At 48.3% G+C, this 243,793-nt stretch overlaps 18 protein-coding genes and 1 long non-coding RNA gene across 48 annotated transcripts in view; 14 read left to right on the forward strand and 5 right to left on the reverse strand.

Moving 5' to 3' along the window:
* The window catches only part of ptprz1b (protein tyrosine phosphatase receptor type Z1b), a 25,834-nt gene extending 9,276 nt beyond the window's left edge, over window positions 1-16,558 (forward strand). Inside the window, exons 3-31 of one of the 4 annotated variants that reach the window (XM_077593281.1) lie at window positions 4,462-4,641; window positions 6,441-6,592; window positions 6,665-6,760; window positions 6,834-6,900; window positions 7,158-7,315; window positions 7,828-7,975; window positions 8,966-9,150; window positions 9,223-9,349; window positions 9,418-9,467; window positions 9,547-10,080; window positions 10,157-10,511; window positions 10,978-11,122; window positions 11,196-11,287; window positions 11,351-11,436; window positions 11,936-11,956; window positions 12,068-12,164; window positions 12,230-12,312; window positions 12,374-12,508; window positions 12,585-12,716; window positions 12,795-12,940; window positions 13,010-13,145; window positions 13,220-13,366; window positions 13,429-13,522; window positions 13,599-13,672; window positions 13,753-13,881; window positions 14,470-14,622; window positions 14,695-14,837; window positions 14,911-15,046; window positions 15,780-16,558. In XM_077593281.1, the coding sequence (XP_077449407.1) occupies window positions 4,462-4,641; window positions 6,441-6,592; window positions 6,665-6,760; window positions 6,834-6,900; window positions 7,158-7,315; window positions 7,828-7,975; window positions 8,966-9,150; window positions 9,223-9,349; window positions 9,418-9,467; window positions 9,547-10,080; window positions 10,157-10,511; window positions 10,978-11,122; window positions 11,196-11,287; window positions 11,351-11,436; window positions 11,936-11,956; window positions 12,068-12,164; window positions 12,230-12,312; window positions 12,374-12,508; window positions 12,585-12,716; window positions 12,795-12,940; window positions 13,010-13,145; window positions 13,220-13,366; window positions 13,429-13,522; window positions 13,599-13,672; window positions 13,753-13,881; window positions 14,470-14,622; window positions 14,695-14,837; window positions 14,911-15,046; window positions 15,780-15,923 (4,145 nt within the window). In that variant the 3' untranslated portion in view covers window positions 15,924-16,558. Of the gene's footprint in view, window positions 1-4,461; window positions 4,642-6,440; window positions 6,593-6,664; window positions 6,761-6,833; window positions 6,901-7,157; window positions 7,316-7,827; window positions 7,976-8,965; window positions 9,151-9,222; window positions 9,350-9,417; window positions 9,468-9,546; window positions 10,081-10,156; window positions 10,512-10,977; window positions 11,123-11,195; window positions 11,288-11,350; window positions 11,437-11,935; window positions 11,957-12,067; window positions 12,165-12,229; window positions 12,313-12,373; window positions 12,509-12,584; window positions 12,941-13,009; window positions 13,146-13,219; window positions 13,367-13,428; window positions 13,523-13,598; window positions 13,673-13,752; window positions 13,882-14,469; window positions 14,623-14,694; window positions 14,838-14,910; window positions 15,047-15,779 lie in introns of all 4 variants that reach the window. The other 3 variants (XM_077593278.1, XM_077593282.1, XM_077593280.1) reach the window with 3 other exon arrangements.
* Window positions 16,559-17,090: 532 nt separating this feature from the next.
* Window positions 17,091-27,980, forward strand: pik3cg (phosphatidylinositol-4,5-bisphosphate 3-kinase, catalytic subunit gamma). Of its 2 annotated transcripts, none has more exons than XM_077593284.1 (23): window positions 17,091-17,236; window positions 17,855-18,074; window positions 18,139-18,310; window positions 19,372-19,634; window positions 19,716-19,802; window positions 19,866-19,966; window positions 20,042-20,211; window positions 20,277-20,464; window positions 21,326-21,433; window positions 21,494-21,572; window positions 21,636-22,056; window positions 22,124-22,222; window positions 23,321-23,456; window positions 23,524-23,589; window positions 23,674-23,899; window positions 23,978-24,081; window positions 24,299-24,445; window positions 24,522-24,612; window positions 24,678-24,808; window positions 25,349-25,460; window positions 25,532-25,689; window positions 26,180-26,261; window positions 26,351-27,980. In XM_077593284.1, exons 2-23 carry the CDS (start codon window positions 17,862-17,864, stop codon window positions 26,548-26,550), a joined length of 3,354 nt encoding a protein of 1,117 aa, XP_077449410.1. In that variant the 5' UTR covers window positions 17,091-17,236; window positions 17,855-17,861; the 3' UTR covers window positions 26,551-27,980. The 2 variants fall into 2 exon arrangements, with proteins under 2 accessions (XP_077449410.1, XP_077449409.1); XM_077593283.1 differs by having other exon boundaries at window positions 17,105-17,236; window positions 17,859-18,074.
* Window positions 27,981-29,904: 1,924 nt separating this feature from the next.
* Window positions 29,905-54,593, forward strand: ano2b (anoctamin 2b). 5 transcript variants are annotated; one of them, XM_077593285.1, is made up of 28 exons: window positions 29,905-30,737; window positions 30,869-30,995; window positions 32,539-32,735; window positions 33,904-33,936; window positions 36,567-36,959; window positions 38,874-38,972; window positions 39,058-39,203; window positions 39,277-39,331; window positions 39,401-39,452; window positions 39,757-39,812; window positions 39,885-39,932; window positions 40,025-40,089; window positions 40,162-40,296; window positions 40,759-40,919; window positions 43,227-43,309; window positions 43,376-43,453; window positions 43,697-43,780; window positions 47,234-47,308; window positions 47,444-47,645; window positions 47,729-47,840; window positions 47,905-47,962; window positions 49,151-49,251; window positions 49,334-49,476; window positions 50,120-50,272; window positions 50,921-50,973; window positions 52,093-52,271; window positions 52,942-53,047; window positions 53,283-54,593. In XM_077593285.1, the coding sequence occupies exons 2-28, from the start codon at window positions 30,959-30,961 to the stop codon at window positions 53,631-53,633; spliced, it is 3,255 nt and encodes a 1,084-aa protein (XP_077449411.1). In that variant the 5' UTR covers window positions 29,905-30,737; window positions 30,869-30,958; the 3' UTR covers window positions 53,634-54,593. The 5 variants fall into 5 exon arrangements, with proteins under 5 accessions (XP_077449411.1, XP_077449412.1, XP_077449414.1 ...); XM_077593286.1 differs by lacking the exon at window positions 43,697-43,780 and adding an exon at window positions 43,843-43,893; XM_077593288.1 differs by lacking the exon at window positions 43,697-43,780.
* A 4,411-nt stretch (window positions 54,594-59,004) lies between these two features.
* On the reverse strand, window positions 59,005-67,958 carry ntf3 (neurotrophin 3). Its single transcript, XM_077594044.1, has 2 exons — window positions 67,774-67,958; window positions 59,005-60,016 (listed from the first exon to the last, which is right to left on the reverse strand). The coding sequence occupies exons 1-2, from the start codon at window positions 67,789-67,791 to the stop codon at window positions 59,192-59,194; spliced, it is 843 nt and encodes a 280-aa protein (XP_077450170.1). The 5' UTR covers window positions 67,792-67,958; the 3' UTR covers window positions 59,005-59,191.
* An 11,128-nt stretch (window positions 67,959-79,086) lies between these two features.
* Window positions 79,087-177,787, forward strand: LOC144068714 (CUGBP Elav-like family member 2). Of its 9 annotated transcripts, XM_077593427.1 has the most exons (17): window positions 79,087-79,269; window positions 79,942-80,061; window positions 108,406-108,526; window positions 121,791-121,855; window positions 142,037-142,072; window positions 155,840-156,036; window positions 158,911-158,993; window positions 162,040-162,088; window positions 163,025-163,159; window positions 165,543-165,622; window positions 167,955-168,116; window positions 169,219-169,282; window positions 169,659-169,787; window positions 170,481-170,597; window positions 172,548-172,730; window positions 172,994-173,137; window positions 173,213-177,787. In XM_077593427.1, exons 6-17 carry the CDS (start codon window positions 155,859-155,861, stop codon window positions 173,338-173,340), a joined length of 1,452 nt encoding a protein of 483 aa, XP_077449553.1. In that variant the 5' UTR covers window positions 79,087-79,269; window positions 79,942-80,061; window positions 108,406-108,526; window positions 121,791-121,855; window positions 142,037-142,072; window positions 155,840-155,858; the 3' UTR covers window positions 173,341-177,787. The 9 variants fall into 9 exon arrangements, with proteins under 9 accessions (XP_077449553.1, XP_077449552.1, XP_077449558.1 ...); XM_077593426.1 differs by having other exon boundaries at window positions 79,087-80,061; XM_077593431.1 differs by lacking the exons at window positions 79,087-79,269; window positions 79,942-80,061; window positions 108,406-108,526; window positions 121,791-121,855 and adding exons at window positions 131,176-131,423; window positions 163,771-163,814.
* A 149-nt stretch (window positions 177,788-177,936) lies between these two features.
* On the forward strand, window positions 177,937-180,485 carry zmat5 (zinc finger, matrin-type 5). Of its 3 annotated transcripts, XM_077593440.1 has the most exons (6): window positions 177,937-178,625; window positions 178,823-178,954; window positions 179,042-179,104; window positions 179,196-179,276; window positions 179,790-179,898; window positions 179,988-180,485. In XM_077593440.1, exons 2-6 carry the CDS (start codon window positions 178,828-178,830, stop codon window positions 180,145-180,147), a joined length of 540 nt encoding a protein of 179 aa, XP_077449566.1. In that variant the 5' UTR covers window positions 177,937-178,625; window positions 178,823-178,827; the 3' UTR covers window positions 180,148-180,485. The 3 variants fall into 3 exon arrangements, with proteins under 3 accessions (XP_077449566.1, XP_077449564.1, XP_077449565.1); XM_077593438.1 differs by lacking the exon at window positions 177,937-178,625 and having other exon boundaries at window positions 178,637-178,954; XM_077593439.1 differs by lacking the exon at window positions 177,937-178,625 and having other exon boundaries at window positions 178,637-178,954; window positions 180,009-180,485.
* A 318-nt stretch (window positions 180,486-180,803) lies between these two features.
* slc26a5 (solute carrier family 26 member 5) lies at window positions 180,804-187,865 on the forward strand. Of its 4 annotated transcripts, none has more exons than XM_077593421.1 (19): window positions 180,804-181,029; window positions 181,088-181,148; window positions 181,511-181,707; window positions 182,282-182,421; window positions 182,585-182,695; window positions 182,961-183,139; window positions 183,212-183,376; window positions 183,450-183,685; window positions 183,766-183,913; window positions 183,990-184,103; window positions 184,188-184,265; window positions 185,033-185,128; window positions 185,215-185,321; window positions 185,695-185,764; window positions 185,840-185,932; window positions 186,302-186,400; window positions 186,590-186,796; window positions 187,026-187,080; window positions 187,347-187,865. In XM_077593421.1, exons 3-19 carry the CDS (start codon window positions 181,541-181,543, stop codon window positions 187,472-187,474), a joined length of 2,193 nt encoding a protein of 730 aa, XP_077449547.1. In that variant the 5' UTR covers window positions 180,804-181,029; window positions 181,088-181,148; window positions 181,511-181,540; the 3' UTR covers window positions 187,475-187,865. The 4 variants fall into 4 exon arrangements, with proteins under 4 accessions (XP_077449547.1, XP_077449546.1, XP_077449545.1 ...); XM_077593420.1 differs by having other exon boundaries at window positions 181,490-181,707; window positions 187,347-187,864; XM_077593419.1 differs by having other exon boundaries at window positions 180,804-181,148; window positions 181,490-181,707; window positions 187,347-187,864.
* On the reverse strand, window positions 187,717-190,352 carry psmc2 (proteasome 26S subunit, ATPase 2). The gene is made up of 12 exons (XM_077593435.1): window positions 190,171-190,352; window positions 190,003-190,040; window positions 189,830-189,911; window positions 189,659-189,758; window positions 189,449-189,580; window positions 189,165-189,237; window positions 188,992-189,087; window positions 188,694-188,858; window positions 188,535-188,622; window positions 188,237-188,439; window positions 188,039-188,135; window positions 187,717-187,962 (listed from the first exon to the last, which is right to left on the reverse strand). Exons 1-12 carry the CDS (start codon window positions 190,238-190,240, stop codon window positions 187,805-187,807), a joined length of 1,302 nt encoding a protein of 433 aa, XP_077449561.1. The 5' UTR covers window positions 190,241-190,352; the 3' UTR covers window positions 187,717-187,804.
* Window positions 190,353-190,675: 323 nt separating this feature from the next.
* On the forward strand, window positions 190,676-194,440 carry dnajc2 (DnaJ (Hsp40) homolog, subfamily C, member 2). The gene is made up of 15 exons (XM_077593422.1): window positions 190,676-190,882; window positions 191,289-191,479; window positions 191,651-191,726; window positions 191,819-191,917; window positions 191,989-192,211; window positions 192,337-192,402; window positions 192,471-192,562; window positions 192,642-192,763; window positions 192,835-192,984; window positions 193,052-193,210; window positions 193,292-193,494; window positions 193,600-193,700; window positions 193,779-193,889; window positions 193,975-194,129; window positions 194,305-194,440. Exons 1-15 carry the CDS (start codon window positions 190,828-190,830, stop codon window positions 194,371-194,373), a joined length of 1,872 nt encoding a protein of 623 aa, XP_077449548.1. The 5' UTR covers window positions 190,676-190,827; the 3' UTR covers window positions 194,374-194,440.
* On the reverse strand, window positions 194,382-197,486 carry pmpcb (peptidase, mitochondrial processing subunit beta). The gene is made up of 13 exons (XM_077593434.1): window positions 197,184-197,486; window positions 196,964-197,089; window positions 196,816-196,902; window positions 196,431-196,560; window positions 195,958-196,156; window positions 195,814-195,893; window positions 195,529-195,635; window positions 195,317-195,460; window positions 195,095-195,255; window positions 194,936-195,021; window positions 194,736-194,824; window positions 194,576-194,651; window positions 194,382-194,516 (listed from the first exon to the last, which is right to left on the reverse strand). Exons 1-13 carry the CDS (start codon window positions 197,265-197,267, stop codon window positions 194,452-194,454), a joined length of 1,434 nt encoding a protein of 477 aa, XP_077449560.1. The 5' UTR covers window positions 197,268-197,486; the 3' UTR covers window positions 194,382-194,451.
* Window positions 197,335-199,525, forward strand: phax (phosphorylated adaptor for RNA export). 2 transcript variants are annotated; one of them, XM_077593436.1, is made up of 2 exons: window positions 197,335-197,491; window positions 197,964-199,525. In XM_077593436.1, exons 1-2 carry the CDS (start codon window positions 197,481-197,483, stop codon window positions 199,186-199,188), a joined length of 1,236 nt encoding a protein of 411 aa, XP_077449562.1. In that variant the 5' UTR covers window positions 197,335-197,480; the 3' UTR covers window positions 199,189-199,525. The 2 variants fall into 2 exon arrangements, with proteins under 2 accessions (XP_077449562.1, XP_077449563.1); XM_077593437.1 differs by lacking the exon at window positions 197,335-197,491 and adding an exon at window positions 197,548-197,703.
* Window positions 199,526-199,694: 169 nt separating this feature from the next.
* On the forward strand, window positions 199,695-200,805 carry LOC144068721 (uncharacterized). Its single transcript, XR_013298274.1, has 2 exons — window positions 199,695-200,055; window positions 200,428-200,805. It is a non-coding gene; the product is annotated as an uncharacterized LOC144068721 (long non-coding RNA).
* Window positions 200,388-205,837, reverse strand: ndufa12 (NADH:ubiquinone oxidoreductase subunit A12). Its single transcript, XM_077593441.1, has 4 exons — window positions 205,681-205,837; window positions 200,879-200,964; window positions 200,717-200,804; window positions 200,388-200,640 (listed from the first exon to the last, which is right to left on the reverse strand). The coding sequence occupies exons 1-4, from the start codon at window positions 205,767-205,769 to the stop codon at window positions 200,466-200,468; spliced, it is 438 nt and encodes a 145-aa protein (XP_077449567.1). The 5' UTR covers window positions 205,770-205,837; the 3' UTR covers window positions 200,388-200,465.
* Window positions 205,838-205,922: 85 nt separating this feature from the next.
* fgd6 (FYVE, RhoGEF and PH domain containing 6) lies at window positions 205,923-214,468 on the reverse strand. Of its 2 annotated transcripts, XM_077593417.1 has the most exons (21): window positions 214,159-214,468; window positions 211,713-213,231; window positions 210,823-210,934; window positions 210,455-210,522; window positions 210,357-210,387; window positions 209,835-209,986; window positions 209,605-209,761; window positions 209,442-209,529; window positions 209,292-209,342; window positions 209,162-209,220; window positions 209,018-209,089; window positions 208,887-208,955; window positions 208,714-208,797; window positions 208,572-208,651; window positions 208,393-208,495; window positions 208,166-208,309; window positions 207,994-208,096; window positions 207,195-207,289; window positions 206,995-207,123; window positions 206,749-206,897; window positions 205,923-206,685 (listed from the first exon to the last, which is right to left on the reverse strand). In XM_077593417.1, exons 1-21 carry the CDS (start codon window positions 214,208-214,210, stop codon window positions 206,643-206,645), a joined length of 3,360 nt encoding a protein of 1,119 aa, XP_077449543.1. In that variant the 5' UTR covers window positions 214,211-214,468; the 3' UTR covers window positions 205,923-206,642. The 2 variants fall into 2 exon arrangements, with proteins under 2 accessions (XP_077449543.1, XP_077449542.1); XM_077593416.1 differs by having other exon boundaries at window positions 205,923-206,897.
* Window positions 214,469-214,701: 233 nt separating this feature from the next.
* On the forward strand, window positions 214,702-219,935 carry vezt (vezatin, adherens junctions transmembrane protein). Of its 3 annotated transcripts, none has more exons than XM_077593723.1 (12): window positions 214,702-214,966; window positions 215,556-215,678; window positions 215,791-215,883; window positions 215,954-216,126; window positions 216,201-216,485; window positions 217,765-217,911; window positions 218,007-218,154; window positions 218,228-218,571; window positions 218,640-218,833; window positions 218,893-219,002; window positions 219,069-219,276; window positions 219,358-219,935. In XM_077593723.1, the coding sequence occupies exons 1-12, from the start codon at window positions 214,931-214,933 to the stop codon at window positions 219,828-219,830; spliced, it is 2,334 nt and encodes a 777-aa protein (XP_077449849.1). In that variant the 5' UTR covers window positions 214,702-214,930; the 3' UTR covers window positions 219,831-219,935. The 3 variants fall into 3 exon arrangements, with proteins under 3 accessions (XP_077449849.1, XP_077449850.1, XP_077449851.1); XM_077593724.1 differs by having other exon boundaries at window positions 214,704-214,966; window positions 217,777-217,911; XM_077593725.1 differs by lacking the exon at window positions 214,702-214,966 and adding an exon at window positions 215,073-215,271.
* Window positions 219,936-220,086: 151 nt separating this feature from the next.
* cct2 (chaperonin containing TCP1, subunit 2 (beta)) lies at window positions 220,087-224,329 on the forward strand. Its single transcript, XM_077593726.1, has 16 exons — window positions 220,087-220,816; window positions 221,493-221,567; window positions 221,642-221,707; window positions 221,789-221,900; window positions 221,981-222,057; window positions 222,139-222,251; window positions 222,313-222,515; window positions 222,608-222,708; window positions 222,792-222,919; window positions 223,017-223,120; window positions 223,194-223,313; window positions 223,382-223,510; window positions 223,580-223,683; window positions 223,771-223,870; window positions 223,944-224,085; window positions 224,161-224,329. Exons 1-16 carry the CDS (start codon window positions 220,814-220,816, stop codon window positions 224,189-224,191), a joined length of 1,608 nt encoding a protein of 535 aa, XP_077449852.1. The 5' UTR covers window positions 220,087-220,813; the 3' UTR covers window positions 224,192-224,329.
* A 113-nt stretch (window positions 224,330-224,442) lies between these two features.
* Window positions 224,443-226,436, forward strand: nots (nothepsin). Of its 2 annotated transcripts, XM_077593727.1 has the most exons (9): window positions 224,443-224,590; window positions 224,656-224,836; window positions 224,902-225,019; window positions 225,183-225,301; window positions 225,382-225,581; window positions 225,662-225,790; window positions 225,856-226,000; window positions 226,059-226,157; window positions 226,219-226,436. In XM_077593727.1, exons 1-9 carry the CDS (start codon window positions 224,529-224,531, stop codon window positions 226,393-226,395), a joined length of 1,230 nt encoding a protein of 409 aa, XP_077449853.1. In that variant the 5' UTR covers window positions 224,443-224,528; the 3' UTR covers window positions 226,396-226,436. The 2 variants fall into 2 exon arrangements, with proteins under 2 accessions (XP_077449853.1, XP_077449855.1); XM_077593729.1 differs by having other exon boundaries at window positions 226,088-226,222.
* Window positions 226,437-226,842: 406 nt separating this feature from the next.
* On the forward strand, window positions 226,843-228,762 carry LOC144069092 (uncharacterized). Its single transcript, XM_077594180.1, has 6 exons — window positions 226,843-226,936; window positions 227,392-227,548; window positions 227,609-227,710; window positions 228,259-228,384; window positions 228,464-228,505; window positions 228,594-228,762. Exons 2-6 carry the CDS (start codon window positions 227,393-227,395, stop codon window positions 228,690-228,692), a joined length of 525 nt encoding a protein of 174 aa, XP_077450306.1. The 5' UTR covers window positions 226,843-226,936; window position 227,392; the 3' UTR covers window positions 228,693-228,762.
* Window positions 228,763-229,455: 693 nt separating this feature from the next.
* shank3b (SH3 and multiple ankyrin repeat domains 3b) lies at window positions 229,456-241,839 on the forward strand. 4 transcript variants are annotated; one of them, XM_077593605.1, is made up of 28 exons: window positions 229,456-229,671; window positions 231,560-231,756; window positions 233,363-233,549; window positions 233,684-233,887; window positions 234,156-234,227; window positions 234,303-234,411; window positions 234,485-234,636; window positions 234,726-234,855; window positions 235,023-235,060; window positions 235,139-235,255; window positions 235,364-235,441; window positions 235,568-235,634; window positions 235,729-235,945; window positions 236,027-236,223; window positions 236,300-236,413; window positions 236,477-236,552; window positions 236,611-236,693; window positions 236,757-236,881; window positions 236,958-237,090; window positions 237,635-237,715; window positions 237,798-237,815; window positions 238,215-238,345; window positions 238,411-238,507; window positions 238,595-239,158; window positions 239,226-239,501; window positions 239,563-240,676; window positions 240,758-240,784; window positions 241,073-241,839. In XM_077593605.1, the coding sequence occupies exons 3-28, from the start codon at window positions 233,367-233,369 to the stop codon at window positions 241,686-241,688; spliced, it is 5,019 nt and encodes a 1,672-aa protein (XP_077449731.1). In that variant the 5' UTR covers window positions 229,456-229,671; window positions 231,560-231,756; window positions 233,363-233,366; the 3' UTR covers window positions 241,689-241,839. The 4 variants fall into 4 exon arrangements, with proteins under 4 accessions (XP_077449731.1, XP_077449732.1, XP_077449730.1 ...); XM_077593606.1 differs by having other exon boundaries at window positions 233,684-233,723; window positions 233,792-233,887; window positions 234,156-234,411; XM_077593604.1 differs by having other exon boundaries at window positions 234,156-234,411.
* The last annotated feature ends 1,954 nt before the right edge of the window (window positions 241,840-243,793 follow it).

The raw sequence follows: 243,793 nt of genomic DNA on the forward strand, positions 1-243,793 counted from the left end.
GGTGTCAGACTCGGTTGGTTCGCGGGCCGCTTTAACGTCAATTCGATTTCACGTGGGCCGGACCATTTTAGATATAATATTTAGATTTTTTTTTTTATAAATGGATTAATTGAACTGGGTTAAAATCCCTGAATATTCAGTTTTTTTTATAGATCTAAAACAATGTTTATTTTAGCTTTTTTTAAATATATTTTTAGATTTTACAAAATGATTTTTGAACTAAAAACACAGAAAAAATGGATTAAAAAATGACAATTATTGATTTAAAAGGGGGAAAATCAGGATATTTAATATACATCTATACTCTTCATTTTAATTTGATCCTAAAACAGAAAGTCGACACTCATGATTGACTTTCCCGGGCCACACAAAATGATGCGGCGGGCCAGATTTGGCCCCCCGGGCCGCCACTTTGACACATGTGCTTTAAAAGGTACAATGTAATCCCGATTCAAGCCGGAACTATTTTTATCCCTTCCTGTCCCACGAACATGAAAGGGCTTAGAGATCAACTGATTAGAATTTGGTGGTCGCAGTTCAGGTAGTTGGGCTTGGGGTAGAATTACCATCATTTTAATATTGGGAATTTATGATTGATCGCTCAGAGTAGTCAATAAACGAATTGATTTCCCTCCATTTCCGTTCCTTAAAGACGACTGGTGAACGTTTCTGATGTAGGAGTTTATTCCTGATTCAGATGGTGGCACAGTTGGTAGCTGTAATAAGAGTTTACTTGTAAATAATTGACCAAATGCTTGCTCAAGCACGATTTCCATCTATCATTTCATCCAGACTCATTTTTTTCCTCATTTCACAGATGATTTTCTTCCTTCTGTCAAATCTTTCAAATCAGTTCTAAGACACACGCTCATTCTCTTTGTGGAAGAAAAACAAGATTTTCATTCACATCCTCTTCTACAATTTATAATCATATTGTGTTGTGGGTTTATCACTCCCTCCTCGCTTCTGATTTCTCAAATGTACTCTGTGATGTTGCATAATTTGGAGTATATAAGTCGTGAGATAGGTTAGACACACCTTGTCTTGAAATTATGACATCATCTTTATTTACAGTTACAACATCACAAAAAAAGCAATCAGGGGGATTCACATAATATTGTACTTGTGTGTTTTTTAATGGAGCTACTTTATTTCATTTTGAAATGATGAGCTTTATGGTGCTGTTTTTTGACTGTTGAGAGTATATTTGAGGGTTTAAAAGCGTTACAAACACACGGCCATAAAATAGTTTTGGAGGGTTGGATTGATTCCGATAGCAGAAGGCGCTACCCCAAAATGCACGGACCGCCACTGAATTACCGTAACGCTTGGACTAAGCGGGCGGACTATTTTGAGCATCCGCTCATTTGACCACGAAAGCGGGAACGTCTGCTGGCTTGCCCTCAGTCGGTTACTGCAGACTCATGTGTGTGTGTTTGTGTGTGTGTGTGTGTGTGTGTTGTGGACACAATCGGGTCTTTCTGAGCGGCTCTGTTCACTCGCTGAGCCGTGAGTAAAAACATTACCATGTGAAAGAAGCGCACTTCTTTTTAAATGGCTCAGAGAAAGAGAGCTTCTTGATCAAATTAAAGGAAATATGGGGAAAAGGTGGTGAGAAAATGATAGTGGGTTTTCTACAATAGATTCAAGGTTATAATCAAATTCTATGCTGAAAAAGATTTTTTTTTGGAACAAACTTCCACTTCCCTGGTCCTGGTCCCGGGTGGCCTTGGGTTCCTTCTGCCTGGAGGATACCTATGGGGTCCCATCTGTTGGGCTCGCATGCAATGTGCACTCTGATTACCCTCTCGCAGCAAAGCGAAACATTCTAGTGCGGCAATATCTCATCTAACAAAATGGCATCTTTTACTCATCCCTGCATTTTGTGACAAAAATGCTATTGTATTGATTTGAGGCTTAACTATGTTGGATGTTGAGAAACGTTAAATCCATTTCAACTGGAAACGGCTCTCCTGTAATAGAATTCAAGTACAATGGTAGAAGTAAAAATGACCATATTAGTTCAATCATACCTCGACCTACGATCAGCTCTACCTACGACATGCTCGAGGTACGATGAAAATTTCCATCGAATAATTCGCCCTAGATACGATCAAAATTTCGAGATGACATGACATGAGAGGCTGTTTATCATTGTAGCGCACTGTCTTTTTTTGCCGTATCTCTTGCGAGCACTGAACGATTTATTCGGACGGGTTTCTCCTACGCATCGACCAGGAAACGCACAATGCGCATGCGCGGGTAAAAAGAGGGCTTTGTGGGTAATGAAGTATACTCGTGCACACAACACCGGGGTCCTTGGTTCAAATCCAGGTGGGCACAGGAATGCACACTGACTTTGTGGCACCACAATGGCTTGGGTAGCCAAATGTTGTTGTAGTATTCTGTCAAACTATTTGTATGAAACTCAGCGCGGGTCAATTTGGGTCAGATCTGTTTAGCGTAGTGAAAACAGTCCCTAAATTGGTCAGATTGTAGGAGTGCTGATGCGAAGTGATGTACTGACCTCAGAACAGCGTTCACAGCTGGAGCCGGCGACTGCTCCATTTTTAATTTGTTTTTAAATGCGAGTTGCAACTAGGACAGTTGGTGGTGAATGGAATGAATGGATCTCTATCAGCATCTCTAAAAAAAGAAAAAAGAAAAAAGAGCTGCTCTCTTTTCTGCGTTCATCTGCACGCACATGTTGGCAACTCCCAGTCACCAAATATTCCAGGCTGGCCTTTCTTCTGCTCTAGTTGTTAAGCATTGGACTCAGGCTACACCCGCAGCCTTGTTTCAGACGCTAAATGACGGAGAGGTGTGCGCGTATATGCGTGGTTTCCTTGTGTTCTTGCTTTTTCGGTTTTGGGCCTACTGAGACAAGTTGGCAGGTTTTATCCTTTTCATTAGAGCAGAATTTAAAAAGAAAAAAGGAAAATTAGCAAGTCACGGCCTCCCGAGACTTTGACATATTTTCATGTCTAGACGGAGAAGGATTCGTATAGATCAGGGGTGTCAGACACTTTGATACATGTGGTATAGATCGTCATATTGCGTCTGGTGATTGTAATAAGGAAAGAATAAAATTATGTCGAAAATGTCTTCGGTCTCTAAATCACATGTTAAATTATTCAAATGCAGCGATGACTAATTCAAAAAGTGTAAAAATGCGCACATGAAATGGGGTTACACTCCCCACGATTTGACGATTCCTATTTGAAAGTTTCATCGTCGGGTTAAACAGCTTCAGTTGCGTCGCTCCGCTTTGAATATTTGATCAGTATCGGGCTATTTTTCACACGGGCTGAGGCAAACAGAAACAGACAGCCTCCCCTCTCCAAACCATTTCAGGCCTACATTATTTAAATGAATGATATGCGTGTATTTGAGAGCAGAACGAATTCACAGATGGTCAAATCATAGTTGGTGAAAGCGATGACGTATCCCTCCACCTGTGACAAGGCAATGACGTATCCCTATGCCTTGTGAGAAGGCCTTGGTGTTGCCAACTCAAAATCTGATTGGATAAAGCAACAGTTTTATCGACGCTTGTTTTATGCAGCAAAGCCTGCAGAACTGATTGTGAAAGCTTTGAGGCAGATTTCTGACCCTGGCAACAAATAATGGCTGAAATGTGATTGGTTAAATGCTTGAATATGAAAACACACATCTGGACGCAGTGCAACCATGGGGAAAAGCAATGAAAGGAAGCTAACAGACCATTTGGAATTATTTCATAAGTATTCATGAACAAAATATAATATATGATTCAGATATTTCTTAGGCCAGCAGAGAAGGCCTTGAAGGCCCTGACGGCCCGCCACTGCAATACAGCAATTATTACTGTACTGCCGCGATAAACGAGGTATAAGTAATAGCAGCAAATTCCAAAGATCCATATGAAGGCAGTGCACCCCACTCTACTCTCGAGCTCTTTAATCCCCGTCAGGTTTCTGATGCAAGATTCTCAAAAGGTTACTTTACCGCCCACACTGATATTTTTATTAGTCTCTGACTGGCAGTGGTTCTATGGGAATTTTCAATTTGCAGGGTTTTTCCTTTTTTTTTTTACTGGGACAAAATATGTTGCTCAGATTTGCATCACATGCTTGGTCACCTTACGAAATGAAACATATTGTTTTTTTTTGCATATTAGCCGCCTCCACGTATAAGCCACAGCCTTAAAAATGCCTTAAAATTGTTGCATTTTACAATGAGTAAGTTTTATGCAACATACGGTTTATTTTGTTCTTGAATTTCATTCATAGACGTCAAAATAAAATGTTTATCTTTTCTCTATTGGCCACATTGCGTCATGGCGTTTCGTCTTTGTCACCTTGCAAGTCTAATTTGTGCAAATATAAGCCGTACCCTCGATTCAGTCATAATAATACGGTGTATATGTGAAAAAATACGGTAATTCACCCCTCTTTTTTCACACTGTATTTCTGCTTCCAGGCACCCTGAACCAGCGTAACTGGGGTAGAAAATATCCGACATGTAGCAGCGCCAGACAGAGTCCCGTGGACATCGACGAAACCTTCGCTCAGGTCCGACTTCAGTACCAGAACCTGCAATTTGAAGGCTGGGACAGACACATGGCTGAGTCCACTACAGTCCGCAACAACGGGAAAACAGGTTGGCCATTGAGAGTTAGATAAAAAAATAAATCTCCCAACACCAGGGTTAACTAAGGAGACTAGCCGTGAGGATTTAAGGGCGACGAACAGTCATTGGAGGAGAGGCAGCCAGAGGCAGAATGCCATAGAGCGAGCCAGTGTGTGGAGAAAGGAGAAAAAGCTATATGTCAAAAGGCAGAGATGAAACCCTGCAAGAAAAAAAATAGAGTCAATAAAGAAGCTGGAGGCTGGAACGTATAGAAGCACCAGCGGCGGTCCGTGCATTTTCTAGCGACACCTTCAATCCGACCCTCAAAAACTATTTTATGGCTATAAAACCTCTACTGCAGCTACAGCTGCGACACATAAAAAAATTATCAATAATAACCTCATACAATTGAAATAATTTTTAGGAATATAGCCATATTTTACTCACCAAAAATCCTTTTTAACTCTACACAATATCCATCCTCCTTTCTTTCTTCCTTCTTTTCTATCGCCATCGAAGCTAATGCTTAAAGTCGGACCTGTCCTGTCGTATTTCTGGCATACGTTTTTATTCGATTTAGTGCTGAAAATGTTCGTTCGCGGTTGTGACAGGCTTGCTTGCTTTGGAGTTGTCCGACCTTTCTTAATGATGTCCAGCTTTTTTTTTCTTGAAATGTCCATCTTGAAAATGGCTTTAAATCAACACAGCAATATATTTGCCTGTGCAGCTCGCTCCAGATACAGTTTGGTAGCTCTGGCTAGTCCACTCGATCACTAGCCAATCATAGTTGGTGAAAGCGATGACGTATCCCTACGCCTGCGAGAAGGCATTGTGGTGTTGCCAACTCGAAATCTGATTGGTTAAAGCAACAGTCTTATCGACGCTTGTTTAATGCAGCAGAACTGATTATGAAGGCTTTGAGGCACATTTCTGACCCTGGCAACAAATAATATCTGAAATGTGATTGGTTAAATGCTTCTACATGAAAACACACATCTGGAAGCAGTGCAACCAGGGGGAGGGAAGCTAACAGACAATTTGGAATTATCTAATAAGTATTGATGGACAAAATATAATATATGATTCAGATGTTTCTTAGGCCAGCAGAGAAGGCCCTGAAGCCCCTGATGGCCCGCCACTGAGAAGCACTCGTGAAAAATACAAACGCGGCAAGCCACGTCGAGGGGAAAGTCCTTACGACTGATGTCTTGCCTGATAAACAAATACAAAGACACTCAGCCGGATTCATCTTTTAGTCTTTTTTGGACGAAGAGGAAATTAGTTATCAAGCATAATGTGATGCGGAATTATACATGAGCGCTACAGTGGCATTAACTGTATGTATTTCATATCCTGTTAGGAATTAATATCCTGGAGGAGCTCCTCTGAATTCATTTGGCACACTTGCACAGTTTTATTATGGTTACTACCTCTAAGATTTGATCTCATTAAATAAAGTTGCAAGAGAAGCCTAGCTGATATTTGACCATTTCAAAAGGATTTTTTTTTCTTTTGGGTTTGCTGTTGGAGACCTTTCCAAAACTGCAAAGATATTTGAAATCAAATTAGAATTGACCAATGAACCACATGCTCAAATTCGAGCCATTTCATAATCATCAAATGTTTGAATATCTTCCAATTCAATGCAATTGATTCAAAGGAGCATCCTCCTTAGTGCTTACTTACAAAACACAATGAAACCCGACTTTGGAATTCTAAACTTGAAGTAAAACCTTCTGGGGTGAGAGTTTTTTCCCCAAAAAAATCTTGAAAAAAATCTCGCAAATTGTTCTGTAAATGTTCAAGACATGTTTGTGCTTCCGTTTTAGTGGCTATCAACGTTGATGGCGACTTCTACATACGCGGAGGTGGACTGAGCTCCAGGTTCCGTGTGAGTACCATCACTTTCCACTGGGGGCGGTGCAACGCTACTTCCGACGGGTCCGAGCACAGCCTCAACGGCATGAAATACCCGCTTGAGGTAGTAGTACTCTGAACAACTGGTTTATTTATTTACCCTCGCTTTGGGGCTGACTTGCTCAATCCATTTCAGATGCAAATCTACGCCTACGATCCAGACGCCTTCCCAAGTTTAGAAGAGGCCGTCAGGGAGGGCGGCAGGATTGCGGCATTAGCTGTGATGTTTGAGGTCAATAAATAAGAAATTAATTGAATCAGTGAATTTTCTTTAAAAAAATAAATCAATCAATCAATTTCTGCAGATTAGCTCCGAGGCCAATGATAACCTCACTCCTATAATCGACGCCGTCAACACCGTCAGTCGATTCGGTGAGTCTAAATGCATACCTGTCAACCTCTGCCGATAACTGCCCTTATAAATGATTATTGATTCCCCTTACAAACCCCCCAAAAAACCTTACAAACACCGTACGACTCGTACGGTGTTTGTAAGGTTTTTTGGGGGTTTGTAAGGGGAATCAATAATCATTTATAAGGGCAGTTATCGGCAGAGGTTGACAGGTATGTAAATGTGTGATGTCACTCATTTGGCAGCAATAATCTCAGCGTTTTCTGTTTGCGGGCAGGCAAGAGTGGCTCAATGGAAGCATTGGCGCTGCAGTCCTTGCTGCCAAATAACACAGCAAAATACTTCATCTACAACGGCTCATTGACGTCTCCTCCCTGTTCGGAGACAGTCGAGTGGGTCGTTTTCAAATCCACCGCGGCCATATCGGAAACACAGGTAATGACGTACGAAGCGCTCGGGAAAAAATACAGTACAAAACGCTCGAGTTCACATGTGTCAAAGTGGCGGCCCAGGGGCCAAACTAAAACACAGAAAAAGTGATTAAAAATGACATTTATTGATTTACAAGGGGGAAAATCAGGAAATGTAATATACATCTATAATCTTCATTTTAATCTAATCCTAAAACAGAAAGTCGGCACTCATGATTGACTTTCACGGGCCACACAAAATGATGCGACGGGCCAGATTTGGCCCCCGGGCCGCCACTTTGACACATGTGCCCTAAATTGATTGTTTTTCCGTTGGATAAAATCATTGGGCCCATTGTTATTTGTCGCCCCGTTTGCACGTTAGTGTGCATTTGCGTGATGGGAACGAGAGTGACGGGGCATGAGACGGCCACATAAGCACCGACTAAAAATAGAGCCTTGCTCTGGGTGTCACAACAAAAAGGACACAGATTTGTTTGGTGTTCACCATTTGTCCCGCCATCTTTTTCTCTGCAGTTGGAGGTGTTCTGTGAGGTGATGACGGTGGAGCAGGCGGGTTACGTGATGCTGACGGACTACCTGCAGAATAACTTCAGAGAACAGCAGCAGTTCATGGGCCAGGTGTTTGCTTCATACACAGGAGTGGAGGATGTGCCCACGCCGAGTAAGTCTCCATTTTAAACGTTTTGGTGAGCAGTGCACTTTAACGGAAAACCATTTAAAAAGTTGTTGGAAGCTAAACTAGCTTGCGCTCAGCAAAAGCTTATCCTCCAAGGTCATCCTGCAGCGGTCGTCATTAAAAGCGTTTTTTTTTGCTATTCTCTCCATCTGCATAAATTCAGAATGTGAAATATAAAGTAGATCTTTTAGGTTGCTAGGGAGCTTGACTTTGGAGATCGGGGTCCCTTTTTCCCCTCTCAATTTATTCGCCGGCTCTTTTTGAAATTGAAATCAAGTATTTGGTATTTCCGAGAAGGGCCCTTCTGCTCCTATCAAATGCGTCGTATCCGACCACTTCATGCCGAGCTCTTTTCTGGTCTTTGGTTTTACCATGCAAATCAATTGAATCAAGGTGAATTCAGAATAAAGTAAGCGTTGGCTTTTTTTTATGACTGTTGGGGGTTATTCTGGATAATATTATAGATGTATGCATTTTAATTACTTTTGTATAAGAGTGTCTTTAATTTGAGACTGGGGCAAACTCGAGGTCACCCTGCTGGCACCTCACCCTCCAAGGACTGTTTACTTGGAGATAGACCTCGATGCAACCCAGACACCCAGATGCAAGTTCGCAATGAAGATCTGCGAAGGACTCATAAATTGCTTTGACTGGGACGCCGGCAGTTTACCTTATGAAGAAATGATTATGCTTATACTGCAAATTCTTACGCAGGTGTTTTGGTTTCGATCTAATATGAGCAGTTGTTTTTGGACCTTAATGGTGTTATTCGGTTAGCTTATGCAATTGTTTTGAATCAGATTACATTAAATGTTTTGAGTATGTCGTGACTAAATGGAGAGAAGAGTATGCCGTTCTTCAGAATCCTCTTGAACGAAGACGAGTTATGAGTGATTTCTCCTTGCAAGTGTATGTTTAACGATGTCTTCCATGTTAATTAAATTGTATTAATAATTAATCCATCAATGACTCTAGCCTGCAGTTCAACGCCAGAAAACGTCCAAGCCGACGCCCAGAATGAAACCACCATCGTGGTGACATGGGAGCGACCCCGTGTGGTTTACGACACCACTATCGACTGGTACGCTGTTAACTACGAGAGACTCCAAGGTCAAAACCAGAAGAAGCAGGAATACCGGACTGATGGAGATCAGGATGTGGTACGGAACCAAGTACTTTTGGATTTATGTATGCGTGGCGTGGCCTTAACATTTCAGTTTGGGATACCGCAGGGAGCTTTTATCTCCGGCCTTCTGGCCAACAGCAGCTACGTGGTTCAGGTGGTGGCTGTTTGCGCCAATGGCCTAAGAGGAAGATGGAGCGACCAAATTATAGTGGACATGCCGTTAGAAGATCCAGGTATGAGCATGTAAAAATCCACACATTTGAATTCACTCATTGGATGTTGGTTAATGTTTCCTTTCTAGAGAGTGAGTCCTTTTCAGATGTCTCCAAAGAATTTAAAGGCAACAAAGAGGTAGGAGGCTCCTCGTATTGTAGATATCAAGTTAAATGTGAACTTTCTTGATTTCACAAAATCACGCTTTGATTCGAAGATGTCACCAAACATCCTATGGCAAAAACCAGAACCGAATCCCAATCCTCCGGATCAGAGCCCCGTAGAGGAGATCCCGGCAGAACAGACCAGAGTTTACCAGAATCAACCCACGCATCACCCACGACCGCAGTCGACCCCGAAGCCGCCGGTACAGGTCGTCCCGCAGTCGGCAAAGAACCCACCGGTAGAGGTCGTCCCCCAGTCGACCCAGAATGCGCCGGTAGAGGTGGTCCCGCAGTCAACCCCAAGACTTCCTCCACCGGAGTCACCCGTACAGAAAACGCGTCTCGACCCCAACGTGAAAAAGAAACCCGGCAAGTCCCAAGGTGAAGAAATGAGCAAAAACCAGATCGAGGATGGGCGAAGAACTCGAACGCAACGGATATTCACCCATGGCGGTTTTGACGGGAACAGCGCAATTTGGGTCACCGGGATAACCGAGCAGCCCGGCTTCCTGTTTCCCGTTTCCGTGCCCAACACTCTACCAAGCGTTCGGCGCCAAATCACTGAAGAGGCATCGCTGACGCATCAGGTAGTGACACACCAGCTGAACCGTAAAAAAGTGTAACTTAAGGTCCGCTTCTCATGGCTTTATTTCACACACACAGGAAGATCTCAGCCCTACAGATCAAATTGAGGACGAAAGAGAACTCCCTTCCGAGTCAGACCTCTATCCGCCCTCTACGGAGCACATGCAAGTCACTGACGTCTTCTATGAAGACACCGTCAACGGTTCATCTCCTTCACTCGGCTCTCCGGACACTGAGATGGTCAAAGGCGCAACACAAACATCTCCAGACAGCGATTCGCCTGTGAACAGACCTCCAGAAACCAGCACCTCCTTCTGGATCTCCGAGAAGACGCCACCTGGCAGCAACACCCTTGCCGACACCGTCTACAAGTCATTCACCTCCTCCTCTCTTCTAAGGGTGCTCATGCATACCACCCAGCCTATGTTTAATGGTAAGACAAGTGTACTCGGACGTTTCGTCAAAAGACGTTTGGTCCCCGGACGTTTGGTCCCCGGACGTCTGGTCGACCGGACGTTTGGTAGAACGGACGTTTGGTCGCCGGGTTGTTACTGTTGAAACCAGCTCTCAAAATTATAAACATGAGAGAGAGTGAGTTTAATATCTAAATATCTAATATCAAAATATCAACAGTAAACTCTCTGTCATAATTTGACAGCGAGCGAACCCGGCAACCAAAGGTCCGTTCTACCAAATGTCTGTTCTACCAAACGTCCATTCTACCAAACGTCCGTTCTACCAAACGTCCTTTCGACCAAACGTCCTGTCGACCAAACGTCCGGTCAACCAGACGTCTTTCGACGAAACGTCTTAAGACCAGAGAACCACCACCACCACCAACACCACCACCACCACCACCAGTAGGACTGGTTGAGTTTTAATTCTCGTTTCTGTATCAGGGGGAAGCAACAGCAGTCATGAATCTCATGTCGGCTTAGTCGGAGGTGTTGAGCGGGAAAAGAGGACCGTCATTCCCCTAGCTGTGGTCTCCACTCTCACCATCTTGTGTTTGCTGGTGCTGGTGGGGATACTTGTCTATTGGAGGTAGACATGCAAATATAAGTCTGGCAAACTCTCCATTTTTCTCATCTGTTTTTCCCCGTCTCACCCGCCATAGAAACTGTTTCCAAACGGCTAACTTCTACCCCGACGACACCACTTCACCAAAAGTCTTATCAGCTCCATCCACGCCGCTACTGCTCGCTACAGGTAACCTTCATGCATGTCCCTTTACGATTTAAATGGCAAATTCCGTTGGCCTCGTGTGTGCAGACGGTCACGAGCCGCTGACGGTGAAGCAGTTTGTGAAGAACGTCATGGAGCTCCACAACACCAACACCTTTTCCAAGGAGTTTGAGGTGTGCGACGACGTCTGTTGTATTTTGTGTCCGACGCTATTAAAGGCAGGCTTTGCTGTCATAGCTTTTTAATAATGCACATCCATTTCTGCTAACATCATGCTGTTTAGGGAAAGCTTTTCACAACGCGCTAGTGCGCGCAAACATATTGATCAAATATTAAATCAAATGTAAGATTACAATTCCATGATTGGTGTCAAAAGGGGTGCATCTGCATGGCATCTGACCCCTGCCTTTCCGAGCATGAACCTCCAACGCCGATGGGAAATTCACCGATAGCGCTTCCATTGGGAGATTTAAGCGGAAAACACAGACTGAACAACACATAGCTTGGACTCGGCGCTCAACCTCTCTGTGTGCATATGAACCCTGTGTACCTGTACCTGCACTGACTCCCTGTCTGCCTGTGTGTCACCGCCTCCAACCCCTCCCTCCCCGACTGTCCTTTCACCACCGCCATCGTTGTGCTTTCTGCATCCTCACTTCCACCCTCCATTAGATTGTCAAAGATTCCTATGAGGTAAGGTTGAAAAAGACTCTCAGAGCACTCACTACTGCCTGACCACAGATACGAGGGTCGCATTCGCCAACGAATGAACGAGTGTCTATCTTTTTCGTCGTTGTGCCGTAGGAAGTACAAGCGTGCACGGTGGACATGGGAATCACCGCAGATAGCTCCAGTCAACCCGAGAACAAATCGAAGAACAGATACATCAACATCTTGGCCTGTAGGTCTCGATAAGTTATTTTCACTGTTTTGGAAATTTAAAAAAAAAATGCTGTGTGATTACAGATGATCATAGCCGAGTTAAGCTAACCAACAGTTTGAACCGAGACGGAAAATGCGAGGATTACATCAACGCAAACTTTGTGGATGTAAGTTGTACAGTGCTCATTTAAATTGGGGTGATTTCAAGGCGCTTCTTGGCAATTTTAGGGTTATGAACGTACAAGGGCCTACATCGCAGCCCAGGGTCCTTTAAGGGCAGGCAGAGAGGACTTCTGGAGAATGATCTGGCAGCAGAACATCGGGATTGTCGTCATGATCACCAACTTGAAGGAAAAAGGACGAGTGAGAATTCATCCTTTGATTATTACGCCACCCAAATCATGATGACATGCTATTTTTTTCCTTTCTTTTCCAACAGACCAAGTGTGATCAGTACTGGCCAGAGGATGGTCAGGAGGAATATGGATCCTATCAGGTGACCTTAAAGAGCAGCAAGGCCCTCGCTTACTACACATTGCGAACATTCATCATCAGAGATACCACAAATAGGGTAAACAGTCTTTTACACACTTGTGATTCTCCTGATCCTGGACCCACAAAGACTACAAAAACAACATGGGTTTTGCAGACTTCTGAACACACCGTCCAGCATTACCACTACACCCAATGGCCCGATATGGGCGTCCCGGAATACACTCTGCCCGTACTATCCTTCATCAGAACATCGTCTCGGGCCAGAACGCAGGAGATGGGACCCGTCTTGGTTCATTGCAGGTAACCCGTCCATCTGAAATGGTTAAACGGCAGTGTATAAGGACAATTTTTTTGTCTTCGGGGTCGCAGTGCTGGTGTCGGCAGAACGGGGACTTATATCGTCATAGATAGCATGCTGCAACAGATCGAAGATCAAGGAACGGTGAATGTCCTCGGTTTTCTAAAACACGTGCGGACTCAGAGGAACTTTTTGGTTCAGACTGAGGTAAACGAACCCTTCTTTCATGGATATTTGGTACCGTTCAAAGCTTACGCTTTTTCCGCTCTCGCCTCCTTTAGGAGCAGTACGTTTTCATCCATGACGTCTTAGTGGAGGCCATCTTGAGCCGCCACACCTCTGTCACTTGCGACCACCTTCACGCATACGTATCCGGTCTGCTTACACCCGGGCCATCGGGTCGGACGCGGATGGACAAGCAGTTTAAGGTAAATCCGCTTAATATTTCTTAAATAGATTGTCGGATTAATAAAAAAAAGTGATGTCTTAGTTGATCAGTCAACGGCAGGCTAAACATGCCGACTACAGTACTGCGCTACGGGACGGCAACGCTAGGAGAAACAGAGCCAGAGCGTTAATGCCCGGTGAGCCGCCATTCCACCGAGCTAGGAAATGTGTGCCCCTTCTACTCTATATCTTTTAGTATGTCCATCTTTGCAGTGGAAAGATCAAGAGTTTGCCTGACGGCCACAGAAGCTAACTCTTCAGGCTACATCAATGCCTCCTACGTTCTGGTAAAAGCACTTTGAGTTTGGCTGCTGTGAAGAATATTGAAACTTTAGTCGGTTTTCTGAGTTTTGGCTTCCAACCACAGGGCCATCGCCATAGTAAAGAATTCATCGTGAGTCAAACGCCACTCAGCAGCACCGCTGAGGATTTCTGGAGAATGATTTGGGAGCACAATACGCACGCCGTCGTTCATCTGCCTGACTCACAGTGTCAGGTTTGTGCATTATTAACTACGTTTGCGCTACAGCTTCTGTCCAACTTTACGTCTTTTGAGTCTGTATCCGTTTTTTGCTACCGCAACCAAAATGGCCCCGTTCAAGTGGCAGCCGGTGGCGGTAGCTCCGTCCACTCTTGCTCGTTTTGTGTTTTTGCTGCTTTTCTGTCTTAATGATTTGATTTGGTGATTCTTAATGCATACCTGTCAACCTCTGCCGATAACTGCCCTTAAAAATGATTATGATTCCCCTTACAAACCGCCCAAAAACCTTACAAACACCGTACGACTCGTACGGTGTTTGTAAGTTTTTTTGGGGGGTTTGTAAGGGGGAATCATAATCATTTATAAGGGCAGTTATCGGCAGAGGTTGACAGGTATGTTAATGATCCCATTTACTTTGATTTGCTCTGTACTTTGTGCTTTTGCTTTGTTGTTCTGCGGCCTTTGCGACTGTACTGTCTAACTTATAACTATGCCTTTTTTTTGCTACTGTCACAATGAAATTTCCCCAATACGGGATGAATAAAGTTATCCAATCCAATCCAATTTATATAGTATACATGTGTTTGACTTGTTTTTCTGCAGATTGAGGACTCGGACCTGCGTGTGTATTGCCCTTCGGAAGAGCATATCATGAACTTTGAGGGATTCACTGTGTCCCTTTCAGGGGAGAGGCACCTGCGTTTGTCCAATGACGACGAAGTGCTTGTGCAAGACGTCACTTTAGAATCCACGCAGGTACTTCCGCAATTGGAAATGCTTCGATGAATAGAAATAATGTCATTTTGCTAACAAATTTTCATTTTGTAGAATAATTTCGCTCTGGAAGTGCGTCTCTACCACGTCTCCTGCTGGCCCAACCCCGACAGCCCCATCAGGAATTGTTTCGACCTCATTAACGCAGTCGGCGAACACAGCCGACGCACTCCTGGACCTACAGTAGTGCACGACCCGTGAGTTAGATGCACGTTGCTCTTCTGTAATGTTTCTTCCATTCAACCTTTTGAATACGTTGACGTTTTCTAGGTTGGGAGGCGTTGCGTCGGGTCTCTTTTGCGCCCTAACGACGTTGTCCAATCAGCTTCAGGTAGAGGGTCTGGTCGACATTTACCAGGCGGCACGAATGACCAACCTCATGAGGCCGGGAGTGTTTAACGACATAGTATGTACTCTCTTCCTTATTCATTGATTAGTCATTTTGAAACTCACGGCGTGTCCCGTGGTAAATAGTATCGTGAGAACATTGTCAGGTAGCATGTATTTGGGAATACCGTATTTTTACGACTATACAGCGCATCGTACTTTTAGCCACAGTGTCATTAACGAGTGCTATTTCTGTATTTTAAACACACAAAGGACGCACCGTTTTTATAGACGCAGCCAGGCATGGCATATATATATATATATATATATATATATATATATATATATATATATATATATATATATAGTTCGTAGTCTTGCTTTAAATGCTCTGTTGACGCCAACATCTAGCAGGATTTCTTTGGTAAATACAGCCGAAATGACGGTGAGCACCAAATTACTGTGTTCGCCGTCATCCTGGGTGTATTGACAAAAGAACTATATATCCCAGCAGTCACTGCGCAGTACTTTTTCTACGGGGAAAATAGTAGAGTCGGGGGCTGCTTGCCATAGTTGTGAGAGCTGTAGAGGATGGTGTACCCTATCAACTGATTTATTTTATTTTATCGTGATAACATTTTTAGTATTGGTCCATATATATAAAGCGCACTGGATTATAAGGCGCCCTGTCTCTTTTGGAGGAAATTTAAGACTTTTACGTGCGCCTTATAGTCGTGAAAATACGGTATGTTTATTTGGAGGTTTTCAATATAGACTTTGAATCTATGATAACGACCATTTCCTTGTTTTAGGAGCAGTACCAGTATTTGTACCGGGCTGTGTTAAGTCTGGTGAGCAGCCAAGAGGACCAGCGAGTCTTGCAGAGTCCAGAAACCAACGGATCCGTACTTCTGAGAAAGGCCAACATTGCGGAAAGCCTTGAGTCGCTCATGTAGATGACACGCATACACAAACACGTGATAACAAGCCAAGTCATGCGGAGATCAGTGTTGTCTTTGCCCCACAAAATGTCACCACTCATCCTCAAGTCATTTGCTACCATTGACAGCGATAGAGGTCCAATTCACTTCTGATGGGTTGGACATGTATCGGCGTCCATGTCAGCCAATGAGTTAAAACTTGTAAAACCAAATGTACTTACGGCGACTGTTGAACTAAACCAAAATAATGCTTTGTGATCGTCTTTCTACTAAAGGTGGCTACTGTCTTGTTTGCACTTGGTCAATGAGACATTCCATCCAAATTGTGTTGTGTTTTAACATTTTTGTCAGTATTTTGTCCCCAATCAGACACGATTGATCAATCAATTAGCCTTCTTCAAGACTTTTTGTGTAAATATCCCTTAAATACCAAAATGCTGTATGTTCTTACTGTATCTATATTTTCTATGACATTTTCTAGGCATTTACACATGCATTCTATTTAATAATTCCACTTACGGATCATAGATATAACTCATTTGTTAATGCTTTTTTAAAACTTTTCTGGTAACCATAGCGAGTTAACACATTTAACTGTGCAGTATGTAAATAGGAACAGATTGAATAAAGACGTCTCTAATTCAACACAAGTCATTGATAAAGACTTCATGTGTTATTGCTTGATAACTTTTCCCTCAAGTATTTGACAACAAACAGAAAATACGCCACACAAAGTCATGAAAAATATTTTCCACGACAGTATCGCAGTCACACATGATAACATGTACATAATGCTTAATAAATATACCTTGGAAATATTACAAACTGTAAGTCAAGTATGCAATATAGTATATGAAATTGCATTTTTCATGAATATTTTTCACCACATATTTGCACCTAGTTATATATTCTTTACACAATTACAGTTGTAAAATATCTGCTTACTATTTTACAATACATCAAATGTATTTTAAATGTTATACTGATTCAAACATGCAACTATAAATCATTTCTTTGTGAAATAAAATGACACAAGCACCTGCTTTTAAACCAATCTAATATATTGTAGCTATTCAATGCGGCCGATAGAAAGCAGTAAAGATCTACATTGCGATCAGTTGATTTGCTGCATGTCGAATGGTACTTTATTTTGTCAGGAACAGCCGGATGCGCTTAACTCCGGGCAAAGTGTGAGGAGGCGTTTTACCCGGCTAGCGGGGCAATACTTTAGTATCACTTTTTTTTGCAATCGTGTCCTGTTTTCATCTCGCATAAATGCAGTATCGTTGGCTTTTTGATGCGGGTGCCATCCTCCTATGTGCCTTTTGGTAAGTTTCAGCGATTTCCTGTCACTTGTGCCGTTAAAGCTGTGCGTCCTTATGCGCCGTTTCCGCTAAAGTTGTGTGTTGTCATCTGTCGTTTAGTAGTTAGTTCTCATTAAGTTATATACGTATACAGTGACTCATGAGGCCAACTCCGGTCCTCGAGAGCCGCTATCCGGTCTCTTTTCCATCCCTCCCTCCACCAAAACACCTCAATCAAACCATCGGGATCGGTATCAAACTTTTGGACAGCTTGATGATGAGTTGATCATTCAGATGTTAGAGGAGGGAGCTATGGAAAATCATCCCCGCAAGACTTGCAGTGGTAAAGGTAAATGATCACATGATAACAAGCTCAAAGGTCCATTTTGAAATCCTTTTTTGGTACTTCTCTTCATTTTATAAATACTGGATGATAGGGTTATCCTTAGGTATTTCCAAATTCACAATAAAAGAGGCATCTGAAGTCACATCTTTGTTTAATTCTTGCAAGAAGAGAATACTACTTTTCTTCATTTTATAAATACTGGATTTTCACCAAGGGAGTGTTTGACACACACACACACACACACACAAAAGGTGATGATGATTGACCTCAAAATGATTGTGATATGACTCCTCAAGCTAGGCGATGGACGAGCGGCCCGTCCAGGTGAGCGACCAAGAGCGAGTGGTGTTGCGAGAAGACGGTCGCCAAAGGCGCCGAAGAAAAGCCATCATGTCGTCCTCCTGCGCGTCGACGGATCACATCGCCGTGGAGTTTGTTCTCCCCACCGTGGCGCGGGGTTCCGACTGCCCTGACTTGCTGCGACTGGAGGTCGCAGGAAATTGGACTGTGGAACAGGTTGCGCCTTTGTTGTTCTACTCAAGTTTCCATCAAGGTATTAAAAAGAAACGTCTGATTGTAGGTGAAGGCTCAAGTGTGGCTCCAGGCGGTGACGTCCAACCTCTGCCCGGAATTTTATCAACGCCTCTCTCCGGACCATTGCATTCTGCTTTACCAGAAGAAAGGCAACACGTGCGAGATCTACGACAAGCACCAAGTCTTTCAGACGCTGGATTGTGTTCGCTACTGGAGAGGTTTGTTTTGTTAGCAGGCTGTGACACCCACCTTGATATCAACAAATGGGCACAGTGGTACCTCGACATACAATCTTAATCCGTTCCGAGACTGAGATCATATGTCGAGCTTTTCGTAACTCCAGCGGACGTTTCCCATTGAATCGAACTAAAAACAAATTCATTCGTTCCAACCCTCTGAAAAAAACATCAAAAACAGGATATTGGATTGGAAAAAAATGTTTTGTTTCTTCTAATTCGCCATCTATTAACAAAGTAACACATAACTAGTGGTTTAATAGTAATAAAATGTGTTTAATAGAAGTAAAATTAGCACTCGTAACGAAACAAACAAATTTAAATTAACTTGGATTAATATATACAGACACACTCTAACATACGTTTAATGTAACTTTACACAAAACTGAATTCAATTTTTTTTTTTTTTTTTTACCTTCGTTCTGGGCGGGTTAGCTGTTTGCCACGCCTCCACCCTCACGTTCGCTATCAATGGGCTGTTTGCTGTTGTATTCCCTTCCAAATATTCCCAAAATGATGCACACAAATGTCCTCACAATAGGACCACTTGCCAACGAGAAGTAGTCTTGAATGAGCGATCGCGGGAGCTAACAGGCTAAGAAAGGAATAACAGCCTACCCACGTATTGATTGTGGGTAATGAGGTTTTATTCTGAGAAAGGGTGCCATTGGCTATCGGTGTTGTGTGCACGAGTATACTTCATTACCCAGAAAGCCCTCTTTTTGCCCCCCGCGCATACGCGTTGTGCGTTTCCTGTTCGATGCGTAGGAGAAACTTGTCTGAATAAATCTTTCAGTCCTCGTAGATATAGTAGTTATACACGAAAGAGATGCAGCAAAAAAAGACAGTGCGCTACAATGATAAACAGCCCCTCCATTCATGGCCACCTGGCTTGGTCGCATCTCAAAATTTTGATCGTATCTCAGGCGAATTATTCGATCGAATTTTTCATCGTACCTCGAGCATGTCGTAAGTAGAGCTGATCGTAGGTCGAGGTACCACTGTATTTGTATTTGATTTTTTTACTTTTTTATTTTTTGAAGCTCTGAAGAAGGAAGTGGGTCGAATCAAACTGGTGCCCCGTCCACAGCCCTCTGACGAGACCCTCCAGTACCAGCGCTACCTCAACTATCTGATCGGCTATGACGTCACAGACGTCAGCAACGTGCACGACGACGAACTGGAGTTCACGCGTAGGAAGCTGCTGACGCCGCGACGCCTGGAGTTGTTGGCTCGTGAAGGCAAGCTCTACTCCATGGACCTTTGGGTGACACATAAGCCCCTGCCCGAGCACCTCCAAGGCAAGGTATGCTGCCATTTCTGGGGGAGCGAGAGCAAGTTTCTCACCAAATTGCTTCACATCTTCTTCATCTTGCTCTTTTCTCAGCTCAATAATGGTCACATCCTGGTGGTAATCCACATCAGCACAGCCAGTCACACCATCAAAGTGTCCGTCAAAGATACACCGGCACAGGTACGAAGAGAGAGTGTCCTTAAAATTGTCTATCTGTGCTGAAACATCTTTTGTGTGTCGTAGGTTTTGTCCGTGTTCTTCTCCAAAATGGCGAATAAGAGAGGGTTGCTGGGCATTCCAGACGACACGTGTGAGGCAGACTTTGTGTTGCGCGTGTGTGGCAGGTTTGGTCCGATGATCACGTCATGGAGTCTTAGGTCTCGCCATCAAATCAATTCGATTGATTTGTTTTCCAACAGAGAGGAGTACCTGTATGGAGAGGAACCGCTGCAGAACTTCAACTGGATCCGTCAGTGTCTGAAGAACGGCGAGGAGATGCACTTGGCTCTAGAGACACCGCCAGATTCAGAATTGGATATGGTCCATGAGGAGGACTGGGCCCAAGTGGATGATTGTACCGGAGTTGCAGGTGAGTAGTGAATGAATACCATATGTTAGCATTTCATTGTTGTCCTGTTTTGTGTTCTTTTCAAGGAACACACGAACAGTTGACCATCGACGAGAAGGACCACGAGCGAGTGTTCACCGTCTCCATGTGGGACTGTAACAGGAAGCTCCGTGTGAAGGTGTTGGGAATTGACATACCGTCGCTTCCGAAAATTCCTGACTTTGTGGTGTTCATTGAAGCAAGCATCTTTCATAGTCAGCAGCTTCTTGCTCAGGTAAAGACATGGTACAGATCCACAAATAATAATAATAATAATAATAATCGGACATAGGTTTTGTCATCATCATTGACGCGACAAAAGCCTAATTGTCATCATACCCAGAAACTGCGTATGACGAAATTGGTAGTGCTTCTCCATAAGGTGCGTTTTCCCGGCAAAAGACCCAAATAACTGATAATTTCAGATTCGTAATTTGGCATTCTGCCGTGATGGACACATTGCATCACCCCCCCGAGCGGATCACTTACCTCTCACTGTCTTTCACTTACCTGCAGTCAGCCAGTAGGAGGCAGATCACCGCCCAACGTCTATTCATATGACCTCACCCCGAAGTTATTACGCAGAAAGCATTGTGTGGTGTCGTGTTACCGCAAGTTTAGAGTCCTGATGGTTGTGGGGAAAAAACTGTCCTTAAGCCTATTTGTCCGTACTTTGTGGAACCTATAGTGTCTGCCAGAGGGCAGCAGCTGGAACAGATTGTAACCAGGGTGGTATGGGTCCCCGAAGATGATCCTGGCTCTGCTGAGGTATCGAGGGCTGGCAATGCCAGTGAGGGCAGAGAGCAACCGACGATCTTCTGGGCAGTGTTAATCACTCTCTGCATGGCCTTTTTGTCTGCTGCCGTGCTTCCAGCGTACCACACTGGGATGCAGTATGCCAGGATGCTCTCCACAGTGGCTCTATAGAAGGTTACCAGAAGCTTAGTGTTCAAGTTGTTCCCCCTGAGTACCGTGAGGAAATGGAAACACTACTGCCGTGGTGTTGGTAGACCAGGAGAGCTTATCCGTGACGTATACAAAGAGAACGTAACAGAATAAAAAGGGAAGAAGGTAAGGGATGATTTTTGTCTTCCAGGAGCGGACAACCCCTAAAGCCTTTAGTGAAGAGGTGTTGTGGAACTGCTGGCTGGAGTTTAACATTAAAATCAAGGACCTGCCTAAAGGGTCCCGACTCAACCTCCAGGTAAGCTTTGATATAACAATAGATGGGGCTTTAAATACACATTGATCATTTTTGTACCAGGTTGTATGCAGGAAACAACCGCAAACACCAAACCCAAAAGGGGATTCTTGCCAGGAGAACGCATCAGGAAGTCACGACGGTAAGTCGCTGAGGTGAACCTCACCCAAGCCAGCCTCGACTGATTTGCCGGCCTTTCCCCAAGGCAAAACCAAGAACCGCCTACTGTACTACGTCAACCTGCTACTGATCGACCACCGCTCGCTGCTGCGCCAAGGCGAATTCGTCCTGCACATGTGGAAAATGCCCGAGAAAAGCGAAGAGAGCAGCAGCAGCAGCATCAACGCCGACAAGCTAACGTCGGCCACCAACCCGGATAAGACTTCGTCCATGGCCGTGGCCATTTTACTGGACAAGTACTGCTACCCCGTGGTGCTTCCCAAGAGCCGCGATCTGAGTCGAGATGCGGAAGACGCCGAAGGCCGGCAGCGGGTTCCGAGGGAAATGCCCAACCATTTGAAGAAACAGTTTGGCGCCATCGTGGATACCGACCCGCTCCATCCTTTGAGTCCAGAAGACAAAGAGCTGCTATGGCATTTCCGACACGAGTGTATGCGGGATCCAAGGTAGAGTGGACTCGGAAAAGAAAACTTTTTCATAAACTTACCCTAAACTGTAACTCTTCCTATCAAGGGCCTATCCAAAGCTACTGTCGTCAGTCCGGTGGGGTAAACAGGAAGATGCCCTCGCCACGCATCAAATGTTGGAGCGCTGCACCGCATGGGACAGCAGGTGACACCATTTCAAAACAACAATGAATGATCTATGCCAAGGGTGTCAAACTTGGGTTGGTTCGCGGGTCACATTAACGTCAACGCCATTTCATGTGGGCCGGACCATTTTAGATGTAAGATCTCGATTTTTTTCAAATTTAATTTTCTAATTTTGATTACTGTATTTTCACGACTATAAGGCGCACTGCATTATACGGCGCGCTGCATTATAAGGCGCACTGCATTATAAGGCGCACCCTCAATGAATGACACATTTTAATTTTTTTTCAATATATAAAGCACACTGGATTATAAGGCACCCTGTCTATTTTGGAGAAAATTTAAGACTTTTAAGTACGTCTTATAGTCATGAAAATACGGTAAAAGAACTGGATCAAAAGCCCTAAATAGTCCGTTTTTATACATCTAAAACAATGTTTAATTGAACTTTTTTTTCTCAGTAATGGAAAGTCTTTTAATCATGTTTTTTTTTATTTCAAATGGAAACAAAATATTTTTTCAAAGTGGAAAATGGAAAATATTTGTATCTATTTATTTTTAGATTTTACAAAATGCTTTTTGAACCAAAAACACAAAAGAAAAAAATAGATTAAAAAACTGCAATGATTGATTTTAAAAACGGGAAAATCAGGAAAGGTAATGTATTCGCGGGCCACTTAATGTCAACTCGATTTCATGTGGGCCGGACCATTTTAGATATAATATTTAGATATTTTTTAATAAATGGATTAAAAGAACTGGATTAAAAGCCCTGAATATTCCGTTTTTTTATAGATCTAAAACAATGTTTATTTTAGCTTTTTTAAATATATTTTTAAATTTTACAAAAGGATTTTTGAACTAAAAACACAGAAAAAATTGATTAAAAAATGACAATTATTGATTTAAAAGGGGGGAAATCAGGAAATGTAATATACATCTATACTCTTCATTTTAATTTGATCCTAAAACAGAAAGTCGGCACTCATGATTGACTTTTTCGGGCCACACAAAATGAGGCGGCGGGCCAGATTTGGCCCCCGGGCCAGCACTTTGACACCATGAAATTAATGAATGAGGATTGGACATTTATTGCCCTCTATGTGTTTTGGTTCAGTGTTTTAGACGTCGGTTTAGCCATGCAGATGCTAGACTGCCACTACTCCGACGCACAAGTCCGCTCCATGGCTGTGAGGAAGTTGGAGACCCTGGAGGATGCCGACGTGCTTCGATACCTTCTGCAGCTGGTTCAGGTCTTAATAATTTCACATGTTTTTAAAGGAAAAGGATGAGCAACAACACTTTCTTTCTTCATTTTAGGCGGTGAAGTTTGAGCCCTACCACGATGGCGCACTAGTCCGGTTCTTGCTCAAAAGAGCGCTGAGGGTAAGAAGTTTAAAAAGATATTCAAAAACACAATGTAAAGATTTTTTAAAAAAAGCTTAAATTGCATTTATTTGTGTATTTCAGAGTAAGCGTATTGGCCATTTTCTCTTCTGGTTCCTGCGCAGTGAGATTGCACAGTCCAAGCATTACCAGCAGAGGTATGCGGTTTTGTTGGAGGCCTACTTGCGAGGCTGCGGCGAGGCCATGCTGCAGGATTTTGGGAAACAGGTGGAGGTGACTGAGGCGCTGCAGAAAGTCACACGAGAGATTAAGACAATGTCTCCCGACAAGTATGACGTCACGGCGCAAGGTGAGGTTGGCTTTTTAATGACCTATCCTCCAATTTTTATGGCCTAACGGTGGCTGTCATGTGGTGTTTGCTTTTCAGTGGTGTGTCAGATGCGTCAGAAGTTGGAGAACCTGCAGTCGTCTGGCCTCCCAGAGGGTTTCAGAGTCCCGTATGATCCCGGACTAAGAGCTGGAAGCTTACTGGTAACATACCTGTCAACCTCTGCCGATAACTGCCCTTATAAATGATTATGATTCCCCTTACAAACCCCCAAAAAAACTTACAAACACCGTACGAGTCGTACACAAATAAGAGTCGAAAAACAAATAAGAGTGGACAGAGCCACTGCCACTGGCTTCTGCGTGACGACGGCGCCATCTTGGTCTTATTAGGTCTAAGGTTTATCTGTTTTGGACTCAGACCGAACAGTGCAAAGTGATGGCGTCCAAGAAGAAGCCACTGTGGCTGCAGTTCCAAAGGGCCGACCCCACAACTCGTTCCAAAGACCCCATCGGGATCATCTTCAAGCACGGTGATGACCTCAGACAGGACATGCTCATCCTACAGGTGGCCGACATTGATGATTATCTTTTGGACGCCCGTGCTGAGCTAAGAAAGATTATTTTCTGATTATTTTGGTCAGATTCTGCTGATCATGCAGTCTATTTGGGAGACGGAATCCCTGGACCTATGCCTGTTGCCTTACGGCTGCATCTCTACGGGAAACAGAATAGGTGTGCCTCGTGACAACCAAATGTTTCATTTATGATCTCATCCCTGACATTTTTTTATTTCTCAGGCATGATCGAAATCGTCAAGGACGCCACGACTATCGCCAACATCCAGCAGAGCGTTGTCGGGAGCACGGGGGCTTTCAAAGACGAAATCCTTCATCAGTGGTTGCGCGATAAGTGTGTTAGCGAAGACAAGGTACTAGTACATTTTTTTTTCTTTATTCTTGCAAAAAGGAAGTCCGAAAACAGGAAAGGGAAGTCAGCGTTGGCGGTTTCCTGTCACAGTTCACATATTCTATGCTACTTTTAGACTCGACACCTGCACTCAACTACATTTTCTAACTGTTGTATCTACGTCAAGCGTGTCAGACTCGGGTTGGTTCACGGGCCGCGTTAACGTCAACTCCATTTCATGTGGGCCGGACCATTTTAGATATATTATTGACTAAAAACACAGAAAAATTGATTAAAAAATGACAATTATTGATTTAAAAGGGGGAAAATCAGGAAATTTAATATACATCTATACTCTTCATTTGAATTTGATCCTAAAACAGAAAGTCGGCACTCATGATTTACTTTCCCGGGCCGCACAAAATCATGCGGCGGACCAGATTTGGCCCCCGGGCCGCCACTTTGACACATGTGATCTAAGTTAAGGATGTTTTGCCAGTTTTGGTGAATTACTGTGCAAGTGTTTTTTTCTAATCATGTGATGATTGCCTTGCTTTTCCAGTTTCAGCAAGCTGTGGAGAGGTTTTTGTATTCCTGTGGCGGCTACTGTGTGGCCACATTTGTTTTGGGTATTGGTGATCGCCACAATGACAACATTATGATCACTGAATCGGGTAATAAAGCGCACTTCTCACTTGAATGGTAAAAGTACATCAGAATGATGAAGTTTTTTGGATTCCCCTAGGTAATCTCTTCCATATCGACTTTGGTCACATTTTGGGGAACTACAAGAGCTTCATGGGAATTAGTAAGGAGTGGGTTCCTTTTGTGCTCACGCCAGATTTCCTCTATGTCATGGGAACATCAGGGAAAAAAAGTAGCCCTCATTTCCAGAAATTCCAGGTACTCTACAACAGGGCTGTCAGACTCGGGTTGGTTCACGGGCCGCATTAACGTCAACTTGATTTCACGTGGGCCGGGCCATTTTAGATATAATGTTTAGATTTTTTTTTATAAATGGATTATAAGAACTGGATTAAAAGCCCTGAATATTCCGTTTTTTAAAGATCTAAAAGAATGTTTATTTTAGCTTTTTTATATATTTTTAGATTTTACAAAATGATTTTTGAACTAAAAATACAGAAGAAATTGATAAAAAAATACAATTTTTGATTTAAAAGGGGGAAAATCAGGACATTTAATATACATCTATATTCTTCATTTTAATTTGATCCTAAAACAGAAAGTCGGCACTCATGATTGACTTTCCCGGGCCACACAAAATGATGCGGCGGGCCAGATTTGGCCCCCGGGCCGCCACTTTGACACGTGCTCTACGAGAATGACATTCACATCCATAATGTGTTTCTTCATGATTTGTAATTTTTGTCAGGACGTGTGCGTGAAAGCTTACCTGGCTTTGCGACATCACACCAACCTGCTCATCATCCTCTTCTCCATGATGCTCATGACTGGTACGCAGTTCTTCTCGAAACCTCGCCATGACCACCCCCCAAAAAAGTGAAATATATCACCTATAACACCATTTCTTGTCTTTGCCTAGGAATGCCCCAGCTAACCAGCAAAGAGGACATCGAGTACATCCGCGAAGCGCTAACTGTGGGCCGCAGCGAGGATGAAGCGCAGCGCCACCTCCTGGATCAAATTGAGATCTGCCGGGAGAAAGGTTGGATGGTGCAGGTTAACTGGTTTGTTCACCTGGTGCTGGGGATAAAACAGGGGGTGGAAAAACGCTCCACGTGAGTGGAATTAGCAGGAATTATGATCACAAAAGTGATAATAACATGTCTGATTTCTCATATCGTACTTTCTCGCATATAAGCTGTGTTTGTCGCAAAAAAAAAGATGACTAAATCGGGGGTATGGCTTATATGCGCACAAATGTCCGCTGGACATATTTTTCTAAATACAAGTACGTACTACACTACAATGTGCTGCCAATTTTTTATTTTATCCTTGCGTTTAAAGTAGTAGCCATTTGGAGATCACGTAGAACAGTACGTGACAGAAGAAATAGAGAAAATAAAGTAGTAGTAACAGTAAGTACTACTGTCATGAAATTGTAAATCCAGAAATCCTACTCCAGAAAACTTACACCAGCATAGAAAACGTTGAGATTAATTTTTGAATTAAGGTTCTCAGCAAATCATTTTGAATATATATTTCCTAAAATAATGGGAAATTATTTAAAATGAAACTAGAAGTAAAAGTGTGTTCCATGGCATTTTCATGTATTGTTCTCTAAGCCCCGCGCTAGTCTGTCCAAGGCACTTAGAATTTCACATAAGTCTTCTAGTGTTGTTTTTTCTCAGTCCCCAGCTTTGATAAATTACATTGCGTGTTCAAATGGCTACTACTTTAAACGCAAGGATAAAACAAAAAATATAAAAAAAATGGCAGCACATTGTAGTGTATTACGTACTTGTATTTAGAAATATGTCCAGCGGGGGGCAGTACATGCCCTTGTTATTCCTAAATGAATGTTATCTGTAATGGGCCGTATATGGCCCGCGGGCCGAGGTTGAAGAACTTGTACACACACGATCCGGGGGCAGGGCGAGCGCGCGAACCCCGTTTCGGCGAAACGTCCGTCGGCGAATCGTCCGAGTACGGAGAAAATGTGGTACTTCTCTTAAATGGCCCTGACCTTTCATTAAGAGTCAATGACCAAGTTATTGTAAAAAAAATATTTACTTCAATGCTGTTTTTTTCCTCTTAAAGTTCTTTGCCTTTCAGCAAAATGAAGGTAAAATCTTTTGCTTGTTCTACACAATTTTGAATACAAATGTACATCTCCAGTATTGAGAATTCCCAAGCAAGTTTTATGGGATTTGGCAATTGTTTTCAGCCATGCTTCATTTCCATTCTTTTAATTCAGTCATTAGCATTGAAGGTGATAGGCGACCAATCCTTTTGAGTTGGGAGAGACGTTCAAATGGATGTCATGTCTATCAGTAACTAGCCAATGACAGGCAAGTTCAGTCATTACTGCCATCCACTGGTATTCACGACACACAGCACTTATTACAGTAGTAGTTCTTTTTTTGTATACGTGAAAATACCTGTTAAAAATGTGTGTTACAATTTTTTTTTAATTGGCTTTACTTGTGGGAGGGGTAAAAACAAAAATATTTTTTAATGGAAAAACAAATAAACAATAATCAAGGATCAAACTAAGTTCTTTCTTTCTTTATGTTGATTTAAAGATGCGCATCATTCTTTTTGCATTTCTCATCTCCATTTTTTTCTGTGATTTTTAAGATACTTTGTAGATTTCTATCTTCTATTTGCCCTCCTCCTGTCACTTTACCTCTTAATTATTGCCATCATTTTCTCAGCGGATAAGTGGGCGCAGGTGGACAAGCCTGCCGCTCTTTCTTGTTTTCACACTGTGGCTTTGAACTGCAAATGGATTTGTCAGAAGAGAAAAAAGCCCCCTCGTTTTCCAGCTTTTTCTGGCTCCTTAAAGCTTTTTAGCACGCCTTCGTGAATCGTGTGGAGGCTGAACAACAAATGTGAATGGGGGAAGAAGAAGAAAAAAAAGAAAGAAAAAGAACATTTGTTGTGTTTTGCCATTTGCGCGCAGATAAACGTGTCTGCTTTTATGCACTCACTTTATTCTAAGTAGTATACAGCTTTTCATACCACTTTGCCTGCCGTTGACGCTATTCAATAGCTTTCTTTGAGACAAGCTCATTCGCTGGCAGCAAATAAGTTCATTTGTCTTTTCCCAAACTAAAGTTCCACGTCATCTATTGCCGAGTTCGGCTTTAATTCCAAAATACAGCCTTGAAATAGACAATTGAGCTCCATGTGTGATGCCTCCATGTCATACCTGTCAACCTCTGCCGACAACTGCCCTTATAAATGATTATGATTCCCCTTACAAACCCCCAAAAAACCTTACAAACACCGTACGAGTCGCCATCTGCCAGAATCCAAGCCAAAGCAATTTAAGAGTCCCTCGTAGATCTTCATTTCCAACTCAGATCAACAGTCTCGGCCTGGAACATGGTGTCCTGTTCGGTCAATAGTCCTGAAAACAATGAACTGGCCTCGAAAGCAGCTGTGGGGGGGGGGGGGGAAGTATCCTCTAGCTTACTCGGTCCCAACATAAAGTATAGCACAAATTAAATTATAACTTCATTACCTATGAAATGCTTAATGAACATATAGTAACATCCCAGAATAAACCCAACATTGTCCAATGAGAAATGTAGTGCAATGTCTTCTAATATCTCTGGTTCCTCTCCAGGAACCCGTGAACCAGATCAGTCATCGAGGGAATTTGCTGCTTCCGTGTGTTCGTGCGTATATTTAGCTCCCCTGTAAAAGTAACACAAAAGCCTATATGGCATTTGTAATGTGATCCCATTAGCATGCACAAATGTAAATGAACGTCGTCCCTTTGACATCAATGCTTAGGATAACGACTGGTGGGTGTGTGATGCACTTTCAGCTATTTAACTTCAATGAGATGTATGTTTTTGTTGCTTGACGTAATGATGTCATTTACATGGTAGTGTCATATCTAGGATGGATGATGGGAGGAGTAGATGATTGGACATGTCATTTCCAGAGGAATTTGTCATGGTTGTCAACTGCAACTACTTGGAAATCCTCTTTTTTTTGTTGGTGAAAAGATGCCATGTCACCATCATGTCATCTTTCAAATATGGTGAGCCACTTTTGTCAAATAACTCCCACTTAAGTGATCGCCGTCCCCCCCCCCCCCCCCCCCCCGTTCGCTAGAAATGAGAGATGTTATGTTTGCAGAGGATTTTGACACAAGCGTGGGGAGGGGGGCTTTCCTGACGCACGTTACCATGGTGACTGTCATTCAAGTCTAATTAAAACACACCCACACATTTCACGTCAAGTAGTTTGCCAAAATATGATTGGAGGGGGGTTGACTAAAAATGAAACACTGACCAAAAATGTCTAAGCTTGACCTTTTTTTTAAGAGGAGCCCTTAATTTACAAAGTACAGGCTTTTAATACTTAAAATTTAATGCGCTCAACATATCTTGAACCAGTTGTAACTGGATACAGAATGGGGATGGGGTGAGGGTGGGGGCTGCTGCCACATAGGATACCCTTACTGACAGAATGTTATGTTAGGCGGTCAAATAACTTTAACAATTAAAGGAAAAGAAATAGAAATGTTGAAAATATGCTCTCTTCAGTGCAGTGTTTGCCAACTGTTTTTAAGCTGCGGCACACTTTAGCATTGAAAAAATGTCAAGGGACAGCACCATCTGAAATCTTATATACATACATATATACATACATACACGTATATAAGCACATATATACATACATACACGTATATAAGCACATATATACATACATACACGTATATAAGCACATATATACATACATACACATAGATGTACATGCATGCATACGGTAGGTCTTAACACTCAGCCATTTGTTTTGTTAAAGAGCCTGACAGCTGATGGGAGGAAGGATCTGCGGAAGCGCTCCTTCCTGCAATGAGGGTGCCGCAGTCTATTGCTAAAAGAGCTTCGGAGGGTTTCCTTACATTGTGTTCCCTATGTCATTAAACCTGTGACTACCTTGCTTGCTTACTCATAGACAGGTAGCATATGTGAATATATTCCATCCTGTTTCTTTAAATGACCTACCCTTGTCTTTCCTGACCTCCCTTTTTGGCTGCCGCCGTCAACGGCTGCTAATGAGTTCCATTCTTACAGTGCCTACCAGTCCTCAACATAATGAACCTAACGTGTTCCGCTCCTGTGTATAGTTGAATCTTTTTGCTAACAGACTGTCTTTCCATTTGTTTACACATCAGGTGGGCCGTCTCCGCGTGTTCAAATTGTACGGGAACACATCCTAATCCCTGCATAAAAAAAAACCCTCTGCGTGGTTTTGCACGTCAACAGAAGGCTGAGTAATGAATGCAGGTTAGAGGCCCCCGATCATCTTTGCTTGTCTCTGCATGACTGTCATTCCAAACAGCGATCTGTCCTGGCGTCCGTTCGTCCGACCAGTTGGAGTCTTAATCCGGCCCCAGCTAATCTTCCACTGATCTCAGGATTGCGCTGGCTGGCGAGTTGCTGGGTTTTCCTCACACCTGCTGGCTACCGCCTGCTTGACGGACTGAGCGGTGGCGCTTGGATGGAAGATGGCTGTCCGTCGATCGCCGTCCTCTGCCTGGACAGGTGAGTCTTATGATGACGTGTTGGAAACATTAGGAAAGGAATTGGCCCTTTATGTATCGCAGCTATAGCTTCAGGCCCAAGCACCATTCGCTGACGTATTGCGTAATACTACTACTGTTATTTGAGTTCAATGTTTTCATGTTAAGTGTGTGTTTCCTACCGATTAGCTCTATTTGTTTTTACATGTAGATTTTCTTCTGTAAAGAATCCAATCCCTTTAGAATATTTTAAGGTTTTTGTTTTAGGAGTTTAGGACCAAGAAATATTTTCAAGTTGTGCAATCATAGTCTTTTACTTGTAATGATTTCTCATACTTTAACAATCTTCCACTTGGGACAAAATTTCTCCGTTTTTTTGTTAAATTAGAGTGAAACATGGTCATATTTTTCAAGCATGAACTCCTATGTTTTGACACCAAAATGACTGACCACCAGTAGTAAAAGTGCACACGGCCATATGTTATTTCAACACAGCGCTTGAGAAAATACCAATCCAACTTGCAGTAAACACAACCCCAACGATGTCACCGGCAAATCTGATTACTCAAAAGCATAAGCATTGGATGCGTGCGTGTAACTATCGCTCTTGACACATATTCCATGTCATAAACATATGCATGAGGGATTTTTTTTCCTCTCCTCGGGCATTTCGTACTGGCGACCCACCAGTTTACTTTACAAAGCAACCCGCAGGCAGGCTACACAACCACAAAATGAGCCAATCGCGACTCCTGTCATGCATTGAACAAAAAAAAAAAAGTCATCTTGACCTCCTCATTATCATGTTGTAGATGTTAAAGCGGAGAAAACGCAGCAAATCTAGCAAGAGAGCTGTCCGCGGTACTGAAAGAGAGTAGCACAGTACGAAGCCTGGTTGGTTACTATGGCTACAGATGTCTGTATCCCGAAATAACCACTCGTCCAAACCTTATTATTAAAAGAGACTGTATCAGTCTTGACTAAAAGGCAGTCCGATACATTTGAAAGTACAACAAGTGGATAATTGTGATAGACTCGGTAGACGTGGAGGCAACCCTAACGTGAAGAGAACCCTAACCCAGGGGTGTCGGACTCGGGTTGGTTTGCGGGCCGCGTTAACGTCAACTTGATTTCATGTGGGCCGGACCATTTTCAATATAATATTTATATATTTTTTTTATAAATGGATTAAAAGAACTGGATTAAAATCCCTGAATATTCTGTTTTTTTAAAGATTTAAAACAATGTTTATTTTAGCTTTTTTAAAATATATTTTCTCCCACTGTATGTCACACTCACTCAAAAAGAATTGATTTGGTATTTTCAGAATCAAGAAAAGTCGACGCAGTTGATACTGTACATTCGAATCAATATGGCTGAATCATCCAAGATGCACTTTCTTACTTTATTTTGTCCCTAGTGAGAAGTATTTTCAGAGTAAACAGTACATGGTGCACACAAAAGTGAAACAAGGCTCCAGCAATGTTACATCCTTTTTGAGCTGTGTTTCAAAAAAAAAAAATCAGTGATGTTCTCCTAACTTCAAACTTGAACATTTCTGTCAGAGTCCAGAGGGAACGGACGAGGCTACGTCCCGGTGGCCACGGCTCTGAGTGAGTCCTCGTCCATCCACAGCGACGCTCTCTACCAGCTGACCAGGGACGTGTCGCGGGGGGACCCAGACCCGCTTTTCAAAAGCCTTTTGGAAGTGGAAGCTGACAAACACTTGGCCTGGGATGAAGAAGCTCAAAATCTACTTAAGGTAACCAATGAGTGAATGAAGTCTATTTCATAGCTGTCAACCTCACCCAATTGCTCCCCTTATTGGTCTTATATGTGTATATATATACACATACACACATACATATACATATATATATATATATATGTGTGTATATATATGTATATGTATGTGTATGTGTATATATGTGTATATATATGTATGTGTGTATGTATGTATGTGTATATATATGTATATGTATGTGTGTATGTGTATATATGTATGTGTGTATATATATATATATATATATATATATATATATATATATATATATATATACATGCATATACATGTATATGTATATATATATACTTCAGAGACATGGTTATTCATTTATATATTTATTCATTTATTTATTTATTAACCTACTTATTACCTATCTATTTATGTCTAAAATGTCTTTCCTATTTCTGCATCCTCTCCCTCTTGCTACTGTGACAACGAAATGTCCCGAATACGGGATGAATAAAGTTATCCAATCCAATCCAATCTTACATATTTACATATATATGTTCATTAACATGAATATAAATATGTTCATGAATATGTCAAACTCAAACTGAATGAATGTTGCAAATCAAATAGACTGAATCATTTCACACAATGGCCGAATGAACAGAATGATGAAAAACAAGCAATTTTAGAAGTAAAAATGTTTTTTTTTGGGTTTTCAACCACAAAAACACACTTCAGATGGCCTTTTTTTTTCTTTTTTTTCCCCCCTCCTAACAGCGTGCCGCGCTCGGTGCCAAACGCCGACGGTGTACACACACACACACACACGCACCCCTTACTCACTCACTGACTAACACACACACACACACACACATATACAGACAGACACAAACGCTCACACACTCCCTCCGACACTCATCCCAAAGCGCGAAAGCTAGATGGACGCCTCTCGCGCGTGGCTCATGCAGCCGCTCGGCGCGTCTCTTTAGATCCCAAATCTCCTTTAGCATCCGTGCCATGACACCTGTTGCCTCATCCGCCGTCTCCATGGAGTGACGAGCCCTTTAGTGTGCTTTTTTTTCTTTTTCTTCTTTTTTTTGTGATGGAGGAGGCGGGAGCAGCGAGAATGAATTCGGCTTCTTTTTTGCCAACTTTGAATGATTTTCTCCCTCCGTTTGTCTGATTTTGCTTGAAGCTTCACAGCATGCAGACTGATGACAAGGTCCCAGTGAGTACGCCGTACTTTTGGCTACATCCTTCTTAGTATTGATTGTGTTTAAAGGTTTTATCATGTTGCCGTAGACCCGACAAAACACGTGACCACCATGGGCTAGTATCCAAGGGAAACACCGGTACAGTAATACCTTGAGATACGAGTTTAATGCGTTCCGGGACCGAGCTCGTATGTCAATTTACTCGTATCTCCAATCAATTTTTTTCCCATTTAAAATAACGAAATGCAAATGGATTCATTCCTACCCTCTGAGAAAATCACCTAAAAATCGAATGTTACATGTTTTTAATTGTTCTCATTCACCACCTACGCTCATCAAGTAACAAATACATATTTAGTTGTTATGATCTGTAATAGAATGTGACATTATTGTGTAGAGTATTGTACAGAGTTGTTCCCTTTTGAGACAGACGATAGCAGCTGACTTGACACGTTCGATTCGCTACACTTTTGTGACTACGTAACATAACATCAACTTTAACTTAAATTAACTTTGCTTACTATACACATACTTCAAAATGGATGTGACCTTGTTGTGCTATAACCGATGCAACGGTGTTATTATATTCCGCCGCGGCGTTCGAGTCGGAAATAGCTGCTTCTCCGTGCCTCACAAACAAGTGTATCCCCAGTTGGTTTTTTAAAGTTATCGAAGCAGCCACGACTCGCGTTGAAGGTTTCGGCTGATGTTAAAGTGCTTGCTTTCCTCGCAGATTCCGGTAACTGTTTCTCCTTTAAACCATATTAAAAGAAGGCCCTCCCTGTCGTCATGAATATCACCGCGCGGCTTGAAACGGACGACCTAGCGTCCGCATCGTATGTCAAATTTATCTCGTATCTCAGGGCAAAAATGTGCTCTGAATTTTCCTCGGATCTCAAATTTGGGACACTCGTAAGGAATGTTCACTCTATTTTTTTGTTTGTTTGGGCAGAAAGACAACCTCCCTGAGCACACTGACTACCAGTGTGAGCAACATCATCATTGCTCGCTATGGGCACACACCAGTATCACACCTGCCATAAGCAGGTGTATGTCTACTGCACATAAATGATTTAGTAATAATATAATGTAATGATTACTATCTATGAATGGGCGGCCTGGCGGATGAGTGGTTCGCGCGTCGGCCTCACAGCAAAAAAAAAAAAAGGGATTTTATTTTGTGCGCTCCATATGATTTGCTTTGCGCAGAGAAGACGAGAGTAGTGCGCAATTGCGCACGTGTGCAGCTTAGAGGGAACATTGCTTGTAGGTCAAGGTACAATCCCAAAAAAGGGCTCCCCCATTATTTGGACACGCAATTGGCGTTTAGAAAAAAAAAGAGAGAATGTGCATGCCTCACTCATAGTTTCGAGCTGCGGCATTGTGTGAAGGCTCTTTGTGCTCCTGCGTCACTATTTTTTTTATTGTCATCCTGCTTCTCTCTCTATTGGTTCTCGTCGTTTGTTTGTTTTAGTCGTCAGACCACCTGGCGAGTAAATTCAGAAAGTATCAGTAGGGTTTTGCTCAATGTTCCCTCTAAGCTGCGCGCTATCGTCTTCTCTGCGCACAGCAAATCATATGGAGCGCACAAAATGAAATCCCATTTTTTTTTCCTTTTTTTTTTTACTCTCGTCTTCTCTGCGCACAGCAAATCATATGGAGCGCACAAAATAAAACCCCATTTTTTTTCTGATCCGGTACTCAGTGTGCTCAGGGAGGTTGTCTTTCTGCCCAGACAAACTAAAAATTTGAGGGAACATTGGTTTTGCTTATTTTAGTTGAAAACGGTGATGATTTTTGGCGGTTGCAGAGGAATTTGCTTATTTTAGTTGGAAAAAGTGATGAATTTGGGGGATCGCAGAGTGTTTCAATGACGGTTTTGAAAGTTGTTTGCTGTCATTGACGGAGCTAGACGTCAAGTCGGTTTGAAATGGGAAGGTTAGTAGCAAAGGATGTTGACGGCGGATTCCATTTTGCCATAGTAAAGGCAATTGGGCTTGTGCTGTCTTCTAAACACTAGCTCTATAAAAAGAATGAAAGAAGCAAAGGTGATGCGACTGCCCACTCTGCCATCAAAAAGGTTTGCACTTCAGTATTTTGGAGAACTTGCCAATAGCCACTTGGCGTGCCGGCGTCCGCGTTAGAGTTCATTCAAAGCGTTACGTAATCCGATGGCGCTCAAAGGCGCTGTCTTCGCCTTTTGTCGCCGCTAAACCATTTGTTGGAATTTAGAGGGCTGCCATAAATGATTATTTTCTCTTCTTCGATTAATCACGGCTTACTTTTGCAATGGGTCGACTCATCGGCCCATATATTCTCTAGCTTGGATGTCAATTAGCGTCAATGAGTTAGTAAAAACCTGATCCTCTGAAATAAAAATCTAGAAGATCTCTACTATTTCTAGTTGTTTTCCTTTAGACATTAATTTTTATTAAAAACTAAATTTAAAAAAAAATGTTTATTTTTTTAATTCCTTAAATGCAATTGAGATAGATAAGTTAATGACCTTTTCCCCTTTTTGTCATTGCAAAATAGCAGTAAATAAGAAAATCTTGATGATTCAGCCAATCAAAAAATGACATTATCCAGGTCAACATAAATAGATCAATATGACAGACTGCTCTAATCAATTGTTTTTGTCCAGGTTGTCAGTTCTTCATCAAATCCCCATGACAACGGCGAGGGCCTCCACTTCTCAGACGGCCGGAGGAAAGTCGACTACGTCCTGGTTTTCCACGGGCGCCGGCACGGCTCCGTCCGCTCCCGCGCCAGCGCGTCGGCCTCCCACGACCGACTTTCCGTCGTTTCCAACGGCAACTTCCCGCCGTCGGGGGGCTCGGACGGCAAAGAAGGAGGCGGCGGAAGCCCTCCGAGCGCCGAAGTCGTCGGCGAGGCGTTTGCCGAGCCGGACGGCGGTGGCAGCGGCGGCGCGGGGAACGACGCGGCCGAGCCCGCCGACCGCGAAATGCAGTCGATCAGACAAGAGTTCGAGGCCCAGCTGCTGGAGGCCGGATTGGAGATCGAGCGTGACCGAGAGGTGAGTACGACGTGTCCTTTAAAAGCTCAGCACAAGCAGTTAAAAAGCGATTTATTTATACTTTTGGTGGCCTCTCTCCATATCACATTCCATTCCACATTAAAATTAGCAACATGGTGCCCTCCATGTCACTACACAGTGCTGGCGCGCATAAATGAATCATGCAATTTCAAGTGGATATTCTTTCTCCGCAGTATTTTTCCGCAATTGTTGGACTGGACGAAAATACAATAGCAATAGTATAGAAAAAGTACAAGTGAAGGTGTTAGTGTTTACTAAGATTAGTGTGTGTGTGTATAGTAGCATGATTCAATTGACTTTTAATAGAATCAAAATAAATTTTTACAAGTGGTAATATTCCCATAACAATTTTTATTCATGCTTTCATTTCCCATACCGCTTGCCCCTGTCAGGGTGGCAGGGTGCTTATCCTATCTGACTTTCTGAAAGTTTTTAACCCGATCAGTCATTAGGCCTAAACGATATCCTAAACGCAGTAACGCAGGATATTTCATACTTTTTTTTTAGAGCTTTAAATACATTTTAAATAGGTTTTATGATGAAAAAGTACTTCAAACCAGGCCGCCACTTTGACACCTGTGCACTAACATATTCTGGTTCAGGTAACATAAAAATAAGCTATAAAATTGAATGTTAGTGAATAATCAGTATGCTGTTGTACTTCAATCTAGGATGGGAGGAGCTTCCGAGTAGCGCTTTATTTTATGCCATAGATTGACTTTCATTGGCTCCTTTGACTATATAGTCCAGGATACTCTTACAGAGTGACTGACAAACATGATTAGCAAGCCTCATTTAAATATAGTAAGCAGGGATACTCTTACAGAATGACTGACAAACACAATTACAGCCCTTCGGGCTCCTTCAATAGGCGCGAAACAGTACTTAAATAAGTTCTTATTTTTTCATTTCAAATACTTCTTGTTTGGTGGAAATGTACAAAATGGTCAAGACTTAAATGTCAAACTTGTTTACCGCCTCTCAAGATTAATGAGTTGACCTCGGGTGCTTTTTACGTAACACTTTGGGTTAAATTGCCAGTAAAATAAATGGAGGAATTGAGATGAGGTGAGATAGCAGTGGTCGATTTCCCCAGTTTGGAGTGAAGCGCGACTTATCTATTATAAATGTCATTGCGCATTCATTTTCAGCGTGGACTTTTTCTTTGCTACCTAGCGCCTCTCACTCAGCAACATGCTGTCACCCAAACGATCACCCTCTCGACATGCGCAAGCCTCCACCCCCCGCCGGCTGCGTCCTAGTTACCCCCCCACTGAGATAAAGAGCTAATTGGAAATCCCGCTACTCATGAACCTTTTCCAGACTACAGTGTATTTATATCCATTTTATTTTCTATTTCTTTTATCTTAGGGGGAGGGTCCTGGGTTCGAATTCAGGGCCGGTCCTCCTGTGTGGAGTTTGCATGTTTGCGTGGGTTTTCTGCGGGTACTCCGGTTTCCTCCCACATTCCACGACCAAACGTCCGGTTGACCAAACGTCCGGTCACGATATTTACTCTCCAAAGAGAATTTATCATTATTGCTAAAGTAAGTGGAGATGAATCCACGATCAAAAATTTTTGTTCGTGGGAAACGCTCCATAATTACAGCGAGACAATGATTCATCATCGGCGCTGGGACACATTAGCATACAGTGAAAGATTTTCCAGGACACGGCGGGGATTTTCTGTTGGACAAAGCTCCAAAATGGCTTGCCAGGAACAGAGCGCACCGTGCAAGGAGTGTCGAAATCGCTTCGGGGAAACGCGTGGCGGTGTGACCGCCAATGGGATTCTTGCCATTTGGGTGGCATTTGAGAAAATTCAAATCATAGGTCAGGATGTGAGACATTTAACAAGTGCTTTGTAAGACTTTAACCGTGCTTTGTTTTTAGGTGAAGGCCCACAGTCTGAGTTTCACTCGCCTCCACGCTCCTTGGCCCGTTTTGTGCAGGGAGGCGGAATTTCTTAAAATTAAAGTCCCCACAAAGACGGTGAGATTTTTTATTTCATTTATTTATTTTCACCTCACCTCTCATATCTTGTGCAAGTTATGTGACGTGCCAAATGTTCCAACAGAGCTACGAAATTAAAGAGGAAAGTGCATTCAGCAGCAGCGTGTGGAGGAAGCTGAAGCAGCCTTTCCAACCCAAAGTGTCCAATCAGGATCACGACGGACCCACCAAATTCCTCACTCACTGCTTTTCCAGGGATAAACTCCACCTGTGAGAGCCCACCCTTCCAAAATAAAATGGCCCTTTTCACTGTTATCTACCATTCAATTCATGTCTTGATCAGGTACAACATCACATCGAAAGACACGTTTTTTGACAACGCCACGAGAGGTCGCATCGTAAGTGCTGCGTCACCCCCACGTTGCTGATTCCAAAATGGAGTGTGATGGGATGGGATTTCTTTAAAGGTGTACGAGATCTTGAGGAGGACGGTTTGCGCGCGGACCTGTCAAACTATCGGTAAGTAGCTGCTATTCTCTGCAAATCCGATAAATGTCCATTTTAAAGGATTATAATATAATCAAGTCAATTGAGCCAGTGGTGCAAAGGTGACCCGGACTTTTGACACCCCTAAATTAAGGTATGCCAATGAATACAGAGTACCATATTTTCACGACTATACGGCGCATGGTATTTTTAGCCGCAGTGTCAGTAACGAGTGCTATTTCTATATTTGACACACAAAAGACGCACCGTTTTTATAGACGCAGCCAGGCATGGCAAACATACATCAGCTTAAACGTACACTTTGACACCTTAACAGGTATCACAACGTTGATCGCAAAGGGTGTCTACGACGCCGCCTTCCCGCTTCACGATGTAAGTCTGAGCTCACGTTCACTCTGATGACTACCGAACGCCATGGATGTATTAATTGATGTTATCCCTCAGGGAGATTACGATGCGATTGGACACCCCGAGGATAGGAATGACCGGCAGGTACGGATGCTTTCGGAGAAAATGTGTCATTTTCATGAACTCTCAGTCCAATGGGAACGTCTTAATGTTCTCTTTCCCTTTTGTTTCTACAGGTTCTACATGAAGAGTGGGCCAGATACTCGGCCTTCTACAAGTATCAGCCTATTGATTTGGTCAGGTACATTTTTCATATCAACAAAGCGTAAGTGATGTAGTAGCCTCATTATTATTTATTTTTTTTAACCCAAAGAAAATACTTTGGAGAGAAGATCGGTCTGTATTTTGCCTGGCTTGGCGTTTACACTCAACTGCTGGTGCCAGCATCCATCGTGGGAATTATTGTGTTTGGCTACGGGGTCGCGACAATGGATACCAATATACCCAGGTATACAGATGGGAAAGAAAATGACTTTTTAAAGACTACAAACACACACAAAAATTCATGAGAAAAACTTCTTAAATATAATCATCTCCCCCTATTTGTGCTATCAGCCCCATATATGTTCAATGTACAGTGGTACCTGGCTACAATGATAAACAGCCTCTCATGTCATGACCACCTGTCTTGGTCGCATCTCGAAATTTTGATCGTATCGCGGGCGAATTGTTCGATTGAAATTTTCATCGTACCTCCAGCATGTCGTAGGTAGAGCTGATCGTAGGTCGAGGTACCACTGTAATAGTAATGGTATAGAGAATCTCATTTTTATTGTATAATCTATTGAATATATATGTATAATTTGGAATTGTTTTGAAAATGATCCCCAATCAAATGGATGTTTTTTGCCCCACAATCATTACACAGCTTAGAATTTGGACCAAGTTTGGCTCTTGTTTCCCCCCTAAGTCTAGAAATGTGTGACGAGCGTCTTAATTTCACCATGTGTCCTCTCTGCGACGGAGCCTGCGACTTCTGGCGGCTAAGCACGGCCTGCGGCACGGCCAGAGCCTCGCACCTCTTCGATAACCCCGCCACTGTCTTCTTCGCCATCTTCATGTCGCTGTGGGGTGAGCGTGACAAAACACATTGTATTCATTTGCTGCCGTTAACGGCGATCAGGGTCCAATTCCATTACAAATTTGGCTACCCGTGTTTTTTCCTGAATGGCAATGCCAAAGCCAATTATCAATGATGGCCAAATAGCAGTGGCGGTCCGTACATTTTCTCGTAGCGCCTTCAACGAATCAATTCAACCCTCAAAAACTATTTTATGGCTATAAAACCTCGACTGCAGCTACAGCTGCAACACATAAAATATAATCAATAAATCAATGCACAAAAATGGGGTAAAATCCACTTCCTAGCAGCATTTATTGATTAAATACAAATACTGGAGCTTTTCAGACATTACAACCGGGCCAGGGAGGTGATTTCCCCGGGAAAAGAGCGATGGACGTCAATGGCGAAACGGCAAAAATTGCACTAATATGGGGTAAAATTCACTTCCTAGCAGCATTTAGTGATTAAATACAAACACTGGAGCTTTTCAGATATCAGAACCGGGCCCACAATTGAAATATTATCTAGGAATATAGCCATATTTTACTCACCAAAAATCCTTTTTCACTGTACAAAATATCCGTCCTCCTTTCTTTCTTCCTTCTTTTCTATCGCCATCGAAGCTAATGCTGAAATTCAAGCCTGTCCTGTCGTATTTCTGGCATAGTCCGCCTTGAAAATGGCTTTAAATAAACACAACAATATATTTGCTTGTGCAGCTCCCTCCAGATACAGTTTAGTAGCTCTGGCTAATCACTAGCCAATCATAGTTGGTGAAAGCTGTTAGGTTTATACTTAGGTATTTCCAAACTTAGCTTTCAATAAAAAAGGCATCTGTAGTCACATCTCCATTTAATTCTTGCAAGAAGAGAATCGATCCACCTGCTCGTCCGGTCAAGATTATTCTGCCAACTCGAAGTCCGTCTCGCTAATTTATTCATAAGATTTTAACGCCATGCCCCACAGAAGTCTAAACATTGGTAGAGTCTCACAACAATTTTGTACAGTTCTCAAAACAATTGTAGGTCTTGTCGAATCTTCCCAGGAGAGTTTCGATGCGAACCCTCCAGTGAAGAGGTGCTTCCCAAAACAGTCCATGGTTCCCAAGAGCGCTTGTTGTGAGACCATCTTCCGAAGCCGTAAACAGTCCCCAGTTCCCAAGAGCACCTGTTGTGAGCCCTCCGAAGCTGAAAACAATTCGCAGTTCCCAAGAGCACTTGTTGTGAGATCTCTCCATGCCCAAGGCCATTCCCTGTCCTCTTGATGTGAACCACAGTCCTTACTTTAGCAAGAGATGCATTAAAATGGCTTTTATTAATGCCAATAACTCTAACATAAAAGCACAGCGATCAACACATATATATATATTGTTTAAAATTGTTACACATTTAGGATGAGCATTACTATTCCTAATAAGCAAATATATTGATAAATATTGTAAGCATTTTTGTAATAAGGATTTATATTCCTAAATAAGCATTGCAAACACATTTATAATAATGATCACTCCAACATATGGTGACATATCCCTACGCCTGCGAGAAGGCATTGTGGTGTTCCCAACTCGAAATCTGATTGGTTAAAGCAACAGTCTTATTGACGCTTGTTTAATGCAGTAGAGCCTGCAGAACTGAATGTGAAGGCCTTGAGGCAGATTTCTGACCCTGGCAACAAATAATGGCTGAAATGTGATTGGTTAAATGCTTCAATATGAAAACACACATCTGGAAGCAGTGTAACCAGGGGGAAAGGAAACTAACAGACAATTTGGAATTATTTAATAAGTATTGATGGACAAAATATAATATATGATTCAGATATTTCTTAGGCCAGCAGAGAAGGCCTTGAAGGCCCTGACGGCCCGCCACTGCCAAATAGAAATAAATGCATATGACCGTCGTTTTGATTTTGATTTTTTTTACACGATGAAGATGAAAAAAAAATGCACTGAAGATTTTGCCACATTTTTGAAGGGCATTTTTTAAATTTGAGTTGAATTGAATGCTTTTATTGTCATTATACAATTATAATGAGATTTAAAATTTGATCAGAAACAGAAAACAGACGCTAAAACCTAACAATAGTAAAACGGAAAACAACAGGCTAAATGGGCATCTGTTATTAACATAACATTTCTTCATATAATTATAACCTTAAAAAAGCAACATAAGATGCTGTCAGTGGTCAGAGAGAGGAAAAAAAGTCGTACTTTATTATTAACAATGAAAAAAAAACACGACTAACAGTCCAGAAAATACGGTATGAGCCACTTTTTTTCAGTTTCATTTCTGAAATATCCCAAACTGTTTTTGTAGCCGTGCTGTTCCTGGAGCACTGGAAACGTCGCCAGATCAGTTTAAGCTTCAGCTGGGATTTAACCGGCATCGAGGATGACGAGGTAGAGCCATAAACGGCGCGACCGGGCGCCAAAAAAAATCATAATATTCCAATTCTTTGACTCCAGGAACATCCACGACCAAAATATGAAACCACCCTTCTTCGGAAGAGGCAGCGGAAGCAGAAAAAGAAGAAGAAGAATCAGGTAGGAAAGTCTTTTTTTTATGGGTAACTTTCTGGGAGGAACCTTGAGAAGGGCCTAGATTTCCTCTAAATGAGGTCAGTGGTTCCCTCGATGTACACCGTCCGTCCTTTTCTGTCCCAGTGACGGTGCAGATTGATTTCTCGGGTCATCCGCCATCCCCAAAATGCGCGTCCAATCAAATCCCGTGTGTGTCCAACATCAGCGAGTCCATTTGTTTGTGTAACCTGTCCTTCTGTCCTGCAGCCAGTCAAGCAAGATGATGGGACAGTGACAGGGAAGGACAGATGGAGGGGAAAGCTACTTTTAGCAATGGCTGCAGGAACACCGGTAACCTCTATTCCTATTTGCCTATTTTTTTTTTTTTTTTTATTTCCCTTATGCACACAAAGGCCTGTCTGTTCTTCTCTTCCTGTTCCATCTTCTGGCTACGGCGCTTTCAGGTATTGGCGTGAGTCTGAATGATATCAAATGGATGGCAAGGCAAAACACAGATCCATATAATCATCTTTTTGATTAAAAAAAAGAATGCTTTTCATTCCTATTTATGAAATGTTTCAGCACCAAAATTGGACAAAACTAGAGATGCCATATATGGGGCGCTGTTTGTAATTTTAGTGACTTATTTTTCTTTTTCTCATTGATTATTGTATATAGCAGCTCCAATATTTATTTCAAATAATTTCATTTATTTTCTGGACCGCTTTAAGTATCCACACAAGGGTCATCATACCCATGGTCCATTTAGAGCAGGGGTGTCAGACTCGGGTTGCTTCGCGGGCCGCGTTAACGTCGACTCGGTTTCATGTGGGCCGGACCATTTTAGATATAATATTTAGATATTTTTTTTAATAAATTGATTAAAAGAACTGGATTAAAAGCCCTGAATATTCAGTTTTTTTAATAGATCTAAAACAATGTTTATTGTAGCTTTTTCTAAATATATTTTTAGATTTTACAAAATGATTTTTGAACTAAAAACACAGAAAAATGGATTAAAACATTACAATTAATGATTTAAAAAGGGGAAAATCAGGAAATGTAATATACATCTACACTCTTCATTTGAATTTGATCCTAAAACAGAAAGTCAGCACTCATGATTGACTTTCCCGGGCCACACAAAATGATGCGGCGGGCCAAATTTGGCCCCCGGGCCGTCACTTTGACACATGTGATTTAGAGTGTCCAACCAGGCTACCATGCATGTCTTTGGAATGTGGGCGGAAACCGGAGTACCCGGAGGAAACCCACGCAAACCCGGTGAGAACATACAAACTCCACACAGGTGGACCATACTGGATTTGAACCAGGACCCCAGAACCGTGAGGCCGACATGCTAACCACTCAACCGCCGGGCCACCTAAATTTAAATGTTACTTCTTTAATCTCTCAACTCAATATTTAGCTAATGTGCTAATTCAAAAGAGCGCTAACCAGAAGTAAACAAATAAAAAGCCAGAGGGAGTTGAGTCGTGTAGGTTTCAGAATCTATCAAAAGAGCTCCTTTGGCTCTTATTTTGTTTTATGACCCTTTTGAGGGGTCAGAAAATGAATAGAAATCGGCCATATGGGGCCTTTCAATTGATTTTTGTGGATTGTCACAGTTGAGCTCCTCCTGTTGACTCGCTCATCCACCGAATAAAGCGGCGTTTTCAAGGTCTCCGTGCTAATAAAAGCAAATAGAGCAGCTGCTTTATTTAACTTGACCCACTTGTGTCACTTTTCATCCGAAATGTTTCTGATGTTCTTCCAACCCGCCGGCATGTCCCACCCGGGGAGTCTCATCCCCTTTTTTTTTGGACAACATCCAGACCCCGCGCCAAAAAAAAAAATCGCTGTGGCGAAAGTCCCGCGTCATTGTGTCGGGATTTTATTTCATATTAGTATGATATGTTTGCTTGCAATGAAGAAATGCTTTGCTTTGCACGCTGAAGTAAATGACTGAGAAAATAGACGCATACCTGTCAACCTCTGCCGATAACTGCCCTTATAAATGATTATGATTCCCCTTACAAACCCCCCAAAAACCTTACAAACACTGTACGACTCGTACGGTGTTTGTAAGGTTTTTTGGGGGGTTTGTAAGGGGAATCATAATCATTTATAAGGGCAGTTATCGGCAGAGGTTGACAGGTATGTAGACGTCAAAATGAATTAATCAAGTTATTGACTTCCAAAAATATGTGAGTTTTTTTTTTTCTGCCACGTGAATGCGATGTGCTTCGGTTACAAGGAGAAAACAAAGATTAAAATCAAAGTGTTGGGGAAGAGGGAGGGTGACTGAGTGGGAGTGAGGCGTGCTGGGCAGCAAGCCAGAGGGAAGATTTGTGACCATCGCTATGGCGACACACATCTCTCGACTCCCGTGTTTGAGTTGAGTTGGATCAGAAATGATGGAATTGCATTATTATAGTTCATTGTGTTTCAAGCAAATATGGCCTCGTTCATAGTGGGGAAGTTTGAGAGGAAAATATGCATTGAGACATGTTGGCCACTAGATAGAACCATTGAGTTTCCAATGAGGAGAGCGGATGGATGTCTGTGCAAAGTAGAGGTGTCCAAACCTTTTTTTTTCCCGAGGTCGGCTTTCAAAATAAAGGATGCAAGTGCTACATGGAAATCCTTCGAAATAGACCAGGGGTGTCAGAGTCAGGTTGGTTCGCAGGCCGCGTTAACGTCAACTCCATTTCATGTGGGCCGGACCATTTTAGATATAATATTTAGATTTTTTTTAATATAAATGGATTAAAAGAGCTGGATGAAAAGCCCTGAATATTCAGTTTTTCTTATAGATCTAAAACAATTTTTATTTGAGCTTTTTTTAAATATATTTTTAGATTTTACAAAATGATTTTTGAACTAAAACACAGAAAAAGTGATTAAACATGACAATTATTGATTCAAAAGGGGGAAATCAGGAAATTTAATATACATCTATACTATTCATTTTAATTTGATCCTAAAACAGAAAGTCGGTACTCATGATTTACTTTCCCGGGCCGCACAAAATGATGCGGCGGGCCAGATTTGGCCCCCGGGCCGCCACTTTGACACATGTTCATATTGAAGCATTTAACCAATCACATTTCAGCCATTATTTGTTGACAGCGTCAGAAATCTGCCTCAAGGCCTTCATAATCAGTTCTGCAGGCTCTGCTGCATTAAACAAGTGTCGATAAGACTGTTGCTTTAACCAATCAGATTTCGAGTTGTCAACACCACATTGCCTTCTCACTGGCGTAGGGATACGCCCTCGCTTTCACCAACTATGATTAGCCAGAGCTACCAAACTGTATCTGGAGCGGGCTGCACAAGCAAATATATTGTAGTGTTGATTAAAAGCCATTTTAAGATGGACTTTTCAAGAAAAATAAAGCTGGACATCATTAAGAAAGGTCGGACAACTCCAATGCAAGCAAGCCTGTCACAACCGGGAACGAACATTTTCAGCAGTAAATCGAATAAAAACGCATGCCAGAAATACAATTGGACAGGCTCGACTTTCAGCATTAGCTTCGATGGCGATAGAAAAGAAGGAAGAAAGAAAGGAGGATGGATATTGTGTAGTTAAAAAGGATTTTTGGTGAGTAAAATATGGCTATATTCCTAAATAATATTTCAATTGTATGAGGTTATTATTGATTATTTTTTATGTGTCGCAGCTGTAGCTGCAGTAGAGGTTTTATAGCCATAAAATGTTTTTTGCTGAAGGCGTCACTAGGAAATGCACGGACCGCCACTGGTGTAACGTAACCCAATGTCTATGCTCGTTCTTGATAGGTTCCCATTGACAAGTTAACCTGGAAAGACCGCCTTCCTGGATATTGCATTAATGTTTCCTCCATTTTGTTTATGGTGAGTAGAATCATCCTCAACTCCTTGCCCGCCATTTCCAACGCTAGACATCCACAATTCACAATTTCAGTGCCAATTGCGCTAACTAAAGCTCCGCAGACATCATGTGAAATGTATTGATGTCTCTGTCCGCAGTTTGGCTTGACCTTTTCAGCCGTTTTCGGCGTCATCGTCTACCGCATCACGGTTTCGGCGTTGATGGCAATGAGCCCCGACCCGGAGACCAAGTCCAACGTGCGAGTGACCGTGACAGCCACGGCGGTCATCATCAATTTGGTGGTCATTCTCATCCTGGATGAAATTTACGGTGCCGTGGCGGTTTGGCTGACCGAATTAGGTATTTCAAATCCGGGTGGGCGGCACAAGACGGACGGACGGACGGACGGCTTCTATCGTAGACTTGATTCCCCGTTTTTCCAGAAATTCCCAAAACGGAGACCAACTTTGAGGAGCGTCTCATCCTCAAAGCCTTTTTGCTCAAGTTCATGAACGCGTACGCGCCCATTTTTTATGTGGCTTTTTTCAAGGGAAGGTATGTTGTGCCATTTTGCAATCCAGCATTTGCCAAGAGTTCAACTCATTTTTGGTCATTTTAGGTTTGCAGGTCGACCGGGCAGTTACGTGTACGTCTTTAACGATTATCGAATGGAAGAGGTTAGCATTTTTTTTTTTTTAATCAAGAACAAACAATTGTTTTGATTCATCGCAAATGTTTTTTTTGCAATTAGTTGACTAATTGGCTAGAAAACATTTTTTGTTGTTGTTTTTACTGTATCATTACGCTGAGCATTTTAGCTGGAAATGTACATTGGGACAAAAAGTTAAACAAAAGTTGGACTGTAATGTAAATAAATAGAAATATAATATATACATATAATGTAATGTAAATGATGTGACTGTGCCAATGATTTACAAAGCAAAAGCAGATGTTTGCAAACATTGAATTTGAATGGATTAGCAAATAGATCCATTTGCTTTGATGAAACAAATGGAATAAGAGACTACTTATGAAATTAATTCGTTCCACAAGTGTTTTTGTCACTTGAAATTTTTTCATAAGTAGATCGATATTTTGAAAGAATTAGCATAAATTGTTCCGTGATCTTGCACATAAACCCTTTAAAAATCATCAAAATATGATACAAATGTATGTATGTGGAACAAGATAAAAATATCACTTAATGAATAAGACAAGAAAAGTCATTTTCAGTTTAAAATAAAATAGACAATTTTGTTGCGAGTTTTAAAAAAAAACACTTTTTGGTCAAAAATCTCTCGAAATGAGCGAGCATTACTCTTGCAAAGATGTATTAAAATGCCTTTTATTAATATCAATAACTCTAAAAATAAAGCAAAGCATTCTTCATTGCAAGCACATATATATAATGATTAATATTCAAGCACATTTATAATAATGATTAATATTCCTAATAAAGCAAAGCGTTCTTCATTGCAAGCACATATATATAATGATTAATATTCAAGCACATTTATAATAATGATGAATATTCCTAATAAAGCAAAGCGTTCTTCATTGCAAGCACATATATATAATGATTAATATTCAAGCACATTTATAATAATGATGAATATTCCTAATAAAGCAAAGCGTTCTTCATTGCAAGCACATATATATAATGATTAATATTCAAGCACATTTATAATAATGATGAATATTCCTAATAAAGGAAAGCGTTCTTCATTGCAAGCAAATGTATAATAATGATAACCCTAACACAACCCTCCCAGTTCAAATGGCTTGGACGTCCAATGGCACCTGAAAAAGAATATGCAGATTTAAGTGTGTCTGTGTGTTTTTTTTTTTAATTGTATTTTTTGTAGTGCGCACCAGGAGGCTGCCTGATTGAGTTGTGCATCCAGCTCAGCATCATCATGCTGGGGAAACAACTCATCCAGAACAACATCTTTGAGATCGGCATCCCGTGAGTAGGATCCATTCCCGCCGTCAACGCTTCCTCCCTCGTCGCCCGAGTGACACGCCGTGGAAAATGTCCATCCCGACAGTAAGCTGAAGAAGCTGGTGCGGACGTTGAAGGATAAAGGAGGAGCCGAGAAGGAGGAGGAAGAGGAGAGGCCTCCCCAGCAGTGGAACCTGGACTACGCCCTGGCTCCCTTTGAAGGCCTCACGCCCGAATACATGGAAATGAGTGAGAAACGTCCACACCATGCGAGAAGCCAAGATAGCTCAAGCTCAGATGTTGAAGGCAGGCGCTAAGCTCAGCCTCGGGCACTCGCGTCTCTTTGTTTGACCGCGTGGAGTCCCGAGCTAGCGGGAAATCCCCCTTCTCTCTCACGCTGATTCAATTCCACCACACTGACCGGCTCGGCTCGTCTTCCTCAAAGTCATCTATAGATCAGTTTAAAAAAAAACACTGAGGTTCATTTGGCCTGCGCTAAAAATGTTGAAATGAGGACCGTAGCGCTTGTTAAAATACCGACGGTGAGCAGCAAGGATTGTGACACATTGATTTTTCATACCTGTCAACCTCTGCCGATAACTGCCCTTATAAATGATTATGATTCAATCCCTTACAAACCCCCCAAAAAGCTTACAAACACCGTACGAGCGTACGGTGTTTGTAAGCTTTTTGGGGGGTTTGTAAGGGGAATCATAATCATTTATAAGGGCAGTTATCGCAAGACATTTTCCATTGGGGTGGAATTGGGGGATGAGTAAACATATGTACACACGCACGTAAACACACAATTTAAAATGAACCATGTTGACAACTTTTCTTCATTTTTTTACAACACAAAGGCGACCAAAAAACCGATCTTTTTCTCCCACAGTCATCCAGTTCGGCTTCGTCTCGCTATTTGTGGCCTCATTCCCGCTAGCTCCCCTTTTCGCCCTCCTGAACAACGTGATCGAGATTCGACTGGACGCCAAGAAGTTTGTCACAGAGCTCCGACGGCCGGTCGCCGTCCGCGCCAAAGATATTGGTAAATCTTGATTCTCCAGACGCGCAAATGCTGTTTTTGTTTCAGATAAGAATACATATTTGCAGAGAAAATAGGAAATAATGGGTTTGGGACCATTCTGTCAAAACAGGGTAATTTGGAATCGTCCAAAATTCCCCTTTTTTCCACTGTTGGGTAATGTTGTCATGTGGGCACAAATATTTTGGCCAATTTAGATTTAATCAGCGGCGGTCCGTGCATTTTCTAGTGACGCCTTCAATCCAACCCTCAAAAACTATTGGCTATAAAACCTCTACTGCAGCTACAGCTGCAACACATAAAAAATAATCAATAATAACCACATTCAATAGAAATATTATTTAGGAATATAGCCATATTTTACTCACCAAAAATCCTTTTTAACTGTACACAATATCCATCCTCCTTTCTTTCTTCCTTCTTTTCTATTGCCATCGAAGCTAATGCTGAAAGTCGAGCCTGTCCTGTCGTATTTTCTGGCATACGTTTTTATTCGATTTAGTGCTGAAAATGTTCGGTCCCAGGTGTGTGTGTGTGTGTTATACATGGGCAGATTTCACACTTTTCATTCATCAACTATAAATGACTAACTTAGTGCTGGTTTTGCTGTTGACGCCTATTTAATTACCCTGATTTAATTTTCTTCCTTAGGAATATGGTACAACATACTAAGCGGCATGGGGAAATTCTCCGTCATAATAAATGTAAGTAAATGGATTTTTTAAAATGTATACGTATACATTTCAATTGTATTTTTAACTTTTTGGCAGCCATTGATGGCAATAGATGGCCAGGCAGTGAACAAGCTAAAATATATAGTTTTTCCAGATTTATTTGACTGGGGGATTGAAAATAAAGTTAATGCTAATTCCAAAATTACACTCAGGTCAAGAAATATTGAAGTGATGCGTGTTTTTCCATTTTCGTTCAATGGCCGTGTTTTTTTTTCATTGGCTTTCAGGAAGAGCGAGAGATGTGCAATCCATTTGAAATTGTAGAATTGGAAATGAAATGGATTGGACGTCTTTTCGTGATAAAAGAATCTAAATTCCCAGCCAAAGGATGAAAACAGCCATGATTGCACATTTATCATTATCAATCTCAATGAAAGAGTTCTTTTAATGGTGATTAATTGCCATTATTTAGGGATTATGGAAACACAATATAGTTGAAAAAAGATGTCATACTGAACTAAATGGAAAAAAACCAATGCCCCCCACTGTTATATGTATGTTTACTTTGAATCAAAGCAGAATTTTCCACAGCCAAAATCCTGAGCGACTTGATTATAACGAATGGCGAGTTGTTGCAATTTCAAATGTTTGGCAAAGGCAACTAATTCCACCAGGCCCAAGGGCTAAATTTTGAAAACAAGAAAAGCTAAGCCTACACAAAGAGACATGCTCCGGTCATGCCTGGAAAAGTTATGAAAAACCCGAAGCCAACTTAAGCCTTGAGCAAACCGCCACCTGATCAACAAAGATGCGAATTCCCCCACCACGAGCGCTTATGAGAAAAGCCCGGGTGAAATCCATTCTCCTCAAATCGAACAGTGTGCTCAGTCTAATAAAGAAAAGTACCGCGGAAAACGGGTCCATTTTCCAGTGGCAAATCGAACTACCGTATTTTCATGACTATTAGGCGCACTTAAAAGTCTTACATTTTCTCCAAAATAGACAGGGCGCTTTATAATCCAGTGTGCTTTATATATGGAAAAAAATTAAAATGTGTCATTTGTTGAGGATGCGCCTTATAATGCAGTGCGCCTTATAGTCGTGAAATATACTGTATTTGATCGCTTTCTTTTTTTTTTCTTTTTTGAGGCCTTCGTGATATCCTTCACGTCCGACTTCATCCCCCGCCTCGTCTACCAGTACATGTACAGCCAATCGGGGACCATGCACGGCTTCATCGACCACACGCTCTCCCACTTCAATGTGTCCAATTTCAAACCTGGCACAGCGCCGCAAAACTCCCACCACGGCGACGTCACCGTGTGCAGGTAATGGGGGGGAGGGAACGGCGAGCGCGATTTCACAATAGCTGACGGACAGTGGAGTTTTGACCCCTACTTACATAAGATACCAAAAAAGTGACTTGACAAGAATGCCGGTCTTTGTGCCAGTGCATGTCTCCGGGATGATGTGTCTGGAAAACTTACGAGCGTGAAATCGGCGGTTGCGGACTCTCTCATAAGGCTCCGAGTGTGTACGGTGGAATTGTCGGCGGCGCCTCGAGGCTCAAAGTAAAAGGTTCAAGTCTTGGGCCTACAGCTGAGACACTTTGGTTCTTTGTCTGCTCCAATGATGAATGGATGTACGTATGTGGCGAGAAGGAAACGGGCAGAGATATTAAAGGATGTCAGACAGTCATCTGGGGGATGAGAGTGGTAAACATCCCAAAATGTAATGTAGAATCGTTTCAAGAAATTGTGATTTCTGGAGAATTTGCCTGTGGATCCTTTGCGCTCGCATGGACCACCTCGGGGGTATTTTTTTAGGTCATTTCATTTCCAACTCATTCATTTGCTCCTCCCAGAACTAATGCAATAGATGTGTGTGTGTGTGTGTGTGTGTGCATTTGTTGCACCCTGCATTTTCGCCTTGAATTGTATAAGGCATCAACAATCAAACACCGACATACACTTTAACACGTCACACTTGCCGTTCCAGGTATAAAGACTACAGAGAACCCCCTTGGTCTCCAGATGCCTACTACTTCTCCAAACAGTACTGGTGTGTCCTAGCGGCTCGGCTGGCTTTCGTCATCCTCTTCCAGGTATGAGCACTTTTTTGTTATGGCCTGCTGAGGATGTTTCCTAGGAATACCTAATAAAGTCCAGTGCGTGTTTGCCAGCCAGTCATTCCGAATTCCTTGTGTCATGGAGTGCATGGAAACAGTTGGGAACAAGTTCATGCAATAATGAGGGCATCATTACGTGTGGCTACATACCTTTGCAACAGATGTGGACCAAAATGGGATGAACTCTCATGGTTCTCTGTTTTTCTCGTAGAACCTTGTGATGTTCTTGAGCTTGGTGGTGGCTTGGGTGATTCCAGATATCCCCAAAACTATCGTGGAGCAGCTGAAACGAGAAAAGAAGCTACTGGTCGACCTCTTCCTACGGGAGGAGAAGGACAAATTCCAGCTGATCCAGAGCCTCTTCGCCAAGGACGCCCCAGTTCCGCAAGTCGTCCCCCTGCCGGGGCGCTACGGCACCCTGCCCCAGTGTGCCACGCAGGCGGGGGACGACGACGGCGGCGGGGGGCCCAGGGCGAGGTGCAGGGCGGCCAGTTTCACTTTGTACACCAGAAAAGTGGCGACATCACCCGCAAATGAAAATTCCAGACACACGGCTGTGTGATCCCATATTTTGGATTCAAGTCCATTTCTTCTTATCTGACTGTTTAGACAAGTCTTTTGTTTGTTCACTTAAATGTGAAGCTCATTGCGTAGACAAGCAATAATACCATTTTAAGCTGAAAAACATTATTTATGAACCATGGATAGTTCATCAAAATACTAGAATGTACCGTATTGTAAGTTTAAGGGGTCATTGTTTTCCATCTAATAGCCCACAAATGGACTCCTGCGGGAATGTACCCCCCCCCCCCCCTTTTTTGATGAATGAATGGATGGATGTGGTCTCAGTGAAACTTTATGGAAAATGACTACTGGGTGTGCTTAATTAGGCTCTTTGTACGTATTTACTTTGAAAGAGAACTCGTAGCAACAACCGATTCTTTCGACTTATTCCTTGTTAATGACAGAAATCACCTCTGTTTACGTTGACCGTCTCGTTTTCGATGATTCCGTTGCCACTATTTGTTTTTCCAGTACGCTTTCAACCCCACACTCTTAACCAAGTGAGATTATATGCCAAGTTGCTAAAGTGATGTTGGATGTTATTAAGTCTCAACTTTCTTTTTTTGGGGGGGGGGGGGACGTGCGCCTTTGTTACTGTGCACGAGGACTCATTTTTATGTTGGATACAGAGAAAGTCCTTCGTCGGAGCGTTCATTTGAACTGTTGGCATCGTGTGAATTGATTGAGAGTATTCTCTGTTTTGCTTATGACCAAGTGAAGTCATAAGAACATGCTGCAAGAGTCACTTGTGTTTCCGATGCCTTGTAAGTAAGTGCCCTTGTTTTGCCATGACACAAAAGAACATCTGTGCTCTTACTTCCTATCCAGAAACAGACTGTTAAATTCTTTTCTCTATTTTAGATTGACTTAGAACAAGCAAATTGGGACTGCGGTACGTGTTTAAGATTATGTCATGTAGATCTAAATAAAGACACAATTGTTAGATGTCTTATTACAACATTATTCTGTGAATTGTTTGCTTTCTATCCAGATGGGTTTTCAAATGGAGTATATATGTGTGTATATATATATATGTATATATATATATATATATATATATTTATATATATATATATATATATATATATATATGTATATATATATATAGAATATATATATATATATATATGTACAAATGTGTATATATATATAATTTTTTACATATATATATATTCAATATATATATTGAAAAAAAATCAATTTAAATTTTGGCAACAATATTAAAAGCACGGGATGACAATCACAATTTTTTTTAACTCCTTAAGTGCAGCCGACAATGATTTTTTTGTATCCGTGCCAACTCGACTACATATTTTTTGGACACTTTCTGTACAAAGTGATTCATGTTGGTTTTGTTAGCCATCAGCATTATATCGTCATTACCCACACTCTCCTCAACAGTCAAGTCACTGTTCTCCAAAATGACGATTCCCGTTGCCCACACACGTGTGTTTGCTTTTTTAGGGTGTTCCTCAGCCAAAGTGTGACTTTATGAATGGCGCGTTCCCGACAACAACAGGCCGCATCCCTCATTGACCTCTCGCAGTCTCGGATGGAATGCGGCCGCTACCCGAGGCACCCACAGCTGTTTTGGTGAGTATACATACACACATTCCTTAAGCGTGAAGATGTCCATCTGTTGTGTTTGCCGAACACCATCACGGTCGTACGGTCAAATTTGCAATCTTTCAATTGCTTGGCGTCTTGTTGCGACCCGTTTTTTAGAGACCAGGCCTGAAAAAACGTACGAAAGCTTGGCAGCGAGGTGTTTGCTAAAAGGATATTTTGGCCGGTAATTGAAGTACTGAGTCGGGCAATGTTGGCGTGTCACGCAAGTGCCAGCAAATTTGAAATGAACACCACTGGGTGACCCCCAAATCCCAAAGCGATGACATCATTCATCCTCCGACTCAGCACAGGAAATAAACGATTTTCCCTACGAGTCAAAATAACGTGAATGATCTCGGATTTGTCGGATTATTCGACCCTTTCTTTGTGGTCAAGCTGCTACAAATGACATACCTGTCAACCTCTGCCGATAACTGCCCTTATAAATGATTATGATTCCCCTTACAAACCCCCCAAAAACCTTACAAACACCGTACGACCTAAATATGACCAAAAAAGTGAGTTGTGAGAAACTCCGATGAGACATTTTTTTAAAAGTGAGTGAGTTATGACTCCACTTGAACAGGGACTAAAATAATATTGTCCTAAAGTTATGGGAACAGTTTTTCTATAAATGAAATGTCACCGGGGAGTGAAATATCTCGTAAACTTATGCTAAAGCTCCTTTTAAAAACATACACGGGATGATACGGGTTATGAAAACAGCGGTTGTCATCACACTGCCATTATTCAGTGTCATCTTGAAACTCGCTGGCTGCCATTGATGGGCATTGACATCTATTTTAAGTCATGTGATTGCAATGGTGGCTAGCCAATCGTAGGCAACCAGGAGACATAGGACAGCCATTTATGAATGTCTTTGGAAGGCGGGTGGAAACCCCAGTACCCGGAGAAAACCCACGACAGCCAAATAGGTCCAATAAAATGTACGACTCGTACGGTGTTTGTAAGGGTTTTGGGGGGTTGGTAAGGGGAATCATAATCATTTATAAGGGCAGTTATCGGCAGAGGTTGACAGGTATGACAATTGTTCAATTGGGACACAGAAAATGAGGACTTTGATGGATCTGTGGGTGATGATGACATGAGTACATTGTAAAATGGCTAAATAAAGTACAACCCAACTCAGTTTTGCTTCCGTTGCCTTTTAAAAACGTGTTTTTAGCGTGTGTCCGTATGTTTAAGCTTGTGTATGTTTTGCCATGCCTGGCTGCGTCTATAAAAACTTTGCGTCCTTTGTGTGTGTAAAACACAGAAATAGCACTCGTTACTGACACTGCGGCTAAAAATATGATGCGCTGTATAGTCGTGAAAATACGGTAATTGCAATAACGCAATTTAACGCGCCCATTCTAGACCCCCACACCTTATCGGACGTGCGCGCAGAGACGTGGGTGGCCGGCCGACGGACGGCGTCCCTCCCCAGATGTGAACGGCGGCTTCACATCTGCTAGCCATCTCGGCTCTAAAGCACCTTGTCGTTTCCGTCTCCTCCTCTTCCCGTGTCCCCCGACGTGTTTGTGCTCGCGCCGGGACGGTCTCGCCCTCGGCCGGCTGCACAGGCCTTCCATTGTCACCTCATGAAACGTGGGCCAGCTTCACTCAACTATGGCCAATGTCAATAATACTTTATTTCTGCTGTGAAACCAGCGTTTTTTAGGTTTGTATCCAAAAAATCATCACATCATCTGACTCGCCGCGCGACCATTCTATGTGAACTGCCTATTTTTGGATGGGCACTTGCGCGCGCTCTTCCCGAGGACCATATACGGACTTTTTATTCCGAGCAGTCCAAAAAAAATGGCATTTAAAGCCCCTTCAAAGCTGATATGCGGAATGCCTGATGTTGAACCAGGCAACAAAGCGCTTCATAATCCACTAAAAGTCTCAAGTATGCGCGACGGACGGAGAACGAATGTAGGTCAGAACCTTTTCCAGGCGGGCCGAGTAGATTGTGGTATCAACACTCAAAATGGAAGTTAACACTTGGGGTTAAAGGGTGTGTTTTTTCTACCAGTTGGTTTATTTGGACAAGTTGGGAGAACATTGAAAAGGTATTAGCAGAAGCGTGTTAGGTCAGACTGGCTTTTCATCGGTGCGTGTGATTGAGCCGTACACTATTACGCCAATTTTTACCTTTTATAGAACGTTCGTTGTAATACGGTGCTACCTCTTCTTACGTACATCTCTACAAACGTATTGGGGTTAGTCTCCCAAAACTCCGCTGGCCTCCCATTGGCTAGAACAAGGGTGTCAGACTCGGGTTGGTTCGCGGGCTGCGTTAACGTCAACTCCATTTGATGTGGGCCGGACCATTTTAGATATGATATTTGGATTTTTTTATATAAATGGATTAAAAGAATTGGCTTAAAATCCTTGAATATTCAGTTTTTTATAGATCTAAAACAATGTTTATTTTTGCTTTTTTTAAATATATTTTTAGATTTTACAAAATGATTTTTGAACTAAAAACACAGAAAAAATGGATTAAAAAATGACAATAATGATTTAAAAAGGGGAAAATCAGGAAATGTAATATACTCTTCATTTGAATTTGATCCTAAAAAAGAAAGTCTGCACTCATGATTTACTTTCCCGGGCCCCACAAAATGATGCGGCGGGCCAGATTTGGCCCCCGGGCCGCCACTTTGACACAAGTGGGCTAGAAAGAGAAGCGACTCCTTGATTATTCTTTGCTTTTGGTTACGGGCCCGAGAAAATGATGGTGCGATTGAAAAGAAGTCTGTTGTTGTCAAAGCGTCCACGAGCCTTGCTATTGCATTTTAGGGACATTTGGAAAAGTCCTCAAAAGGAGGCCTTGTCGGATTGATATTTCACTAAAATTAACGTCATTTTGATTGAAGTTGTAGGTGTATGTATGTTTACTCTGCTGGCAAACACTTGCTTCCTCGTTTTTCCCCTCACCTAGGCATTCACCCAATGGAAAATGTCTTTGCTTTTATCACGGGTTTATGCCAGCATCTGAAATTGCGTCCTTGTAAATGTAGATATAGTTTTGTACTAACAAAATGAAAAGTGACAGTGGAAAAACAGTGCCCAAATTGATTCAAGACTTGTTTTCACCAGTGGAATTTCGCAGCCAACTTTTGTCTTTATTTTTTGTTTGGGTTTTAAAGGAACTGGTGGTGAGGAATTTGAATACAGTACATGCTCACACCAGATTGCGGCAAAACCAATATACAGTATCAGATCAAGTATCATTTGTTTTATTATCAAAAGGAAATAAGAGAATTTGGTGAAAGTGTGGACGAGAACATTTTTTTTTTTTTTTGGAGGGGTTACTTTCTTTTTTTTTTCTTTTAACAAACTTCACTGAACGAACTGTTTGTAAACATATTTTGGTCGATTCGTACGTAAATGTGTCGCACACTTTGTGACCGGACGTTTCGTCGAAGGACGTTTGGTCCCCGGACGATTGGTCGACCGGACGATTGGTCCCCAGACGTTTGGTCCCCGGACGTTTGGTCCCGGGACGATTGGTCGACCGGACGTTTGGTCGCCCGGTTCGCTCAAATTATGAGAGAGAAAGAGAGAGAGTTTACTGTTTAAAGCGACCAACCAGGTAATCTCTTCCTCTCAAAATTATAATTATGAGAGAGAGAGAGTCCATTTTATCAAACGTCCGGTCGACGCCCCGTCTGTTCTACCAAACGTCCAGTCGAGCAAACGTCCGGGGACCAAACGTCCGGGGACCAAACGTCCGAGTGCCGTCGCACTTGCGTCCACGCTGGTCAAGGCACATATTAGTCTGAGTTTTGAGCACCTTTGCAGCCCCAAATGCATTTTTTTTGTTCCTGGGGAAAGCAGGCTTCTTTCAATAAATAACATATATAATTCCATGTTTTCTATAATTTAAATAATTTATAGATACAGTTCCTGTGGGCGCCCTGACTCCGTTGCAAAGGTTCACGTCCTGTGGCGTTTCCTGGACAGCGCACAAACGCAGGAGGTGTCGATGCGTATCCACCGCCAGCCGACTAAATTGCGAACTTGCGTCAACGCCCGCACGTAAGTCTGCGTGGTCTTGCACTGCGAGTTCCAGTTCTTGTCGTCGATTCCCCTGCAGCCTCCCTTGAAGGGCCTGGGGGTCCGGCAGCGCGTTTCGTAAAAGTATTGTTTAATATCCTGCGTGGCGCTGGTCTTGATTTTGTCCAAAACGGTGACGGGGGTCCCCCTGGTGTCCACGGCTTGACTTTTATCCGTCACCCACTGGCTCTCGCTGTCGCACACCGAGTATTCCCCGCGGTAGCTCTTGTGTTCGGTGTAGCGCTTCTTGCGGGTTTTGTTGGCGCCGCTCACAAAGTCGTCGGACACGTACAGCGGCGGCGGTTGCAGCGGCGCCCGCTCGCTCAGCAGCACTCGCGGGGAACGAAAGCGTTCGCGCTGCCTCAGGAGGTCCGAATTCAACAAGGTCACCTCGTCGGCCACGGCCACGGCGCCGCTCCGCGTCACGTTCCCGCGCTCCTCTGGAGGCGGCCCGGTGCTTTTCCCCTGTTGGCTGCGGTTCCCCCGGTTCTTGGTCTTGGTGAGGTCCGCCTGTAGTAGCTGGATGATGATGGAGTTTAAGGGGTCAGGACTGGGTTGCTGCTGTTGTTGTTGCTGCTGCCGCTGTCGCCGCTGCTGTTGTTGCCCCTGGTGACTGTTGTCCATGTTGGTTGCCTGGATACCATAGAGGTACACAAGGACCATCATGTAGAGCAGGATGGACATCACTAGATTCACCTGTAAGATCTGTAAAGAAAGACAGAGGTTGTTTGTCTGAAACTCGTGTTTCCTTCACAACTGTTTTTGAGCGTGACCGGACGTTTCATCGAAAAACGTTTGGTCCCTGGACGTTTGGTCGACCGGACGTTTGGTAGAACGGACGTTTGGTAGAATGGATGTTTGGTAGAAGGGACGTTTGGATGTCTAGGATAATAGACATCGTATCTGGTTAATTGCGTGGCATAGGGATTGATAAATGTGCCTTGTAATAAACAAATATATATTAAATGTAGTGTAGGTATGGAGGATGAGCGCTTTAGAAAATGAATGGAAGACAAGTTTTTGGTGGTCAGAGAGGGGAAAAAAAACACAAGTTGCACTTGAGTATTAGCCAAACTATGAATTTTTGTGTCATTTGATTGTAATAGGCTTTAAAAAAAACTTTGCAGCACTTTAGGCACTTTCCCACTAAGCTAATATAGCTTGACATGTGTGTTCTTTACTATGCTTTCAATGATTAGAGTCACGTTGTTTTTCATGCCGAGTAAATGCGTTGTGTACATACTGTAAATAACTCCAGTGGCACGTTTGGACAGGAAGAAGCGTCTATCTGAAGCCTTAGGGAGTTCAAAGAAAATTCCGTGCATTCGCGGGAGGTCAGGGTTTTGTGTACTTGTGTTCAATGCCAATGGTGATGATTGCTTACCAAAAATGGAGGACCATATTTATATTTCCCGATATTTTTGCTCAAATTAACAGATGTGCTAAAACTGTCAAGTATTAAATCTGATGTAGCATGTTTACCAAAAGGAAAAAAAAATACAGATCAAACAGATGTCAAACTTGCTCAAGGATAGATGAATGCCCATGTGACATTCTGATGGTTCCTGTGGTCAAACTAAATCGGGGCCAATCGGGAATGCTGGCTTTCTGGGGGGGTTTGTCGACCACCACGATGCCCCCGTGCCAGTTTTATTGTAGTCTCAATTAGCTGTGGGTGGTTTTTCTGCGGTCGTCGGGTTGTTTTGTAGTCGGTAGCGATTTGAAATCCAGATGTCTTCCTGTAAGCGGAATGTTGATGGAGTCAAATGACACTGTTGTGTCGACATTGTCAAGAATTTTGTTGGCATATCCACACAAACAAATATCATCTGTCTGTGTCTTTGTATGTTTTCTCACTTTCCCCTTCTTTTATTGTCATTTTGGGTCAGTCACAGGCTTGTAGTGTCTCCACAACTCATCATTTTATTCCTTATCATACGTTCACATCAGGCTGTATATGCTACATGGCTACAACTAGCTTTACACAATTGTCATGACTGTATCCACCGGTACTCGGACGTTTGGTCGAAAGACGTTTGGTCGAACGGACGTTTGGTAGAATGGACGTTTGGTAGAATGGACGTTTGGTAGAACGGACGTTTGGTAGAACGGACGTTTGGTAGAACGGATGTTTGGTAGAACGGATGTTTGGTAGAACGGACGTTTGGTCGAACGGACGTTTGGTCAAACATATAATAATCAGACTTTTTTTTACCATGTTGCATGCATGGGGCTTATCTATCCAATAATCTCTTAATGTTCTGTTTGGTTCGTTTTCAAAGTTATTTGCCCTCAGGTAGTATACTTTCTCAAGTGAAGGAATTTTAGAGGTGATACCGTGTGCACGGACCTTTTTTTGTGTATATGCGCAAAAGCTTTGTCGCTCTGCTTGGAAACCAAAAATCCATTTGACCTCTTTCCAGCCACAATCTCGGCTCGTTTTTACGTGGAGTCCATTAGCCAATATAAACAAGGATTTGAAACAAAGGTAGGACAATCAAATGGATGCCACAGTCTCCACATGTTAGTAAGATTGTATCATGTGGTACACCATGGCTTCAAATTCATACCCGCTAAATCACTAAATAATCACATTCTAGTTTCAGCAGGAATTTTGGTCATAAGAGAACATTATTCATTTTTTTAGCAGCATAATGACCGTTTGAGGGCTGGGAAACATTCTTATCGTCTTTGCACCGAGCAACTATGCTTTCCCAGTTTACTGGCTTGGATTGGTTTTTAGCAAACACACACACACACACACACACACACACAAAAACATTTCTTCCTCATCAACTGCTACTAATACAAATATTTGGAGTGTTGCATTTAACCTTTCGCAGCTTTGCTGGGGTTCACTCTTGAGCGTGCAGATAAGGTCAATAATGCGCTGACCCCATGATAAGGGCAAAGTGATTTAACGGCTGCTTTGGCTGCCAAGCTAGAAAGTTAAGACGGTGTAAAGTAATCAGTAATTAATTGTCACACGCAGCAGCACACCCGCGTTTATTTGAACTTTGCCGTCTAGATTTGAAGTGAGTCAGAATTGTGAATTTGAAATAGTTTCAAAAAAGATTTCATCCAATCAAATCAATAGAATAAATTCCATTTCTGATGGGCATATTGGAGCTGACTCATATTGCATGTACGGAATTAAATGCTTTAATTTTTTTCAACAAGGATGCCCCAAAACAGGAAGTTTGTGAGATGTGCTATTGACAATGATAGCGTGACCGGACGTTTGGTCGCTGGACGTTTGGTTGCCGGACGTTTGGTCGCCCGAGTGAATATAATTTTGAGAGCTGGTTTCAGCAGTAGATACAGACGCTCCCCTACTTACGAACGAGTTAGGTTCCGAACGATTGTTCATAAGTTGAATTTGTTTGTAAGTTGATTCAGTGCTATATTTTGTATTATAATTTATGTTTAAGGCCTATATAAGTATATTGAAGGTTTATATAAGTGCATTTGTATGTTTAAGGCTTGTATAAGTAACACACATTGGTTTGTACTGAAAAAAACTTTTAATAAAATGGAGAGAATACATACAGTACTGTATACATGCATTAGAGAGAGAGAGAGATTTACTAGAAACTGGCCGAAAGAAGCTATCTAATGACGATTGCAGTTTTCTTTTTCTTAATAAATGTTTTAAATAACATTGGGTGGACTTGTTAATTTGAAATACTTTTGAAAAGAAAATGTTGGTTTTTTATGTTTTGTTTTTAATGGAAAAAATAGTGAGTGGTTTTTTTTTTTATTGCCATTGGCAGCGATAAATTGGGAATCTGTTTCGACGAATGTTGTCCCCAAACAGTGGCCCAGCCCCGAGGGTGTCAAGCTTGGATATAAGGAGGGAAGGGCAAAATTCCAATCATAACAAGGAATCACGGCCTTTAGGCAGGTGAGTCATGTTGTGGTGATGTCGTGACAAAAGTAGCTGTTTGCAGGCAAATACATTGCAAACTTGAATTTCTTTGCATTTTCCAGCAACGAAAAAAAATCTTTCTTTCTTTTTCATTTAAGAAAATCGGGAGTGAGAGTTGAATCTGATTTCGGAATTGATTTTTTTGTGACCGTTTCCAAGGCATTGGGCCTTTCTTTTTTTGAAAACGGGTCATTTTATAACCCCCAATGCTTTAGGCAAACAAGATTTGGACTGATTTCTTTCTTTCCAATCCCTAAAAACAAACTCTCTTAGATAATAATCAAGAGACGGTCTTACAATTGGTCCTGAAATAGAACATTTGAACAACTAAATGAACTCTATTTACTTGCTCGTTCATTGTTTTGACTAGAAATGGACCTTTTGGCTCCGACGGGTGCCGTCACTCGGTTGGCAATGCCTTCAATGGTGTGTGCAAACACTATTGTTGATTCACTATTATAACCCAATCACCCTGTGAGATAAGGAGAAGTTAATCCAGCATCAAGCCTAATGGAATCACCACCACAGGAATAGAATTGGAAGCTCTACAGTTCATTTCACGACCGCCACGTACTTTGTTAACTTGGCAGAAAACAAACAAACAAACCAAAAAACCATGTTGAATGATGAAATTTGGCAGAAAAAATGATCATACAGACGCTCCCCTACTTACGAACGAGTTAGGTTCTGAGCGATTGTTCATAAGTTGAATTTGTTTGTAAGTTGCTCAGTGCTATATTTTGTATTATAATTTATGTTTAAGGCCTATATAAGTATATTGAAGGTTTATATAAGTACATTTGTATGTTTAAGGCTTGTATAAGTAACACGCATTGGTTTGTACTGAAAAAAACATTTGATAACATGGAGAGAATACATATAGTACTGTATACATACATTAGAGAGAGAGATTTACTAGAAACTGGCCGAAAGAAGCCATCTAATGATGATGATTGCAGTTTTCTTTTTTTCATCATAAATGATGCGGTAGCACTGTATGGCATCATTCAATTGATTTGCAAACTTTGTGCAACATTCAATATTTGGGTCCTGCTGCTCGATCTTTCTGTTTAGAAATGGTACTGACGGTCGAACGATTCAAGTTGTATTCCCGTGCAACGCTCACCACTTTCTGACGCGCATCAAGCTTCGTTATTATTGCCACTTTGGTTTCAAATGAAATGGCTTCCCTTTTCCTTGCACCTCCCTCAATAGAAGCCTTTCGCTTTTCACCAACCATATTCAATAATGGATGCACAAGATATTTAATGATACAAATGAAAAAGGTTCTTTGCGCACTTCCGCACTGCTACGAAGTGGGCAGAAGAAGGTAGATGCTGGGTGAGCTGAGCTCTCACAGCACCAGGCGTCGTCTGTATTAGCGGCGGAAAGAAGCATTACTCGGAAAAAGGCGCGCAATACAAAATTGAACATTTTTCGACATAAACACAATTTGCAGACATGTTCGTATGTACCGTTGTTCGTAACTCGAATGTTCGTAAGTAGTGGAGCGTCTTTATTGACAAAAGAACTCTATATCCCAGCAGTCACTGCGCAGTACTTTTTCTACGGGGAAAATAGTAGAGTCGGGGGCTGCTTACTGGAGTTGTGAGAGCTGTAGAGGATGGTGTACTCTATCGATTGATTTATTTTATCATGATAACAATTTTAGTATTGGTCCATATATAAAGCGCACTGGATTATAAGGCGCCTTGTCTATTTTGGAGAAACTTTTATGTGCGCCTTATAGTCGTGAAAATATGGACAGTGCCTACTTTTAGTTATTTTTATTTTTTTTAAGCGTCTGTATTTCATAGTCAGGCTCACCAATAATGTATAAAATTAAAATCCAAATTCATTTTAAAAGTTTGCCAATGTTATGACTGAAGCTGTTTTGCTTCAATTTGAACTGCCAATGATTGCTGCCGTCCCTACCAGTCCAAATGCTTTGGACAATGGCAGTGAACAGAATTTCAAATGAAAGTTAAGTAGTTGCACATGTCTGTTGATTTCTTCTCATCCCACTCTGCGATGAAACCGCGTTTTGTTTTCTTCACCAACGGACTCATAAAATGGGACCGAGTGGGAAGAAGACCCACAAAAAGCACGAATCTCCCGGTCGCTCAGCTGGTATCCATTTGTATTCCTTCAAGAGAAAGACGCCAAGCCCAGACTTCTATAAGAGTCACATTTAGACTTCAATATTTAGCTTGGTAGAGATTAAAGTTAGGATTAGTTTTATTTTAAGGTTCGGGTTAAAACCAAATGGCAGGACAAGCAAGGATTAGGCCTGGGGGGGTGGGGGGCGGGGGGGTTGGAGGTGCAAGTGCATGCTTGACACACTGGGCAGCGAATCGCGCCCCGCCGGCCGTCAGAACATCTGTCCGCTCAAATATCAAAGCCGACTCGCACGTCTTCGCCAATCGCCGATCCGGGGCCGTAAAAGTCAGGGCTATGGAGTGGATTGTTTTGGACGGAAAAGCAGATTAGCGATAGTCGTTTCTAGTGACGTGTCAGGAATGTGCAACCTCAACATGAAACGGCTCCATTCTTATCCACCAAATCGATAGAATCAAAAAAATAACACGGGTTCTGATCATTATTCGCTTTGAACTTTATCTCCAGGGTGCTTAAATTGGTGTAGAAAAGTAGGCACTCGGTTATAACTCATGTTTGCATAGAAAGCTGGTTGCCATGTGCTTCATCAAACTTGTACAAACCATAAAAATGTGTGGCAGGTAAACACGCCGCTGGAAGGATAAACTATGGCAGAGCCCTCCTCTAAGATTGCAACCGCAACAAAAAAAAACGAGCGAGGCTCAAGCTAAGGCTTCTGACCTCACAGATGGGGTTCTAGATGAGACTGCTTCACTAACATCACATCACAACCCATGATTTTGTTTCCACCATTATTCCAGGTTCAGATCCATTTGCCCTCTAAGTGACTTTTTTCTGAGAACAGGAATTCTCATTGTACCATTGTCATACCTGTCAACCTCTGCCGACAACTGCCCTTATAAATGATTATGATTCCCCTTACAAACCCCCCAAAAACCTTACAAACACCGTACGACTCGTACGACTCGTACGGTGTTTGTAAGGAACACAGTTAAAGTGACTAGTAGCAGCTGTCCTCCGCTAGAACGTAATAGCACCTTAGAGTGCATCGAATGTCTTGTAAAGGCACGGGTGTCAAAGTGGCGGCCCGGGGCCAGATCTTGCCCGCCGCATGGTTTTCTGTGGCCCGCAAAAGTCAATTACGTGTACTGACATCAGGTTCTATGGGGAAATTCAAATGAATGAAAAAAAAAAAAAAAAAAAGGGGGATTTAAACGTGATCATTAAGAACTATGGGTGTCATGTTTGTGTTTCGCTAATACCTAATATGTTGAATTGAACGCTTTTCTGACATTATACAAGTATGATGACATTTAAAGCTTTAGAGCACATGTGTCAAAGTGGCAGACCGGGGCCAAATCTGGCCCGCCGCATCATTTTGTGTGGCCGGGAAAGTAAATCATGAGTGCCGACTTTCTGTTTTACTATCAAATTAAAATGAAGAGTATAGATGTATATTCAATTTCCTGATTTTCCCCCTTTTAAATCAATAATTGTCATTTTTTAATCCATTTTTTCTGTATTTTTAGTTCAAAGATCATTTTGTAAAATCTAAAAATATATTTAAAAAAAGCTAAAATAAACATTGTTTAGATCTATAAAAAAACTGAATATTCAGGGCTCTTAATCCAATTCTTTTAATCCATTTATTTTAAAAAATCTAAATATTGTATCTAAAATGGTCCGGCCCTCATCAAATCGAGTTGACGTTAATGCGGCCCGCGAACCAACCCGAGTCTGACACCCTTGGTCTAGTTAGTAGACCCTAACCGCCCTCTGAATAAACATTTTGTACCCCCCTATAAAGTTGAGAGTGGCGCATCCCTCGGTCATCCCAAATCCCAGCAGCGTTTGCATCCAAGCGGCGACTGCAACAGCTGTTTTAGCAGATGCGCTCGAGTATTCTGACAATCACACCTGCAAAACTAAAACATCCAGGCCATCATTATCTTAAAAAAACAACAACAACAACAACAGTCTGAATAGCTAAAATAATAATAAATCCCAAAAATATATACACTAGCCCAAATCTCTAAAGTTCTAGTGACACCTGCAGTGTTTTGAGTATCAAATGAACAACGTGAATGGGCTTCATATTTCCAAAAATACAAGGCCGCTCCACTCCCTAAAACACGTCCACACGCCTTTGCACACAGCTCCAGGGAACTCCAGTAATATTGATGCGCAACTTAAAGAAACCCAACCCTCTACCTGCACAAAGACGGGGCGGATCTCTCCTCTCCTCCCCGCCTCGTCTCGTTTGCTCCCCGTGGAAGCCGACGTTCCGATACCGCTAAATATTGACTCTGGGAAGCCTCTTTTGCACCCCCACCCCTCCCCTTGGGTGCCAAGTTGAGGTCATTCCAAAGTTTGTACAACACGACTATCATCTGAAATAAAAGCCAAGACGTCCTACCGTAATAAAGGTAACCATAGCATCGGCCGGTCAGTATCCGACAGAGTCGACATGAAGGTGACTTAATTCTCGGACGGAATCCTTTGGCGAAAAGTTGGCTCTCGACGAGGAGGCCCGTGGACTGCCTGCGCGCCACCGCCGACACACTGCTTCTGGGATTCTGGGAGGGAAGGAGAGGATCAGGGTGTGCGTAATTCTGGCTCCGTCTCTCCTCCCCCCCCCCCCCCTGTTCTACACTCCTTCCGACATAATCTACACACACTGATGCAGGACAGATGGCTTTTGAGCAGCAAAGAGCAGCCGCCGCTGCGCCCAAAAAAAAGGAGCGGCGGAATTTGGAATTTATTGCCATGAAAGTTGAATGGAGATTTGTTGAGGTGTTGCATTCTGGATATGCATTTTTTTTTATACAATCCATAGGACAAATCTTGAGTACTGGCCATTATCTCGCTTCAAATTAATTGGGCGGTGGCTCGTAATAAACGAATTGGCGTGACCGGAGGTTTCGTTGAAAGACGTTTGGTGGAACGGACGTTTGGTGGAACGGACATTTGGTGGTCCGTTCGACCAAACGTCTGGTCGACCAAACGTCTTTCGACGAAATGTCCGAGTACCACGAAATGGTGGGAGAGTGCATCATGGCCAGAGGAAGAACGGATTGGATTTTTTTTTTTTAACCTGGTTAGCTGCTACCATTCACTAGTGATCAACTCTTCGAAATTTGCAGACTAAATTTGCCAAACTATTGCCTATCATCATATTGGGAAGGGCAACAAGTGCTGCTTGTGCCGTTGTAATCGAGACCTCCAAAAGTTGCATAGCATCCACACTTTATTTCTTAACGCTCTCCGATACTGACCATGTCAATTTAACACCGTATGGGTGCAACACTCATTTCTATGAACAATTCTCAAAAATGCGAACATGCAAAACGGCAACCTTCGGAAATCTAGTTTGGAGAGACAAGCAAAATACAAATAGGATTCAGAGCGATAGCAGAGAGATTTGTTCACGTACTTAGCATATGACGTCGCCATTGCGATTTGCAGATGATTCAAACCAAATTTTTAAATACTTTCTTTTGTAGTAGCACTGCCTTTTCCTACGTTTTTTTTCTCTACCTTCCATGACCAAAGGCGTCATCGCTGTAGTGTGCTTTGTATTTTTAATGTCCACAGTGGCCCCTTGGGCTCGGCGCATGACGCCTAGCCGAGTAATTATTTTCCTGGACCAAAGTGAAGTCATCAAATATGTAAGCAGCAAAGGCGGAGTGGAGCGGGTAGAAAGTTTTACATGGATGAAGTGGCAGAGGACAAGAAAAGACAAGTCAGCTGAGAGATGAAACTATGACTCAGAGTTAGAGACATAAAGTGGCAAAAATGATTTGGAAGTATTTTTACGATTTGGCCGTTGTGTTATTTTGCTGCAGCTAAAACTGAACCATAGTTTGAGTTTGAGCTGGATTTATTTTAATAAGAGACAGCACTTTTTAATGAACATATCTATATTCATGTTAATGAATAGATTGTAGCCAAGGGCTAATTTCTATCTATAAATGAAGTACTGAGGGAAACATTTTCGATCCGTTTCTCCGATTTATGATCGCTAAACTCGTGCACACGGCAGGTGAAAATTGTTTGTTCTTTTAAACATGATGCCAAAGCGTCTTTGTTTATGCTGGGTCATCGAACAATAGCAGACACTGAACGGCAAACACACTCTTATTGAAGCTATGAAGCACTTCAATTGATTTGAACACTCATTACGTCACTGCATTCAGTATATCGTGCCGTGGATAATGAAGTATCTACATCAGGGGTGTCAAACTCTGCTTGTTTGTTGAGCCGCATTATTGCCAACTAGATCTCTCTCTTTTTTTTTTTGTCGGGGGCAAAAAGTTAGCTTACTTGCTGCCATTGATGGCGCTAGATGTCCAATTTATACACCGCTGACCTACATGAATACTATAAAGCAGGGGTGTCAGACTCGGGTCGGTACTTTTTTTCTCTTCCATGACGTTTGGACAAAAGCGAGCTTGGATTGCCTCTGCAGAGATGATACACTGCGTGCATTATGGATATTTCCTATCAATTATTCAGTCAAAATTAAATGGATGCTTTCTCCATGAAAAATGCATGTCGGAGCAACTTTAAAACGGCGTTTCTCTTTCTTCGACCCACTTTTGACAAGGAAAGTGGAAGAAAAATTTTGACAACCTCAGCGAGCTTTTCACCAGACCTAAACCCCATAGGGTGTGCATTTTACCTCCGAACAAATCACGCGACTCCAGCGAGGGGAAAAGAGGGCTTTCCCTGTACTCCGCCTCTCTCGGTTTTGCTAAGCTAGTTGGTTAATGACGACAAGTAGCTGCAAGTACACGCAGTCAATTTACACAGCTCGAGCCTTGTTGTCATAACATTGCCGTTTTAATGAGACTGCTTCCTGTTTTAGTCTGGAAAATATTTCCTGTGGTTCAGAGCATAATTCACACTCGTTTTCTCTATTTTCATCATTCTCATTAAGTCTTTACCTGGAAGTTTATCATCGAATTTGACTCTCACAGATGCCCGATCCATTTTGATTCAATGTATTGGACGTTAAATATTGTATGTATATATGTACCCTATCGACTGATTTATTTGATTTTATCGTGATAACAATTTTAGTATTGGTCCATGTATAAAGCGCACTGGATTATAAGGCGCTCTGTCTATTTTGGAGGAAATTCAAGACTTTTATGTGCGCCTTATGGTCGTGAAAATACGGTAATTGAAAAGATACAGAAACCGTTTTTTTCGAAGAGGGAGATGTAGCATCTGTAGAGCGTATATACAGTTTCTGTCTAAAGTTACTCCAAATTCTACTCCAATCTGAGATGCCACATTTCGAGTGGAACGCGTTGGTAAAAGAGCGCGAAAGCGATCCGTCGCCTGGGGAAGTAGGCCAAGCCAAGGTGAGCGCAGGAGAAAAGAAAGAGGAGACCAAACAGGACGCGGCTTTGACTAGTGTCTGGGTCCGATTCCCGCTTTCACGGATCACCGCTCGGCCTTGACACATAAAACCGGGTCAGTCCAATTTTCAAAACCGAAACAAGAGTGGGAAAAGGGGGACCAGCGAGAGCCAGCGGATAATTGTGGAAGAAAGTTGGATCATTCAAGGTTGCGGCGTCGCTTTACTTGTCGTGACAACCACACGGCCAAATAGAAGGGGGAGATTTGTTTTTTGTTCTTTCTTTGTTTGTCTGCCAAAGAGACGGAAGGTGCGCAATTGAACAGAGTTTGCGGGTTAGATCGTGCGCTCTGATAAGTCCTTGGAATGTAATACTAGAGTAAGTGCTCTAATAAATAAAGGCCTTTCAACCAGTGGTGTGCCGTCAGGGCCTTCAAGGCCTTCTCTGCTGGCCTAAGAAGGAGTCAGCCGTGAGTGGTACAGTATGTTTGATCCGCCGGTTATTTCTATCTATTTGGACGGGCGGGTGGGTAATCCCCAACAGATGCATTGGCTGTGGCTCCGCCATGTTATGCAATGGCATTTGAGCCCCACTGGTCTGCAATTCGGACATGTTAAATGCCCACGCTGTATTTAGCGGAAGTGCAAGTTCAAAAGACTTGTGTGCAAAATGATAGCGTGCCTGGCATGTATGCCTCAATGTCGGGCATGTTGAGGCGACGCACGAAAATTAGACATAATTGACATCTTTGTCTCAGTGTGTCTCCTGAATTTCAAGCCGATTTGACTCGGGGAGGCCAAAGCACCTGCACTATTATGGCTTGAAGGCATGGTGGCAGTTTATTTTGGCATTACACCATCAATCAACGTACTTTTAAAACTTCTCAATGTAAGAGAAACTGTTATAACAAATAGAGTTTTTTTGTGCTTTTCCACTGTTTTCTTTGCGCCTCATTTACTGTCGGCACTGTTTGCTTTAGTGCTTTTGAAAAATACTTTTCCTGCGCTTATTTTCTCTGTGCGAGGAATTCCCTCTTTTCAGAGCTGTTGAAAAGAGCAGAGCAGACGAATAGTTGTCGTGCTTATCGCGTGTCAGTAGTATGAATCCGAGAGGCTACCTTTCAACTTTGACCTGGCAATTGCTTCTCTGTCTTATGTATCCACGACGGCTCGAGAAAGTCTCACCACTGAGCCAAAGCGCCTTTTTATTGGTGTGTGAGTAGGTCAGACGTTTCCCAAGCAACATTCCGTGTTCCACATTTACCATATTTTGCCTACTATATCTACTGAAGGCGTCTGTTTTTTTAGCCACGCTGACAGCCGCAAAAAGGGCCGTTTATTTGATGCACTATAAGGCCCACATTCAATAAATGATCTATCTTAAAATGGGCGCACCATATTATAAAATGCAATAGTAGTAGTAGCATACCTGTCAATTTATACGTTTTCACCATATTTTATGTGTTTTTTGATCATTTCAAATGACCGTATTTTCACGACTATATGGCACATCGTATTTTAAGCCGCAGTGTCAGTAACGAGTGCTGTTTCTGTATTTGACACACACAAAGGACAGAGAGTTTACTGTTAAAACCAGCTCTCAAAATTATATTCATGAGAGAGTTTAATATCTAAATATCAACTGTTGAAACTAGCTCTCAAAATTATATTCACCCAAGCGACCAAACGTCCGGCGACCAAACGTCCGGCGACCAAACGTCCGGCGACCAAACGTCCGACGACCAAACGTCCGGGCGACCAAACGTCCGGTCACGGGAGGTCCCTGTTGTAAATAAACCGTTCAAACGGGGAGGTGATTTTCCACATGAATTCCCTTATTATTAAAAGAAAGGAACAACAAAGCTATTACATAAATCAACTGGCGGCCCCAAACATGATTCGAAGAGCCTGAACTGAGAACAACGATTCACTTGGCATCGTAAAATTCACTTGAACAGCGTACAGTGGCAGCACAAAAGTGCATAGAAATAGCAAGATAATAGATGACTATGATTTGTGTGGCTCCCCTGACGTCACCATGCCAAAATCATTTCATGCTTGGGACCCTTGCTTAGAATGATGACTGTTTCCCACCTCCAAGTTCTCTCTCTGCCTTTAGGTTTTTGGGACATTTCTTAAAAATAAAGAACATGTGAGAGACTTGTTAAAACCTGGCCCGTTGACTTCTTCACTCACTTGCTCTCAGCATTCCACTCTTACGTGTGCTTGCGTGCTCGCTAAGGCGTCTGAACCAAGGAAGTCCCGATTCTCCAGTTTGCCTACGATCACTACTCTCGTCTTCTCTGCGCACAGCAAATCATATGGAGCGTACAAAATAAAATCCTTTTTTTTAGCTGTGAGGCCGACGCGCGAACCACTCATCCGCCGGGCCGCCCATTCATAGATATTAATCATTACATTTTATTATTACTAAATCATTTATGTGTAGTAGACATATGATACTGGTGTGTGCCCATAGCCAGCAATGATGATGTTGCTCAGGGAGGTTGTCTTTCTGCCCAGACAAACAAAAAATTAGAGGGAACATTGCCTACGATTGACAAATATTGAGATCAACCGCAGTGTAATGTGTTAAATCCCAATATCATGTTGTGAAATGACAGCTAAGTACGATCCGAGCGCCGAAAACTTCCCATCGCCAGGTCCCAGACGTCAGTTTAAAAATGATTTTGTTTAGAACGGAAATCAAGCTCCCATCGGAGCGCAGTCTTTTTTGTTGTTGTCTATTTATGGTGTGGAATTCTTTGCCGGCTCCAGATCATCTATCTGCAATTTGATTCAGTGCTTTTCGTTTCGAGGTTTTTCATTCAAGTTCATGGCGCGGTGGTCTGAGTACATGTAAATTTGGTAAGTGATCCTCACAGGGTCTTGAGTGGTCTTGGGCCCATGGGAAATTTCAAAAGAAAAGGGGAGGAGCATTGGAAAGGAGCTTGAAAGGTCATGTTGAGTGAAAAAAAGTATAACTTGTTAAGTGACAAATGTGCCAAAAGTGGCTAAAAGCAACACATTCGCTTGCTAGAAAATCATGTGGATTATGCAAAAGTCAAAATATGAGCTCGAGGCTCTATGAGTTGGGGCCGTCCTGCAGGGGTCAAAGGGCATTCCTTGTTTACTTATGAGGAGGTTTGTGAAATTTAGATACCGGAACTTTGCTATCTGGATCTAAATCACGTCAATTTTCAAAACTTTTTTGAATTTTATTCTTTATCTCTTCTGACTTTGATGGTGATGGACGTCCAATCCATTTTGACTGGAAGGCTTGGCAGCCATGGATCATTCGGCAATGTTAAACGGATTGAACGTCTATCACCGTCAATGGTGGTGTATGGTGGAGTTCATGGTTACGTAATCCAAGTAACAATCAGAAGCTCTCCTCATGACCATTTTTGCAAACTGTGCTCTTGCCTTCTGGCTTGTTTTTCCACTAAAGATCAGATTTAGTAAATAGTAACCGTAGCTAGGCTGTTTTTTGTTCTTGTTTTAATTTAATGATGATCTAACGGCAGATTGGATTACTGGATTAGGGCTCAGAAATTTTGCAAGGAATTGCTTGCTTTTCAATGGGAAGTAAATGTAGACGTTGACGGATACCTATTTAGTCTGTTGTTCTCCATTTCACTATTGTTATTTTGCAGTGGCGGTCCGTATTCCATATGTGCCCCGATATGCACATATATAATAATATCCCAGAATAACCCCAACACTGGGCCACACAAAATGATGCGGCGCGCCAGATTTGGCCCCTGGGCCGCCACTTTGACACCTGTGGTATAATCTATTTAGCAAATTTGATCATAATGCTTTTATCCGTTCTAGAGTTATCTTGAACACAAACATTTGGTGCCCATTATACAACCTCAGTTTTCCTGGAGGTTAAAAACTTCTCCACCTGCCCCACCACCATTAAATATGTTTCCGGTATCCCATAATCTTCCCGAAATGCTGTGATGAAAATAATCAAATCTCCATTCGGCGTGGACTCCAAATCCAAAAGCTTTAAGCTGGCCAGACAAATGATGATTTTGGCCTGGTGATGATTATTGGATAAAATGTCTGTGTCTGTCAAAGTAGATGGCGAGCGACCAGGTCGCCGTCCCTCGGTTAGTCACATCCGCTCGACGCGGTGATCACGCGACGTTCTTATTAATCCGACAGGAAGTAGAGATGAGTGTTAATCGCTGCTCAGATAGCTGCACGCAAAGATTACACATGCATAGTCATTGGGGTGTGGCTATATTATTGCCCATTGGTGCCTTGTGGATGTATTTGATTTTACAAAGCAGATGAACTCTTTCCACTGAGATTGCTATTCCTGATATGTACTTTTTTTTTATACGGAATGGCAGCGGCGGTCCGTGCATTTTCTCGTAGCGCCTTCAACAACAAAAAACGATTTTATGGCTATAAAACCTCTACTGCAGCTACAGCTGTGACACATAAAAAAATTATCAATTAATCAATGCACAAAAATGGGGTAAAATCCTCTTCCTAGCAGCATTTATTGATTAAATACAAATACTGGAGCTTTTCAGACATTACATCCGGGCCAGGGGGGTGATTTCCCCGGGAAAAGACAGCGATGGATGTCAATGGCGAAACTGCAAAAATTGCACTGAAATGGGGTAAAATCCACTTCCTAGCAGCATTTAGTGATTCAATACAAACCATGGAGCTTTTCAGATATCAGAACCGGGCCCACAATTGAAATATTATTTAGGAATATAGATAACCTTATTATTTAGCAATCTAGCCATATTTTACTCACCAAAAATCCTTTTTAACTGAACACAATATCCATCCTCCTTTCTTTCTTCCTTCTTTTCTATCGCCATCGAAACTAATGCTGAAAGTCGAGCCTGTCCTGTCATATTTCTGGCATAGTCCGTCTTGAAAATTTAATAAGTATTGATGGACAAAATATAAAATATGATTCAGATATTTCTTAGGCCAGCAGAGAAGGCTTTGAAGGCCCTGACAGCCCGCCACTGCGGAATGGTAATCTTCCCAATTTTGGAGAAACAGCCTGCTGTGAGAAAAAGTGAAAATAACCTATGGGTTCTTCCCAGTGATGCAAAGACAGTCCTCCTTTGGCTCTTTGGAAAGATTTCAAGTATTTACAGAGTGCCCAGTGCAGTTTTTTTGCTCCAATAAATGAAAAATGGAATTCCAATACTTATTTTGCACTGAAGCTCGCTATAAATCATGTCCAGGATTCATGAAGTTCAGTATTTTAGTCTGTGGAATTTTAGTTTGAGTGCTTTATGACTTTATGTTGTATGGTTCAAATAAACGGGTGCAATTCCCAAGGAAAAAATCACTAAGTATAGGAATGTTTTACTGTACAGAAATAATATCAATTATATACATTTACATTTTTATATAAAATCCGCATAGGAAAAAATGCAATGTAAAATTACAGAAAAACCTTTTTTGTGATTTGTATAGAAAATAAACAAATAACTACAAAGTGTGTTTTAATTTTTTATCCACTAAATTGATGATTGACAAACAGAAATGATATGCACTATTTTAGTAAATGGCAAAACCTTCCAATACTTTCACTGTATGTATTGATATTATATGCGCGTTTTCTGCCTTCTAGCGGCTAACTAGAGCACTGCATGCACGATTTGAACAAAATGTTCCATTCTAATCCATGACCGATATAACCATTTAAATGAAAATATAACCGTTTTTAAATTGTATTTATTCACTCTTTTGCCTGCCTTTGACTGCAATAGACATCCAAATAATTTAGTCAAAATGGATTGGACTTCTATCGTCATCAGTGACACTTATAAACAAATATTTGACGTCCATCACTCATACGAGAAGATTTGGTCATGTTATGTTCCCTTGATTTCCAAGAGATGGCGCATTTGACCTTAAAATAACTAAAGTGGAACAAGTGAAGTGCCCTTCGTATCACATGATTATCTGACTCATTCATACATCAAGTTCCAGTAGTAAAAGTGAGTCATTATGTAGTCAAGTATTTTTCCACGCAAAACTAGTATGATGATCCCATAAAGCGTAGGATGCTTTCAACCCAGATTATCTCAGACTAGGAGATTAAATAGGGCGCGCCTGCAGATTCCCACACAGACGTCCACTAGGTCACGGCCAACGTGCACTCCCTGACCTCGACGCTGTTTATAATCTGCTGGTCGGCTGGACGTGTATTGCTCAGGAGCCACATGTGGCTTTTTTGATGGCTCTGAGGTAAAATATGGAAATAGCTGGGGAGAGAGCAGACAGATATTATAGCAAGCGGACAGGAGCGTCACGTCGCCACTGCGGCGCAGACGCGACCGCTAGAGCGGCTTTATTCATATTTTTTTTAAATCAGAATCTTTTGCATGCATTCTCTCATTGAACTCATTGATTAGCAACAGCGTAACAATGTTGACAAAAGAATTTTGAGAATTTTTTTGTACAGTGGTACCTCGACATACGATCTTAATCCGTTCTGGGATTGAGCTCGTATGTCGATCTTTTCGTAACGCGAGCGAACGTTTCCCATTGAAATGAATTAAAAACAAATGAATTCGTTCCGACCCTCTGAAAAAACACCAAAAACAGGATATTGGATTGGAAAAAAATGTTTGATTTCTTCTAATTCGCCATCTATTAACAAAGTAACACATAACTAGTGGTTTAATAGTAATAAAATGTGTTTAATAGAAGTAAAATTAGACACATTTTGCGGAGGGTAGAGACAGCGACATACACGGAGGCGGGGGGGGGGGGGGGTGTTCGGGGGGACTTTATCCACGGCACTCGTAAACGAACAAACAAATTTAAATGAACTTGGATTAATATATACAGACACACTCAAACATACGTTTAATGTAACTTTACACCAAACTGAATTCTAATTTTGTTGTAATCTTTTGTTACCTTCGTTTTCCGGGTTGGCGGTTTGCCACGCCTCCACCCTCACGTTTACTATCGATGGGCTATTTGCTGTTGTATTCCCTTCAAAATATTCGGAAAATGATGCACACATGTCCTGACAATAGGATAACGCACGGCCACTTGCCAACGAGAAGTAGTCTTGAATGAGCGATCGCGGGAGCTAACAGGCTAAGGAAGGAATAATAGCCTACCCACGTATTGATTGTGGGTAATGAAGTTTTATTCTGAGAAAGGGTGCCATTAGCTATCGGTGTTGTGTGCACGAGTATACTTCATGACCCAGAAAGCCCTCTTTTTGCCCCCCGCGCATGCGCGTTGTGCGTTTCCTGGTCGAAACTCGTCTGAATAAATCGTTCAGTGCTCGTGGATATCTGTTATACACGAAAGAGATGCGGCAAAAAAATGATAAACAATGATAAACAGCCTCTCATGTCATGGCCACCTGGCTTGGTCGCATCTCGAGATTTTGATCGTATCTCGGGCGAATTATTCGATCAAAATTTTCATCGTACCTCAAGCATGTGGTAGGTAGAGCTGATTGTAGGTCGAGGTACCACTGTACTTTAAATGTGGTGAAATGACTAAAAAAGGCTCCTATTTTCATGTGATTTTACTTTTAAATTCTGCTTATGGCTCTCAAGGGATAGCATTTGGAAATATGAGTTGTTTATGGCCTTTTCTGTCAAAATGGTTCCTATTGAGTTTACATGCATGTTGAATGGAGGCCCAGGTTATTATTGTTTTGAATTTTGTGGTTTGGATATTTTACTCTAATTCAGTTTTAATGAAGTTTGGTCCACATATTATTAGACACTGTGATATTTGTCTCGTGTAAGTCTAAAACAAAACATGAATAAAAGTAAACTCTGTGGGCAGACAGGGGTGACATGCCCCGCTGGAATCCTGAGCACCATATTTTTTTTCTAAGTCTGAGCACCACACACTTCGCCGGGGGGTTTTCCCGAGCCTATCCGAGGATAGTGACACATGAGCGGATTGGGTTGGACGACGCCCCACTGAATTTCTGGAGCTCCAGAATTTTTTTGCAAATTTGAGCCACACACACATCGGAGGGCTTTCTCCCCGGGAACAGTGCTTCGTGGGCGGATTTTATCGACAGATACTAGGTTTCATTATCGAGCTGCGTATATTTTTCGAGTTTCAGCACTTTTAAAATCGGCGGGGGTTCCCCCCCGAGCCAATCCGAGAATAGTGCACCGTGAGCGGACTGGGTTGGACGACGCCCCGCTGAATTTCTGGAGCTCCAGAAATTTTTCAAATTTGAGCCAAACACACATCGGAGGGATTTCTCCCCGGGAACAGTGCTTCGTGGGTGCGTATTTATGTAAAACAAAATGACAAAATCCAAAATTCGTCACAACTTGATGACCCAATCAATGTTCTGTATTCCAAGCGTGATTACAGTCAGGTGTGGCACCCCTCGTAGTTGATGTGCGCTGTATTTGTTGCCTTTGCCAGAAATATGCACTTATGATGATGTTAATGTCTTACTCCAGTAATTATTCATAAATGGGTAATGGAATAGGAACATAAGCTGCACCCAGAGTGGCCCCTGAGTATATTTTTGGACACCCCTGCTCTAATAAGGTAAACTAAACTAAAGCTAAATACTAACTAGTTAGCATGCTTGCTAGAGTATGAGAGAACGTTCATAAAACCGTGCAGTAAAGTTGTAGTTACTCTTGTCGAATATATCTATCTTACTAGGAAGTCTTCGCTATAACGTCTAAGTATATGTGTGTTCCATTATCTAAAGTTAATTCACGTTGACTTTGTCTCCGATTGCAATTGTTTTTGCCCAGCTCCATGAGTGCGCTAACAGAGATGCTTTCTCTTGTAATGTTAACATAACGGGGATGCGTCCTCTTATAAATGTAAACATAACGTTGTTTATTTATCATCCAGAACATTTTAAGTGTTTGACAAGGCTCGGATGGTGCCACGAACTACCCAGAACGGCCACCCCGATGCCGTAAATGCAATCATATTTATCGGTTACCGTAAAAAAGAACGTTTCATGACCAACATTAGCTGGTAGTACAGAACGTGAGGTATAGAGCTCATGCTAGTTTAGGTTGAAAACTGTATGCTATTGCCGTGATATTTGTCATTTCTCCTTCGCTACAAATGTTTATATTTGGAATGTAACCCTCCACTGCATAATACTAAACTTTCTCCCTCGAACAGGAGGATATTGGTGGTAAGTATTGCTCCAGAATAAATGACTAATATCCTCCTTCATATGTTTCCCTGCCACAGCTGATGCCATGGGCTCAAAAAGGCTTGTTGAACAAATAGCAACAGTGACTAAAGGGGCGGATCTTTTGCCCCAAGGCCATAGGTCAGCATTCTGCCTCCAAATAATTTCACTAAAAAAAGGTAAGGATCAACTTGCAACAACTTTAACATTTCAACTGTTTACATAAGTATATACTTGACTATAGCACTTTTGTTTTTTTTTGTAGTATATCATTGTTTTATGTGATGTGCCAGGTTTAAAGTTAAAGTTTAAGACCACAACAAATAGCACACGTGGAGAGAAATTGATTGTTTTATTTATTAGTTTTATTCCCTGACATTTTATGCTATACTTTATTGTACCATCAGAGGGAAGTATTGGCTAGTTGTAAAACGTATTTTCTATTCCATAGTTTGGTTTTACACTTGTTTTGATGGTGAATGTATGTACTATGCTATGTATGTCATGTTATGTATATTTTATTCATTGATCTCATCAAAAAGTGGTGTTGTGTCAAAGGGACGACGATCTAATTAAAAAAAAAAACAAGATAATGCGTTCAATGAACAAAATCGAAAGGAAAGGGTGAAATCCGCCTTCGTATTTTGTTACGACTGACGTAAATGTCCATAAATTCTCGTCTCGGAGCGCTTTGAAGGATCTCGTCAACGTTGCGCGTGGTACTCGGTCGTCTTCGTCTGGTTGCACTTTGGCTCTCCTTTCTCAAAGCTCTTCCCGTTTTTTCCTCTCGGGTCGCGGGTCACCGCCATTGGATGTGTCTATCGTGAAATTAAGGGAACTCGCTCCTCGTTAATAGCCTTCCATCTGACTCCGTTGACAGTACTAACGCGTTAACAGGTTCCAATACCTGCCAAATTAGGTCAAAAACCGCGACGTAGTGTTTTTATGGTGCTGTTGAATATTATTTTGGGAATTTTACAACCCTCTCTGTACTATTTTATTGAACTGACTCATTACAATACTCATCAGTATTGCTGCACTAATGAGAAGAATTGTTAAGAAATGGCATTTAATATGAAATACAGGTTGTACTGTACTTTGTTGCGCTGATATTGCTATCCAAGACTATGTTGTTCTTTGTGCATTATGAGACAAAATGCCCTCTTTGTTGTCTTGGTAAAAGTGATGGAAGACTTCTTCCTAACGTTAGCGCCGCCCTTCTTCATGTCGCGAACCCTATTTACACCAAAATGGTGAGCAATGGTAGTTTAAGTTTCCCCTTCTTTGCATTTGCTCTTCCTCACTAGTTGTTTCCGTACTACCGGTGGCGCACACTGCCGCCTAGCGGCCAGTGAAATACTCTCCAATTGTCACTTGATATTCTTGATTTGATACGTGCATTCGCATTTGATGTCGTCCCCGTAATCATTTGGCTCCTTCACATGCTAGCTAGCGTTCAACAATGCAAATGGATAAAGTTGATAGAAATCTTTTTCTTTCCCCCATGATCAGAAGTGAAAGGCTTTTCTTTTTCTGCCCCACATCTCTTGGACCCAAGAAAGATCCCGCCATCTGCTTGGCCTTGGGAGTCTCCCATTTTGTCATCTTGGCGGGCGCGCTCGACGGAAGCTGCTCGGCGTCGTCCGGCCCCTAGGTGGCAGCGGCGCACCGCGTCGTCGCCGCCGTCGGCGACAGCGGCGTAAACAAAAGGGATACATTAATGGCTCATTATTTCTTCTTCTTTGGTCTTTTCACGCTGTCTTGAATCCAAGAGTTGACTCGCGCTGTCAGAGTTTGATGTTTTTTTTGTTGTTGTTGTGCTTGCGCTTGCGCTAATGCCGCCTAGCTGGCTCCAGGTTGCGGCTAATTGACAGGCGGGAATTAAGGCTCTTCTCGTGTTTATTTCTTCTCTATTTGGATCGTGCTACTTTTTGACTCTGGCGTTGTAGTCATTCTTCACTTATCCTCTATCTTGGGGTATTTCTCACCGCTTTGATAGCTATTCGTTTTATTCCCATTGCCGCGCAAAATAGAAACATAAGAGCTGCGATTAACAACTTATTTGAAACCATTCATTCCCCCGCTAAAAAGAGCCTTCTTAATTTCTTTGTCGTCGCTACGTTAAAATTGGCTCATGTTCACCACCTGTGTCCACAAGCGGGATTGAAATACTATTGACCACGATAGACGTCCTATCGTGTCGCTCTTTCCCCCCTTGCGCTATGAATTGAAGCGTTTGTCCAGAGTAGACGTCCAAGCCATTTGAAGAGGGAGTTTTCCCTGGTGGCATTTTGGATTGGATTGGATTGGATTGGATAACTTTATTCATCCCGTATTCGGGAAATTTCGTTGTCACAGTAGCAAGAGGGTGAGGATGCAGAAATAGGAAAGGCATTTTAGACATAAATAGATAGGCAATAAGTAGGTTAATAAATAAATACATGAATAAATATATAAATAAATAAGCGTGTCTCTGAAGTATATATATATATATATATACATACAGACACACATATTAGCACATATATACATATATTTTGATACTCAAAATACTAGTTTGACGTTATTTCAAACGGTCACTCATTATCTGCCGTCGACGGCGATCCTTGTCCGACCCGTATGGCGCCGACCCTCCCGGCGCGAACGTATCGAAGGCGTATCACGGTCAAGGGCAGCTAATGAGCTCTTCCCGCGGGGAGTTTGTCCTCGGGACGGCAAACGTGGCGGCGCCACGAAAAGTTTGCGGAGGCAAACGCCTCTGAACTTAATTACCCCGTGAATAATGAAGGTTTGATTGGCGCGCTCCCCCAGGCTGTCAACACAAGATAATGTATCACAAACTTAGAATGTAGCACTAATTGCTTTGGAACGATTAGAATAATGCGCTCGTGAAATCTTATTAGGCCGCAAAGCTGTTGTTTTTGGCTTATTTATTTATTTTCCACGCGCCGTGAGGGGGGCGTGGCGCGCATTTGGGATTTCCCAATGTTGGCTCTTCATCACGTCGTCAAACAAAGCGGGCGATTATGCTAACGCGGCGCCCATACGCCGGCTCCCGCGACCCGCCAGCGTCGCCGTTTACTCAGACGAGCAGAATTTTAATTGTTTAAACGAGCGAGTGTTTGCCGTGGGTGCCGGGTCAAGTGGAGACTTCTCCGCCGCTCTTTACGTCCCATCGCTACAGAAAGGTCTTCTTCGTTTTGAAAAATAAATAAATTAAAAGCAAAGGCGAGCGGCAAACGCGAAGCCGCGGGCCTCGGCCGGGCTTCCTCGTTAATTTGCCAGGCCCCGCCGGTCTGAAATTGGAAAAGTTAAGATGAGAATAGTGAGCGAATAATGGGAATGGAACTCCAATTAGCCATCGGAATATGTACACGTTTTCTCCAAGCAAAATGTCACTTGGTAACCTCATCTCAAAGCATGGAGTGCTTGGGGAGGTTCATGAGACCATTCACCAAACCCAAAGTCTTATTACCACTCGACCGTATTTCCCGTAGCCCTTTCTTGGCGAATGCCAATGAATGAAGAAGGCGTGGCTTAAAAAGACAAGATTAAAAAAAAAAAAAAAACTTTTCTCATGTCACGCGTTTTTTTGAAGACTTTCCATTTTGTACGCCTACCTGACTGAAGGCTCCTTTTGTATTTGTATTTTTCACTGACAGCGTCCAACCCGCGCCGCCCCTCCTTACTCGGTCGCTCTAATGAACCTGGGGGGTCTCGGGGCAGCATCTCCGGGGTTGATTAGGATCCTCATTAAAGAAAGGTCCACGGCGGCGGCTCTCTCGCCGTGCCCTCTCCGCCCTCCCGCGCCGTCAAACAGAGTGGCGTTTTTAATTACGGCGACACCCCCTTTCCATCATTACGCGCGGGTGTTTGCGCTCACCTTCCAAGCTAATGAAGACGCTTTGCGCGTGGGAAAGTTGGCGGGCGGCTTTCGCGGCGGACTCGTCCCCCGAGGTGCCGACGCCCGGCGACCGCCGCTTCGACTAGAGACGCTAAACAGGCAGCCGGGAAATGAACGGGTGGATTGGCGCGGTGGGGGGTCGGTTTTTGTTTTCCAAAAGCGTTCCCGGAGGCGGCGACGCTCGGTACATGATGACGGCGACCGGAATAAAAGCCCAAATCAGATTACGTCGTCGGAAGGGGCTAATCTCTCCTCGGCGATCATTTCCCAAACAATGGGGCACTCCGCAAACGAGGGTCAAACGCGGTGCGCCGTCACGCGTCCCGGAATGTGGGCGCGCCGACACCACGGGACGCCGCGTCATACGACAGCCTAGATTTTGGAGAGAGGAAAGGCCACGACGTGCTATTCCTCTCTGGCGATTGACGGCGCTCGGATATTTTTCTCGAATATCTTCTTCCAGTTTTTCCCTTTCTGCCCGAGCCGATTCAGATCTCCCACTTCCACCCCGGTCGGTGTCCAGTCGGGCGGTCGGGTGGGCACGCCTGTTTCTGGCACATCCGAGCGCTAACCCGGCGACGTCTTAAATGTCAGCCGGCGCATTAGCATTTAGCCGAGCGCGGCAGGCCGTCAATCTGAATTTTATCTCTGACGCCTCCCGTGGCGCAGAGGGCGCATTTTGCCGCTTTTTGAGGGATTTATCGCGACTGGCTCGGGTGCCCGTTTGGTGTTTACGTACGGACGTTTTCTCGCAATTCCCCACCAAATGTCTTTTCATTTGAATGGCTTTATACATTTTCTTTCGCCAACATATTTCACACTAAATTATAGTATAGTTTTATCATTTTTAAAGGGCTGAGGGGGGTAGTTTTCAAGATTGTGTCACGAATGATGCTCATTTACTCCAAGTTACGAAAGCACTTCTGGTAGCAAATTCTTAAGTAGAGGTAACACCGTATTTGAAACGGGGAGGTATCAGCGACGCTTAAGTTTTCGTTTGCGGCGACGCTCGTTCATCTCCTGGTCGGGGGGGGGGGGGATTCTGTCGCGGAGAGCGCAAAGATTAACGATCGCGCCCGAGTGACATTTTGCCGCCTCGCCGACATCGATCGGCCGGCGTCTTGTTTAGCCGGTTGGACAATATTGCTCACCGGTCTTCATCTTTCCACGAAACATCTCTTGCCGTCCCTTCGACGGACATTTTCTTTCCTAATCCTATGTTTTGGCAACAGTTGGCCATCGTTTGGATCATTTTTCTGCCCTTGAAAAAAGCCTTTTTTTCTGTCGTACTCCGTTTTGTGCTTTTAATGTGCCATACCTGTCAACCTCATTTATAAGGGCAGTTATCGGCAGAGGTTGACAGGTATGAATTGTGCATGCTGATAATATAGGGGGTCTTTTGAATAGCCCACTTGCGGGGCTCGTTAAAAGTAGCCGAGTTTCAGGCGTTTCTGTAAAATATCAGTAGTCTAATGAACAAAATGTGGGCTGCTTTTTTTTTGGTGTGTTTTTGATGAGTCAATTGACGGTAGTCGCTGTAGTTTCCCGGGCCCAGATTAGGGCACTCCGTGACTACAATAGGGTCGGCGAGCAAAATGAGCTTGACGCTCCCGTTTTAACGTGACGGGAAAAGGCGCTTCCGTGGCGGCGTCCTCTCATTTCTGCCCAATCTTTGGGGCATCACTTTTGACACCTTTTGAACACAACACAATGATGTGACAAAGTGACCCCGGGGAAAGCGCGGCGCCGTCTTTCCACTGGACAATTTGTCCTCCTCGTTAGCGCGGCGCAGATGAGGTCGGCGAACCGCATTAACCTCTTTGGGCCCGGCGCATAATCGCCTTTGTTAGCGCGGCGCTAATACGCCGAGGCTATCGAGACAATGCGCTCGGAAGGAAGACGACGGCTTTAGTATTGTCGGCGTTTCCGTTTTTTTCGTTAGGCCCCGTGGCGGTTAGCGTACACGGAATGCTAATGTTTTGATCTGCAAACGTGTTCCTTATTGAGTGCCATACATCCTTTTAAGAGGTTTCTTTTCATGCTACATTTAAGCAGGTTTGCGCTAAAAACGGAGAAAAAAAATGTTATCTTGAAGGCCATAGGTTGTCCAAACATGAAACGGAAACATTTTTACTTCAGTGCTGAATGAGAAATAGATCTAAATGTACTTTTTACCAGTTGGATTCATTAACAAAATTGGCAACCATCGCGTTAAAGTGGACTTTTGGGATGAATCAGATCGGATCAGACGGCCAATACGCACGCACCCACACGTACGTTGGTCGCCGCGATATGGCGGGCCAGCTTTGGCGGCGGCGGCGGTGGCAGCCCCGTCACGCCACACCTCCCACGGCCGGCGTTTAAGAGGACGCCCAAGCCTTTCAATCCACAAAGAGTAGCGCACGTGTACGCGTGTCGCGCAGAGCGACGTGTAATTGCGTCGACTGAATGAAGGGCGAAGTGCACGGCGCCGTGTTTGTGGCGCCCGATGATGAGATTCCATTAAAAGCCATTACGTCCGAGAGCCCTCGCCGCGCCGCGCTTTTACACGAGTGCGGAATGAACGGCGGAAGGGGGGTGGCGAGGTGGGGGGGGGGGGGGGGGGGTTGCGTGGGTGCCGTTCTCGTGGAGGCCAAAGCCCGCCTCTTTACCTTTTGCGCACGAGCTATAATGGGCACGCACGCGCTCGGACCCTTGTGCCGCCCGCTGGAGTGCGCGGAGGCCGCTCGTTACAGGAAGCGTGTGGGCGGGCGGGCGGGCGGGCGAGCGAGCGAGACCGCCGTTGCCGGGTAGCACCGGTGACGCGCGCCAAGCGAGCGAGCGAGCGAGGAAGGAAGAATGCTAAAATGGAGGCGCTTCAGCAAATAGTCTGCTTTTGTCTGTGGTGTCTTTCCACTCATTTATTCTACAACACCTCATCAAAATCCTTTTTTTCTTGAAAAAATGGCCCATTCCAATGACAGGCAAAAGGAACCCGTAGACGTAGAGGAAAGAGGGCGCCAAGTGCCAAGCGTCTTCTCACCAGCAGCCTCTTCCTACCTTTTAAATATCAACGCGTGACATTTTCAAAGAAACGGCGGCGGACCTCCGAAAATCTCCCGCTTGGTGTGTTAAATGGCCGCTTAAATGACGGCCCAGTTAAACTTAAGAGCGGGCGCCGTGTCAGCCAGCGGCGGGCCGGGGGATTCATTTACACTTTACACTCGCTTCCCCCCAACGCGGGAAAACGTTGAACTCGTGACGCGCGCCATCCGCCAAAGTGTTTTTTTTTTTTCCCCGTCCCCTCTTTGCGAGTCTTTTAACAAGCCTCCCCCTCTTTTGGCAAGTCGCCCGCGGTGATGACGCATCACCTCGGGAACCGGGAAGTAGGCGCGATGAGCGTGGGGCGGGCGCGGGGGCGACGGAGCGACCTCCCCCCGAGGAAAAAAGGTTCGGCGTTGGCTCATCGATCGCGCTCGCGGGCTGCGGATCAATGTGGAGGGGGGGTGCTGGAGCTTCCGCCTCCCGCTCGCGACCAAAGCAGAACGAGGAGGCCGGCGCCGGGAAGCCGGCCAAGACCGCCGGCGGGTTGCGATCCAACCGGAGAACGTGTCGGCGTTCTCCGGTCGGTCGTCAACGCCAGCGCAAAAGATTTTCCACCCAAAATGGCAGCGACGGTGGCGTTTGCCCACTCCCGTCAACCACGGCCGTTAAAAGCGTAACTCGTAACTGGCGATCCGATCGGATATCCATTCCTCCCCCTATGACGCTCGAAGCCGATGTTCGCCATTTCTGTCAATTTGGAGAGAAAAAAATCATCAAAAGTACGGCACTAGAGTAAACATGTTTTTGTTAGATGTTTGGAAAACCTCTGGATTTTCTCCGTTTTTGTGCAAACTTGCCTCAATTGGGGATTTCAAATATGAAAAAGGACGCCTTAAAAGGATAGGATAGATCTAGCCCTCCATCCGCTATCTAACTGGAAGTGGGAAATGGCACCCTCGTGCGTTTGTCCCTTTCGCCCCAACGCTGTGATCTCATGCAAAAGCGAGACTGAACTTTGAGGGAAGGCAATTGAAAGCATTGTATTTTTATACAAAGCGCTGCCATTTCTCTTGACAAAAAAAAGCATTAAAGGGCGTCATTTGAACGGCGGACGGGGATTTGACGGACGGCTAAATGGAGTTCCGCGCTCGGCGGCGGCGGCGAAGGGAAGCCGAGTCGCGATTGGCGCGGGAGCGCGATTGGCGCCTTTGCGCCAAGCCGTTCATCAAAGTGACGGCGCCAACTGGGCGTCCGCCTCGGTTGGCCGCCTGACGACACCTGCCGACAGCTTCATAAAAATGCGGGCGTCTGTTTCCCGGCGAATGAATTCATGTTCCCTCCGTCGACGTTGATTTCCTCCCCAAATAGTCTTTTGGCGGCCAGGCCACACGGCGTCACGTTTCCATCTGCGTTTGGACGCCAAAAAGTGCGCTCACCGAAAGCATTTTGCCAAAATTATCTTTTCTATGTCGTACACTGGTACCTCTACATACCAACTGTTCAGAACTATTTTGTCTCACGATACAAAAGAAATTCAAGATAGGAAACGCAAACGCTCCAAAAACATCGTAAATACGCTTTCTGTATTGTCGTTAGAAATTGGCAGGATAGAGTTGCCATTTGTTATTGTTTGGAGCATATTTCATCCAAAATGGTTATCTTTCGGTCATTTTTACAGGGTTTATTTCATTGTAGGTGTAAAGTGCGTCTGTCTCTACTTGGAAAAAATTTGCCTTTATTTTTGTTTAACATCAGCGAATCGTCCGGCGCCAAAGGAGTGGCGGGCGCGTGATGGAGGCGCCTCCGGATGGGAAGTGTCGTTGTTTGATGGCGCCCGTCCGTCACACTTATCGATCCGGCGGGACGCGGCGTCGTTCATCCGTCTGCCGCCATCGATCGGCCGCCCAAATACGCCGCCGTTTATTCACATTGTGGCCACGGGAAGACGTATCGATCGGGAGCGCGTGCGCTCGGCCAACACGTCGCGTGGCGTTTATTTCATTAGACCGGACCGATAACGCTTTTCAACGCCGTCCGTCAAGGCCGGAATGCGCACGTTTGACCCAATGGTCAAGTGTTCAGTTGTTGCTAGACTTTGGCCCTGGAAAATAATATAGAAAAGACCTGGCGGTGTTCAAAAATACTTTACGTTGACTTGCGTGCTGAATGAGGTTTTTCAAGGGAAGTACAGTGGTACCTCGACATACGATCGTAATCCGTTCCGAGACTGAGATCGTATGACGAGATTCTCGTAACTCGAGCGGACGTTTCCCATTGAAATGAATGGAAAACAAACGAATTGGTTCCAACCCTCTGAAAAAACACCCAAAACAGGATATTGGATTGGAAAAAATGTTTTACTATTTCTAATCAAATTTAAATGAACTTGGATTAATATATACAGACACACTCATATATACGTTTAATGTAACTTTACACAAAACTGAATTCTAATTTTGTTTTAATCTTTTTTTTAACCTTCGTTCTCTTCGGGTTAGTTGTTTGCCACGCCTCCACCCACCCTCACGTTTGCTATCGATGGGCTGTTTGCTCTTGTATATTGCCTTCAAAATATTCCCAAAATGATTCACACAAATGTCCTCCTCACAATAGGATAACCCACGACCACTTGCCAACGTCAAACGCACCGAGAGGCCTTCTTCACAGCGTGCTCTGAAGAAACGCTTTCTCTGGCCTTTGTGCGCGTCGGCAAAGAAAAGACGCGTTTGTGATCTGGCGCGAGCGCCATGAAAGCCGCCGGCGTCTTTGCTCCCCGCCGGTGTCCTTTTGTGAGACGGCAAAAAAAAAAGAACGGACGCAGACGACTCCATTTCACCGAGTGTGAACTTCAACGTAAAGAGTCGGTTTACGCTAGTCGAAACGGATTTGTCGTCTGTCATTGTAATCCGGGCAACGAGTCAACGGCTACAAGCCATGAATGAATCCTCCTTTGCAAAAAAGACATTTTTCACAGAAACTTGGCGCAAAATGTCCGGCGACAATTGAAAATCAAAATCGAGAGGTCCATTGATCGTTGCAATTTTTCTTAAATGAAGATTCTCCGCAGGTCTATGGCAAAAACGACACATCAAAAGATTTGGTCCTAAATATACTAAAGTCATTTTATCACATTGCGCTTATTTTTTCAATAGACACGTCTTGGGGACGTCCATCCTCCTCCTCCTCCGATGTCCGTGGAAATTTGCGTGCGGCAAAAGCCATTCAACACGGCCCTTTGGCATTCCCCACCGCTCGTCCGCTCGCCGCCGATTGTAATATCTAACGGAATTGGAGCGCCGACAGGTTATCATAATCCAATTTCCCAGACAATGGCTCCGGCGGGGGGAATGGAAAAATAGGCGCCCCGGCACCGGCGGATTAAATTACGCGGGGAGAAATAATTAGAAGCGACGTTCCAAAAATACCTTCTTTTTTTTGCCTCTGGGCGAGCGCGATGGGCCGTCGGGCAAAAAAACGGCCACCCGAAACAATGGCGTGGCCCTCTAATGGAGGATGGTATTCGCCATTTTCGGCGTCCCGTTTGGGAATTGACAGGCGACAAAAATGGATTGGAAAGCAAAATGGCCACTATGACTCACGGTGACCCGTCGACGTGGAATCCCAATTGAATGCTTTTATTTCTTTGGACGTCGTTTCTAAAGTTGCCATGGCGCTTTTGTGAGCGGCCCTTTTTTTTTTCAACTGAAAAAGTTTGGCGGATCAAAAGATAAACGGACGGGGACGATCCTCGTTTCCTAGTCGTCCCCGCGAACGAAAAGGCGGCGGGGCCGGCGACCGAGCATTTGTCCTCCATTACCTCCCCGTCTTAAAAGAAGGCGCATCGATCCGTCCGCTCGATACGACAACGCGTCCGCTGACCTTTTTGGGGCCTCGGACGTTCCGTCGGAGAGACATTAACACAAATTACCCGCCGCCATTAAACTCCGCCGGGGCCGGGATACGAGGCGCCGGGGAACCGCCGCGCCCGGGCGTGATTTACGGCCTCCACCGTCTAATTGAGCCCGCCCGCGCCCATTGATCCCGGCGTCCGCGGGCGGGCCGTGATGCGCGGGGGCGTCGTAAACGTGACGGTGGCAAAAAAAGCGGCCAGACGCCTGTCACGGGACGTCGATGGGGATGACGGCGGGCGGCTCGTCCCAATCGATCCCATTGGATTTGCTCATGGTCCTGTCTATTGCCATGTGAAAAATGCTCCTTTTATTAAAGTGATTATCTATTAATTTTTCACCATTCGATTCATCAACACCATGATTACGGACTTTGGAAGAAATTGGATGCAAAAGTACATGTATTTCTCATTCAGCACTAAAGTAAACGGTTTTTTAATGTTAGGAGATTAAGTAGTGCTAGATTGTGTGACGTTGGCTCCTTGAAAAGCTAAAAAAAAAAAGTTGGGCCATTCTCGCTTTTTAAATATTAGCGTTTAGCGTAAAAAAAGTTGGGCCTTTATAAATGTTAGCGTTTTGCCTTTGGATTCTTTTGAAGGAACACGACACTCGGCTTTCGGTACACTCCTTGTCTTGGCAGATTGCCATTCACGGTAACTGCGTGCTGCCGACTACGGGATGGGGTGGAAGTGCGGACGCCTGTTGTTTATTTAAATCTGTGTAAAGCAAATTTTGAATGGAAACGAGAATTAGGCAATGTCATATTGCAATATATCGCAGAATCATTTTTCTTATGCTAACGTCAGTCACGGCAAGCTAAATAGTCTAGCGAAATGTATTTGTAGCCGGAAATGCTCCAGAAGGTGGCGACGGTCGGCAAGGCCAACCCACAAAATGCGGCAAATATTTCTAAGTCGGCCAACCTCGCTTGCGCGAGCTTCGCCCGAGGCTTCCTCGTCGATAGCAGATCGGCGCCATCTGCGGCGCTCCGGGCTGGGCTCGACCCTTCTCGGATCTGCGGGGTGCCGAACGCACGTCCGTTTCCCGACTTTTGGGTCGCTCCGATCCCGCCGGGCTTCTCCATCAATAATTTGCCTTTTGCTCAAAAGTTGCTTTGAAATCCGACACTTTTCCGCCCGTCGCGTCCGTCGATCCTCCTCGTTGGATTCTCGGCGGAGCGTTTTTTGGGGGGGACGTCGGATGACGGCCGGCGACCGTTCCCGGCACCCACGCGCGCCTCGATCCGTGACTTTTCGTCGGCGGTCGCCGGAAGGAGAAGCGTGAAAACGAAGCCTTCTCGCGCGTTCGCATTTCCTTTGTAATTGCGTCAAAGCGTTTTTTTTCTTCTTTTTTCGAAGCCTCGTCTCGCATGTGCCTCGCGTGAACGTGTGAGGGTGTTGATGAGACGGGTAAAAATACAGCATGGAGCTTTTTATGCTAATTAGCCTTTAAACCTGCCGCACGTCACGCGGCCTCTCTAATTAGACGCTTCTTCTTTTTTTTCCTTTTCCCCTTCTCGGGGATGGCTGAATTACCCTGGCGAATCCCACTTGTTTGGCGCCGCGGGTTCGCCGCCGACGCCGCCGCCTCCGCGAGTTGGCGGCGAATCGGCCGCCGTTTCCCGTCTTTGCGCGCTCACGCCCGTTGCTCGTCTGTCGTCTCGCTCCGTCCATCTGCCGCCGGCGTCTGCGCTTTTCCCCCAATTAGCGAGAGGGTGCCGCTCGGTGCTTCCGTCCATCCGAGTTAACTCTGGGCTCCCGTCGACGGCGATAGACGTCCCATCCGTTTGAACCGACAGACGCCAGCGTCTCGTGGCCAATGATCAGACTCGGCGTGCCGATAAAGCCACGTCGGTTTAACAAATAGCGTCATTTGAAAGTAGGATATGGCGAGCCATTGTCATATGGACAAACGATGGATTGGTCTCTAGTTAGAGTTGGGTTCAATTGGAAAAATAAATAAAAATCTTCCGCCAAAAAATCCGGTCCAAACTGCAAGCACGCTTCAACTTTACCTCGCCAGATCAAAGTGGTGGTTGCCACGGCGACTCCTCCGAAACCAGTCTTGTTTTTCTTCCTCGGGCCCGGCTTCCGTGGGGCGCTCTCTTCCGCACCGTCGTATTCAGATCTTTCTATTTTGGCAGCCCGCCGTCCGTCAATTTGCGGCTCGAGCGCCTCCGAGGTGAGCCGTCGCGGCGGGAGAGACGGCGACCCGTCATTTCGGCCGACGAGTGGCGCGTGAAATTGCGACAAAACGACAAACAAGCCGTGTCTTTTGCCCCCGAGATGTGATGAAGCAACTGCTTGCTTTGTCGTGTCATTTGTCCAAATCTTAAAAAGGAAAATTAAAACTCTCTCGCCAGTTGGCGTCCGATCCCGGAGAAAGTCGCACGAGCCGGGGGACCGGACGCCACGCCCATCGGACGACCACCGTCGTCGACGGCGCCGTTCAAGAGCGACCAGAGTTGCGTTTTGGCGTAGGCGTGGAAAGCGGAGCGCCGCCGATCGATTTTCCTCCCCTGGCCGTCCAGGCGCATAAAAGAGGGCGAACAAAGACCCGAGCGGAACATCCGCAGACCCCCGCGTTAAAAGCGAGCCCCCGTGAACCCCCGCCGCTCGTCGCCGTCGTCGCCTTTTGTTTACGGGGGGAAAAAAACAGCCCCTGCCGCGGTGTCAATCTTCATCTTGGCTTTTAGGCGCTTTCGATTGGATTCGTTTTTTTCCCCCTCTCTCTCTCTTTCTCGGTAGCCATTTTGAAACAAGTTGCCACGGCGATATTGCAATTAATATTGGACTTTGCAATCTTCTTTTTTTTTGTTGTATTCCTCGACTTGACAGCGCTGAGTTCCGGGAGTTGGAAAAGCGGCTAGCGCTTGGCGTTGACTAGAGTTGAATGCATTTTCTGAGCTTAAATCAGGGGTGGGGAACCTATGGCTCAGAAGCCATAGGTGGCTCACCTGTCAGTTGAAAATATGGTGACAGAGTCCCGATCGCACCAATTGGCATTGGATTGGATAACTTTATTCATCCCGTATTCGGGAAATTTCGTTGTCACAGTAGCAAGAGGGTGAGGATACAGACACAGAAAAAGACATTTTAGACATAAATAGATAGGTCAGAAGTAAGTTAAGAAATAAATAAATACATGAATAAATATATAAATAAATAAATAAGCGTGTCTCTGAAGTATATTTATACACATACGCATACACATACGTGTACATACATCTATACATATACATACACACACATATTAGCACATATATACATACATACACATAGATGTACATGCATGCATACGGTAGGTCTTAACACTCAGCCATTTGTTTTGTTAAAGAGCCTGACAGCTGATGCTAATTATATATATATATATTTTTCGTTTAGTCCCTTCTGAATGCATACTCTCTGTATTTCACTGGCCACTAGGGGCAGTGTGTCTACCTTCGGAGGTAAACAATACATGTTATGGGGAATAGTTTGAAAAATCCTATTCAATAGACAGCATAAAAAGAGGCAATAAAGCAAGGTAACACTGGCTAGGACTCTTACTGATTGGCGGCCCGTTTGGTTCACCCTACCGGGGGCCAGCGGCGAGCAGACGTCCCCTCTTTTCCCCTCTCTTCCCCTCTCTTCCCCTTTTGCCCTCGGTCAACAGAGCGGCGGGAGACGAGCGCTCCCGGAATAAAGCCGGCATCCCAGCTTTTTTCTTCCCCTTTCCGTAGAGGGGAGGTGGGAAATGTCAACAAGAATCTGCTGGGCTTAGACTGAAATAGACAAGAAGAGTGCCCGTAAAATCTGACGCCTTGGATGCCATCTTCTCTTTTTTGCTCTCTTAAGACTTTTCTCTCTTTTGTTATTCATAGCAATTGAAACGGGCCCATTTGGAGGCATTTTCAAACCAAATTGGTGGTGAAAAAAAGCCACGTTGTCGCGCTAATTCTGGGAAAATTCCGCCAAAAATGACTCAATAGCGCCCCCCCCCCCTTCGAAAAAATAAATCATTGGACCTACAGCTATGAAATTTGGCGAGTGCCAAACTGCACCAAATAGTCTCTGCCGGCAGCCAACGGGAAGTCGGCCATCTTGTGGACCGAAACTGCGACTCCTCCGTGAAAATGAAATGGAATTTCCACTTGGGCGCCAAAGCTTTTTCTTCTTTCCGCTCGGTGTCAAACGCCGGCGCCGTTTAGATGAAATTAGTGGCCTTAATTGGATGCGCAACCGAGGGCTTTGGGCGAAGGCTAAGGAAAAGAAGCCGGACGCGTTTTCCCGGGCGCCCCACATCCGAAAGCTCCTCGCCATCGCTGCCAGACAGCTCTCTCTAGCGCCACCCTTGCCCCCACCACCCCCACCTCCACCGAGCGAGCATTAGACGAGTCTTTCTCTAATTGCTTTCTCCAGGGAGAGAATTAGCCGGAGCACGTCCGCAGCATAAAAAGCAGACGGGCCAATCGGCTTTGGGCGCACATTTTCCCCGGCTCTCGCGGTTTCGGGTGGAATTGGGCGCCATGACACTTTCCGGTAGACACATTTTGGAATGGAGAGACACACACACTCAAGGAAAAGGTGTGTGAATTTGAATTTGAATTTGAAATGGGCACTCGCCAACGAGTAGATCATTTTTAGAGGTGGATGTCAATTTTGGTCATTTTCAGCTCCATTTTGTCCAAAATGGCAACCATCCCGGGGATCAAATGGGGACTCGGGACGCCCCGCTTCTAGAATCCGCGTTGACTCAGACAAACTTGGTCGCCGTTGATTCGGTGCGCGTGTGTGTGACTTCCTGTTTGTTTTTAATAACGCGGCGGTGTGATGAAACGCCAGCGCCCTGGCTTTACACGCCGGGTAGACGTGCGCGCTTCTTATTTTTATTGTCATGTAAGATGTCATTTGATTTCCCTGCCAGAAATCCTGGGCTGACCTTGACTGGCTTGGAAGAAAAAATAGACAAACACTTGACTTGGGCTCACAAATGTTGACAACAAACGTGGCGCCTTTTATGGGTGACTTTTTTTTTTGGATACCATTTTTGAGCTCGATTTTGTATTTGCGTCTGCGACGCTTAATGTTGTCCTCATCTTTGATATTTCTGCCATTTTGCAACATTCCTTCCGTATGTATTTTCTGATTTGGAAGCACAATTTGGACACCATCCATTCTTCTGTGCTATCATTTGTAAATGGCCAGCGTTGCAAAGCGCTTCTTCTCGACACTGCCATCTTGCGCTTGGATTTCCAGACGTGGTGTTTCTTTCCCAAGCTTTTTCAATTCTTTTATGAAGCGCCGTCCTCTCTCCGCCAAGTCCAATTTTTTTCCTAGACGACATCTCTAAGGGTAGTCGACGTTCTCATTTTCACCATTAATCCCACGTTTAATGGCGCCCGGTGAACGGGTCAAGTTGCACGTGTAACGGCGGCGGGCGGCTCTTCTCTTTTCATCGGCCAATAATAACAACTTTATTGGTTGTCATTGTTTCCCAACGCCACGGAGCCTCTCGTCCTCTCGCTGCCGCCGCCACCGCCACGTGATATAAATCTCTTCCTTAATCTCGGTGGCGCTTCTCATCAAACGCCAGCGCTCCAAACTCATTAAGCCAATACAGGGGCCACCCAATCAAAAGCTAATTAAAGGGGTCGTTTGTCGGCAAACGCGGCGGAACCGGCCGCTTGAAAAAGGCGCTTTGACGGGGGGGGGGGGGGGGGGGGGGCTTGGGCAAAAGGTATTTTCCTTTTGTTTTGCTCATTGACGCGGACACACAATGGCGCGATCTTAGCGTGTGCGGTCGATTGGTCGCCGGTCTTTTGGTCGCCGGTCTTTTGGTCGCCGGTCTTTTGGTCGCCGGTCTTTTGGTCTCCGTCTTTTGGTCTCCGTCTTTTGGTCGCCTGGACCGCGACAACGGGCGACCAAAAGACCGGCGACAAAACAAGGTAAAACAACACGGTCTACGCATCAATAAAAGCCAACAATGGCCATGAGCAGTTTCACTGAGCCCACGTGTGAGTGTAGAAGAGTTTGTATGTACATGCGTTGTTCCTTTAAAAAGCTACGTCAGTTCAGTCAGGGTCTTAACAAGTTCTCCGGCAAAAAACAATCAAAGTCCGGGAAATTTGGAGCTTTTCTTTAGCCTAATAATGACTAGGGCATTAAGTATGACTAAATAGTCATTCACAGTTTGTATTTAGGGAATTTGAGCAACCATTTCATTGGTAATTATCAATAACCTTCCGGGCGACCAATCGACCGTGTACCCGATCTTAGTCGTTCATTGGCTCGCTAGCGGCCAACCCGACCGACTCCGGTTTCAAATGCGTGGGGTCAAAGTGCGGCAGATAGACGATTGGCCATGGCGGGTGGCGCTTGGTGGAGTCCCTGGCGGAAGGAGGGGCCTCCTTCCCCACTCCGCTTCGCTCCCTCTTTAATAAGAGTAAGAAGGCTGCGCTTTAATATTATCAGCGTGTTTTTTAATATGAATCGCAACATGTGTGTGTGTGTGAGTGAGTGAGTGGGGGGGCCGAATTGACGGGCGAGCGGCGGCGGCGGCGTTATTGGCGCCGTTTGACTGGCAGCCTCCGTAAGCCTTGCCCGGGATATATAATAAAAAAGCCCTGTGAGAGGCGGCAAATAAAAACAACGGGATAAAGGTGCCACCGCCAGCGCCGGCGCCAGCGCCAGCGATGGCGCCATCGCCGGCTTCCTAAAGAGAAAAAAAAAGAGCCTTTACGCCCCCGCCGTCTTTTTTTTTTTTGTTGCTCTGATTATCTGGCTGCTTCTTCTCCGTCGTCTTCATCTGCATCCTTATTCCGTGACACCTTTTCATCACGCCGACCCTCCCGGCACCCGTCGCTCCGTCCCTGGGGGGTTTCGGGGGGAAGGGGGGGTTATCTTTCATCCCGCGAAAAAAGCCAAACGCCCCCGCAGACGCATTTGATCACGTTTTTTTTTCTCCCCCCCCTCCTCGTTCTAGCTTTAATTATTACGGCGACGGAAACGTCCTCCTACCTTCCTTCCTTCCTTTCAATTTGCCGTCTCGAGAGCGTTGGCGCTGACCCGCCTCACCCGCTTCGCCCCGCTATGTTGCAATTGTGAAAGGCTTTGAGTTGAACTTGATTTCCAAAGTCCGGTGGAGTCGGTCGCCGTATGTAGCGTTGTTCGCAACTCCAATGTTCGTAAGTAGGGGAGCGTCTGTAATGGTAAGGCTGATCAGTAAGCAGTCAATGACCCCACAGTTTTGAGCCAAAATACACATAGTCCATGAATCCGCATATCGACGGGGGGGGCAAACAAGTGCGAAAAGGGAGAGCGCGGCCAACCAACCTGGGCCCCCCGCCCAGCTCTTTTTGCCCCTTTCCCTCCCGCCACCACGTACGCTATCACCCTCCAAAAGAAGCCGTCACGGGAGGTAAATCCTGACGCGTGCGGTGTTAGCGTCACGTGTTTAACTTAAGCCGGAAGGCGAGGTTCCATCAATCCTGCCCTTAGCCGCCACTTTGTGGCCGATAAGCCCTCCCCTTCCCTTCCCGCGCCGCATCGCGTCGGGCCCCCGCCGCTCGCCTGCCGACGTCCACCGAATTCATTTGGCGACGCGCCCGAGCTCGCCGTCCGATCCGTCTGCCGAGGAGTGTTATTTGACACCCGGTCTTTATCCTCTCCTCTCCTCTCCGGCGCGTGTCGTGTCGCTTTTGCGTTCCCCTTCCCTCTCATTTTTTTTTTTATGGTCTCTCCGGCATGTCAAAGGATCAGAAGGCCTGAGCCGAGACTGTTTAACATCTTAAGAGGCATTCCCAGGCGCGCCGAGTGGGAAAATGGCCTTATGGAACGCTAGCCGTAGCCCCGGACTGTCGGGAGATTCCCCCCCGTACGTGGTACGTGGTATCGCCGGGCCGTGGACGCCATTGCGTGACCATGGGTTTCCATCCCAATACGACACTTTGACATGATTTTTTTGGGGAATGCATACCTGTCAACCTCTGCCGATAACTGCCCTTATAAATGATTATGATTCCCCTTACAAACCCCCCAAAAACCTTACAAACACCGTACGACTCGTATGGGAATGTGACTTTGGAAAGAGTTTCCTTTTGCATCCAATTGCTTCAGCACTAAAGTAACATTTGGCCTTTCTTACCACATTTTCTCCGTTTCTAGTGCAAGTCTGCTTAAATACACGATTCTAAATAGGGAAAAAATCTTAAAGGATGGATAGCAAACACTAGTTTCAATGTTTTTTTTTCAGAGACAGGTTTAAAATGGATGCGAGAATGGTGCACCGTAATATCGCAGAATCCATTTTTTTTTTTTAAGAACACCTTTAACGCGTTGCCGTCTCCGCTAGTTTCACATTTTCTGACCTTTGGCGTCCGTGGCGAGACGTGACGTTTTCACCGTTTCGGAAGGGTGAGGTCCTCGGCGTCTTTTTATTTATTTTTTCCTGGCAGAGGAGGAAGCACGCGCCGGCGCCGGCGCCATCACCGGCTCCGGCTCCGCCCTCAGCCGTCTGGTCGCTTCACGTCTGAAAGCCGTTGAAGCTCGGCGTCTGTCGACTTGACGTTCGTCAAGCTGACGTTCGTCATCTTGAAAGCCTGGAAAGCGCGTCTTTGGCCCGCCCGTCCGCCCGCGTCTGTTCTTCTCTGGCGTTTTGTCCCTTTCTTCCCCCTTTTGTTAACCTGACAAATCTCCTCTAATGACTGCGGGCGTCTCTCTTGTCGCTCTTCCGTCAATCCGCCCCCCCCCCAGGGCTGGCAAATTTCTCTTTTGACAGGGGAGTCAAATCAAAAGCGAAAATTTCAAAGCGTGCCGCTGTCCAAAGACGCTTTGGGACACCCGGCGTTCGCAGCCCTCGGGCGTCCCCTCACCCGGCGACGGCGGCGCCGCCCGTGGCTAGCCTCGAATGACCCGTCCCAAAAAAAAAACAAGTTCAAATGAACTGAATGACAGTTTTGCCATTGGACTGTTTTTTTTTTCTTCCAAGCCTTCCAATCAAAGACACGGCTAATTGTTTAGCCGACATTCACAATTGTGACCTTTGGGAATGTTCAAAAAGAACCGGCGACCTCTCGGCCAATGACGAATGGCGTTTTCTAAGGAGAATGTTCCATTCCGGAAGACATTTTCTTTTTCTCGCCGGCGTCCCCGTCACCGACGCTTTGTCGGCGCCAACGCTTAATAACGACGCAATTCATTTTTGGACGTGCTCGCTCTCCTCGGTGGACTTCTTCACGTCGCCCGGGCGAGCTTTGGCGGCCGAGTGGCGCGACCTGGCATTTGGATGACTTTTGCAGGCGTTTCCGTGGTGACGCGTGGCGACAACCCTCCTTTCCCGCCCCCCCCGGACGTTTTATTTGCTTTTGTTTTGATGCTAAACAATAGAAGACGGATGGCTCAATGGGATGGTGTGGTCACGGTTTCTCCTTTTCTTATTTAGCAACCAAAAAGGGTGCGATTTGAACTCCAGATCTGTGCAACCCATAACGGGGCCATGTGATCTCCGGACGGACGGACGGCTCCTTCCCGCCGGACCAGATATTTCCAGTTTCCTGCAAGCGTTTTGTCCTTTAGTCCTTTCCGACGTAAACAATGGGAATTTTTCCCCCGTCGTGGTCGCTGGCCAACGTGGACAGAAACCAAAACCAAAAAACCAAACAAACCCTCATTGTTTGCCAAGGACACGCGGTTCAATTCCGGTCTGGTCCTTGTCCCTCGTCGTACCGGCGAGCGCTCCTTCTTTTCACATGGCCCAGACCGGTCGTGGCGCGCTTTCTTCCTTTTCCACCACCAAGATGAAATAACTTGTATTTTTCTTACTCTCTCTCTCTCTCGCTCTCTCGCCATTCCTCGGGCGCTAATTACTTCTTCTTCGTCGTCTTCATCTTCAAAAATCAACTTCAGAAGGTGTCAGAGCATCACAGAGGCCACGCTAGCTTCATAGCGTCCTAGCTTTCTGCCGCAAGAGGTAAATAATCGCCACGGAAGGAAGGAAGGAAGGAAGGAGTCCTCTCTTATTCAACTGGGCCATTTGGATAGATATGCACTAACCAGAACAATTGTTACGAATCTTATCTTTGTATTTCTTCTTCCTACACTGTCGTAACTTTTAGTTTTGACTTGACTAACGCCGATATGTGACCAATTGGATTCAATATGCCGACTTCGGAAACCAAAACGCCACGTCTTTGTCGCCAGCACACTTTGGTAGCGAGATCTTTTTGGACCATGAGGGGATCCAGACCATTAGCCGTCCGCTTTTATTGGACGATTAAAAGCATTTTCATTGAGTTTAGAAGGGCCGTACCGTTGGACGTCTTGCGTCGTCAGCGGCGCCGAAAAAAATCAAGCCGGAGGCGTCGAGCCGTCGGTAGAGTCGATAGAGGTTGTTTCCATAATGTGTCTTTGATGAAGACGAGTGCGTATAAAGAGCGTAGACGGCGAGATGAGCCGCCGTGGACGACCTCGACCTCCCCGCGCATCTCGCCAATTTAATTTAACCCCAGCGGCGTGTCGCGGATGCTAATTAGTGGCGTCAGACGGCGAGAGGATGAATGCCGTCTCCGTTCGGGAATCGCAACGTTGATCGGGGCGAGAAGCCTCGCTAATGTGAGCGTTCCAGCCAAGTAATAGTCTGGCTTTTTTTTCATTCTATGGAAAAAAAAACACAGTGGATAGAAGTAGTGAACAAAAGAAAAATGGATATGCATCTTTTTCTTAGGATTTGTATTCATTGCAATACTTTTTTGACTTGGGGTTGGAAAAAAAACATTCTTTTGAAGTTGGAAAGTGGCATTTTTTAAGCTGGATTTGTTTTACTAGACTGGACGTGTGTCGCCGTCAATGGCAACCGACGGGCTGTGATTGTAAATGTTTGCCATCGTTTAGCTCGTTTTGAGCTCTCTGACGGGGCGCCATGCCGCGCCACGCCGTTCCGACCAGACGGACGGACGGACGGAGGGACGGCTTTGATGGCCTCATTACTTTGGCCGCTTTGGGTTACGCCCCCTCGGCCCCCGCCGTCCTTTCTTCTTTTCGCTGCTTTGATTGGAGCCAGGCGACGGCCGCCATTGATCATGGTTTGCATCCTCGCCCGCCCGACGCCCGCCCGACGCCACTCTTTTCCCAGGCAAAAACACACACGCGGCGGGGAATTTGGGGGCAAATTGGAGTCGCTCCGCCCGTGAAAAATGGGGGGCCGCCGCCGAGCCGTACGGCGAGCGCGCGGTGGAAGCGGTTGCCATGGAAACACCTGCCGCGTCCGGCGGCCTCGGCGCCTCCTCGGAATTTACCCTGATTTGAGCCGTATTTAGGCACGCTTAAAAGCTCATTCATGTCTCCCACTTTACTGTGGGGCATCTTTTAAAATGGAATCACCCCCCCCCCCCCCCCCCGCCTCTTCTTTATTGAACTAACGAGCCTGACGCCAACCACACGGCTTTGATCGGCGCGCCACCCACAGCGACGTCCGCATCGTTGAAATTTTTTGATCTGCCTCCCGCGGCCTTTCGGACGGCGAATCTAAAGTCCGACGCGTTTGATCGACGATGACGGACGTCCGATCCTCCGAAAGGGAAATCCCCTCGAAAAGGAGTAGACGTCCAATCCACGCCAAGGCCCAATTCCGCTTGGCGCTTGACGTGTTTAAATCCCGTTAAAGCGCCAATCCGGTGTAGGACGGATGGATCAGCGTGCAAATATTTACGGCGGTGCTTTTTGGCCAACGCTGGTTTATTCGGAGAAGTCATCCTCATTTTCCCGGCACGCATTTGAGTTTTTCGGACTTTCCGGAACTTTTCACCAACCATGCTATTTTATGGATGAGCGTGTATTAACGCTGGCGCACGCGCACCTAGCTATGCATTTATGCGTGTGAGCATGTAGTGCAGCAGCTTGTCGCCACCAAGCAGCTGCGCTTTCTCCTCCAGCACCCCAAACGTGCAGCCAGAACAGGCGGCCCCCCCGCCGGGACCGCCGCCTTTTCATGCCGCCGTGCCTGCGTGCTTGCGTGCTTGCGTGCCCGCGTACGTGCATGTGTAGGCGGACGGATGCATCCTTTTGGAGTCTTGGCACTGCATGTTTTGTTTAAAAATGAATTTTGAAATGAGATTCTATTATCCGCCTGAAACGTTTTGGGCTTGCTTGCCAGTCCAGTCGTGGGGGGTTTGTGAAGCCTGTAAAATGGAGGCCACGTTGACCCCTCCAGAAGCCCGCTTCGATAGATTACGTGGCTGTTGGTGGCAGGTGGCTTCAGACCATCTAGATTAGAGAAGGAAGGAAGGAAGGAAGGAAGGAAGGAAGGAAGGAAGGAAGGAAGGAAGGAACGGAGGATCGCCCCGAGACGGACGGACGGACGGACGGACGGACGATCCAGTCCATCCAGGCCGGGGCGGAATCTTCTCCGCATTCCTTGGTATACTGCGCCGTATTTACGCTTGGCAAACATGGCCGATCCTCCTGACAACACGAGCGGGCGCGTCCGGGCCAGCTGTCTCCAACGCGCCGGGTCCCAGCGGGCCTAATTGCCTGAGCCGGCAGGCCGGCGCGACGCGACGCGACTCGCCTCGGCTCGCCGATATTATTCAGCACTTGTGACAACAGCCCAAAAAATGCGTGTGACACTCGAGGAAGTCCTCACCGCTTGTGGTAATTTGCCCGCTCGTCGTCTACCGCGCTGACGTGCACGTCGCCTAGGGGGGGCGCCGCGCCGAAAAAATAAAAGCCTTTTTTTTCCCCGCTTTTCAGCTGCCGCCATACCATCAAAAAAATCCAGCTATGTTCTTGTGGAATTGGTCAAATACACAGCGACAAGCACATTTCCAATCGTTAGCTGCCTTTGACGTCTCTCTCCATCAGTGGGATAGTTCGTTGACTTCTGATCACGTACTTGCTGGGACAACAATAATTGGATTTATTTCAAATTGCACCAATTGTAAATATCCTTACCTTCATTGTTAAACTGGCAGGATGTGTTTTGGATAGAAAACAGAAGGGGGGTGAGGTCAAAGGTCACGGTGGATAGAAAAGGAATTCACTTGGTAACAGAATAGCCTATTTCATGAAGAAGTATGTCGATGCTTTGAATTTGGCTGCTTAGGAAGAAGATGACTCACTCAGACTTTGTATTATCAGTTGACACGACGCCATTTTGGAAATGTACGTTTTGCATGAAAATGTCAGCCACAAAAGGTTATTTTTAGGAGGCAAATTGAAATTTGAATTGAATGGAATGTGTTTATTGTCAATTTCCATCTGTTTTTATTCCTTCGAGATTTCCGTCTCCTCGTGGTTTTTCTTCGTGGATTCCTCGCCGTGTTTACATTTGACGTCCCGTTAGAAAAGCCCCTCCCTCCCCGACCAATTATTATTCATAGACGTTGGCACGTTCTCCACCTGCCGGGCCGGGCTGGGCCATATCCGCCGCTAACGAGAAGTGAACGTGTGGAAAAATGTGGGTCCGCGGGGAGCGCTTCTCCCGGTAATGGCCTCCGACGTCTGCCTCCACCTGACAGGTGGAATGGACGTGGGAAAGAAAAAAAAAAGTCAAACGTGACGTCGTTAAGCGGACGCGGCGAGCGGGAGAGGAAACCTTGGCGCTCGTCGACACGTCCTAACAAGCCGTCTGGCTTTTCCCCGTTGGTCTCCGCCGCTTCGCTGGGAGATTTATTGGCAATTTGAGGCTCGCCGGGCGAAAGCCATCTTTTGCCTTTCCTCAAAATGTCCATTGATTTCCAACCCCTTCGTGTCGAACAACCCCACACCAAAGTGGTTAGTGCCACCGCACGTCGTCGTCGTCTATTCGTTACCTCGTTTTTTTTTGTACATTTATTTTTTAGCTTGGTCCGCCGCAAAACGATATTTGTGCCTCTCCGTCCTCCCCCGTCCTCCCCCGCCCTCCCCTTCGCCGTCAACCGTCCTAATTCCGGCTGCAACGCTTTCCCCCCGGCGGGAAAATATTGCGTCATTTGTCACGGGCGCTAATTCGACTGGGATAAACCCGCCCCCGGCCGCCGACCAGCCAATGGAAGCGACGGCTAATGTTAGCCCGTGAAAAATGTTGAGAGTGCCGGCCGATGAGGTGGCGAAGCGATACAGTTTGACCCGAGAAATCTGTTTCGGGGAAATGATGAGTTTTGGTTTGTGATAGAATAATGATTAAAAGCTTTAAATCATTATGAGTAATATTTAATCAAAACTGGAAGACATCTTTCAACATAACTGATTACAACTTGCAAGGAGTTACACTTGTGACGCCGTCCCGTCCACAAGGCATTCTGCTTGGGCAGTATCTGATTCATTGTATTTAATCGCAACAAACGGAGAACATCATTATGTAATCAAAACAATTGCCTTAGACCAGGGGTCTCAAACATGCGGCCCGCGGGCCAACTGCGGCCCGCGGGACGATAATTTGCGGCCCCCGTCTTAATATGAAAGATCAATTTTTTTTTTTTTAATTTTTTTTTTTTTTTTTTTTTTACCCCTTTCCCCATGATGGCGCCGTTTAAGTGGCAGCCAGTGGCAGTAGCTCTGTCCACTCATGTTTTTCTTGTTTTACAGCATGTTTTACATGAAAAATTAGAGGGAACATTGACATGCACCTGCTTGTGGCAGGTGTGATACTGGTGTGCCGATAGCGAGCAATGATGATGTCGTGACCGGATGATTCGCCTAAAGACGTTTCGCCGACGGACGTTTGACAGACGGACAGGTCGTACTAGTATGTTAGTTTAATGATTAAATACAAATACTAGTATTTGTATTTAATCATTAAACGCTGTTTTCAGCTGGATTTTACCGAATTTGAGAGCATTTTGAGCCGTTTGGCGAATGGTTTTTTTGCCTCCATCGCGATATCATCCAGTATTTGTATTTAATCATTAAATGCTGTTTTAGGATGGATTTGACCCGATTGCTGTCATTTTACGGCTCGGTTCTGCTACATCTGCCTGCCCAGGAGTGCTTATTCCCGGACTGCCATTGATGGTAGACGAACATTGATTTTTACTATAATTTGGACAACACCGGCGGCGGGCCGGATTAAAAATCCTAACGGGCCGTATATGGCCCGCGGGCCGAGGTTGAAAAACTTGTACACACACGATCCGGCGGGGCGAGCGTTCGAATCCCGTTTCGGCGGAACCTCCGTTCGGCCGAATGAACGTTCGGTGGAACGTCCATTCGGCGACCTGCCCGTCTGTCAAACGTCCGTCGGCGAAACGTCTTTAGGCGAATCATCCGAGTACCGATGATGTCGCTCACACTGGTACTCAGTGCGCTCGGGGAGGTTGTCTTTCTGCTCAGAACAACAAAAAATTAGAGGGAACTTTGGTTCGGAGCTGAATGAACCAATCACGGTGAGGTATACGGCTCTGGAGGGCGGGACATCGGCCGGGCTGTCCAGTGCCTCGCTCACTCACTCATTCATTCCTCCAATCAGCTGGGCGGAGGAGAAGCCGTGAGGCCGATCACTCCGCTCGGCGCGCACACTCCTCCGCTGCTCTCAGCATAGAACTGAATGAGGCGCTATGATCCGTGATCCAGCCTGTGTCAGTGTCTGTAGCCATCTCCGCAATTGAAACGGAGAGCGAAAGTGCACATGCGCCACAAACCCGCGAGACTGAATGTGAAAGATCAACCCGAGACTCATTCCAAGTGGAAAAACATATTACAGAGCCCCAGAGATGTCTCTTTCAAAGCCTGCCGTGAAGAGAAAGGTCGGTGATGAGCACAGACAGTTTCAAGAAAAGTGGGGAGTGCAATATTTCTTTGTTGAACACAGGGGCACCCCGACGTGTCTCATTTACACTGAAAAAGTTGCGGTGCACAAGGAATACAATTTGAAACGTAATTGTACTACGAGACATGCTGTGGAGTACGAAAAATACCAGGGAGATGAGAGAGCCAACCAGGTTGCCAGTCTTAAAACACGTCTTCTGAGGCAACAGGATCTCTTCAAGAAGGCTACCAAAGACAGTAATGCAGCAGTCAAAGCTAGCTACGCCGTTTGTGAGTTGATTGATCCTGTGCTAAGTGATCCCAAATGGCTCATGGACTTGGCTTTTCTTGTTGATATCACACATGAGCTTAATGTACTGAACAAGAAGCTACAAGGCCAGGGGCAACTTGTCAGTGCTGCCTATGACAACGTGAGAGCATTCTGCACTAAACTTGTGTTATGGAAAGCCCAGCTCTCTCAGACAAACCTTTGCCATTTCCCAGCATGCAAGGCTCTCGTGGATGCAGGCACACCATTCAGTGGTGAGAAGTATGTTGAGGCCATTTCGAAGCTACAGGAGGAATTTGATCACAGATTTGCAGACTTCAAGACACACAAAGCCACATTTCAAATTTTTGCGGACCCCTTCTCCTTTGATGTGCAAGATGCCCCTCCTGAGCTTCAAATGGAGCTCATTGACCTGCAGTGCAACTCTGCACTCAAAGCCAAGTTCAGGGAGGTGAGTGGAGAAGCAGACAAGCTTGGGCAATTTTTGAGAGAGTTGACCCCCAGCTTCCCTGAACTTTCCCGAAGGTTCAAGCGGACCATGTGCCTTTTTGGGAGCACATACTTGTGTGAGAAGCTCTTCTCCACCTTGAACTTCAATAAGTCCAAGTACAGGTCCAGACTTACTGATGAGCATCTTCAAGCTCTACTGAGGGTCTCCACTGCTTCCTCCCTCAAGCCAAATGTGACTATGTGAGAAGAAGCGCTGCCAGGTCTCTAGCAGCAAGGAGTAGGCAAAAGAAGCCGTGTTCAGAATATTTCATGTTCAATGTTCCATTCAAGTTCAGAAAGTTAAAGGTTAAAGAGCTGTTAATACAGACATTTGAAACGGAATAAAAATAATTCATTTTCTCTACTTAGCCAGCCAGTGTATATCTACTGTATGCTCATTAGTATTATTTGGTTTTATATTACTGATTGATTTATTTTTTATTCATCTTTAAGTTAATTCATTATTTTTTGTTAAAAAATAAAGGTATTTGATAACGTTGGAATGTTTTATCAGTGCTTTTCTTGTGGAAATCCTGATGCGGCCCAGTCTCACCCAGACTCGGCCTCTAGCGGCCCCCAGGTAAATTGAGTTCGAGACCCCTGCCTTAGACAGTAGAATAACACCCTAGAAGGTTAAAAAACAACTGTGTAAGAATTGCAGAAGTAAGCATAAAAGTTTGAACCGACACCCAAACAATGGTGTAAGGAATTGCATAATATTTTCCATTAAAAGGTAAACAAAGCATTCTAAGGTAAACAAAGCAGCCGTATTTTTAAACAATAATGCGATTATTGCCATCTGCTGCCAGAGTCCAGTCCAAACACAGTTTGTGTCTTGCCGAAAAAGCGCAAAGTCCTGAAAACAATGAAGTGTCCTCGAGCTGTGGGGTGGAAAGTGTCCGTGGTCCCAACATAAATCATGAATTAATTTATAGCCTTATTACTTATTAAAAATGCTTACAAAACATATAGAAACATCCCATAATAAATCCAACAGTTTGTTTTGACTGGAATTGAAATGTTGCAGTTGTTGTTGTTGTTGTTGTTGACAGAAATAACGTAGCTAGCTAGCTAGCTATTCATGAAGCCTCCTTTTCCCTTCAATGAGCTAATGTGATAGCGTTCAAAGATGGCCAACGTCTTGTTTTTGGAATGCCTCCCTTTCCGATTCCAGCGACTGACTTTCTTCCTTCTTTCTTCCTTCCTTCCAGGGAATGTGACCGTTGACAAATACAATTACGCACGCCCACGGCGGGCGATCGGACGGCGCATCCCACACGAGACGCGTCGGTCCCCCGCCGCCGACCATCCCGGCGGAGCCAGGCACTTGAGGTAAGGCGACGCTAGCGCCGTTAGCCGGCCACACGTGTCGCTCTTTTCATCCTTGTGCCGTCAATTGAAATGAGTTGATCCCCGGTAGACGTCCAATCCCTTCCATCTTGTCATATGCTAAATATAGCCACTCGACACCGACTCCAATCCTGAGCAAAACGAAAAAAACCCTCCTTTTGGAATACCTTTTGGAGAGTATCTTGACTTATCGCCCCCCTGCTGTCTTTTTCAACTAGGGATCGACTTAAAAAGGAGCCAATGAATGAATGAATGAAAAGCCAGGCGTAAAATGTTGTCCATTCTCGCTAAGCTCCCGCACGGGGCCCAACATCGATGGCGATCTTAAACGGCCAGCCTCGGGCGCCTTATTTGGTGTCGGCGTTCCATTCTCCGCCCGCCTTTTGTCTCGGGCTCGCCGTTCCCGTCGGGCCGTGCGGATTAGCGCGAGGAGCTAATGAAATGTAATTAGCTCCCACTTCCGATAAGAATCGATCGTCTCGCCGTGCCCCGGAGGACCTCCCGTCGCTCCGTCCGTCCGTCCGTCTGACTTTTTCTCCCCCCGCGGAGGCGCCCGGCTAGCACGACGCGTAGCACAACCCCCCCTCCCCCCTTCCGGGGGGGGGAGGGGATTTATTTCCCCAGCGGTTTCCACGACGATGGCGATAGCATTGACAGGTCTCGGCGGGCCCGAGTCAGATCTGTCCGATGCGTCCTCGGCCGGCCGGAATGAGATTTCTTATCGAAGGAGGCGGATTAGCCGCGTGCCGGAGCACCGGCTAACGAGCTTTGGCCTCGCCGACCGTGACTTTTTGGCTCGTGCTGGGAAAAGCTGGCGAGTAGCCAGACTCTTTCACCCGGCGGAGCTTGTACTTTTTAGCAAAAATGGGTTGGCTGGCTTCCTTCGCCGCGCCGAGAAATTCCTCCCCCAAAAGTTTTGATGGGACGCGCGGCATTGCCGAGCGTACGTCTGGCTTATGTTGTTTGTCTTTGAAAGGCTGCGAGCCATTGGCTGCACTGTTTCCGCGGCAACCAGCAGATGAAGTTTTCCTCCCGGCGGCTCCATAATGCCGACTTCCCCATTGATTTTCCGCCGGTCCCGCTTCCAACCTCCCGTACCTTTCCTTCCCATCTCCTTGTCACTTCCGGCCGGGGCTCCCACCGATTGGCATTTGGACGGGGTGGACACGTGGACGGACTTGTCGGCTTTCTTCGAAACCCGTCGCTAACGAGATGGCCGTTATTTTGACGCGCGTCATCCATATTTGATGCGGGCGAGCTTTAAAGAGCGCCACGGCTGGGCCCGTTCTGCTAATGATTGACATTTCCCCTTTAATGAAGGTTCCCACGCCTTTTGTCTCCGCCGATCGTTTTCACGCCTGCCACGAGCCCCGCCCACGAGCGGCCATCTGCCACTTGACTTTTGTGGCATCGGTTTGTCGGAAAGTTGAAACGGCGGCATTCTCGTGCGGGCGGACTTTTTCCGACGGACCCTAAGTGGCACCGAGCTGACGTGCTAAAATGAAATGCGCGAACGGAAGCCACGCCCCTTGCAGTTCGTCTCCTTCCATCTTCTATTTGTTTATGATTGGACGCCGCCGCCACCGCCGAGTGGATTGTTTGTCTCTCCGTCTCTGGCTGGCTCGCCCATCTGTTTCTCGGGCTCGGCGCCCCGTCCCGCCGTGGCCACCTGTCACGTCGGTCGCGTCCAACTGTCGCGCGCTGGCTTTGGTGCTAAAATGACAAAAGACGGCGGTGGGCAAAGTAGAAAAAGAAGCCACGGCGCGCCGCGAGGAAAAAATCCCTCCAATTGAAGCGCTCGATTTCAGGACGTTCAGGGATTGGCTGGCCCCCGATTTCGGCTTTGGAGTCAGTGTGCTGGACTCCAGTTTTGCACCGATCTAGACGCAATGAAATACTCTATGGATGTAGTCATATCATGGATTTGGCCTCCCATAGTGCATTAGTATGTCGCAAAGTCCAAAGTTGTAAAATGCAAAGCTCCTCCCAATGTGTGGATTCAGCAAAGGCTTGTTATTGTTTTGTTTTTGCAAAGAGCGCTCGCGTACAGAACAAAAGAATCTTGGGCTAATTGTGAGGGGGGAAATGCACTGCTGTGCAATATGCTTGAAGATTTTATGGTCGCCATTCATTTTAATTAGGGTTGGTTTTTTTCTTCTTCTTCTTCTTCACAACGAGCTGGTGATATTGCGATTTGGCCTTCCAAAAAATGCACTTTGTGGGAAGAAGAGAAATTGGATTGTTTATCCATCCGCACACCAGCGACCGGTTAGTAAAAGGGAGAGACTCGTAGATCACCAAACTGTCGTGTGCGGTCGATTGGTCGCTGGTCTTTTGGTCGCTGTCTTTTGGTCGCCGGTCTTTTGGTCGCCCAGACCGCGTCAACGGGCGACCAAAAGACCAGCGACCAAAAGACCGGCGACCAATCGACCGTGTACCCCAAACTGTGGCTTCGTTCATTTAGCTTTTCACTGACCCTTGTGGCTGGGAGGTATTGATTCAGAGGAGCATAAAGGGCTATTCCCTTTCCCTTTCCCTTTCCCTTTCCCTGTCCCTGTCCCGTCCCGCCCCGCTCAGACAAAAATGAATTCTGGCAAATGAAGAGAGTCCACTTGAAATGTCCGGCGCCTGATTAACACGTGGATTAGCATAATGGCTAGTGAGCGCCAACGTCTGACAAGTTTTCACTTTGAAAAGTTTTGTAGCCTTCTTTGGAAAGCCCGCAGAATCCGATTGGCAGATTGATGGAAATGGCCTCCTTTGTCATTTTCCTTCACGTAGCTCTTTTCCACCAACTTGAAGCCGTGGCCTTGATGGCGCGCGCGTCCGACGGGTGCTAATGCGCTAATACATCTGGGCGCAAATGGCGGCCGAGCTCAAACGCGATTACGGCGTTCCCGGCTGCGGGCGACGGGGAAATTCATCGGCGCCGTCTCATTAGCTCTTTCTCCCGTCTCACCTTGGCCCGCCCTCGGCGCGGGAATATTAGCTTTAGCGGCTAGCCCCCCGCGACGGGGCGGGTCCAGTTTCGCGAGGGCCCCGCCGGGGGGCTCTCGGGTTGTTTATTGCGCCGCTCTAATTGGATCATCTTCCCCGCTAACCCGCTTACGCCTGTCACGTTAGCCTCCGTGCTAAGCCAGATGGAGGCTAGCTCCAAACATTCACGTGTGTAATCAAGTTCCTATTGGAGTCCAAAGGTAAATGTTTGCAGTGGGCGCACGTCAATGTGCCACTGTATCGGACGGGATTGATTCATGCCTCAATTCCCACCGTTTCCCATTTAAAAAAAGAAACAACAACAACAAAAATGGCCTAAATTAGCCATGCAAAGTTAAAGCACCCCTGACGCGTTCTCGACCTAGCCATGAAATGTGTTCAAACATAGAGACGTAAAAAAAAAAGATGTAATTAGAGCTTTTCCACACAGTTTAAAAATGTTGCAAGCTAATGTTCTCTGTGGTGCAGTTGTTTCCGCTTTTATTGTCCAAAAAAAGTACTAAAAAAAACAATGGAGCCCCTTGACACACCGAATATTTGGTCAAATGCCTATTCTAGGAATAACGACCAACAAAGGCATTTCAATTTTTGATTGGACGTGGAATTGGACACGTGGTCACGGCGCTCTGGAAAGTAAATAAGCATCTTCGAGCTGCTTTTTCTTGGAGTCTACCTGCGCCGTGGAAGATTAAAAGCAGGGCTTCTAGTCGTCGAAAAAGCGGCGGCGGCGGCGCGTGAGACTCCGCCAACGATTGCATTCCCAGTGTCCAAAAAATCAAAGACTTATTGAAAGTCTCTCCGCCAGAAATATGGCAGTACTATTTGGCCTTCTAACGAAGCCAGTTCCAGGCGGGCTGCGCTTAAAGCTTTTTAGCGCTCTGCTTGGGCAAATCTTCTGGCAATAGCAAATTTAGCGTGCTGCCCGAATCCATTTTTTTGGGGGCACGATCTGGACGGATCGGTTGGAAGCGGCACCGCCGAGGGATGCTAAAGTGAGCGTAAAGTGCCTTCAATTCACCTCCTCCGAGCTGGAATTGCCGCGTCGGTCCAAGGACCGCTCTTGTTTCTTTTTTCCAGGGAGGCCCGGCTGGCCACCCTCCCCCGTCCGTCCGTCATCTAATGTAGTGTCGGGGTCGGATGTTTATTAGCCCAGGCGCAGAAGCCAGCCAGTGCATTAGCGGCGGCGTATTCCCGCTTCCGCTCGCCGCCTCCGAAATCAAATTATCCGCTCGGCCGAGTGAAAGCGCTTCAAGGCCGAGACGCTTTGCCGTCGGAAAAGCTTCCCGATGCGTTCGGCGGCGGCGGCGGTCGGACGCTTGGCGTGGACAATTAAAAATTCAAAATCGCCAATTCAAAAGAATGCTAATGGCTTCCGTCCATTGAGCCGCGGACTCGCGTTGAATCCCGTCCTCAAATGTGCTGTACTTTAGCGTCTCCGCGCTCGCCTCTTTAAATTGTGTCTGCTTGAAATTGCCCCCCAAAAAGTTTTTCCGTCTGTCTTTTAGTCAATTTTGATGTCCATGATATCGTCGCTCACCGAGCTAACGAAGCTCACGAAGCTAGGAACGCAAAGACCGCCACGGGACGGTGCTTTTCTACCCAGTTAATTACAAATCTAACTTTTGGCAGGTTGGCACGCTTTCATTGTTTTATTCAAACCCGTAAGTAAGTGATCACTCGTGACCTCGTATACAGATAAATGCTTTTATGTTATAGTTCTTTAAAATCGCCGTGCGCCACTCTAAATCCTGAGCGACAAACAACCATCAAAAATGATCAACCACATGACTAGAAGCACCAAAAAATGATCAACTACGGTCAAATTGCGGAACTCATAAGGACAAAATCATATTAAGTTACATTTTAAATGGGAAAATTAAAGCAATTTTTAAACAGGAGATGAAATTTTAAGCAGCAAAAGTGCTGGTTAAAGTCCAAGTCCAACAAGTCCAACAAGACCCTGGAGGTCAAAGATGTCCAGTTACACCTGGAGCGTCAATGGAACATGTGGATCCCAGGTTATGGCTCAGACGACATACGGCCCTTTAAGAAGGCGTGCACCAATAAGTAGCAAAACTCAAATGTCCTTACGTTAAACTCACCTTGTCGCAAACGACAGATCTGGTTTTTCACCGAGCGACAAAAGGCTCCCTTCGGAACCAATTGTACGGACGGCGACGTCGACGGCGAGCGGGAGGGAGGGAGGAAAGGTTTCCTCGCCGCGGCCGTATCCGATCCATAGTTTGCGCGGCGTGCCTTACCGTGGCACCTCGGCGGCTGTATTTTTCCCCCCCCTACGGCGGGCGGGCCGCGCGGGTGGTTAAAACGCGGCGCCGCACGACCACTTAGGAATATGGATCGGACGCATAAAAGGGTAAAAGGGCAACGCCACGCAATCAATTATTTTCAGGCGCTTAACGGCCCTCCGAGGGTCCTCGACACGCCCACGCAGTCGATGGCGGGGTGCCGTAATGGCCGCCGCGCATTCTTCTTCTTCTTTGTGGCACTCAGGGTGACATTTAGCCACAGATCAACAACAAGAAGGGGAAAAATAAGATCCCATTTTATGGATCAGCGCCGCGCCACGCGCTAGGCTAGCTGCGATGTCCGTCCGGGCGTCGTAGTCAATATTAAAATTGGCCTTGTCTGCTGAAATAGATAGATTGGATGTACATAGCCTGCTGTGCTTTTGGTGACCAATCTGGAACGGCGCATCCTTTGCTGTCATTTTCCCCTTTTTTGCTATTCTTACATTAGCCGCCTTTTATAGGCTCGTTTGGTGACGTCCCCATTTTGGGTCTGGTGAATGATGCGGTCTAAAAGATATTCTTTGGCCGCATAATCTTGCTTTTGAGCCGTTCTGGAGCTATTCAGCCATTTGGAGCAAAAAATGGCAAAAATTGGCAGTTATCTGGCACAAATAAAAAAGAGCAATTGTTCAGCGCTTCCCTCTCGCGGGGTGCCGGAGCCCGAGGCCTCCCTGGGCTGTGGGAATCCATCCCACATCCCACGCTCGCTAGGCTAAGGAACCGCTTGCGTCGATGCGACACATTTTTAAATGGCCCAATAAAAAAAAAAAGAGTCATTTGAAGTGCGACTAAAGGAAAAGTTTGACGGGCCATCACCTCGCCGCTTCCCGTCGGCCTCGCCGGTCGATTCCGCTCGCCGTCGGCCCCGGCTGATCCGATCGGACGGCCGTCGACACGTTCCGCGTCCGCTCGACTTGAGCGGATTGCGCTCTGGCCTCTGACGGCCCGTCGCCGCCAATCAACGTCTCGGCGGCCGGGGCTCGCCGTTCCGCCGGCGAGCGCGTCGCCACGTTTTAGAGCCGCTTTGCGTTTGCGTTTGGGGGGGGGGGTGTCTTTCGCCGTGGTGGCTCCGTCCGTCTCAGTTTGCTGTTGTAAATTTGGAAGCACTAGCCTTCTTTTTTTTGCTTTGTATTGGTCTTGACAATGGAGAGGAAGCTCAAATTTGTGGGAATTGGAGAAGCTGAATGTGGAGGAGGAGGAGGAGGAGGAGGAGGAGGAGGAGGAGGAGGAGGAGGAGGAGGAAGAAGAAGAAGAGGGAGAAGGACATGTCAAGTTGGGACAAATGAGGACGGGGCGAGACAGGCATCGGATGGCTGAATGAAGCCCAGAAAAGAGAAGGCGAGGGAAGACGAGCGCGGGGGAGGCTGCTAGGAAGGGCTGCTGCCTGCTGCCTGCCTGCCTGCTTTCCTGCCTGCTTTCCTGCCTGCTTTCCTGCCTGCCTGACTGGCTGTTATTGTGCGAGCAGACAAGTGATGGCACAATCCGGCCGCCATGTGTCACTTTGGAACAATCAGGAATGACGGCTCAGGTGGGCTTGGCGATAGGGGGGGGGCAGTGGGTCTTTTGCTTCTTGGCGCTAGCACTGTTGGTTGGCCTTTCCTGTCAGTGCCTCCAACATTTGTTGGGGAGCGATCCTCATGAAAAATCATCTGGCAATCTTCGGCTTGCCACTCATTTTTTGACGCCGCCGTCGTCCTCCGGAGACATTTGGCCAAATCAAGAAAGGAATTTGTCAAAGAAAAAACTCTTTAATATGGACCTACTTTTTTCAATTGAATTCTAGCCAGTTTCAATGAAAAATGACATATACTATCGACTTTTTTTTCCCCCCGGCCAATTTGCCTGGAATTTCCCCGACCGTGGTCCACGTGGAGCGCCCAAAACAAGGCGCCGGCCGCGCTCCTCTCCGTCCCATCTGGACATGAACTTTGCACTGGGCAGCTGGCGCCCGCCCGCCCACCCTCCCGCCGGGCTTCTCCTATTGACTCCTCGCTTATTGCTTGCGCTAATTGCTATTTGCGTAGCTTTATTAGCGGGTCTCGGCTGCCAGCGTGACATTTGCCTCTTCCAACTTGGTGTTTTTTTTTATTTTTAGAACAGGCGGGAGACGTGAAATGAGACGCCACCTGAAGCAAATGGTGCCAGAAAAGCAACAAGTAGAAAAGAGCAAAGCAAATGAATATTTGCTCAGACTTAAAAATAGGCGAACGTCGTCGGCGTCAAGAGAAACTGTTTCTTAGCGGCCCACTTTGGCCTCTGTGAAAATGTCATTGCGCTTGCCCTGTTATTACCTCCCGGACAAAGTGGACTCTCGCCCGCCGGTTGCTCCGCCCATTCGCTCTGCGTCTGTCCGTCCCTTCCACCACTAAAAATACCATGCGTCATATAGTCGTGAAAATACGGTACCTCTATTGATCTGTGTTTGCCAAGTGAGCCAAAAAGCACCCTCGTCCAATCCCACGGGCTAGCAAGTGCCTCCGTCCAGCTTTAGCGCTCATCCTACCAAATGGTCATTCTCCAATTTGGCCTCAAATTTGACCAACCGGCGAGAACTTAGCAGGAAGCACGAGTCACTTCTAAAGTTGAGGCCGTGAGGCTTCTCTGATTAGCTAGCCTAGCTAGCGACCCTTAGTACTTTAGCTGCGAGGTTTGCAGTTTCCCTTAGCTCCAATAGTGGATCCCGTCAATGTAACCCCTGGCGCATTCTTCGTGCGGGAGGGAGGGAGGGAGGGAGGCAGGCTTTGAAATTGCTTTGGTGTTTCTCCAAAACAAATGACTCCGGCGCCCCAGCGTACGCCGGAGTCCCAAAGCTAGCAGACGTGCCACGGTGACATCGCCAAAAAAAGCCGAGCTGCACAAATTGAATTTCCACCCCCGCCCGCGTGCCACCGATCCCCCTTCCGTTTCCCATATCTAAGTGGGCGGAACTTTTGCCAAAGGTCAAGCCGGGCCACGCCATATCGCCCCTCGCCACCTTTTCTGGGCACGGCAAAAGAAAAAAAAGCTCTGTTGTGTTTCCCGGTGCCGAGCGAGAACGTACCGTTAGCTACACGCTAGCTGGTGAGTGGCGCCGCCATTTGTTCGCCTCTTCCTGCCAGTCGGGGGCGCTCCAAGGGGCACAAACAATTGAAACCTAAGTAAGTGGGAGCCCCCCCACCCTCCAAAAAAGCCTTCATTTTGCTTTGTTGCACAAGCGTGTCTATTTCCCGCCCACCGCGCTGCCCCGCGGTGTCGCCGCCGCCATGATTGATACGCCGGGTATAGTGTGAGCGAGCCAGATTCATGCATAAAAGATGAGGACACTTTATTGTTTTTTTTTCTCTTTTTTCCCGTGGGCCGCGGGGGAGCGCGCCACTTAGGGTTTCACGCGTGGAGCCGGGCCGGGGACCCCCCCTGAGAGGCGCCCCGGACCCCGTCGGGCGGGTGGCGCCCGTGATTGACGACGCTGACCCAGGGTGGTTAATTGATCTTTTCAAATGATGATTAGGAATGTGATCATGTGCTTAATGAGCCTTTGATTTGCGACGGTGTTCGTAAATGACAAAAGACGGGAAGCCATGCTACGCGGGGTGGAAATTCCATTTCTGTCTGTTTTTTTTTTTTTAGTTCTGTTGCCACATCATATTTTTGCGATTCCGAGTCACCTGACAAAAGCATCCAGCGAGGGTTGTTAGCCCAAACCTGTTTTTTCAGTTGCGCGAAATATGATGGCAAAGAAATCTCTTTTTTTCCAAGACAATTGATGTGATCACGTGCGAGCTTGTTCTCCACCCGACCGACGTTGGTGCTACGTAACTAAGCAGCTGTAACGGGCACGTGAATCACACGGAATCACCCGCCAGTCATCGTCACGGAAGCGCCGAGCGTTTATGTTGCACGCGGGACGGGAATTGAGAGGCGCTTTAAGACAGGAAATGGATCCGGCGGAGGCAGGAAGAATCCCGCCGCCTTCATTAGCGCGCTCTGGGTCGGCGTGCTGGCCGCCGACTTAGCGCTGATCCGCGGGTCCCCGGCCTCCCGCGGCGCCTCCCTGAGCCCCCGAGAAGCCCCCCAGAAGCCCCTAGCCCCCCTCGCTCCCATCGCCCACATCCCGCCCGCCATCGATCGAGCGCTTGGGCGCCGCTCGATGTTCCTCATTGATCCTCTTTGATTCTTTTGTTTGCTTTGGCCGGGCCGCCACTAATTGGTCCATTCTGCGGCGGCAAGATGGACTACGTGGCCTAATATGGCCGACGTCTCCGGCTCCCCGGAGGAGAAAACAAATTAAAGTCAGCTTTTCCTCTTCTTCCTCCTTTGCTTCTCCTCCTCCTCGCGCTCCGACGCCGATGTCGCTGCCATTAAGCCCCCCCCCCCCCCCTTCCCCTTTCCTCCTCCAGCCGCTCATAAATTGCGTGAAGAAATCATTATTTTCTCATAAACGGCGCAATATTGCTCTCATCGAGCGGTGCCTCACGTTCCGGAGCTTTATGAGACGGCGGCGCCGTTTGCGGCGTCACGTGACCGAGGGCCGATTAGCCGCCCCGGCCCTAACGACACCTGTATCGCCGTTTCATTAAAATGGCCGCCCGTTCCATTGGAACCCGTTGTAGAGCCAGAGAAAAAAAATGCGAGCGGCGTACGGAGGTCACGAGCTAATGGCGCGTCGCGCCTCGGGGTTGCCAGATCGCAAAGAGCGCCAACCAATCGCACCGTCAACAGAAGCTGCGCACAAAAAACATTCTTCGTATTTTGAGCTACGATTGTGACGCCCGTGTGGGTGACGGTGGCCGTTGTTTTTGTGTGGTTGCCAACCGTTACACGAGCTAGCGTACGCCGAGCCATCCCGCCGCCAGTCTTGCATAGCAACAGCTGAAATTTGCGCGGCGGCGACGGCCGGCTCGTTTGGAGGTCCGCTCACGGGCGCGCTGCCGATTAAGAGTTAGCGTGCCGGGCGGGAACGGAGTTTGGCAACGGTTGGCTTTTACGGCGACGTCCCGCGGGGGAAGCCCGGGCCCATTAGCGCTAATGAAAGCCACTAGAGTTGCTTACTCGGAGATTCCCGCCGCTTCCTTGCTAACGGCGGCGGGAAAGTTTGGCCCGCGCCAGCAAATTGCCCGCCGGCGTTTCCGGGAGTTGTCCGTCTTTGTTCCGAAATGATCCCGGTACAAGCCAACGGATTTGTACTTTTATTGCTCCTTTTAGATTCCGATCGAAAGTTCCCTCAAGTCGACGGCCCATCTCGAGCGAGCGGGAGGGTCGGCAGCAATGTTCCCTCTAAGCTGCGCGTGTGCGCAATTGCGCACTACTCTCGTCTTCTCTGTGCACAGCAAATCATATGGAGCGCACAAAATAAAATCCCTTTTTTATTTTATTTTTTTAGCTGTGAGGCTGACGCTCGAACCACTCATCTGCCGGACCGCTCATTTATAGATATTAATCATTACATTTTATTATTACTAAATCATTTATGTGTAGCAGACCTGCACCTGCTTATGGCAGGTGTGATACTGGTGTGTGGCCATAGCGAGCAATGATGATGTTGCTCACACCAGTACTCAGTGTGCTCAGGAAGGTTGTCTTTCTGCCCAGACAAACTAAAAATTAGAGGGAACATTGGTCGGCAGTGCCAGTGGTTTGGACGTCAACTAGCGATCAACTCATTTCAACAATCTGAATTGAGTTCATAAGCGGCCCGCCACCGGGTGTCTGTCACCGTCAACGCGGGAACGACTTTAAAAAGAAAATCTGGCCAGTCTTTTATTGTGGACCATCTCACAAGTGGAACCCTGAAAAAAAAGCGAGAAAAGCGGTTTGTAATGTGACTTTTGGTGTTGCCGCGTGAAAAACGGCGTCGGGCACTTCACTTTCCCGCCCGTCTAATTCACCAGACGATTTTTCCCCACACGTATTGGCACATTAGCATTCGGCGCGGGGCGGGCGAGCGAGCGAGGGGGCCAGCGAGTCCGTCCGTCTCCGCGCGGCGAGGCCTCGCCAATAAGTGCAAAAAGCGCAGAGGTGGAAAAATGAGAAGAGATAGCCGCTGATGAAAAAGCAGAGTAGAGTAGACGGCGGCGGCGGCGGGGTGGCCGCCATTAGCCGTCGGAGGCTCGGTGGCGCCCATCCGCGACGCGCGGCGCAGACGTTCCGATCGGCTGCCTCCGATCCCCGCCGGCTGCCTCCTAAGCGGCTCCCCTCCCGGATTTTTGGACGCTTTGCCTTTCCGATCCGGATTTATACCGTTGAACGGAAAAGACCGCTGGCCTTTTTCCCCAAAAAGTGGCGTGCGTTTCCCAGAGAGACGACAATTGGATTCATCATTGTAGAGAAGGCGAGCGTTGCCCAGCCCTCGTTATTCCACAAAAGAAACGATCGGTCGCCGTCAGTTTTGAACGTGTTGGCGTTGGATCACCGTCAACAAAGGCATGTAGAAAACCTTTGTCCGTTCATAAAGTGTGCCAAGTCACTCGGTGGCCACTAGGGGCACTTGTAAACCAGCACCTTGGTGAGGAAAGCTTGCCACGCTTCTGGCGCGAGGTGCCCTTGGAAAGAGTGGAGGGAAAACTTGAAAAGGCTGGAAAGCGAGGCACATCCAATGCATCGGTCACCATGATTTACGGACGGCCTTTGGTCTTGAGGGTTCCTTTGCTTTTCATTGGCTCTTTTCTCTCGCTCATTCTCATGCGCTCCTTTCCCTTCACCTGACCTAAATACTTGTCGTTCACCCTCTCAAACGTCCGTCGGCCAAACGTCTTTAGGCGAATCATCCGGTCACGCCTAAAAATAAAAATAAAATAACCAAAAAGCAAGCATATGTAGCCAGGTTAGCCAGGCTATAAGCTAATGTTTACTATCCCTAATCCCAAAAATGTATCCAACTATGTACGCCAAGGTCTGTCAATTTAACGTGCTTGTCTCAGGGGGAAATGTTCATTTTTTTTTACATTCCTTAAATGGGATTGATCAAGTGACAGTAGACGGATATCGACGAATATCGCGTGCTATCAATTGAATGCTTCTTGTATTCATCCTCATTTTGAATGCATTTCCCAAACGAATTTCATTGCAATTTCATTCAAGCGGGAGGCAAAGGTAGCGGACGTTAACGGAGGAGGGGCCCCCGGGGGCCCATCGCTCGCACATTAACCTCGGCCGCCGCTTGGATGAAATCCCGCGTCGGATTCGCCGGGGGGGGGAAAAATAGGTCTGTGGGGAAATGTTCACCGGCGGGGAACGCTAACGAATTGGCGGCCAGGAAGCGAAAAAGGGAAACGCCACCGTTTTTCCAGCCGCCGTACGTCCACCCCCTCCGTTTATTTATCTCCGGCGGGCCGCGGAGGCGCGGTCTCGTTACCAGGACGACGCGCCGCCCCCGCGGGACCCCACCCGGCCGGCTACGACGGACGAGAAGATGTTGACAAACTCACGTGCCTTCAAATGTGGCATTTTCTAAGCTCATTCCTGTAGATTTCAAAATGAATGTTGATCAGTCTAAACGAAAAGTAGTATACACATGACATTTGAAATGAAAATTTATTTTTGGACTTGAGAGGTGTACGTCCCAAAATTTGTCCACAAATTCACGCATCTTGTTTCAACATTTTTTTCCCCGCTTTGGAATGTTTGGGGTCATCGTCGGTCACGGTGCTCGAAATGTCCAAATCAGATGGCAAAAGGAGAAGTTTTCATTGGCTATTTTCCCAAAAATAAATAAATAAAAAATAAAATTGAAAAATAAATAAATAAATCAAAACTATTAAAATAAATAAACTTTTAAAAAAAATAAAATAAAAATGAAAAATAAAAAAAAATAAAACATAATAAAATCAGACATAGGCTTGTCATCATCATTGACTTGACAAAAGCCTAATTGTCATCATACCCAGCTGCATATGACGAAATTGGTACATCACGTACTGATGCTGCTTTTTGTTGTTGTTCCGCCACAACAGGAAGAGGAAGAGGATGAGGAAGAGGATGAGGAAGAGGATGAGCGGAAGGAAAGCAATGCACCCGATGGGCACCAAAGGTCAGTGGAAACACGCCAATTTGGCCTTTGAAGGGAAACGCAATGTGAGGGAATACTTGATGAGACTAGAAGGGGAAACTCCGGCTGATCTTCAACTTATTGGGATTGAAATGAGCTAGCTTGTGTATTTTATCGTATTTTTAAAACAATGATTTTGTGCGTCGAATGCGGAGGGGTGAGGGGGGGGGGGGCGAGTTTCGTCCATTGCCTCGAAAGTCGTGTTGAAATTATTATCTTTATCCAACTTGTCTTGAAGGTAAGTTCTTTTTTTTTTAAAATGCTTATTCAATAACGCCTCAAAACTTTCTCATGCGCACCAGTGCTCATTTGAGCTCATTTTTTGCGACGGCAAAGACTTGCAACGTTGAGTCCGGCCACTCACAGGCATCAAAACAAACAACGGGTATTGACAAATTCTTTTTATTGGCCAACCCAAACCCTCCTCCTATCGCAAGCACAGATAGAAAGAAGCCTTTCGTTTTTTCCACTTTTTTTCGGGGATGCTCTCTTTGTTGACCTTCTGCCTGCTTCGGAAACGTTTCGCTTTGGGTTCGTCGTGATTCCATTGCGTATCGTCCCACTAAAATGTTCCTCCGATTTGACGGCGTCGTGTCCACGAGTCTCTCACGCTAGTTTTTGTCGCGTGCCGGCGTAGCGTTGGGCGACTTTAGTTTGATCTTGGCGGCAGACAGAGAGAGAGAGAGAGGAAAAGAATAAGATGAGGTTACCAGATATGTTTAAAAGGGTGCACGGGAGACCGATAAGAGCGGCGGTGGGAGGGGGCGGCGGTGGCGGCGGTGGCGGCGGCGGGATGAGAGCGAACGAGCGAGCGAGCGGGAGATAATGAGAGGATGGAAGAGGGGAGCCGCTCGGCAGAATGAGGAGATAGAGAGCATTTCCTATTCCGTCAGACGCACTTTGGCTCATTCATTATATTCCCCGGGCAATTACCAGGACCACCTGCTTTGTCCCGCCTGGCATTCTTTCCGGCCGCCTTTCCCGCTACCGTTCTCCTTCTCCTTCTCCTCATTTTGCGGACGTCCGTCGGTGTCACGGAAGGAAGGCCTTCAAAATTCAGCCTGATTTGTATCCATTCATGTGGAATTAGCCATGAGTCCAATTAGCATTTGTGTTGTTTTTTGGGGTTTAACCATATCTGCCGTTTTGTTGAAGATAACTCGAGAGCAAATGAAGGGATGGTGACTTTTGAGGTCCATTTGGAAGCAATTTTGGATGCTTTGGCCAGTTTTGAATTTGACGGACGCCTGCTTTGGACGTTGTTTTGGACAGGCATCTTCTGCAATTTGCCCATTGGCCTCGTTCATTGCGGCGTTCATCGTCAGAACGGCTGGGCCGTCTTTTGCCGGCAACCGGGACCGCCCTTGAAGTGGGTCCCCCCCCCCAAGCGTGCATATGTAAAATAACAAAGGGGTGAGCGGGCGGCCCCCTGGCGCTTGTTGCCGTGGTTACGGGCGCCGATGTCTCCGACGGGGCCCTGGCAACCCGCCGCCCACCGTCGCCGGCGTCACCGAGCTGCGCCCGCCTCCCTCCCGTTGGCCGGCGTTGCCTCCGACATTTCAGCCCCCCTCCCTTTTTATTCTTTTTTTTCCCCTCCCGCGTCTCGTCGGACTCATTAGTGTCCGTTACCGGCCGTAATTACGGCCGCTTGGAGCCGATGCTGCCTGTGTTTGATTACAGTGATCAAGGGCCAAGTAACAGAGAAGAAAAAGTGTGGGTGTGCGTGCGTGCGTGCGTGCGTGCAGAGGGAAGCGGGGATGAGATGGCAATGGCCAGAGAAAAAGTCCCAGAAATATCGCTAGGGAAACGCCGCCGTCCAAACATTCTGTTCCGTCAATCGACGAGTGTACAGACGCTCCCCTACTTACGAACGAGTTAGAGTTAGGTTCCGAGCGATTGTTCATACGTTGAATTTGTTCGGAAGTTGCTCAGTGCTATATTTTGTATTATAATCTATGTCGGTATTAGCGGCGGAAGGAAGCACTACTTGGAAAAAGGCGCGCAATACAAAATCGAACTTACGAACATTTTGTACGCAATTTGCAGACATGTTTGTATGTAGCGTTGTTCGTAACTTGAATGTTCGTAAGTAGGGGAGCGTCTGTATCGCCAGTCAACGTCCAATCCGTTTCGTGGATGAATGTTTTTGCTTTTCAATGTCTGAAAGGGTTCAAAATGTGAAAATTGCTCTGCTAAATAAGCACGAAATGACCCCATCTATCGGATAGGCCGCCGCCCCAAAAGGACACGGGACGTAAATGCGGCTCGGGCGGCGTTGGCGGGCGCGCGCCAAACGCTCTCCGGGGAGGCTTTAGCTTCCCGCTTAATTATTGATGTTCATATTTTATTGAACGGCGTGCCGCTGTCAACCTGGATCATCAATGGCGGATGAATTGTTTTGACAAGACCAGATGATTTCAAGCCAAAATAGGATTGCCCAGTCAAAAGATTGGCGTCGACGCCATCGGCATGGAAAATGCGCCGGCGCCGTTTCCTCATTTGAAATGGAAAAAAGGCCTCCTTTGGTTATTGCCGTGTTTTTTTTTGTATTTTTATTATTGATGGATGGCGAGCACCCCGCACGCAATATTACTTTTCCCGCCTCATATTCCGTCAGCCAGCGAGCGAGCGCGTAATCCCGCGGATTAGCGGCGGCCGCGTACGTGATGGATGGCGCTTTCTTTCTGCGCTCCCCCAATAATCAAAAATGTTGGCGCAGATTCAAAGTCATTTTTTATTCTTCTCAAACTTCCCATTTCCTCGGCGGGCGCCGTTTAGCGCGCCACTTCCGGACTCGTACGCCGACAAATGCCGGCGTGTTGGGCCTCGTGTCCAAAGCGCTCACCCTGGAATGGAAGGGCAAATGGCGGCGAGGAAAGTCCTTCCCCGCCGCCGGCCGGCCGGGCAATTCATCAACCCCTGGTTTAGGTTCTCGCTGATCCGTCGTTTAGGACTTTGCATCGATTGGCGGGAGAATGTGTTAAAAAAAAGGCTTTCCTTAAAACACGTGTATGTAAATGTGTGTATGCACAGATGTGTGTATGTGTATGCATCATTTTGCAAAAAAACGACAAATATTTGCTATCAAAAGACTCCATCTGGACATTTTTTGGGGAGTTCCAATATCTCTCCGATGAAAATAGCAAATGAGTGGAGGGAATGTTCACACCGGTGAGTCGATCCCATTTGAAGCCCGCACGTTTGGTCTATTGACCACGCCGCTTGCTTTATCTGCTCGCCAGGAAGCGCTAAAGTGGAAATGTGTTCCGCCGGCGTTATCTGAGAGCCGCCGTTTTTCCCAATGCTTATTTCGCTATCTAAAAATACATCTGGGCGCCGTTTCCGCGGCCGGCCGCTCGCTCCATTCCTTTCCTCGACGCCGTCTTTTTCCAGGTCGCCCGCGCCGTCGCCTTACGTTGAGGCCGGCGGGTCGGACCACACCGGGTTAATGGACACCATTTTGCTTTGAGAGCGCGTCGGCGAGAGCCGTTGTCGTCTGAGAGTGGGGGAGGTGGAGAGGGGGGGGGGGGGGGTCCGCCCGGGCCCCCCGGCGTGAAGTGGAAGCTGAACGGCGGTGGCGGTGGCGCCCTCCTCATGGCCGCATCATCAAATTAGCACTTGAAACAAAATAATCAAATAAGAATCCCCTCTTCAACGCCGCTATTGTCAGCAGCAGTGTGTTGACTCAGTCCCGGCTCGCTTTTGTCATTTTGTTGGCCGCCATTTTTAGTTCGCGTGGTGTGGCGTGGCGTGGCCTTTCTCAAAACGCGCTCGTTTGTCTCCTTTTGCTCTCTTAGGCTTTAGCAAGCAGTTTTATTGGAAAAGGCGCAGGAGGAGGCTAGCTAGCGTTAGCCTAGAGAGAGAGAGAAAGATGGATGGATGGATGGATGGATGTAGGCGAAGGTGTGGAGGTCCACAAATAGAATTCCACAAAGGTGAAGAGGACTGAATATGCATGCGGCGTCGGTGGAGCGGCTTCAAAGTGACTCTTTGGCAGTTAACGCCGTGGGAGATGAAAGCCTCTCCGCCGCGGTCACAAGCGCCCTGGCATACCAGCCAGGCTGCCGGCCTGCCGCCCCCCTGCCAATTTGGACCACTTTTGCTAATTCCCTATGTTGGGATCGGACTGGACCGGATCGGATCGGATGGGATTTCCCCCGTCCCGCCCCGTGGCTTTTTCCTCTCTTTTGGCAGGCCTTTTGGGCACGCCGTAAGATGGGCAATTGACCAGTATCGGAACATATTTAGCGTCTCATTAGCATCATTGCTTCACGTTAGCCAATGGGAGGCCAGTGTGGGCAAAAGCGTGACTATTTCCAAATCATATTCAGTTGTTTGATTTCTTAGCTTGGATTGTTTGGCGGATCTTGGGTAGATTTGTACTGAAAATGTACAAATACAGCGGATTGAGCCACGTTGAAATAATGAACCGTAAATGAGTGTTGGTGTGTTTTCGATAGAATTTGGAGGAACTTGTGGTGAGTGATTCCCACCAAGAATACGTCAGTGGGCGGCGTGTGACTGCGAGCGAGCGACTCAAGTATTCGGCGGCACCTTTTCCCGCCTCCACCTGCAATCAGGCTGATTGGTCTTTGGCTTGGGGTCTGGGCCATCCCAGCTAATCAGCGGCGCCGTGGGCCTAATCAGCTCATTTCTTGAACTTTCCGCCGGAGACACCCGCCCCCCACTTCTGGGACGCCGCTTTCATTTACATTCGTCGGCGGGTGTCTCTTCTCGCCGACATCGTTGCTTGGAAATACAGACCCTCCCCTACTTACCAACGAGTTAGGTTCCGAGCGATTGTTCATAAGTTGAATTTGTTCGTAAGTTGCTCAGTGCTATATTTTGTATTATAATCTATGTCGGTATTAGCGGCGGAAAGAAGCACTACTCGTAAAAAGGCGCGCAATACAAAATCGAACTTACGAACATTTTGTACGCAATTTGCAGACATGTTCGTATGTACCGTTGTTCGTAACTCGAATGTTCGTAAGTAGGGGAGCGTCTGTAGTCACGGCTTCCCTGGCTGGCCTCCCATTGGCTAACACCAGTTTCGTACCGTCCTCATCGACAACAAAATCCCTATACATTCTCGTCCTAAAGTAAAAATCTCATCGGTTAGCGTTAACGTAACGGCCGACAAATTCCCCGGTTTGACAGCGGAATTTTAGCTCGGCGCTAGACGTCCGATCCCCTTAACGCTAGATGGATTGGACGTCTGCTAGCGATAAAGTCATTAAAAGAGTTAGCTTCCATTTCAAGAGGGAGGGCAAATATTTCTTTTGGAAGACGAGGCCAGCGTCTGCATCCTCTTCTCGGCGCATTCCCGCGACATGATGCGAACGCCGCTTAAGAGAAAGAAAAAAAAGGGGGGGGGGGGGGCGTGGGGGTGACGGCAGTTAAAAAGCAATAAATCAGGGCCTCGCCGCTCGCCGTCTGCAAATGAAAAGCTCTAATACGGGACATAAACATAACCGCGCGCGTAACGACGAGGTCTGCGTGAGCTCATAACGCCGATATGAACGCGCGCTTTATTGCATTACTCATGTAAACGTCGCTCCAGTGATTAAAGTGGAGCGCGGCTTTATTGCTCGTAATTGTTTTGGGGTCGGGCTGCGCTCGCAGGAACGCCGCCCGCCAGCGTGCGCCAGCGTGCGCCAGCGTGCATGAGCGCCATCCATATTTGATGAAGCCACGCCGTTGGTCGGGCTCGGGCTTTTCTTCCCGTCCAAGATTCTTTCCCTCCACCGATATGGCGCGGAAACGATGGCCAGTGTGGAAGGGCCTAACCCGAAGGGTCGGGAACGTTTTGGACCAAGAGAGCCACAATAATTCATATTTTCCAAAGTTATTCCTTGTGAGCCATACTACGAATTTAAAAGTCAAAAGACATACATGTAAACGAGTGCCTTTTCATTTTTTTTTTAATTTCACCACTTTTAAAGTAGAAAACACTGAATATTTTTTAAAAGATTCTTATGCTGTTGCTAATCAATAAGAGGATGTATTCCAGAAGAGTCTACTGCAAAAAAAAAAGAAGATTAAAGCAGGTCTAGATGTAATATCTCAGTTCTGTCACCAGCAATTTCCATATTTTAGCTTACAGGTTAGCAAAGAGTCAGATGCACCCATCAAAAGAGCCACATGTGGCTCCCGAGCCATAGGTTTCCTACCCCTGGCCTAACCCGAGACCCGAGAGCCCAAAAACCAGAACTAGGAGTCGAGACGTGGACGCAAAATTCAGGCTTCAGTCACACACTGGAGATGCAAAGTCCATAACCGCTAATCATTAGGAATAGTCCTGATCATCCTAAGCGTCCTTTACGATTTGCTAGGTGTCAATCGGCGTTGGGTTTGAAGCCCGTCCGCCATTTCCGCCGGGAATTGGGCCCGCCAATCTTTGAAAAAAAATCCCAAAAGAACGTCACCCACGTTCACCAGAAAGCAAAAGCGCCGAGTCACGAAATCGCGTCTGGATTGACGGCTCGGGGACGCGCTGGCGCTAATCCGCTGCTGACGCCGCACTTGGAATGGCGAATGTCTGCCAGATACTTTGTAGCCCCAAACGCACACTCTTCGTCTTCCTTCTCCTTTTTTTTTTAACACGCCGGCTAAGGAAGTTAGCGTAGATGCCTCCGGGCTGGTTCCCAAGCGCTCGAGTGGGCGAGAGAGCACGAGAACCAGGGAAGGCTTGCCTTGTAAACATTTGGCTATATGTGCCATTAGTACCAGTATGTGTATAATGGAGCCAAGATGGATGACATCAGCTTCACGTGCTGCAGTCGAAAGAGGGCGTAGAAAAAGGGAGTGATGGGAGGGGGTGTCGGGGGGGTGGGGGTGGGGGGGGTGCTCCGGCACATTCCAAGAGGATGAGAAACAGATGATGGTGTTCTTCTTTTGAGGGACTCAAGTGTGTTTTGCTGTCAGATTGTGTTACGTGACGGGACGCGCCCGTCGGATAGAATGCGTTCTCGCACAGAGATTCTGTCGCCGGATGTGGCCCACCAAAACATCTGTTGAAAAACACAGACCAATGCCATTTGATTGACTCCTTGGCTAAAGTGTATGAGAAAAAGGCTATCGCCCGAATACATAGCGAAGACAAACATACCATTTTGGTTGGACTTATTTCTCTTTCTATGGATGGATGGCTCCATTTCTTTCCCTCCGTCTACGCCGGTCTCCCCCGAAAGGGAAGGAGCCGTTCCACGGCGCCGTCTTTGGGCCCCCGGCGGCACATCGGCAAATGGAAGCAAGCTAGCCGGCGCTCACCTTTGCACCCGAGGCCGCTTGGCGCGTGTGCCCAGAAATACCCACGCGCACTCTCTGGCGTAAACACTCTCGCTTGCGCGCATGTGTGTGGCGTGGAGGAAAATGTCAACCATTGAAGGCGACACTCATACGTCTTGTGTTATTACGGAGCGAGGGGAGTAGTCTGCGAGGGGGGGCCGCGAGGGGGGCACCCGCTCATCCGGCGCACTAGTTATAATTGGGTGGCGTGCGATAGGACCTTTGACCTCTCGCTGGGCACCTGAGCCCCGAGCAAGGGAGCGCTTTGGAAATGGAAACAATTCTGCCGCCGTCGCCCATTTCAACCCGCTTGAAGGATGTTGCGTTAAAAAAAAACAAAGGAACCAATTCCAAGGCAGGAGTGAACAAAATTGTCATTTTAACGCAGTAAATCGAGGTCCAATTGTTGCAGCCGATGAGATTAAAAGAAATTCCGCCAGATGAATACTATGATTTAGGTTAGCATGTTAGTGGTTAGCTTCCTGGGTTTTCTTGTGTTTTCTACCGGAGCCTCCCCGCGTGGCTTTTCTCTGGGTTCTCTGTTTTCCTCCTCCATTCCGAGAACGTCTTATCCTCTCTCATCCTATGCTAAATACTTAATAGCTATCTTAGGTTGTTTTTCTCAGCGTGCCCTGCAATTGGCTGGCAACCGGTTCAGGGTGTCCCCCGCCTACCGCCGCCGGTACTTGGCTGGGATAGGCTCCAGCACCCCACTCCCCCCGTGGCGCGTGAATAATTTAGAATCAATTCTCAATCTGTCGTTGACCCATGGGAACAAAAAGACGGCTACCCGGCCGGCCTCTCCGTTTGTGTTGGGACGATAAACGCCATGGTTGTTGGCGCCGAGGCCCCCTTTGGCCCTTGAACCCGGCCCCCCTCCCCGAGGTGATGATTAGCTATCGATCATCGGTCGGCGCAATCGCCGGCTCGATGCTCTAATTGCGTTTTCTCTCGGCGCGACCCGCCGATCGATGGCCGGCTAATGAGAGACGAGCACGGAGCCCCCGGTCGTAGGAGCCCGCACCGTTTTTTGGGGAGGGAGGGAGGGAGGGGGGACGACGGCGGGCATAAAATAGACGTGCGCGCGGAGGGCAGGTTGGCGCCCGTGACGGAGGACGCCCACGGTGGGCCGCACGCATCGATTTCTAACCCTTTCACATACGCCGACGGGAGAAGTTGATTAGGAGCAGCTCTAAATTTATCCTCCGCCTCTTCCTCTTCCTTCCCATGGCTAAGTCGCCCACTCGCCCGCCCACGTCGCTGCGCTGGCTTTGGTACGAGCCCACACTTTTTATTTTTTCCTTTTCTCTCGGCAGGCCGCGGCGAGCGACACGTACATTTTTATGTAGTCTGGCTTTTTACCTCCCGCGTTAAATACGCAGCACGGAAAATGGCTGCTTTTCCCGTAGAAGAGTACAAAAGAGCAAGAAAACGCCGAGACGCTTATAACATCGCATACTACATTGGGGGGGACGCGGGGCGCCTCGGAAACCTTGCGAAACGAGAGGCGGTTTAGGGTTAGCTCGCTCGCTAGTTTCCGAAAGTGACGAAGGACGTCAACAGGAAGCGGTGGCGCGTCAGACGGGAAGTCGGTGGCTTCTGCTTTTGGGCCGCAACTTCTCCTTTAACGTGGCCTCTGTTTTTCATTGCCGTCGACTTCCACTTTGACGCCATCTACTATTACTGTATTGATCGACTTTTGTGTCTTATGGCTAAAACATCGCCTGGTACATTTTCAAACTGTTCTAAGTCCTTATAATGGAGAACTTGGAGATGAAATGTCGGCTGGCAAAGTTCCTATCGTGGCCCACAAATGTCGGCCCCCGTAAAAGCTGGCGTTGGGAACAACGCTTGAAGTGATGTGCGCTCCCGACGGTGGAAGCGGTGCAAACCGGCAGGCGGCGAAGGGTGGGTCGGGTTTTTGTTGGGGGGGGGCAAACCGACTGTACAGAGCGAGCGAGCGAGCGAGAGAGAGAGCGAGTGGGGAGGGGGGAGCGCGGTGGAGCGGCGGCGCGGAGGCGCGTCGCACTTCTCGTCAGGCAGCAGCAGCAGCAAGACGGCAAAACGGCTCGCCGCATCTCGCGACCGACGGACTTTAAAACGCAGCGACGCCTTTTTTCTTTTGGTCCTCTGTCTTTTCCTCCGGCCTCTCGTTTTTTTTTTTCCTTCCCTCCCTCCAGCCCCCCCCTTTTTTTCTTCCCGTCATCATGGTTTCTATCATTTCCGACCTGGACCCCCTCAAGAGCTGGAGCGTCTTAAGGTAAAACCTCCGCCGAGCCAGCCAAACTTTGACCGAGGTCGGAACATCCCCCCCCCGGCGGCACTTTGAGCCGTGACCATTTCCACGCCACCTTTCGTCTGGTCCGCTCTCCGGCGCCCGACCTCCCACGTGAGTCCGCTTTGGACGTCCCCGAACAGATGTAGTTGGAGTTCCTCCGGTTGTGCAACTTTGTCCCAATTTCCCGCCCGGATTCTATCCTCTCTCGGGCTTTTTGAGCGACACGTCACGCTCGCACGTGATGGCGCCAGAGATAACCTCTCGACACTTGACGTACGACGCTCGCTTTCACTCTGTAGCGACGTCGACGTACTAGGGTCACGCGCGTCGTCACGTAGCGCACGGATGCCACGCCGCCAACGAAGGAACGCACTTCGTTCTAGCGTGCCATTCGCACACTTGTCACTTGGAGATAGAAGTGGAGGTGACAAGAGGGGGAGGGCGCACGTGTGTATTGTGTAGTCTGTGTGACTTTCAACACACACACAGAAGACCCCCTCCCCATATGTGTGTACTGACACACACACACACACACCGAACCAGAAGGATCCCCTCCCTCAGACCACTTTAATGACGAAAGCTTTATCGCCGAGGGACGACGACGACGTGTACGTCCATAGAATAGAAAGCGTGCAGGTGACACGCGGGCGCGTTTCCTCAACGCGAGTGCGTGCTTCAACTTTGCACGCACGCCCTTTGTGACCAATTGCTTGTCTTCCGCCTGCTTGACATCCCATCGAAAACCACCGGACAGACACGATGAAGAAATGAAAACTAGCAGCGGCGGCGGCCCCGTCCAATCCAACATTTGCGTTTAAGACGCCATACGGTTGGTTTCTAAAGCCGCCTTCCCGTTTGGACGCTCGCCGTGGCCAATGCGTGACCTCATCCCCGGCCGTTCCCCGTCCGTTCTTTTCTCTCCGGTTCTTCTTCACTTTGTTTTTCCTTGTCTGAGTTTGAGCGTACAGTAAACCGCTTCCAAGTGACTCACCGATTCAATAATGCAGCACCTGGAGGACGGCACGCCATCTCGCCACGCTAATCGTGCCCTCTGGCTGGCGGCAAGCGTGGCACTTTGTCGCCGCACGCCAAAGCGGGACCTGACGACCGACCGATGGATCTGACCCCAGTGAGCCGTCGTCTTTAGTTTAGGAGGGGTTCCACTTTGGTGGCGTTTTGACAGTAAACTTTGCAAAGTAAATGCTGCCTAAACAAAATGAGAAGCACGAGGGGGGTTTCGCACCTGAGTCGCGGCAATGCGGGATATTTTTCACCACACACTCAATTGTGTTTTTTTTTTTTTTTGCAAGTTGAAAATGCCAGCGCGCCCGTGTCCTCGTTGTCGTGGCCTGGCCTCATTTTGTCGGCCTTGAATTTGTCGCCCGCTCGCTTTGGCATCCCGTCGGGATGGGTGGCGGTGGCGGGGGGCGGGGGGCCACGCAGATAGGAAGGACTTTGTGTACTGGGAAAGGATGGCGCTTGTCCAGGCACGGCTCGTTTCTACAGCTGCGTCGTCGTCCGACAGGAAGCCCGCTTTTGGGGGGGCTTTGAACGCAAGTCGGGCTCGCGGGACCCGAGACACCTGGCCTTGCCGTCCTCTGTGTATCGTTGTCTTTTGCCACCACCGCTGGAAAATCACCAGCTGGGAGGTCGGGGGCGGCGGGGGAGTCCAATCTCACCAGGAGGTGGCAAATTTTGCCTGGCAACAGCAAAGCCAGCGCTCGCACGCCATCCGTTGCCGTTTGCGAGCGCGCCAAGGATGTTCCGTCTTTTCCATGGATTGGCGAGCGCTCTAGGGTGTGCCCCTTTGTGCCCCTTTGTGCCCCTTTGTGCCCCTTCTTTGGGCCCAAGGTGCGATAGGCTCCGTCCGGCACCTTGGCCACTCTGGGGCCACTTTTTTGGGGGGGGGGCACTCAAACCTAATGTCAACTCATTGAGTTTTGATGGCCGTCAAGAGCCACACCATTGGACAGCTCCGGTGGTCAACGGCACCGAACCGGTAGTCCGTGAAGCCCCCCCCCCTCCGGCGAGCCACGGCGTCACGACGGCCCGCGCTCATTTTCAGCTGTAATTGAGACGAGCCCCGCAGGACGCCGCCGTCGTCTCCCGAGCGGCGCCTGGCCGGCTCCATCGACGCCGGTCGGCAATGGCCGCCGCTTCCGCGAGACGGCGGCTCTCCTAAGCGTGACACCTGTTAAGTGGCGTTACCGCAAGAAAAAAAGAAAAAAGAAATCACCCCCCCCGGCGAGCGTTTTAGTCAAGCTTCTCACGAGACGCTCCATTTCTTTTTCGGGCTCAATTTCCCAACGTGTAACGTGACCCCGACAAAATCCCCACTTGAATGCGGCGATTAAAAAAAAAAAAAGACTCAAATCATCACAATGGCCGCTGTCGACGGCGCGACTCGTTCAATCCTTTTGGACTGGAACGGTTCATTTGATCGAAACGTGAGCATTCGCAGCGAGTATTCTTCGTTGTAAAGGTCCACGCCTTTAGATATATTTAGAAAGAGAGAGAGAGATGTTCGTCGTTTCAGTCAGTGTGTGAGTTGATACAATTTGAGTGGAAGTGTAAGTGGAAGTGTATTTTCAAGAGACCCGCTGTATATTTTGGAGTCTTTTCCGAGTCTCTTTGCAATTGATGGCAATTTATTTTTTGTATTTTTTGAAAGAACCTCCTTAGTTCCTACGGCTACGGTATTTGTACCGCCGTCCGCCCTGGTTGTTTTGCCTCTATTTTTACACGCTGAAGGATCCCCGCAGGTGCGTCTCGTCCAAAGTTGCCGCCCTCCCTGACATGGTCGTAAATCAAGACGTTTCTCCCACAATCCCGCTGCGCTAATAAACACACACACACACACACACACAGCTGGCAAAAGTGCTCACACCCTAGATTGTGAGTGTCCTGTCCGTATAGCCTTGGTTCTTTGCATCAACCCGAAAAGTAAGAAAAACAAAAGTACTAAGAAGCGTGGGAAAAATAGTCAAGGCTAGCCTAAATTGCCCCCCCCCCAATCGCACACGTCATGTTTTGTGTCCTTGCTTTTGTTGGAATGTAAAAACAGGCCCCCACGCCGCTCACGCCGCTCACGCCGCTGCTGAATCAGGACAAAAGTGAAACAAGATCATCCTAATGTGATTCCGGGTGTGACACCACGCGCCCGTTTGGGAATCCAGACTAGCTAGCGCCCGTGCCCGTGAAGAAAAAGGAAGAAGAAAAAAAAATGGGATGGCGGTTACCATGGCAACGCCATATTGCACATGAAGGATTAGAAAGATAGATTAGCATGGATTTAAACCTCGAAGGTTTTTCCTCAAATTGGGTGATCAAACGTCTTTGTTTTTTTTCATGATTTTTTTTTTTGAATGAAATATGCGTCGGGCAAAAAAAGTTCGGAGCAATTTTTCGTCCTTTCTAAATCGGTGAACAGCGTGCAAACTCAAACTAAATGTAACAAAGGGCACATTTTTGCCTCGAGATGGACAAAGTAAAAATGGCACATATTTCATATTCACCGCTAAACTAGCCCAAAAATGACACGTTGCGTGTTGATGAACTTTTATGAACCCCAACATAGTTTGCGTGCTTTACTCAAGAACGACCATTTGTTGAATTATTATTATTTGTCAACCAATACAAGGAGCTCGAACATGACGGTGTTCCTAAAAAGCCCCGCCCCCTTCCCAAAGTTGCCATCACGTGTGTCGCTCGTCACCGGCGCGCACGTGATTGACAAGCGGCGGGCCGACGGGGCCACGACGGGGCCACGGCGGGGCTTTCCGTATTTGTCCGTCTGGCTCCCAGCCGGGCCGGCCTTTCTTTATCTGGCGGCCTCTCGCCGCGAGCGCTAATCTTAAGTCGCACAGCCCCGCGCCATCGACCGCCCGCCCGCCCGCCGGCCGAGATAAAAAGATGAAGCCACTTCATCCCGCCGCCGAGACCGAGCGACCGTCGGGGAGGGAATTTGGGATTAAAGACTTCCGACGGCGGGAAAGCGGCGGCGTACGCGCGCGTCTCGCGGGGACGCTGGATTTGGAATGAAATTGCACGTTGTACATTGGGGATGGAACGGAAAGGTGACCCGTCCGTCATTGCCAATCGTATCGGCCGAGATCAAGCGGCACCAGTAGGTGGCGATATTCTGCGGGCATGGAAAAAAACCAAGCAAATTTGACAGGGAATCTCAATAGTCTTCACGCGTGTCCAGGTTGGTTTTCGCTGGTTGGAGACACGTGAGAAAAGCCGTTGTTCCTCTTCCCTTCGCACCCGCCTTCTAATTCAATTGGGGGGGCGGCGGCGGAATTCCGCTCGGTCGCCGTAAAATGATTACGCGGCGTCGGGTTTCGCCGGGCGCCTTTATTACAATGTGTCAGGGCGGATGTACATCACGGCGCCAAACGACGGGCTCCTTATGAAATACGTCGCTCCTGGCAGACGTGTAATCTGATTACCCGGACAGATTAAAAATAGATTGAATTCCCTCTCCCTTCCCACTTTTTGGAAAAGTCCTTTGTGTCGGTCGGTCGCACGATGGGTCGCCGCCGAGAGCGGACCGGCGGAGCCACGGTCACGCGGCCGTTCGTTTGGACGGGAAGGCCATCCGCCCGTTTAGGAGAATGGATTGGCTCGGACTGGATTGGTCGCAAGAGTATGCGCTATGTTGGACTCGTCCCGTGCTACGTCAAGAACCCTACTTCTGTGTCTCGTTTTGCGATTGGTCACCAAAGTGAGCGCTTTGAGATGGACTTGAGCGGTCGCCGTATTTTTAGAGTGTTCCCGCGACCGGTCCCTCCTTTTGAGATGCGCGTGCCGTCTTTTTTTATTTGGTGAGGTCGCCGGAGCGGAGAGGCGATTGGTCGCGCGCACTGGCTGTCAGTCCCGCTAAAAGAGCACGCGCCTGGGTTTTCCCCGCCTGTCACTCAAGCGTCTCCGACGCGGGCCGCTTATTATTTTTCATATTTGCGCGCGTGCGCACGGCTGTCAATCCAGCTGTCTGTCGGGCGCCATTTGCCGATGGCGGCGATGGCGGTGGCGGCGGTGGCGGCGGCGCCCCGGGAAGCCCCCGGACCCGACGGGAGGGGGCGGCTCTCTCCGGGGCCAGGTGGGACGGCGACTAATGAGCGGCTCGGTTTCGGGGACCAATTACTTTGGCGGGGAGTCGACAGCTGCCGCCTCGCCTGGCCTCTTCCTCCTCTTCTTCCTCTTCTTCTTCCTCCTCCTCCTCCTCCTCCTCCTCCTTTATCCCTCCTCTCAGTTGGCGACGGGGCGCTCGGCCCACCCGGCTCCCTCGGGGGGTCATTACAGCGCACGCGGGAGCGCAGAGTTGTCGAGTTGTATCTATCACCGCGTCGCTACATCCTTCAATGACGCGCGCGAGTGGCCTTCCTTCGTATCGCTTGGGGGAGTTGGACGACCGATACCGACCGACCGACCGACCGACCGATCGACCGAACGTTCGCAAACGCAAATGCGCCGCCCCCCCCCCAAAATAATAATAGGCCAACATTCCTTTAGTCTCTGCTTTTCTCCGGGAACGTGGCTTCCCTCCGACAATCCAAAAACGTACACGCTAGGCTAATTGGAAGCTCCAAGTTGCGATGGGTTGTCCTTGTCCCCCGCGATGGCCCATCATTGGCTGGGATAGGCTCCGCCACAATTGCGACCCTAGTGAGGATAAGCGTGATGGAAAATGAAGGAACGCTGGCCATTTTGACCAGACCGTGGTTGTTTATTTTCTCATTTTTTCTCTCCCTCCCACTAAATCTAATTGTCATGAGCATCTTTGGCCACTTTTGGCATTTGATCCTGAAGCTGTGTATTTTTTTTCTTTTACCAAAAACTCCCCGGCTGGTAAACATTCCCATCCGGGCACTCCAGAAGGAGCATTTTCCCCCGTTTGTCACCACGCCATCCTCCGCCTCAGCACCTGTCTATCTTTTATGATCTATTTTTATAGTGGGAGAGAAATAGTCACGGCACGGCACGGCACGACGCCGCCGCGTCCCGTCTCACGCTCGCTCTGGCTTTACCGACGCGCGTTGACACGGGAACGGCGACGGTTGGCCCGCGTTCACAAAGCGCAGTTGGCACTCGAAATGATAGAAACGCCAGCGAGTGTGGAGAAAACGGCAGCTAAAAGACGCCGCGCGCCCGCTAGCGCCGGCCGGCCGCGCGTCGTCTTTTAGCGCACGGCCGACTTAGCCACGCGGCCCGTCGACGCATCCAAATATGCATTATGGATCACGCTCGCTCGCTCGCACGCCACATCACAAATGATGCGCTTAAAACATCCTCGGCGTGAATAATTGATGCGTCGGCGGAGAGCGAGCGCTCGTGCCAGCTCCTTTTCTTTCCGTCGCAAACGCGTGGCATCTTAGCCTCGTCCGGGGGTCCTTGGCGTGGCGTGCGTGGACCCAAAAGACTTTGGGATCAGAAGGTTAGCGGCTTTTGTTGTTGTCATCGTTTTGACGGGCCACTTATAAAGGAGGCAAAATGAAATGAAAGAGACATTTAGCTTCACATCTGCATTTGAATAAATCATCAAGCCCGAGTTCAAGACGGGACGGCGAAGCGGGCGGGAGGGGGGGTTTGGGGGGGGGTGTCTTCCCTTCCTTTGGCTTTCGGCGAGACGTTGGCGCTACGTGGTCCTACGTTATTTTTCCACGATTGATTTAAGGAAGAAAAAAGACGGCTATGCTTTGGTTTTCTCGAGTCTTCCAATCCACAGATATGTAGATGCATATATCAGTTTTTGTTTCAGAAAACGATGGCGTTTATAAGTAGCAAGAATTGTCCTTTTTTAAATATAGGACTTTTTTTTTTCTGTCGTCCTCAAATTTAGAGATAGATGACATTTGCAAACATCTGTTTTTGCGTGGGAAAACGATACAGTCGCAACCTCGTCCATATTTCTTGGCGCAAAAGGGTATTATAGCAGTAAATAGCATGAATTATATAGCAGCGAGTATTTAGTTGACTGAGCAAATAATGGCTTTTTGGCTGCCCTGATGCACACGCCAACACACACACACACACACTTGCTCACACACACACGTGTTTGACGGCAAGCTTTTGTCACGCGCTCATTGTTCCAAATGCGGCCACTTTTCAAGCGTGTGGCCGCCTCGATGGACTTTTATTCCTCCCCGAGGCGTAAAATAAATGGCCGTCCGGGGTGGCTCCGCCCCCTCCGTCCCAGGCAGTCCCCTTTAAAAAGAGGAGATTGCGGCCGGCGATCCAATTTGGCGGCTTCCGACGCCGCCTTTTTCCCATTCTCCACATGATGGAATTCCCAAATTCCCCGTTGACAAAGAGCGCAAATGTCATTGTTCACGGGATTGAACTCTGCTTCTCAATTAAGCGCCCTCCCGCGTAAAAGCACCGACTTGGCTGAGGCCGTTAAGTAACAAGTCAGCCATCTTTAAGTAAGTCCTTATTCATATACATTTGTTGTTTATCTGTATTCTATTTGCCTAGCTGACTGGAAATAATAGGTACTATATTCCCTCTTCCAGTCCAGCCAGTTTTTTTCCCATTTTTTTTGTTATCTTTCCATTCGCTCATTAAGCGCATGTCAGAAAACATTTGTCCTACGCAGATGTTTACAAAGTTGATTGTGCTCTTGCCGTTCTCAATCCAGTGGAACCGTAGGGAATGAAGCCCGGTCGGTCGGGGCCCGAATCCGTCCGTCCGGCCGCTCGACATTAGCCGTAATCGCTCCTTCGGGGCATCCTTAATTGGTATTGACCAAGGGATGCGCCGCGGGCTAATTGGCCAGTGCGTTTAGCGCTAATGTTTTCGCTCTGGGCCACGGCTGGCTTCAATCACTTGATTTGACGAATGGGAAGAGCCCACGGGCGGCCTTTTCTACCTCATTTGCCTTGCCCCAAAACTCGGCGGCGCGCTAACCACGGTGTCGTCGCCGGTCGTCGCTTTTGAACTGGACGTGTGGCCATGCTATCTATCCCTTCCCTCCATTGCCTCCCGTCCGTCAAAGCACCGCCGTAAATCGCAGACGTCGTACGGCGGCCGGTCGGCTCCTCACGCTGGGATTAAAATGTAATATCTTGCGCATTTAAAGAGATTAGCGGCCGACGGGCCTCGCCGTCGCTCATCGTGCTCATTCACTAGCCGACTTTCTCATTTGTTAGCCATCTATTCTGTATTATATGGCCATCTTTGCACGTGGAATTTAACGATAAGGCGGCTGCACTTTTGCAAGCCAAAAATGGCAGGCATCGCACAAAGACAATTGTTTCCTATATCAAATTTGACTAAATATGTACTATATTTCTGGACGCTGATTAGATTAGATAACTTTATTCATCCCGTATTCGGGAAATTTTATTGTCACAGTAGCAAGAGGGTGAGAATACAGACACAGCCAAAGACATTTTAGACATAAATAAATAGCTAATAAATAAATAAATGATGATGGCATGCCCCAAAAATGTTATTTTGCCATTTGCCTGTGGTGCTTGGCTGGAATGCTCCAGCTAATGTTTTGACCTGCCATTGTGTTGTTGTTGTTGTTGTTGTTGTTTTTTAAACTCTTTGTTATCGAGTGCGTCCAATCCGCTCGGCGACCGGCAAGAAAGCCGCCATGACATCCGCGTGGTAAAACCTGCCATCACGTGTCCAAATATAAACGGCGCGACGCGTTTGCGCGCCCGCCAAAAACGGAGGTGAGAACGAGACGAGCGGGTGGGAGGCTGTGAAAATCTCGGAGAGCCGCGTGTTGATTGGTCGAGGGATGGCGGGTAGCTCGTCTTGGAGAATGTGTCCAATGGGGGGTGGAAGATGTGTTGAAGATGTGTTAAAAGCCGTTTCCAACGCAGATGGGCTGCGGCGGCGGCGCCGGCGTTCTCGCTCCAAAATGATTAAGACCACGACTAAATTGCACCAATTCAAGTGTGCGTGGGCCGCCTATTATTTTGCATAAACCATACTAAACGATCGTTAAAGGTAGAGTGCAAGGCGCTCTCCCAAATGACAATTGAATGGAAATAAATTGTCGTCAGTGGCAGGCAAGGAGTTAAATGACTTCAAGTCACTTTGAATGACTCGATTAAGCTGAAAAAAAAAAAGGATTCCAAACAAGCGTGCCTAGATTTGCTCTTAAATTCAATTCATTAATGAAATAAAATCTTGTCATTGGGCTTATAATAAGCAAAAATCACCTCTCCAAAGCAACCAATTAAAGAAATGAAATCTTCACTCATCTCAATCAACAAGTCCATTTTAATTAGCATAGAAACATTTATAGAGTGAAAACCTTTGGCTCGCAATTAGCCATTTATAGAAAGCAGATATGAAATGAAACAATTCTACTCAGTTCGAACATAGAAACAAAGATGAGCTGTGTTCTTAAAATGGATTTCTTCAAGTTAAAATCAAGTGGTTTTTGCAGCTTATTTGTCAACGCGACAGCTGCTTTGCGCTAAACTACCGTATTTTCTAACTCTCTTGTTGTTGTTGTCGTTGTTATTCGGACCGCCAACAGCTTGTTTAGGCTATAATTATTGCCCAAACTTATTATGTTCCATAAACAGGTGCCTATTTTGTTCCCCGTTTAAAATGTTGCTTCCTAATTTGCTTTCCATTTTGAAAAATGGCCCCCCAAAGCGCAAGTGACGCTCCTCCCGCGACTCGTAACGTTTTCTTTCCAGCCATCGGACGCGGAGCGCCGTCGCTGGCAACGTCGTTGTCGTCGTCATCCTCGCCTCTTTTCGTCTTTTACGGCTGCACGTGTGTCCCGTTGCCGCTTTTTCATAATTCATGGAATTTGGAAATAAAAGCCATAACAAGAGCATCTTTTCGGTGGCCGCGGATGAAACGCAAGAGCCGTCGTCTTTGAAATGCAAAGAGCGCCGCTATTGGCCGCCGCCGCTGCCGCCGCCGAGCAGGATGCCTTATTAATGAGCGCCGAGTGCCTTTATTATTTTATTTACCGCGGCGACATCAAACCTGCGCTAATTTGGCCGAGCCGGCAGAGGTGGCGGCCGGGGGGACCAATTTATCGACACGCTCCAGAGGAGGACGCGGCGCCCAATTGCGCCCGGCCGGTCGGCCGGCCGGGATCCCCACGCCGCTTCCCCGGGACAAAGCGCGCCAATTTGGCCTCCCTTCGCCGCTATTAAAAAGAAAGAGAAAACGGCCAATCGGGAAGCCCGTCCGAAAAGGAGGAAAGTAGCGGTGACGGAAATAAAGACGTACGAGGAAATGACAAAAGGTAAAAAAAGGCGCTTTTAAACAGCGGCATTGGTGTATTTGGAACGGGACTTTTGGTCAGGCGAGAGTCGTTGTTTTTCATTGGTTAAAGGGTGCCGGAGCTTATCCCAGGGTACCCATCCATCACTCCTACCTATAGGGGCAATTTAGCCTACCGTTAGCCTAGCGTGCGTCTTTTTGGTGACGTGGGAGGAGACCAGAATACCCGGAGAAAAGCCTCGCCAGCTCGGCGAGAGCACGTAAACTCCTCCCCCTCGCGAGCGTGGCGCTTCAGAAAATGACGGGAAGATAGAAGAAGAACGTTCTTGTATTGGTCCAAACGGAGTTTGATCTGGAAATAATCCCTCCCGTTTGTGTGTTTTCAGGCAGGACGCCGGCGACCTCGGCGGAGCCATCCAAAGGTAGGCCCTTTTTCTTCCAACTCCCCGAGTGCTCATTGGCTGCCAGGCACAGACACGTATCCACCGCCCCCGCCACTACCCGCCCGACGAAAACAAGCGTCGTCGTATCGCGCCACGGCTCGCGACATCCACATTTAGGCTTTCCAACAAAACGGCTTGGATTGAATTCCAGTCCGTCAAGTGGTTAGTCCAAAGCCTTTTTTTTCCATTTCTTTCCAAGCCATTTTCAACCTGTTTGTCCATAGAATTCTTAGCTGGCATCCGGACGTCGTCTCGCCAATTTTATATCCACGTTTTGATCATTCTGAGCGTCTTGCAAAATAAAGTACCGGTGCCGGCGCCACGAGGAAATCGGACAGTTTCGGTGAGGCGACGCGGGAATGGGAAGGCCGGCCGTGGGGGGCGGGGTCAAAGGGTAGAAGGGGAAAAAAGGAAAAAAGAGGGCAGCCCATTGGAAGGGGGAAAGAAAAGAAACAAAGACACGTGAAATGATGGAATAGTGGGGAGGAAAATAGGACGTTGTGGGCTGGGGTGGGCTGGGGGTCTTTGAAAAAAGTGAAAAATGAATCCCAAGCGTCTGCACGGGAGAAGAGCAAGTGGAGCAGGCGGAAGAAAGTGACAATGATAAAAGCACGCCGTCAAAGCCCAGGGAAAATGCATACTGTACCATTCTTGCATTTCTGACTTTGTCAAGTGACGATGGCAACACTTACTTTCATCCTTTTTTTTTTTTTTAATCGATGCTGCAAACAAGAGCGTTCACGTGTCGCAGAAACTCAAAAGTAAGGCCACTCTTGGTTTGTTATCGGTGTGTCATTGCATTGCGTGTCCGTCCGCCATACGAGGGGGGGGGGCGCTTTGCGTGTGTTTGTGCGTGCGTGACGCAGCGTAGGGCGTTTTGTGTAGAACGCGCTTTGAAGCCACACAGTTGATAATTGGCGCGAGCGGCGCGGCGCTGGATGCGCACGTGAGCACTTGTGTTGATTAGCGTATGAATAGCGCCGGCGCGCAAGTGGAAGCGATACAAACGCGCTTCGAAGGCCTCCCATTCCAGGTGTGTGTGTGTGTGTGTGTGTGTGTGTGTGTGTGTGTGTGTGTGTTTGTGTGTGCGTGTGCACGTTAAGGGACCAGGAGACACGCTTCCTGTTTACCGAGAGCATAATTACAGGGATGTGCACAATGCGGTGTCCCGGAACGCCGCGTCCCTCGTGTGACGAGCGCCGTTCTCTTTGCGAGTCCCCCACCCGAGCCCACCCCAGCCCACCCCCTCCTGGCTTATGAATATTCACGACAAGAGAAAGACAGAGAGCCGCTGGACTCGCCGCCGCTGACACTTATCGCCGTTAAAGGCTCTCTCCTGGCTTCTAATTTCTCTCTCCCCCCAGCCAAGAGGAAGAAGCTGCGTAAAAAAGAGGCCGATGGCGCCATTTCCAATTCAATATCCGCTCTGTCAAAGAGTTCAAATCGAAGAATATCGAGAAGGAAAAGTCAAGCGTGCAAAAATTGCGTTGGAAGAGAAATCTGGCAAAAGCAAATCTACTTCGAAGTAAGGAAGGAAGTAAAGACGTCCGGTTTGCGCCGCTCGTGTGCGGTCGATTTGTCGCCGGTCTTTTGGTCTCGGTCTTTTGGTCGCCCCGACCGCGACAACGGGCGACCAAAAGACCGGCGACAAAACAAGGTAAAACAACACGGTCTACGCATCAATAAAAGCCATCACTGGACATGAGCAGTTTCACTGAGCCCACGTGTGAGTGTAGAAGAGTTTGTATGTACATGCGTTGTTGTCCCTTTAAGAAGCGACGTCGTCAGTCAGGGTCTTAACAAGTTCTCTGACAAAAAACAATAAAAATCCGGGAAATTTGGAGCTTTTCTTTAGCCTAATCATTACTAGGGCAGTAAGTATGACTAAATAGTCATTGGCAGTTTGTATTTAGGGAATTGGAGCAACCATTTAAATGGTAATTATCACTTACCTTCCGGGCAACCAAAAGACCAGCGACCAAAAGACCGGCGACCAATCGACCGTGAGGCCGACGCGTCAACCACTCAGGCGCCGGCCCGCCCTGTTTATTTCATCTAACCCATCTGCCAATGAATTATGGAGAGCGCTTAATAGCGTGTAACAGCTCGCGTTGGTTGGAATAAGTGAACCCCCCACCCCCCCTTACGCTGTTACGTCTCCGCGGCCACTTTCACCGGGACGAGCCTCGCCGCGGAGGTCACGTCGCCGTGGCGACCACCTTCACCCGTCGTCACGGCGCGCACGCGGCGAAGGATCCGCTCGCAATTGTCGGGGATTTGAACCCATAGCGACGTGCTTTTTCTCCCTCCGCGAGTCCTTACGGGTCAACGCTGCCCCCGGCCCGTTAAAACGAGCGACCTTTGACCCTTAAAATGGCCTCCGAGTCCCGTAGCGTCGTCGGTGGCGCGATAAAATGAATTCTAACTTAAAAAGCCATACTCTTGTTTTGCGGAAAAAGGGGCAAACGTGTTTGTTCTGGTTTGTGCAAATGATAACAGGCCACGATAATAGAAAGTAGACGACTTTGCGCTGGCGCGTGCGATGCGACGACGGCGCCGCCGTGGCGGAATCCCCATTTTGTTGATTGTTGTTTTGAAAACGACAGCTGCAAGCGCCACAACAACATCGTGCAAAAAAATACTTTCCTTTTACTTCTGCTTTTTTTGCACTTGCACATTTTTGGGTGTAACCGTATGTGTGTTGTGGCTTTTTTTTTTTTGATACATCTTTTTTTGTGTGGGGGGGGGGGCGGCAGATGGCTGAGAGACAGGTGAGCCAATTAGCGAGTCTCACTACACGCCGCAGCGGCATCATCACGGCGGCGGAGCGCGACACGCACGCCGGCGTGCTTGCCAACGAGCAAACGCGCCATGTGCGAACGCGCCGCGTCGGCTCGTCCACGCTAAGCGCCGGGCTTGCGTGGGTTTTCCCCAGGTACTCCACTTTCCTCCCACATTCCAAAAATATGCGTGCTAGGCTAGCGGGTTGAGCACGTTCTCCATCGGCTAACCCAAGCTAGGATATTAGTTGTCCTTTGTCTCCTCGCGCCCTGTTTGTTATCATTCATCCAGTATTTTATTATTATTTGACCTCGTAGCTCCCTCGTGATGAAAACGGCACTCTTGCCGGTTAAAATTTCATCTCCTGTTTTAAATTTGCTTTAATTTTCCCATTAAAATGTAACTTAATACGGTTTTGTCCGGCTCACTGTTATTGTCGTTTGACCTCATTCCTATTTGGTCAAGTCTCTCCAATTGCTTATTTAAAAAAAAAAAAGACTGATGAAGGCAGTCCATCCAATACTTGGCAATTTTGCAAGTGACAGTACGGCCTTTTGGTTTTGTCTCTTGGCCCCCACTTTTTTGGGAATATTTATGAATGAACTATAATGGTGCTTCCTTTGACTCCCGTCGATGGATCGATTCCCTTTCGAGCGGAGGATTTGTGCTTATTAGAGTGGCTGCTGGCCTTTTTTTTTCCTTCCTTCCTTCCTTCCCTCGGCGTGGAAGCGCTCCAGCTCGCTGCTTTGCCCTTTAGCTCATTTGCATTTTTGCTATTATTCCGCCCACTGGTGAATGAATATGTATCATTTGTATTCTTTTCCTGGCAGTCACCCACTCGGGGCCTTTTCAACCCTCGAGCCGCTCCCGGACCAAAAGGGGATTTGGTTTTGCGCTCCTCGCCGCGTCCGCGTCCGCGTTTGGGGAATTTGCTGGCGGCGGCGGCTTTGTGGTGGTACCAGCGTATTTCCCGAGCGTGGAAGTTTTGGGCTCCGGACGGCGAAAAAGCTTCTTTTTTTTTTTTTAAGCTCACCTTGTAGCGGGGTGCTAAAAATGGAAGGAGCATAAAAGACGGCGGCTTTTGAGGAGCGAGTTGTCCGACCGACCGACCGCGACGGGATTTGACATTTGACTGAAGCTAGCTTTGCTTATTTCTTTCTTTTTTCTCTCTGCCCTGGTTTGAGATGCAGGCAAATCAAGCCACTCTCTTCTTTCTGCCTTCTTTGTATGCACTTGTACTTGGGACTTTCTTCCAGATGTGGACATGGATTTGATTTCAGTCTAGTCTGTAGTCTAGTGTAGTTCTTGTTTGCTTGCTCCCACTTTGGCGCGTCTGTCATCTATCTTTTCATTCCGTCAAAATGGCGGAATGTTAAAAGGTAAAAAAAACAAAACAAAACATCTGCATCCCATCTCGTTCCCGAAATGGCGACGCGGGCAACACGCAGCGTCTCTCTCGCTAGGTGTCGTTAAACAAATGTTATTGATGTTAGCGCTGGCTCATTTGGCCCGGACTCAACGTGTCGCCGGGCCGTAAAAAGGCTTTTCTCGGCCTGCTCTTCATTTGCGATCGGACACTTTTTTTTGGGCCTCCCACGTTGCGTTGATGCTTTTCATGACAGATAAGTGTTAGCCAACAAGATGAAAAGGAGCTTTTATGTTATAGCGACTGAGTGGTAGGACGATGAAAGCTTTTCTTGCGTGGGATGGATTGCGTTTGTGGCCCACTCACTCCGCTTTATCGATCTCTTTAGCTGCCCAAATACAGTGGTACCTCGTCACACGACCGCTCGTCATACAATATTCTCATCTTACGACGGAAATTTCGATCGAATAATTCGCCCGTCATGCGATCAAAATTTCGTGATGCAACCAAGCCAGGTGGCCATGGCACTGTCTTTTTTGCATATCTTTCGTGTATAACAATATCTACGAGCACGAACGAAGGTAACAAAAGATGACAACAAAATTAGAATTCAGTTTTGTGTAAAGTTACATTAAACGTATGTTGGAGTGTCTGTATAAATTAATCCAAGTTAATTTAAATTTGTTTACCATATTTGACTTCACATTTTAGCGGAGAGCCGTATGCACCTATCAAAAGAGCCACAAATGGCTCCCGAGCCATAGGTTCCCTAGCCCTGGTCTAATGGCTGAAAATGCATCGTACGCAGGGAAATGTAGCACTAAGAATAAATAGAAAACAGTACAGAGTATACGGCGTACGTGCGGGTGTTTGCCTCTTGTGCGGCGAGGGAGGGACGGCGGCCCCCGCCGATTGGCCCGGCCTTAAATGAAAATAAATGTGCGCTGCCCTGATCTCGCCGCTTTAATGAGGCAGAGGATGGGCCCGCGGGGCCGAGGGGGGCGACGGGGGCGACGGAGGGAGGCTAGGGAGGGCGCAGATTTGTTGGCGGAGTTGTCTTGCGGCGGGGTGATGAATGACGGGGACGGGCGCCGCCGGCCAATTACCATCTCTCGTCTCTCGCCGTTGCCATCCGGGTTGGGAACTCTCCCATCCCATCCCAGCGCTTCTCTCTTTGGGCTTAGAAAAGGCAAAATGCTTTTAGCCTGGCTTTTGGCTTATCCGCCCGCCCGCCCGCCTGTCGCTGGCTTCTCAGGTTACGCCTTTCAATCCACTTTATCGTTCCACTCCATTGTTTCTACTCGGTCTGCAGTAAGACCTTTTTATGGCGGTAGATGGGTTCCAAGACTGGCCGGATTGGTCTTCTGCGATGGTGGACAATTGCAACGGCGGCAGTTTGCTCATTATCGGCGGTCTCAATTGTCTCAAGATAGATAAGACACGTGGCAAATAACGGGCGCCGTCAAAGCGTCACGTCTGTCTTCCCCGTCTGCGGCGTTCTCCCCTCGCGGCCATTCCCCAAACGCCACGGCGGCGCCCCACATTTCACGGCGGATTAAAGCGGCGGCGCGCTCGTGCCCGTTAAAAGCCGCGTCACCCTTCCCGCGGTGCTCCAAATTTCCTTGGCGCCCAAGCTCCCGTTTCGGTTTTGTAGCACGCCGTCTTTTGCCGGCCGACAAACACTTTTGGGCGGAGGCGAGCGCTCTTCGCCGCTTAAATGCGACGGCCCTTGACGATTTTTCAGATTGGTGGGAGGGAATGGTCGCAATGGAGCCAGGAAAAAATACAAATAAATAAAAACACCTTTTCCAGTAGCGCAGTGTGCTGGTGATCATCGCTAATGCTAAAATGCTGATGATGGAACAAAAAAAGATGGCTTTCTAGTCCATTCCTAGTCGCACATTGACAGACGACTGCTTTTTGACCCTTTGAACCCGTGACGTACGCAGACCTTCAATGTTGGCAATTATTTAGCGTGGGAAAAGAGGCGCTTTGATGGTCGTCGGCAGTCCGGCGAAGCCCCGCCCTCCGTGCGAGCGGCCACGCGCCCGCCCGCCCGCGCGCGCGCTCTCGCCGGAGCGGACGCCGGAGACGACAAGACGCGCAAATCCAGGGGAGGAGAGGAGAGGAGAGGAGAGGAGAGGAGAGGGAGGAGGATGACAAGCGCCATCGCGCCCGATTGTCTGCTCTTCCGCGGGGAGGACGGATGCCAGTCTGCCCGTCGGCACCCACCTGAGACTCATTAAAAAAAAAAAAGAAGAAGAAGAAAATTAAAAGAGGAAAAAAAAAAAAAAAAAGCTTGAAGAGCCATCATGACTTCCGCGTACAGTCTGGACTTGATGGTGGAGAGTCGCTTGCTCATGCCTCCTGACCGAATGTGAGTTTGCACATTTTCTTTTGCTTCCATTGAAAATAAATTCAAAATAATAATAATTCTAAGCCGTCGATGTCTTTGATCCCCTCCAAGAGAAAGCTTTTCATTTCAAGCCTGTCTAAGTTGGTCCCGCCCGACGATGCATGCGACATTTGGGGGGGTGCGCGTTTTTAGTTTTTTTTTGGGGGGGGGGGTGACTTGTTTGAATTCCCTCACATGCTTCTTTAGAAAAGCACCCCCTCTCTGGCTCCGTCTCCCTTCCTCCCCCCTCCCCTCCCCATGTCCCACTTGCGTCCCCTCGGCTCAGCTGTGATGTTCGCCCGTGTGATGCGTTCAAGTGCGAACGTGTCTAGCGGAGTGCGTACACGCACGCTAACTTGTTTAACAACACACACACACACACACAAACGAGTACACACAGTCGACAGGGGAGGCCGTCACAGAACGTTCCGGAAGGCGGCGCCACAAAGGGCGTCAAGTCACCTGCAAATTGTCGTATTTGCTCACGTGAATTCCTTGGGGGGGCCTTCGACGATGATAGACGGGGGGTTGTCACCGTGAATGGCAGCCGCTGAGTTTGTCTTTTTGAGGAAAAAAGGAGTGCAAGAACATAGTTGAAAAATGTGGTCGCTACTAGCATAACTGTCATCGGGCGCACGGAAAGATGGGCTTTTCAATGGCGGCGGATTTGCAAGCGACCGCGACGCCATTCGAACCAAACTAACTTGCCCTATCAACTCAGTACGCGAAACCCTCTATTTACCGTATTTTCACAACTATTCGGCGCATGGTATTTTTAGCCGCAGTGTCAGTAACGAGTGCTGTTTCTGTATTTTAAACACACAAAGGACGCACCACTTTTTTAGACGCATATATATTATATATGGATGAACATCGAAACGCAATAGCGCTGGCTACCGGAAGTAGCCTATTTCCGGGTCCCGGTGCGCAGTGACTGCTGGGATATATAGTTCTTGCACGCTACACCCACACGCTAAAAACGCGTTTTTTAAAAGGCAACGGAAGCAAAACTGAGGTCAGTTGTACTTTATTTAGACATTTTACAACTTACTCACGTCATCATCACACACAAATCCATCAAAGTCCTCATTTTCTGTGTCCGAATGAAACAATTGCCCAAATGAGTCTTCCAAAACGCCAGAACCCGCGGTTGTAGTTCTTAAGCCTCCGGGAATGACGGCAAGCTCCGAGTTAATATATATATATATATATATATATATATATATATATATATATATATATATATATATATATATATATATATATATATATATATATATATATATATATATATATATAGTTTGCAATCTACATTTGAATGCTCCGTTGACGCCAACATCTAGCGGCAGGATTTCTTTTGTAAATACAGCCGAAATGATCATACTGGGTGTATTGAAGAACTGGGTGTATTAAGAACTCGATATCCCAGCAGTCACTGCGCAGTACTTTATCTACGGGAAATAGTAGAGTCGGGGGCTGCTTGCCGTAGTTGTCCTATCGACTGATTTATTTGATTTTATCGTGATAACAATTTTAGTATTGGTCCATATATAAAGCGCACTGGATTATAAGGCGCCCTGTCTATTTTGGAGAAAATTTTAGACTTTTATGTGCGCCTTATAGTCGTGAAAATACGGTAAGTCCTTACTATTTTTACGTTGCGTGTTGTTTCGTTTGGGCGGACTTGGCCGTTGTCGGCGTAAGTCTGCATCGACGCCAAAGTGGTTTGGAGGACAGTTTCACTTTGGTGGCTTTATCGTTGTCTCTCCTTCCTCCGTTGTTTTGACGCTGCCGCGCTGCTAATTGCTTGACTTTCTTCTTCGGTATGATGTGCTATTTTCTAACCACTTTGAGTTTTGTCTCCGTCAGAATGCCGGCATCTGAGAAGCAAATTGGTTTGTTAGCATGCGCATCGCCATGAGCTGGCCAGGGTCAGGGTCACGGTGGGCAAGCTGCCGCCGACACGTTGGGAAAATCAGCCGCGGACTCAATGTTATTTTGGGAGTGCTAGCTTAAGGTCGCTCGCGGCCGCTCCTCCGAGGCGATGCCTCGGCGGCTGAAGGACGTGGGTGGGCGTGGGCGGGGGCCCTCGGCGCCCTCTCGTATCCGCCGCCGAGAAGGCGGACAGCTCGCGGCGGATAGCGCTTAGCCCCGATGACCCCAAACGCATCTCGCTCTAGTCCTACGAGATTTGGCTCTAGCTACTGTTTGCGCTAAACTGGGCGTAGCGACGATGTCTGCGTCACTCGCGTTAGCCGCCAGGCGTTATCCGTAGACCGACTCCGACTTTAGTTGGAGAAGTTGGCCTCCATTTTGGGAGCATAACAACGACTGGTTACGGCGGCGTACTATCAAATCGCAGACCCATTTAGGCATTCTTCTGGTTTTAACAAGCATTCTCTTAAATTTGTGGACTTTGGGGTGGCCGTTGTGATTTATTCAGGACTCGTCGTGCCATGAAATCTTGGAATCGCGGACTTGAAAGGGCCGGGAAGGGTTTGACCCCCACCCGGTCGTGACCCCGTCGCCTGCAGCACGTTTGTCTTGCGCCGCACGCAGGTTAGCGGAGCGCTACTCCTACATGGAGGCTTGCGTTGAAGCGACTTAATGTTCTCACGCGCGCACAAAGGTAGTCTTTGTGAATCAAAGCGCGGGAGTAAGATATGCCCAATGCCTTTCCTTTCCTTCCCGAGACGAGTATTTATCGGGCGGCCTTGAGAGCAGCGCCGCTTTTTAGCCGACGGCCTCGCACGCGCTCGCTCTTCACGGCGCGGCCTCCGGAAAATGCACAATGAAGCCTCTCTTCTGGGCGGATCCTCTTCTTCCTCCCCGGCCGGGATCATGGATAGTCAGTCCGCCGCGGGGAGAGCTTAGCGCTGGCGTCTTCCTCTCGTTTGCCCTCCTAAATGATTCCCGCTCTCCGGCGTCGGGATCGAGATTCCGGATTAGGGCCGGCCGGGCCACAATTTGCATTTGCAATTCAATGCAATCCATACGATTTAAGGCTGAAGTCAATTCAGTGAAATACAATGAACAATGACTCCTACAAGGATTTCCAGTCTGCGGCTCCATTCTGGTTGTGATGTCATCATCGGAATTGTGCCTAGCCGCGCCACGACGTGAGCCGACTCGATAAATGATTGGTCGTTTGCGCGAAAACAAGAGATTAGAAAACCCGTGCGTAGCATGCTAGTAGATGGGGAAAAAATCTGCAGCTCCTTCGGGTTGCGCCAGTCCACAAAGGAGGACTAACGTCTCACGTTAGCCGCGAGGCATCTGGTGACAATCCCACGCGGTCTGGCCTTGACCACACCAGTCAAAAACAAACCGCTCGATACGTTAGCGGTGATAGCGTAGCTCGGCTCTCGGAGAAAGCGTTTGACTGGAAATAGAAGGCGAGCTAAGGCCAAAGTGGGGTGGCGAAAGGTCCCCCCGTAAATCCCCGTCTGGCTCCCTTTTTTTGCCACGGCTTGATCACGCTGCTTAGTATGGACGTCGGCGAGCGGCGACGTGAGCGCACATAACCCGTAAACGGCTGGCTTCCTGTCTGTCAGGTGTAACCTTGACTGCCACCGCCGGCGTGTGAATGCTAATCCGAAGCGAGGGCTCCCTACGGGATGCCGCCATCTTTTCTTTTTTGGGCTGGCTCAACGGCGCACGCCATCCAAAGGTCTCGTCGGCTTCTGTCCTAAATCTAGCCATGGATTTGACGCCGATCGTGTGTCTTTCTTGCGGTGCCAAGAAAATGAGCCTGAATTAGTTTCTTCACTTTGCCGAGCGTTCCCTTTGTCAGTCGGCGTTTTGGCCGCTCGAGGGGACGCCCGCGGGCGCGCCAAAAAAATAAAAAGGTTCGTTGGCGAGATGTGACCAGCGCTGGGATGCTGTTGACTGTGCTAGAGCAGCTCCTAGCGCGTACCTCCTCACGTCATCATTTTTGCGGCGGCCCTTTGAAACCTTCTCCCATCTCAACCCGTTTAACCCTTTCAGGAGAATATTGGTGCAACAGAGCTCATTGCGATTGCGGGCAAGTTTACCCGTTGGCAGTCGCAATTTGTTCTCCCTTTCATAGGAAACATCGGCGCAGCGGTTAAATCTTCCTCATCTGGCACTCGGATGGTTCTTTAACGTGGCCCTAGGCTTTAAAAAAAAATAATAATCCAGGATATAACATTGTGGACGTGTAAAAGTTCCCCGCGGCGTCCCTGCGGAAGCCGCCATTTCCTTCGTTTTGCTCTCATTTTGCTTTCAATCAAGCGGCGGCGAGCTAATTAGGCGTCGGCCTCACCTCCGCTGCCGCCGCCGAAGCCGCATCCCGCATCCCGTCTTGTTTTGCTCCCACATCAAAAGGCGGCTCCCGGCGGCGCGACCGCCGCCATTTAGCGCCGCCTGTTTTGTTTGCTCGTTAACTTTGTCGCTCGCCGTTTGGATCAAAGCGGCTTCGGTGGGCGAATTAGCGCGCTAGCTATTAGCGTGGCCGCCTCGCTAATGGCGTGGCGCCTCCACGGGAGGTCACGGATGGACGCTTTAACGGAGCCTCCGGCGGAAGATGCTAACGATGGCGCTTCTGCCCCTTTAGGAGCCCATTATTTTCCATTCATTCGTTGGCCGCCATCGACGGCGTCGGACGTTCAACCTATTTGCGTTTCCTCGCGTTCGAATTGGACTGGACGTCCAGCGCCGTCACCATGAGCATTTGCGGCCAATCCTTAGTTTATCCTTTGGACGTCTAACGTTGTCATTGGCAGCTGGAGAGTGAAATGTTTTGTTGTTTTTTTTTGGGGGGGGGGGGTGTCTTTTATTTCAGTAAACTTGTTTATATACAGATTTAATTTGTTGTGGAAGTTGGAACAGATGGAAACTATTGCTATTTGTTGGAAGCTAGCTAGCTGGCTAGCTAGCTCAATCCATTTGAAGCGGAAGGCCAGGCGGCCGTTGAACGAAGGAAGGAAAACGTTTGTTATTAATGGCCACGCTCCGTTCCCAGTTTGTCCAATGGACTGATTTCCAACGATGGGACGTGGAGAATGACCCGCGTCTGGTCCTTCTCCGTCGGTCTGGCGTCTCGAGAAAATCCATGCCTATTACGGCTAACAAAGCACAAAGGATGCGCGCCATCGATCGCACGCCGCTCGGTGTTAAAGCGCCCGCCGCGACACCTAACGGGGAGTCGCTTTGAGGCTTGCCGCTCGCAAGCCGAAAGGTCACTCCGGGTGCCGCCTTTTTACTCCCAACGCTTTAGAGAAAGAAGCCGGTGGCGCCTTTGCGTCACGGATGGCGAGGAAGACGGGCGCGTCCTTGTCTGCCATTTGCGCTCCCTCGTCCTCCTCCTCCTCCTCCGCTTTGCCAGCGCTTTCCCTCGACGGACGGACGGACGCCTTGGCAAATCGGCGGGCGATCTGGCGGGCCCGCCAAATCCCCCGGCGGCTTTTTGCGGCGTTTAGCGCCGACGAGGCCCGTTAAACGCCGGCTTTTGCGCGGGCCCCCGGTGGGAACGCCGGTCCAAATTCAAGATCCAGATTGAAATCAAGTCATTACGACGAGCAAAAGCGCTGCAAATTGCTTCAACTGGAAACGAGCCATCTCCGTCGCCGAAGAAGCATTTTTTTGAAATGTAAAGAAGCAGAAAATGTCTCCGTGTGCTCTTGGATTGAAGTGGAAGTCGCGCCAAAAATGACGGGGACACCCCCCGTCGTACGCGGACATATGTCCGACATGACGCCGTTGATCGTCCCGAGAATTGAAATGAAGGGACGAATAAAAAAAAGCCTTTTTTTGGGCATATGGAGCCATCTGTCGTGTGGCTAATTGCTACGCGTGACAATGTTTTTCCGAGCCATAAAGCCTAATGAAAAGCAGCGGCCCCCCTAATAGCCGCTAATGTTATGGCCCAACGTCGGCGCCTCCCCCCGTTCGTCTCCCCCGCCCATTGGACTCTTTTGGGGCAGGCCCCCAATGGGCAGAATGATGTCACAAATCAATCCAAACCCGAATCAAATAGAATTGTGGCAATTTGAACAAAATTATCCCTATTAAAATGTTTGTGGCCGAGAGATTGAAACCAAGTGAAATCTTTTTTTTCCTTTTTTTCAATTGTACAGCGCAAAGAAGGCTCACAAACACATTTTCAAACTCTTATTCCTAGACACTAAGACAGGGGTAGGGAACCTATGGCTCGGGAGCCACATGTGGCTCTTTTGATGGGTGCCTTGGGCTCTGAGCTAAAATATGGAAACCGGTGGTGAAAGAGCCGAGAGCCGAACACACCAATAGGAACGTCACGTCCGCACTTTGGCATTGATTGATTTTTTTTCATGAGTCTTCTGCAGCGATTCTCTCATTGATACTCATTGAACTCATTGATATTCATTGATTAGCAACAGCATATTGTTGTCAAAAGAATTTGGAGACTTTTGTACTTTAAAAGTGGTCAAATGACTAAAAAATGTGCACATTTTCATGTATTTTGACTTTTACATTGTGAATAACATTTGAAAATAGGAATTGTTTATGGCTCTCTCTTTCAAAAAGGTTCCCCACCCCTGCGCTAAGATATTGGAAATCCCACCGATGAACTTAAAGTATAACCTTTAGCCATTTCTAATCACCAATCAGGTCAGATTTCTGATCTGGGTGGTGGGCTTCCCAATGGCCTCGTGGACACCGTCGAAAGCGGCGAATCTGGCCGAATCCTCCCGCCGTGGCGACGACGGGCCGCGCTAGCGCTCGTTAGCGTCGTTTATGCTAAAATGCGATCGTTTAGAAAAGTCGCGTTTGGGTGCGGAGACACGTAACCTTGGCGCTCGTCACGCGTCGGCGTGTTGTCTTTGCCGCGCCCGTGTCCTCATTAGCCCGCGTCAGCTCGTTAGCGGCGCGCTAGCCGAGCGCCGGGGTGCCGGTGCGGCTTCATTAGCCGCCGTGACATTTATCTGACGCTTTCCCTTTCCGCACGTGGCGGCGCGCGTTACCGTGGCGACCGCGCGCACCCCAAAATATAATCAGCCATTATTCATCGACGCCGGCGGCGTACAGCCCAGGCTAATGAACGTCGGAGGAAAGGTGCCTCGCGGGTTGACGCCAATCGTTCGCCCCGCGGTGGCGTGCCGACGCGACCCGTTTAAGCAAAATGATGACGTTTGAGCCCAAAACATTCGACATCCCAACGCGTATGGCTAATTAATTTTTTTTCTGTCTTCTCTTCTCGCAGCAACGGCACGGCCGGAAAGATGAACGGCGCCTTGGAGCATTCGGACCAGCCCGACCCGGACGCCATCAAGATGTTCGTGGGCCAGATCCCGCGCTCCTGGTCGGAGAAGGAGCTCAAAGAGCTCTTCAAACCCTACGGCGCCGTCTACCAGATCAATATCCTGCGGGACCGCAGCCAGAACCCGCCACAGAGCAAAGGTAAATCCCGCCCCCTTTTGCCGCTTTGAACGAGGCGTCGCTCTCCGACCGACCGACAAAACGAAGCCGCTCCGAGCGTTAAAAAACGAAACGGAGGCCGCCAAACGCGGGGCGAGGAGGCGTGACGTCGACGCTTCCGCCCGACCGATTGCCTTTGGGCGCGCGTTTAATCGCGGCGAACTCCAATCGGCGTTTGCGTACTCGGAGACGAGGCCTCCCCCCATTTTGACTTTCCCCTTTGATGAACTCGTCAATTGCGCCCGCCGCCACGTTAACACGCATCCGGGCGAGAAAAGCGCGCCGCGGGACGCTCCTAATGAGACGGGGAGGGAAATGCGCCACTCCGTCGTAGGCAGAAAAAAGCCACGCTAGGAAATGGGGAAGCCGACCGTGCGTCTCGCCAATCTTCGCCAGCTCCCGTTCGGGGAGACGCGTCGACGTTATTTTTCGACGGATCCGCCGGCGTGAAAATGAGGCTAATTATTGAATTTTTCAAAAATTCATTTGTAGTCTTGCCCCGCCACCCGGGTGAGGATAAGCGGTTCATAAAATGAAGGAGTGGCCCCGTACCGCCTCTTTTTATACGGCGGCAAAAATGCGCTCCTTTTTAGGGCGAGCCGCTCGGCGAGCTAGCGGCTAAAGCGTGCAGGACGTTGACGGGAGCTCACCGTGTTGCCAAAGGCTTAATGGGACCCCTAAAGTTCTCCATTTTCCGCTCGGCTTGTGTCGGAATTGTCAGCGCGCCGCGCATTTAGCGCGCTCTGTCGCTTGAAATGAAATGTTTTGCGAGCCACGAGTGGAGAGCGGCGCCGATTTTGTCTTCCCGCTCTCCGGAGCGGCGGAAACGCCGGCTTTGACGGAGGCTCTTATTTGCGCGTTAGCCGAGCGACCCGGTCCGACGCGGACTCGGAGGGGCGGCGCGGTCGCTCGGAGGTCCCCGTCTCGCTCTGTTTACCTTCCGTCGGCGTGAGCGCCGCCTGAAAGGGATGTCGCGGGGTCGGGGCCAACCCGCTTTGCCATTTCAGTCGGTAAACACGGGGTGAGAAAAATAGTTTGACGCTTCTAGACAGCCCGTCGACTATTTGCCGCGTTTCCTTTCTGTCGGGCAATGGTAGCCCAGACGTTTTTTTAGCCGCCGTAGCAGACATTTTGTCCCCGACGCGGATGTGGAATGGCCCTTCCGAGGCGCCATCGGGTCTTCCGTTTCACCTGGTCCGGTGTCCCCAAGTCGTGTTCCCGATAAATGTCAAAAATCTCACTGATGACGTTTTCCAAATGGCGTTTTGCTGCCAAAATACAGACAGTCGCTGAGAAACTAAGTTGGATATCAGAGGGTGTGTTTTTGTGTGCGTGGGCGTTGCTGTGTGTTTATGCTGACTGCGGTGGTCCGGGGAATTGCGTGGCACCGCTGTTAGTTTAATGTGTTCGGAGTTAATAACCAGATGCAATGGCGGTGGTGGCGGAGGCGGCGGCGAGAATGTGAGAAATGGAGCAATTTGCCCCCTCCCCTAAGTATTTTTTGATTTGATTTATTTATTATTTGTTTTTTTTGCGTGCGCTCGGGTAGAAAAATTGGGATGGGAAACGCCAGAGAAAATAGGGGCGTGCGAGACAAAGAGCACCAAAGGGGTAAACACGGATCAAGCGCCGGCCGAGCTCCATCCGGCGACGGCAATGGCGAGCCAGCCAGCCAGCCAACGTGTCGGCGGGGGACCACGCGCTGTCTCATTTATCTTAATGATCCGCCCCGCCCCGGTGAGCGCCGTACAACAAGTTGAATGCCTTCATTAGCAGCAGGCAGCACCCCCGCGGAAATGGGCCACCTCGCCATGGTCCTGCCACGGGCCGGCCCACCCTCCAAAAAGGCACAGGAGCCAAATCCCTTTGGCACGTCTTTAAGGTCTTGGACGGACTGTAAAGTTGCATTTGCGCATTTAATGCCAATGGGACGACGCCACGGGACACCCTAAAATGCCCCCCGTTTTCCGCTAAGGTTGCCCTTGTCATTTTCATATTTTAGCCATTTGATTCTCTTAAAATGTCCCTAGTTAAAACTTGCACATGCCTCTTGAGCCACCGTAGTATTTCACGTGCAAGTCGTTTAGGATAAACGTTGCCGATTTCCGTGGCGGAAAGTGGGAGGCGCCAGTGGGCGAAGGGAGCCTTCTTAAAGCGGGCGGCGTAATTGGCCCCTCCGCTTTGAGCGGCTGGGAAAGGAGCGGGCGCCGCGGCCGCCGCGCCCGCCGCGCCCGGGGCCGGGGCCGCTCTCACTCAAACCAATCCATTAGAGCAGATAATTGCCTCGTCCGGTTATCGCCGCCGGTGAGATTCCTCGCCGTTCTAGCCGCCGTCGCCGGGAGATTTGTCAGACGCCGGACGCCAAGAAACGCTGGGGCTTACGGCGGTCGTTTCCGCTCGACGGCTTTTTCATCCGTCGGAAAGATGGTCGCTCACAAATGAATGAATCTGATTCTCCTCTTTATTTTTCCTTCTTTGCTTTATTTCATTTCAGTAAATCAGGGTCTCCTCTTTATAAATGGCTGCTTTCATTTGACATTGACTTCCAATTGGCATTGAAAATCCGTCTGAATTGATTTTGGCCTTTTTGCTGGAAATAAACAATAGGATGCTGCGCTTCCACTCCCGTCCGCTAGTCGGCAGCACGCAGGTGCTGTGCCTTGCAAAAAAAGAGTGTGCTAAAAGCTGCAAAATAGCAGAGCTTGTTTGTTTGTTATTAATAGATTCCATGACCTGCTGCATGCAATAAGGTGAATAACCCCCATTTAGAGACAGCATCAAATTAACCAAATAAAGTCATTCATATGGGATGGATTGAGGTAAATGCTTGAAATGCTTGTTTTTTTAACCTTTCAGGCTGCTGTTTTGTGACATTTTACACGCGAAAAGCTGCCCTGGAAGCCCAGAATGCACTGCACAATATCAAGACCTTAACAGGGGTAAGTGAGCTTTCAAATTTCAACTCAAACTCTTCCAATATCCACGTCCAATCCAATTTCAGACGTCTACGGCAACCGGTCAGTTCAAATCAGAACACCTAACCGATTTTGGACTCTGCCTAGCAACCACCTGTCGTCCTTTTCTTTGGAAAATGAACAAACAGTTCACTGTCGGGTAAAAAAAAAAAAAAAAAAAAAGGCCAGAGTTGCAAGCGTCACCTTTCCGCCACAACTAACCAGATTGCGTTTTGTGTATTTTGGGGGGCGTGGTGGGCGATAAGGCCGGGCCGGGCGCCGTCCAAATCCGCTTATGCGCGCCGGGTTGGCCCCAAGGACGGAGCGCCATCGGAATAAATAGGTTAAATTGCAGCCACTTGTGTCGAACGCGGCACTTTGGGGATTACGGCCACGTGAAAACGGACCCCCACTCTTCTTCTATGCGGCTCGGGCGTCCCCCCGCCTCGGCCCTTTCGCTTCAGGCGGCCACGGATAATCCGGGCGGCGGGAGGTGCGTCACGCGCTTTTTTTTACCGAAACGCCGGCAAAAAAGCAGACGCTTCTTACGTCGTAGTGGAACGAGAAAGTAGGGTGCATATTGCCTCATACGTGGCGATACGATTGGTATCGCCATTTACAGGTCACGGTTCGTTCCCCATTCATCCCCATACTACCCTTTGACGATTATTGTCATTTTTGTATCGTAAAATGCGTTTGGTTTTTTTACTACCTGATTCAACATGCACAGTTTCCATTGCAATATGAAAAATTGTTTCAAACCAACTTTTCCAGCCAAAAGATCTTTTACTTCCAGTGGACAGCTTGCAAGCAAATGAGCCGGCGAGCTTGTTAGTTTGTGTGTTTTTCGAGGTCGCGCCGAGGTCGCGCCGAGGTCTCCGCCGACGGACGCTCCGAGTGCCGGCTCCTCGTTCTTTTCTGCTTTTTGCCGTCCGGGCGCCAAAGGTCGAGTCAAAGGTCAGGCTAGAAGCGGCTCAAAGTAGACGCCCACGCCGCAAATGGAGGGAAAGAAAGCGTGGACGAGCGATAAACGGGGAGAGAGAGAGAGAAAAAAATAGATTTTCCCGTCCGATCATTCTTTCTGATGGCGATCGCCGCCACGTGTTTTTGTTTGGAGGCATCACGCCGCTGGCCGTTATCGATCCCCGAGCGACGAGACGTTTAGCCTTTGCTGGCCTCCCAGATTTTCCGGCCAATCGGGCGCTTTGATTAGCGGGTGACAGATGTCTAATCGTGGCCCAACACAGGATGAAGGGGAAGGACGGCGGCGGGGACGCACGCGACTTTGCTCCGGCGGAGCTTTGCTTTTTCCTCAAGATGCTTTTTCTTGGCGCTTTTATTGTGGCGGGCTCCTCCGACGGAGCAGCCTATTTTAATCCGGGCATTTAAATCCATAGATACGCTTCATATTTAAATCTCATCTAAGCCCCCATCCACCATCTTTCTCTTGAAATCCGCTTTAATGTATGCGTTGAAGCATATTTATTTGCCATTTACCAACAGTAAGTCACCTGGAAACGCCCCAAATTAGCAGATAGCCACCCCCAAATTCCCTAAAAAGGAAATGCTCCAAAATGTACACGGAGTGCCCTAAAAGGACAAGAAAGTGAGGCGCTCACCCACCCTTGACGGCCCCAGTTGTCCCCTTTTTGGGGGACCCATAAGCAAATGGTCCCGCCCATGTGTTGCCAAGCAAAGCGCTCTAAAAAGAAGTTTGTGTCCATTTATCTGCCGTTCTTCAAACGGCAAGCGGCGCGCCGATATCCGACCGTGCCGACCATCTGTGTGACTTTGACCCGCCGGCACGCCGTGGCACGCCGTGGCACGCCGTGGCACGCCGTGGCACGCCGTGGCGTACCTGCGTGTAGCGCAGCTTGTTCGTGGGTGTGTGTGTGTGTCCGACGAAAAGCACTTCCTGTCGGCGTCGTGGCTCCTGCCAAGGTAAAAGTCTGACCTTTTACTTGGATTCAGCTGTGTTTCAATAGTGTTTGCTAGAATCTTTCTCCAAAAAAGGACGGCCTCATTCCACAAAATGTGTGTGTGTCTTTTTATGCTCCTTTTTTTGTTTTTGGAGACAGATTAAGCGCTACCGACCGAGCGAGCGAGCACTTTTGATGTGCGCCCAAAAAAGATGTGCGCTCGTTTTCTTTTTGTGCCTTCGCCAGCGTCTGACCTTCCGTCTCATGTTTTGTTACTCCTAAGACAAAAAGACATTCGACTTTTTCTCTTTTCTTAACCCTTTCGTGCAGGAATTATGATTTTTTTCCCCCGAATTGAATTCAAATAGGAGAGGCCTCTCAAACTAGCAGCCCTGGGGACAATATTTTGCACCAGTTCGTCCATCCCTTTCGCATCTCGACTCGTCTCTTTTCGTGCGTCCGCCCCCTCGAGGCGGACGGCTGAACTGACAGAGGATGAGCGCTAGCTAGAAGGGAAGGATCAAAGTGGCGTACGGCCGCGTGACGGAAGCCCGAGGGCGCTCGACCGGCGTGGAGCGCGATTGATTCGGCGCCAGAATGGCCGTCATCCGTCTCTGCAGATCAAACATCAGATCCCCCACGGCGCTGCCCCCCCAAAAAATCAAAAAATCCTCTCAAAGCGATTCAAAACATACGGCCTACTCAGGACCGCATCAGCTCTTCATTTAATGATGCGGACGGGAGCGGGAGGGACGGCAGCGGAGGAGCAAAGTCCATCGTGGTCAACGGCGCCGAGAGACATGATAGCCGTTTTGCATGCTTTTAAGATGAACGCCATCTCCCCGTACTTTGAACGGCCGTAACGTTGCGCGCTGTGGAGGCAGGCCACCAGGCACTCCAAGGCCAAATCTCCCAGCGGGTCAGAAAAGTAGCTCTTAACTCCTCCTCTCAGACGTCGCCGAGTGCCGGTGGAGTTTTGAACGCGTGTCAAGGAGCATCCCCTTTGCACGCCACGACAAATTTGGACAGATCTAAAAGACGATCGCAATTTCAAAGGACGGGTCTTCGCTACGTGGTTCCTCGCTCATCCTTTTTTTTTTTTTTTTCTGCAGATGCACCACCCCATCCAGATGAAGCCCGCCGACAGCGAGAAGTCCAACGGTAAGCGCACGTCCGTCCGTCACTCGATCTCTCGCGCTTCGCCGCCGCCGCCGTACGCCGGCGCCACGCTCCGCTTGCCTCTAATTTTCAAAAAGGCGGAGCGTAGAAGTCGGAAGCCCGTTGAATTATTCAAGCGCGCGCGCGCGCCTTCTTCACGGGAGGTCAATCGGAGTTGAAGCATTTTGGCCCGCCGTTGAACTGCTCCCCGGTGGCGACCCGCTTCCCGAAGATCCGCTCGCCGATGGATTGCGTCTCGCCGCCCGTCGTTTGTCCTCCTCCCGCCGAGAAAGTTTACCGTCTTGATTGCGATCGACGGCCGGCCAAAGATGGGAAAAAAATTCTAGCGCCAGCCAAACACATGTTATGTGTGTTGCCTGTATATTTTCCGGAGTGTAAGCCGCACTTTGGTTTTCTCCACGTCCAGCGAATTGGTGGCGCCAAACTCAGAACCGTCGGCCATTTTTGCTTAGCAAAAGCTCCCGTCTCATTACGCCGGCGAAGACGACCGCAGGTGACGCCGGTGGTCTCCCGCCCGACCCGAGCGCGCGCTCGATGCTAATCCGATTCATTTTTAATGAGGCGAGTGTCAGCGGCGAGCGCCAGGCGAAGAAGCAGATAAGCGCTCTGTTGCACTCTGGGAAATCAATAGCGCGCTTGTTTATTTTGCTCTGTCGATTGTTCGGGTGCTTAAAAAAAAAAGAGGAGATAAATGGCGCTCGGCCACGCTAACGCCGTTTCCTCCCCGTCGAGTGCCCGCCTGACGGCGCCAATTTCAATGGCTGTTTCGCTAAGCGGGGAATGTCCAGAAGTCAAGAGGGCCGTTTTCCATCCATTTGGCCCTCCTTCCCGCTCCAAACGGATTGGACGTCTAACCCGGCCGGGGCTAAAAATGAGCGCCTTATTCCTTTTTCTTGCTTTGTTTCTGTCTCCATGCAGCGGTGGAAGACAGGAAGTTGTTCATCGGCATGGTGTCCAAGAAGTGCAACGAGAACGACATCCGGGTCATGTTCTCCGCCTTCGGCCAGATCGAGGAGTGCCGGATCCTGCGGGGCCCCGACGGCCTGAGCAGAGGTGCGTACGTGCGTCCGTGCGTCAGTGCGTCCGTCATCGCGTTTTTCTAGCATCGCCCTTCGCGGAACGGCGGGGGAAACGGGCATCGCCGCCGAACGCGTGACGTCACGCCCCCACGCGGGAAGGCTTTGCTCAGAGGTGGGAGGAGCGTCGCCGCTTTGCCCAAATCTCAGTCCCGTGTATGTTTGGAAAGAAAAAACAATCTGAGCGTAGTACAGGAGGACTCCATGCTAGCTAGCTAGCTATCATTCGATGGAGCCCGCTCGATAAAACTTCAATTCTGTCTATGTCACGTTCACAAGTTTAAATTAAAAGTGGGGCTTTTTAATTTGGCAAGACGGACTGGAGCGCTTTATTTTGTCCCCGGAAGACGTGTTCACTTCCGGGTGACGTCCTCCCACCTCTGGCCACGGTCCCATTCCATGTGAAATCTTGGGGCCGTGGTGGAATATTTTGGCTCTATATAGCATCTTTCCCTCTCTACCCTGACCCCTTTTTCCTGCCCCCCCGCCCCCCCACCCCCTCTCCCCTTCCTCCCCAAAACCAATCCCTCCCCCCGGACCCCTTCTCCCACCACACCGCTCCTGTACATGTGCTTGTTCACCTTCCAGCCTGAACTCACTGTGGTCCTGTCATCTTCCAAACAATGGCCGAGGTTAGACCCCCCCCCCCCCCCCCCCTCCCAAAATAGCCATCCGTGATCCCGCTCTGAAAACGTGGCTCTCTTTATGCTCCCGTTGTGAATAGAAATGAATAGACGTCCGATCCATCGGAAGCGGGAGGGCGGGTGGCGTCGGCTCAACGTTCCCGCGCTGCTAATCGATCAGATTTAATTCTAATGCTACGACACGTTAGCCTCAAAATCTGGTTGATTTTGAAAAAAAACTCGACATTTTGGGCTATTTTGTGGCTAGTCCAGTGCTTGTCAATGATTTCTCCCATTTCCTCACGGCCACGATGGAAGAATGATGACAAAGCACATCATTCTCAAAGGCATCATTCCAACATCATGCGTCTTTGAAATGAGCCACGGTTGGTTTATCCGCCGCCATCTCTCCCGCTAGTTCATAGAAAGCCAATTGACCTCGGAAGAGCCACGTGATCGGACGTCTATCCCGGTCAGCGGCGCCTGCTCCTCCCTCTCCTTCTTCTTCCTCCTCCCCCTCTTCCTCCTCTTCCTCCTCCTCAACCTCCCGTCACGCCAGCTTCAGTGTCATCTTGTCCGTCGTGTGTTGTTGTCGTTGTCGTGTAGTTCCGCTGTGCTCGTTGTGGATGTGGTACGGCGGCTCCGACTTTCTCCACGTGCTCCACGCTCACCCCCGTCCTCCGAGAAAGGCCCGGTGGCCGTCGCTCCTCCCCGATTTGACCCCCGTCCATATTTCACGCGTATCGGCGGTGGCGGCGGCGGCAGAGAGCGAAAAGAGGACGCCGGTCGGCCACGTAAACACTAGCTCGACAAATAAAAAGCTTCCCGGCGAGCGCCGGGGTACGAACGCCAGCCTCCCTCCCTCCCTCCTCCCCTTTCGAGCCGCTATTAAAAATTGCGGCATCAATCAGAGGAGCCGTGGCGCTATTAATAAAATATGGATCATACCACCGGCGGGCCGAGGGAGCTAGCCTACTTTCGCGGAAGGACTGTTTGCTTCCGTGCCACCGGGAGGTATTTTTAGTGCTGCAAAAGTGCAACAAATCAGCACGTTTGCGCTTCATTTGGACAAAAACAAGCCAGCCAATCCGGGGGAGGCCTTCCCCCGCCGGATTGGACGGCGGGCGGTCGCTCCGGACACCGTAGGTGTGGTGGAAATCATTTTTATGTCAAAATAGTTGACTTTTTTTGCCGCCCTGCCCAACCGCCTTCCAATTGTCACGTTGCGCCAGCTGACTTTTCAATGACGTTTTCGGGTGTCAAAAAGTCCGCCATTTGGGTTCATGGTCAGTCGCTTTTGGGGGGGTTTCTACCATGAAATGGCTTTTAAAAACGTAGCCCTCGCTGCCGATTTGACCGAGCGAGCTGAAATTTGGGCCAAAATGCGGCGCGTCCTTCTCCCTCCGTGGACGGGCGTCAAATTTGCCAGGTGCTCTTGGATGGCGGGGAGGTGGAGTCACGAGGAAAGAGGGCGGGGCCGCAGTTGTCGCGGCCGACAACGCTCGTCGTCCCGTTCTCTGTTATTTGGGTCTGTCGTGGGTTTTTTATAACGACGACGTGTCCAACCCTTTTGTCTTGTTTTTGTTCTTTCTCGTCTTTCCTCCTCTTCCTGCCCTCCTCCCTCCCTCCCTCCTTCCCTCCCTCCTTCCCGCTGTCCCACCTTCCCTCCCCTCCCTGCCAACCCCCCTCCCCCACCACCCCGTCACACCCCCCCCCCCCCCCCCCCCCCCTTTACAGGATGTGCCTTTGTCACGTTTTCCACCCGAGCTATGGCACAGAATGCTATCAAAGCCATGCACCAGTCTCAGACTATGGAGGTATTGTACCCTGTCATCTTGTACACCGTCTATGTCCGTACGTATTTGTCCCCTCGCCACTTTCCGTCGCCTCCCCGGCTGCCATTGACGGATAGAACCATGGCCACGCCCCCGTCTGAGTCCCTCGCCCTCGTTGGCGGTCAAACAAAGCGCGTACAATCTTCTCCGCCCAACTTTAATCGTAAGTCGACTCGTGATTGACATGCCTACCCCATTTCGTATCGCGCCGTAAAATGGGGAGTAAATTTGGAGCATTTTAATTCCATTCGCGCCGACCCGGCGAAGCTATTCCAAGTTTTATGGCGTATTTTGAAAGATCACCGTCACGCTCCGCCGAGGACGAAAGTCGTCGTGTCCTCCGCCGTACAAAATATTGACGTTCCGAAAATCTTTTCGTTCCGAGGTATGAAAAAAACGTCTGAGTGAGGAAACGTCAAATGAAACGTAAACATAAATCAAATAGCTTTTTCGAATCCGGCGCTCTAGCTTACGTGTTGTGTTTGCGTCTGTTTACGTAGCTGCCACCCCAATTCCATCCCACTGAAAATGATTCATTTTACCGACTTAATTCATCTTTTTCTTTTTAGCGCAGAGACGTATTTCCCACAAAATGAGGAGGTCGTATTCAAGATGGTGGAATGAATGTTTCTAATTCAATACAAAATATAATTCGACTTTGGAAAAATCCATGTTACAAGAAACCAATTCATTTTCCAAATGGAGCTACCGCTGTAAATATTTATTTCAAATTTGGTAACATAGCAAATACGAGCCGACTTAGTTCTTAGTCTTTTGCAGGGGAGTGAATGCGTAAAAATGCCGTGTTTTTTTCCGCCTGGTGGGCTTTGAAAGAGAAAAAAAAGGCTGGCAAACAAACCCCTTTGACACAGAGGAGGAGGTTGCCCAAGACCTCATCAGCTGCGCCTTAATGGGGGTCCTGGATTTCTTTTGTGGCTGACAGGCCTGCCATTGCTCAAGAATTAGACGAGTGCTAATAACAGGGCGCTCAAAGCACCCCCGCCCGGCCCCGTTAGCCCCTTAATAGGCGCCATCTTAATCATCACCCTGAACTTAAGATCCTCCCCTTCGGAGGCGCTTTATTGTCAATCTGTTTTTTTAGGGACTTTTCATAACACGCAATTAGACGACAATACAGCATTGAGAGAAAGATCCTCATCAAAAATATAGTCAGCAGCAATTTAACCCCAAAAAAATCATTGTCATCTACTCTATTTTCTGGATCATTTGCACTTTTAAGATACAATCCCACTCCAATAAAAATGGCGTCAATGGCATGAAAAGTAAAGCCCACAGAAATCAATGAAAAATGTACAGAATGACATCTAATTGTTGACCAGTACAATCACTTTTTTTTGGGGTGGGGGGCTCCCATAAATCCTCATCAATCATGGTCATGCCACGCAAGTGGTAGTTTGAACTTCACAAGCGTGAAAATATCTGCCAGCTCCCTCCCCAGGTGTGTGCGGCACCAGCGTCCCGCCGCCGCCCGTCGCCGCCCGTCACTGTCATATCCCGCGTCTCATTACGGCGTGACATTCAGGCGACGGGCGCCTGAATGTCAGGTCCTAATGAAAGCGGCTGCCGGCGAGACACCTCTGGCCGTTTTTCCGGGCCGGCGGCCAGCTGGCTCGCCGCGCCACGGTCCTCCACCTCCTCTTCCTCGCCGACGTCTGATGGCCTTGAAAAAGGCGTCAATTCTTGTAAATCCAGAGCCCCAAACGAGTCCACAATAGCAACTCCCAAATCCGTACGCTCACCAAAACATTGACGCCATTTTAAACGGAGTTAACAACAAGAAAACATCGATTTTTGTATCAAAAGGTATTTCTTTTTAACGTTAGCTGACGGCAATATGGACGTTTTTGGCTCGCCTGTCACTGGCAGTAAAAGTTGAACATCTCTAGCTGTCAATGGCAGTTCAATGGAAGCTGCTCTTATGATTAAAGAAGCTTCCCTCCATCTTCCCCGTTTCTCGCTCTTTCCGGTCACTCTCGGCGTCCAATCGCTCGACTTTGCTCGCGCGCGGCTGATGAAATAGCGGGAAAGCGGAGAAATGTGTTTCTGGGCGCGGAGATAACCGGGCCCCGGCGGGCCCGACCGGCTTCTTTGGAGTCGGTCGGGCTCGTCGGTCCGCTCGTTAGCTCGTTCGATCATTTTCCGGCGCCCCGTCTTGTCAGCCGACTGGTTTGGTGGGAAAAAGCCACCACGCGTTTCCGAGGCCCTTTGGCGCCGATGGTGTCCAAATAATGATTTTTGGTGTTTTGTTTGGTGTTCTTTGCCGCCCGCCACCGCCCACGTGACGGCCGGCCAGGGTTGCTCGTCCCCCATCGTGGTGAAGTTTGCCGACACGCAGAAGGACAAAGAGCAGCGGCGTCTGCAGCAGCAGCTGGCCCAGCAAATGCAGCAGCTCAACAGCGCCACCACCTGGGGGGGCTTGACGGGACTGGGCGGCCTCACCCCGCAGTATTTGGCGGTAAGAAAAAAAGGAGAGCTTTCTCTCATTTTGGCCAATTTTCATTACTGGCGGGGCTCAAGCTTAAAGGCTTTGTCCACCGAAATATTGAATGGGAAATATGAACCGACCGGCAACCTCCAAATAGAAATACAGTAATACCATATGTTTATGGCGGTTCATACGTTCCAAGAGCTGCCGCCATAAGCGAAAACCCGCCAGGTAGGGCTGTCTATTACGTATGATTGGACTGTAGTACTATTATTTTACTCCCGAAGGTAGACACTGCCCCCAGTGGCTGGGCGGCGGTCTGACAAAAACCAGTGACTTTGGTGTTTGCTTTACGCGGCTGGATCTCGGTCACATTTCTGCTAGAACGGGCGCTCTGCCTAAGAAATCTTCCCCCCATGCCCCCGTTTTGAAAATTCCGGTGAGGATGATTTTGGAAGTTTACCAGCAATTTCCTTCACGGACGCACGGACGCCCGCCAGAGCAAAGGCTGCCGTTGCTATTGTTGGAGGCGGAGCACTAAATTCGTCTTTAGTTTCAAAGTGCTTTCCGACGATAAAGGATGAGCGCTTTAAAGGTCTTCTCATCTTTGTTACCATGACAACCTCGCCACAAAGCCTTCCCAAATTAGACATAAAGGGCAGGGGGGTGCAGCGGGGGTGGGGGCCCGTTGACGAGGAGAAGAGATGAATGAGCGCCATTTTTAGGATCTCTTGCCGGGCCGTCATTAAACTTTGAATATTTCCGCTGGATGCTCTCAGCCGTCATTTATCGATAAAAATCCTTTCTTTGCGATGGAATGGAATGGATGATCCGGAGCGGCGAAAACGACAAATTGCGCGTCGAGTCTTTAAGGAACAACAACTGTCCGATAAGTTTAAAAAAATGTTTTTGTGTTGCGAACATTGTAAAACAAAGTCTTGGGGTGAGAAAACAATTGTCATATCATTGGAAAAGTTATTTATTTTTTGTCTATGGTAGTTATATAGTGTAGTTAGTATCTAGAGATGACCATATCCGTAGTATCAATTCTCTGCTAACATATATATATTAGTATAGTACTATATACGTGTTGTTTTTGTTGTTTTAATCCCCTTATTTTCTTTGTGCGTAGCTGCTCCAACAGGCGACGTCCTCCAGTAACCTGGGCGCCTTCAGCGGGATCCAGCAGATGGCGGGTGAGTGGCCCCCGTCCGATGGCCCCCTCCGTCTTTGGGCCCCGAGATCCCCATTCAACGGTATTTCCATCATTGGCCACGGGCCAATAACAACCGGGGGCCGCACTTTAGGCACCATCCCATTTGACGGCAGTCGGCGCTTTGGCCACGACTTCATTAGACACGGCGCTCGCTCGCTCGCCGCCGTTTTGCTCATCCATGATGCCGCTTTGTGTGGCTTTTATTTTGATTTCTTTCATCACCGACCTGCCCCCCAAGCCCCCGATCCCCCGCCAACCTTCCAACCGCGGATCACCTCGCGCCGTCTTGTTTTTTTGTTTTGTTTTTTTGTCGGGGTGAGCCATCCGAAGACTCTTTGGCTCCTCCCTCTGTGCAGGTATGAGCGCGCTACAGTTGCAGAACTTGGCTACTTTGGCGGCAGCGGCGGCGGCGGCCCAAAACTCCGCCAGCCCGTCCACCGCCCTGTCGTCCGGCGCCGCCTCCCTGGGAGCGTTGGCCAGCCCAGGTAACGCGGTATGGGCGGGGCTACTCGCCGGCGGTCGCTCGGAGTCGCTCCATCGCCCATTTGTGCGCCGGCTTGTGTGTGTGTGTGTTTGTTTGCGCGTGCGTACGAAGCGGTTCTGCTTTGGTGTGGCCGTTTCTCGTTTTATTTGTCGGCGGGTGCGGCGGCTGCAGATGCTCAGAGAGAGAAAGAGGAACAAATTGGATGAGCCCCCTCTCCGCTTTGGTTGCACAAATACTTTGACATGGAAGCTCTTCATTTGATAGGAGGGCTCGCGAGGGCTTTTAATTTGGAGAAGCAAATTTTAGCGGACAAAAGTCATCTGGGATGTTTGCGTCCTTTCCTAATCGATTGGACAAGGAGAGTGCGTTCGTTTTGCAAGATCAATGTGGTGTGGTGTCGCTTAGCATCCGTTTGAAGTGGGAGTGGGAGTGGATGGATGGGAACGACGGATGCTTGCGAGTCGCGGACTGGTTGTCTTTGAAAAAGCCAGGCCATCCAAGGGCTCTCTCACTTTGGCTAATCTCTTAAAGTGGTCCTTGGAGGGAAGGAAGGTTGCGCCTCACTCCCGCCAGCCACCCCGCACCGCACGGACGCCATCCTCACCCGACCCGTACAAAGCAAAAAAAAATTGCTATTGCACCTTCCCGTTCTCGACCCTGACCTTTTTCTGTGTGTGTGTGTTTGTCTCCCCAGCGGCGGGGGCCCCCATGGGTTCCAACGCGGGCGCCATGGGCTCGCTGACGTCGCTGGGAACCCTGCAGGGCCTGGCCGGCGCCACCGTGGGACTCAACAACATTAACGCGCTAGCAGGTAGCCTCGGCAGTCACTACTACGTCCATAGCCATGGCTCCATTTTCCTGGGCTAAATCGACGCCCCCTGACTACTGCAAACATTGATTTCCAATTAGTCCCATTTTCTAGAAGTTTGAAAGTCAATTTTACGTGCGGTGACTTCCTTTCAAGGCAATTTGTCTTAATGGCGTCCGATTTGACAGAGCGCGCATCCCGCCGTCGCCACGGAAACGCCCCGGCGGCCTTTGAGCCAAATGGGGCCACCGGTGCGCCGGCGGTGACCTTTTGGCCGCCCTACTTGTTTTCTGGCCTACGGAGAAATCCAGCGTTAGTAGGACGCGTTCTGAAAGGCAGCCGGTTGCCGTTTTTTTCTCCCTTTGTTGCCGTGGCAACCTCTGATTGCCCGTGTTCCCCACTCCTTTGGCTTCCCGCTTGTGTCATCACATTTTCCTTCTCTTCTCACTGTGACTCCGAGACAAAAAAGGAAAAAAACTTGCTAAATTGGCAAAAGACATCCGGCAGTAAAGGATGAGCTGTTCAATTGTCATCTTTGACTCCACAGTCAAACTGCCAATCATTTGTGCATTTTAGCACCCATTAAATTCCCCTTTTCCAGAAATCAGAGAACATATAAAGATATTTCTCAAGGATCGTAACAAGTCGTTCAAAACACGATAAATCATCCGGATCAAATTGGACGTTTACGGTGGTGACAATGATTTGGGCTAATACTTATTATTGCCCCCCCCCCCTCCCCCGACATAAACTCCAATGTGGCTGGCGACCATAAAAACAGAGTTCTTCTAATATGTGGTTGTTGTTTTCCGTAAAAGTCTTTGCTAACAGCCCTCTCGCCCCCTACATTTCCCGGATCAGATCCCCCGCCACATTATTCTCCGCTGACCTTTAGCGCATCCGCTGTGCTAATCCCCCCCCCCCCCCCCCCTCCTACCTGCCACCCACTTGAGCCAGGGCGGGTGGGGGTGTGTCAGCATGCCCCCTCCCCCCTTTCTCCCCCTCATTTAAACACATCTAAGCCTTAATTGAATTGTAAAGGTCAGCGGTGCAATTATGCCAGAATAAATGAGTGACCTATAATCCGGAGCGCCGCAGTGATCATTTATTTGCCGCCGTCGGAAGGCGAGCCGACAGGACGGAGGAACAGGACAAGTCACGGAAAACAACGGCGCTAATGAGCGCCGCCGTCGCCGGATTTTCCACACGTCGGACCCCCGTCGGGCGCTGTCGGACAACGACTAGCGGTGGCGTGTATCAACTCGTATCTAGCACTACGATTCGTATCACGATTCATGGGTCGCCATTCCGTTGTTCGCGATAGCTTCATTTAAGATGCCATTTTTTTGTGTTTTTGAGGGGGTTTTTTTGGATTGGATAACTTTATTCATCCCGTATTCGGGAAATTTGGTTGTCACAGTAGCAAGAGGGTGAGGATACAGAAATAGGAAAGGCATTTTAGACATAAATAGATAGGTAAAAGTAAGTTAATAAATAAATACATGAATAAAGAAATTATTATGCTTATACTGCAAATTCTTACGCAGGTGTTTTGGTTTTGATCTAATATGAGCAGTTGTTTTTTGACCTTAATGGTGTTATTCGGTTAGCTTATGCAATTGTTTTGAATTAGATTACATTAAATGTTTTGAGTATGTCGCGACTAAACGGAGAGAAGAGTATGCCGCTCTTCACAATCCTCTTGAACGAAGGCGAGTTATGAGTGATTTCTCCTTGCAAGTTGTAACCAGTGTATGTTTAAAGATGTCTTCCATGTTAATTAAATTGAAATTGTATTAATAATTAATCCATCAATATATAGATAAATAAGCATGTTGCTGTTTTAATTCAGACTATGGCTCTCAAGGAATAATATTTGAACATATGAATTGTTTATAGCTTTTCCCTCATTTTAACCCCCGCACTCTCTTCTGGCTTTGATCCGCTCGACAGGTATGGCGGCCCTCAACGGCGGGCTGGCCAACGGCGCGGCGGCGGCAGCGGCGGCGGCCGGCACGGTGGACGCGCTGACGCAGGCCTACTCAGGGATCCAGCAGTACGCCGCCGCCGCCCTGCCCACGCTCTACGGCCAGTCGCTGCTCCAGCAACAGGGCGCCGCCGGGAGCCAGAAGGAAGGTGAGACCTTTCAGAGTCAACACATTCAGTTGGCGCCAGAATTGGAGCCGTTAGCAGCCACAATGGTCCACTTGAAATGAGATGCCATTTTCAGGAGCCATATTCCTCTTTACAATAGTTCCCCGTTAGCCTAAATATCAAAGAGAAAATCAAATGCCCGCCCCGCAAGGGTCCGGGTGGCTCTCGGGAGGTTAAAGCAAAATCCCGGGGCGACGTCCCCGAGGAACGTTGGCGTGACCACCCCGGCGCTGTGCCCGCCTCAGGTCCCGAGGGCGCCAACCTCTTCATCTACCACCTGCCGCAGGAGTTCGGGGACCAGGACATCCTGCAGATGTTCATGCCTTTCGGGAACGTCGTCTCGGCCAAAGTCTTCATCGACAAACAGACCAACCTCAGCAAGTGCTTTGGTAGGTGACCGCTGGCGTTGCCAGACGTTGCCGGACGTTGCCAGATGTCCCTCTCTCTCTCTCTCTCTCGGCCAGGCTTCGTGAGCTACGACAATCCGGTATCGGCGCAGGCGGCCATCCAGGCCATGAACGGCTTCCAGATCGGCATGAAGCGTCTCAAAGTGCAACTCAAGCGCTCCAAGAATGACAGCAAACCGTACTGATCTTAGCCTAGGCTAACCACCGAAGCGCCCCCCCCCCCCCGACCTCGACCTCGACCCCGTTAACCCCCGCTAGGGTAAGGTACGCCATCCCACCCCATGTTTCCGGCCAGGAAAACAAAACACCTTGACGGAAAGAAAAATCATCTTTAGAAGGAAAAAAAAAAAGAACAAAAGAAAAAAGCAGCTCTATTTTTCTACCGCATTTTTACCGCCTCTGCGCAAGAAACAAATATTTATTGGTGAGCGTTACGGAATGTTTGCTGTCGTCTGTTGACATTTTGTCCGGTGGCTTTTTTTGCAACTTTGGACCATCGCTCGGATGGGCGTCCACGGCGGCCATCTTAACCATGGCTACCTTACCTTCGGGCCGATTGAAAGGCACCCGAATGAGACACGGTGATTGGCCAAATTTGGGGCTCACGCGTCCCGGTCCCGGTCCTTTGCGTAACTCTGCTCTTCTTGTCTTTTTCTTTTTAGAACCTCATCTCCATGCCTAGCTAGCGTCTCTCGCTGATGTCCCTCCCCCTAAATAGTCCCCTCCCCCCGCCACTGCTTGCTGTGTGTTGTCACCCCGCCCACTTTTTCTTTGGTTTTGTGCTTGTGACCTCGCGTGGACAAAGTTTGGATGAGGTAAGAACCGCAAAACCACGCGAAAGCTGCATTCATCTGTACGTGAAACGCTCTTTTTCTTCTTTTTCTTCTTCCCTCGCGTCTCTTTTTTTCGGGGGGGATCTTGGGGTGACTTTTGCAAATACGAAGGTGGGGTTGGGGGGGGATTTGGGGCTTATGTTTTCCTCGGCGTGGCCCGGCTTAAGACTACTTCCGCACAGTTTGGACTCAGAAGCTGTTGTGCATCCAAACGTTTTTACATTTTTCAGGCGTGTAAAGTTTTTGATAAGGAGTTTCTCATTAAAGTCTATATATAGAACCACTTTTTTCTAGACTAGTTTGGAGGGGAACAAAAAAACAAGAAGGGAACAAAGACATTTGGGGAGAAATGCTACCTACTTTTTGCTGAACTGAACTACTCCCAGACAGACAATCCGTGGTTTCAATGCACATGATGAGATGAAATATATTTTCTACTCTTTCAACGTCTCCAGGCACCGTCGCCGTCGCCGTCGCCACCAGGAAAAAAAAAGAGAGAAAAAACACACGCAAAGGTCGCTTCGGTGCTTCTCGACCGTTGGGTCCTTCATCGCAAATCGCCGTGCGTCGTCTTTCAGCGCCGGTGACGGACTCTCGCTAACGTCGGGGGGAGTAGTGCGGTATTTCGCCGACCACTAGGGGCGCTGTCTATCTTTCGGGAGTTCGATCATCGGACGGGGGGGGGGGGGTTAAAAGTCAAAATGACGGGTAAAAAAACGCCTATTGCGGTCATTGCCGTTGTCGCATTGTGCCCGGCGATGGGCTGGCGACCGATCCAGAGCGCGCCCCGTCGTTAGCCGGGATAGGCTAAGCGGCGTGGGAAATTATTATTATTATTTATTCAATTAAATGAATGCATATTCTTGGATTTAGGGCCACACGTCCCACCCGATAGACACCCCAAACATACCTTTTGTGTCCAACGTCCAAACGGATGGTGTCGTCTGTCTTACAGCGATAGACGGCCAATCCGTTTGAAGGTCGGCGGCGAATGCCGCTTCAAACGGATTGGCCGTCGACTATACTCTATATAGAGTAGCCACGCCCACACCGGACATCCATCACCGTCAACGGCGCTGAAAGAATTAGCCGTCCCGCGTTCTCCTTTGGGGTTTGTTTTGTTAAAGAGAAGACTTTTAAAAGAAGAAGAAGAGAAAAAAAAACAACAACAAGGAGTTTACTTGAAAACTAGACGAAGCCTTTCTTCGTGTTTTTTTTTCCGTCGTTTATGGGAAGGATTTTTCTTAACTTGCCGTCGTTGAATTAGCTCGATTCAAATGATATATAAATGGAGAGAAATAATCTATAGATCTATATAGTGTCAGCTTGTCAGGGTTTGATTTGTCTACGTGGTGGCCACCAAATATTTAGACGTGCGTTTTGTGTTTTTGTCTTATAACCGAGATTTTTGGAGTTCAAATGAATATGAAAAGTGGAGTCGAGTGCCAAATTTGGGAAGAAGTCGCTTCCTGCCAAGCGCGCGTGCGTGCGTGCGTACGTACGTGCGTGCGTGCCTGCGTGCGTCTGTCCGTCCGTACGTTGGTACGTCCGTCTTCTACTTCTTCTTCTTCTTGATGATTTCCCAACATGCGTATTTTATTCTGTGTTTTTTATGGCTCATATTTAAGGGGAAAAAAGAGCAAAAAATGGATCGTAAAAAAACAGTTTGTTCACTTGTGGTCTTGTTGCCTGAGAAAAAAAGTCACGTTTGCGTTACTTTGCTTTTTTTTAATTATTTTTTTCCTTCCTCTCTTTGTAAAAATGTACAAAAAAGAAGTGCCCATGTGTCATATATATATAAATATAAATCTCTATATATCTATAGACATGTGCACACACAAACGCACGCACTTGTGCAAGACCTCACTTTGTTGTTGTTGTTCTCGTTGTTGTTCTTGTTGTTGTTTTGCGCGAGAGCTCCCCCTAGCGTGGCCCCTCCTCCCGCGGGAAACCCACATGCACTTCGTCCAAACACACGTACGTACGCGCGCGCGCACACGTTAGAGTGCCGTCGACGGCGGCGGCCGTCCGACCCGGATCGGACGGCCCTCGCCGTCGAGGGCGAGCCTTAGCCGGCCGGCGTTGGACGGACGGCCGCCGTCGTCGTCGTCGTGGTCGTGGTCGTCTTTTGTACACAAGCTCACCGCTCGCCTTAAGCGCAGAGCCGTCACGCCAGCCAGCGCGACTTTTTGGGTCTGACGGCGCCACGTGGTCCCACCGCAGATGGAAAGCACTTTTCTGTACACGCCAAATCTTCAACCTTTTTAGTTTGTTTTGAAAGTTTTACGTTTGATAAACACGGGTTCAAGCAGAACGGATAGCCGCCCGCCTTCTTGACTTTTTCCTGCACTCCCACCAATTGTTGTTTTTATTTTCATTTCATTTTATTGGAAGAAAGATGTGTTGAAAGTCAGTTTATATTCTAAAAACATCTAGCTTTGTGCAATTGAAAGAGAAAATGTAGGTTAAGATGAGTTGATTTTTTTGGTGAAGCTGGATCTTTTAATTCTTTCTATTGGCACTAAGCATGATATAACATGACCTGGCTTTGAAAAATTCATTTGATTGGACAAATCCCTTTTTCAGATTGGTAGTACGTATAGCACACATGTGGTTGACGCTTTACAACTTGGACTCGTGTTTATTCAGCAATTGTTTTTTTCTCCTTTCATTTGATTTTATTTTCAAAACTTGATTTCACTAGCTGTCCAACGCTAACGACGGATGCACAATTTGGACCTGTTTTCCTTTAGTGTCCTTTTTTTTTTCTTCATTTTTTTTAAAGTTTGATTTGATTTCATTAGTGGAGAATTTTTTTTTTTAATTTTCCACCTTTTTCTTTTTTTTTTCTCCCTCTGGCATGAAGATTGTGACTAATGCACAAGCTCGTTTAAGCAGGAACGCTTTGGTTTGACTCATTTGGAGCACTCGATTGGCTGAAAAACAGGAAGCAAAAGCAAGCGTTCACTTGACCGCGTCCAAGCACAAGGGGGGGGGTTCGGGGTCCATTCTCGCTTAAGATTGGGAGAGGGGGGCTCAGCGAAGGGGGGGGGCTCTGGCACTGCTTGTAACTTTGAATCTTGTCACTTCTCTGTTTGCCTTCCTTAATTCCAAACTTGTTATTTATCAAGAGAAAAGAAAAAAATGGCCAGCTTGTGATTTTGTTGCATTTTGACTTGTGTTTTGGAGCATATACAAAATGTTCGTGTGTGTTTTTTGCCAAATGACGCTTGTTCACGTGTCCTTTCTTTTGGCGTATTTTTTTGGGGTTCTGTTTTTGAGTTATCTCCAAAACTAAAAGAGTGGAAAAAAAAGAAGAATCTTGGGTGTTCTTTTGTCGAGAGAAGCCACCAAAAAAATGGCTCCCGGCGGGGCGCCGCAGACGGAGAATGGAGCGCCAACTGATTGTATTTATGCATCATTTTGTACCAGCGCCACTTTTTATACCGCAGATTAAAGAGAACAAGAAAAATGGAGGAGAAAAAAAAGGAAAGCGCCGTCTGTGTGGCCCGATGCCGTCGCCCTTTTGACTTTTTCAGTTCCACTCTTTCTGCTTGCTTTTTCCACGGCTCGCAATTCCGCTCGTTCGCTCGCCCACGCGCCAAAACAGTGGATTTTTGTGTGTGTTAGTTATGCCCAGATGAAGAACAAAAGTCCGTGTGTAGTCGGCGGGCTTTGCTTTTTTTTTCTCTGTCCGCCTTCTCCGTGAACTCGTTGTGTCACCGTTCTTTTTTGGAAACCTTTGTGATGCACTTTTTTGGCTTCCGTCTCCTATATTAAAGCATTTTTCCTCACGGCGGCGACGCCTTTTGACGGCTCGCTTATTCCTCCCTTGCTTTGGGAATCGCGCCAATTCCCGTTCGGCCTTCTCCATTTGTTTTAGACCCCGTCGCATGAAAAGTGACCACTTTGCTCGTTGAACGCTCAAAATAATGTTGTAACATCTCTAGGAAAAAAAGTCACATTCTTTGTGTGTCAAATTTTATACTTTTAATGGAGTCAGATGGCTTGGAATAATGGTGAGTTGATGTAAAATACTAAGTCAAATATTACTCAATATTTGGTGAAATTGGCTTACTATTATGTACGGTTTTATAGCATCAAGGCCACAAAACTCAAGACTAATCTACGTCATCTTCAAACCATAGACAATGAGTTGGGAGGACAAACCACCTCTTGGAGTGCGGTAAGCAAGCCACCATCTTTTCCACATTCAATATGGCCGGACAATATAGGCGCGGTTACCTGGCCGTTTTTCAAATTAATTTATTTTAAATAATAAATTGAAATAATTAATTCAAAAAACAACCCCACAAATAAATTATTGTGAAAAACGGCCAGGGCTTTTTTTAGGTGAATGCAATAAGCCATTTTTTACATGGAGTTTACCAACAAAACTCGCTAGCCCAGTGTGCTAGCACAGAGTATTCAGTCACGGTCTATAGCCACAGCTATAGTACGTATTCTTATTTTTGTTCGACTGGACACCACTTAGAAAGAAACTAAAGTCTTATTGACAGTTCCGCCTCTGGCCGCTAGTTGCGCCTCATCGTTGTTGCCAGCTCACCGCCTCACATAATTCACGAAGAAGAACAAGTCTCACCGCGCATGTGCGAATTGACTTCCCGGATTCCAAGGTAATAGTTTGTTGTCTTTCTCATTTTAGTAGATTTATAATTCTCCAAATGTTGTAAAAGGTCATTCCCACAGACGTATGCCATGCTGAATCGCGAGTAGTCGTTTGGGGGAAAAGAAGACTCGTTAAAGAGATTGTTTTTATATTTGGACATAGTTCTATTACATTGAGAGGAAAATTCAATGTGTTTTTCTTCAGACATTATGGGTAAACGATACTACTGCGACTACTGCGAACGCTCCTTCCAAGACAACATGCATAACCGAAAAAAACACGTTTACGGTGTCCAGCATCAGCGAGCCAAAAAAGCCTGGTTTGATCATTTCAGAGGTCAATTCGTCTATTAGCCTTCTTATAACATGGCCATGCTCTCCATTGTAATGTTACGTATTATCCTACCCGCAATTTGCTTGGCAGGCTATGAAGATATTTTAAAGGCCGAGCAAGCAAAAAGACCCTGCCGAAAATTCCTTCAAAGAGGTGATAACAACACGTCATAGTTTCGTTCAGCCGGATAGTTTGGAACATGATATATTTCATGAGAAATAATGCCGTGTGATTTGTGTTGCAGGAATTTGTGATTTCGGCACCAGCTGTAGGTTTTCTCATATGTCAGAGGCGGATTTATTCCATTTACAGAAAAAAGTGCAAGGTAGGTGCGTGGCCACTTGGTAGCGCTGTCGACTGGGAGAGTGAGGGCCACATCGAATATTTCCTAAAAAAAATCAACCAGTATTAGAAAAAGAGAATATTTAAATGAAGTATTTTTATGTTTAGACTTTAATCTCTTAGTATTACAGTTATATTCTATTTGTTCAATGTAAGACAGCGAGCAATGTGATTCTTCATATTGGATTGGATAACTTTATTCATCCCGTATTCGGGAAATTTCGTTGTCACAGTAGCAAGGGGGTGAGGATGCAGAAATAGGAAAGGCATTTTAGAAATAAATAGATAAGTAATAAGTGGGTTAATAAATAAGCGCGTTGCTGAAATATATATATATATATATATATATATATATATATATATATATATATATATATATATATATATACATATATACACATACACATACACACACATACATACATACATATAGATGTACATGCATGCATACGGTAGGTCTTAACACAGCCATTTTTTGTTTTATCCCCTATTGTAGATGAAAAACTACGCCTGGAGGGTTCCGAGGACCCGAACGCGCCGAAGCCCAGCGTGGACGTCTGGCTGTCCTCCCGGGAAAAGCGAAGAAGTGGCCATACCAGCAAAGGGTACGAATTAGCATCCAGTAGTCGCATTCGTTTTCCGTACCGTGGTGCTGCAAGTCAAATCACGTGTAAAAAAAAAAAAAAAAAAAAAGCTCAATTATTCATCCACGTAGCGCGGAAACCGAACGGGAGGAGGACTGCGCGTCGAGTGACGTCCCGCCGCAGATCTTTTCCGTCCCTGAACTGCCGCCATCGCTGGTGCCGCCTCCTCCAGGCGGCTGGAAAGTCAGTAGCAACGTAGAATGGGGATGATCCATGGTGAAGAAAAAAAAAAACAATCAAGTTTGCTCATTTCAACTCTAAATATCCTCTACTTGGTGTTTATTCAATTGAATACATGTTTTAAAAAATAATATATGATATATCCGTTTAAAAAAAGAAAGATGATCACCATCAGTCAGGCCAAGTTTAAATATAATGGTTGTACTTTGTGGTCATGGACAAGCAAGTAAAACGTGGATATGCAATTTTGAAAAGAAGACACTTTGGAGGATTTATGTGGCGTTGTAGCCATCCCACTGTAGTATTCCTGTTTTTGGCTCACTTCTGTTTATATTAACATTTTATTCATTAAACAAATGTGAAAGTAATACTGAGGACTACAATCATGATTGATAATTAAAAAATATAATTATTCCTGTTGTCCATGCGGATCGACAGTATTTAAGGTCTTTCAGGCCACATTTATTTACTATAGTTGGTCTATGCAAGACAACATGTGATTTTGAGTTTATATTTTTTAAAGGACCAAAAATAATCACTTAAAATTTCAAATGTTTATATTTTTTAATTTGAACCCCTAACAAATGATCGTTGGTTACACTATTAAAAAGACTACATTTTGTCGTCATCCGGTCGCTAAGTAACAAAGATGTACAATTGAAGCCGTCTTTCTCGGCCTCCAATTTTGGAGTAGAGAAACGTAAGCCAGCGAGTCTCGATTCCAACTCAATATATTTAATTGTTTTGTCCTTGAAAAGTTATTTAACAATTATATATTTTGGGTGAATGTGATTTGACATATTCTTTAAGAAAAAAGGGTGAAAAGACGCCTTACTCGTAGACCGGAAGTGGACGAGAAATTAGTAAACGAGGACCACATCGTGCTTAGAGCGGATCTTTCCATTTTAAAAGGTTAGGACCGCATTCGCTGTCCTCTAAGTCAGGCAACTGTTAAACTTTAACTCAAAAGGTCATACCGATAAAGTTCGCGTGAAGACGGCAGCATCTTAACTTGAGCTGGAGGAGAGAAGGTAAGAATTCTGCCTATTAACGGCATCCATGTGCTAGCTTATACGTATTACGAAAGAAACTTGTTTTTTAATTCATATTTTCGACTCAAAGCCCACCTTGTTTTTATATATTCCTCAGACTACTGTCTTTGAAATTCAAAACATTTTTTTCTAGCTCTATTATTCCGCTAATTCCATGTTAGCTAGCTACCCAAGTCATAGCAATATCCGAAAACTGTTTTGCATGTGTACACACCAAATCCCTACTTGTCAAATAACAGGACTACATTCCTCAAAAATCTAAGACAATTCCAGTGTAGGACAGTTTGTTTTTCCTCCCAATTTTGTTCCTCGATTTTTAGTCAAGAGTGTTGCTTGCAAAGGAATGAAGACAAACGGGAAGTGAAAGGCTGATGGAGCCAGAAGAAGGAGAAGCGCCTATAAAGGCGGACGACATGGACCGACTCGTGATGTTCAAGATCCAACGTCCCGTCTACCATGAAAGTTACCTCAGGTCGCACATTCTCCACCGCAAGGAGAAAAGCCGCACTGTCCGGCAAAAGATGGCTAAGCTCTGTCAGTAAGTACTAAAAAATACAAACTATGGATCGGTCTTTTATGGCTGTGTGCTTCTTTTGGACACACAACCAGCTCTCAATCACATACCTGTCAACCTCTGCCGATAACTGCCCTTATAAATGATTATGATTCCCCTTACAAACCCCCAAAAAACCTTACAAACACTGTACGACTCGTACGGTGTAGAGAAGCCACCCTGTTTTGGGCAAAAAAAAATTCAAATGGAAGTCCAAAGAACATTTATACGTTAGTCATATCATAGTCATTTTTTTGACAAAAGTGCAGTCTTAAAATGTGCTTTTAGCTAGAGGAGCACCCTGATGCTAACCGTCGTGTAACCTTTGACCCCGCGGCATGGAAATAGAAACCACTCTTTGGTCCGTTTTGACAAAAGATGTAGAAGTTGGATGATGATCATCTTTTTTTTCTTTCTTGAGTGAGCATGTACACAAATGCTCACCTTGAATTTAGCCCCATAACCTTTGACCTCAGGAGGCCAAATGGAATCACTGCTGAGTTTGATGACGCTTTGTTCTTCATTTCAATGGCGCTGAGAGCTCAAATTTGTTTTGAAGGTGTTCTTCTCAGCGGGCAAAGTCAGCACTTTTGAGCTTCCTGCCTATTCTCTCCTGGCTGCCAAAGTATCCGGTCAGGGAATACTTGTTTCAAGACGTCGTCTCCGGCCTCAGCACGGGTGTCGTGCAGCTTCCTCAAGGTAAGCCAGCCCTGTCGTGCCCTGCGGGTTCCTCTCCTCTCCTCTCCTCTCCTCTCCTCTCCTCTGGCATTCCTGCTTCTTTGGTGTTGGCTTTCAGCTCACGTGGATACTTTTGTTTTGACAGTGGGATATTGACCCAACGCTCTTTTTTTTCCCGCCAAAGGCCTCGCCTACGCGATGCTGGCTGCCGTCCCTCCAATTTACGGCCTGTACTCCTCCTTCTACCCGGTCCTGCTCTACACTTTCTTCGGCACGTCCAGGCACATTTCCATCGGTGAGAAGAACTCTGCTTTTATTACAGTTTGTAAAAAAATATATATATACAGTGGTACCTCGTCATACGACCGCTCGTCATACAAAATGCTCGTCTTACGGGGGAAATTTCGATCGAATAATTCGCCCGTGATGCGGTCAAAATTTCGTGATGCGACCAAGCCAGGTGGCCATGGCATTTTTTTTTTGCATCTCTTTCGTGTATAAAATCTTTCTACGAGCATTGGGCGGACTTTGCATTTCCATACCTGTTGGACTCTTTCCAGGGACCTTTGCCGTAATAAGCCTCATGATTGGAGGCGTGGTGGTCAGGGAGGTTCCGGATTTCCCCACGCCTCCTCCCATAAATGGCTCTAACGTCTCCGCCGGCGCCAACGTGATCCTTCGCGACGCCAAGAGGGTGGAAGTGGCCGTGGTGCTCACGACCCTGGTGGGCATCATTCAGGTGGGTTTCCCCTCTGGCCCGGCGGATTCCCATCGTATGGGGACGGATTCCGACCGTCCTCTCCCTGGTTAGATTGTTTTAGGGATTCTCCGCTTCGGCTTCGTGGCCATTTACCTGACGGAACCCCTGGTGCGAGGTTTCACCACGGCGGCCGCCGTGCACGTGGTGGTCTCGCAGTTAAAATACCTCCTGGGAGTGAAAACAAAGCGCTACAGTGGACCGCTTTCCGTCATATTTGTGAGTGTTGCCCCGGAGCTCCGTTTGTGGGTTTCTTTTTTTTCCTTCCTTTTTCTTTTCGGTCTTTTTGCAGAGCGTGCAGGCCGTACTGGCTCACATCACCAGCACTAATATGGCCACGGCGGTCCTGGGCCTGGTCTGTCTGGTCTTTCTGTACGGGGTCAAATACCTCAACGAGCGTTTCAAGAAGAAAATGCCCGTCCCCATTCCCGGGGAGATCATCATCGTCATGGTGTCCACCGGCATCTCTTACGGCATGAAACTGGCACGGGACTACGAGGTGGACGTGGTCGGGGAGATACCCACTCGGTAAGCGCCCGTCCCTCCGGACCCATGGCATGTCGGGCGCTCCACTCAGGCTCATGGCGTCTCTTCTGGCGTGTCCTCAGGCTTCTGGCGCCCGTGGCTCCAAATGTGCGGCTGGTGCCCAGTCTGCTGACCGACTCCTTTGCCATTGCCGTCGTAGGCTTCTCCATGGGGATCTCGATGGGCAAAATCTTTGCGCTGAAGCATAACTACAGCGTGGACGGCAATCAGGTGCGGTGGCGGCCACGGCCACTCTGGCTTTCCTTTCTGTGCTTTCCTACTAAAAGCGCCCTCCCCCGCCCGGCAGGAGCTGATAGCCTTCGGCCTGTGCAATTTCATTAGCTCTTTCTTCCAAACCATCACCGTCTCTTGCTCCATGTCGAGGAGCCTGGTGCAGGAGAGCACGGGCGGGAAAACCCAGGTAGCGTTCCCGCGGCAGCGTTCCCGCGGCAGCGCCACCCCCCCAGGCCCCCAAGCCCGAACGCTGGCGTAATCTAATCTTCAGATTGCAGGACTGCTCGGCTCGCTCTTGGTGCTGCTGGTCATCGTCGCCGTGGGTTTTGTCTTTGAGCCGCTTCCGCAGGTCAGTGAGTCCGTTGTTGGCAAGTAGCCCCTTCATATTTCACATCCGTGGAGTACTTTTTTTGTTTTTTTTTTTTTTGCGAAAGAGAATAATAACTCGATGTCTCTCTCGCTAACTTATTCATAAGATTTTAACACCATGCCCCACAGAAGTCTAAACATTTTTAGAGTCTCATAACAATTGATCTGAGTTCTCAAAACAATTGTAGGTCTGTTGAATCTTCCCAAGAGAGTTTTGATGTGAACCATCCTGAGAAGCTGATGCTTCCCAAAATAATCCACCGTTCGATGTGAACCATCTTGATGCTTTCCAAAACAATTCACAGTTCTCTTAATGCGAACCACAGTCATTACTTTTGCAAGAGATGTATTAAAATGCCCTTTGTATTAATGTCAATAACTCAAGCACATATATGATGACTAATATTGATACACATAACAATGATAAACCTAACATTCCCCCCTGTTATTATATATTTTTACGCAATCCCATTTTATTTATGACAAATACAAATACACTTGAGGGAAGTCCGTTGTCTCGATCTTTACCAGAATTCACCTTACTTGCATATCTGGCCTGAAAAAAGGAAGAACAAAATCATTCTCATTCAACTCATTTTCATAATTTGCATCATCCTGGACATCAATGTTATCACCAGTAGGCTGTCTAATAAGCAGATACAATCCTTGTAATACCTCTCTAGAGTATAAATCTCTGATTTGTTGTTTGCTTAGTCACGTATCTTTTGTCTTTCCTGTTCCTGCCAGACTGCCTTGGCAGCCATCATCATGGTCAACTTGCTGGGCATGTTCAAGCAGTTCCGAGACATTCCGGCGCTTTGGGGAACCAGCAAGATAGAACTGGTGAGTCCAAAACAGCTCAAGTGGATATTGAGGAGTTTTTTTTCTTCCGTTTTTTCCAATGTTTGTTGATTGTTTGGCTTTTGTAGGCCATCTGGCTGGTGACCTTTGCGGCCTCGGTGCTACTAGGCTTGGATTACGGCCTTCTGTCCGCCGTTACATTTGCCTTATTGACAGTCATCTATAGAACGCAAAGGTCTGTACAACAACCAACCCATTGAATTTTCAATTTAAAAAAAACGGAGATAATAATATAATATCATTTTTTTTATTAAAAACAAAACAAAAAGAAGATATTTAATTTTTGTCTCTGAACTAAATCAATTTCAATGACTCACAAAACAATACGATGCCTCATACATTTTTAAATATTGCTTTTAGAATCTAAAATTGACTTGAACAAAATGTTCACCTTTTTAAATAAAGAATTGAAATACAGTTGAAAATAAATGTTAGCTCAAAATGTCTTGTCCCTTTTATTCAATAAATCCAACTCCGAAAGCTGTTTTTGTTGTTGACTTAACCGATAACTGGACAGTCCAAATATTTGTTTTCCTTTTGCTTTGCAGACCCAAAAATGCCGTTCTCGGGAGGGTGGGCAACACGGGCTTATACTATGACCTTGAGGAATACGAAGAGGTGAGTTGCAAAGCTAGAAGGTGGGTTCCCAGACACACCCTTAACGCCACCATTTGCCTTTTGTCTCCTTCCAAGGCCACGGAATGTGAGGGGATTAAGATTTTCCACTCCAATTCGTCAATCTACTTTGCTAACTGCGACCTGTATGTGAGCGCCCTCAAGGAGAAGGTATTTCACGGCCTATCCACTCATGAAAAGATTCACTGTTCAAAACTGTGCGGACAAAAACCCTGAACAATAATTGATTGACTACCCCCCTTTTTAAAAATAATAATCATTTTTTGATTTGAATCAAACTATTGCCATAGTTCTGACCTCTGGGACCTTTGACCCAAGTTGTCCTTAAGGGCTAATCCGTTATCACAAAATTCCTAATAATGTGGAAACCTATGGCTTTATTGGTTCTGGAGTTATCTCGGCTGCAAAATGCATCACCTCCGCCTTGTGATAAGTGACCCCGAGTTTTCCACCTTTTCTTTTTGCTACTTTATTCTATTCCTGCATCTTATTGATGTCTTTTTTGTTGCTGTTTTCCAGACGGGCGTGAACCCAGAACACTTACAGGCTGCCCGAAAAGCTCAAAAAAGGCAAAAAGGCAACTGCCGTGTGACGTGTTCGCCAAAAAGACGCGTTGAGGTACGCTGGGACTTTTTTTCTTCTTCTTCTAACTTGTTTGCACGAGTTAAACACGGCCTGGATTGTGCAATCTTATTTGCTTTTGCAATAGCAATCACGTTATGAGTCATAGCGGATGCGAGCCAACGCCGACGGGACGGTAAAACCGCAAGTTTGACACTACACAGAGTCCTCCTCGTTGTTTTCCAGGACAACGAAGAAAGCACCACACACGAGATTTTGTCCTTTGACAAAACCACGGAAGAGCAGGCGGACGGCGCTCCCGGAGAACTTTGCGTCCAAGCCGATTCGGAGGACGCGGCCTTTGTGGGCTCTTCCGGTTCCGTCCGTTCCGTCATCCTGGATTGGACTCATGTTGCTTTTGTTGACTCTGTGGGAGCCAAAGCCATCAAACAGGTTCTTCGTTTCATCAAATGGATCGATGCATGCATTCGGACAAAAGTAGCATCCGTACCGCGAGACGATAATAGTCAGAAAATGCCTAATGACGAGAAAAAAAAAAGAAAAAAAAACATACATATGTACTCCTAAATGATTCTCATTCTCCGACTATCAGTTATCTTAGCTTAGTAGTCTCGACATAACTAATTATGAACTAATAAGACATGGTTTCCTTGCTCTGCAGGTTATCCGGGAGTATGCAGAAGTAGATATTGGAGTTGTCATCGCTGGTTGTGACAGTAAGTCATCAAGGCTCAAGTGGCCCGTTTCTTGGTAACTTTTCCTTTTTTTTTTTTAAATTAACGTTCTCAAGCACCCGCCATTTAGAGTCAAGTCAGTTACTTAACATATTGACTTGTTACAGTACGTATTATAATGACCACACATAGCAAAACTGCAACTTTTAACCAACCAATTGCGTCACATTTGCTTTTTTTTACCCTTTATTTCTTTTAATATCATCATGAATATTAACCACAAGCTCATTTCTGCTTCAATCATGTAGGAAATCTGTTGTCGGAGCTGGACCAGTTGCAGTTTTTCACTGGAATGATCAACACGGAGATGCTCTTCCCAACCCTTCATGACGCTGTGTTGCATTGTCAACATTCCCCAGCCAATATTACAAGTTGATGCAGCCGGGAAGCACTTCATTCACATCCAATATGGAGGGTTTGTTATTGTTTGGTTTTTTTTTGCACTCTTGTCAATCACTTGGGTGGCTTTTAAAAAAAAAAAACGCTCAGGACTCTGGTCAAATCCGTCCTTCAAGTTACTGCTTACTGTTACATGGTGAAGGACGTTCAAATGTTACGGAAGGATGCTGTGCCAACCCATTTTTTAAAAATCCCTCCCCAAAAAATCATTTTCAGACCTATGTGGAATAAAGCTTTATTTTTAACGTGACACAACAAGGACAATCTATTTGTACTGTGCCTAGAACCATTGAACTGCGGAACACACTTAATTGTAGGTCATGTATCTGGGCGTGGCGCTGAACTTGGCGTAAGACTTGATGACCTTGTTCACGGCCTCCAGGAAGTCCTTCTCCGTGGCGATCTTTCTGCGAGCTCGGATGGCGAACATGCCGGCTTCCGTGCACACGCTGCGAATCTCGGCGCCTGGGTGGGAAACGGACAATGAGATTACCGAGGCAAATTTAAAATGGACTAAAACTTTTGTTTCTGTTTTCTTCACCTGTGCTGTTGGGACAGAGTCGAGCAAGCAGTTCGAAGCGGATGTCTCTCTCCACGCTCATGGAACGGGCGTGAATCTTGAAGATGTGCGTGCGACCCTGAAGCGCGAAAAAACAACAACAACCAAAAAATAGCTGTAAGCTCACTAACGTAGCACGCTAATGGAAAGTTAGCATCTCAGGTTACACGACGTTCCCACCTCTAGGTCAGGCAAGCTGAACTCAATCTTCCTATCCAAACGGCCCGGTCTCATCAAGGCTGGATCCAACGTGTCGGGTCTGTTGGTAGCCATCAGTACTTTGATGTTACCACGTGGGTCAAAACCGTCCAGCTGGTTGATGAGCTCCAGCATGGTCCTCTGAACTTCGTTGTCTCCGCCGGCGCCGTCGTCGAAGCGTGCGCCTTGTAGGTTAGAAGAACTTGGGCTGTTCATCTCGGAATTTTGTTTTAAAATAGAATTAGTGTGGACTAATCTAGATGCTAGCAAGCACCGGTACCTCCAATGGCGTCAATTTCGTCAAAAAAGATGAGGCAGGCCTTCTTGGTTCTGGCCATCTCGAATAGCTCCCGAACCATCCGGGCTCCCTAGATGAAGAAAAGCTTGTTTTTCTTTGCACGGAGACGACAACATTTGATTGCGTTTTTAGTGGTCTCACCTCGCCGACGTACTTCTGCACCAGCTCGGATCCGATGACTCGGATGAAACAGGCGTCCGTTCTGTTAGCCACGGCACGGGCGCAGAGGGTTTTACCGGTACCGGGCGGTCCGAACAGCAGCACGCCTTTCGGAGGCTCGATGCCCAAGTTGACGAACCGCTCGGGCTAGTGAGAAGAATCCACCATCACTCAATTTTCTTTCCCCCCCAAGAATGAACATTTTGGAGTGACACTTCATATTCTCCAGGTGTATATTTTCTGTTTTGGAATTTTCGTGTCACACGGACAGATGACTCACGTGGAGCAGAGGCGTCTCAACCACTTCCCTCAGCTTTTCTATCTGCTCCTTACAGCCGCCGACGTCACTGTAGGTGACGTCGGGTTTCTCCTCCACCTGCGTGAGAACAAAGAAGAGTTCCCTACTGCATTTAATGTGACTTTGAAACCAATGCTCTAGCGAGGATTTTGTACCTGCATCATGGTGACAGTTGGATCAATTTTAGGAGGCAGGGGGATATGGATCTGATATTTGTTTCGGTCAACACTAAGAAGAAGAAAAATGAAATGGTGAAATGGACTGTCCATTCAGTTTGATGATTTTCTTCAAAATATGCATGAAATATGTTTGGGGAATGTGACTTATTGGCAGAAACTCTTTAGTTTTGCTCTGGATGTGGAACAGTTGGTATGGAATGAGGCTTTACTTCCAAGGGGCCATGTTTTTAGGGAATTGGAGTTGTATTTTTGTCCCTCACCCGACTCTCATGCCCTCCTCGATATCAGTGGGGGCCACCTGGTCGCTCAGGTCCACCACAAACTTAGCAAACTGCTTCACATTGATGATGTATTTGGGATCTTCAGAGTCTGCGTTGATGATTTTTGTGCATCTGTGAAAATGAGATCATTTTAGGTTGTTTGAATTGGTGCAAAAACGATGGTACAAGTGACCTCCTCTATGACTTTACCTTGCAACTTGTAGAGGTTGCTCACTTTGAAGGGTCTGCTTGTCCGCAGCCAGGTCCCAAAGAGCGGGCGGTGCCAGTCCTGTGTCCGATTCTTTAATACCTGTTTACCAGTAGACCACAACTATGTTATGAATATGTTGAGGCACTACGTGGATAGTTTCTTTAAGTCACCCGTAAGCTCGTTGATCTTTTTGAGCAGCTGTTGGATGTCATCTTCTACTTGTTTTATCTGTCTGGAGTAAGTGCTTTGGCCCTGATGATGGGGTACAGTTGCGGAGATTCATTTAGTTTAGTACCTTGTATAGCTGACAATAAGCGATTTCAATGTTTCGGAGGACACTCACGTATGTCTTCAGTAGAGCGATGTCTCCTTCATCCAAAGCTGTTGGCGGAGATGAACACAGATAGTAAAGACATGATTTTGCCTTTTACAAACCGAAGCTAACTTTAGCTAGCGGCTAATGCTAAAATCCCTCTTAAACAAAGACCTTCGCTTATTTAAAGATTTGTACCCCTGATTGGCGAGTCATCTTTTTCCTCTTCCTTTGTCTTCCTCTGGTCATCTCCTAGATAATCCGGCATGTTGTGTTGATTTTTTGTTTAGTTTTTAACTATACCGCGGCTAAATAGTACGATTACACAGCAGCTTTGCGGTTCATTCGACGGGCCGGAAGTAAGTGTCGGTGTGTTATTACACATGCACCCAATTTAACGATTGTTGTAAATGCATTTAAATAATGACGTTGAATTATTTTGAAAGGAACTTGTTGTTTTGAAATCCCACGCAGTTATTTTGTAGTACATAAAAGGCAGCTTTGCGTCTACATCACAAATGCTAGTTATTTTAGATGTAGTTATTTTCATTATTCACACTTTTTTTTAAAAAAAAACTAAAAATATAATTTTAAATAAACATTGAATTAATCGATTAATGCAATAATCCCTACTGTGATTCGGTTAGTTGTTTTTTTTTTTTAATTTCCAAAGCGGAACAAATTTTCACTAGTGATTACACTAACCCGGAACGTTTTACTACGTGATACCTGGAGTTCTTTTTAATGGATGCCCATGTGGTGTGAAACTAAGCGGGCCGAAATTTGAAACACAATTAGAAATTAATATTGCAATTTTATCGGCTCTTGAATGTTGGTCTAGCTAGTCGCCTGAAAATGATATTAGAAGCGGTGGACGGGCATGAAACGACCGTGTTTAAAGTAGTTGCCGGTAAGCGTCGAATCCCTATGAGGCCACCGGGAGTTAGCCTGCTAAGCTAGCATAATAGAGATTGTCAGCAATGTGTTTGAAAGCAGACAGCAAATACTGAGCTAACCCCGAATAGAAAAGGAGTTTTTGGAGGGCGGGGGGCTCTATTTATTAACATAGTAGTGACATGCATGGTTACATCACAGCAACCCACGCGTGCATGAAAATGCTGCATTATTTTTGTTAGTGTGACAGATAATATTGTTAGCCCGATATCATCTTCTATGTCACGATGACGTGTTTTGCTCATTCATAATACAAGAGCTACTTCATAACCTTTGTACTTGTGTATGTTTGTCCAGTAGATGCCATAAAGTCAGTATTGTATCTATCTCATTGGAATTTGGAATCGTTTTCCCTCCATTAGCCTCCGTGGTGGTTCGAGTTGAGCCCGTGGGTCGCTGGTTCGAAGCTTATGTGAAGAGGAGAAGCAGGAACTTGTCGACCTCCTTCCAGGAGTTGGAAGAGGAGTCTTCATCCTCGGAGGAGTCGGAAGATGAGGACTTTCAACTAGAAGAGCATCCAAACCTCCGGACGCTAGATCCAAAGGATTGTAAGGTGTGTGTGAACAAACCACGAGAATGGACAATTCTTTAATTGTGAAGATATCTAGTACAAATATATTTATCATGTCAGCATTTGAAGCCAAACACTAGCGCCACGCCTAGCTTGCTAACTCCAAACGCTGTCTCTAATCACCAGCTCATGTGTATCTGATCACTTGTTTAGAATCAAGATCACTACGCCGTTCTCGGTCTTCCGCACTTGAGATACAAAGCTACTCAGAAGCAGATCAAAGCCGCCCGTAAGTAGACCACACGAGTGTTTTTCTTTTTTTTGGTCCGTTTACCCGGCCTGCTACATAGCTAGCTAGCACCGTTCTCTGTTCCTCCCCAGACAAAGCCATCGTGTTAAAGCACCATCCCGACAAGAGGAAAGCCGCGGGAGAGCAGATCTCCGAAGGCGACAATGATTATTTCACGTGTATCACTAAAGGTAGGTAGGTGGCAGGGGGCTACTTTTTCATCCGTTGTCGCCGCTCATGCCGCTTTGCCGCGCCTTTGCAGCTATAGAAACGCTTTCGGACCCGGTGAAGAGGCGAGCCTTCGACAGCGTGGATCCCACCTTCGACAACGGCGTCCCGTCCAAAGGCGAAGGCAAAGAAAACTTTTTCCGGGTCTTTCCGGCCGTCTTCGAGCGCAATTCCCGATGGTCGGCCAAAAAGCATGTGCCCAAACTGGGCTCCATGGAGTCTTCCTTTGAAGAAGTGGATAACTTCTACTCCTTTTGGTATGTCTTAACACACTTTCAATCTTTTCAATCAAGCGTCCTTATCGTATCTGCGACCACACGTTTGCCACATTTAACGACGCGCTTATGAGGTTCCGCCATCCATTTATTCCTTGACCCCGTAGGTACAATTTCGATTCGTGGAGGGAATTCTCGCACTTGGACGAAGAGGAGAAAGAAAAGGCCGAGTGGTAATGTTGTTTTTCGGCTGGTCCGCCTGGCGCCCGCTGACCCACCTTTCTTTTATTTCCCCGTCTAGTCGAGACGAGAGGAGATGGATCGAGAAGCAAAATCGGGCCTCCAGAGCTCAGAGGAAGAAAGAGGAGATGAACAGAATTCGAACACTAGTTGGTACAGAGACGGCAGATCCTTCCGAGGCGAGTGGGAATCGCCCGGGCCAACCATCCCCGTTGTGTTTTATCCGTCGCAGATACCGCCTACAGTTGCGATCCGCGGATAAAGAAGTTCAAAGACGAGGAAAAGGCCCGCAAGGAGTCCGAGAAGAAGGCAAAAGCCGAAGCCAAGAAGCGAGAGCACGAGGAAAAGGAGCGAGTGAGTTAAGGCCCTTTCGCCCGGAAAGCCAGCGGGAGGATCATCGGGGTTTCCTTGGGGTTTTTCTCGAGGTCCGACTAGCCGAGGCTGAGGCGGCTCGCTTGGCGAAGGAGAAAGAAGACGAAGAAGCCAAGCAGGCGGCCCAGCTGGCCAAAAAAGAGAAGGACATCCAGAAGAGGGCCATTAAAAAGGAGCGGCAGAAGCTCCGGACGTCCTGCAAGGTTGACAAATCTTTCAATGGGGGAAACGGGCGGAAACTGGATCACATTTTCATCTCTCACCCCACAGAACTGGAATTATTTTGCGCACAACGAGACTGAAAATGTGAAGATGATGGAGGATGTGGAGAAGCTGTGCGATAGACTGGAACTGGCCAGCCTGCAGTGCCTCAATGAAATACTGGCCTCGGCTTCAAAGGAGGACAGTAAGATTGCGGTAGAGAAGCAGGTAAAAAAAAAAAAAGGGCTGGTCATGGGGAAGCATTGAGAAAGTAGGGAGCTAAAATGGAAACTTGATTCTTGTCCTCAGGTACAAGAGGTGAACACGCAGCTCCAGAAGGAGCGGGACGCTGAAGTTCAGGCCATGCAGGCCTCCAGGAGCGGAGACCAGGCCGGCGGAGGAGGAGGAGGAGGAGGAGGAACCGGAGGGGGCGCCGGCAAAGGTTGGAACGAGGAAGATCTTCAGCTGCTCATTAAGGCCGTCAACCTCTTCCCGGCTGGAACCAACGCCAGGTATTTTCTTTGCCGTTGGCACCTTTCATGCCTGCCGGTGTTGTAGCAAATTGCCAATGGGAGTCTTTTTCCTTTTGAATTGGATTGATTTTGTTGCCTTTTTAGATGGGAGGTCATCGCCAACTACATGAATATACACTCGACGAGTGGCATGAAGAGGACGGCCAAAGACGTCATCAACAAAGCCAAGAGTTTGCAGCGGCTCGGTAAGTATTCCACAAACGCCAACGCTAGCTAGCTCCTTTCTTCTCTGTCCAATTTCAACCTCGATACCTTGTTCTCAGATCCGTTGCAGAAAGACGACGTCAACAAAAAAGCTTTTGAGAAATTCAGGAAGGAGCATAATTCCGTGCCCCCCACCGTAGACAACGCCGTGCCCTCGGAGCGCTTCGAAGGTCACTCACTTCACCGGGAAAGCATTTGGACTTTGCCCGACAAACACCAATACCCATTGGAGTCGTCCTCCGTTACCATCCCCAGGTGGTGATGGGAGTCCAGCGCCCTGGACCACGGAAGAACAGAAGCTTCTAGAACAGGCCCTCAAGACCTACCCCGTCAGCACACCCGAACGGTGGGAAAAGATCGCCGACGCCGTCCCCGGGAGAAACAAGAAAGACTGCATGAAGCGGTACAAGGTGAGCTGACGTCCAACTCCTAACCCGGGCCTCCCCAACTCCGGTCCTCGCGGGCCCCTATCCGGGGAAACGGACTGGATATAGGAGCCTTCGAGGACCGGACTTGGAGACCGCCCCCTCCCCGTCCTAACCGATGGCTGGACGTCGGGCGTAACATTTGTTTTTTGTTCCACAGGAACTGGTGGAGATGGTCAAAGCCAAGAAAGCCGCGCAGGAGCAAGTCATTAACAAGAGTAAAAAATAGGATCTTAATTATTATATCGTTATGTTGAGCTTTATTTTATACGAAATTAAAGGGACGTGGAAAAGCACGGGTAAGTGTTCAGTTCTTCATCCAGGCCATTCCGCCGCAGATCTGCTTGTAGTCGGGAAGCCGCTCGATCGGACCTAAAACAAAAGGAAGCAGCTTAGTGTCGTCAACGACGACGGCGAATCCAGTCACTTACCGACGGCCGCCATGGCGGGAGCTTTGTTGAAGATGTACTTGGTGCACACGTCCTTGATGGTGTCGGCGTCGATGGCCTGTTGGCAAAAAAAATAGATGGAACGGGTCAAGAGACCTCCAGTTGAACGGAGCTAGCTGGCGTACGCCGTCGTTCCACTCACGTCAATTCGGGTTTCCAGCTCGTGCAGGGGAATTCGACGGCTGTAGCACAGCATTTGTCGACCAATGTCCTCACAGATGGGGGTGGAACCTAGACAAAAGACAAGTTATTGGTATGAGCGTTGAGGTGGAACTTGGAAAAAAAGGACACGCCTTTGGTAGATGCGTTAGCGCTGCAAAAATAACAAAGCAGCTCCCTTACCATCCAGATGCAGCAACATGTTAGTCTTGAGGAGATTCTTAGCTCGCGCCACCTCGGCTTCCGTTACACTGGTACACAGGGTCATCCTGAAAAAGAATTCAGTGTCACCCTAAGACCTAAAGTATTATTGCGACGGGATCGATGCGGCCGAGGAGTCACCATTCTTTCTGCGTGAAGCGCATCATGTCGTCGATGGTGCCGGGTTCGCACACCATGTAGAGCCCCCATAGACCGGTGTCGGTGTAGCAGGTGTTGAAGGACTGGAAGCTGTGGCATAGGTTCCCCTGACAGGCCAGCTGGGCTAGTTTACTGGAAAGATTCTGACGGATGTAGAAGCAAGCGTTAAAGCCAGTGGGCTTTTGAGGGTACGAGAGTACTCACGACTCCCCCGCCAAAAGAGCGATCCCAGTTCCCGATGAGCGTGTTGGCCACCATGAGGGGAATGGTGTCAGGGTGAGACCATCCCACGGCCTCCACGGCGATGGCGATATGTGCCAACGGCATTTTGTCGTCACGCACTCGAATCTGGCGGGAGAGGGAGAGAAAACCGGATTCACTCGCCGAGTCTCAAATGACAGCGACGCAATACACACCTCACTTCCGGTGAAGGGACACGCGGGCGGCGCGTCGGCGGCGTATCGTCCGAGAAGCTTCCCGAAGTGGTACTTTGCCAGATCGATGAGCTCACTGTGAGAAACTCCTGTTGGGAAGATTTCAAACATTTAGGATATTGCGCATACTCGCAATAACAGGCCTATTGGCAAATGTTTTCTTGGCTTTTATTATATAATATTCCAAATAACATTTTTAGATCTACTGTAGTGTGACTACCATCTCCTGTAGTTAGCACCTACTGCTGACCTAAGCAATGTTCTCACCTCCAGCGGCAGCCAGTACTATTCTTGGGCCTTTGTAGTGGGTCGTAATATACTCCACCAAGTCTCCTCTGTTAATTGTTCTGGGAAGAAAAAGAGCCAGATGAATATTTTGGCACTTTTCCACACGATGGACACACTTCCTACTTGATGTTCTCCGTGGGACCCAAGATGGTCCTCCCCAGCGCCGTGGACTGGTACGCGGTAGCGTGGAGGTAATCGAAAACCACTTCCTGCAGATTGGTCTCTACTTCCTGCATCTCCCGGAGGATGACGCCCCGTTCCCGCTCGATCTCCGCTTCGCCTAATGTGCTGTTCTGGATGATGTCCGCTAGGATCTCCACCGCTTTCCCCCCCCAAAAAAGAGGTCAACATGATGTTTTTATTCAAAGTGACTTTTAGAATGTCCACATTTTACTGAATTGGATAGATTGGACTTGACTGAGCCACTTCCCTTTCTTTCCCAGCTGCCACGGCAATGAAACTAGATGGATGGAAAAGCCCACCGACGGCAAAATGGAATTAATACCGCTTTAATTCACAGTGAAAAGAACGACGGACCGTGGCACAGTGAGGTCCAATCGGTCAGGTATCCGTTACGTGATAGTGGGACTTTATACCTCGTGGAAGATCCTTCGAGAAGGCTTTTGCGTAATACACGGTCTGTTCCCGGGACGTATACGCGTTCAGGTGCGCACCCATGTTCTCGATTTCTAACTCCAGGTCCAGCTGTGACCGTTTTCTGGTGCCCTGTCCCAGAAAATGGAGGATGAGTTTGAAGTAGTACCTCCGAAATGACTGCAAACTGTTGAATGTTGTTAACGTCTACGAATCTGTTGGCTCATTTTATCTTTGCATTTAAACATCTGGAAATGGCACCCGAGGATGTGGATTGTGAACGCACCAGTTTCTTGCCGACATCCTGGTTGATTTCTTTGGACCGTCCAGCGACGTCACGCTAACTATAGTTTAGGATTTAGGTAGGGCTTGACTGTATTGGCTCACCTTAAATGCCATGTGCTCCAGAAAGTGAGCCGTGCCGTTGTTTCTCTCGTTCTCGTAGCGACTGCCGGCGTCAATCCACAGGCCGACCTGAAATATACATGGTCTTTAGTCTACAATGCAATAGATGTCAAGTTAAGTTGAAACTTACAGTACACGTGGAAAGGCCCGAGTCCTCGGAAGCCACACGTAGGCCATTTTCCAAGGTGGTCACCTTAGTTTCAGGTACATTTAGAGCGACTTGTGGAGCAGCCTGCGTAGACAAGAGCCTTGCGGACTGCAACAAAATAGATCGACAATGTGGTGTCGTTATTGGGGATCGTCTTGGTTGAAACTGGAATAAACGTGAAAAAAAACACATGAGAACTTACTCGGTTTGCATTATTTTTCTCTAATAGCGATCTGCGTAGTAAACATTTGCCAGCGGAAGCCAACAGACGTAAGGACGCCGCCATGTTGTTTAGTCAGAATGAGTCGCCGAGATGAAACGTCACGTCTGAATGCTCGATTTGCTCTTTAGTCCCTACTTTTGTTTCATCATTCGGAACGTGGTCAATTTAGTGCATGCTTTGAAATAGTCCGGCGTTCTTTTTTTGTTTGTATAAATATTTTTCCAGATTCAACGCGTAAATACGGTTCGTAAGGTCTGAAAAGTTCTCCGACACAAGATGGCCGCCAGGTACTTACGCCGCCTACTCCACTTTAAGACGTATTCCCTTCTAAATGTAATCTGTGACCTGATAGGAAGATGGCCGGAAGTGGGACGTCCCACATTGCGCCAATTTTCTTGAGCTAGGCTGTCAAGTTCGATAAGTAGCAATTGTTTAGCGCCTGAGCTACATTGAGATACTACTTTTGAATAACGATCTTTCGCGAGGCAACGAATTAGCGGTAAGCAAGCTACTTGAATGTAGATACAAACAAGGCTCGTGAATGCATGTGATGTGATGCTATGAAGTAGTCCTGCGAAGAAGCCCAACAGAACTCGGCAACATTTCTTGTGTTTTGGAACACAAACGAACTTTTGACTTTAGCGTTAACTAGCAGCATCTCACTCTCACTTTCAACAATCCAACCATTGTCCAATCAACAATTCAACAAGGACAATGATGCCGTTCAATTGAAATCATTGTCTTTGCTGTCTCTTGCAGGGAGGAAATGGCGGATAGAGATGTCATGGACAGAGATTTGGAAGATGGAGAGATTTCCGGCTCCGCTTCAGACTCGGAGATGAACACGAACACGAACACGAGCGCAGCCACGGCAGTCACGCGACCTCTGCCTTTCGGCGGCCAGCCCTTCCAGAACCGAGCCGTCGTTTCTTACCGAAACGCCGGTCGGGCGGCCGAGTCCAGCGACAGCGAGCCCGATTCGTCCGAGGACGAAGGCGCTTCCCGGGGCCGCAAACGCTTCAAAGTACCAGACGCCGTCGCCCGGGCGGCGGCCAACCGCTTGCCCGAGGCGCTTCGGGGGCGCCGGGTCAACAACGTCTGGGGTTCCGTGGTGCAGGAGCAGCACCAAGACGCCGTGGCCGCCGAACTCGGCGTCTTCGGCATGGACGGCGACGTCTCCATGTCCGACAGGAACGTGGAGACGTACAACTACGCATTGGCTCGGAAGATCATGGAGAAGGAGCGGCAGATGGAGAGGCGGGGGAAAGGCGGAGGCCACGCCGAGGCGCTGGACGCGCAGCTGGACGAGTACATGATGTCAGACGGAAGAGAGAGGAGCGGCGACGCCAAGAGGAAGCGGCCGGTGAAGGAGCGCCTCGGCCCCCTGGCCCAGATGGAGGTCAAAGGGCGCTACGAGATCGGCGAGGACGACCCCGAAGACAAAGTGGTGGAGGAAATTGCCTACAGGCTGCAGGAACCCAAGAAAGAGCTGATCCAGCGCGTGGTGAGGGTCCTCGGGGCCAAAAAGGCCATCGACCTGCTGGGCCAGACGGCCACGCTGGAGGAGAACGGCGGCGTCTACACGGTGGACGGGAGCAGGCGGCGCACGCCGGGCGGAGTCTACCTCAACCTCCTCAAGGGCTCCTCCGGGGCCACCCGGGCTCAAATCAGGGAGATCTTCTCGGAGGAGAGTCAGCAGGAGGAGAAGAGCAAGAAAGCGGCGCAGAAGCGGAGGCGCCACCTGGTGGCCAAGAAGATGAAGCAGGCCATCGGCACCTTGAACCTGCACGAGCACGACGACGACTCCGGGGAGACGTTTGCCGGCGACGCCCACCAGGTCGGCCGGGCCGACGGGGCGCCGGAGGATGACCCCGACGAGGCGCCGGAGGAAGACGCCGCCAAGGAGGACGGCGAGGAAGAGCGCGCCGCGGGGACGGAGGAGACCCCGGTGGTGTACAACTCGGCCGACTTGGAGGTCTTCTGAGAGTGGGCCGCCATTTTGCCAAAAGGTGGCTAAAGTCTGTTGTGCTGTGCGGACAAAAGGGATTGCTTCTGGGAGAGAGCGGGGATTCGGAAGGCTGACGTTTAAAGCGGAGCTTCTCCACTATTTTCCAATCCCGACAAGAACTTGATTGAAGTTATTTCAAAACATTTGTGCTCAGCTCTTACTGTTGTAATGAGTAGGATGTTTTGGAAATGCTTGTCATTCTGTTCCAATGTTAAAATATTTTGGTTGAGAAATATACTGACCCACAAGGGGAAAAAAACCGCCTTACTATCCATGCTCTTTTTTTTTTAAGAAAATAAAACGCCTTACTATACATGGTCTTTTTTTAAAGAAAAAAAGAATCACTATACATGGTTTTTTTTTTAAAGAAAAAAAAAGCCTTAGTTTCATTTAATTAAAAATGGTATGTTAAATGAAAAGAAACGCCATAATGAGTTTATACGGGAGTCTTTTTTCAGCTAACTCGCGGAAACAGTCTTTGTTTACGTCTTAATTTGTCGCTTGGTTTTGACGTAAAAGGGAATTTGCGCATGCGCGTTATCATGGGCTTCCCCGAAATGACGAAGGGAAACCCAGGTTAACACTGACGCCGGCGACCCGGAAGTGGAACTGGGAGTAGAACAGGAAGCGAGAGACGAATTTGTTTGACGTGCTTTCTTTTGTTTGTGAACAGTTTTTCGACGCTTTATCGCATGATCTAAATGGGGGAATTTATAGTAAATACAAGCGAGTCATGTTTGATGAATTACACGAACAGAAGTCTGGAAGAAAGGAGTTTTTTTTAGGTTTTTTGGCTGATTTTTTGCACTCGATGCAGGCTGCACAACGAAAGTCACGAATAAGGTAAGAAATGCTACAATGTTCTACAAGCGTCTCTTGATGTATATTTCTATTAGTAAAACGTGCGCTTCTTTTCTGTTCAGCTTGATCCTCATATCCCAGATCAGATCAAAACATTTGCCAAATGCACATATATAGGTTGTTAAATGGAACTCTCAAGAGTCAAAAAATCTCCAAGTTGAACACTAAAATGAAACCAATCGATGATATTTAAATGTCAATATTTGACACATTTTAGACAGGAGTGAAGCCAATGTGCTTTTGGGAAAACACAATGCAAATGTAACTCACAGGTATAAAAATAATAATAATAATAATAATAAGATGCTGGGGTCTTTAGTGAATAAGTTTTACTGAAGCAGGATGTCTTTACAGAGAACGAGATCCAAGGCGGGACAGGGATGGGTCTCAAGTTACTGGGCTTTGGGGGGCACCCACTCGTGGATCTTCTTGCGCGTGGTGGTGTAGGGCACGTACTGCTCCGGCGTGCCGCTCACGTTGAACTGGTGCACCTCGGCCAGGAATTTCTTGGGTTCGGGCGGGTGCGTGGTGGGGGGGTTCTCCGTCATGCAGTGGAGCCAACAATGCCTGACGAGACGAGAAGGGACGGCCGTCAACACGCGCCCATGCATCCATTGGACATGCCAAGGAACATAAAGTCAACCATTCTGCGGGCACCATGCTGCCGTCCACCTCCCACAAAGTCTTCTTCCCATTCATCTCGGTGGTGTAGATGACCCAGCGATGGCGGCCTGCAAACATTTAGGACACACACCGGGAGGAAAATGAAACGACTGACTGGGGCTGTCGATGCTGACGTCCTCACCAAAAAAATAGTGCTTCTTGTCCTCGTAGTATTTGTTGCCATATTTGTCCACACCGATCAGGGCTCCCGTCTTCACGTCGTTTACCCTGTCACGGGTGACATTAAAAGTCAAACGCGTGAAATTGACTAACTTACTTAACTTACTTTTACCTATCTATTTATGTCTAAAATGCCTTTCCCATTCCTGCATCCTAACCCTCTTGCTACTGTGACAACTTCCGAATACGGGATGAATAAAGTTATCCAATCCAATCCAATCATCACTTTCACCAACTATAATTGGCTAGTGATAGAGCTAGCCAGAGCTAACAAACTGTATCTGGAGCGAGCGGCACAAGCAAATATATTGTTGTGTTGATTTAAAGCCATTTTCAAGACGGACTATGACAGTAATACAACAGGAAAGGCTTGACTTTCAGCATTAACTTCGATGGCAATAGAAAAGAAGGAAGGAAGAAAGGAGGATGGATATTGTGTACAGTTAAAAGTTAAAAGTTTTTTTCTTGCAAAAATGACCATGTATAGTAAGGCTTTTTTCTTGCAAAAATGACCATGTATAGTAAGCCTTTTTTCTTGCAAAAATGCCCATGTATAGTAAGGCTTTTTTCTTGCAAAAATGACCATGTATATTAAGGCTTTTTTGGGGAAAATATGACCATGTATAATAAGGTTTTTTTTTTCTTGCAAAAATGACCATGTATAGTAAGGCCTTTTTCTTGAAAAATGACCATGTACAGTAAGGCTTTTTTCTTGCAAAAATGACCATGTATAGTAAGGCTTTTTTCTTGCAAAAATGACCATGTATATTAAGGCTTTTTTGGGGAAAAATGACCATGTATAATAAGGCTTTTTTTTTCTTGCAAAAATGACCATGTATAGTAAGGCTTTTTTCTTGTAAAAACGACCATGTATAGTAAGGGTTTTTTGGGAAGAAATGACCCTGTGTAGTAAGGCTTTTTTCTTGTAAAAATGACCATGTATAGTAAGGCCTTTTTCTTGAAAAATGACCATGTATAGTAAGGCTTTTTTTTCTTGCAAAAATGACCATGTATAGTAAGGCTTTTTTTTCTTGCAAAAATGACCATGTATAGTAAGGCTTTTTTCTTGTAAAAACGACCATGTATAGTAAGGGTTTTTTGGGAAGAAATGACCCTGTGTGTAAGGCTTTTTTCTTGTAAAAATGACCATGTATAGTAAGGCCTTTTTCTTGAAAAATGACCATGTATAGTAAGGCTTTTTTTTCTTGCAAAAATGACCATGTATAGTAAGGCTTTTTTCTTGCAAAAATGACCATGTATAGTAAGGCTTTTTTCTTGCAAAAATGACCATGTATAGTAAGGCTTTTTTTTCTTTCAAAAATGACCATGTATAGTGAGGCTTTTTTTGGAAAAAAAATGACCATGTATAGTAAGGCTTTTTTCTTGTAAAAACGACTATGTATAGTAAGGGTTTTTTCTTGCAAAAATGACCATGTATAGTAAGCCTTTTTTTCTTGCAAAAATGCCCATGTATAGTAAGGCTTTTTTCTTGCAAAAATGACCATGTATAGTAAGGCTTTTTTCTTGTAAAAACGACCATGTATAGTAAGGGTTTTTTGGGAAGAAATGACCCTGTGTAGTAAGGCTTTTTTCGTGTAAAAATGACCATGTATAGTAAGGCCTTTTTCTTGAAAAATGACCATGTATAGTAAGGCTTTTTTCTTGCAAAAATGACCATGTATAGTAAGGCTTTTTTCTTGCAAAAATGACCATGTATAGTAAGGCTTTTTTCTTGTAAAAACGACCATGTATAGTAAGGGTTTTTTGGGAAGAAATGACCCTGTGTGTAAGGCTTTTTTTCTTGTAAAAATGACCATGTATAGTAAGGCCTTTTTCTTGAAAAATGACCATGTATAGTAAGGCTTTTTTTTCTTGCAAAAATGACCATGTATAGTAAGGCTTTTTTCTTGCAAAAATGACCATGTATAGTAAGCCTTTTTTTCTTGCAAAAATGCCCATGTATAGTAAGGCTTTTTTCTTGCAAAAATGACCATGTATAGTAAGGCTTTTTTCTTGTAAAAACGACCATGTATAGTAAGGGTTTTTTGGGAAGAAATGACCCTGTGTAGTAAGGCTTTTTTCGTGTAAAAATGACCATGTATAGTAAGGCCTTTTTCTTGAAAAATGACCATGTATAGTAAGGCTTTTTTTTTCTTGCAAAAATGACCATGTATAGTAAGGCTTTTTTCTTGCAAAAATGACCATGTATAGTAAGGCTTTTTTCTTGCAAAAATGCCCATGTATAGTAAGGCTTTTTTTCTTGCAAAAATGACCATGTATAGTAAGGCTTTTTTTGGGAAAAAATGACCATGTATAATAAGGCTTTTTTTTCTTGCAAAAATGACCATGTATAATAAGGCTTTTTTTTCTTGCAAAAATGACCATGTATAGTAAGGCCTTTTTCCTGAAAAATGACCATGTATAGTAAGGCTTTTTTGGGGAAAAAATGACCATGTATAATAAGGCTTTTTTTTCTTGCAAAAATGACCATGTATAGTAAGGCTTTTTTCTTGCAAAAATGACCATGTATAGTAAGGCTTTTTTCTTGTAAAAACGACCATGTATAGTAAGGGTTTTTTGGGAAGAAATGACCCTGTGTAGTAAGGCTTTTTTCGTGTAAAAATGACCATGTATAGTAAGGCCTTTTTCTTGAAAAATGACCATGTATAGTAAGGCTTTTTTTTCTTGCAAAAATGACCATGTATAGTAAGGCTTTTTTTTCTTGCAAAAATGACCATGTATAGTAAGGCTTTTTTCTTGCAAAAATGACCATGTATAGTAAGGCTTTTTTCTTGCAAAAATGCCCATGTATAGTAAGGCTTTTTTCTTGCAAAAATGACCATGTATATTAAGGCTTTTTGGGGGGAAAAATGACCATGTATAATAAGGCTTTTTTTTCTTGCAAAAATGACCATGTATAGTAAGGCCTTTTTCTTGAAAAATGACCATGTATAGTAAGGCTTTTTTCTTGCAAAAATGACCATGTATATTAAGGCTTTTTTGGGGAAAAAATGACCATGTATAATAAGGCTTTTTTTTCTTGCAAAAATGACCATGTATAGTAAGGCTTTTTTCTTGCAAAAATGACCATGTATAGTAAGGCTTTTTTCTTGCAAAAATGACCATGTATAGTAAGGCTTTTTTCTTGCAAAAATGACCATGTATAGTAAGGCTTTTTTCTTGCAAAAATGACCATGTATATTAAGGCTTTTTTTTTCTTTAAAAAATGACCATGTATAGTGAGGCTTTTTTTGGAAAAAAATGACCATGTATAGTAAGGCTTTTTTCTTGTAAAAACGACCATGTATAGTAAGGGTTTTTTTGGGAAGAAATGACCCTGTATAGTAAGGCTTTTGTCTTGCAAAAATGACCATGTATAGTAAGGCTTTTTTCTTGCAAAAATGACCATGTATAGTAAGGCTTTTTTTCTTGCAAAAATGCCCATGTATAGTAAGGCTTTTTTCTTGCAAAAATGACCATGTATATTAAGGCTTTTTTTGGGAAAAAATGACCATGTATAATAAGGCTTTTTTTTCTTGCAAAAATGACCATGTATAGTAAAGCCTTTTTCTTGAAAAATGACCATGTATAGTAAGGCTTTTTTCTTGCAAAAATGACCATGTATAGTAAGGCTTTTTTCTTGCAAAAATGACCATGTATAGTGAGGCTTTTTTGGAAAAAAAAAATGACCATGTATAGTAAGGCTTTTTTCTTGTAAAAACGACCATGTATAGTAAGGGTTTTTTTGGGAAGAAATGACCCTGTATAGTAAGGCTTTTTTTCTTGCAAAAATGACCATGTATAGTAAGGCCTTTTTCTTGAAAAATGACCATGTATAGTAAGGCTTTTTTTCTTGCAAAAATGACCATGTATAGTAAGACTTTTTCTTCCAAATATGACCATGTATAGTAAGGCATTTTTGCAAAAATGACCATGTATAGTAAGGTTTTTTTCTTGCAAAAATGACCAAGTATAGTAAGGCTTTTGTCTTGCAAAAATGACCATGTATAGTAAGGCTTTTTTCTTGCAAAAATGACCATGTATCGTAAGGCTTTTTTCTTGTAAAAACGACCATGTATAGTAAGGCTTTTTTCTTGCAAAAATGACCATGTATTGTAAGGCTTTTTTTGCAAAAATGACCATGTATAGTAAGGCTTTTTTTCTTGCAAAAATGACCACGTATAGTAAGGACTTTTTCTTGAAAATAATGCCCATATATAGTGAGGCTTTTTTCTTGCAAAAAAATCACCATGTATACTATACACAATCTGTTCCAGCTGCTGCCCTCTGGCAGACGCTATAGGTCCCACAAAGCACGGACAAATAGGCTTAAGGACAGTTTTTTTCCCCACATCCATCAGAAATCTAAACTTGCGGTAACATAACACACAGTCCCTTCTGCGGTAATATGAAAAGATGTTTCATATACATGAATATGTTTGGGTGGTGATCTGCCTCCTACTAGCTGACTGAAGTAAGGTAAGTGAAAGACAGTGAGAGGTAAGCGAGAGGTAAGCGACCTGTATCCACAACAGCAGAATGCCAAATTACAAGTCCGTCACTTGCACTTATTTAGGTCTTTTGCCGAGTAAACGCAGCTTATGGAGAAGCACCACCAATTCTGCGTGTGACGACAAGTAGGCTTTTTGTGTTGTTCATAATGACGACAGGGCCTATGTCCGATTATTATTATTACTATGACGAAATTGGTAATTGTCCCTATAGTAGTTGGTAACACGTATCGTAATGATCACTTTGACGCACCTGAAGAGTTGGAGGAGAAAGCCCCGGACTCCACCGTGACCTCCTATTTGTCCCACAGCCCTTCGGACAATGTTGACGTACTCCGCCATTTTGAGGCGGAACGGTTTAGACGGGAAACTATTTGGAGGGGGAACTATTTATCGGCGGCAACGATTTGTCCTGCTTTCAAAAACGCCCGGACGGCAACAAGCAAAACTCCACTTGTTTCAGTCCAAATAAATACAGCAGACTAGTGCTTTGATGCCTTATTTTTATTTTTAAAAAACTGTTGCCTGACAGTTTATTATATTGTTTCATCAGAGACTCGACCTCCAAACGCTTGATATTCTACAATTATTTCATGTAAATTATAAACACTTTGAACATCGTGGATAAAACACAATTTAGGGATGAACAATATCCCATTTTCTTACACGTGAGACCGAGAAGTCGAATAAAAAAATAATGTCATGACGGGATTTTTTCCGTAAACAGGTTTTCGGAGGTGTTTCTTGAGCGTCCCTGATGGATAGTGCAACCACATTCCCTTATTTAAAAAAAAGACAACCTAAACAGTCTGACGGACCGAGAGCGACCTTCTTCATCTTACTTAATAAATAACAACGTTGCGCTGTCATATACACAATATCACTGCTCACATGATTCGCTTCCAGTTTTTGTCCCATGGCGCAATATTTAAACAGTAAAAAAAAAAAAACCACGAGTTCCAAAAAAGCCTCCTTCTGGTAAGCCTACCGATGCCAGAAAACGGTGATCAATGTACGATTCATTGTCAATGGCGGTGAAGTGCTTGAAGTTCACATCAAATAGTTGTTCTTCATTCACTTTTACTGCACTCGCTCACACATGATTGGGCATTTTCGGCAGCATTGGGAAATAAAGAAAAGTTCGGGGTTATTGGAGGAAAGAGGCGTCCCGTCGCCCATCCAAAGCGCAAAGCGCTCCGCTCCGCTCCGCTCCGTCTACTGTTCCAGGATCATGGCTTCCTGGAAGACTTCGATCCACCTGAGGGAAAAGACACACCGGTGGAATTGGCATTCAAGCGTTTCAAGGAACAGGCTGACTTGCCTCTGCGCGGTGGGGACGTCGTCAGCTTTGAACATGTAAAAAAGCGTGTTTTTATGGTACAGCTTGAACTGCAGCTTGCGCGCCGGCCCGTTTTTCTCCTCGCGCAGGAAGAAGCCCAGCAGCGGCTGGCTTTCCAGCGCCGCCACGTCCTGCCGGGCGACCATTTCAAGTGTTGGATCCGTGGCGACGACTCTTTGCCAGTTGCCCGGCGGCGGCGGCGGCGGCGGCTGCGGCGGCGACGCTCACCTCGCTGGCGGCATACGTGTACAAAACTTTGTTCTCGATGACGAACCACAGGCGCTTCCACGGCTTCTTGTAGCCCTTGGAGCGGCTCAAGTAGCCGCTCATGGAGGAGTTTTCCGTGTTGGCCGACACCTGCCAGGAGAGGCGGGTCAACGGTGAGCCCGTCGCACATGTGCCGAGCCGCTAAATGCTTGGCTACTCGCCTCTTTCAGGGCGGACGGAATCTTCTTTTGTTTCCTGGAGAAGGAGAAGGCTCCGGATTTGATGGGGGAGACGGACGAGGAGGCGCGGCGGTCGCCTGCGAGGAAAAGGCCAAAGGTGAGGCGTATACCAAAAAAGGCAAAATGTGGGTCGTATCTGAAGAATATGACATATTTTACTCATGTATTTTGTTGTAGCTATTTCATTTTGATATATTACCACTGAAGGAGTAAAACCACTGTCTTAAATGAACAAAAGGTCTCGGTCTGAGTTTCTGCTTTGAGGTTGGTTACATGTTGATGAGAAGACAGATGGTGGAAGCTGAGGGGCAGTAACGCCAAGGTGCCAAGCAGCGGAGGTGAAACTTCAAAGGAGACGCTGTGGACTCCAGCGGAGAAGGCGACCGGGGACAGACGTGGATTCACGGGACAGCAGTTTCCAGGGGGGGGGACCCCTCCAGAACCGTGGTAGGACAGTCCGCATATCATTAGAATCAGCGAATGAATATTCAATTTTGTATAACTATAACTGGGCAAACGCGGGTGTGGACCATTGTTCTCTTTAATCCTCCATTGAAGCACGGCGACGCTCAGCTGGTTTTATATTTGGGAAAGGGAACCGGAGCTCTGTAAGGATCAATATCGGGAATAAATCATCTGTGGAGTAACTCGCAAACCCTGGTCTCTTCCTTCGATGCTGAACACGCACAGTTGTTAGACGGGACCAGACGGAGTTAAGGAATTAGGTATAGGTGCTAAAACTGTACGTCTAACATATCCCAAAGACACTTTTTGCACGTACTGTTCTCCTGCAGTTTGGCGAAGCAGTGGTCGCACACCCGTGCCGGTTGGTTTTTCAGGTACTCCAAATAGTACTTGTTGGTGGAGCAGGCCTGGCACACCACCTGCCAAGGCGCGAGAAATCAGCCAGAGCGCCGCGGTGGTTGGCATTTATAGCCGCAAAGTCGGGGTACCTTCCCGCAGGCGCGACAGTGGTGGCGCCGCCAGGTGAGGGTGAACTCGCAAGTGCAGATCATACACATGGTGGCCCTCAAGTCGGGGATCCAGATGGGGGCCTTGGAGCCCAGCGGGGCGCTGCCGTCCGGCATGCCGTCGGCCTGTGTGTGGGGGGGGTCTCGCTGTCAGAGGGCGGGGCCACACGTCAAACGGGAGACGCGGGGCGGCGGCACGGGAGCGTCACCTCCTCTTGGCTGCGGCTGGAAATGAAGCTGATCTTCTTCTTGGCGTGGTCGTCGATGGCCTCGGCGATGGCCTCCAGCCACCGGTCTCGCTCGGTCGCCGAGCTGCAGGCGAGAAGCGGCCGGGCTAAAGAAGAAGGCGCAAAGGGCTCGGGCCGCCGGCGTTTTTTTTTTTCTCCACCTGGCGGAGAGGATGAAGGAGCGCTCCACGCTCTCGATGTTCAGCTCGTTCTGGTAGGCCTCCTGGCTGGGCTTGCTCACCTGCCACGCGCAGAGCGAAGGGCTGACCGTGGCGCATTGCCCTCGCCCGCGGACGGTCTCACCTTCATGCCGGCGAGGGAGAGCACGCAGTTGAGCTTGTACTGGGCCGACTGGACGGGCGTGGTGTACATGAGCGCGTCGTTGAACTGAGAAGAAGCCGCCGGCGGTGAAGGAGGAGAAGGAGGAGAAGGAGGAGAAGGTGGCGGAGAGCGGCGGCCCGACCCGGAGATCTTACCAAGAAGAACATCCGCGGCTGCATGACCTTCCTGGAGAGCTTCATCAGCGTCCCCTCCTTCAGAAAGACCTGCGGCAGACGTCCTTCACCTTCCAGAGCCGCCGGAAGCGGCGAGCCAGCGAGGAACTTACTCTGCCGGGCTGAACGATCTCGTGGTGGCCGTTCAGACTGTACTGGATCTGCATCAGCTTTTGAAAGTTATCCTGTAAAAGCACCAGGATGAGGGGAACCTCGGATGAGGGGATGGGCCGGAGGAGAACTTTCCGCCGTCTCACCCCTTGTTTCATGATGTCGTTGGCGTGGTTGGCCACTTCCTTGACGATGCCCAGCGCCGCTGCCGGGATGAAAAGGCCACGAGTCAAACGAGAAGCGCTCCCCGAGTAGACGTCCTCGGTTCTCGCTCACCTTCGGTGTCCTCGTAGTCTTCGGAATCCCGGGGCAAATTCTTCAAGTAATCTGGAAAAGCGTCGAGGAAGGAAGGATGGAAGGATTCTTGCATTGCCGGCCGGCCGGCCGGCCACCAGAAGCACAAAGTCGGAGCAAAAAGTCAAGTACCTGTGAGCAGCAGCTGGTACTGGGGGATCCTCTGGACGGGCTTCAACAGGTAATGCTTGAGGGCGAGGTTGGCACACCTGGCGCTCGTCTGCAGCGGCGGCCCAACGCAGTCAGCCGGGGGAGGAAACGCGACGCAACCGGTCCGGCGGCCCGGTCCGCTCACCTCAAACTCTCGCACGGCGGCGGCAAAAGCCTGGTTTTTCCTGCACTGCTCGTCCAAGAGCGCCACGTTGTTGTCGAAGCGGCGGATGTAGGTGGAGTACATCTTCAGGTACGGGCCCTTCTGCACAAAGATGTCCGCCAGGCGCTGGTGCTCGCTCCTGCCGACGCGGCAAACGGTGAGGCGCCGCGCCGCGCCCGTTCCCTTCGGACCGCCGACTCCGGCGAGCCTACCAGTGTGCCACCCTCTCCTCCAGTTCCCTCAGCAGGTCCTTGTTGAGCTGGTAGAGCTGAGGCAGGTAGTACAAGACCTGGCCGAGGACGCGATCGTCCACTGCCGGCTTGCCGTTCTGACGCGTGGCCTTGGCCACGGCGTCCCTGAAGTCCTGGGGCAACAAAAAAAAATCTCAGTGAGAGTATTTCACTGGCCACAAGGGGGCAGTGTCTATTTTTGACAGTTACTACAGAGAGGGTCCAAATGAACACCATTTTTCTCCTTCTCTCTTTTCTTACATCACATTTGACTTTGTCGTGACCTATGCGCGCGCACACACTTTCCAAGGCCGGATTTCTGGCCACAAGAATGCGCTGCAATTATGTCAGTGTGTGCATGCGCGCAGGTCAGTCGGGGTGGCGGAAGGAAGCAGCTGCCGCACGGACGCACGTCCGTGGACGAAAAACAATGCCAGCTGACCCCCGCGTTCTCCTCCCGGCCACTGGATGGCACTACTACAGGGAGGATGGTGTGACACTTACTATGTGGAGAAGCTTGAGGACATCCACAAAGCTGTCGAGAGGACAAAAAGGCGCGTTTAGTAGGTCAGATGATCTCGCTCTGGAATACAAGGACTCACACTTTCTCCGAGCTCATGATCTCCTGAGCGATGTGCGCCACCTTCTTGCGCTTGGTCTCGTCCTCCTCCTATGGGAAAGTAGAAAGCGTCCAGTCAAACTTTACTTTTTATTTTATTTTATCAGCAACGCACTGTTCAAGGCTATTTGCGGACACGTTATCTTTCGCCAGCACTTTGTCACGGCTGCTTCTTGACTCCAAGCAGACTTTACCGTTAACTCGTTGGCCGCCACCGACGGCCATGGACGCCCAGTCTTTTCTTTTGGGGTATCGTCCAGAAAAATGGCCGACGGTAGTGCAAAATGACCACGGATTCTGGATTTCGCTCTTTCCCAATCGGTCCCGGCAGGAGTAAGAACGGCCGCTCACCTGTTTGTCGCCTTCGTCCTCTTTGCCGGTGGACGAGCTATCGTCCTCCTCGTCCCAACTGCGGGTCGCCTCGTCCTCTTCCTCGGAGTGGACGCCCTTCCTCGTCCGCTCGCTGCGGGGGACCAAAAGTGACGTCTGAAAATAGCGAGGTGGCCAATGGATATTTTTCCCCTCCTGGAGCCTCGTGTGGCAGGGTTAGGATTAGCAGGGGGGTTTTTTTGCACCGGGCCGAGACATTTCCTGCTCGGCACGCTGAAAATAACACAGGAAGGCGTCGTGTCATAGCGACGCGGGACTTTGACCGAACGGCGCTGATGTCACCTGCCGGCGCCTAGAAAGCGGGCTCCAGCGGCTCTATTCACTGCAGAGATGCTCGTTTTGCGCTAGGAGACAAATTGATTTTTGCAAGCGGGCTACAGTGGGCGCCGTGGACCGGTTTCTCGGCCTAAAAGATACCGTATTTTCACGACTATAAGGCGCGCATAAAAGTCTTCAATTTTCTCCAGAATAGACAGGGCGCCTTATAATCCAGTGCGCTTTATATATGGACCAATACTAAAATTGTTATCACGATAAAATCAAATAAATCAGTCGATAGGACAACTACGGAAAGCAGCCCCCGACTCTACTATTTTCCCGTAGATAAAGTACTGCGCAGTGACTGCTGGGATATAGAGTTCTTAATACACCCAGTTCTTCGGTAAGTCACGGCTTCCCGGACATACTGTACTATCTGAGCTAGCTTTGAGTCACCTGGGAGTAAACGGGGATCACGTCATCATTCTTGGTTTCTACATTTGGTGTCATTCTGGGGAGATTTGAAACGGTCCACCGAGCTAGAGCGCTAAGTAGGGGCCTATAAGCCTATAAGCGAGCAAAGAGGAGCAAACCTGTCCGAGGGGTCGTCGCCGACGCTCCGGTAGGGGTCTTGAGCCTCGTAAACGTCGGCGTCGTCCCGCGACCGACGCAGCTTGCCGTTGTGAAAGGGCAAGTTCATGTACTCGGGGATCTCCTCGTAGAGAGGGACGTTCTCGTAGTCGGCCACGCAGCCGTCGGGCCGCTCGTCCCGCTCGCCGTCTGCCTCGCGGCCTCCCTTGGCCAGCAGCTTGGGCAGCATCTTGACCGGCACGCGCAGCTCCAGAAGCTTCCGCAAGGAGAGGCCGCGCTTGTTGTTGGGGTCCGCGCGGGTGGCCAGGTCGGCGGCCGAGAAGGACTGCGCCCGCTGCTTGCCCCCCAGTGTCGGCGCCCGGCTTTTGGCCGGTACGCTGCTCCTGCCGGGCACGTGGCGGCTGAAGAAGCTCAAGCGCCAGGAAGCTTTCTCCTGCGGGGGTGCCGGCAACTCCCTGGCGGGGCCGTGAGGGGGTGGCGGTGGCGGTGGCGGCGGGCAGACGGAGGGCGGAGGCGGGGCGGGGAGGCTGTGCCGCTGAGGCTTTCTGGGTGGGGGGCGGTCCTCGGCGGAGAAGGCCCTCCTGGGGTGTGGCGGGGGAGGTGGGCAGCCCAACTTCAGCTGCTTGGGAAGGCTGCGCGTGACCGGGTAGCGCTTGAAATCGCCGTAGCCGTCTTCCTCCCGTTCCTCCACGCACGCCACCGCGTCTTCCTCGCCCGCCGGGTGAGGCCGGGTGAGCAGGCCGAGCGAGCGCGAGGCGCTCTGGCGCAGGTTCCGCCTTTGGAGGCCGGGCGAGAGCGAGGTCTGGCGGGGGGGCGGCACGGGGGCCTCGTCCTTTTCCCGGATCTCCTCCGGGGAGCCCTCCGTCCCGTCCTGCCTCACCAGAATGGCTCTCCCGTGTTTGCGAGGGCGTGGGACGGGGAGGGGCTTAGTGGGAGGGGCGGGGACCGAGGAGTCGCCGCGTGACGGGCGTTCGTGAGGTCGGGCGGCCGAAGACGAGGCGCCGTCGATCGTGTCGTAGCCGTCGATCGTCTCGTGGTCGTCGATCGTCTCGTGGCCGTCGCCTGTCTCAGAGCCATCGCCCGCACTCCCCAAGCGTCTCGGAGGCTCGCCCCCGGGCCTTTCGCCGCCGGCCTCCGCAAAGTCCCCGTCGGCCGCCCTTTCGTCCGTTCCGTTCTTCGCCTCGAGCGTGCCATCCTCCAAACTCCGGCCCTGGCGGCGCGCCCGCGGTCCGCGGTCGTCCGATACCACGCCATTCCTAGCGTGGGGCGGCGACGGGTCGCCCTCGGGACCCCGCCCCGCAGATAGGCCAGACTGGGCTCTGGGGGCCGACGGGGCGTGGTTTTTTAGGAGGCAGGGCTTGGGGGCCAGAGCCGGCTTGGCCCGCTTGAGGGTGGCGGGGGAAGGCCGGGCGGAATCGGGGGCGGCGCTCGGCGGGCCCGGTTTGGGGGCCAAGGGCGCGGGGCAGGCTTTGGCCACGCTGGGAAGTTTGGGCTTGGGAGCTAACGGTGGCTTCTTCACACCTGCGTGGACACAACACACCAAAGGAGTCAACATGGTCACACGTTCTACTTCCTTCCTCAAATACCGGCGATGAAGTTAGAGGGAGGCCGTATTGCTCACGCCGACTTCACGGGGGAGTAACGTGACAAATACGCGACCATGGGGAAATACGGGAGACCAAGAAACCAAAGCCCAAAGCCAATTTATGTTGCAAAAAAATTAAAAAAATACATAAATAAATGAAAAAGACACATTCCAAAAGGTCATTAACCAGAGACTGAGAGATCTAAAAAAAGATCTCATTCTAAAATAGCCAATCGTTCGTTTCTTCTTCTTTTTTTAAATATACATATATTTGCCACTCGTCGGCGAATCGATCCAGACAGGCGTCGTGCGTGACGCCGGTACGAAATCCCTTCGCTCACTTTGAACGGCAGCGGACGAGTGGTCGCACACTCATCGGGCAAATCTCTTGTCGGACTCGTCAGCTCGTGCAAACGAAGCCAAGTGGACAAGCAACTTGGATGACGCCAAATGGACGTGAGGACGAGACTTTAGTCGAAGCCTTACGCGGAGACTCGAGGTGTACCTCGACCATTTGGACCATTTGGACCATTTGGACCCGCAGCATCAACAGCAGGGCAGATGTTCAAAAGACAAAGAAGTTTTGCCAAGCAAGTCGGCGGCCACTAAAAACCAAAAGCGACTTTGACTGTCAGTTTTGGATGCGCCTTAACAAGTCTCCAAACGACGTCTAGTGAGTCCTATTGTACTATTTATGTGGAGGCGATGTTTTTTTTTCCTCCTCTCACGAGGAGCCTGTAATTAAGCGGTTGGGAAACAGTGGATGCTAAATTTGGATAATGGTTTTCCCCACAACGATGAAATTTCATAGGGATTTTCCTCCTAATCAAAGTAGAGCGCGATGCGGCTGCTATGAAACAAACCTGTGCTCATGACTCCCGACTTGTTGCTGCTTTCTGCATGAGGAACGTACATTCCCTTTCAATGGAAGCGGGACGAGATCTTCGTTCTTTCCTGCCTCAGCACCATTGTCACTCGGAAAGCCACTTTGGGAACAAGAAAACCACCGCGATCCGCCACTTGAACTCCTTTTCTCCTTCACACATCCGCCGATAAACACTTTATCTTGGTGCCTTTTGCCATATTTCTCGGACTTTTCCAACTTCGGCAAGTTTGTCGGTTGAGTCAAGCGAGAAATGCTGCTTACAAAGATTTTCCGGTTGTTGACGCAGCTTCAAACTTCATGGGCAACGACGAGTTTTTTGCTTATCTTTTTTTTTTGGGGGGGGGGGGTACGATAGATGTCTCTTAACTGGGGTTTAATTAATACGTGCGAGCACTCAATACGTGTTTTTTGACTGCCACATTTATTTTATTTGGTGTCAGATATGTGATTTATTTTGAAATGGCGTCCTCCGATTTTTTTCTTGTACTTTTGCCTCGGGTAACCTTTCTAACGGTCAGGCACGTACATAGAACGATCAGCGGAGGGCGCTGTGGGGCAGAGGCGTATGTTTCCCTTTGGCGAAGAAGTAGAAAAAGTGTTTCGCTTCGAGGGGAATTGTAGTTTTTAAGCTAAGTTTAGCAAGGGGCTAAACTATCACTTCAACCCCTTCTCTCTCTAGTTTTTTTCTCCTTTCTCGGGTCCAAGTCGTCCCCCAAGTTCGGCATGCCGGGCGTTGATGGAGGAGCGCCATGACGGAGGAGTTTGACGAAGATGTCGTGTTTGAGGTTCGTCGCACTTGTTAGCCGATGCTTTGTCATGCTGCAACACAAATAGAAACTCACTCGTTAGCCGTAGATAAAAATATATATCATGTTTTTGTACTTTTAAGTGTAAAACACTTTGCTGTTCTAATTATAACCCGGGGCACGTTTGTAGACTATTATTGGTTGTCGGTGGCTCAAGGTGGGGTGGGACGACCAGTTGGACGGAACCAAAGGGTCGGTTCTGATGATAACAAGAAATAAATCCAAAAGGATAGCACACGAACACTCTTGGATTGCGACAAAATGAGCTCAACGTGACTATGGAAGTGAGTATGATCCTGAGAGCATATCTGTTATGGTAATGGAATCTATCAACTCCCATCTTGCATCTGTAAAGTGTCCCGTCGTGGCATAAAATGATGCTGAAGGCAAGGGAGGGATTACGGCGTCCATCATTTATTCCGGCGTCCATCATTTATTATGGCGATTCGGAGATGTCCGACACGATCCGGACACGCGTTGGCGCGCGTGAAGAGATTTAGGATATCGCCGAGCGTCGCTGGCGGCTGACCAAACGGAAGGCCTCCTGACCTTTGCCTTTTCTCCACAGAACTCGCCTCTTTTTCGATACTTGCACGACTTGGGACACACGGACTTTGAGGCGTGTCAGACGGCGGCGCGGGAAGAAGATGACCGCCCGGGGACGCCTTCGCGAGGTCCCCCGGAGGCCGAGGTGAGGACGTGAACCCCCCGCGGCTCGGGACGGGAAGTCTTCGGTCGCCGGAGAGAACAACTTCGGAGACACTTTGAAAATAAAACCTGTTTTTCTTTTTACTCTGGCGTAGGGGGTAGTCATGCGGATGCTGGCTGAATCCTTGCGGAGATGGAGTCCCTTTCACAAGGCGGCCCGTTCGTCTCACACGCTGGAGAGGCAGCTGGTGGGTCAAAGTTGAGAAAGACCAAAAAAAAGAAAAGCCACCCGCCTCAACGCCATCGTGTCTGTCGCAGGACGGCGTGCTGGGAGAGTACTCGGTGCGCTGCATCCTGGAGCGGGATGTTCTTCTGCAGGAGGACGTGGAGCTGATCGAGCTGCTGGACCCCGGCCTGATGACGCTTGGCCCGACGCCCGACGGCGCCGGAGCGCCGCCTCCTCCCCGTTTCTTCGCCGCGCCCTCCTCACGGTATGGGAAAGCCCGCCCCGGTCCAAAAATTCACCAATGAGGTGCAAATTGAACTCCCGACGGGATCCGCTCAGGGACTCGGCCTTTCTGGCGGCCTCGGCGGCCATTCTGATGGGGCTCTTTTCGGCGTCGGGGGGCGCGTGGTCGCCGTGGAGCGTCCTCTGGCTCCTGATCACGCTGGGATGGAGCGCCACGCGAGGAGTGGCGCTGTGGAAGCGCGGCGGCGCCCAACGGGCCGTCCACGGGAGGCTGTCGCAGCTGCGAGCGCTGCTCGCCGACAGCAAGACGCTAACGGGGGTGTCCCGCAAGGCGCTGCGTCTGGTGCAGGAGACGGAAGTCATCTCCAGAGGGTTCACCCTGTAAGGTCGCCCGCCTCGTCGCCGTTTTTTTTGTCTGCTCGCCACTAGGGATGTCCCCATGCTGACTCTTTGACTCGTGATCCCAGTTTTGTCAAAAGGAGACCAAGACAGATATCCGTATTCGTCTATTGGTTTGATTTGCAGCGTCACAGTATTGAATTGAATGTCTTTATTGGCATTATACAAGCACAATGAGATTTAAAGCTTCCCCATTAAGTGCACACACACACACATAATAAGTAGTCCACACAAATTGGTAGTCGCATAAGTAAGTAGTGAGGTACAAAAGTGACTCAAGTGCTTAGCAGCCTATGGAGTTTTAGTGCAAGTGCAAGATAAGAAATGAGCCCCGATTAGATTGTCCTAGGCCGGGGGTGGGACAAGCGGTCCTCAAGGGTCGCTGCGGGTGCAGCTTTTTGCGCCAAGCCATCCAGCGCTGACCGACGCAGACAAAGTTGAATCAACGGGGGTTGGGCGGCTGTGGGTGGGGGTTAGGCTTAGGGAAGCTATTTCTCTGGGCTGAGCTGGTTACAGACATAACTGACTGACAAAGTTGAAGCAGTGGGGGTTGTTCTGAAATAAGAAGCACCTTTTTTTAGTTTGCCCAGCCCTGTTAAATGAAAGCCTATTCTTATGGGATGCCCACGTTTTCCTTCATATGTCCAATGCTTCAATTTCTTCAAGGCACTCTTCAATGGTCAAAAGTCTGCACTTTGATGGCCCACGTTTGAAATAGGTCCAAAAAAAAAGAACTGGCTTTGACAGTTTACACCTGGCAGCTTTTAGTTTTGCAAGCCATCCAGCACAGACATTGGTGACAAAGTTGAATCGACGGGGGTTGCCAGGGAAGCTATTTCTCTGGGCTGTGCTGGTTACAGACATAGGCTAGCTGACTGACAAAGCTGAAGCAGCGGGGGTTGGGCAAGAGAAGCACCTCATTGCAATCCACTGATTGCACTTGTAGGACACTAGTTTGGTGGAAAGAGTTCCTCTTTTGAGTATGGAACGAAAACCCCTACTCCCGCGCCGCACCCACTGCGGACGGCCCGCAGTGGAATAGTTTGCCCCACCCCGGTCCTAGGTGATAGCATCCAATCTGGTGAAATAGTCGTATCCGTATGGGATCGGGACATCGCTGGGCCAGCCCTTTGCGCACGGCTCTACCCTTCCCTCCCCTCCCCTCCAACCATTTGGTTTCCCCATATTTGTCTGAGTGTTGTATTTTTGGTGTACCAGTCGAGGGACGTCTCTACAGTTGTATCGCATTTCACTTGTCAAGTTTGCTCGACAGGGTGAGCGCGGCCGGCCACTTTAGCAGGGCGGGGCCCGGGAGCCGGCAGCTGACGGGACTGCGCGAGGCCCTCTACCGAGCCCTCCGCTCGGCCTTCAGAGCCTCGCGGAGGGCCACCTGTCACATGCTCAAGGAATATCCTTTGGACTCGCGGCAGATTTGCCGGGCAAACGCGGGGAGGGGCGCCCGTCCGGCTTCCGTTCCCACGCCCTTAACGGCCCCCCCTCCACATTCCCGCTGGGCTCGGAGGTGGACAACGTGACCAACTACCTTTCCGCCGTGCCCCTGAAGGAACTGGGCCTGGGCCTGGGAATCGAGCACCTGGCCGACGAGCGAGCCCGGGAGTTGACCGACGACTACAGCCTGCCGGCCCTCAAGGTTTCCTCTTCCCGTTCCAAAAAGGCAACGGGTTGCGCCGGAAGTGACCGCCGGACGCTCTGCCCTCCCGCAGGTGTTGTTCCAGCTGTGGGTGGGGCAAAGCTCCGAGTGCTTCCGCAGGTTAGCCCTCCTCATGTCGCCCCGCCGCCTCGAGGAGGAGCGTGAGGGAGGCGGACGGTCCCACCGAGACGCGCCCGCGCTCCACGTCGCCATCGGCGCCGTGACCGAGCCTCTGCAGCACGCCTTGGCCGCCTGCCTCGGGGAGGTCCGGCGGAGCTACGACTTCCACCGGCGCTCGGGCGCGCGGGAGGGCTCGCGGGACCCCGGCGCTCGGGGCCCGGAGAAGAGCCGAGAGCTGGACGCCCTCCACTCCTCCGTCCGAAGCCTGCAGCTGCATCTCAAGGCCCTGCTGAGCGAGTGAGACGCGGCCGCGGCGTCCGCCCACGTGCGGGCGGCCGCCTCGCTGACCCCGACGCCTTGCTCAGGATGATTATCTTGGAGGACGACCTGGAGAAGCTGACGGCGTCCAAAGGGGGCCACGAGCTGACCCCGGACGGCTACCGGGAGCTGAGCGCCAGGCTGAAGCAGCTCCAGCCGCACATGCGGGCCAGCGCCGGCTGCTGGGACGACACCGTCGGGCAGGTGGAGCGCATGCTGAAGCGGGCCGACGCCAGTCCGGGTAGGAAAATCTCACCCGGATGGAACGCTTTCCCGCTTTCACGCGCGTCACACCCGCAGCGGGGGCCGCCGAAAGTCGGGACTGGCGCGGGACCCCTCCGGCCCAGGCGCCCGAGCCTCCTCCGCCCTGTCCTTTGATCCTGGACAGAGATCCCGTTCCGGAAGAACTGGTGGGAGGCGCCTTTCGGCCGCCATTTGCCCCGAGAAAAACGACTGATTCGACTCTTTCGTGACAGGAATTCGAAGCCTACGTCTCGGATTCGGACTCGGACGGCCAAGGAAAGGAACCGTGGTGCGACCTGCAGACTCCGGAGGAGCGGGAATGTCGACGGCGCGAGCGCGAAGAATCCCGTCGCGTCCTCTTCGAGCTCAAATCGGTGCTGGGCTTCCGTGCATCCGAGGGCGAGAGGATGAAGAGAAAGCAGATGCTTTTCAGTGACCAAGGTTGTATACAGATTTTCCCCGCTTACCTCCGCCGAGGCAACCCGCCGTTTTGCGTCAGCTGAGTATTTCCTGTCGTTGCAGCCGCTTCCGCTCGCTGTTCCGACGCCGCGGCCGATCCGTCGACCGCGCCCGCCGTGGCGGAAAAAGGCAACGACAGCAGAAACGACCTTTCGGAGGGAGGAAACGGACAGGAAGCGCGGGAAGGAAAAGACCGCCGGGTGAGGCCTGACCCCTCCGAGTTCAGCTGCGGTTCGGAGGCCGAGGGAGACGCGGAGGAGGCAACGTCGGTTTGCGCGCGAGGAGGAGGCGGCGCGTCCGAGTCGCACCAGTATGACGGCGATGAGGACGTGGACGAGGGCCGGGACGACTCGGCCCGCCCCCTCCGAGCCAAAGTTCCCAGTCTTTCCATCATGGACAGATTGACGGAGATCCACGGCTCGCAGCCGTTCAGCTTCGGCTCGGCCGTCGCCGCGCAGGTGGCGGCGCGCTCGCACTCGCTGCCCAAGATGAAGGAGCAGACGTTTGGAGACGACGAGTGCGAAGAGGAAGACTGACGCTTGCAGACGGTTGAGGGTCAAAAGCACTCAAATTTCAATTTTTTTCCCGTGTGAGCTAATTTGTTCCGTAGTGAGATGACTGGGGAACCCCGTCAAACTCCCCCCCCAAAAAAACAAAACTGTAAAAACACATGTTGCAATTAATGTAACAATTTGTTCGTGGAGTCTGTTCATCCCATCCAAAGCCTGACCTTGTGGAAACAGAGCTTTGACTTGTTTTTACCATCAGCGCTTTATTTCAGGTGGGCCATGCGTGCGTATCGCATTCAATGCACGTGGACGCTTCCTTAAACTGCTCGGAATTGAACAAAGAAATCATTTTTCTTGAGTGAGAGACAATCACTTACGGGTCAGCCTTCGATGGCCTATGCCAGGGGTCGGGAACCTTTTTGACACAGAGAGCCATAAACAATTCATATTTTCTAATGTTATTTCTTGAGAGCCATTCTCGGAACTGAAAAGTAAAAATATATGAGTAATTTTTATTTTTTTTTGTCATTTCATCACTTAACGTACAAAAAGTCTAATTTATTTTGACATCATTGTTATGTGGTGGCTTACAAAATCAGTATCAATGATATCATGCATGCAGAAGAGTCATAAAAAACAAAATTATGATTAAAATAGGGGTACAGGTAGTGTCAACGCCGCAGTGACGCACTTGTTAGTGCGTTCAGGACTCAGCTCTCTCACCAATGATTTCCATATTTTACCTCACAGGTTAGTGGAGAGCCATATGTACCCATGGAAAGAGCCACATATGGCTCCCGAGCCATAGGTTCCCTACCCCTGGCCTATGCCCTGCCTTGCAGGGACGTCTATACAACCCGTTTGCTTTTTCCAACATGAAATAAAATTTGGTTGGAAACAGTTCCACTTGTTGTCCGTTGGAGGGCAGCAGCGGGTCTAAGTTGCCAGAAGGAAAACACGAAGAATAAGCAGTTCTCTTTCTCCTGTTCCACCCGTAATACGCAGTCATCATGGTGAGCTCCTACTCCTTTTATTCTCTCTTTTAACCCCCAAAAGACACTTAAAACCAACGGGGAAGTTCGGTAGAACGGCGGAAAGAAGCACGAACCCTTGTGAAATTGGAAATTTGCTTGAGATGTTTCGTTCCGTTAGCGCCCAATTAGCTGCTGCTGTTGCTAACCGGCGAGCACATGGGGCTTATTCGCAGCGAAGACAATGCAGACAATAGTCACATTTGCTCATAATTTCACTTCGTTTCAAGTAACCCGTATCTCGCATGAAGCGGCTAAAAGAAGTGTTTTTTTTTATTGTATCCATTTGAGCCGCTAGCCTTATCATGCTGTCTTTGTGGCTGTCAGCGTTTCATTAAAGACCATGACGGCGTTTCATTAAAGACCATGACTGTGATTAGGAATTTAGTGTGGGGAAAACAACAACTCATTTTTATTATCCGTTCATATTGCTCTATTTTTGTCTGCAGCTTTTTATGATTGAAATGTCATTCGTCTCGAACCTTCTCGTGGATTCGCGAAGGAGTGATGCTGCGTTTAGGGCTGCTCGGATATTTAGGAGATTTTTTTTGCATTTTCCAGTTATTTGTTTTTTTTCTTTCGCTTTTGAACGGATGCACGCACACTTTTGGTAACCTCACTTTATGAGGTGGATCACAAGAGCATTTGTTTTCCACAGGCCTCCCTGTCAATGGCCCCTGTCAACATCTTCAAGCATGGAGCTGATGAAGAAAAAGCTGAAACCGCTCGTCTGGTGCGTGTCCTTACGTTTCTTTTATGTCATTGATAAAAGCGTCACCGACCCGCTCACGAGTGTTGTCCCCGCAGTCATCTTTTGTGGGCGCCATCGCCATTGGAGACTTGGTGAAGAGCACGCTCGGACCCAAGGGAATGGTACGTCTGTCCGTTTGCCAGGTCGACGCGACGGACCGCCTGAAAAAAGCGAGCGCGGATCAAACCACGACTGCTATTTAGGACAAGATCCTACTGGGCAGCGGCAAGGGCGCCAACGTGACGGTGACCAACGACGGCGCCACCATCCTGAAAGCCATCGGCGTCGACAACCCCGCCGCCAAAGTCCTGGTCGGTAAGTCAAGGCGCGTGGGTGGGTCGGGGGGCGTGTCTACGGGCCAAATGGCGGCTTTTGACACGCGTGCCTACGTACAGACATGTCAAAGGTTCAGGACGACGAGGTCGGCGACGGAACCACGTCCGTCACGGTTCTGGCGGCAGAACTTTTGCGGGTAAGCGTCTGGGCCGGCCGGGTCGTTCCCCTTCCATTTTTCCCCCCAGTGTGAATTGACGACGCCCTCTTTGCCGGGCAGGAGGCGGAGCTTCTGATTGCCAAGAAGATCCACCCGCAGACCATCATTGCGGGCTGGAGGAAGTCCACGCAGGTGGCCAGGGACGCCCTGAAGGACGCGGCTGTGAATCACAGGTGCCCTATCTTCGCGTGCTCGGCGCCGTTTGGGCGGCGGCTAATTGGCCCCTCTCCGTAGCGACGACACGGCCCGCTTCCAGGAGGACCTCTTGAACATCGCGCGTACCACGCTGTCGTCCAAGCTGCTGACCCACCACAAGGATCACTTTGCCCGGCTGGCCGTCGACGCCGTGATGAGGCTGAAGGGCTCGGGCAACCTGGAGGCCATCCACGTCATCAAGAAGCTGGGCGGCAGCCTCACTGATTCCTACCTGGACGAAGGCGAGCTCCCGGGCCAACGCCGAGCTTCCCGGGTTGCCCGGCCGGGCGCCTGGCCTACCAATTGTAAGCTAGCCAACGCTGTGCCCGTTCAGGCTTCCTGCTGGACAAGAAGATCGGCGTGAACCAACCCAAGAGGCTGGAAAATGCCAACATTCTGATCGCCAACACCGGCATGGACACGGACAAGATCAAGGTGAGTGGAGTGCAGTGGAGAGGTGTGGAGAGGGGGGCCTAGAGTGGCGGGCGGGCACATCAACGTCCGTTTGGGTCTCGCAGATCTTCGGCTCCAGGGTCCGCGTGGACTCCACGGCCAAGGTGGCCGAGATCGAGTTGGCCGAGAAGGAGAAGATGAAGGAGAAGGTGGAGCGCATCCTCAAGCACGGCATCAACTGCTTCATCAACAGGTCCTTTGCACTTTGCCACCGAATATGACGGGGCGTGCCCGTCAACGTTTTCCCCCCGTTTAACCCCCCCGCCCCAAATTTCATTTGGACTCACCAGGCAACTGATCTACAACTACCCCGAGCAGCTCTTCGCTCAGGCCGGCGTCATGGCCATCGAACACGCCGACTTTTCCGGCGTGGAGCGCCTGGCCCTGGTCACCGGTACGTGATTTGAAACGGTCCGCGCCCGCCACCCCCCTCCGTGCCCTGACCGAGCCCCCCGCGTACGCTTCAGGCGGCGAGATCACGTCCACCTTCGAGCATCCCGAGCTGGTGCAGCTGGGCCACTGCAAACTCATCGAGGAGGTCATGATCGGCGAGGACACGCTCATCCACTTTTCGGGCGTCGCCATGGGTACGCGCCCCAAGCGAGGCCAGGCTCGGTTTCTCCATCCGACGCGTCAACGGAGACCATCTTTGCAGGGGAAGCCTGCACCGTGGTGCTGCGCGGAGCCACCCAGCAGATCCTGGACGAGGCGGAGCGCTCGCTGCACGACGCTCTCTGCGTCTTGGCGCAGACCGTCAAGGAGCCGCGCACCGTCTACGGGGGAGGTGAGCTTTTTCCCGCCGGCCCCCTCCCAAAACCAGAAGCCTGAGCCGGCCGGGATCGTGCGTCTTCAGGCTGCTCCGAGATGCTGATGGCCAAGGTGGTGAGCGATCTGGCCAACAAGACACCGGGGAAGGAGGCCGTGGCCATGGAGTCCTTTGCCAAGGCCTTGAGGATGGTACCCAAAACGCCGCCTCCTTTACCAGCTCGAGTGGCCCGGACGTGCCAACCAGAACCGTGAAAACGTCCTTCTCTCCTCCTCCAGCTCCCCACCATCATCGCCGACAACGCCGGATACGACAGCGCCGACCTGGTGGCCCAACTGCGCGCGGCGCACCAGGACAACAAGACCACCTTCGGCTTGAGTGAGCGGGCGCACCGACGCGACCGCCCCAAATTGTCGCGACGACGCTCACGGCATTTGGGTCATTTGCGCAGACATGGCGGAAGGCGCGTTGGGCAACATGGCGGAGCTGGGCGTGACCGAGTCCTTCCAGGTGAAGAGGCAGGTGCTGCTCAGCGCCTCCGAGGCGGCCGAGATGATCCTGAGGGTGGACAACATCATCAAAGCGGCGCCCAGGTCAGTCGCCCGAGGGAAGCGGCGGCGCCCGTCCTGTAATCTCTCATGTATGACATCGTCACCGTTTGTCCGCAGGAAGAGAGTTCCCGACCAGCATCCTTGTTAGAGGAAGCCCTCCGCTGAAGATGGATCCTTTCCTCTTTATTTATCTGCGTCACAGCGCAGGGCGTCGGTGGCTAACGCCTGTGTCTTTTGCTATACTTTTGCTTTTGTTGACCAATAAAAATCCCCAAAGTTCCAACAAGCGCAGTTATTTCTAATCCTGTTTACCTCAACGCGCCCTGACATTGGTCTGCCGCTCGTCCCAAATGTCAACACGACTGATTGCGCGCGTGCGCGCTCATCGATTGGAACCCCGTCGGCGGTCCCGCCGCTGATAAGCCGGCGCGCTTCCGCCGCTCGCCATTGCGGAGCCGACGCGGCAGACGAAGCAAGCGGACGCGATGGACGCGGTCAAACTGGCGCTGCTCCTGTTGAGCGCTTCCACCTGCCTGGCTATGCTCAGGTAACAAACGGCCTGCAATTTTCGGGCGTTTCACCGGCGGGCCTTGAGCCGGACCGCCGTTCCAGGGTTCCTCTGCAACGGAGGCGCTCCATCCGCTCTCAGCTGCGCGCCGACGGAGCGCTGGACGAATTTTTGCGCCAGCACCGGCCCGACGCCTTCAGTCGGCGCTACGCTCACTGCTACCCTGCCGGGACGCCGTCGCTGCGCCTGGGGCGCTCCAGCGAGAAGCTCTACAACTTCATGGACGTAAGTGAAGACGGACGGAACGGGGGCCTTTTGAGGTGGTCACCCGCGCGCGCCGTGTTTGGCAGGCCCAGTACTTTGGGCAGATCAGCCTGGGGACTCCCGCGCAGAACTTCTCCGTGGTCTTTGACACGGGATCGGCGGACCTGTGGGTGCCTTCGTCGTACTGCGTCAGCCAAGCTTGCGGTAAAGTTGACGCGTGGCACGGGTGCAGACCTTGAACGTGCACGCGCGCACACACACGCTCGCATTTTCTCTCTCTGTCTGACCCGCGTTTTTGAGGAGTCAGAACAGTTTGACCGCACTCGGCGATAAGAGGCCAATAACCCACCCACCCGCACGTTCGCAGCGGTGCACAAACGTTTCCGAGCGTTCGAGTCGTCCTCGTACCTCCACGACGGTCGGACCTTCGGCATCCATTACGGATCGGGACACCTGCTCGGGGTGATGGCCAGAGACACGCTCAAGGTGGCCGTCGCCCCCGGCCGCGACGGGAGGGCTCGTCTCCGAGTCCCGTCCCCAGGATTCCTCCTTGTCCGCCCGCGCAGATGGGCCACGTCCGCGTGCTCAACCAAGAGTTCGGGGAGGCGGTGTACGAGCCGGGCTCCACCTTCGTGGTGGCCCGCTTCGACGGCGTGCTGGGCATGGCGTACCCGCCCTTGGCCGAGATTCTGGGAAACCCCGTCTTTGACAGCATGATGGCGCAGGGCTCCCTGGACCAGCCCATGTTCTCCTTCTACCTCAGCAGGTCAACCCCGAGCCCATTTGGTCAGAGCGTCGGTTCGGTGGGCGACAGGCACCGACCGAGGTTTGAGGTTTGCCCCACAGGAAGTCGGGCGGCGGTCGAGACACGGACGGCGAACTCCTGCTGGGCGGCACCGACGAGGCCCTGTACCAGGGAGCCATCAAGTGGCTCCCCGTCACCGCCAAAGGCTACTGGCAGATTCACATGGACAGGTACGGTACTCGCTTTGGCGGTCTCGGGCGTGCAAGTCTCACCGGCCCTCCCTGCCGCGTCTCAGCGTGTCCGTCCAAGGCATCGAGACCTTCTGTCCTCGCGGCTGCGAGGCCATCGTGGACACGGGAACCTCCCTGGTGGCCGGGCCCACCGACCACATCCTCGGCCTGCAGCAGCTCCTCGGAGCCACGCCCACGAGTATCGGAGAGGTGGGCGCGACCGTCGCGTCGCGCCGGCTCACGTAACCCGCGTTCGCGTGCCTCTCAGTTCTTCATCGACTGCGCCCGGTTGTCCAGCTTGCCTCGGGTGACCTTCGTCCTGGGCGGGACGGAGTTCACGCTAACGGCCGATCAGTACGTCAGAAAGGTGAGGGATGGCCGGATGATGTCTCCTCGGCAAATGTGCACATCTGAACCGTGACACGCAGGAGATGCTGGGGGGCAAGGAGCTGTGCCTGAGCGGCTTCATGGCGGTGGACATCGTGACGCCTCAGGGCCCGCTGTGGATCCTGGGAGACGTTTTCCTCACAAAGTTCTACAGCGTCTTCGATCGAGGAAACGACCGCGTTGGATTGGCTCTCGCTCACCATCCTTCCGACCCCTGACAGTAGGATTGTTATTAATAAAAGCATCCGTTATTAAAGCATTTACGTCGTGTCATTTTTGTAATGCTCTGTGTTTTGTTTTGGTTTTTAAACATAAAAAAACCCTTTTGCCTCCTGAAGGGGTCAGTTAAAAGCCTCTGTAATATGCTCACGTTGCATGTACTGCCCCCTGCCGAATAAAAAAAAAATGGAGGACGTCACTAATCTTTCCTAATTTTAATATTGCATAATAGCCTCTCCACTGTAACAGCTCACAGCGGAATATAATACTCTTAACACGCTGGATTCTTGACGAACTTACAAAACATTCGTTTATGGTAAAAAGTATCAACATTTCTCATTGAATTGCTCGCTCTGTGTCTGTTACAAGATGGCCGCCGAGGACAACTCGTTTCCGTTGATTCAAAGCATGCGAAAGGGCGCTCAAATTCGCGCTTCCGTTTTACTTCCGGTTCCAGTCCAGTTTCGGCGCGTAAATTTCAATTCACCGTCAAAAAAACAACAAACAATTACGACGTTGACGCTGTACATTTATTTCTGAGTAAGTTAATAATGTCTTTGTTTATACGATAACTGTCACGGCAGAAAAATTAACTCTGAACGCTAATACTGCTGTTAAGTGGAGTCTGTTATAAAAAAAATGAGAAAAATACGACTATGCTACTGTTAGCAACGCTCTTGCTAGTTAGCCGTCTGAAGTTCTGTTTGTACGTTGTAAACCTTGTCTTACAAACGCACAATGTACAAGACATGTGCTTCAATGTCACTTAAACGTCAATTTTCTTTCAAATATGTATATAAATACGGCTTTATCCTTTTAATTGGACTTGACAAGTCCAATTATGTATATAAATACGGGTTTATCCTTTTAATTGGACTTGACAAGTCCAGTATTCGTCTACGTGTGCTCCGGACAGTCACTGTTGACGAGTCCATGAACAATATGCTAAGTGACCGCAAGTCAATGACACGATAACGTAATGTTTTTGGACGCAGTATGCTGTCCAATGTGGAGATCAAGGCCAGAGTGAGCCAGCCGCTGGAGTTGGCCAAGATGGCGTCCGAACTCAGCCAATCGGAAGGCAGCGTCATCAGGCAGCGGGACACTTTCTTCCACTGCCGTCGAGGACGACTCAAACTGCGAGACTTCACGGTGGGTCAGTCGCTCCGTCGGGCGGACACTCGTCAATCCGCGTTTCGTCCGTCCCGACAGGACGGCTCGGGTCAGCTGATCTTCTACGAGCGTCCCGACGAGGACGGACCCAAACTGTCCCGATACTCCGTGGTCCCCACCTCGGACCCGAGCGGCCTCAAAGTACGACCGCGACGCTTTGCCGTGCGCGCTCCTCCGTGTCTTCACGTGTTAGAATAATGATTAATACCCTTAAATCATTATTAGTAATATTTAATTAAAATTGGAAGACATCTTTCAACATAACTGGTTACAACTTGCAAGGAGGTACACTTGTGACGTCGTCTAGTCCACAAGGCATTCTACCTGGGCAGTAACTGAATCATTGTATTTAATCGCGACAACCGGAAAACATCGTTATGTAATCAAATCAATTGTCTTAGACAGTACAATAACACCCTAGAAGGTTAGAAAAACAACTGTGTAAGAATTACAGAAGTAAGCATAAAAGTTTGAACCGACACCCAAACAACGGTGTAAGGAATTGCATAATATTTTCATTATAAGGTAAACAAAGCATTCTAAGGTAAGGTAGGGGGGGGGGGAGTGTCGGTGGTCCCAGCATAAATCATGAATTAATTTATAGCCTTATTACTTATTAAAAATGCTTACAACACATTCCATAATAAATCCAACATCACGTCTCTCCTCTGTGCGTGTTCACGCCAAAGGCGGTGCTTTCCGCCGCCTTGGGGGTGAAAGGCGAGGTGCGTAAGGAGCGCCGTCTCTTCCTGGTGGGTCAAACGCGGGTGCACCTGGACGCTGTGGAAGGCCTGGGGCACTACATGGAACTCGAGGTGTCTCTCGCTTTTTCCCGCGTTAATCGCGTCTTTCAATTGAATTCATCTCTAACGCCAGTTTCGAACACCTTTGCAGGTCGTGATGCGTCCACAACAGACACTGGAGGACGGGCAGAAGGTGTGTATGCTTTTTTTCTCGTGTGTGTGTGTGTGAGAATCCTTTCTGTGAATGGTCTCCCTAAATAAATCTTGTGGTGCGCCGGAAGGTGGCTGAGGATTTGATGGACAAGTTGGGCGTGACCAAGGACAGTCTGGTGACGGGCGCCTACGTGGACCTGCTGCTGGAAGGACACGCTGACACGTAAATGAAGCACACTAAACGTCCACACGCAAAATCATATCAAAAGAAAATAAATGAAGTGTGTTAACTCCCAAGCGGCTTTGTCTTTTAAGTCATTGGCGGCCAAACTGTCCTCCAATTGGATGGAATGTCCATGGCCGCCAATGGTGGCGAAACACCATCGCTCGATACCAGTTTCGAATGATTTGAGATCTGTCGATATGTCATTTTGATTGCAAATGTTTGATGACTTTGATGGTTGCCATAGCAACTGGGTTGAAATTGCTGAGTGGAAAAAAAAGAGGTGAACTTGTAAGATCTTCCACCGGAGGGCGCTGTTTCACTGCAGCTGCAAAGACTCCTGTGATCCAATTTGGAAAACACTGCATATCTTTTTCGATATAAACACTGTTCTGGAAGTGAGTCACTTTATTTGAATTCATGCTAACTGAAATTGCAAAAGTTTATTGACATTTAAAAAAATAATAATAATAAAACGGCATTTTTATTTTTATAGAAACCTGGACTGAAATCCTAAATTTGGTCATCGAGCAGCTTAAGAGCGCCGCTGGCTGGACTTTTTAGCGGCTGGCCGTCTCATTTCCCACCATGCATCGGGTGGGCCACGATTGCCGGAGCGAACTTCCCTCCTCCCTCGCCGCTCTCGCGCACGGTCGTCATGGCGACGGGGCCGCTCCTCCGCACCCACGCCGATCACCCCGATTCTCTCGCCGTGGACGTCGGCGAACGGGCGAGCGAGCGAGGAGGTGTGTTTTGAATCCCACGCGTTGGAGTGGGAGATAACGTGCGCATGCTCACGTGCAGGCGGGCGGGCGGGCGTGCGTGCGTGGGCCGAAGCCGTCAGCCTTCCGCTGGTCCTGCTTCTTCCCGGCTTCATCTCCCGGTCTCCGCAAACTCCTCCCTCTTCTTTTTCCTCTTCCATCATCTTCCTTTTCTTCTCCCCATCAGTCATCGGGATGGAGAAGAAGTCGCCGCTCCGCCGGGTGAGTCGCCGCACACGCCGCCCTCCACTTTTTGGGGGAGGTCGGTTGCTTGTAGCCACCTGTCACGGCGCCGAGGTGGGGGTGGTCGCGGTACTCGAGCCGACGACTGCGTGTGAGTGACGGGAACGCAAGGTAAGATGAGCGGGAGGGCTCACTCCGAGGGGCCGCTTGAAGTTTTTTTTTTCTGTCCACCCCTCGCCCCCCTGAACTTTTTGGTTGGAAAGTCCTTTTCCCTCAAACATGCTAGTCGGGAGGCACCCATTCCACTCTTGGGGCCTTCTTGACAAGCTCCCTTTGCTCGTCTTACGGTGGTTAGCCCAGAGGTATCCAAAGCGCTCCTCGAGGGCCGCTGTGGGTGCAGGATTTTGTTCCAACCCATCCAACACAAACCGTGCAACCAATGAGGTTTCTGCTGAAAAAAAGAAGCACCTGACTGCACTTCTAGGATGCCAGATTGGTGGAAAGGTTTCCTCTTACAGGTTGGAACGAAAACCTGCACCCACTGGGGGCCTTTCTGGAATAGTTTGGGGTCCACTGGGTGAGCCCCTAGCCCCTTACTGCCCCCCCCACTTTGACATGATCATGTTTCTTGAGCACCTCCTTGACCCCGGCATCTTGTCGTCTTGATATCGCTGGCCTCCTGGATCCCTCCTTCTCCTCATTCTCCACTGGTCCTTTGCGCCATAATGTCTCCTCACCTTCTGGCCGCCTTGACACCTCCTCACGTCTCATCTCCTCAACTTGCGGCCGTCTCCTTTTCCCCGTAGGCTCGTCCGCTCGTGGCCTCCCCCGTCCCCGTCCTTGTTTTGATCCTCTTCGCCTTCTCCTCGTTGGTCTCCACCTCCACTTTTTTTTGCCCTCGTTTCCTTTTCCCCGGCATCCGTTCCCCACCTCGCGCTGGAGCCGAGTTACGTAAGTGCGAGTGTGTAGGCCGTGGCAGATCTGAGAGGATCCGCTCATGCTAGGAGGGGGGGAAAAAAAAGACCACTCCGAGCAGGAAGTGCTTCTCTTTGGCACATCACATGGTTGTCTTGGTAACCGGCGAGTCTTCGGAGACAAGTCGGCGTCTCCCGTCCACCGGGCGAGATTTCTTTTTCGGGAGGGGGGCGAAAAGAACAAGAACAACAAGCCGTGGCGCTTGAGCCGCGAGCAATGTGAGAAACTTGACAAGATAACGCAAGAGAACCGTCGTCGGCTCCTGCCACTGGTTGCCATGGTAATGGGAAAAGGGAGCTCTGTTCCCCCCCAAAGCAGGGGTTGCGACCGCAAGCAGATCCGATGTGGATGGGTTCCGCCTCTTCCAAGTTTACTCGCGCTTCAACTTTCCCAACGGCGCTGAATTTCTCCATCGGGCCACCGGCGTTGGATGGAATGTAGACCCCCCTCCCTCCCCCAATGGCGATATTTGAATGTCCTGGCTGGAAAAGCAGATGGCATCCGCTCCAAGATGTCGTTCTGTTCAAATTTCCATCCGGGCTCGCAGAATAGCATGCAATCAAGTGTCTGAAGTGCGCTTATCAGAGAGGTCCAGCTTCTCACCTTTTCCTTCCTGGCATCCGTTCCTTCGCCCACGCGGACAGGAAACGGGAAGCGTGAGTCACGGGAAGTGCCGCAATCTTTTCGGGGAGCGGTGCGGTGGACCTTCTTCTGGCTCTTTTTACTTTGGCGTCGGAGTAACAAAGTCAACGCTAAAAGGAGTCCTTCTTGGCTCCCAAATTGGCCTTTACGCTACTCCATTTGTACGTGTCTCAAAATGGCTTCCGAAGCCAACGGCGCTGGGATTGGGTCTCCACCGAGCTGATGCTTTTGTTTTCTCCTCTGGCCTCCCCTCCCTTCCCCTCGTCCACATCCTGGACCCCCCCCCCCATTTCCCTCTCGCCCTCCCCAGGATGGGCCAAGCGGCTCCGACCACAGCGCCTGAAGATCCACCCATCGCCGCCACCAGCACCGTCCAGCCGAGGCGTCCCGACCAGAACGCGCCGAGCGAACCCCTCCGTGCGGACCGGATCGGACCGTCGGGAGCCTGAAGCGGGCTCGGGATCAGATCGCGCTCCGGAAAAGTTGGGACGGGACCGCCGCCAGCAGGTAGGAGGGCCGCCCACTCCGATGCAACAAAGCCTAACAATCGATCGACCTCGACGCCAAAGTCGGATGAGAGCGCCAAGCGAGAAAAGCCACGTTTGAATTTTTACGGACATTTCGCGCAAGTCGTGATTTGGGGAACGTTTTGTCTCTTTGCGTCACGGGGCCCAAATTTGGGATGGGCCGTATTGTCTTAGTCGGTGGGTGGGTGGGTGGGTGGGCCGAAGGACGACATCCCAATGGGGCGTGCCTTTGCTCCATCGCCCCGGCCTTTCTTTGCCGGGGGAAGCGTTAGTAACTAACGTTTAGTTGCTTGACCTCGTAGAAGACAATGCGGGAAAGCTGGGCCCACTCGCTCGCCATTACTTATTCAACGTATGACTGGAGCGCCGTCGCCAGCCCAAAATAAACCACTCGTATCTCGATGACAGAGGGGGGCGTCTTTCACTCAGACGGTTTGCGCTCTCACAAGAGTCTTGTTTCCCATCTAGTCCTCCAGAATCCAATGTCCGCCTCAACCTTAAAAATCCTCTGTTTTTGGATTTCCCATTCTCCCCAATGTCAGGAGGAAAAGTGGTAAAAAAAAAGCCTCATTCTGACTGCCGAATTTTAAAGTTTATTCTGCCGATATCGCTCTTTTCTAGACATTATTCCCTGAAAAATACAAGCATATTCTGGGAATATGTGGCCGTTTGTGACACTTGATTTGACACGCTCGCCGCAATTTCTGACTTACCGAGCCGAGACTCCCGAGGGCCCCACTTTAAGAGCCCGTCGGCCCTCCGGCTCACGTCAAAAGCCGGCCGGCCAACGAGGCGCCGGGCCAAATCCTTTGGCAAACGCTCGACGCCCGGCATTAGCCAATGTCCTCGACACGTCGGAGCCGGACGTAAAAAGAGCGAGCGTCAGCGGGTAGGATGTCGTTTAAACACGGCAAACTGTGAAAATTTGTTCAGCTGCGTCGCCATAGCAACAGCGAGCATGTAGAACGCACGCACGCACGCACACGCACGCACACAGAGAGTGACACAGTGAGGTTAGCGCCGGATTCCCTGCTATCCCAGTTGCCATGACAACACGGCACCGCCGACTCGCCGGGAATCGAGCGGACGTCTAATTTGGGGCTCGCTCCGCCGACTGGCGGACATCGACTTTCGCCTCCGTTGACAGAATTGGACGAGTCCCCGGGGACCGCGTCCCACCGGGAAAAGTTGTTTTTTTTGGGGTGGGTGGGACTTTTCTGACTTTGAAAACTGGAAGCCACATCATTTGCCATTATTAGCGTTGCCGTCGATGACGGTCGGTCCCTCCAAAGTTCAAATCTGAAGACGGTCCGACCGACGGCCAACATAAGGAACTTTTTGGGACTAGACTAGTTATTAGAAAGCAAAATGTCTCACCAGTTGGTCCATTGCAAAGTTGTCACACGGTCTGGGATGGGCTCAGCTGTTCAATTACAAGCCTAGTGTATGTTATGATTTTCATTTGTGATATTTTGTTGACTTAAAGGTACTTTTGTAGTCTCTGTCCTTTTTAGCGGGAGAGCCACCCCGCCATCCCGATGGGCGGAGCCATTGACCGGTTGCCCCCCTTTTTTTTTGCCCGGCAGCCACATGCCTGCGAGTCCGGCCGCTGACACCAAACATGATCGCCCACGCCAACAGGCGGTTACTAACGGCAACCCGCCAGGCTCTACCGTCGCCCGGGACGACGACGGCGGCGGCAACGGCGGCGAGGACGCGCCCTCCGGGAACAGCGTGGTGGTCCGCGTCGGCATCCCGGACCTGCAGCAGACGGTAACGCGCACGGTAGCTCGCTCGCCCGGTCGGTCGGCCCCCGCCCGGATGCGGCGAGAGTGCGGTGGAAAGGCGAAAGCCGGGTGAAAGTTTTGCGTCAAACGTGTCCGTGTGTCCGTCTGTGGCTCTCTCAGAAGTGTTTGCGGCTGGACCCCGAGTTGCCCGTTTGGACCAGTAAGCAGAGGGTTCTGGTCACCTTGACTCAGTCTCTGTCGGATGTTTTGAACTATGGTCTCTTCCAGCCGGCGTTCAACGGCCGAGCTGGCAAGTTTCTGGACGAGGAGCGACTTTTGAAAGAGTACCCTCTCCCCCCCATCACGCCCATTCCTTACCTTGAGGTGGGCTTCGGCCGAGGAGCCGCACTGTGTTTGGAATCGGGGGGGGTTCCTGGCGAGAGGTGGCGTGACGCCACGCTACGCGAATGCCGCCTCTCGCGCCAGCCAACTATTCGTCGTCTCAGCCGTGAGCGAACACCAAGCCGTCTTCATCCCGGCTCCGTTCCAATTGGACGATCGGGAAGCACCCGACGATTCCGAACACAGTCCCCCAAATGTTGTTTTCCCCGACCGACCGAGCGACACGCTCACCCCTCCCGCCCTTTTCCAGTTTCGTTACAAACGCAGAATTTACACACAGAGTTACTTAGACGACAAGCAACTGGCCAAGCTTCACACCAAAGTAGGCAAAGAATTTTCACGGTCGGGCGGCGGCGATCACCACGGCGGCGCGTGCCAACCTGTCCGTCTGTCTCAGGCCAATCTCAAGCGCTTCATGGAACACGTGCACCAGAAGAATGTGGAGAAGGTTTCCAAATGGCTGGAGAAAGGCCTGGACCCCAACTTCCACGACTCGGACAGCGGAGGTGCGTCGTCGGGGCGGGATCCGTTCTGGGCTTTGCAGGGTAAACCCTCCTCTTCTTCTTCTTCTCTCCCCAGAGTGTCCGCTGACGCTGGCGGTCCAGCTGGAAGAGAGCTGCGAGCTCATCAAAGTCCTCCGCGGCGGCGGGGCTCACTTGGACTTCCGCACCAGAGATGGCATCACCGCTCTGCACCGGGCCGTCCTGTGCCGCAACGGCGCCGCCCTCACGGTGGGTGGAGCCGCCTCCCGCCGGACCCCGGCGCCGGGTTGAGGCGCCGCCACTCGGACCCGGCCGCTGACTCTCTGCTTTGGCGGTAGACCCTCCTGGACTTGGGCGCGTCTCCGGACTACAAGGACAGCAGGGGGCTGACTCCTCTGTATCACTCGGCCATGGTGGGCGGCGCCCCTTACTGCTGCGAGCTTCTACTCCAGGACCACGCCCTGCTCGGTAATCCCAATGCCCTCCTCCTACTTTGCGACCATTTCCTAAGTTTGGAAAAACATTTAAACAAACTACCGCTCCGTGGGCCGTTAATTCCTTCAACGTTTGCTTGATGGAATTCGCTCTCGAGAGACTCCCGACTGATAGATGGCCGCCGGTTGTCACGGTTACAGGCATGACCGACGAGAACGGCTGGCAAGAAATCCATCAGGTGACGACGCTCGCTCGGTCGCGGCCGGAACGATAGGCGCCCGACGAGTCGCCTAAACCGTGGCGCGTGCGTCTTCAGGCCTGTCGCCACGGAAACGTGCAGCACCTGGAGCACCTGCTGTTCTACGGGGCCGACATGAGCTCCCAGAATGCTTCGGGAAACACGGCGCTGCACCTTTGCGCTCTGTACAACCAGGTAGGAAGTCGGCGCCCGGCTATTGGCGGGCGCCCTCTAGCGGCCGCCAGGCGAGAACTTTGAGTTTGCGAACGCCTTGTCGATCGGCCGCGTTGCCGCCTCCTGCAGGACAGTTGCGCCAGAGTCTTGCTGTTCCGAGGAGCCGACAAGGACATCAAGAACTACAACAACCAGACGGCCTTTCAGGTCTGCGGCCTTCAAACGAAAGCGTTTGCCGCCATTGACCGCGACGGACGTCCAGTTCACGTTTAACTGAGATCCGGTGATGGTGAACTGGACTTGTCTGCGTTAAATAACGGACTTTGTGCACAGGTGGCCATCATCGCCGGGAACTTTGATTTGGCCGAAATCATCAAGGTCCACAAAAGCTCCGACGTCGGTGAGTGGCGCGCGTCCGCTCGGACGAAAAAAAATCCGTCCGGTCTACGGCTAGACGTTAAAGAAAAAACGTGTGTTGTGTGTGTCCGTCCAAGTAGTCCCCTTTCGAGAATCTCCGTCCTATATCAAGCGGCGCCGCCTGGGAACCCTCCGGTACCCGGCGGGAAACGGCCTGTCCTCGCCGCGCTCTCTCATTCGCTCGGTCAGCGACAACGCCCTGGAGAGCCCCGCCTCCTCCCCCGGCCCGTCCCTGCAAAGCTTGGAAACGCACCTGGACACGCACTCGCTGCGCCGACACGCGCGCAGGCTCAGGTGAGCGCCGCCGCTTTCTACTAGCATCGGAGCGCCTTTGACTTCCCCCGGAGTCACCGGCGTTCCGGACGTTGGCCGCAGTCCGAGCGGCGCCGGGGCTCACGTGGACGGCAGCCCGCCGTCTTCGCCGCCCCTGCCCTCGCCCCTGCCGCTTACCCCGCAGTCGAGGAAGAGGAGGCTGTACAGCGCCGTGCCGGGGCGCACCTTCATCGCCACGCGCTCCCACGTCCCCCAGGGGCCCGGCGAGATCCAGCTGCACCGCGGCGAGAGGGTCAAAGGTAAGAGGAAAGTGCGCTTTGGCTCCATCCCGACGGCCTAAGCCAACCTTCCAACCCACGCCTGGCGCCTGTGCAGTCCTGTCCATCGGCGAAGGCGGATTCTGGGAAGGAAACGTCAAAGGAAGAGCCGGTTGGTTTCCCGCCGACTGCGTGGAAGAAGTTCAGATGAGACAGTACGACCCCAGACTGGGTAAAGACGGACGGCCACACAAATGAATGATCGTGGGGGAATTGAGCCCCAATGTCTTTTCAGAGACTCGCGAGGACCGCACCAAGAGGCTCTTCCGACATTACACGGTGGGCTCGTACGACAACTACACCTCGTACAGGTGAGTCGACGGTCCGTTTTTGCCCCGGAAAGGTGGCTCACGGGTGCCTCGTCGTCAGCGATTACGCCATCGAGGAGAAGATGGCCGTCCTGCAGAAGCGAGAGAGCGAAGGGTTCGGCTTCGTCTTGAGGGGAGCCAAAGGTAGGAAGGCGGGCCGGGTCAGGTCCCTCGCGTACGCTGAGCCGTCCCCTTTCGTCTCGACAGCCGAGACGCCCATCGAGGAGTTCGCCCCCACGCCGGCGTTTCCCGCTCTACAATACCTGGAGTCTGTGGATCAGGGCGGCGTGGCCTGGAGGGCGGGCCTCCGTACCGGAGATTTCCTAATCGAGGTTGGTTTGCCGTCGTCTCCGAAGGTTCCCGTCTCGCTCGCTCGCTCGTGCTTCAATCCCGCCGCCGTGTGCGCAGGTCAATGGCGCCGACGTGGTAAAGGTGGGCCATCGCCAGGTGGTGGCGCTGATCCGACAGGGCGGGAGCCGCCTGCTCATGAAGGTCGTGTCCGTTTCTCGCAAGTCGGAGAGCGAACTGATCAGGAAGAAAGGTTAGTGTTGGAATAATGATTACTACCATTTCATCATTATTAGTCATATTTCATTAAAATTGGAAGACATCTTTCATCATAACTGATTAGAACTTGCAAGGAGGATACTCATAACGCGCCTTCGTTCCTGACCATTCTGACGTGCGGTCTCCTCTTCTCCGTATTTAGTCGCACATAACTGAAAACATTTCATGTCATCTGATTCGAAACAATTGCATAAGGTATCCGAATAGCACCCTTCAGGCCGGCGTCCCAGTCAAAACAATTCAGTCCCTCGTAGATCATTGCGAACTTGCATCTGGGTGTCTGGGTTGCATGGAGGTCTATCTCCCAGTAAACAGTCCTTGGAGGGTGAGGTGTTATGTCAACAAGCTGGAGGCAGCAGGGTGACCTCCAAATTAAAGACACTCTTCTACAAAAGTCATTCAAATGCATACATCTATAATATTATCCAGAATAACCCCAACAGTTAGCTTTCCATACCAATAGACAAGTCCGCCACCGTTGGCGAGCCCGTTTCAACGAGGCCTTCCCTTTCTCCTAGCCCCTCCCCCTCCCAAGCGGGCCCCCAGCACTTCGTTGACTCTACGATCCAAGTCCATGACGGCCGACCTGGAGGAGATAGGTACGTGTTGGCACCCGCGCTGGCTGGCGTGCCCGCTAAGTCAATATGTAAGAGGTCTTGTTGACTTTTTCCTTCTGCGCAGCCAGGAGGAGGCGCTTTGGTGAGTCATGTGATCGCGGGCCGTGCGTGCTGTTGTGTACATGCTGAGTGTTGGTTGAGGCGCTTCCGTTACCCACGTGTGTCTGCGTGTGTTTGATGAAAAGGATTACAGTGGTACCTCGTCCAATATCCTGTTTTTGGTGTTTTTTCAGCGGGTTGGAACAAATTAATTTGTTTCCCATTCATTTCAATGGGAAACGTCCGCTCGCGTGACGAGAATCCCGTCATACGATCTCGGTCTCGGAATGGATTACGATCGTATGTCGAGGTACCACTGTATTCCATTTGAAACAGGGTCCCGGCTCGCTCACACAGCTGTGTTGTCAGTGGAAGCAACCCCCAGTTGAAATGATTTAAGGCCCCGGGATTAGGATTCTTCTAACGGAATTTTGGCCCGCAGAGAAACTGGACGACATGTTGGCGGGGAACACGCAAGAAGTGGTCCTGCGCTCCCGGCCCCCCGACGACTTCCGGGCGGCCACGGTCAAGCAGAGACCCACCAGCCGCAGGATCACCCAGGCCGAGATCAACGTAAGATTGGGCGGGCGTCCCCCGAGCGGGCCCGTAAACTCGCGTAAAACTCCGCGCCCGTCCAGTCGCTGTTTGAGCGCCAAGGCCTGGTACCGCCTTCGGCCCCCCCGGAGAAGAGCACCATGGCGCTCCCCCGCGGGATGTCCAGGACCAAAAGCTTCGGTGAGTTGCCGGCGTCCGTGCCGTCCCTCCCGGCCGGGGTGCTTCTACGGGTGGTCCACGGTGGTCTCCCACGCGTCTTCCTGGCAGGCGCCCCCGAGGACGAGCGCATCTCGGCCCTGGTCCACGAAAGTCGCTTCCCTCGCAGCTCGTCGCTCAGCGACAGCTTCATCCCGCCGCCTCCCCAGACGGCGCCGCCCCCTCCTCCGTCCCCGCTCTTCCTGCTGGATTCGGGCCCGCCGCCGTCCTTCCTGCCGCCGCCTCCCCCCGCCAGAGGGGAGGGCCTGAGCCGCTCCAGCTTCAAGCCGGGGACGGAGGCCCGGCTGCAGGAGCTCTCGGACGCGCCGTCCAGGATCCACGCCGAGCGGCAGAGGAAGGCGCGCTCCATGATCATCCTGCAGGACACGCCGGCCCCGCCGCAGCTGGAGATGCCCATGGTGTCGCACACCTCCACGCTTTCTCTGCACACCTCCACGCTGTCTCTGCACACCGCCTCCGCTTCCAGCGCCGCCGCCCTGGGTCACTCGCCGCTGTCGCGACGCCGCGGGCGAGCCATCGAGAACCCGTACGCCAACGTGGGACAGCAGGCCCCCCCGGCCAAACCTCAGAGGAGGAAGTCCCCTCTGCTCAAACAGCTTCCCGTGGAGGAGCAAGGTAGGCCCGTCGGCCCTTCGGTACGTCGGTCCCCTGGCGCCCTGAACGCTGGCTTTCTCCCGCGCAGGCCTCAAGGAGCATGACGGAAAGTTGGAGCCGGGCGGCCCCAGCAGGGCGGAGCTTTACCAGCAGCAGGTTCTGTCGGAGCGCGCCCGCGTCCACGGCCGCCGCTCCTCCCTCTTCCTGTCCGTGGAGGGCGCCATCTCCGACAACCAGGCACCCCCTCTCCTGACCCAGAGTCACTCCATGGACGACCTGGGCGAGCTGCCCCCTCCGGCGCCCGTCCTGTCGCCCTCTCCCACGCCGCACACCTTCCTGCACCCGCTCACCGGCAAGCCTCTGGGTAAGAGCCCGGGCCAGCCTCGGATCGCCTCGGCGCGCTCAAACCTCGGTGCCGTCCTCAGATCCTTCGTCTCCGCTGGCCTTGGCCCTGGCGGCGCGCGAACGAGCGCTCACCGCTCGCACGCCCAGCCCCGAACCGCGGGCCAAGCACCCGTCGGCCTCGGCCACGCCCGTGCCTACGCCGGCCGCCAGTCCCGAGGGCCGCCCCAAGCGCACCCCTGCCGCCACCCCTCAGGGCAGCCCCGAGCCCCGCTCCAAGCGCGCCACCCCCCAGAGCAGCCCCGAGCAGCGCGGCAAGCGCGCCACCCCTCAGAGCAGCCCGGAGCTGCGGCGCAAGCGCGTCACCCCGCCGCCGTTCCCCGACGGGCAGGCCGAGCGCCCCGAGGCCGAGGGCGGGCCGACGTCGCCGGCGGCGCCGTCCCCGGAACGGCGGAGAGCCGTCCTCCCCCCGGCCAACGAGGGCCACCCGGCCGCCGCGGACAGGCGCCGGAGCCTGACCGTGGGCAGCTCGGAGGAAGAAGGCGGCGCCTACACGGTGACGCTCCCGCCCGCGTTGCTGTCGTCCAGCGACGAGGAGACGAGGGAGGAGCTGCGTCGGATCGGTCTGGTGACGCCGCCCCCCGCTTTTGCCGCCCCTCCGTCCCCGCTGGCCGCCACCGCCGCCGCCCCTCGCCGGGGCGGGGAGGGCGACGCCGGCGAGGATGGGGAGGAGCCCCGCGACGGCTCGCTGCCTCCCTCCATCACCCTGGCGTCGCCCCCCGCTCCCCCGTCCTCGCCGCCCGCCGGCCACGCCTCCTCGGCCCTCAAGCCTCGTCTGCGTTCGCCCGTGGGGCGCGGGCGCTCGGCCCTCAGGGACCCGCTGCTCAAACAGTCGTCCGACAGCGAGCTGCTCCCGTCCTCGCCCGCCTGCCCGGCCGCCGCTCGCCAGCCGCGCTACCTCTTCCAGCGGCGCTCCAAGCTGTGGGGGGGCGTGGGCGTCGAGGAGGAGGACCGGCCCGCGGCGCTGGGCGGCCAAGGCTCCGCCTCCGCCTCGGCCTTGGAGTTGAGCGGCGGCAGGACCGAGTCGGGCCTGAATCTGGCCAACAGGCTCCACCTCCTCAACAAAGACAGCCACTCCTTGGGGGAGGAGCCCAGTCCCCTGGACCCCGGACGCAGGTCCCCCGTAGGCGGGGCCAGGTACGTCACTCCTTACTGCTTACTGTTGCGTGTGTGTGCGTGCGTGCGCTGTAACCAAAAGTGTGGTTGGTGTTCTTGCAGATGTGTGGACAGCGGAGAGAGAAAATCGTAGGTTTTTGTCTCTGGTAAACATTTCTTGTTATCTACGTGACTCTCACACAACTGCTAACAACCACGTAACAGTAACAGATAGCTATGTTGGCTCATATTAGCGTCGCTTGACCAAACTCACTGGCGAAGCGAGGCTTCTTCCCCCCCTTTGACGCTGCACGCTAACCCGAACCCGCGCCCGTTAGTAGTAGAAGGGTCCAAATGGCTTAACAACTGGAAGGCGCGCTGGCGCTACACCGAAGGGGGGGCCCGGATGCTAACGCTGGATTCTAACTGCCGCCGCAGGTTGTTCTCCAGTTTGGGCGAGCTGCACACCATCTCCCAGCGAGGCTACGGCGGCGCCACCTACACGGTCCGGCCCGGAAGCCGCTACCCCGTCAGCCGACGCAGCCCCTCGCCCTCCCCCTCGCCGTCCCCGTCCCCCTCCCCCTCGGACAGGCCGTCGGGGTCGGGGCCGGGGCGCTCCCCCGAGCGCCCGGACCTGAGCTCGGGGCGGGGCCTGACCATCCTCAAGTCGTCCAGCCTCAGCCTGCCGTCGGAACCCAAGGAGGTGCGCTTCGTGATGCGCAGCGCCAGCGCTCGGACCCGCTCGCGCTCCCGCTCGCCCTCGCCCTCCCCGCACGCCTCACCGTGCCCCTCGCCCGTGCTGAGCGGGCCCCTGCTGGCGCTCAGGCCCTGGCGGCAGCGCCCGCTCAGCCTGTGGAACAAGTACGACGTGGGCGACTGGCTGGAGAGCGTGGGCCTGGCCGAGCACCGCCAGCGCTTCCAGGATCACGAGATCGAGGGCTCGCACCTCCCCGCCCTCAGCAAGGAGGACTACGTGGAGCTGGGCGTCACCCGGCTGGGCCACCGCATCAACATCGAGCGAGCCCTCAGGCAGCTGTTGGACGGCGCCGCCTGAGCGCCGCCCGAGCGCCGCCGTGGGCGCGACGGCCGCTTTGGCCAACTCGGCTCGCCGTGGCTCTACTCGCTAGTATTTTAGCCAAGTTAGTTCGCCGTAGGTCTACTCGCCGTTTTGGCCAAGTCGGCCGCTTGATGATAGACCATGTCCGGAGCGGAAACCTTTGCTGTGGTCACAATCTTGGTTTATGGCATCTCCTCTGTCCGTAGTCTGCCCATTATCATCATCATCATCATCATCATCATTATCATCATCATCATCATCATCATCATCATCACCATCATCACCACCATCATCATCACCATCATCATCATCATCATCACCATCACTAATCATCTGTGTTCATCACCACCATGCCTCATCTCATTCCTCTTTTCATCTCGCGGTAAGTAAGTTCCACATTTCATTGTCCTCTCCCCGATGCCAATGTTTTTTTTTTTTGGGTCTTTGAGCTCAGCCCATTCTGCGTGGCTGATCAAAGAGTTGATTTTTTATGTCTTTCTTCCAATTATTATCAATTACCCTATGATATTATATTAGTCTTGATTTTGAATATGTCTGGGTATAATGGACTCTATGCACGCAGCACTTGGGCGGCCACTCAAAGTCCCCGTAAAGTGAAAAGAAAGCCCTACAAATAGAACAAATCCGCCCTCCCTGGTCTGTGGTTTTCCCACGGGACGGCGTTCCGGTAGCTGGGAAGCCCCCTGATAGGTCTGAAAAACAACTTAAGGAGGCAGGTTAAGAAAGAGTGAGACCAATTTAAAGGAAATAAGTTTATTACCAGACTGCAGAAATGGGGAGAGCTCGAACAGCGTGATCGCTCACCGTCTGTTGTCCTTGCAGCTCTCTCCGAATGACCAGTGAGTGGGTACACGGTCGATTGGTCGCCGGTCTTTTGGTCGCCCGGAAGGTTATTGATAATTACCATTAAATGGTTGCTCAAATTCCCTAAATACAAACTGCCAATGACTATTTAGTCATACTTAATGCCCTAGTCATTATTAGGCTAAAGAAAAGCTCCAAATTTCCCGGACTTTTATTGTGCATTGTTGGAGAACTTGTTCTTGACCCTGACGAACGTCGCTTCTTAAAGGGACAACGCATGTACATAAAAACTCTTCTACACTCACACCTGGGCTCAGTGAAACTGCTCATGGCCATTGTTGGCTTTTATACCGTAGACTGTGTTGTTTTACCTTGTTTTGTCGCCGTTCTTTAGGTCGCCGGTCTTTTGGTCGCCCGTTGTTGCGGTCCGGGCGACCAAAAGACCGGCGACCAAAAGACCGGCGACCAAAAGACGGCGACCAAAAGACTGGCGACCAATCGACCACACCCGAGTGAGTGAGTCTTATATACAGGCAAAAGTGACAGTTGTCAGCAGGACTTTGGACAGATAGGTTTCAGTCATTTGCAGGGCAAAGATTGATTGATTGATTGATCAGCGTCGGACAGTTGAGTGTTTGTGCTGACATGTCAACTCAATCACAAGACTAAGATTGATTAATCAGTCAGACTGTTGAGTCTTGTTTATGCTGACATGTCAGCCATTCACCGTTTGTATGACAACGATGCTTTCATACTCACAAAAACTGATATCATCTTAAACCGCCGTCGAGAGCAAAAACTCTTGGGCCGCCCAAAACGCCGCTCGTGCGTAAAGTCCATCATCATCTTCTTCTAGATTTGATGAGCAATGGTGTGCTAGTGGTGACGATTATATTTTCACTTTTGATTGGTCGCCGTGTACGTGAAACGTGTCCGTCCCTCCCTCCCTCCCTCCGTCGGTCGGTCGGAAATGGTGCTACGCGTCCGAAGCCATCTGTACAGGGAGGAACTAGTTACTAGTGCGTCATCTTCTAACCAATCGCGACGAAAAATTACAATCATAAATTGGGGCTCCAGGTCGGAGGAGGAGGAGTTTCCGCCCTGCCATTAGGAGGTTTTTAGGAACTCGCCATCGGTGGAAACTTCCCAGTCGACTCTCGCCGTGCACGGTCAAAGTACGGAAGTCGCCCTCCGGGTGTCGTTTGACGCCCTCAAAAACACTAAACCACAGCGACAGATGCGTACGTTTCCGACGCAGCGCGCGTGTATTTTTCTAC

The sequence above is a fragment of the Stigmatopora argus genome, chromosome 23 (genome assembly GCF_051989625.1).
Source record: "Stigmatopora argus isolate UIUO_Sarg chromosome 23, RoL_Sarg_1.0, whole genome shotgun sequence".
NCBI lineage: Eukaryota > Metazoa > Chordata > Actinopteri > Syngnathiformes > Syngnathidae > Stigmatopora > Stigmatopora argus.

Bases quoted from the DNA above. Each gene is read 5' to 3' on its own strand.
- pik3cg (XM_077593283.1), top strand. The intron at 21,434-21,493 runs GTAAGCTTTGAT...TTTTTGTACCAG, and splicing joins GGTCCCGACTCAACCTCCAG to GTTGTATGCAGGAAACAACC. The intron at 24,613-24,677 runs GTGTGCCTCGTG...TTTATTTCTCAG, and splicing joins CTCTACGGGAAACAGAATAG to GCATGATCGAAATCGTCAAG.
- ano2b (XM_077593285.1), top strand. From the start codon at position 30,959: ATGGCTGTCCGTCGATCGCCGTCCTCTGCCTGGACAG. The intron at 39,204-39,276 runs GTGAGAGCCCAC...TGTCTTGATCAG, and splicing joins TCCAGGGATAAACTCCACCT to GTACAACATCACATCGAAAG. The intron at 40,920-43,226 runs GTGAGCGTGACA...CTGTTTTTGTAG, and splicing joins CATCTTCATGTCGCTGTGGG to CCGTGCTGTTCCTGGAGCAC.
- LOC144068714 (XM_077593424.1), top strand. From the start codon at position 131,371: ATGGTTTCTATCATTTCCGACCTGGACCCCCTCAAGAGCTGGAGCGTC. The intron at 158,994-162,039 runs GTAAGTGAGCTT...TTTTTTCTGCAG, and splicing joins ATATCAAGACCTTAACAGGG to ATGCACCACCCCATCCAGAT. The intron at 172,731-172,993 runs GTGAGACCTTTC...TGCCCGCCTCAG, and splicing joins CGCCGGGAGCCAGAAGGAAG to GTCCCGAGGGCGCCAACCTC.
- zmat5 (XM_077593438.1), top strand. From the start codon at position 178,807: ATGTGTTTTTCTTCAGACATTATGGGTAAACGATACTACTGCGACTAC. The intron at 178,955-179,041 runs GTCAATTCGTCT...TTTGCTTGGCAG, and splicing joins CTGGTTTGATCATTTCAGAG to GCTATGAAGATATTTTAAAG. The intron at 179,899-179,987 runs GTACGAATTAGC...AAAAAAAAAAAG, and splicing joins AGTGGCCATACCAGCAAAGG to CTCAATTATTCATCCACGTA.
- slc26a5 (XM_077593421.1), top strand. From the start codon at position 181,541: ATGGAGCCAGAAGAAGGAGAAGCGCCTATAAAGGCGGACGACATGGAC. The intron at 183,686-183,765 runs GTAAGCGCCCGT...GCGTGTCCTCAG, and splicing joins GTCGGGGAGATACCCACTCG to GCTTCTGGCGCCCGTGGCTC. The intron at 186,797-187,025 runs GTTCTTCGTTTC...CTTGCTCTGCAG, and splicing joins GAGCCAAAGCCATCAAACAG to GTTATCCGGGAGTATGCAGA.
- psmc2 (XM_077593435.1), bottom strand. From the start codon at position 190,240: ATGCCGGATTATCTAGGAGATGACCAGAGGAAGACAAAGGAAGAGGAA. The intron at 189,759-189,829 runs GTGACTTAAAGA...ACTGGTAAACAG, and splicing joins AAAGATCAACGAGCTTACGG to GTATTAAAGAATCGGACACA. The intron at 189,088-189,164 runs GTACAAAATCCT...GTTCTCACGCAG, and splicing joins CAACTGTCACCATGATGCAG to GTGGAGGAGAAACCCGACGT.
- dnajc2 (XM_077593422.1), top strand. From the start codon at position 190,828: ATGATATTAGAAGCGGTGGACGGGCATGAAACGACCGTGTTTAAAGTA. The intron at 192,563-192,641 runs GTACAGAGACGG...TATCCGTCGCAG, and splicing joins CAGAATTCGAACACTAGTTG to ATACCGCCTACAGTTGCGAT. The intron at 194,130-194,304 runs GTGAGCTGACGT...TTTGTTCCACAG, and splicing joins ACTGCATGAAGCGGTACAAG to GAACTGGTGGAGATGGTCAA.
- pmpcb (XM_077593434.1), bottom strand. From the start codon at position 197,267: ATGGCGGCGTCCTTACGTCTGTTGGCTTCCGCTGGCAAATGTTTACTA. The intron at 195,636-195,813 runs GTGAGAACATTG...TCTTCCCAACAG, and splicing joins AGTACTGGCTGCCGCTGGAG to GAGTTTCTCACAGTGAGCTC. The intron at 195,022-195,094 runs GTGACTCCTCGG...ATTCTTTTTCAG, and splicing joins CGCTTCACGCAGAAAGAATG to GATGACCCTGTGTACCAGTG.
- ndufa12 (XM_077593441.1), bottom strand. From the start codon at position 205,769: ATGGCGGAGTACGTCAACATTGTCCGAAGGGCTGTGGGACAAATAGGA. The intron at 200,805-200,878 runs GTGAGGACGTCA...AAATGTTTGCAG, and splicing joins CAAGAAGCACTATTTTTTTG to GCCGCCATCGCTGGGTCATC. The intron at 200,641-200,716 runs GTTGACTTTATG...TCGTCTCGTCAG, and splicing joins AGCATGGTGCCCGCAGAATG to GCATTGTTGGCTCCACTGCA.
- fgd6 (XM_077593416.1), bottom strand. From the start codon at position 214,210: ATGTACGTTCCTCATGCAGAAAGCAGCAACAAGTCGGGAGTCATGAGC. The intron at 210,935-211,712 runs GTTTGCTCCTCT...GGTCCCCCGCAG, and splicing joins GGCGACGACCCCTCGGACAG to CGAGCGGACGAGGAAGGGCG. The intron at 210,523-210,822 runs GTGAGCGGCCGT...ACTTTCCCATAG, and splicing joins AGGACGAAGGCGACAAACAG to GAGGAGGACGAGACCAAGCG.
- vezt (XM_077593723.1), top strand. From the start codon at position 214,931: ATGACGGAGGAGTTTGACGAAGATGTCGTGTTTGAG. The intron at 218,155-218,227 runs GTTTCCTCTTCC...GCCCTCCCGCAG, and splicing joins ACAGCCTGCCGGCCCTCAAG to GTGTTGTTCCAGCTGTGGGT. The intron at 218,572-218,639 runs GTGAGACGCGGC...CGCCTTGCTCAG, and splicing joins CTCAAGGCCCTGCTGAGCGA to GATGATTATCTTGGAGGACG.
- cct2 (XM_077593726.1), top strand. The intron at 221,708-221,788 runs GTACGTCTGTCC...ACTGCTATTTAG, and splicing joins CGCTCGGACCCAAGGGAATG to GACAAGATCCTACTGGGCAG. The intron at 223,684-223,770 runs GTACCCAAAACG...CTCCTCCTCCAG, and splicing joins TTGCCAAGGCCTTGAGGATG to CTCCCCACCATCATCGCCGA.
- nots (XM_077593727.1), top strand. From the start codon at position 224,529: ATGGACGCGGTCAAACTGGCGCTGCTCCTGTTGAGCGCTTCCACCTGC. The intron at 225,302-225,381 runs GTGGCCGTCGCC...CCGCCCGCGCAG, and splicing joins TGGCCAGAGACACGCTCAAG to ATGGGCCACGTCCGCGTGCT. The intron at 225,582-225,661 runs GTCAACCCCGAG...TTTGCCCCACAG, and splicing joins TTCTCCTTCTACCTCAGCAG to GAAGTCGGGCGGCGGTCGAG.
- LOC144069092 (XM_077594180.1), top strand. From the start codon at position 227,393: ATGCTGTCCAATGTGGAGATCAAGGCCAGAGTGAGCCAGCCGCTGGAG. The intron at 227,711-228,258 runs GTACGACCGCGA...TTCACGCCAAAG, and splicing joins CGGACCCGAGCGGCCTCAAA to GCGGTGCTTTCCGCCGCCTT. The intron at 228,506-228,593 runs GTGTGTATGCTT...GTGCGCCGGAAG, and splicing joins CACTGGAGGACGGGCAGAAG to GTGGCTGAGGATTTGATGGA.
- shank3b (XM_077593604.1), top strand. From the start codon at position 233,367: ATGCCTGCGAGTCCGGCCGCTGACACCAAACATGATCGCCCACGCCAA. The intron at 234,637-234,725 runs GTGGGTGGAGCC...CTTTGGCGGTAG, and splicing joins GCAACGGCGCCGCCCTCACG to ACCCTCCTGGACTTGGGCGC. The intron at 235,061-235,138 runs GTGACGACGCTC...GTGCGTCTTCAG, and splicing joins GCTGGCAAGAAATCCATCAG to GCCTGTCGCCACGGAAACGT.